Source organism: Hemiscyllium ocellatum, chromosome 47 (assembly GCF_020745735.1).
Source record: "Hemiscyllium ocellatum isolate sHemOce1 chromosome 47, sHemOce1.pat.X.cur, whole genome shotgun sequence".
Lineage (NCBI taxonomy): Eukaryota > Metazoa > Chordata > Chondrichthyes > Orectolobiformes > Hemiscylliidae > Hemiscyllium > Hemiscyllium ocellatum.
The window spans coordinates 4,464,136-4,707,754 of NC_083447.1; the positions used below are offsets into that span (position 1 = coordinate 4,464,136).

General features: G+C 41.4%; 1 protein-coding gene across 2 annotated transcripts; it reads right to left on the reverse strand.

Annotated features, from left to right (window-relative positions):
- Positions 1-106,493: 106,493 nt before the first annotated feature.
- LOC132836590 (SPARC-related modular calcium-binding protein 1-like) lies at positions 106,494-214,107 on the reverse strand. Of its 2 annotated transcripts, none has more exons than XM_060855970.1 (12): positions 213,297-214,107; positions 159,241-159,412; positions 153,899-154,011; positions 137,744-137,843; positions 134,845-134,895; positions 129,323-129,373; positions 120,711-120,788; positions 116,603-116,671; positions 114,946-115,138; positions 113,166-113,248; positions 109,359-109,455; positions 106,494-107,431 (listed from the first exon to the last, which is right to left on the reverse strand). In XM_060855970.1, the coding sequence occupies exons 1-12, from the start codon at positions 213,381-213,383 to the stop codon at positions 107,167-107,169; spliced, it is 1,359 nt and encodes a 452-aa protein (XP_060711953.1). In that variant the 5' UTR covers positions 213,384-214,107; the 3' UTR covers positions 106,494-107,166. The 2 variants fall into 2 exon arrangements, with proteins under 2 accessions (XP_060711953.1, XP_060711952.1); XM_060855969.1 differs by having other exon boundaries at positions 129,317-129,373; positions 213,297-214,106.
- Positions 214,108-243,619: the final 29,512 nt, after the last annotated feature.

A 243,619-nucleotide genomic window follows, 5' to 3' on the forward strand; every position in this document is an offset into this window, starting at 1 on the left:
TCACCAAGAAGATAATAGACCCAGTGCAATTGATGTTGTTTATGTGGACTTTAGCAAGGCTTTTGACAAGATATTGCATGGCAGACTGCTTACTAAGTTTACATCACATGAGATCCAGGGAGAGCCAGTTAATAGCATACAAATTTGGCTTGATGGTTGGAGACGGAGAGTGGTAGTAGAGGGTTGTTTTTCAGTCTGGAGGCCTCTGGCCAGTGGTGTGCTACAAGGGTTGATGCTGAGTTCACTGTTATTCATCACTTATAAACTATTTGAATGAGAATATAAAAGGCAAGGCTAGTAAGTTATGGATGACACCAAAATTGCTGGTAGAATAGACAGTAAAGAAGATTACCTAAGAGTACAATGGGATCTTGATCAGCTGGTCTAATGGGCCAAGGAATGGCAGATGGAGTTTAATGCAGATAAATTTGAGCCGTTGCATTAATAAGATGAACAAGGGCAGGACTTACACAGTTAATAGTAAGTCCCTGGGGAGTGTTGTCAGAGAGACCTAGGGGTATAGGTACATAGTTCCTTGAAAGTGGCATCACAGGTAGACAGGCTGGTGAAGAAAGTGTTTCGCACACTTGCCTTCATTGGTCAGAGCATTGAGTACAGGAATTGGGATGTCATGTTACAGCTGTACAAATATTGGTAAGGTCACATTGGAGTATTGTATACAGTTCTGGCCATTCGACTACAGCAAGGATGTTATTAAACTGGAAAGGGTGCAAAAATCATTGACCAGGATGCTACTCAAGCTGTTTGGTTTGAGTTATAAAGAGAGGCTGAATAGGCTGGGACTTCTTTCCCTGGAGCTTAGGAGGCTGAGGGGTGACCTTATAAAGGTTTATAAAATCATGTGAGGCAACTATATGGTGAATAGCCAAGGTCTTTTCCCCAGGATAGGAGAGTCCAATGCTATGGAGCATAGGTATGAGTTGAGAAGGGAAAAATTTTAAAAGCACCTGAAGGACAACTTTTTCACACAGTGTATATGGAATGAGCTGCCAGAGGAAGTGGTAGAGGTGTGTACAATTATAACATTTGAAATACATAGTTTCTAGGAGTGATGATAACCAACAATCTATCCTGGACCTCCCACATAGGAAGCTCAAGAAGGCATGACAATGCCTTTTCTCCCTCAGGAGGCTTAGGATATGCAAAATGCCCTTAAGGACCCTCATCAATATTTAGAGATGCACTAAAGAAAGCATTTTATCTGGGTGCATAACAGCTTGGTAAGGCAGTTGCTTTGCGCAGGTCTGGATGAAACTACAGGAAGTTGTGTAAACAGCCTAGACCATAATGGAAGCCAAGTTCCCATCCATGGACTTCACCTACACTTCGTGTTGCCACAGAAAGGCTGACAGCATCATCAAAGACCTCTTACCACCTCGGTAATCCTCTCTTCTAGCCTCTTCTGTCAGGCAGAAGACACAAAAACTTGAAATTGTGTGCCCAACAGATTCAAGAACAGCTTCTTCCTTGTGTTTGGACCAGGCCAGACCCTCTCAAAACGTTTCAAGAACATAGCCCAGATCCTAACTTTTGTTTTTTTTTAGGCAGATATAAAATGGATATTCCAGGACTGATGCAACTAGTCAAGCTACTCAGCACTAAACAAAACAGAATTTATTTTAAACACCAGGGATGAAACATGAACAAAAGAAACAGAATTTAGAATAACTTAACTTATTTGATAACCCAACCGACTCTCTCGTAACTTAACAAGGGAGCTGTTCCAATCCCAGCAACATCCCATAAACACACCCCTTGGCAAAAAGTAAATTCAAACACTGGTTATTCCACGCAGGAGAGGTTCAAAGAGAAAGTCCAGGCAAGACCTCTGTTGAAGCGTAGAACCTCTTTTTACTATAGCTGCTTCTTTAGTTCCTCAGCAATTTTTTTTCACTACTTGCTAAAACAGACCAATCTAGAAAAAAAAATCTGAGCTGGGAGAACAGGCCACTCTCCTTTCATTGTACAACTGCGTTTAATAAAAAAACCTAAAGGCCTCGTCTTATTGTTGACTTAAGCAGATGTCTGTTAGCCATTTCTGTACCACTGCGGTCCTTACTTTCTCATCGATAGAGTTTTGATTGCAAAGGAGATGAAGGATTGTGCAGGTGTGTGGGAATTTAGAGTTAAGGTTAAAACCCAATCTCATATGATCTTATTAAATGATAGAGCTCAGAGGGCCAATTGGCTTACTCTTGTTCCTTGTCCATATATTTCCTTGAGCTTTCCATCATCACAGATACTCCTATTCAGTTAATTCAGATCATTTCAGGGGCTATCAAGGAACAGCCTAAGGCATTGGATACTAAAGGTCTAAGGACCCTAACAATCTTCTGGCAGGAGTACTGCAAAGTCTCGCCAGTCGCCTGGGATATATTCCCCAAGAATGTTGCAATTAGTGACTTTACTAAATGGTAAGCTTATGCACTGCACATATGTAATACATGCCACAAGCATAATGGCATTTATACTCCAGGAAGCAAGTATTTTTTTCCCTTCAATCCCCGACATAAGTGAAGATTAGATTTGCAGTGGGTGAAAAGTAAATATTGCACACATAAGCAAATTCATGAAGGACAGACACATTACTTAACTGTAATACAGTTCTATGCTCCAGAAACAGCCACATCATAGCCAAGCAGTTTCAGTTCAGCTACAATACTGGCATTTAGTGACTTTTTTTATTTATTCACTTGTGGAACATGGGTGTCGCTGACTGGCCCATTACCCTTGAGAAGTCCCATCAATGTGCTCAAACAGTTAATATTTCAGTCTGATTTGTGGTCTTTACTCCATTTTGCTGATTGTTCTCATGTAACCCTTGATTCTCTTGTCAATCAAACACTGTCTACCCTCAACAAATCTACTTTGAAGTGTATGTTTGATGAAGTTAGAATCAGATCTGGTTGGATGCCCAATTCCCCCACATTCCCTTCTCATCACCTCATCCCTGGAGGGACATACAAGCCTCTGCTCCAGGTCAATGACAGTCCTTTAATTCCTTTAAAGAAATACAAAAAAAAGCCTGAAACTGTGCCATTATGGCTTCACATTTCAAACCTATAATTATTTCTTTGCTTGCTGCAAAATTAAAAGTATTTGGGCCACATTAATAAAGAGTTGTGTCTGCTTGAATATTTTCCACTCAGAGATAAGTCTGTTTAAATAATTAGGCTTTAGTAATCTGTTAAATGATCTTTTTGGCAAACTCTGCTCTTTTAGAAAGGTTACCACCTGCACTATTATTTCAAATATTTGGAGCATTTTAGCTTTATTAGACAAGGTTCTTAAACAAAAGTGCTCAAACAGTGCTCATGATAAAAATCAACATTAAATCCAAATGTTGCTGTCTAAGCCCATTCTCTATGAAGAAAACCGCAGAAGAGTTTTGTAAATAATGACTTCCACAGAAAATGTGAATTCAGTAATAACCCTCCCAGGCAGTGTGTTCCAAACCTACACTAGTTTCTGAGTGAAAAAGCTTTTCCTAAAATCCCTTGTAAACCTTCTGCCTTTTGCTTTAAAATTATGCTTGTTTGTTATTGACTATCCAGAAGGCACGAGTCAGGAGTGTGATGGAACATTGTCCACGCGCCTGACTGCAGCTTCAACAACACGAGACATTCAACATCATCCAGGACAAAGCAACTTTGATGCTCCACTTACCATATTAAATATTCACTTACTAGACCACTATGTGCTCAAGATGGACTGTGTAAGCATCTCAATGAATTATGTAGCTTGCTTTGACAATACTTTCCAAACCAGTGCACTCTTGTTGCTTAAAATGACAAGGGCAGCAGACAAATGGGAATTACAGCACCTGAAGAACCCCTTAAAGCCACAGATCATTGCAACTTGGGACCTGCAATGCTACTCAAAAACTTGGAATCCCTTCCAAAAAGCACTATGCATATATCTACACCAGATATCCAAATTAGGACAAATAAGGATGAGCATTAGATTTGACCTTGCTGGCAATGATCCCATGTCATTAATAAAATAAAAGTTGAAGGCCCACTCAGAGATAGATTGCATCTCTAATGATATTGGACTTCCTTAGTATTGCACTGAAACATCTAGTTAACAATGCAATGGAAGATATAATGGTGTGTTTAACATCTGTATGCATGACAGCTGAATTAACTACAGAACATTTCAAGATCTTTACTTGTAGCTTTCTTGTACTTTCAAGGGCAGAACCTCCTGCTGGCAGGTGCTAGTTGTTCTCAGTTTTTCATCTAAATATCTCTTGTTGATATTTTAATATTTGCAGACAATTTAAGTATGTTAGGTGGCATGCATTACAGACAGGCCTCCATCTATCCTTACTTCCTAACCCTGCAGTTTTCAGTGTAATGATCAACAGTTGGATTCCTGACCCAAAAGGGTCACAATATACTCCCTCAACTGTTGCTCCAGTTGGAATCAGCAAATACTAGAAATAAAACCTGGCGTTGTATGTTTATTCTTTTGTGGACTGTAGATGTTATTGGCAAGGCCCACACTTCCTTGTCCATTTGCAATTGACTTTGAACTGAAAGCCTTGCTAGACTATTTTCGAGAGCTGTTAAGGGCCCACCACATTGCTGTGGTTTTGGAATAACATACAACAAAACCAGAAATGGCTGGAAAGTCTCAATACATCTGGCAGTATCTCGACAGAGAAATCAGAGTTAATGTTTCAAATCCAGTGACTCTTCTTCAGAATTACCACAATGAATTACCGCCACTTTGCACTGGCGGCTTGTAGTTTGCTACAACCAAGTTAGTTTAAATGAGAAGAGGCTCTTGACAAGATGTGGTTTATTCCATGATAGCAATCATGTACAGGTTAATTACTAAGTGACACATTGTTACTAAGTGAAGAGTTAGGATATAGGTCTTCACTCTATAAAATGCTATGATGTTCTCCCTTTCCCCACCGAAGTCCTGATGGCATCATCAGATTGGGTGGAGCTTAATGTAATCTTCAGAATTAATCCTTTTAGAATTATCACCTTATACAACACCTGGGATTTTCTAACTCCTTTCATTTAATATTACACAAAGCAACCTGCAAGCCTGCCTAAGCAAAAACAAAGATAATTTGACAGAAGGTTTTTGAATACTTTCGTTCACTGAAGACTAGACAACAGACTGCAGGATTGGAGAATTAGAATCATGGAAACTGTGCTACAGAAATGTGAGGCAACTGCCAATAACAAAATCTTTTGTTGACCTCAAAGATGGAATAGCTTCTACTAACTACATGGGCCACAGCACTCTGCCTGTGCTTTCCCTTGTCACATCTTTGGCATGAGTGCAGGCAACAGCTCAGATCACACAGTTGTTGAATCTCTGATAATCCCTGAAAATCCAAATTCTTGGATCAGGATCTCTCAAAATTTCAAAAATAAGAGAATTAGGCAATTATGGTCAATCTAGGAATCTATGTAACTCCGCCATTAATCATCTAATACAAAATGGGGAGAGTAAAAATAATTGCGTTTCAGCAACAATTAATACATTGTTGAGCTGTTTCTGGATGCCATTTGGCAGAAGACCATTTATTTTACGTCCAGTGATTATTTATAATCATTCAACTTATAATTCTGTATAACTGTAAAAAGATAAAGTAACTTGATATGTTGCAACTTTTCATGTCCCCTGAAATTCACCCCCCCCCCCTTTTCATAATTGAGTTTGGCTACATAAGTTTCAGAGCCTTTATAATGATTCCTGTTACTTGCTATATGGCAGCTAAATTTCCCCAACCTTGTAATATCATTTTCTTGCATTGATTTTGGTAGAAAACAAGGAAAATAATGACAACAGGAGAAAGTGAGGACTGCAGATGCTGGAGACCAGAGTTGAAAAGTGTGTTGCTGGAAAAGCGCAGCAGGCCAGGCAGCATCCGAGGAACAGGAGAATCGACGTTTCAGGCACAAGCCCTTCTTCAGGAATCCTGAAGAAGGGCTTATGCCCGAAACGTCGATATTCCTGCTCCTCGGATGCTGCCTGGCCTGCTGCACTTTTTCAACACCACACTTTTCAAAACAATGACAATACCCTTGAATCGCAAAATTGCACAGTGAGGAAGGTTATCAAAAGAAACCCAGAGACAGGAAGCTGGGGACTTGAAGTTTTAACCTGGAGGTGACATTTAGGTGTGGTTGGAGGTTAAATCAGGCAAAAATGTGAATGTGAAGAAGCAGGTGTCTACTTACCAATTTTAAACTGGTTATGCAAGTCCTCTTGGGTGCTCATAATTAAAGCAAGAATCAGCCATTCATTTCTTGAGCCTACTTAATATATATTGTGATTTTAATCTACATTTCTGACTGTTCCCCACAACTCTGAACTCTGCAGGGCAATAACACCACAGAGGCCGGTACCCTGTCAGCAATGGCACAGGCTGATGGTACTCCAAATGGCGGTCTTGTGTATTGGTACAAACCCTTAAGAGTATTATCGGTAGCATACTTCTGGGAATCTACATCTAACCTAATGCAGTTGCAGGTATGCATAGCTCAGGTCTAGCTTTGTGAAGCACAGACCCCCAAACTCTCTTCCCCCCTCCCTCCCCCCACCCCAACCTCCTGCCAACTTTGCCTATAATTTCTCATTGCGAGGGAGTGGGTATTTATCCACTACAGAAGCAGTTTACCATTTGTTTAAAATCCCCACAAAGGCAAACCGACCCACCATGCTTCATAATCGGTACGACCAGTGCTGCCCATTCTGCAAACTGTACTTGTTTGATGATTCCTTTGCTTTCTAGTCTTCTGACTTCTGCCTCTACTTTTGCACGTAAGGTAAATAGCACCGGGCAGGCCTTGCAGAATCATGAAATTGCTTCCTGATCAACATGTAAAGTGGGCTTGGCTTCTTTGATATTCCCGAGACCTTAAAAATATTCCAGGTGTTCAATTAGGACTTCACTCAGGCAGCCATTTTTTGATGTAAAAATATTGAGCCAATCAAGGTGAATCTTTCTCAACTAAGTTTGCCCCATGGGCCAGAACATTTTATTACAATCAATGGTAACTAAACCAACTGCTTCTTATACAGGATTTGAACCAAAGTTGTATCCTTAATCTGTAATCTGCTCCCCAGTATAGGTTCACAGCCTGGCTGAGGTCTTACACGAACTTAAGGGTTGGAATCCATAGCAAATTTTGTTATAGTCTGATTGTGTAATCACTGATACAGCCATGCTAGTATCAACCACCATTAGAACTGGAGGACCATTTAACCAGATGTTTATTTTGATTGCTTCTGGAGGTCGTAAAGCTATTTAACTGTTCCAGATATAGGTATGCCTTCTCCTGGATCCTGGCCTATGGGTTCTCTTAATCAATTCAGGCCTGGTACGACTCTTTTGATGTTCACATAGCAGCAGCAACTACAATGGCTTGCTGGTCCCAGATCCTGAAGAAAATGTTAACCATTTGGCCAAGGCTTGATTTTGTTTTTGCTGTGGGCTGAACTAGAGCCCCTCGGTTCAGGATATGACCTGAGTGAGGCTATGTAATTGCCTTCACTCAAGTGGTGTCCCCCAAGCTCAGTTAGCTTGGCAAGGATGTCCACTTCCATCAGCCTGCAACTCACGCTCCATTTTCCATTTTCTAATGACAAAGCCAGTTGTAATGAAGTTCATTTGGGCTTCAGTTAGTAGGTGCTTTTGCATGGTTACATCATAAATCCCACACACCAAATGGTCTCTCAGCATCTCATTAAGAGTTAAACTAAGTCATGCCCCCTTGCCAGTCATCTTATCCTTGTCAAAAATCCTGATGCAGGTTCCTCTTGTTTTCGAAGTGCCAAGTAAAACCAATAGCATCTCAGAATTAGAGGAGGCTTGGGGCTTGTAATATTCCTTTACTACATCTCTCAACTCTTGAAAGGTTTTAGTATCTAGTGCCTCAGGAAACATTAGGCTCCTAATTATCAAAACTCTGTGGGTCCACAAACTGTCAGGAGAATTGCTCATTGTTTTTCATTTGCCCAGAAAAGGTAACTCATTCTTTCCAAATATGGACCCAGTCTTCAACGGCAGGATTGAAAATGTCAAGCTTCTCAACTAACGGCATGATTAACAGCCCCAGTCAGGGAGCTCACATTCTCTGAGGTCCACCTGTTGACCTTGTTATAATCACTACATACAGCTGAACAAAATCTGTTTAACTAAGCCTTGAAGATGACTTTTCAAATTCAAGTCTTCATTGCTGTCTATGAAGGAGAATTCCAAACAAAGCAATTCTTTCTTTCCTCTATCTTAAATAAAATAGTCCATGTTCTAGATATCCCCACAAAAGAAAACATCCTCTGAGCAGCGAACCTGTCAAACCCCTTTAGAATCTTAACATTGAACATTGTCACCTTTCATTCCTTTAAACTCCAATTAGCAAAGCTTCAACCAGCTAAACTTTCCTCTTAAAAAAACAACCATTCACTCTCCATTCTATTTGCATCTTGTGACTTGGCAGAACTGAGTTAATTACATTATCTAGGGTGCTGGCTTGTTTATGTGTAATTCACTATCCTCCCATTGTTGAATCAAAACTTCCAACAACCATTTCAAAAGAAAGAGAATAAATAATTGTGTTTGTATAACATTAACACACAATTGAAGTATCTCAAAGTAGTTCACACATTGAATTAACTTTATGAAATGCACTAACTATTGTTGCGTAGGTAGATATAACATCCCTTCTGTAAGATCATAACAGAGGTAGGCTATTCAGCCCAACAAGTCTGCTTCTCTATTCAATGTGATCTGATAATTCTCAACTCCACTTTCCTGCCTTTTTCTCATACCCTTTGATTCCCCTGTGAACTAAAATTTGTTGATCTCAGTTCTGACCATACTGAATGACCATTGCAAGAAAGTATTTCACAGATTCACCACTGCCCGTGAAAAGGCATTCTTCTCTGTCTTTAAATGTGCATTCACTTATTCTGAGATTATGCCCTCTGATCCTAGCTTCCTCTGCAAGGGGAAAGAACCATTCTGCAACAACCAGGTAAGCCCTAAGAATTTTATATGCTTCATGTGGAGGTGATCCCTAATGAGGACCATGAAATGATTGTTAGAAAAGCCAGTGTGGTTCACTTTAAGGAAGGAAACATGCCTTTCATGGTCTGGCCTACATGTGACGTCAGACCCACAATAATGTGGTTGACTCTTTACTGCCCTCTGGTAATAAATGCTGCAATGCCCATATCCTGTGAATGAATCTTTTAGAAATTAGGTCACCTGTCATTTCTCTAAATTCCGATGAGTACAACACTGAGCTGGATGACTGCTTAATCTATTTCTTTAGTGATGATGGGACTGATGAGAGGAATCTTGGAGAGGATAAAAGTTGTTGTAGGATTTTTAATATTAATCAAACAGGGATACCAACGAACCTTTTAGCCATTTCTAGTACCAGTGATTTCATCAATGTGATACATAGCATAAAGTATCAGAATTGATCACAGTGCATTTTTTTTAAAAGGGAACTATTTCCCAAGATTCTTAGTGCTGATGGTTGATACTTAATTGGGATTCAGTGGCAAGATCTCTTTATATCTTTAACTGTACATCACAATCACCATGATTTTGTTAACATAGCATCAACAGTGATATCTTTCCATTTTTGTGCATGTTTGGAGTTTTCTATTGTTAATGGAACTTCAAAATCTCAGTATAATGGAGCCATTTGAGACAAAGGTGTTGAATTCTATAGTGATTGGATTAAGGGCCAGGTGGATCACATTGACTATCTGATCCTTGTTTGAGATTGGCCCAGGTTAACAATTAAGGACCCGTGGCTAACAGATAATTAGTAGATTCAGAGAGTCTTCTCATTCTAGGGACTGGCTGGTCAGAGTCCATGTACTAGCTGACGTGGGGATGGGATACTAGTCTCTGTGCAGTTATCTCAATGGCGATGAGAGTGGACCCAGTCCATGGAAAGAATTTGGGACTAAAATAGAAATTGATGGAAATGCTTAACAGGTCTGGCAGTATCAGAGTCTTCTGAATGCTTGTGGACTCGCAACATTTTCAGTTATTAGGAGCCTAACTTTCCCTGAGGCTCCAAACACTAGAACTTTGCATTCGGTTGACGGATTTAACTAAGAAATATAAAAATCCCAAGCCTCTCCTCATTCTGAGATGCTAATGGTTTTATTTGGCAAGTCAAGAACCAGGGAAATCTTTATTGGGATTTTTGATGAGATTAAGACAATTGGCAGAGACATGTGATTTTGTGTTAACCGTGAATGAGATCCACCTGGCCCTCATTCTAATCACTACAAATTCACATTCCAATTTTCTGTATAGTTAGCTGAATATAGCCAGTAATTGGTTTCAGTTCCCCTGAACTGGGAAGAGAAAAATATAAGACTTCTCTATCCAACTCTATTTTGATTTAATCCCTGCCCTCCCCTTTGCTGTTTGATCACACAGCATTGCCCTTTGATGAGAAGGGCACTGCTCGTCACAGGCCACTCGGGTGTTTCCTTTCTTCCTGGTGGTGGAAACTGAATAAAGATTTGTGCACCTTGTGTCTTTCGCTGTGTCTCACATGTGCACCCACACAACATGGGTGCTGGGGAAAAAAAATAAGCACTACCGCAGTTCGGCGGTAGTGTGGGGGTTAAAAAAATAAATAAATAAAATAAGAGTTCTTTAAATAGAGTCATAGAGTCTTAGAAATGTACAGCATGGAAGCAGACCCTTCGGTCCAACCCGTCCATTCCGACCAGCTATCCCAACCCAATCTAGTTCCACCTGCCAGCACCCGGCCCATATCCCTCCAATATCCCTTCCTATTCATATACCCATCCAAATGCCACTTATATGTTGCAATTGTACCAGCCTCCACCACTTCCTCTGGCAGCTCATTTCATACCAGTACCATGTGGAACATCCTCTGGAATCTCAAATTATTGTACTAACTTTCATTCAATTTTTGAAAAAGAAGATCCCACAATAGCAGTGAAATAACTGACCAGTTATTCTGATTTGGGTGGGGCTGATTCAGAAATGAACGCTGGCCAAGGTGTTGGGAAAGTTTTAATTTTTTCCAAATAATTCCATGGGATTATCTGAGCAAGCAGGTGGGGATTTTAGTTTGACTTTTTTTTAAAAGGTCATTCCTCCAACAGTCTAGTATTTTTCATTCAATATAATGCCATGTTTGGATTATGTGCTCCAATCTGAGAAGGGGTCACATAGAACATACAACCTTCATGACTCGAACATAAGTGAGAAGGACTGACACTTGAATTGACCAGTGATCCTATTAGTGTGCCCTCTGATTATTTGGCACAATTTATTCATTTCTATGTGCAGCACCATTAAGTTCCATTGTACACACACATCTCAAATGTGAATGACCCAGATGGTATCTTTTTGGTTGTTGCACAGTTGAGCCCATGCAGCTTAGAAGGTGACCCCACTTGTTGATGAGCATTTTAAAATAGTATTTAGGATTTTTTACATTTACCTTATAAATTAAAGCCTCAGTTTAATCATTGAAATAGATTGCACCTAAGTCAGTGAAGCATTCCATCAATACTGGTGTGTCAACCTTGATTTTAATGCTCAGGTCTCTGAAGTGGGACTGAATCTTCCCCTTGAACAATGGCTCACACCATTGTAGAATTCCCTATTCCTGAGATGCTGCCTGGCCTGCTGTGCTTTGACCAGCAACACATTTTCAGCTGTGATCTCCAGCATCTGCAGACCTCATTTTTTACTCACACCATTGTTACCTATTAATATTAACTTGATCTAGATATTTTCTAAGCAGTCTGCTCAGGGATTTTACTACACATCTCTGTGGCATGGGGACTTGAATTCATGTCCTGGCTCAGAGGTAGGGACACTATACCAGAGTCCGACTATTAGCTCGATCTATTCCATATGTCTTCAATGAAGCTTATAGAGAGCAGTTGCAGAATTCACCGCTGATTTGTTTAGCTCTCTTATTGCTTTGAAATATTCTCAGAGTTAAACTGTAAGTTGACAACCAGGATTAATTTGCATAAGAATTTTACGACAAATTTGGGCCTTCTTCCATTCCCACCCAAATCAATCACCTTCACTCTTTTTATTTCAACTTTTGAATCATTTCTGACTGACAAAAGATAAGTTGGATTGAATCACTTCAGGATGCCATTGATTTAATTGAAGAGAGATTGTTCATGTTTCTTTTGGGTAAGTTCAGTATTTAAAATTGCATGGGTATCCCCAAATTTTGTAACTCATTGGAAAATAAATGTATTATTCTAAGGAACAAGTCCAGATGAAATATTAGTACATAAATACATTTTTAAAATTTTTTTTGATAGCATATCTTAGTAGTACAGTATTTTAGAAATTGTTTCTTCCAACTTTTTCTGCAATTTTCTCCTCTCAATTCCTAAACCTTAAACTTATGAACAGGACCTAATACCTGGATCATTTCTGGATCCCAGCTCTACATCTTGACACTATCAATGATGTGACACAGTTTTGAAATGCAGTGACTCTGTTTGGCCATTGAACATAGAACATTACAGCGCAGTACAGCCCCTTCGGCCTTAATGTTGCGCCGACCTGTCATACCAATCTGAAGCCCATCTAACCTACACTATTCCATGTACGTCCATTGGCTTGTCCAATGACGACTTAAAGTTGACGAATCTACTACCGTTGCAGGTGATGCATTCCATACCCTACTCTCTGAGTAAAGAAACTACATCTGACATCTGTCCTATATCTATCACCCCTCAATTCGAAACTATGCACCCTCGTGTTTGCCATTACCATACTTGGAAAAAGGCTCTCCCACTCTGCTCTATCTAACCCTCTGATTATCTTATATGTCTCTATTAAGTCAGCTCTCAACCTTCTTCTCTCTAACGAAAACAGCCTGAAGTCCCTCAGCCTTTCCTCGTAAGATCTTCCCTCCATACCAGGCAACATCCTGGTAAATCTCCTCTGCACCCTTTCCAAAGCTTCCACATCCTTCTTATAATGCGGTAACCAGAATTGTACACAATACTCCAAGTGTGGCCGCACCAGAGCCACAGCAGTATAACCTCATTTTTCCGGAACTTGATCCCTCTATTAATAAAAGCTAAAACACTGTATGCTTCTTAACAACCCTGTCAACCTGGGTGGCAACTTTCAAGGATCTGTGTACTTGGATACTGAGATCTCTCTGCTCATCTACGCTACCAAGAATCTTACCATTAGCCCAGCACTTTGCATTCAAGTTACTCCGACCAAAGTGAATCACCTCACACTTGTCCGCATTAAATTCCATTTGCCACCTTTCAGCCCAGCTCTATGTCTCTCTGTAATCTACAACATCCTTTGTCACTATCCACAACTCCACCGACCTTAGTGTCGTCTGCAAATTTACTAACCCACCCTTCTACACCCTCATCCAGGTTGTTCATAAAAATGACGAACAGCAGAGGACCCTTGTGGTACACCACTAGTAACTGGACTCCAGGATGAACATTTCACATCAACCACCACCCTCTGTCTTCTTTTAGCAAGTCAATTACTGATCCAAACTGCTATATCTCCCACCATCCTGTTCCTCCACATTTTGTACAATAGCCTACTGTGGGGAACCTTATCGAACGCCTTGCTGAAATCCATATACACTACATCAACCGGTTTACTCTCGTCTACCTGTTTGGTCACCTTCTCAAAGAACTCAATGAGGTTTGTGAGGTACGACCTACCCTTCATAAAACCGTGCTGACTATCCCTAATCAAATTATTATTTTCTAGATGATTATAAATCCAATCTCTTATAACCTTTTCCAGCACTTTACCAGTGACTGAAGTAAGGCTCACTGGTCTATAATTACAGGGTTGTCTCTACTCCCCTTCTTAAACAGGGAAACCACATTTGCTATGCTCCAGTCTCCTGGCACTATGTTGTGGTTCTGTTTGCTGAGCTGGGAATTTGTGTTGCAGACGTTTCGTCCCCTGTCTAGGTGACATCCTTAGTGCTTGGGAGCCTCCTGTGAAGCGCTTCTGTGATGTTTCCTCCGGCATTTTTAGTGATTTGTACCTGCCGCTCCGGTTGTCAGTTCCAGCTGTCCGCTGCAGTGGCCGGTATATTGGGCCCAGGTCGATGTGCTTATTGATTAAATCTGTGGATGAGTGCCATGCCTCTAGGAGTCCCCGGGCTGTTCTCTGTTTGGCTTGTCCTATAATAGTAGTGTGAGCTCTCTCTTTAAGTCTTTCCTGGCTACCTTGTAACCCTCAAGCGCCCTAACTGAGCCATCACATCTCATCCTAACATAAGCCTTCTTCTTCCTCTTGACCAGAGATCCCACTTCCTTCGTAAACCACAGCTCCCGTGCTCTACAGCTTCCTCCCTGCCTGACAGTACATACTTATCTAGGACACACTGTAGCTTTTCCTTGAATAAGCTCCGCATTTCTAATGTGCCTATCCCCTGCAGTTTCCTTTTCCATCCTATGCTTCCTAAATCTTGCCTAATCGCATCGTAATTGCCTTTCCCCCAGCTGTAATTCTTGCCCAGTGGTATACACCTATCCCTTTCTATCACTAAAGTAAACATAAGAGAATTGTGATCACTATCACCAAAGTGCTCACCTACCTCCAAGTCTAACACCTGGCTGGGCTCATTACCCAGTGCCAAATCTAATGTGGCTTCACCTCTTGTTGGCTTGTCTACATACTGTGTCAGGAAGCCCTCCTGCACACACTGGACAAAAACTGACCAATCTATACTACTTGTACTATAGTGTTGCCAGTCAATTTTTGGAAAGTTGAAGTCCGCCATGACAACTATCCTGTCTCTCTCACTCCTATCGAGAATCATCTTTGCTATCCTTTCCTCTACATCTCTGGAACTATTCAGAGGCCTATAGAAAACTCCCAACAAGGTGACCTCTCCTTTCCTGTTTCTAACCTCAGCCCATACTACCTCAGTTGAGGAGTCCCCAAACCTCCTTTCTGCAACTGTAATACTGTCCTTGACCAACAATGCCACACCTCCCCCTCTTTTACCATCTTCTCAGTTCTTACCATGGGGTGAGCTTTACCCTCAATTTGTAGTGGCTATCTCTGAACTGGGCTAATGACCCATACTATATTTCATACCGTATGGTTAACATTTAATCTGATTTGCAGTGGACTATTAAGCTACTAAGTTGTTCGTGATATCTCGGAATGTGCAGTCAATGTAACTTTGCCATGTTAACTCCACCTTGAAAGACAACTTGTAGAATTTAGATACAATTGGGAAAGGGGTGTACAAGATGAAGATAGGGACAAGAAAAATAGAGGTGGAGACAAAAGGCAGGATAGGGGAACATGGGGGAGTTGCAGGGTTGGAAATGATAGGAAGAGGAAAAATTAGATATTGAGGCAGGGACTTAGAATGATAGGGAGAACAAGAGGCAAGGTAAGAGTTTGATTTATTTTAAATAAATAAAACTTTCTCACTCACTTGCACCTTGCTAACACTACAGTATGAGTAAATGCTGAAAAAAGTAGCTGGAGAATGCCACTGCACAATGAACTTAATTTGCAATAGTTAAACGTTTGGGTTAATTAATATTGACACATGCAACTGACATGTGGCAAGTAAAAATTGTAATCATAAAATCAATAATCCCTGCGGCAAGATAAAATTAAATAAAAGTTAAATTTAATATTTTAAATTGTTTTCTACAAATAAAAGGGAAAAAAGCACTACATTTAATTTGTACCTCAGACAACCTCAGGTATCCTAAAACACTTTACAGCTAATTAAATACTTTTGAAGTATGGCTATTGTTAGAGGTAGGAAACTGGGCAGCTAATCTGCGAAGACCATGATCTCATGAACAGCAATATCACAATATAATCTGTTATAGTGATGTTAGTTGAGGGATAATTATTGGCAAAGTTACCAAAAAGACTCCTCACTCTTTGCAAAACTGTCGTGGGATCTTTCTCATTCACCTTTTAGGGCAAATAGAACCTTGGTTTAACATCTCATCTGAAAAGTAGCGCCTTTGACAACAGAGTGTGCCTTCACTCCTGCACAAGGAATGTCAGCGTTGATCTTGTACTCAAGCCTTTGGAATGCAAAACTTGACTGGAGGTGAGAGTACTTTTACTGAGTCATGTCTAACACCTTTTCATTCGTTTAATCATAGTTTGAAACTAACAATTAGAAATATAGATGAAATAATGTCAACAAAGAAAAATTCTTTCCTTTGACATTATTTTCAAAACAGGCGTGTACTTGTTAAAGTCAGTGGAATTTCCAGATTTCAAATCCATTCTCTGAGGAAAACAAGGTAGAAACTTCCTTGATTTTGTTTTCAGTTTTTCTTGTCAGTTATCAAAAGATTTACAGAGAGCAGAGCTAAGTGATGTTGACCTGATTGAACGTGTCTCTCTTTGAGCTTTAATGGTACAAACCAACCCTGAATAGTCTTGTTAGACCCAAAGAGCATTCCTTTTCTTTTCAGCGTTCTCTTATATGCTCCTAAAAATGTTTGGTCTTGCTGAGTCCCACAGGTGCTTATGACTTTCTGGTACCGTGCCCAAGTACCCATTTACCTAGCAGTAGCTTATACCAGTTAGTTCAAGCAGGTTATTATATTGTGCAGGATAAGGCAAGCAAGTGCAATCCTGCCCTCACTGAATATCCAAAACATAGCCACTTCCCAGTGTAGCGATCAAAATTCCAGAAGAACATTTAGTTGTTGTTGCCTCTGTTATTTATGCCATTCTAGGGTCTCCAGTACCTTTCTCAATTGAGGTTTACCAGTAATTGGTTATCTTTGAGCTGTAGACCAATTTTCATGCTTCAAAGCATTAACTGTGCTAACAAGCTTTAAATGAGAAGGTATAAGAATATAAAGTTGTCATCTTTTGTTCATTCTTACTGAACTCGAGATTAATTGCAGTTCATTGCCACCATCATTGTACTTCTAATAGCTGCATTATGCCATATAAAACCGTCAAAAAATATATCTTGCAACTACTCCCACCACTGAAACACACACACACTTGCACACATATGCAAAAATGCATGTTAAGTACACATAATACATGTACTGCCTATATGCACAAACATACCTGAATGCACATGAATAGTTGCGCACAAACACAGACAGTTGCATAAAAACATACAACCCCATGAAATCCTAAATATTGATGAATGAATGAATGCATGTATATTATGGCCCCCACACATAATTGCAGCTTAGTTAATGAATGAGAATTTTCACAAGATGCCAAATTGCTGCTCAGGATGTCCCCACAGTAATTAATAACAATAGTAATGATAATGTTTTTAATTTTATAATGAGAAGACATTAGGCTTAGGGGTGTCCAATGTCAAGAAATCTCTGAATTGTGGTTAGCTAAATCATTGGAATTAATTTACATTTTCCTGTTCTTTCCCTATAATCTTTGATTCCCATACTGATTAAGAATCTTTCATTTTTTTATGTATATATTTATATTGAAAATTTTTAAAAACTTTTTTACAAAACCACAAATCAAAAAAAGTTATAGATGTACAAAAGTACAGAAAAATAGAAATAATATTGTACGACCACAGTAACATTGACATTAAACTGCCTACTATTCTTTAAGATACAACCGACTCATAGTTACTTAAACCAAATTAGCACAAACTCAAATAAAATAAAATAACATTAAACTAAATTACAATCCACTAAACTTAAATTACACTACGTTGTACTATACTACATTACTCCACTTGCCACACCTCTATCAAGGCTCCCGTCCAGGGGAGCAACAGTTATTATGCTGGTATTTACCAGCGCCCCCACCCCCCACCCCACCCCCGACCACTACATATGGCCCTCGTGACTATATAAAGGCCCTAATCAGTACTGCTATCAGATCCATGTCTATATAATTTAGAAAGGACCACCATGTCTTATTAAATTGCTCCATTCCATGGTGCACCATACTTGTCAGGTAATCCTGAGGGACATGCTCCATCACAAGTCTGCACCACCCTGCAAGACCTGGAGGCTTTTCTGATGTCCAGTTCATTAGGATGCTGTCCCTTGCACAGTGCATAAGAATAACCTCTTCCCTTGCTCACCCAAATAGGGAAGATTCCGTAGCCCCAAAAGGAGAGACACAGGATCCTCTCTAACTTCCATTCCCAGGATCCTCTCCAACTCATTCACAATGGGCCCCCAAAATCAATGAAACTTGTAACAGGACTAAAATCAATGTGTAAGGGTGCCAATACTGTTTTTCCACTTGGGACATTTCGGGGAAGATCTTCTTTAAACATTTGCTAACCTCTCTAGCATTGTATGGGCTCTGTGGAGGATCTTCAATTGCACTGCTTGTGCCTGATTGCATATTGAAATCTTCTTTACGTTCCCCCATATATCCTCCCATGTTTCCGATGAGATTTCTTCCCCTAACTCCTGATTCCAAATCTCATGGAGTCTCTCCATATCCTCCAGGGTATTCCCTCTCTGCAGATGATATAAGGTACTAACTGAGAGAGCGCTCCCACATTGGGCACTCTTTGTTCTATATCCAACCTGTAGGGCTGGGTCAAGAGCATGGTCTTCTTCTATATGCAATCCCTAACCTGGAAATATCGGAAAAGGTTTCTATTAAGGATTCCATATTTCTGATCTAATTGACTAAAGGACATCAAGATCTCTCTCTCTCTCAGATAGATCTCCCAGACAGGAGATTCCTATACTCTCCCATGTTCTTAAGCCCGCATCCATTGACACCGGTCTAAATCCTGGGGTTCCCACTAACGGGGTGAACAACAAAGTCTTATACAAATTGCCCTCACCCTGCCGCATTATCCTCCATGCTTTTACCGTATTTATGATCATCGGACTTTCACAGTGCTCAACTACTGATCTCATCTTATCAATGAACAGTAAGCTTATGAGGGAAGATTTCACCTGCGAGACCTCTACATCAAGCCATATCGACTTCGAGTCATTATGCACCCATTCGCCTACAAATGACAACTGGGTTCCTATTTGATGTGTCCTCAAATCTAGGAGGACCATCCATCCCGCCTACCCATTATATGGGTAGTCCCTCCCATCGTTGCAAGTCCTGCTTTATCCTCTCAAAGTTCACTCTGTACAGCTGCCGGAAGCAAGAGGTAATAAAAATTCCCAGGACAAGAAAACCTTTCTGTGACCATCTAAAAGGAAACTCCATTCTGTCCTCCAGTTTCGGTACCTCCACCAACCCCATCATGGGCATGACTTTCAATTTTGTGAAATGTACCTTGATCCTGAAAAGTTACTGAATAATTTAATTATTTGTATTAGCCAGGATATGGACTTTTCGGGTTTAGCTAAAAACAAAAGGACATCGTCTGCATAGAGAATGATTTTGTGTTGCCCACCTTTGGTGTCATTAGTTCAGGGTCTTTTCGAATAGCCTCCACCAATGGTTCAAATACCAAGGTAAATAGTAACGGCAACAGGTATATCCCTGTCAGCTGCCCTGCCCTACACCAAAATTGCTCTATTTAACCCCATTCTTAATAACAGCTGCCTTGGGATCTTTATGTAACATTGCCACCCACTTGGCGAAGGCCCCTCCCAAACCAAAATGATCTAGAACAGCAAACCATTTCACCAGATCAAAAATCTTTTCTGCATCCAGGAAGATCACCAAATCCGGAATCGATCTCCGCTGACATATTTGCGCTATATTCAACGTCCACGTGATGTTATTATATTATATCATACCCAGCATGAGCAAAACCAATGTAGTGTACAAAATCCCATGCAAGGACTGCACAAAACACTACATAGGACAAACAGGAAGACAGCTAACCATCTGCATCCATGAACACCAACTAGCCATGAAACGACACGACCAGCTATCCTTAGTAGCCACACACGCAGATGACAAGCAACATGAATTCGACTGGGACAACACTACTATTATAGGACAAGCCAAACAGAGAGCAGCCAGGAAATTCCTAGAGGCATGGCACTCATCCACAGATTCAATCAATAAGCACATCGACCTGGACCCAATATACCGGCCACTGCAGCGGACAGCTGGAACTGACAACCGGAAGTGGCAGATTCAAACCACTACAAATGCCGGAGGAAAGATCACAGAAGCGCTTCACAGGAGGCTCCCAAGCACTGAGGATGTCACCTAGTTAGGGGACAAAACGTTTGCAATGCAAATTCCCAGCTCGGCGATCAGAACCACAACAATGAGCACCCGAGCTACAAATCTTCTCCCAAACTTAGAAACACATATTGGATGCACTTGACGGTTCTTAGATTGCTTTGATAGCAGTCACTCCCATCATGTTGGTTGAATACTCATAACATTGCAGGTTTGTCTTGCCTTTTAGTGCATCACCACTTCAACAAGAACTTACAAAGTCACAGCATCTTTGGCTTGACTTGTTTTTTGACACAGACTGAAAGGTCAGAAGCTTGTCTTAATAACCAGTACTAATTAGTCAAGGGAGTGGACATAATATGTCAATGTCACATTCAGAGCATGTGCCAGCAACCTATGTGGCAAACACATCTGCATGTGCTCCACCAAACAGTCAATGTCTGAAATTCAAAAGAGAACAGTCCTTATTGGAGTAAAGTGGAGCTTTGTTGAGACCATCACTGCTTTTCTTTATTTTTCTCATTTTTGATTTTGGAAAGGGGGAAAGAGCAAACAGACAGATGTCTGTTAATGGGAACTGGCCTGGAAAGATAATTGCAGGTTAATCATTGTTTTAAGAACATTGTGGACAATTTGGCACCAGGACCTGTTATCCTCAAGGACTGGCAGTTATTTAGATGTTGCATTTGTCAATCAAGGGGAGGCCAATGATTAGTTTACTAGATTACTTACAATGTGGAAACAGGCCCTTCGGCCCAACAAGTCCACACCGACCCGCCAAAGCGCAACCCACCCATACCCCTACATTTACCCCTTACCTAACACCACAGGCAATTTAGCATGGTCAATTCGCCTGACCCGCACATCTTTGGACTGTGGGAGGAAACCGGAGCAAACTCACGCAGACACAGGGAGAATGTGCAAACTCCACACAGTCAGTCACCTGAGGTGGGAATTGAACCCAGGTCTCTGGCGCTGTGTAGCAGCAGTGCTAACCACTGTGCCACCGTGCCACCCTAAATACTGGCCAGTAAACCACAGAGAATGTTGAAAAAGAAAGAGAAACAATCGATTGAACTTTTTTTTAATTTACTGTGTTTTTGGGCAGAGGACTGTATGCTCAGAAGCTGTTGGACTGGGAAGCTGTGTTTGAGTTTTATACTCTAGCTTTATATCCAGTTCAAGAATTATTACATATTTTGGGAAAAACGAATCCTGGTTTATAAAAAAAAATGTGAATATGCCTTAGAATCTCTGGAAGCTGTTACATTGACTGATGACTTGGAGGTCAACCGAGATACAATCCTATGTGGCTGTAATACAACTTATCATTCAAAGAATTTAATTTATCTCTTAACTGCATTTGTCCCTTTGCATGAGTGGAATTACAATCAAAGAATATTGATTTTATATTAGATAAACTTGGTGTTTAGCTTTTCTTTGCTAAAAACACATATATTAATAAGTAGTTAATTTTTGTTTGTTATAAATTTAGCATTTGATATCTGTTATTCTTAAACTCTGGCCAAGAACAATTGGGCAATTTTAAGCGTCATTGTGTGTTCCAATTTCACTGCGCTGCAAATCCAGTGTTAGCAAGTCTGATTTGGTCTGTCTTGCTATCCCTGTGTCGTAACAGGCTACAGTCAGTCAGAGGTTGTTGCAACACTCAGTCAAAGGCATTGTCCTATCTCAGTACAGAGAGTTGGCCACAGTCAGTCAGGTTTTGGAGTGACCACAGTTTAGTGATCTGTATCCTTGCAGTCTGCAATTGAACCACAGTCAGTCATACAGGTCACAAATAACTAGTTTGGGGATTGTGTAGGTGAGTCATTTGGGGAGCTGTGGAGAAATTGGGTTTGGGGCTATCCTCCCAAGTCAATCCTGGGGTTGTGCCACAGTCAATCCTTAGGGTTTAGACTGAAAATGTCAAGAGGACTTCTCAGTGGCAGTCCATGCATTATAATAAAAAATGGGAAATGCATGTCTGGGAATGGGATGCATGATGCTGCGATGCTGAGGGAGACAACTCCAATTTTTAGGGTAGGATATGATAAAGCATAGGAGGGTATGGAATTCTATGGGATGGTGTTTTTAGAAGACACCATCACTCTGACTTCATTGGGCAGACAGTGGTTAGGTAAATTGGGCAAGGCTTGTCTGGTAAGACAAGGGCTGAGAGGGGATATTGAGGAGATTAACTGTTAAATAAAAAGAGTTGGATGAGAACGTGATGAGCCTGAAAGTTAATGGAGTTGACAAGGGCACAACATAAAACAATACATGAACAAGGTTGTGGGGGGGGGGGGGGTGGGATTCTTGACTATTGGGTGTATCTGGAGCTCTCACTTATAGGATCTTGACTTGAATAGTGTGCCATCTTGAACCTAACCTAAACAATCAGCTACACAATAAGGAAGAAGAATAACTGATGTTCAAAATCTATTTATTGGATCTATGCTTAATTGGCAGTGCCAGCATTTATTACTCTTACTTAATTGCCCATGAGAAGGTGTTGAGTAGTAATATAAGTGTGCTCACATTACAGTTAGGAAGAAAATCCCAGGATTTTAACCCAGCAACCGTGAAAGAATGGCGATAACTCTCCAAGTCAGAATTCTCAGTGGTTTGAAGGAGAACTTATAGGTGATGGAAAACCCAATGTATCTGGATGTATCCACAGGATTTATTTATATTGAACTAATGTATGGACATGAGATGAAAGTACAATTTAAACTGATTAAAGAAGAATTGATTAACCAAAGCTCAGCTGATGTTTTGAGTTTCAGAGAAAAACTAACCAAAATATGTGAATAGCCAAAAAGTATTTGAAGAGGGCACAACTACCAGTAAAAACCAGGGCAGATGGAAGAGTCAAAGATTGAAATTTTGTTATTGGAAATCTCATGTCCACAGACTTTGGCAATCTCTCCATACCAGCATTGCGTATTTCTGATCCACTGACAGTAGATTTCTGCATTTTAGAGTGGCATCTCATGATGCACTAGAACTATCATTGCAATACTGCATTCTGAACACAGCGCCGAGAGAAGCTGAGTGTGAAAAAAATCCAAGAGTAAAATCACAGGAAATCTGTAGGCTTCTTGGTTGGTGTTGGGCTGTGAGCTGAAGTACTTCAAAACTGAAATAAGTTCATTGATTTCAGGAAGGAACTCTAGCAAAAGACTGGTAAAGTTATGCCAATTCAAAGTGAAATAAAAAAGTAAAATCAAAGTTAATGTAAGTGAAGTTACTAGGAATTTGTTTTAATAAGTTTATATTTATTCTAAGGGTAACAAATAGTTTTCAGAATTACAGGATGGCAAAAAAGCAGATATGATTGAGGTGTACGTTCTGCAGTGTGTGTGAAGTCATGAATGTACCTTGTGTCCCAGACTAACATACCTGCAGGAAGTGTCATCGGCTACACAAGCTTGAGTTCTCGATTTCAAAACTTGAGCAATGGAGTCACCTGTGCATCTGCAAGGGAGAGGATTTCATAGGTAGCATGTGTAGGAGATTGTCATATTGCAGTTTAGAAGTTTCTAAACGGACAGAGAATGTGTAGCTACGAGGCAGTCTAAGAAGACCAGACTGGTAGTATTGAAGTTCCTTATGTCTATTGTGCTTGCCGCTCCTAATTTCATTCCATTAGTGAAAGAGATGGTTCCTTAGAGGGGGTGCAGCTAGAGACACATCTATGGCATTAAAGACATCTCAGCTGTACAGATGAAGAAAGAAGAATGGAAGTGCAATAAAGATACAGGAATTTCATATCAAAGGATCAGGCAGACATCTCAGTGTCAGAATGGTGTGTTGCCTATGTAGTACCAGGGTCAAGGACGTCATGGAGTAGCTGTATGAAATCTGTCTAGGCAGGACGTCAGCCAGCAGCTGTAGTCCACATTGGAACCAATAATGTAAGTCGGAAGAGGGGTGATATCCTGAAAGCAAAATTCAGGGAATTATAAAGATAGTTAAAAATTTCAAGATGGAGTGGCTGGAGAATGGATGTAGGAAAGTATCAGATTTGATGATGCAAAATAGTGAGGGCAATTGAAAGACAGATGAAACAAAATCGAACACTAAAAATGCCTTAAATGCAGAATTACTTCAAAAAACAAAGTTAAAAGTACTCCACCTGAATACATGCAGTTTTCACAACAAGGTAGATGATCTAAAGGCACAAATGCAGATAGATATTTATGATTTAATTGCCGTTACAAAAATGTGACTTGTTTGGTGACCGGAACTGAAGACTGAATGTTGAAGCTGCAATAGGATCAGTACATTAATAGGATCTGAAGAAAAATGAATGGAATCTGTTTGGGTGGAAGTGAAAAACAGCAAAGGACTGCAGACATTGGTTGATGTTATTTATAGGCAACCAAATAGTGACATGATAAAAATCAAGACAGAAGAGAAGTTTGTAGCATGTGCAGCACAGTGATCATGGGTGACTTCAATCTGCACATAGAATGAGTACAGTAATGTGATGATGTAATAGTGACTTACAGGCAATGTTCCAAATTTCTTGTTGGGACATAGGGACCTTGGGGTATACTTGCATAGTCCTTTGAAAGTGACAGGACATACTGAGAGAGTGGTTAGCAAAGTAAATAGGATGTTGAGCACAAAAGCAGTTTTACTGAACCTTTATAGACCTCTAGTTCGGCCTTAACAGAGTCTTGTGTCTGGTTGTCACATTTTATAAATAATGTGAGGACCTTTGAAAGGTGCAGACGAGATTTAGCCAAATAATTTCAGGAATTGATAATTTTGCTTACAAGGCTAAGTTGTAGAAGTGAGGGTTGATTTCCTTGGAGTAAAGAAAACTGAGGGATTATTTGATCAAGATGTACAAGATTATAACAGGTTTGGCCAAGATTGACAAGGGAAACATGTTTCCATTAGTTTATGGTACAGAGACAAGCAAACACATGTAAAGTTTGGAGTAAGGAATACATGGGGGATGTCAGGAAGGAATGTTTGCACATTGATTAGTAATGAGTTGAAACTCATGAGGGTGGTGAATGCAGAGCAAATTAATAGTTCAAAAGGAATTTGGATGAACACTTGAAGGAAATAATCTTGCTGGCCTATGGACATTAAAAAAGAGGGAATGAGATTGACTGACTGGTTTACTCTGCAAATTCAAAATGAACTTAATGTTTGAATAATTTGCGATCGTGCTTTTATGACTTTATGATGGACTATGTAATAGGATTCTTATTCTGCTGGTCATTTGTAAAACCATACATCTTACCCAATAGGCACATGTTTCCAAGTCAAGAGTGTGGTGCTGGAAAAGCACAGCAGGTCAGGCAGCATTCGAGGAGCAGGAAAATCGACATTTTGGGCAAAAGCCTTTCATCAGGAATGTTTTGCCCGAAACGTCAATTTTCTTGCTCCTTGGATGCTTCCTGACCTTCTGTGCTTTTCCAGGACTAAACTCTTGACGCCAACATCTGCAGTATTCACTTTTGCCTATATGTTTCCAAGTACTTAGTATTGAGTAAAGTGGTGCGTCTCTAATCATTTGGTGATTCTTGTAACTCTGCCTCAAGGATGGGGATATATTCCTTTTGCCAAGTTGTTTGGCAGTAAATATATATTTTTGGAAGCTAACAAAATAGTTCCTCTAATAATCTCATCATTATCAGTGAATGAGTAATGCAATGCACAGGTATCTGTAATGGACAAGGTTCATGTCTTGGTAGTTCTTGGTACTTTAAGGTTGATACAGACATAGCATTATTTGTTTCAAAGCATTCCCTTTTCTCTTTTTAGAGCATTTTATATCTTATTAAGGTATATAGACACTAGTCTTTGTTGTAGAATTATGATCCAACAAAAAAAAGTCAAGAAAATATACCGACTAGACCAAATAGCTTGGCCTCAGTAATAATGATGCTTAGCACAAAACATTACATATATTGGGTAGCATAGTGGCTCAGTGGTTTAGCACTGCTGCCTCACAACACTAGGAATGTGGGTTCGATTCCAGCCTCAGTTGTGGGTGGCACAGTGGTTAGCACTGCTGCCTCACAGCACCAGAGACCCGGGTTCAATTCCCGCCTCAGGCGACTGACTGTGTGGAGTTTGCACATTCTCCCCGTGTCTGCGTGGGTTTCCTCTGGGTGCTCCCACAATCCAAAAAAAAATGTGCAGGTTAGGTGAATTGGCCATGTTAAATTGCCTGCAGTGTTAGGTGTAGGGGAATGGGTCTGGGTGGGTTGTGCTTCGGCGGGTCGGTGTGGACTTGTTGGGCTGAAGGGCCTGTTTCCACACTGTAAGTAATCTAATATTGTCTACTTCTTTCACCCAGAATTCCTTGGAGTAATGAAAACAAGCAAATAACAGTTAGAGCGATCAAATGAATCCTTAGTATGAATGTCAGCAAGTTTCTTTTTAATCCATGGTTGGCATTATGTGCAGTTCAATCTGTTTTTCTTTTACTTGTTCCTGGACTATTTTCAAAGACATGCAATCTTCTACTCTTCGTAGCTCTACCAAATTTTAGAATTTCTTGTCTTCCTCAATTTGTGCTTCCTCATATCAGCTGTTACCTTTCAACGCTAACTTGGGGTCACCTGGCTACTATTGCCCAATTTGTCTCATCTTCCTTCTCATTGTGGTGTTCTACACCCCACATCAAGGCCCTTCGCTTTGAATTCTAACGAACAGATTTAGGGTTCCTCTGCATACATAACACTCTCAAACTTTCACCAGTATTTTATACTCTGTTTCTTAAGCTGAAATTATCTTGAAATCCTCCATAACAGGGCTTGCTGTTAGTGAAGTATGCAGCTTTGTCTGGAGCCCTCACACATGTATACTTGACAAACTGTCTTTATACCTGAGGCTCTCTGCTTTCAGTTTCCTCAGCTACATCCAAAGCCTCAGCTTGACATGTAATACTAGAAGATAAAGAAATTATTCAGATAAAAACAGAGGGGGGGGGCAATGAAAATGCCCAGCAGCACATCCGGTGAAACAGCTTTGAATTCTGTCAAACTGAAAAAAAATCATAGGCCAACCCCTGTACAATAAATCATAACTGAACACATCTGAAACCTGAAAGCTATAAAGAAACAAGGCAGTTTCATGCACTGCTTGATTTGGATCATATTACAACTTAATTTGTGACCATTTTTAATCCTCTGTTTGACTCACATATGCTATGATGAAGCATGTAAGTGGCTAAAAACAAAACTCAAGTGAAAGCAGAAAGCTTTCAGTATTGATTCATGTTTAGCATTTCATGTTTAATGCTGCAATCATTAAATATAAACACTCATTTGATAATCCATTTTATTTTATGTTGCACAGTAGTGATTTGGAAATCTGACCAAGTTAAATCAATGATAGCATATTGGCGGAAGACCTTGACATATTGAGTTATAGAATTATAGAGATGTACAAGCATGGAAACAGAATCTTCGGTCCAACCTGTCCATGCCGACCAGATATCCCAACCCAATCTAGTCCCACCTGCCAGCAACTGGCCCATATTTGTACAACCCTTCTTATTCATATACCCATTCAGATGTCTTTTAAATATTGCAATTGTACCAGCTTCCATCACTTCCTCTGGTAGCTCATTCCATACACGTACCACCCTCTGCGTGAAAACATTGCCCCTTAGGTCTCTTTTATATCTTTTCCCACTCACCCTAAACCTATGCCCTCTAGTTCTGGACTCCCCCACCCCAAGGAAAAGGCTTTGTCTATTTATCCTATCCACACCTCTTATGATTTTATAAACCTCTATAAGGTCACCCCCTCAGCCTCCGACGCTCCAGGGAAGACAGCCGCAGATTATTCAACCTCTCCCCATAGCTCAAATCCTCCAACCCTGGAAACATCCTTGTCAATATTTTCTGAATCCTTTCCATTTTCACAATATCCTTCCAGTAGGAAGGAGACCAGAATTGCACACAACATTCCAACAGTGGCCTAACCAATGTCCTGTATAGCAACATGACCTCCCAACTCCTGTACTCAATACTCTGACCAATAAAGGAAAGCATACCAAATGCCTTCTTCACTATCTTATCTACCTGCGACTCCACTTTCAAGGAGCTATGAACCTGCACATTAAGGTCTCTTTGTTCAGCAACATTCCCTAGGACCTTACCAGTAAGTGTATAAGTCCTGCTAAGATTTGCTTTCCCAAAATGCAGCACCTCACATTTATCTAAATTAAACTCCATCTGCCACTCCTCAGCCCATTGACTCATCTGATCAAGATCCCTTGCAATTTGAGGTAGCCTTCTTAGCTGTCCACTACACTTCCAATTTTGGTGTCTTACTAATTATACCTCCAATGTTCACATCCAAATCAGTTATATAAATGACAAAAAGTAGTGAATCCAGCACTGATCCTTGTGACACTCCACTGGTCACAGGCCTCCAGTCTGAAAAACAACACTCCACCACCACCCTCTGTCTTCTACCTTTGAGCCAGTTCTTTATTCAAATGGCTAGTTATCCCTGTATTCCATGAGATATAACCTTGCTAACCAGTCTTACTGAAGTCCATATAGATCACATCTACCACTCTGCCCTCATCAATCCTTAAAAACTCAATCAAGTTTGTGAGTCATGATTTCCCACAACTTGATTAGCTTGTTGCCTGGAGACAAAAACAAATTCGAATTCGACCAATCAGTTTAAATTATTCCATGAAAAAATATAAAACTCCAAACCAATTTGAATTGAGTATATTGACACTCTTAAAAGCCAATGACACAATCTGATGCTTTGGGGGTGTAAGACCAGGGAAAATTGAACAGTTGAGAGGAGAACTGCCAAGCCAAGCAAGTAGAGTTATGTACAGCATGGAAACAGACCTTTCGGTCCAACCCATCTATGCCAACCAGATATCCCAACCCAATCTAGTCCCACCTGCCAGCGCCCGGTCCATATTCCTCCAAACCCTTCCTATTCATATACCCATATAAACAGACTGCTTGAAAAATAACTCTCTTAAAAGTACCTTTTTGATCAGTAACCTGTGGCACAGCGATTCCTAAGAAAAGAAGACACAGGAAGATCCAAATAGAAGAACAAAAGCTGCCTGGTTTTGAGATAAGAAGGGTGGTTCTGTAAATCTTGATTGGGGGTTGTATTGGACTGGTATTATAGAAGGGAAGGTAACAGATAGGTTAGAGTAAGGAATGGTAAATAGTTGTTAGTTAATTATTCTGTTATATTTTAAGAAATAAAGTTGTTAATTTTTACTTTAAATAGTTCTTGGCTGCTCAAATATTTGCAGAATACTGGATAAATCTTTGCTGTGTTGCTGGTTTTAAATAAAGCAGGAGGGTTTACCCCGTACCGTAACAGTTTGAGGGCTCGGGTCTGTGATTGGAACTGGTTTAGACAAATTTGAATAGATTTGGGTGTCTGAAAAGCCCAACAGATTTAAACACTTGCAGGTTTGTGTCTTAGATCTTTAAATAAAATGGAGGTGAGACAATTTATTTAATTTCGGTGATTTGGGGTTGATTAAATTAAAGGTGAGAGAAATGGCTCTTTAAAATTGCTAAAGATGTTCTGGGATTTGAAGATGATTACCAAATTTGCCAAGAAAGTTTAGAAGGAAAGAAAAAGGCCAGACTTTTAGAATTAGCAAAGAAGTTAAATATGAATTTAACCAAGGACAAAAGTAAAGCTGAAATTGGAAGGGAATTACTCAAACGCTTAGGTGCGTCAGAGAAACAGATGAGTGCAGTAGAGGTATAAATAACAGTTGAGGAAAATGGAGTTAGAAAATAAACAAAGAGAGAGAGGAAAAAGAGAGCGAGAAGGTTCTTGGCTGAGCAAAAGGAGAGAGAAAGAGAGAGAGAATTTGAACTTGAGTAGTTGTGACTTCGTCAGCAAAGTCAAGTTAACTGGATGGAGATGAAAAGAGAAGGTAGTGATTTATATAAATATGTTACACCTCGACCATATTTTGATTAGAAAGATGTTGAAGCCTTTAATTCATTTGAAAAATTAGCTAAGCAGATGGAGTGGTCTGAGGATTTATGGATGATGCTAGTTCAGACTAAATGGTAGGCAGAGCCAGTGAGGTATTTTGCCATGTTATCAGATGAGGTGTCAAGAGATTATGAAGAGGTTAAACAGGCTATTTTAAGTGCTTATGAATTGGTACCAGAAGCGCATAGACAGCAGTTCAGAAACACAAAGAAGGAATCAGGCCAGGCTTACATTGAATCAAAAGAATTAAAACATAGTCACTTTGATTGATGGGAGGATGCTTTGAAAATAGCTAGGACATTTGAAATTCTATGAGACATTATTCTGCTGGAGAAGTTTAAAAGCTCATTACTAGAGATGGTAAGAATTCACTTGAAGGAAAAGAAAGTTCAGGAAGTGAGAAGGGCAGCAGAATTAGCAGATTAATACGTGTTGTTGCATAAGACAAGCTTCCAGCCAGAACTTTGTCCTGTGAGGGATAGAGGTTGGGAGAAGGGGAGATCCTACATGACTAAACCAAGAGTAGAGAGCGCTGGTAAGAATTTACCACAGGATTAAAAAAAAAGCCCAAGCAGGTGGAACGGAGATGAAAGGCCTTAGGTGCTTTCACTATAATGGGATACAGAAAATTACAGTGCTGGTGGTTTCAGGAGGGCACTGGGAAAAGGTGTTTTTACTGCCAGAAGATGGGACATGTAAAGACACAGTGTCGCTCGTTAAAGAATGGCGCTGTGGTAAAAGAAGCTAAGCCAGTGGCATGAGTGAAGATAATAAAGGAGACCCCAAGAAGAGCTGAGGAGCTGCAGCAGAGTGCACAGCCGCGGCAGGGGCTGGGTATGGAGTTAGGATCTGATTCTACAAATAATTCGTCTCTGCGGGTAAAGTTTTCTCAGAAAGAATAGGGGGAGATGGATAAGAAGTTATAATTTTGAGAGATACAGGATCTAACCAGTCGCTGATAGTAAGGGATGATCCGTTACCCGAGAGTGTGGTAATTTGTGGGAGAGATGGACAGAAATTTAGTGTTCCCTTAAGTAAGATCAGGTTGGAGTGCCAACGTAAACTGGGAAAGTTACAGTGGGAGTGATTGACAGAGTCAAGAGTGTGGTGCTGGAAAAGCTCAGCAGGTCAGGCAGCATCCAAGGACCAGGAAAATCAACTTTTCGGGCAAAAGCCCTTATCAGGAAGGAGTGATTGACTGAGTTCCAGGAATTCAGTTTGTTCTTGAGAATGATTTGGCAGAATCTAAGGTGGGAGTGACACCCTTTGTTGTGGAGAAGCCCAAGGAAGACCAAGAAACTGAGGAATTAAAACAGAAATATCCTGGTATTTTCCCAGACCGTGTGGTAACCAGATCCCACTATCATAAGTCACAGCACAAAGCGAAAGCTAAAGAGAAAGATGAAGGAGTTGATGTTCAGTTAGCAGGTATCCTGTTGGATGTAATGGTGCAGGAAAAACCTGAACAGGCAGAGGATCAGACAGAAATGTTTAGCCCTAAAAGGCTAAGAGACTTGCAACAGCAAGACAAGACAATAAAATATATATACATGGAATGCTACTCCGAAAAGGAGACAGAGAATATTCCAGAGCGTTATTATCTCAAAAATAGAATCCTAAGGCAGAAATAGAGACCACAGCAGGTTAGTGCAGAGGAGAAATGGGCTGAAGTGCATCAGATTGTGTTGCCGATAGCATACCGACAGGAACTGTTACAGGTAGCACATGAACTACCTGCAGGAGGTCACCTTGGGATACAAAGACTCAGGTTAAGGTACAAAAACATTTTTATTGGTATGGAATGCTCAAGGATGTGGTTAACTTTTTGCTATATGTGTCATGCATGCCAAATGGTGGGTAAGCCACAGGTGGGAATAAAACCAGCCCCTTTGTTGCCAGTTCCCTCATTTGAAGAACCTTTCACACGGGTTATAATTGATTGTGTAGGTCCCCTCCCGAGAACTAAACGTGGGAATCTTCACTTGTTAACCATAATGGATGTGTCTACCAGATTTCTGCAGGCAATTCCATTATGGAGTATCAAGACAAAAAGGGTAGGAGAGGAGTTAGTAGCTTTCTTCACATGGTATGGGCTACCCAGAGAGATTCAGTCAGACCAAGTGTCAAATTTTACTGATGGGCTGTTTAAGGAGGTTATGGATAGCTTAGGTATACAGCACTTTATGTCCAGTATGTATCATCCTGAATCCCAGGGAGCTTAAGAAAGGTAGCATCAGACCTTGAAGACCATGTTGAGAGCATACTGTCAGGATTACCCAAATGATTGGGATAAAGGAATCCCATTTGTATTGTTTGCCATTAGAGATGCCCCAAATAAATCTACTCAGTTTACTCCCTTTGAGTTAATATTTGGTCATGAAGTGAGGGGCCTTTTGAAATTAGATTAGATTCCCTACAGTATGGAAACAGGCCCTTGGGCCCAACAAGTCCACACAGACCCTCTGAATAGTAACCCACCCAGACCCATTCCTCTACCCTATACTTATCCCTAACTAATGTACCTAACACTATGAGCAATTTATCATGGCCAATTAACCTAACCTGCACATCTTCGGATTGTGGGAGGAAACTGGAGCACTCGGAGGAAACCCACGCAGACACGGAGAGAATGTGCAAACTCCACACAGACAGAAACCAGAGGCGGGGACTGAACCTGGGTCCCTGGCGCTGTGAGGCAGCAGTGTTAACCACTGAGCCACCGTGCTGCTGTGCAACCCCATAATTTCATTTCTTTAAATTAATTAAAGAAAAATTGACAGGACCAAAGTCGGAGATCTCATACTTAGATTATGTATTGGAGGTGAGGGAGAGACTAGATCGAGTTGGTGGGTTAGCTAAACAGCACTGAAAGAGAGCACGGTGTAGAATGAAGCAGGTGGCAGATAACAGCGGTGAGACTCAGGCATTTTCTCAAGGGATAATGTGTTAGTACTGCTACCAATGATATGAGATCCCTTCAAAGCCAGGTTTAGTGATTCCTATCAAATTGAGAAAAAGTTGAGTCAGGTGAACCAACTAGTAAAGATGCCAGATAGTAAAAAAAGGTATTGGGTATGTGAATGAACATATTGAAACCATATTACACTAGAGAGAAAGAGCTGGAGAAACAGGTGTTAGTTACTGCCCCGCAGAGTGAGGGATCAAATCCAGATGATATGGATTTTGAGGTGCCTCCAAATAGATTAAAAAATGAAGAAGTCCTCAAGGAGTGGGATATATTAGTAAGCTGTCTGTCTCAGGAGCATAGAACGGAGTTGAAAGATTTATTGTTGTACAAGGACGTATGTAAGAATCAGATGAGGAGGACTAATGCTATTGTACATGAAGTAGACGTAAGGAATACTGCTCCGATAAAACAATACCCCTATCGGCTTAATCCTTTCAAAGCCAGACAGGTCCAGAAGGAGGTGGACGCCATGCTCGACGAGAACATCATCGAACCAAGCCAGTGAGTGGAGTCCGCCGATCGTCTTAGTTTCCAAACCAGATGAGACTCAAAGGTTCTGTGTGGATTATCGGAAGGTCAATGCTGTTACAAAATCGGACTCATATCCAATTCCTAGATTGGAAGACTGTATCGAGAAAGTCGGACAAGCAAGTTATATCACCAAGTTGGACATAATGCGTGGTTACTGGCAGGTACCTTTATCAGAGTTGGCGAAAGACATTTCTATTTGTAACCCCAAATGGGCTATATCAGTAAAAGTGATGTCCTTTGGAATGAAGAATGCATCCGCCACATCTCAAAGACTCATGAACAGAGTTGTGGCTTGATTAACAAACTGTGCAGTCTATTTGGATGATGTAGTGATCTTTAGTAAGTTCAGGAAAGATCACATGGTACAGTTGGCAGAGCTCTTTGAATGACTATGAGAAGCAAAACTGATGATAAACTTTCCAAAACCTTTTAAAGTTGCCGTTGATGTTAGTGACATTGAAGTTGGAGCTATACTCCTACAGGAAGGTGAGGATGGGATCGAACTGTCTATTGGTTACTTTTCGAAGAAGATGAACATCTACCAGAGGAAATGCTCCACAATCGAAAAGGAACTATTGAGTTTGGTATTGGCCTCACAACATTTTAATGTGTATGTCATGAACAATGTGTTGGAGACGGTTGTGTACACTGACCACAATCTGCTTGCATTCTTAGAACGTTTTAAAGATAAGAATATGAGACTGTTTCATTGGAGTCTTATGTTACAGATTTTTAATGTAAAAATCAGACATGTTGAGGGTCAGAAGAATGTAATCGCAGATGTGTTATCAAGGATTTAACTGATAGAGTTTAGACAATAGACAATAGATAATAGACATTAGACAATAGGTGCAGGAGTAGGCCATTCTGCCCTTCGAGCCTGCACCATCATTCAATATGATCATGGCTGATCATCCTTAATCAGTATCCTGTTCCTGCCTTATCTCCATAACCCTTGATTCCACTATCCTTGAGAGCTCTATCCAACTCTTTCTTAAATGAATCCAGAGACTGGGCCTCCACTGCCCTCTGGGGCAGAGCATTCCACACAGCCACCACTCTCTGGGTGAAGAGGTTTCTCCTCATCTCTGTCCTAAATGGTCTACCCCGTACTTTTAAGCTATGTCCTCTGGTTTGGCACTCACCCATCAATGGAAACATGTCCACTCCTTTAATAATCTTGTATGTCTCAATCAGATCCCCTCTCAGTCTTCTAAACTCAAGGGTATACAAGCTCAGTCACTCCAGTCTATCAGCATAAGGTAGTCCCGCCATTCCAGGAATTGACCTCATGAACCTATGCTGCACTCCCTCAAAAGCCAGAATGTCTTTCCGCAAATTTGGAGACCAGAACTGCACACAATACTCCAGGTGTGGTCTCACCAGGGCCCTGTATAGCTGCAGAAGAACCTCTTTACTTCTATACTCAATCCCTCTTGTTATGAAGGCCAGCATGCTATTAGCCTTCTTCACTACCTGCTGTACCTGCATGCTTACCTTCATTGATTGGTGTACAAGAACACCCAGATCTCTTTGTACTGGTAAAGGGCTCTGGCCCGAAACGTCGAATTTCCTGTTCCTTGGATGCTGCCTAACCTGCTGTGCTTTAACCAGCAACACATTTTCAGCTCTCTTTGTACTGCCCCTTTACCTAAATTGATTCCATTTAGGTAGTAATCTGCCTTCCTGTTCTTGCTACCAAAGTGAGTTTAGATGAGATTTATCTTTATTTATCTTTATTAAATGTTTTATATATAGGGAAGAAGTTAAGATGAACTTATATTAAAGTTATCTGTATGTTAGGATAATGTGTTATAAAAGTAGAGAAAAAAAATGAAGCTATCTTTTCATTATGATGGTTCATTTTTTTCTTCGGGGGAGGAGGTGTTATGAAGATGTGGGTGTACTTTAAGAGAGTCAAAAGCAACAGAACTACTGGACACAGCACCAAGTGTTCTCAAAAAGGCAACAATGTAACACTTGGTAGAACAACTTGATTAGCTCATTGTTGGAGACAAAAACAAATTCAAATTCAGTCAATCAGTTTAAATTATACCCCAAACAAATGCCAAACTCCAATCCAATTTGAATTTAGTATATTGACAATCTTAAGAGCAAATGACACAATCTGATGCTTTGGTAAGACTGGGGAAAATTCTACAGTTGAGAGGAGAACTGCCAAGCCCAGCATGTAAACAGACTGCTTGAAAAATAGCTCTCTTAAAAGTACCTTTTCGATCAGTTAGCTGTTTCGCAGAAATCCCTAAGAAAAAGAAAAGACACAGAGATCCGGATAGAAAAATGAAAGCTGCCTGGTTTTGAGATAAGAAGGGTGGTTTTGTAAATTTTGATAGGGAGTTGTACCAGACTAGTATTACAGAAGGGAAGGTAACAGATAGGTTAGAGTAAGGAATGGTAAATAGTTGTTAGTTAATTATTCTCTGTTGTACTTTAAGAAATAAAGTTGTTAATTTTTACTTTAAATAGTTCTTGGCCTCTTGAATGTTTACACATTACTGCACGGGATAAATCTTTACTGTGTTGCTGGTTTTAAATTAAGCAGGAGGGTTTACCCTGTGTTGTAATACAAGGCATACAAGGCAATAGACAGTCATGGAAATGAGCTTAGAATAGTTAGGTGGCTGATTTTGACTGTTGCAGATTCATGAAGACATTGAATGATTGTTTGGATAGAAGTAGTGTTCAAGGGTATGGGGAGAATACAGGAGATTGGTACTGAATAATGATGCTCTTTTGAAGAGCCAATGCAGGCATGATAGGTTGAATGGCCTCCTATACTGTAGCAATTATAATTCTGTGAAGCAGACTGGTGAACCTCTTGAAAATTGTAAATGTCATCATAACCTTCTAAATCTTGGAGAGGAGATGCTGCTTGATGATGTTGTAGATTTACTCCATTTGTCAATTTGCTAATGATTTGAAAGACCTTGATAGTTTTGGAATTTGTCCTTTCTCTTGTGTATAGGATATATCTGGCCAATTGTACATGCTTGTAATGCTAGTGTTATCAATGCGCAAGAATAATATGACTGCCATTTCATACAAGGTTCAATCTCTAGTTGATCCTTGTTGATCTCAGATAAGACTGCAAGTACATCTGGTGGAGGTAGCAATTAGGGAGAGAAAACTAGCCAGATTACTGATAACTGTGACTCTTGCAGGAAATTGTGGTTTTTAATCAATTCAAATTTCACCATCTACCACAGTTGGATTTGAACTCATGTTCCCAGTTCTTGGGATTCCAAATTACAGTCCGCTGACACTAACACAACATGACTGCCTCTCTTGTTATTGGAAATTGTGAATGTTGAGTGAGAATTGGGCTCAGCTGTGAACTTTCCCTTGATATCTGAATAAATTTACACCAAATTACTGGATGCTTAGATGTGATATCAGAGGGCATCCAGTTCCAAGGATGACATGACAACAAGAAGCAATTATCTTCCAGAGAGGACAGAAGAGAACTAGACAATGGAAACAAAACTACAAACATTAACAAAAATAACAATTGTTCTAGCTTATTTTAATGGACAGGGATCCTTTGTATGTTCTTTGTTTTTAGTTATGAACAAATGCATTTCATCTCATAGTTATCCATTCTCTCTACCTCTTTATTAGTCAGTTTGCAAGATAGTTGATCTCATAGCTATTTCTTCAGGTCAACAATGCAACTTTTCATGTGACTTACTGGAAGACATATAGAGTTTGACAGATATTTTGAATGAATCATCTTCAAGTTCCTTCTATTCATCCTGGCTGAGAATAGATGACCTAAATGTGAATGCCAGCTGAGTGCAAGACTTCCTAGTTGTATGAAGAAACAAATTAAATTGTAGCAAAGGAGAGTTCTGTTTTCCAGACTTTTTCAAAATTTAACAGTTTTTCAGACTGACAAATCACCATTGTAAATAGTTACCTGCTAAATTTAGTCTTCAAATTTGATATCTTTTCTTGTTTTTGTACTTTCAATCTATAACTTGATAAAAACTTTTGATCATTAACTAGAAGCTGTAATAAAAATATAAAACACACATGTTATTTATTAACTACATGCAAGTTTCTCTAAACTATGTAAGCAACAATGCCTCACATGTGCCAATATCTTACAATTCAGTAGCCAACAGAAGACTGGATTACATACCTATGACTGTTTTACCAACTATAAAGTTTTTTTTACAATCATTCTACAATTCATTGTACAAATTTCTGCCAGGGAAAGGTGTAACTGAAGTCTTCAATCCAGTTACTTGTTCTTGGACCTTTGTTGGATTCTGATATGCTCAAGCTTGCTTTTCATGGCTTGTCTTCTACAAAAAGGGTGAAATATGAACATGTTAGAAAAATGACTTAATTCTACTGTTTTTATTCTTCCAGTGCTATAAAGTCATATTTACAGACTGGAAGAGTAGAATAACTAATCTACAATCAGCCTTCCTTTAGGATGCATTAGGATAGACCAGCCTCCACTTGATGTTATTCTGCATAAAACAACTTGTTTACAAGGAAAACAATATATAGATAGATAAACAGTTAAACCACAACAAAGTAGATTAAATACCTGACCACCTAACATTCATATCTAATGTATATAATTATAATGGACAAATCCCTTTCCCATACATCCTCAATCCCAATGGAACAACCTATTTCCTATTTATTCCATCATTCAAAATATAAATTTATTTCCATTAACTCTCATCATGTAGAATTCCAATATTTGAAATACCAACATTCATTCCCTTCTAGAATTTCAGTGAATCTAAATCTTCCCCATTAACTCCAATTGAGTAGAATTCCAAAACGTTAAAGCCCTTTCCAATCACATTCTACATAGATGTAATGTTGTTGTGGTTCTGTTCGCTGAGCTGGGAGTTTTTGTTGCAAACGTTTCGTCCCCTTTCGAGGTGACATCCTCAGTGCTTGGGAGCCTCCTGTGAAGCGCTTCTGTGCTGATTCCTTCGGCATTTATAGTGGTTTGTCTCTACTATAAATGCCGGAGGAATCAGCACAGAAGCGCTTCACAGGAGGCTCCCAAGCACTGAGGATGTCACCTAGAAAGGGGACGAAACGTTTGCAACAAAAACTCCCCGCTCGGCAAACAGAACCACAACAACGAGCACCCGAGCTACAAATCTTCTCCCAAACTTTGAATAGATGTAATGTATTCCATTAATAATGCTTTTATTTGATTCCTTTCTCCTTCTTACAGGTACAACTCTTTAAATATATCTTCAGTGTTCTAGAATCTCTTCTGGGTGGTCAGCTCTGCCCTATCTGAAGCTCTCTAAGGTGCTTATCTAAATGAGGAGTGGTATATAAAAATTGTCAAATGTGACTTTAACAATTTCTAAACTTATAGCACACTAAATGCAATAGTACTTAATACTGACAGACTCCACTGAAGCCAGCAATGCATTTGAGAAAAGTAATAATTACGTGCAATAAATATATTTTAGTTTAGTATTTCCTGTTTTTCTTTCAACCAACTAGCTGAATGAATGATTGAATACCCCGCAGTACACATTGGCAGTTTAAAATGCTGGTTTATGGGATTCTCCATTGAAGCTTGACATTTCTTGGCATTCTTCTAAACTTTATTGGGTTTCCAGTGTTATTAACATTTATTGCAAAGTTATTTTGAACTATTTAGAAACACTTAGTATACTAGGAGCTCATTTGACACAAGATGGTGCCAAGTACTAAACTTATTATTACATGTCATCACCCACTAGGAGGTGAGAGAGTTTATGAGTGAGTGAGTAAGAGAGAAAAATAATACATTACCAGATGACTTTAGGTGAAACTTACCTCATAATGAAAAATGAACAAGCAGGATACATTTGTTAGATTCTGATTGAATGCTTTTTGGTGGTGAGATTCCAAGCATGGGAGCAGTGGGTTTACCCTAATCCAGACCAGAATTTCAGCAAAGGGTAGATATTGAACTATGAGCAATTGTAAACTCTGCTGTTCAAGGCCTGGAGAAAATATTTTGAGCAATATAATACAGCTACAGCTGAAGTACTGATGTGTTCACAGGTCTGTCAGTGATGGTGGGAATGGTTTAAGAGAAATTTTCTATTAATTCAGAGTTGTTTTAATTCTAATTTTATCCACATCAAAAATTAAGCCTCCAGAGTTATTGTATTCCAACTGTTTGGAATTCCTGGAGAATCTTGCAAAATGCAACTTTGAATGAACTAAATTAACACCGTGTAAAATCAATGCATGAATGTGAAACCTCTATAGTATGTTATCAAAGATGGGGCTTTTGAAGTTAGGTTTAGCTCTGATGTAGCATCTTTGGAAGTATTACAATATTAAAGCCATTATATAAATCCAAATAGTTGTCTGTATGCAAGATCAAGGTTTGATGTAATAGGCATCATAATTGAATACATTCACTCTTCAGCTTTTCACTAAAGAATAGCCATTTAGAAGTGCTGCTGGTTTCTAACTGGCACCTGGAACCAATTATGATGCAATCTACTGTAATTTGTTAAAGTGCCCAGTTCAGTTGTCATCTAGAGTGTTGTAGCTGAGCATTGTGTACAGTTCTGGGCACCTTAGTATAGGATGGATATAAGCACATTGGAGCGAGTGCAGAGAATATTTATATGAATGGTTCCAGGGATGAGAAATTTCTGCAATGAGGATAAATTGGAGAGACCGAATTGTACTCCTTGGAAAGATGAAGGGTCAGGAAGATTAGATTACGTTACTTACAGTGTGGAAACAGGCCCTTTGGCCCAACAAGTCCACACTGACCCTCCGAAGAGTTATCCACCCAGACCCATTCCTCTACATTTACCCCTTCACCTAACACTGCGGGTACTTTAGCATGGTCAATTCACCTAACCTGCACATTTTTGGACTGTGGGAGGAAACTGGAGCACCCAGAGGAAACCCACACAGACACGGGGAGAATGTGCAAACTCCACACAGACGGTTGCCTGAGGCGTGAATTGAACCTGGGTCTCTGGAGCTGTGAGGCAGCAGTGCTAACCCACGGATAGAAATTTTCAACTTAGTAGGGGATTGGTAGAACAAATAAAGAGAAACTGTTCCCACTCGTAAAAGGATCAAGAACAAGAAGGTACAGATTTAAAGTTACTTGCAAACAATGCAATGTGACATGAAAAAAAGCATTTTCTGATAATGTACGGTTCATGTTAAGACTTATGTATAGGCAGGTTCAATTGAGGCATTCACAGTTACATTAAAACAATGTGCAATGGCATATGAAAAATATAGGAGAATAGCACTAAGTCTTGGTGCTCTTTGGAGAACCAGTGCAGATATAATAGAATAAAATTATCCTTTATTGTCACATGTACTCAAGTACCAAAGTACAGGGGTGCAGTGAAAAGTTTTACAATGTCACCTCTCATGGTGCTATCTTAGATATAAAGTACCTAGGTACAAATCTTATATACAAAAAGAGGAATACAAAAGATGTTGCATTACCTTACAGTGACCTCATAGAATGTTAGAAATAAGACATAATTAAAAGGATAAACATTATAGTCAGATAAACAAATTACAGAAAAACATTACATTACAGTAGCTCACCATGCGTAGTCTGACTGGCCTCGCAAGCTGCTGACCGCCTGTGCCAGATCCCAGACTAACAACTGTCCCCGCTCTGCTCCATGCCTCCAGCCCGTGCTGCTCCAATTCTCAACCACTCCAGATGTCTCAGCTCTAGCTCTCAGCCGCTCCATGCAGTTCGGCCTCCAGCCCACTCCACACCACTCCAGGCCTCCAGCCCGTTCCACTCCAGCTCTCAGCCACTCTGCACTGTTCCAGGCCTCCAGTCCACTCCGCTTTGGCTCTGTCGTTCCATGCTACTCCATGTCTCCAGCCTGCTTTGCTCTGGCTCTCAGCTAGACTAAGGTAAGTTTTCTTATCAGAAAAAAGAACACTTCAAAATCTTAGTGAAAAAAAAGGGAGCGGAGAAAAGCAGACGGATTGACAGAGAATCCCCTACAGTGTGGAAAACAGGTCATTGGCCCAACAAGTCCACACCAACCCTCCAAAGAATACCCCATCTAGACACATTCCCCTACCCTATTACTTCCACTGACTAATGCACTTAGCCTACACATCCCTGAACACTGGAGGCAATCTAGCATGGACAATTCAACTGACCCTCATATCTTTTGGACTGTGGGAGGAAACCAGAGCACCTGATGGAAATCCATGCATAAAATGTGCAAACTCCGCATAGACAGTCATCCAAGGCTGGAATTGAACCTGAGTCCCTGGTGCCATGAGGCAACAGTGCTAACCACTAAGCTACCATGCTGCTCTGGGTTGAGGAGCCCAAATGCTGCCTACTTGACTACTGCCATCTTTCCCTTTTGTGATGGGCCAAATGTCCTCCTGTGTGCCATAACACTTTTGTGATTTTAATTGTGATCAGCAATGTGCAACCCATTCACCTCACAGAGTATTTAAAAATCTCTAATAACCTGAGGAAGTGTATTTTGTCCAAACTCCAAGCTTTCAGGAAAGAAGTTGTACAATGTGCGACAAGCAAAGAACGAGAAGCAACTAAAAGTATGTTGCAAAAAAAACTTTAAGATATAAATTGTGGAGAATAATAGAATTGTTGCAAGATACAGGGGAAATAGTTTATACTTATGTAGGTTACAAAAGATTATCATTTTAGTACACATTCTGTATAATTACCTGAAGAATTTGACAATTTACAAGTTCTTAAAATCTAAATTTGACATCCCGAAACACCACTTCTATATATCCTGCATTCACTTGTATCTTTTTCCTGCTTAAAGTGTTTTACATTGTACCTTGGACATTTCAGGTTCCTTATTTTACAATTTTAAAAATCCTCCAATTATTAGATAGAGATACCAGACTTTTGAAAATGAATTAGGGGTCTTTCATGCTTGAAGGAGAAGGAATTGCAATTTTTAATAACTGAGACATCTCATTGTTCCCATTTGTTTAGGATTATCTCGACTGAAGCGGATCTTAAGTTATTTTATCAAAATCAATGATGTGCCATTGCCTATGGCCTTTCCTGGAGCAATGTAACAGTGAACCTTGTCTTACTTTCAGATTTGGGAATTAGCTTCAACTGGGAAACTTGATATTTCGAGATAGCAGTTTTAGGTTTTTATTTTAAACTTTTTGGTACTGGATTCTTAAGCATTTCCAACTTCAATTGCTCCACCACTGGCAACTGTGCTTTCAGCTATCAAACCATTAAGCTCTGGAATTCCTCCCTAAACTTCTTCATATCTCTTTCTACCTTTGAGTTAACCTTTTTAAACTGCTTCTTTGACTCACCCTTTGATCAGCTTGCCAGTATTTTTTTATGTCGCTCACTGTCAAACTTCGATAATATTCCAGTAAATAAAGTGACATTTTATTACAGAGTAGTAGAGTTATAGATTCAGACAGCATGTAAACGGACGCTATGGTCCAACCAGTCCACACTGACCATGTTCCCAAGGTAAACTAGTCCCACCTGCCTGCACTTGGCCTGTATCCCTCCAAGAATTTCTTATTTGTGAATTTATCCAAATGTCTCTTAAATGTTGCAATTGTACCTGCATCCACCACTTTCTCTGGCAGTTCATTCCACACAGAAACAACTCTCCGTGTAAAAATGTTTAAATTTTTTCCTTTTTAAATTTCTTCCGACCACCTTAAAAATGCACCATCTAGATTTGAATTTCCTCACCCTAGGGAAAATATCCTTGTAATTCACATTATCTATGCTTCTATGATTTTATAAACCTCAACAAGGCCAGCCCTCAACCTCCTACTCTCCAGATGAAAAAGGTCCGATCTTTTCAGTCTGTTTTATGTCCTGGCAACATCTGGGTAAATCTTTTTTGAACCCTCTCTAGTTTAATAATATTCTTCCTATAACAAGGAGGCCAAAAATGTACTTCAGAAGAGGCCTCTCCAATGTCTTGTACATCCTCAACAGAACATCCCAACTCTAATATGCAATGGTCTAAGCAATAGTTGCAAGCATACTAAATGCTTTAACCACCCTATCTATGTATGATGCAAATTTCAAAGAATTATTTACTTGAACCCCTAGATCTCTTTGTTCTACAGCACTATCCAGGGCCTTAGCATTAATTGTATAAATCCTGTGTTTGTTTGTTTTATCAAAATGCAATACCTTGCATTTATCCAAATGAAACTCCATCTGCCATTCCTCAGCCCATTAATCCAATTGATCAAGACGTATTTGTAAATTAGATAACCTTGTTTACTTTCACTATACCACTGATTTTAGTGTCATCTGCAAACATACAAACCATGCCTCTTATATTTTCATCCAGATCATTCATATAAATAACAAGCAAAAGTAGACCTAGTTCCAATCTCTGAGGCGCATTGCTGGTCTCACGCCTCCAGTTCGAAAAGCGTCACTCCACCATCAGCCTCTGTCTCCTAACATAAAGGCAATTTTATTTCCAATTGGCAAGCTCATCCTAAATTCCATGTGATCTAACTTTACTAATTAGTCGACATAAGTCCAAGTAAACAAAGTCTATCGCTATGCTCTCATCAGTTTTTCTGGTTACTTCATTAAAAAACTTAATCAAGTTTGTGAAACACAATCTTTCTTGTACAAAATGCTGACTATCCTTAATCATTCCTTGCCTCTCCAAATGCATGTAAGTCCTATTTTTCAGAATCACCTCAAACAACTTACCCACCACCAATGTCAGACTCACAGATCTATAGTTTCCAGGCTTCTCCTTACAGCCTTGCTTAAACAATGGCACAACATTAGGTACCCTCCAGTCCTCTTGTACTTCACTCATGTTTATATATGATACAAATATTTTTCTGGTTTTCTCCCTAACATCCCACAATGTCCTGGGGCATATTTGATCAGGTCCTGGAGATTTATCTACCTTTATGTTTTCTAAGACCTCCAGCATTACTTCTTCTGTAATGTAAACTGTTTTCAAAACTTCAGTATTTATTTCCCTGAGGTCTGTAGCCTCCATTTCTTTCTCAACAGTGAAAACTGACAGGAAATATTCATTTAATATCTCTTCCATCTCCTGAGGTTCAACACAAAGATAACCTTGTTTATCTTGAAGTTGTCCTACTCTCTCTCTCTCTATTTGCTCTGTTACTCTTATTGTATTTGTAGAATCTTTTTGGTTTATCTTTTTCTGCAAGGCTTTCTAATTTCTCCTCTGCCATTCCTGACTTCCTTTTTACGAATGCCTTCTACACTCTTCATATTCTTCAGTTGTCTATACCTAATGCATCATTCTTTTTTTCTTATTATGCTAAAGTTGCTACCTAAGTACAAGCTGTTTGTGAGATATCAGCCCATTAAATTCCTGCAGTATTTTAGGAAAGTTATCACTCCCATTTCAAATTACTGGGTTGGCACCTCCAAATAGCCAAGTGAGGAATTACCTCTGGCCTATGTACCCTTGCTGCACGATTGGTTCCTGTGGCTTCAGTTCCAGATCCCACACCATGAAATTATTTCTCACCTCTCCAGTTCAATATCCTTTTATATCATTATTCAAACTCATCTCTAAACAAGCTTAAATCATCATAATCATATTTATTTCTTTGCCTCAATATCCATTTCATTTATGTGAAGCACCTTGAGATGTTTTTCCACATTTAAACATACTGTATACTATCCATCAAAATCTAAGATCATCTCAAAGCACTTTACTATCAATGAGATGTTTCTGAAGTGTGGCAACCATTGTAGTAACATAAATGTGGAAGCCAATCTGTACGCACCAAGATTCCATAAACAGTGATGTGAGAATGACCACTTTGTTTGTGATGATAATTGGGATAACTATTGTCCAGAGCGCCAAGTGGATTCCCTTGATCCAGTTGATAAGGCCTCAGTTTAAAGTCGTGTTTGAAAGATAGCTGCTCTGAGAAGGGTTTCTCTTTGAATGTCATTTAATGACAGACTTTGTTGGTGTTGCCTTGAGAAATGTCTTGTTGAACCAGCTGATCTTAAAAAGTTGATTGACCTGAATGAATACAGTTAAACGGTCATAGAGATGTACAACATGGAAACAGACTGTTCGGTCCAACTTGTACATGCCGACCAGATATCCTAAATTAATCTAGTTCTATTTGTCAGCATTTAGTCGATATGCGTCCAAAACCTTCCTAGTCATATACCTATCTAGATGCCTTTTAAATGTTGTAATTGTAACAGCCTCCACCACACCTATGGCCATTATTCCATAAAGCTGGAAAACTGACTAACTGTATTGATGATAAGTCAGCTTCCTCTTATCAGAATTGGTATCTGTGCTAAGCTATAACAGCTGACCAACTGGATTGTGCTCATTAAGGATGCATAAGCGTTAGTGCTGAGATCCTATCTCCCTCAACCTTTCTCAGCACGCTTTTAAGCTTTCATAGGAACCTGTCTCAAACCTACTCTCATCAGCAATTTAATACATGTTTCCCAGTATAAGTAGAAGGAATCAAACAATCAGTTACTAGACTTAGGCAAATCGCTCCCCCCTCCTTGAGCAGAATGTCCAATGACAAGAACGCTGGGAAACTACGTCAAAGGTGGAAAAATCAGAGTTTTGACACTAAGAGATTATTTATGATTTTCCCCTTTGGATAAGTTCAGAATTTCACTAATGCATGGCAACTATTTCCTGTCCATGCACTTGTATCTCATTAGTGAAACTTGCCTCATTTCTATGCAGCTTTCAATTCTCCTCTCCTTTCTGGAGAAGCTAAATGATGCCAATTCCTGACATGAAAACCAAGAGTAGTAACCTGGTAACAATACCTAGTTGCATGCTTCTTCAGGCCTTAATCCAACTCTGCCTTCATCATAACGTCACTGCATGCTTCACGGGCATGATCCTCTTCCACCATTTGACCAAGAAAGTTAGCAATGGCAAGCCACCAGCTTCATGAGTCAATATGCCTGCTTTTAGACCAATTGAGTCCTTCTGGTCATCATTTTGAAGCACAGGTCATTTTGCGCACTGGTACTCAAATGCATCCTATACATCTACACAGGATATATTTTATGGCTCATGTCTTCATTTCTTGAAACTCATTCACTCACATACTGCCAGCTTCTGTGGCTTACATTGCTTTTTAGTGCATAGGGAGAGGCAACCATTGGTTATGGCTTGGAGGACTGAACTGTCAAAGGAATAGACATGTACAACTTACAACAGGTTCCTGCAGCTTACATAATAAACATACTGCATGCACCTCAACCAACAACCAAAAAAAAAAGTCAAAAGGGAGCTGTCTTTAGTGGGGTCAAGCGAGAGGGTACCACCGTCAAGAGGCTTGTCTGATACCAGTTCAGAAAGTTGGCCATGATCAGTTTTGCAGGTTAGGTGCATCTAGCTTGGTGATTATAAGTATGTTAATTTGATCGGTGTTGGATGGACCAATTGTTCCTTCAATGAAACAAAGAAAGTGACTGAGTATGATGACAATGGACGGAAGAATAGTTAATGAAGATGCACGGGCAGGAACAGATATAAAGTGTATGCTATAAGTGTATAGGAAGTGCAAGATGGGTTAATGTTTTGGGAGCATGAGGTGATGAAAACTGTTGAGTGAACATGTCCTCCTTTCCAATCATGCCATCCACCAGCACCTCCAGGTCTCCATCGACAAACTGAGCAGTTAGCTTGCCTTTCTGGACCTTTTCATCAGGAATATGCTGGAACATATTCCATGTTCAATCACAGTGTGAATGTCAGTTCGAGGCGTGCATTGTCTGAAGTGCTGCGGCTAGGATTTACATATGGTGCCAGTGACATAAACGTCACAAAGTCCTGGCCGCATCAAGCACTTCTGCATCTCCTGCCATACAATTACATGAAACGGGCACTAAAAAGACCAGTTGCATAATAAATGAGGTGAACAGCATTAGAGCAAAGTCAACATGGATCAAGGCAGACTGGTGACTGTAAATCTCACTTGAAAAAGCACTTGGGCGAAAAAAAGAGAGACAATTCAGCCCAGTACATCAACATTCTATTTGATAAACCTTTAGTGGGTAGGAATCAACCATCTGCATGAATTAATGTTCAATATGAAGCAGTGTTTTGATCAGAGATGCTACTTCAAGTTAAAATCATGACAAAGCATTAACAATCTTGGATTCACTGTGTAAACAATTGGTTTGCTATTTTCACATTTAACCATCTATAAATTGGTCCAAAATCATTTAACATTTAAACAAGAGTACAAGTCTAAGACAGGGTCAATAACACTGAACAGGAGAAGACTTTTCTTAATAAATACAAGGTCAATTTCTTTGACCCATGCATTTGACCATAAGCACCAATGGGAAAAAATGCCTGCAAAGGTAATTGAGATTTTAAAAATAAATTGAAAATAAAAAAATTAAATTCATTCATTGATTTTTCAAAACATAGTGCATTACAGTAAAAGGTTAACACAGAAACAAATGAATACTTCCAATAAAAAACATGAACTTAGCAGATTTATTCCACGATTGTAAGTCCTACCAGGAAATAAATAATTTATATTTATTTAGCTCATCCGTATCTCTCAGGATTTCCCAAAACACTTCTCATACTATTGATAATCTTTGAAATGCAGTTAGTCCCCTTTATATCAGTTAATGTTGCAGCAAAGGTGCCAAACAAGATTCTATGAAAATTAATTACATTAATTAATCTGTTAGAAAATCAAGCAACTTTCTGTTCAGACCCACATCGAAATCAGCTAATCTTCAATAGCCTTTTTAGTATGTTGAACAAACTGAACTCAAAATTCCAAGATGAAATAATTTTGACTCTGCTAAGTATTTGTAATGACATAACCATAACCCTTGGAGAAATGTCAACAAATAGCTCCATTTAATGTGCACAATCGTTACTGTTTTTGCCAGGCTATGCCCATCCATCAAAACAATCAGCCGTTGACTTTTTAAACTCTCGCTGACAGCTGCAGCCTGTTTGTTCCTCAGATTTCATTGTAGTGGTAACGCTACTATCAACAGATAGTAGTGTCAATAAGGGCCCACATTTAAATTCCTGGTCTATATTAGGGTAACAACTCCTGGCAGGATCAGCAGCTGGCTTTGTTGGAATCAGTCGGAGAGATGTTAGTGAGACCTTGACTAAGAGTAATTAGGCTTATAAAAATATGTTCCCCTGACTGAGGTAACAGGCTTAAAAAGGAATTGGATTAATACTTGAAGGGAATAAATTTGCAAGGTTAGGGAAAGAGTAGGAGAGGAAACTTATAGAATAGGTTTTGCAAAGTGCTGGCACATATAATACAGCTAAGTGCCTTTCTCTTGTATTTTAACATTCCACAAATAGCACTTACTAGAAAAGTACAAGATGCACTCAGTTCCTTTAAAAGAGATGGGAAGAGAATTGTTGTAGACTATAGATGAGAACAAAATGAACCAAAATCGTGACTAGGTGCTGACCCTCATCCACACAGAAGGACTTATTCACAGCCAGTACATCCACATAAGCTGAGGCACGTTGTCAGCAAGGATGAATTTACAAGTTGCCTGAAGCTTCATCTCCTCCTCCATTCCTCAAATGCTGCTTGAGTTGTAAAACTGTGTTTATTCTCAGGGGCACCATGGATAACCTACACAACACCTGACGTAATGAATCACAGGCATGAAATTAAAAACAATAATTCACTGCAACAAATTTGTATTTAGTACATGTCCTATGCTCAAAATTCCCTTCAAGAATTTCCCCACTTTGGGGAATTCGCCCTGCAAGTTGTGAGTATGCCTCTGGTCTTACCAGTGGCTGGTTTTCATTTAAGCTTTAATGACCTGTAGTACTTTATCTATCCTTGCATTTCTGAGAATAACCTCTAACTTTATTAATCTTTGGCCATCCCCATGCCTTCACCCACCTACAATGGCTTCTAGTCACCCAGCATCCCAAATTAGCAAATTAACCAGTTCTGACGAAGAGTCACTGGACTCAAAATGTTAACTCTGTTTTTCCCTCTGCAGATGCTGCCAGAACTGCTGAGCTTCTCCAGTATTTCCTGTTAAAGTTTCAGATCTTCAGCGCCCACAGTTCTTCATTTTATTTTACCTCAAATTATTATCCTTGCTTTTAAATCTCTCCATGTCCTTATTGTTTGCTGTAATTTTCTCCAGCTCTACCAATTCCTCATACCTCAGTCTCTTCAATGTCACTACCTTCATTTGACTCCACCGTCACATGTGCTGTGACCCTCCACCTCCCTCATCATTTGCATCTCTGCCTTAATTCAACTATCTAGGCCCTCTATGCTGGAATTTGTTTCATAACAGGCCTGGTCTTCTCGGTACAAATATTAGATTACTTACAGTGTGGAAACAGGCCCTTCGGCCCAACAAGTCCACACCGACCCGCCGAAGCGCAACCCACCCATACCCCTACATTTACCCCTTACCTAACACTACGGGCAATTTAGCTTGGCCAATTCACCTGACCCGCACATCTTTGGACTGTGGGAGGAAACCGGAGCACCCGGAGGAAACCCACGCAGACACGGGGAGAACGACTGACTGTGTGGAGTTTGCACGTTCTCCCCGTGTCTGCGTGGGTTTCCTCCGGGTGCTCCGGTTTCCTCCCACAGTCCAAAGATGTGCGGGTCAGGTGAATTGGCCAAGCTAAATTGCCCGTAGTGTTAGGTAAGGGGTAAATGTAGGGGTATGGGTGGGTTGCGCTTCGGCGGGTCGGTGTGGACTTGTTGGGCCGAAGGGCCTGTTTCCACACTGTAAGTCTAATCTAAAAAACGTGCAAACTCCACACAGTCAGTCGCCTGAGTCGGGAATTGAACCCGGGTCTCAGGCACTGTGGGCCAGCAGTGCTAACCACTGTGCCACCATGCCGCCCACCAAAAATGATCTTGCTGTTATTGAAAAATGCATAAGAGAGCAATTTTTTAAAAAAAAGTTTGTGAGTTAACTGCTGTTGCTGCTCCAGGTTTACATTAAATCTACAAAACAAATGACTGGAAATATTATTCAGGGTTAATCAAAAATTATAAATGTTTAAAACCTTGGCTGACGATAATTCAATTTGGCTCTTCTGAGGCATTTTTGATCCTCTGGAACATTTTCAGGTGGCAGCTCTATCGATGTGTAAACCTTTTACCTATAAATAAGACTATTTGGTTTATAAAGATTGAGAATGACCCACTATTATTTTGTTTCATTCCTCTTGATTTTATTTTTGAAAGAAGAACTTCCCAAACCACCTGCAAACCATTTTGTTGCAATCTGGGCTGAATAAAAAGCATTTTTCTTTTCTCTCCAATTTTCAGTACTTGCCAAGAGCCCTTGAGATTGTTGTGGTACTAATGAACTCACTGACTGTCTGGCGCCCGTGTTTTCATGAATGTTTACACATTGCATTTGTTAAAATTCCTCAGTGTGTGTGTGCACTTCACTGGGATTAGCATGTGACTGTGTCTGTCCCGATAATTTTGTGAATTTGTTATGTTTGTCGTGTGTGGAGTTCTCTGTAGGCTTTCCCTATGTAAGTACATGTCATTATGTCTATGCAGTCTTTGTAACATATGTCTTCAGTGAAAATCTGGAAGTCTTTCTTCCTCTTCAAAGCTGTTAAGTCTTTGGACAAGATTAGTAAATGGAGTTGGCATACAAATCACCCATGACCTAACAATGGCAGAACAGACTGATGTACTGAATGGATCAGTGTTGCTGGAAGAGCACAGCAGTTCAGGCAGCATCCAACGAGCAGCAAAAGCCCTTCATCAGGAATAAAGGCAGTGAGCTGGAAGCATGGAGAGATAAACTAGAGGAGGGTGGGGTGGGGAGAGAGTACAATGGGTGAGTGGGGGAGGAGATGAAGGTGAAGCAAATGTGGCTGTGGTACCGAGTTTGTTTCACGACATGGTTGAAGAGCTTCAGGGCAGAGGAAATGACCTGGGAGGTGCAGTGGGCGAGGGACTCCCTGAGATTCTTGTAGAAAGAGGAGGAAAACTTCTTCAAGGCAGGCATCCTCGCAAGAGGATTCGCAGTAGGGTTAAAATCAACTAGGTAAAAACAATGACTGCAGATGCTGGAAACCAGATTCTGGATCAGTGGTGCTGAAAGAGCACAGCAGTTCAGGCAGCATCCAACGAGCAGCGAAATCGACGTTTCGGGCAAAAGCCCTTCATCAGGAATAAAGGCAGTGAGCTGGATGGTCTATTCCTACTCCAATAAATGACACTGCCTTACCTTTCATTAAATAGTACCATCAAACTTATATGCAGAGGCTCTGTTTTTTTTTCTCAGCAGAGGAAATTTACAAGACAATTGGCAAAATGAAAATTGCAGCAATGAAGAAATATAAGCTAAGACTGCATTTCTAGATCAGAAGAAACTGAGTGGTAACTTAATTGAGGTGTACAAGATTATGAAGGACCGTGTTGAAATAGACAGGAAAGACCTATTTTCCCGAATGGACAGGTCAGTTACCAGGTGGCACAGATTCAGTGTGATTGATAGAAACTACAGACAACAGGAGGGTTTTTTTTTCATCCAGAGGCTGGAGTATTGTCTAGCTTCTTGGTGGAGGCAGAAACATTCAACTCATTGAAAAGGCACTTGAAGTAACATGCAGGTTAACAGTCCAAATGCTGGAAGATGGGATTTTTTTTTCTTTTTTGACCAGTCCCAGTGCAGTCATGATGGGATGAATGGCCTTTTTCTGTGCCATAACATTTCTGCAGTTTTAAATGTTAATTTCACCTCTAGCCTCGTAAACTTTCTCCTCTCTATTTAATGATCCTTGGGATGTTCCACTCTTCTTCTAAAGCTATAAAACCCTTCCAGCATTTGTACTGTTGTAGTGATTGGCATAAGGTCATCCAGGTAGACCTCATAGAATATAAGATTGGGGCTGTTAATCTGATCCAATTAGGGAACCTTGGCTGACAGATATAAACAGGAGAGTCCCCTCCAACTCTATTTTGATTTAGTCCCTGCCCTCCCCTTCACTGTTTGTTCACACAGCATTGCCCTTTGACGTGAAGGGCACTGCTTGTCACAGGCCACTCGGGTGTTTTCCTACTTTTCCTGGTGGTGGATATTGAATAAAGATTTGTGCACTTTGCGTCTCTCACTGTGTCTCACAACTACACACACACACCATGGGTGCTGGGGAAAATAAGCACTACCGCAGTTAGGCGGTAGTGTGGGGGTTAATTAAAAAGAAAAAAAAATTTTAAAAAATAAACAGGAGAGTCCCCTCCAACTCTATTTTGATTTAGTCCCTGCCCTCCCCTTCACTGTTTGTTCACACAGCATTGCCCTTTGACGTGAAGGGCACTGCTTGTCACAGGCCACTTGGGTGTTTTCCTACTTTTCCTGGTGGTGGATATTGAATAAAGATTTGTGCACTTTGCGTCTCTCACTGTGTCTTACAACTACACACACACACCATGGGTGCTGGGGAAAATAAGCACTACCGCAGTTAGGCGGTAGTGTGGGGTTAATTAGGAAATAGAAAAAAAAAACAAAAAAAATAGAAAAAAAGAAAAAAGAACAAAAAAAAATAAACAGGAGTAAAAAAATAAATAAACAGGAGAGTCCCCTCCAACTCTATTTTGATTTAGTCCCTGCCCTCCCCTTCACTGTTTTGATCACACAGCATTGCCCTTTGATGTGAAGGGCACTGCTTGTCACAGGCCACTCGGGTGTTTTCCTATTTTCCTGGTGGTGGAAATTAAATAAAGATTTGTGCACTTTGTGTCTCTCACTGCGAGTCACACCTGCACACACACACACCATGGGTTCTGGGGAAAAAATAAGCACTACTGCAGTTAGGCAGTAGTGTGGGGGTTAATATATATATAAAAAACAGGAGTGGGCACACAGCATTATAAAAAATAAAAAAAAGAGAAGAAAAAGAAAGAAAAAAAAATAAACAGGAGAGTCAGGGTTCTGTTCACTCTAGAGGCCGACTCTGAGCTAGCTGGGTCAGTGTCTTGTACTCTGACCACATGTAGTGTCACCTACATTCTGACTTGTCTGCTCATCTACCTTCCTCATGGATTGATGAAAACAGGCCACCTATCTAAAACCAATAGTTTTATACTAACTTCATTCGACAATTAAATAATTTCTGGATGTTTGCCTCTTTTACCTTCCTTGGAAGTTCATTTCACATATTGTGTGAAGAGAAGCATCCCAATACCAAATTGAGATCTGATTTTCTCCACATTGGGCTGTATTTCTTTTTGTTCAAAGGTCACCACATACATTGAAGATCCATCTTGGATATGGTAAGGGTTTTCCATGAAAATTTCTTGTCAATATACAAAACTATATATATACTAGGCTCCATGCATGTTCCAGAATGGGTAAAATTAGAAGAAAGCAGAAATGGAACTGTATCAAATGAACAATGATTGACCGTCCATAATGTAATAAGAACATCTGAAGTTTGGCAATGAGATTCAGGCAGTGTTTTAATCTAAATATCCTGTTGATTTTCATAAATAGTTATAATCAAAGCCACTTGAATTTCTGGCGGCTAACTCACTGCCTTGTATGAAATCACATTCCAGTTATGTTACCTAGAACCATGATGTCACACTGACACAAGTCTTAAATTACCATAGCCTGACTCAGCTTGTTATTGTACCACTTTGAGATGTATGGTGTGCGTTACTGTCCATGTTGATGATATGAATGTTAATATATTTCCTTTCTTTCTAATTGTTGACTAATGTAGTTACAGTGTCATGGAGGCCCCAGTCTTTCTCCAAGTGGACCATTCTTCCAGGGCCATTTCATCCAAGGGTGTTAAAAGAACTCATTAGTTGATACATTGTTTGAAATTTCCAAAAGTCATCAGATTCAGAGAAGATTTCTTTTGTTTGAAAAATATCTTACATACCCCCTGTATTCAAAAAAGCAAGAAGATAGAAAGCAGGACACTATAGTCATTTAGCTTAACATCTAGAATCCCAACAGTGTGGAAGCAGGCTATTCAGCCCATCGAGTCCACACCGACCCTCCAAAGAGTATCCAACCCAGACTCACCCTATCCCTGTAACCCTGAATTTCCACAGCTGATCCACCTAGCTTGCGTATCCCTGGATACTACGAGAAATTTAGCTTTGCCAATCCACCTGTGGGATGTAACTGCGGTACGTGAAGGAAACTCATGCAGGCTCAGGGAAAATGTGCAAACTCTACAGAGACATTGCTCTAGGCTGGACTCAAACCCAGGTTCCTGGCACTGTGAGGAAGCAATACTAACCACTGTGCCACCATGCCACCCCTATCTGTCATTGGGAAAATGTTAGAAGCTATTATTAAGTTTGTTCTAACTGGGCTTTTGAATAAGTTCAAGGTAATCAGGCAAAATCAACATAGTTTTGCCAAAGGGAAGTAATGTTTAACTAATTTATTGGAGTTCTTTGAAGAATTATGTTATGCTGTGGATAAAGGGAACAAGTGGAAGTCTTCTACTTGGATTTTGAGAAGGAATTTGAGAAGATACCACATAAGAAATTCTAGAGTCATAGAGTAATATAGTATGGAAACAAGCCTTCTGGCCCAAACTGGTCCATGCTGAGCATGGTGCCCACACATCTAGTTCCAATTACACTCATTTGATCCATATCCCTCTAAAGCTTTCTCATCCATGTACCTATCCATATGTTTTTTAAATGTTGCTATTGTACCTGTTTCAACCACTTTCTCTGGCTGCCCATTCCATACACGCACCACTTTCTGTGTGAACAAGTTGCCTCTCAGGTCCTTCTTAAATCTTTCCTTTCTCATCTTAAATCTATGCCCTCTAGTTTTCAGTTCCCATCCCTGGGAAAAGGACTATATGTATTCATCCTATTTATGCCCTTCATAATTTTATACACCTCAATAAGGCCACCCATTGGTTATTGCAGAATAGAAAATCTTGTGGTATTGGCAGTAACATAATGGCATGGATAGAAGATTGGCTGGCTAACAGGAAGCCAGAGAATAAATAGGTCTTTTTTCAGGCTGGCTGTACGTCATAAGTAATGTACCACAGGAGTTGGTGCTGGGGCCTCAACTCTTTATAATTTATATAAATGAATTTGATGAAGGGAACAAAGTTGGGAGCTAAATTTGCTGATGACACAGAGATAGGTAGTAAAGTGAGTCATGAAGAGAACATAAGGAGCCTATAAAGAAATATAGATAGGTTAAGTGAGTAGGCTAAGATCTGGCAAATGGAGTATAATGTAGGAAAGTGTGAAATTGTCTATTTGACAGAAAGAATAAAAAAAGTATATTATCCAAATGGTGAGAGGTTGCAGAGCTCTGAATTGCAGATAGATCTGAGTATCCTAGTGCATGATTTGCAACGTTAGTATGCAGGTACAGCAAGTAATCAGGAATTCTAATAACATGTTTTGTTTCATTGCATGGGGATTCGGATACAGCTGAGGTAGATTCCTCTAACGAGAAAGGTAGTATGAACAAATCCAAAATTCTCTGGATGACACCCAGGGTAGAACTTAACATCAGAAGCAGATGACACTAAATTGAAAAGAAATTGTAAAATGTGAGGACTGTACGGAACTCCAAAAGGACATTGAAAAGTTGGTGGAGTGGACAGATAAGCATCAGATAATATTCAATGAAAAGAAATTTGAATTAATGCACTTTAATTAGAAGGACATTGAAAAATGATATAAAGTAGGGGGTACAATTCTAAAGGGGATGCAGGAGCAGAGGAACTGTGTTGAATAAAACATCTTATTCCAAGGACTCTTGACTACTTCATGCAGCACTAATCAGTCCTACAGATGGCTATGTGACACAAGCAATGGCTTGTGGCTTTGAAAGATTCTCCCTCTGTCTCATCGTCTGCACAGCAGGAGCTGCTCCCCTCATAGCATAAGCTGACAGACATTGAGATAAATGGACCTGACACCACTCAGCAGGTAGGTAAAGCCACACCTCAGGTGAAAACTCAGTGTCCTGCAGGCAGCTAGTGTACTAACATAGGAGGGAGAGTGTCAGTGATGCAGGGAGGAGGGGGTTAAAGGCAGGAATGAGACAATGAGGGCTGTGCTGGGATCCAGGGGGTGAAAGTCAGGGGTGTGGATGAATGGAGTAGCCCAGAGTTAGGGAGAAAGACCTGGGAGGACCAACATGTGAGATGGAGAGACCCACAGCAGACCTTTGGATGTCGCACTGTCTTAGCACAGAGGGGCATAGGATAGGTGGTGCATATTCAGAATTGCAGATGCTGGAGATCAGAGTTAAGAGTGTGGTGCTGGAAAAGCACAGCTGGTCAGGCAGCATCCAAGGGGCATTGGAGTCAACATTTCAAGCATAAGCTCTTCATCAGGAATGAGCTTCACTGTTTGCTTCACAACATCTCAGAGCTTCCTGCAGTGAGCTCATCTCTCAGAGCGAGCAGCTCAAATTCTTCTGACTGATTGTCACTCAACATTTTTTCAGCACAGTCCCAGCCTCAACACAGGATCTTCTGTTGAGAACACAAACCTATTCACTCCCAGAAGTACATATCAACCTTAAACAGTTCATACCTAGGGTCAGTGCCCAATACAAATCTGTTTGCACCCAGTGTAAGTGCCCAAAATAAATTCATTCACACCCAGTGTCAGTACTCAACACAAACCCATTCATTTCTAGTTGCTGTAAGTAACTTATTCAGCGACATTTCATGATCAATGAGCTTAATGCTTCATATTTACAGTAAAGAGAAAAAGACCTGGGGCAGGTACAATACAGTGAATGAAACAAGAACCATCATACTGTCCCCATCAAACACTTCCAGGACAGGCCTGACATGAGGTTAGATACAGAGTAAAGCTCCTTCTATGCTGTCTGATTGAACTTCTGGTGATCATTGACATTTTTTTTTCCTTGCTCACTACATTAAATGTTATTCAAATATGTCTCTACTTGCTGCAAATGCAGAATGACCACATTACTGAGGAGCTGCGTTTGTTTCTGATATTGCCAACATAGGCTTAGTGGAACCGTTCTTAATAGATCAACACCTAGATGCTGCGGTCATTCCTGTGGACCCTGTACTAAGGGTTGCTATACAAATGAGTGAGGAATATGTGCTTCCACAAGCCCAGGACCACCATCAACCTTTAGCTGATATGGAACCAATGACTACTGCAGAGCTTGCAGCCACATGTGCACTCATGACGCAGCAAAGATGCAGGGGAGCCAAAGTTACCCATCTTCCATGGAATTCCATGCAATTGGAGAGGGGTATCAGTGCTTTGCTCTGTCCAGAGGCAGAGGTCAAAAGCCATGCCATACTGCTCAATATTCCTGCAATGAAACGCCTCCTTAAACTTGAGATGACAAAGAATTGCATACACACAACACATTTCCATGCAGGTCAAGTCTGGTACTTCATACTGGTTTTTGTACTGTATTATGTAGACAGAGGATGCCACTTCTTCAAACAACTGGAGGACTCACCGAAGCAACAGGATGGATGATGGGGATTGGTGAGAGCCACAACACTGCTGTGCTGAAGATGCAGTGGAGGCCCAGTCTCTAGATTCATCTAAGAAAGAGTTGGATAGAGCTCTCAAAGATAGTGGAATCAAGGGTTATGGAGATAAGGCAGGAAGCGGATACTGATTAGGAATAATCAGCCATGATCATATTGAATGGCGGTGCAGGCTCGAAGGGCTGAATGGCCTACTCCTGCACCTATTGTCTATTGTCTATTGTCTAGGACCCGGGTTCACTTCAAGCCTCGGGTGACTGTCTGTGTGGAATTTGCACATTCTCTCCGTGTCTGCATGGGTTTCCTCCGGGTGCTCCGGTTTCCTCCCACAATCCAAAGATGTGCAGGTTAGGTGAATTGGCTGTGCTAAATTGTTCACAGTGTTCAAGGATGTGTACTTTGGGTGCATTAGTCAGGGGTTAAATAAAGGGGAATGGATCTGGTTAGATGACTGTTGGAAGGGTTGGTGTGGACTTGGGCTGAAGGGCCTATTTCCACACAAGGGATTCTACGAAATGTGACAAGGTGTTTACAAGTGATTGTCTCCTGGGAGCTTGCCCTATAATGGACACTGTTGACTTTGGCGTTTTGGTCAGGTGACCTTCAGGGTTGTTTGTGGCTCGAGGACCCAGATATGCCGAATGTGACTTGTCCAGATACAGTTTTACACTCCTTGGCTTGACCTATCCCAGGAGTGGAGTGGAGTGCTGGAAAAGCAGGTCAGGCAGCATCTGAGGAGCAGGAGAATCAACATTTCGCACAGGAGCCCTTCATCAGGAATGAGGCTTGTGAGCTGAGGGGTTGGAGAGATAGATGAGAGGGGGCTGGGGCTGGAGGGAAGGTAGCTGAGAGTGTGAAAGATAGATGGAGGTGAGGGGAATGGTGATAGGTCGGAGAGGGTGGAGCTGGTAGGTGGGAAGGAAGATGGACAGGTCATGAGGGTGGTGCCAAGTTGGAATGTTGGAACTGGGATAAGGTGGGGAGAGGGGAAATGAGGAAACTGGTGAAATCTACATTGATGCTGCACATTGATTCCAACTTGCACCGCTCTCATGATCTGTTCTACCTGTCCAACATCCTTCCCACCTATCCGCTCCACCCTCCTCTCTGACTTATCACCATTACCCCCACCTCCATCTACCTACTGCACTCTCAGCTACCTTCCCCCAGCCCCATCCTCCTCTCATTTATCTCTCCACCTCCTCAGCTCACAAGCCTCATTCCTGATGAAGGGTTTTTGCCTGAAACATCGATTCTCCTGCTCCTGGGATGCTGCCTGCCCTGCTGTGCTTTTCCAGCACCACACTCCTGACTCTGAGCTCCAGCATCCAAAGTCCTTACTTTCTCCTCATTGACCTATCACAAGCTTGAGTGTGCCTTGCAATACAGAGGTAGAAGTTCTGACCACTGCTGTGTTCTGAGAGGAGCCTTCTGACGGACGTGTATGTTATTCCTCCTCTGCTGGATGTCTACTAATACCACCCTTCCTCGTGAGGACAGAACACCTAGAGTGACGTAAAGGTCCTTCATTCTCCTGTTGCCTTACTGTTAGTGCTGAGAAACAATGGCTCGAGCAGTGGTCTGCACATAGAGAGAGTGGACATTGAGTTTTCTGCAACGAACTGTCCAAGGAGGCAACCACATGTTTCCATGCCAGAGACAGTTCATTATAGATACTGCTGGAGTCCTCCCACCTTTTAATCAGTTTGACCAGTTCTCTACAAACCTGTCTGCTGGACCTGTGTCTTCATTTGTATGAGTCTATGAATGGCTGACGTCGTGAGGTCATCTCATGCCTGGGGCGTAGCAGGTGCCTGGTCTCCAGCACCTCCTCTGCCAGTGACTTTTCTCCTTCAGCCAGTTGTGGAAATGTGGCTGTACTGTGCTTACCAGAATGTGCTCCCAAATAGACTCAAGCTAAAATACCCATCAAGTATTTACAAGGATGTTGCCTGGACTCAGTGGTCTGAGTTATTGGGAGAGGTTGCACAAGCTAGGACTTTTTTTCTTTAGAGCATAGGAGACTCAGGGGGGACCTTGAAGAGATGTATAAGATCATGAGAGGCTTGGACAGGGTGAATGCACTCAGTCTTTTTCCCAGGGTTGGAGAACCATGGACTAGAGGACAGCAGTTTAAGGTTAGATGAGAAAGAATAAAAGGAACCTGAGGGGCAACTTCTTTTATACAGAGGGTGGTACGCATATGGAATGAGCTGCCAGCGAAAGTGGTTGAGGCAGGTACATTAACAATGTTTAAAAGGCATTCGGATAAAGACATGGATAGGAAAGGATTAGAAGGATGTGGTCCAAGTGCAGGAAATGGGGTTAGCGTGGATAGACATTTTGGTCAGCATGGACCAGTTTGGGCCAAAGGGCTTGTCTCCATGCTATAGGACTCTATGACTCTAAGTTGTTAAAATCTGAGCTACTGGGGGGCGCAGGAGGAAATCTTTAGGTGCATCCTCTGCAGGATTAAAAGATTTCATAGTAGAGCACTTGTAAAACAGTGACTGGATTGGACATAGTCAACATAGATTTATGAAAGGGAAATTAAGCTTTACAAAGCTACTGGAATTTTTCGAGGATGTAACTAGTAGAGTTGATTAGGGAGAGTCAGTGGATGTGATTTACTTGGACTTTCAAATGGCTTTTGATCAACTCTCATATAAGAGAAGAGCATGTAAAATTTAAGTGCATGAGATTGCAAGTAGTTCACTGATATGGAAAGAGATGGATGGCAGGAGTGTATATGAAAAGAGTCTGGATCGGTTAGGACTATGTTCACTGGAGTTTATAAAAATAAGCAGGCGATCTCATAGAAACCTATAAAGTTCAGTCAGGACTAGACAGGGCAAATGCAGGAACGATCTTCCCAATGGTAGGGAGTTCAGAACAACGGGTCACAGTCTAAAGATACGTGGTAGGACATTTAGAACTGGGATGAGGAGAAATTTCTTCATCCAAAGAGTGGTGACTCTGTGAAATTCTCTGACACAGAAAATGGTTGTTTCCAAAACATTGAGCGGTTTTAAGAAATAGTTGATGAGGTTCTTAGGAGTAAATGGATCAAATGATGTGGGGAGGTGAAAGAAGTAACGAGCTATTGAAGAGGATGATCAGCTCTGATTATATTGAATGATGGAGCAGGCTTGAAGGGTCAAATGGCCTACTCCTGCTCATATTTTCTATGTTTCTTTTCTCTATCGATCTGTAGCTTTCTCAGGGCTGGGGGAACCTAATGTCTTGAAGGGCCACCTTCCAAATGGTGGAGACTGTGCAGATGACACTGTTGCCTGAAAGAGACAAAAGAGAGAATTAGTTGTGCACTAGGACTAGATGTTCGGGCATATTAAGAGTCTACTCACAGTGGTGTTAGTGGGAAATCGGCATCGCAGTGAATAATGATTCTTAGTTGGTTGCTGGGACATGATGTTTTTGGCATTATCACATGGAATGGTTACAGTCCTCTTCAGCTAAGGCAAAGATCCTCCTCTCGAGGAGGTGAGATGAACGTCAGGCATCCGAGCACCCATCTTGATTCTTTCTGCCCTATTCAGGAGGTTTTCTCCTGGAATGAGACAAAGGGAGGGAATGGGCAAGATGAAAGTGCCAGTAAAATTTGGAGAAAGGCATTGAGGAGTCCCGAGTGAGTGAGTGATTAGGTACAGTGCAGAGGGCATGCAGCGTGATGAGGGAGGCGGGAAGGGGGGATGTTAGGATGGCATGGGTTGTGGTGGATGAGAACAAGTGAGGGAAAATTTGCTATGAATATTTTATATTTTAGTGGTAGACCGTGAGCCTTGGTAGGAAGAGTGTGCAGAAGCAAAGTTAGAGTGGATGTGAGGCAGCAGACAGTGGACAGTAGTACTTAACCTGGTGAAGTGAAGAAAGTCAAAGACCTTCTTGCAGCATTGCTAGGGCTTACAGAGAGAAATCCTCTGTGCAAGTCACCAACGTTGATTCTTAACTGATTTCTCATAAAATTCTGCTGATTTGTTTTTAAAGAATGAAACAAGCATTAGGCTAACAAATTCCAGGAATCCTTGTGCATCAAGAGCACATGAAAATAAGAAGACCCCAACTACACAGTGATGGGCCAAGTATTATCTGACTTCATCTGCGGCCAGAACTAATACAGGCCAGAGGAGAAAGTGAGGACTGCAGATGCTGGAGGTCAGAGCTAAAAATGTGTTGCTGGAAAAGCGCAGCAGGTCAGGCAGCATCCAAGGAGCAGGAGATTCAACGTTTCGGGCATAAGCCCTTCATCAGGAATCCTGATGAAGGGCTTATGCCCAAAACGTCGAATTTCCTGTTCCTTGGATGCTGCCTGACCAGCTGTGCTTTTCCAGCAACACATTTTCAGCTCTAATACAGGCCAGATCCAAAGTTGTATTTTTCAGTCCAAACTGTCAACCATTTCTGTGTTTATTCCCTTACATTTGATGTTTTAGCTATATAAAGAGTCTAATAATGTATTTTACTGGTTATCCGTTTGAGGTGGAGATAAGTGTAGGGAGCAGATTTCTATTGAAGTATTCCTCCTAGCAGCTTTCCTGAGAAAAGATGTAATGATGTGTACTTTTCCCTGCTGGAAATGATCTTGGAATTTCTTTGTATTACATTAATGCATCACTCCTCTTCAGTTATGTTAGTTATGCAAGAGAGACTGCAGTTGGTCTATGCCCGCTATCGAGGAGAAAGTGAGGTCTGCAGATGCTGGAGATCAGAGCTGAAAATGTGTTGCTGGAAAAGCGCAGCAGGTCAGGCAGCATCCAAAGAACAGGAAATTCCTGATGAAGGGCTTATGTTGAATTTCAGCTACACCCGCTATCCCCAGCCATAATTGCATCCCCATCCCCACTCAACCCAATTGAGAGCCCACCCCAACATTTCTTACTTCTCTAATGTACCGGTATACCCCTCCCTCTTGTAGACTTTGACTCTGTGAAGCCCTTCACACCCTCAGTTTGCCTGTGAGCAGGAGCTCCATGGGAAATATTTAAAATGACCCTATAGTCAAATTCTGTAGTACATTTGGGAAATCCATTCTTATGGGTTTCTCAACCTCAAAGTTGCATTTGACCTACCACCCACATGGAACTCTCAATCAGGATAATTTCAAAGCAGTGGTATTAAACTGTTAAATATCTGCAAAAAATTCCAGAAGCCAGTCTAGCCTAATGTGAGTGTGGTCAAATTACACTGAATCACTTATCTTCATTTTGGCAGTAGAGAGAAGATCACAACTTTTCCAGACTCATTTGATTACAGCTGCATTTCCAGATATTAGTGTGAGCCAAAGCCAGGAGATGAAGGGAAGCATGCTAACAGACTGTGCTGCTGAACTGTGTACACTCTCATTTCGGAAGACCTCCAAGAAGTTGAAGGATCAAATTATGATAGATTGGGCACTTATTCTTTTATCTTCAGGAGATGGATACAAGTAAAGCCCAAATGACAGGCTGAAACTTTCTTGCAAATACGGGCAGTTTGAGGTCTTATATATGAATTGATTTATTTTAGCACTAATCCATTCCTAATGTCAACATGGTTCATTGGTGGTACTCTTGCATCTGCATCTGAAGGGTATGAGATCAAGTTTTACTTCAGAGACATATCCAAACTGAGACATTAGTATTGTACAGAACAGAGGTATTTTCTTTCAGACAAGATTTTACACTGAGACTGTTTGCTTTCTCAATTAAGGTATCCCGCAACACTATTTTGAAGATGTTCTGCTGGCCAACATTCAAACAGAATTGAGGATGACTTGCTTGCAGTCTGATTTGATGGATTCTGAGATGACAGGACATATGATTAGCTGATTGGTATAAGGGAGAGAGTAGGAATAAAGACATTTTTTCAGGATGGCAACTAATGACTAATGGAGTTCCTCAGGGCTTAGTGTTAGGACCACAACTTTTCGTGTGAAAACATTATCAATCTGATGAAGGAACTGAGGGTATTGTGGCTAAGTTTGCAGATGACCCAAAGATAGGTGGAGGACAGGTAGTGTTGAGGAAGCAGGGAGGCTGCAGAAGGACTTAGACATGCTAGGCAAGCAGGCAAAGAAGTGGCAGATTTAATAAAATGTGGGGAAGTGTGGGGTTATGCATTTTGGTAGGAAGAATCGAGGCTTGGAATATTTTCTAAATGGGGAAAGGCTTCGGAAATGTGAAATACAAAGAGACTGGGGAGCCCTGGTTAGGGTTTCTTTCAAGGTTAACATGCAGATTCATTTGCAGTTAAGATGTCAAATGCAATGTTAGCATTCCTTTCAAGAAGGCTAGAATACAAGAGCAGTGATGTACTGCTGAAACTGTGTAATCTCTGGTCAGACTATATTTGGAATGTTGCGAGCAGTTTTGGGCCCCATGTCTAAAGAACAACGTGCTGGTGTTGGAGAAGGTCCAGAGGAGATTTACAAGAATGGTCCCAGGATAAAGGACTTCTCATATGAGGAGCAGTTGAGGTTTCTGGGTCTGTACTTGATGGAGTTTAGAAGGATGAGGAGCGATCTAATTGAAACTTACAGAATACTGAGAAGACTGGATAGTGTGGACATAGAGAATATATTTCCACTGGTAGGAGACAATAGGATCTGAGGGAACATTCTCAGAGGAAAGGATGACCCTTTAGAATTTCTTCAGCTAGAGGGTAGTTACTCTGTAGAACTCATTGCCACGAGGACTGAGAAGGCCAAATTGTTGAGTGTATTTAACACAGAGATAGATAGATAGATTCTCAATTGGTGAAGTGATCAGGTGTTACAGAGAGAAGGCAGGAGAATAGAGTTGAGAAATATAGCAGCCATGGTCAAACGGCAGACCAGACTCGATGGGCCGAATGATCTCATTGTGCTCCTGTATCTTACGGACCAATGGACTGATGACAATACACGATGTAGAGATTCTGCCACAGGTGGTGTTCAGTGCAGTGAATGAGTTGTTTAATGCACTTTCTCTCCTTTTGTGTTCCCAATGAAGCTTTTCAATGTGTTCTGTGCCTTTCGAGATGAACTTCCATTTTGGCTGGTCACAGGTCAGGCACTTTTGTCACTGCCTTGTGAGTCCCCGGACAACATCTATTCCCTCAAATACCATCAAAAACAAATTATTTGGCCATTTGATGATTTATTTCATTGCTGTTTGTGAGAGTTTCCTGTAAACAAATTGACTACTACATTTATTATGAGAACACTAACTGCTCTTCAGATGCACTACATTGTCTGTAAAGCACCTTGTGACATCTTAAGGTCAGTTAATGACACAAAATTTTCATTTGGAACTACAATAGAAAGAAAAACTAACAATCTCAGGTATAAAGCAAAAAACCCAGCATAATTAATCAAACTGGCACAGTAGATGAATGGTCTGCTGTGGCAATTAATAGAACAGCATAGGATGTATTTACAACTGATAGCCTTTCATTTTCTTTAAATTTAGGAAACTGTGTGAACATGCTGTCAATTTGCAGATTACATGCTGGAAAGAGTGAGGGAGAAGCTGGAATAAACCAAGGAATTGTGTTTACCTGGCACCAAAGGTTGAGAGGGTTTTATATGTCTGTAGAGAATTGGTAATGGGAAAGACTGTGAGAGGTAAGGAGCCTGGGAAAAAGTGAGTTAGAATTGGACAACATGGAAAATTCAAAATAGGGAAAAGAAAATCAGCCAGGCACATAATAAAAATTCAACTATAGATCCTATTTTACCATCTATATGAAAGTGGGACAGGAGATGATAAATATTTTCTTCAGATGGAATCAGTCAAAAGCTGATTTGTGACTCACAACTGTGACTCAAAAATGATCTTATTTGGTTTTGGGCAAGTTGCTTTGAATTTCCTCTGTGGTGGATTATGCTGACAGTTTTGAAGAAACATAACTCTGTGGCATCAAAGCTGGAGTTTTGGCCTTGACTTAAACAACTAGATATGTATTTCTGGCCAGGTCTACAATTTCACCACGAGTCAGGCAGGGTTTACCTCACAAGTTGATGGTCTCTCAAGAAGTTGTCTCATATCCAAATCCCTCTCACAATTAACTACACAAACAGAAAGCAGTTACCCTCCTGCTTTCTATGACTGCCTGTTGGAAACTGGGTGAAAGGATAGTTAATATAAGATTATTCATGCTGTTTGATTCCTCTGTGCCCTAATCTGAACTGTTCCGCCGAGCAGGACTCCCTCAAGAAGTAAGCAATATTCTCTCTAAGTATTCAGATAATGTTCTAAAGAAGTTGTTAAGTTTGATTGCAGTTAGTCCAAGGCCTGAGCAGGGAACTAGGCAAACATATCTCTACCATGTTCTACTAATGTCAGAAATCATGCAACACCAGATTATAGTCCAACAGGTTTATTTAAAATCACAAGCTTTCAGAGCACTGCTGCTTCATCAGGTGAGGGTGACTTCACCTGATGAAGGAGCAGAGCTGCAAAAGCTTGTGATTTTAAATAAATCCTGTTGGACTATAACCTGGTGTTGTGTGACTTCTGACTTTGTCCCCCACCCCAGTCCAACACCAGCATCTCCACATCACTGCTCTAATAATGGCAAGTCCTCTGCTGCACACAAAGATAAATTTTGAAATGTGGTGTTTTAGAACTGACTGATTAAGACTGACAGAAGCTGAAACTTGGGCCTTATTCTGCTTTTTGAACCATAACGCAATACTAAGTAGGATTTTGATATTCGTTCGGAGATCAGGGAGCTTAATTCAATAATATGTAATCTATTAAATATATATTCAGTATGAGCAGGTAACAGACTCTGTTATAAACACAAAATAAAAGAACAAAAATAAACTAGTTAAATCGCAAGGTTTGTGAAAGTTTGTAGCTCAGGTTGAGGTTTAGGGTGTAGGTTTGCTCACTGAGCTGTAGGTTTGATATCCAGACGTTTCATTACCTGGCTAGGTAACATCATCAGTGGCGACCTCCAAGTGAAGCGAAGCTGTTGTCTCCTGCTTTCTATTTATAGCTTTCTCCTGGATGGGATTCCTGGGGTTTGTGGTGATGTCATTTCCTGTACGTTTTCTGAGGGGTTGATAGATAGTATCTAGATCTATGTGCTCGTTTATGGCGTTGTGGTTGGAGTGCCAGGCCTTTAGGAATTCTCTGGCATGTCTTTGCTTAGCCTGTCCCAGGATAGATGTGTTGTCCCAGTCAAAATGGTGGTTTTTTCATCCGTGTGTAGGGCTATGAGGGAGAGGGGGTCGTGTCTTTTTGTGGCTAGCTGGTGTTCGTGTATCCTGGTGGCTAACTTTCTTCCTGTTTGTCCTACGTAGCGTTTATAGCAGTCCTTGCATGGAATTTTATAGATGACATTGGTTTTGTCCATGGGTTGTACTGGGTCTTTTAAGTTTGTTAGTTTTTGTTTGAAAGTGTTGGTGGGTTTGTGTGCTACTAGGATTCCGAGGGGTCTTAGTAGTCTGGAGGTCATTTCTGAAACTTCTTTGATGTATGGTAAGGTGGTTAGGGTTTCTGGCTGTGTTTGGTCTGCTTGTCGTGGTTTGTTCTTGAGGAATCTGCGCACTGTGTTTTTTGAGTATCCATTCGTCTTGAATACGTCGTATAGGTGGTTCTCCTGTTTATCGAAGTTCGTCTGTGCTGCAATGTGTGGTGGCTCATTGGAATAGTGTTCTGATACAGCTTTGTTTGTGTGTGTTGGGATGGTTGCTGATGTGGTTAAGTATTTGGTCAGTGTTTGTCGGTTTTCTGTATAAGCAGGTTAGTAGTTCTCCCTTGTCCTTTCTTTCTACTGTGGGGTCCAGAAATGCTAGTTTGTTCTCAGTTTCTTCCTCCTTGGTGAACTTTATGCCTGTGAGGGTATTGTTGATGATGTTAAATGTTGTTGTGGTTCTGTTCACCGAGCTGGGAGTTTTTGTTGCAAACGTTTCGTCCCCTTTCTAGGTGACATCTTCAGTGCTTGGGAGCCTCCTGTGAAGCGCTTCTGTGCTGATTCCTCCGGCATTTATACTGGTTTGAATCTGCCACTTCCGGTTGTCAGTTGCTGTCCGCTGCAGTGGTCGTTATATAGGGTCTAGTTCGATGTGTCTGTTGATAGAATTTGTGGATGAGTGCCATGCCTCTAGGAATTCCCTGGCTGTTCTCTGTTTGGCCTGCCCTATAATAGTGGTGTTGTCCCAATCAAATTCGTGTTGTTTGTCATCTGAGTGTACAGCTACTAAGGATAGCTGGTCGTGTCGTTTCGTGGCTAGTTGGTGTTCATGGATGCTGGTTGTTAGCTGTCTTCCTGTTTGTCCTATGTAGTGTTTTGTGAAGTCCTTGCATGGGATTTTGTACAAAGGGGACGAAATGTTTGCAACAAAAACTCCCAGCTCAGCGAACAGAACCACAACAACGAGCACCCGAGCTACAAATCTTCTCACAAATGTTAAATGTCTCTTCTAAGAGAAAACACCATTTCGACTGGGACAACACATCTAGCCTGGGACAGGCTAAGCAAAGACATGCCAGAGAATTCCTAGAGGCCTGGCACTCCAACCACAACGCCATAAACAAGCACATAGAGCTAGATGCCATCTATCAACCCCTCAGAAAATGTACAGGAAATGACATCACCACAAACCCCAGGAACCCCATCCAGGAGAAAGATATAAATAGAAAACAGGAGACAACAGCTTCGCTTCACTTGGAGATCGCCACTGATGTTACCTAGCCAGGGAATGAAACGTCTGGATATCAAACCTACAGCTCAGCGAGCAAACCTACACCCTAAACTAGTTAAATATTAAATATTGTTAAGCAATTTGCAGTTTGCCTTTTAATCTTTCTACTAATTACTTTAAACATATGCTGTCTGGTTAATGACTATTCTGTTGAGGAATATCGGGTGGATAGGAAGAAATATCAAGTCAACATGAAATTTCAACACTTGTCCACTCAGCCCCTTTGTTTCAATTTAAACAACCCTAACTTATCCAATATTATATCATTGCTAAATTTCTCCATTACTGACAGCATGACATAACTCGACAAAGGTCAGTATACAGTCACCAAGACTCCCTTTATTTACACAGGAATAATCATTGACTTTAGAACTGCTTCATTTAGAGTCAGGTACCAGATGTGTCAGTATCTCTGATACTCACCTTTTTATATGTCAGCTAGGGCTCCCTGATTGGACCAGATTAATAGCCCAGTCAGGGAACTCATATTCTATTAGGTCCAGGTGGCTGACCTCATTACAGTTACTACACAGAATCCTCAAAGATCTCCTCTATACCCTCAATAGAACTATAGAAAATAGGATGGAGTAAGCCATTCAGCTTTTAAAATTTGTTCTGATACGCAGTCATCTAATTTCCTTTTATAGCCAAAACATTACAGGAGATTTCTCATGCATGATTTCCTCTTGTAAATCCATGCTGACTCAGTCCAAATCTGACACTGTTTTCCAAGTGCTCTGCTATTAAAGATTTTATTAAAGACTCTAGCATTTTTCCTTCTGTTGGTCTCAGGCTAATAGGTCTATTATTCCCTGTTTTCTGTCAAACTTTTTTAAATAGTGGGTTTACGATAGCTACCCTCCAACTGTTTCAGTGTGTATAGAATCTTGAAAATGATCACCATTGCATCCATTATTTTCGGGAACAAAAAGAAAAATTATTGGAGAGTCTCAGCAGGTTTGGCAGCATCTATGAAGAGTAACGTTTCGGGTCCAGTGATCCTTCTCCAGAACTGATAGTAGCTCAGAAAAGGATGGGTTTTATACAGAAGATAGGGTTGGGAGAGGGGTGAGGAGTAAGCGATAGTTGGAGATAGAACCTAAAGAAAGAGAAAAACAGTTGGACAAACAAAGGAGTGGATAAAGACCAGCCGAGGAGAATGAATAGCTGATAATGGAGACTACTCATAGCTGACAGTAGAATCATTAGCTGCCATTTCTGCCATCTCCAGCGGAGTGCCACCACCAGGCACATATTCCCTTCCCCTTCTTTGTCAGCCTTCCCTAAGGACCGTTTCCTCCGGGACACCCTGGTCCACTCCTCCTTCACTCCAATACGTCCACACAGCAATCACAGAAGATGTAACACCTGCCCATTGACTTCTTCCCTGCTCACCATCGAAGACCCCAACACACATTCCAAGTAAAGCAGCTCTTTACCTGCACTTCACTCAATCTAGTCTAGCGCACTCACTGATCACAATGTGGTCTATACAGTGGGGAAACAAAGTATAGACTGGATGACAGCTTCACAGAACACCTAAATTCTATCCACAGAAAAAGATCCTCATCTTCCAATTGATTGCCGCTTCAACACACCATGGTCTTCTCTGGCCAACATCTGTCTCAGGCTCTCTGCAGTGTTCCAGCGAAGCTCAACACCAGCTGGAAGAACAGCACCTCGTTTTTCATTGGGAACTCTACAGCCTTCTGGACTTCATGTGGAGTTCAACAATGTTAGGGTTTGATCACCTTTCGCCATGCTTGCCCCCCACCCCCACATGACAGGCCTCGTCATCATGTGCGCTGCTATCACACACTACCCATTGTCAGTAATGAATAGTCTACGGTTAGCACCTATTCATTCTCCCATGCTGGTCTTCATGCACTCCATTGTCATCTCCAACTGTTTTTCTCTCTTGGGCTCTATCCCCATCCTATCTTCACATAAAAACCATCCTTTTCCTTGCCATCATCAGTTCTAAAGCAGGGTCACTGGACCTGAGAGGTTAATACTGATTTCTCTCCACAGATGCTGCCAGACCTGCTGTGATTTTCCAGCAGTTTCTATTTTGTTTCAGGTTTCCAGCTCACAGTTAGTTCGGCTTTTTCTTGCTTAAAAGTATTCATGGATGTAGATTATCAGGACAGGGGATTTATCGTCCTTTAATACCATAAATTTTCCCAATCCCATTTCCTTGTTAATACTGATTTGCTTCAGTTCTTCTCTCTAACTAGATCTTGTGTTCTCCAACATGTTTCGGACATAGTCACATCTTTCTTGTCATGTCACCATACTAGGTTTTCAAACAGTCATAGAGCTGAAAATGTGTTGCTGGAAAAGCGCAGCAGGTCAGGCAGCATCCAAGGAACAGGAAATTCGACGTTTCGGGCATTGCTGATGAAGGGCTTATGCCCGAAACGTCGAATTTCCTGTTCCTTGGATGCTGCCTGACCTGCTGCGCTTTTCCAGCAACACATTTTCAGCTCTGATACTCCAGCATCTGCAGACCTCACTTTCTTTTCAAACAGTCATAACTTCCCTGCTCGTATAATCTATTACCTTAGCTATACTGGCTCTTTGTGTAGTTTCTTAAGAAGAATTATAGACTGGTTACAACCCAAAAAGAGATATTTTGATGGAAGTGTCAGTGTCATCTCTCTGCTAGAGTAACTCACCTTTCCCCAAAGCTCTTTTAAAAGAATTGATTTAATTCAGATCATTATCCAACTTCCTTTCGAAAGTTTCAGTTGAATTTTCTCCCATCACACTCTCAGTCATAGAATCCTTACAATGTGGAAGCAGGCCATTCAGCCTCTCAAGTCCACAGGGAACCCCCGAAGAATATCCCACCTAGTCCCCATAACACTGCATTTCCCATGGCTAATCCACGAAGCCTGCAGATCCCTGGACACTATGGGCAATTTAGCATGGCAAATTCATCTAACCTAGATCTTTGGACCATGGGAGGAAACCAGAGCACCCAGAGGAAACCCATACAGACATAGGGAGAATATGCAACCTCCAACTGACAGTCGCCTGAGGCTGGAATCGAACCTAGGTCCCTGGACCTGTGAGGTAGCAGTGCCATCCCTAAGCAGTACATTCCAGATCCTAACTACACACTGTGCTAAAACAATTCATTTGTGTTTCTTTTTTACCTTAAATTGGACCTCTGCTTTTCAACCCTTCCACCATTGGGCATGGACTTCCCTATATATTCTGTCCAGACCCCTCATGATTTTCAACACCTCTGTCAAATTTAGCTCAACAATTTATTCTCTGAGCAGTCCCAGCTTCCTCAATCTATTCATGTAACTGAAGTCCTTCATTTCATTCTTGTTGATAGTTTTCTTGACCCTCTCTCATGTCTTCACATTGTTTTTAGAGAATGGTGCACAAAATTAGACACAGTACTCCAGTTGAAGATTAACATGTGATTTATAGTTAATGTTTTACACTCCATCCTTCCATTTATAAAGCCTTTATACTTTATTTTCCATTTTCTCAAATTGCTTTGTCATCTTCAATTATTTGAGCACAAATAACCCTAGGTCCCTCTGCTTGTTTTATAATTGGATTCCATATTTTATATTGCCTCCCTTTTTTTCTGCTGCCATACGTAAAACATCACTTTCCATTTCAGTGCATTAAATTTCTTCTGACATATATCCATTCATTCTACTAGTCCATATCCTCTTACAGTCAATCAAAATCCTCTCTATAATTCAAAATACTTCCAGATTCCACTCTATACCTCCCTCACATCTGAAAAACAACTGTTCACCACAACTGTCTATATCCTGACATTCAACCCATTTTGTAACCACATTGCCACTGTTACTTTTATCCCATGGGATTTAACTTTGCTGAGAAGCCTGTTTAATGGCACTTTGTTAAATGCTTTTGGGGAGTCCACATATTCTACATCAACCACATTAAATAATTCATCCATTTCTATTACTTCATCAAAAAACCAAGTTAATTAAATATAATATTCCAATTACAAGTTTAATTGGCTTTCCTTAATTAATCAACATTTGTCCAAGTGACTTAATTTTATTCTGGATCGTCAGTTTTTAAAGCTCTTTCAACATTGTAGTGAAATTGAATGATATTTGCTCGACCTATCGCTGTATTTTTTTTTGACCAAACGTGTAACATTTGCAATCTTCCAGTCCTCTGGCACAGCTCCTGGAGCTAAGGAGGGTTGGAAGATTCAAGCCAACAAAGGTGAATCCGAAGAACATGATCTTATATAAAAACAGCTTACTGAAGTAGCCTCCTTTTCACTAATGGAGGAGAAAGTTCACAAGCCCACCATGGTAACAGCCAAGAAAAGACAAGGAAAAGTCAGGTAATGATTGAAACCTGGCCTGACCTGTTGCTCTTACTTGCCTCGGGCATTTCACCTGGCTGGGAAAACTGCCACTGAGTTCCGTTGCTTCAGCTGTCATTCCCAGTGTTTTGGTTTAAAACAAAATTGAAAGATTTATTTTTACTGCTTCTGATTTCCACCCATCCATTGCCAAAATGCTTACTCACGTTAATATCTCAGTTTGTCTACAGTCTCTCAGTTAAGCATTAATTTGTTTCTTTGCAGTGTCCCAGGTAGTGATTGTTTGCAGCCTATATTACCAGGTGGGCATTGAAGTTAAACCAGATCCTGTTTTTACCTGAGGTAAACACACACACATATGCACTTTCTATCAGGCTTCACTGGATAGTGATCAATGCTATGCTTTGTGGTTTAAATTCTCCTCTTTTGCCCAGGAGCAGTGAAGTAAAATGTAGTCATCTGGGACTTTCTTAGCTCCAGAATCTACTGCCAAATTTCCTACCTACACCCACCATTGCTTTGACTCTGGATTGCACCATGTTCAATTTAAACATTGAATTTTTGGTTTTCACCTCTCCTATCTGAAATCATATATGGGAGGGGATGTTTTATTGGCCCTACGTGAGTGGAAGACATGGTGGGCAGAGTAAAGTACCTAGATTTAATTTCACTTTCTTATTAGTGGATTCAAAATTAAAAATTAAGTCACTGGCATGAATGTGATGGGTCAGCCCTCACACTGTCCCATGGCACATGCCTACCTGTCATACATTTGCAGACCTTGAATACTCATTATGTTCAAACAATGGTGTCCTATCTTCAAAATTAAGTTAGCAGTGCACATAAATCTCATGGTTCACCTTCATTTAAAGTGGCATGCAACATTTAGCTTTATACAATTACGTCTGAGATCAGACCTTGCCTTGTTGAACTCTGTACTGTCAGGAAGAGAACAGAATGGCACTTTCCATAATACCTCAGAACCAGCAAGGGTGAGACAGGAATAAAGGAGCAGGTCAGAGTGTGGGGAAGTGGAAGAGGAATCCAAGAGCAAGACAAAGAATTGGATCGGTGGCATGGAGGAGTGAATAGGAAATGCTTACAACCTCGTACGTTGGGGTCTGGTAGGGAGATTCAGTCAAGATAAGAAAATGAGGGGCCTAAAGGCAGATGGTAGAGTCCTTACCAGCCTGTGAGTTCACTTACAATATTTCAATTATCTTGTGGAAAGAGAATCATTTTTGAATGCACAGAAGGAAGGGTCAGCTGAGGGTGCAAGATCAGCTATAATCAACAGAATGGCAAGTACTACGGTGTTCAATTAAAAGAACTCAAATATAAAATATAATTTCTTCCACAAAAAATGTCCCTAACATTCTGTTACCATTAATGTATGCCAACCATGAGGTATACTAGTACATTTATCTCATTGACAACTTAATGATGCACACATGAATAAGGTTGAATCAATGAAATCTAAAATATTCACAGGTGAAATTTAAATTTGAAGAACACCTACACTACTTTTCTCCTCTCAATACATCTTATGCTTACAGTAGTGGGGTTAGACGGGAGAGTTTTAGCTGAAGGCAGAGCCTCCCTGCTTATTCAGGAAGCTCTCATACAGCCTGTGAATACCTGCTGCTTTGTTGTTGATGGCAGATTTCACCATTAAAAAGCTTCACCTGCCATGCAATTATAAGTTTCTCCTGTGCATACAGCCAACAGTTTAATTTTATTTGAAAATGGGCTGAATCTTACATTTTGTTGGCTCAGTCCAATTTGTCTCAGATTCTTTGGAGCTCTTGTTGCCTGGAGGTTTAACGAGTTTCGTCAATTATTCATATCAAGCCTGCCTCGTTAACTACCTACTGCACACCTGTGGTGTCTCTCATGTCTGATTTCCTGTTCATCTTGCCATGGGTTATTCCCACAGCAACTTCCCATCACTCGGCAGGTATCTCAGAATTCACTGGCATCCCTTGTGCCTGTATCATCTTCGTCGAAGAATGTGGCCCTGGAAAAGCACAGCAGGTCAAGCAGCATCCGAGGAGCAGGAGAATCGACATTTTGGACATTCCTGGTGAAGAGCTTTGGCCGGAAATGTTGATTCTCCTGCTCCTCGGATGCTGCCTGACCTGCTGTGCTTTTCCAGGGCCACATCTTTCAACTCAGATCGCCAGCATCTGCAGTCCTCACGTTTTACCTGTATCATGTTGCTGTGCAGGCATTTGTGGAGGTCCTGCTGGATGGGGCAGTGCGGAGGAGGGTCTTCCTCTTCCCTCAGGACCTGGACTGGAGGTCATGACAGCAGATCATTGCCATCTTTCTTAGCCATCTGGAGAAATTCCCATGACTGTTAGAAGAAGGTCTGTATCCTTCTCTCCATCAAGGTAAAGTTCACCTTCAGGTATATCACACCAACTATTTTTACTACTGTACTCATCTGCCCTGCTCTCACCCACCCAAGTCCCAACACCGCTAAGTTTACATTCCCCCCTGCAATGCCCACTCACTCACTCTGGATACTCTCTCACCTGCACCAAAAGTATCAACTATGACGTCCACTTTCATCTAAGTAATACCTAGCTCTCTCATTCCAGGAGAAAGCAGACCCCAGCAGAGCAGAAAGAGTCAGGACAGGTAATGTGCTGCCATTATTCAGCTCCTCACCCTTTATGAGGAGAGGATACTACTGCCCCAAGTGGGGCCTGGAATGGTATTTGTAGCTGCCTGTGACTTACTGTGTTGGGAACGTCTGAACTATGACCCTTAACTCAGCTGAATCCTGATGACAGGTGTTCTGGCCTTGTGTCTGTGCTAAATGTCTTGGCGTGATATCAGTGATATAGCTTGGTATCTTTGTTTGAAAGGGAAAAGCACAAAAAATGCAAGATAACACAGTGCAAGTTAAGGATGCTGTGAAAGACAAACTCAGAGTGAGTAAGCACTTTGACAGCAAGTGAACAGCCTAAGATACATCCTAGTCCAGTCTGTGAGCTTACTTCATGACCCTAAGTGCACAATGTCCTTGCTGCTCTTTATAACAATAGTTGCCAGTGCAGGTGGTCTCATTCAGGAGTGGCAGTCTCGGACTGGCATGGCGTTCGTCTTTGGCAGAGGCTTCCAGCCCAGTATTTCAGCAGCCCAACTAGCAGTCTTATCCCAGCTGCATCTTCAGGGTATTCCATCTTTCCTTAATCAGCTTTCCCTGAGCCCAGGAGCCATTAACTGAACTGTGATGCACTTTGTCTTAATTTTACTTTTGTTTTATTATTATATATGACTTCTGACATTGATGTAGTGGTATGGTGGGGCGACTTATAAAACGTTTCACTGTATTATTCACGTAAAAGTACATGTGACAGTAAATTTCTATCTATTCTATTCTAACAACCTCAACAAGTTTCTTCGCAACATCAAATCTTTGAAACAATAAGAGAACCCCTTCAAAATGAGGAGCACTGTTTGTATTTAAGATACTCCTGTCTTTTTGGCATTGTTCTACATTGGAAATACATTTGCCCATCAAGCTATTGGCAGAGTCAAAGTCCTTCTGTTTATAAGTTTTAAGCACACAATGTTTTTGTTTAGGTTTTGTCTTTTTTTTTGAAAATTGGTGAGAAAACAAGGATAAACAAGCAGCCAGGAATTTGGCCAACAACTAAAAGTTTATTCACATGCTAGTTAACTCTCCCAGAGTTTAAGTCAGAGTGGTGTTGGAAAAGCACAGCGGTCAGGCAGCATCCGAGGAGCAGGAAAATTGACGTTTCGGGCAAAAGCCCTTCATCAGGAATAGCCCTATAGACCTGCTGTGCTTTTCCAGCACCATTCTGATCTAAACTCAGGTTTCCAGCATCTGCAGTCCTCACTTTTGCCCAGTTAACTCTCACACCCTGTCCATTGCTCAGCATTTCTGCAATGCAAATGCCAATTCTGTGTCACTTCTCATTCTTTTAATCAGTGTAAAATACGAGTCATCACTTAGAGAACAAGAGTACTCTGAATAAGTCCATTTTAAAATTGATAACTCCAGTGTGTCCAAGGTTATGTTGCAATAAATTTGCCATTATTATGTTAATGTTATTTCTCCTTGAACCTCCAGTGATATTGTTTGAAGAGCAGCTCAGTACTCTATATCCAGAGCAGTATTCATTCCTCAAGCACATCACTAAAGAAGAAAAAAAATCCCAAAAAATCTGCCGATCTGGATGTCTGGAACAAAAACAGGAATTGCTGGAGAAACCTAAAGTGTCATTGAATTTGAAATATTAATGCTGCATTTCTCTTAATGGATGCTGCCAGACCTGCCGAGTTTCTCTAGCAATTTCTGTTTTTGTTTCACTAAAGAACAGCTTATTTAATTAATGTTTATTGGATCTTATTGTCTGCAAATTGGCTGCTTTGAATTTCTGCGTTATAAGTGACACTCCTTTGAGTATAAGAGTTGGGACATTATATTGAGGTTGTACAGGAAGTTGGTGAGACCTCTTCTGGACCACTGTGTGCAATTCTGGTCACCTGTTATAGGAAGGATGTTATTAAGCTGGAGAGAGTTCAGAAAAGGTTCACCTAAATGTTGCCGGGAATGGAGGGTTTGAGTTATAAGGAGAGGTTGGATAACTTGGGAGATTTTTCATCGGAACATAGGAGGTTTAGGGGTGACCTTTTCGAGGTTTATAAAAAAATCACGAGAGGTATGGATAAGGTGAATAGCAGATATCTTTTCCTGAGAGTTGGGGATTTCAAGAGTAGAGGGCATATTTTTCAGGTGAGAAGAGAAAGACTTAAAAAAGACATGAGGGACAATTTTTGAACACAGAGAGTGGTTACAATGTTTAAAAAATATTTCAATACATTAATGAATAAGATATATGTGGAGGGATATGTGCCAAGCAGTGGCACGTGGGACTAGTTTAGTTTAGGATTATGGTCAGCATGGTTTGGTTGGACCACAGGGTCTGTTTCTGTGCTGTATGACTCTGTAACTTTATAACTGCTACAATCATGACTAGACTCCCGGCTTTATGTCTGCACTTAACGCCAGGCAAGGCAGAAGTACTGTGAACCTGGTAGCTCTGGCTATAAGGGAAAAGTACAAAGTGCAAGGCAGGGATGCTTTGAGGAGTAGCCTGGTAGGGTTGAGCTAAATGAGAAGTAACAAAGCAACTGACCAATCCTGAGATGCTTGGTGCAAGTTCCTGTGCATAAAGTGTCTTGCAGTAGCTTTGTGATGGTAGTTGCCAAATACGCTCCAAGTTGCAATATGGTCATGCAGCTGCTTGGTTCAAATGGTTCAGAGGTGCACCATAATGCTGCATCGAGATTGACAAATTCCCAGTGCCGAAGTCAGTGGACATGAGATGCGTGCTTGCGTTGTCCATGGAGTGTGTATGGAGATATTGGTACCTGGTGTCCAAAATGGAGGTCTGCAAGTGGAAATGATAAGCTGCAGTCATCAGACGTCCAGGTTGGAAATTTTTGCATCTAGCCTCTTTGTGGTGTCTTGTAGGAGAGGAAGCTGCATATTAAAGAGGTGAGATTTGCTCTCAATGAGGCTGACAACAAGCAATAAGTCCATTAATAGGCACCTCACTGCTCTCTACCTGGAATCTCATCTTGACACCAAGATCTCTGCTGGAAAATGCAACTAGCTGCTTCCTATGTTAAGAAAGGCTTGACTGCACTTCTCACATATTTCTCCCAGATAGTTAACACCATTCAGACCCCTTAAGATTCTCTTCAATACGTCAACCATTATGAGGAGATGCTGGGGTATTGGTAATGTCACTGAATTTATAATGCAGAGGTCTAGGCTAATGCTCTCAGGACACGGGTTCAGTGTCACTTTGGTTGATGGTGACATTTAAATTCAACGTATTTTTAAAATCTGGAAATGGAAACTAGTGTCTCAAAAATTGTAATTAAATAATTAGTCATTGTAAAAGCTCATCTGGTCTTCTTCCTTTTGCTTCGTTGTGTGGAGTAAAGTTTATTTAAATTGCTTTTCTCACTTCAAACTATTTTTGGCGTTTCATCTAAATGAGACTAAATTGGTCAGCAGATATTTTTAAATTAAAAACAATGGTGATTGACACATGAGAAATTATATACTTATTATAGCATCAACATTCTAATAAAGGTGACTCTCCTCAGAACAGTGGGAGAAGTTACAGCTAGGAATTCTTCTTTCATTTAAGGAAACACTGCAGTTGACTGAAAGAATAATCCCAATCAAGAAAGATGAATGAAAGAAAAAGAGAGATAAAAGAGAAATGGAAAATGAATAAGAATAGGATCAAGGAAAAGAGAGAAGTAAAAGAAAAACAAAGAGAAATATTAGACTGAGAACTGGAGAAAAAAATAGAGGAAATGAAAGAAAGAAAAATCGTTAATGTGTCAAACTTAATCTCTCCTGCAAGGTTTTGGACTCATGTCTTAATCTCTCCCTTCATTGTCCAGATATCTATTTCTAACGGTTTCCATTTATGAAATATCTTTGGACACAGAAGGTCCTACGTAAATTCCAGATGTTCGTTTCCGCAAGTCAGGATCTCAAAAATGAGGAGCACCGAAAATTGACTGCATTGTTTTCAGAATACAGCACAACATTTAAAGTAAGTAAACTGTATGAGTTTTACTTATAAATACTATATATATATGGAATTTGGAGGGGTTTTAGAGACTTACTTCAACCAGTGGATAGAGTCTACAATTGTAATTGCGAATCCAAATCCAAAATGCAAAAGTATCACAGCACAAAATGAACAAGCAGTAACAATATATTTTATACATATACATTCCATTATTTATTTTGTATTCAGAATTGTTCCCTTGATCTCGTCCTCACTAATGTCCTAACTGCCCAATTTCCTTTACTGCCCCCCGTGCCAGCTGATTTTGTAAATGGCTCTGTAATCAAGTTCTCTGTACATTCTATGCATGGTCAGCATTCATCTTCTCCAAAGTCTATACTAAACTCTATTATTGTTGCAAACTACCAACCATTTCTAATTTCCCATTTCCTGTCCAAAATTCTTATTGTTTCAGGTTGTTTCTCCCCACATTCAATTCCGCCTCACTTGCAGTGTCGTGTTTGACCCTCTTCAATCAGCCTCTGTGCAGCTACACCATTGCAATTGCTCTAACGAAAGTCACAAATGGCATTCTTGTAATTGAAACATTTTCCCAAGTTGATGCAATAATCTCTCAGTAGCTTTTGCAGCTTTTGGTATTCTAAATCAATTGCCTTTTTCCAAGTGTGGATAGGGACACAGAAGCATTGGTAAGTAGTGGACACAAATTTAGATAATTGACAACTAATATTCTTCAGTGTAGTGATACATAGAACTCTACTATGTTAGAATTAGCTGCCACATAATAAAAATGGCAAAACTATAAAAGATTACAATTCATTGTGATATGTTACAGTGTGTTAGATGACTGTGGTAAATCAATATATAATAGAATTGCACATGTACTTCACTCCCTTTGTGTTTCAGATTTGTTGTAACTTCACAGTAAAATGTAACCTTTAAAATTGCAAACAAAAGCTTGGGTGTGTACCATCAAAGCTAAGTAAGATCATGATCAAACATGGCAAGCTGAATAATTTAATTATTCCACATCCCATTTACTTTCCTGCGCTGGAGTTAACCACACACACTTATTTATGGTGTTAAAGTTTATATATAAACAAGTATCATCTCAGAGATGATATAATGTTATATTTATTAATATAAAAAGGAGAATTATTCCTTAAAGCAGAAGTGATAGTTTGATCTCCTCCCAGCAGCAAGCTGGAACTAGCTGTTGATGGTTTGCACTTGGATCATAGCTGGCACTATTTGCTTCATTATCATCACTTTTCATTCTTTTAAACTTCAATGGTGTCCTATTGCTTGACACTTCACCTTCAGCCTTTCAACTGAAAAAAAAATTTGCACGGACAAATGACTATCTCCTTGCCCCATGCACCAGTGAAGCTCCTTCACTACCTGGTCCAGAATTCATTTTAATTCTATCAGCCCAGGCAACCTTGCATCTAAATGATGGTTGAACTACACATCTGGAATTAAACTTGTAGGCTGACATTTCAGGTGCCATTCTGTAAAAGTGCTTCAGTGCTGGAGGCATCAACTTTCAGAAACAATGGGTGGAATCTTCATAGGTCCTGAACAATGTGTGCAGTGACAAGTCAGTTGCTGTTATTCGGCTATTTCGTAAAAGGGACAGGCAAACACCTCTTGCGGCACAGTAGTGTGCATCTCAGGGTTCTTATCTTGCTTGCTTGCACTCACTGACTTTGTGTTTACTGAGATGGTTGCTGTAGTTCTGCCTTGCCTTGCCTTTTTGTGCATTGCTGCAACATGCAGAACATACAGCTTCACAATACTGCTGCATTGTCTTGCATTTAGTGCAGACATAAAGCCATTCAGCTTCTCATGGATGTCAGCATTGTCTCATGCATGTCATACATGAAGTGGGGGAGGGGGAACATGTTGTTGTACAATACCACATCACATCACTGTAACACCTACAGCATTTATGACAGCCTACACAGTGAACATGCTCAATATGCTTCACCCAAATGGCTATGGCTCAACGTTTAATAAGACCGGACCTCGTCAAAACAAGGGGAATTGCTGTAAATCAGAGGTTCCCGCTGTCAGTCAGTTGTCGTTCAATCTCTGTTCAGGGGCTTAGACATGGTCTGTTGACCGTTTGGGGAGGTCAGAGTCAGGAATTCCATGTCATTAAATTCCAGGGACTGAGCTATGATCAGCTTTGGGGGACTGTTCACTGAAAATCAAACGAGGTTTATCAGTGGCCACTGCTGTAATGGGCAAGTCTGGGGAGGTCAGTTATGGGGATTGGAGGAAGATTGCTGGGAAGCAGATAGGACAATAATTGTAATAGAGAAGGCAATTAACATATAAGGATGGGAGACAATAGTGCATTGAAGGACATGGATTACTGTGGGGGTGGTCATTGATAGTCACTACCACCCTGGTGGTTGAGTGACAATGAAATGTATCGTGATGTTGATGTAACTAAACTGTGTGTTTGGGCACAAGAGACAATGTGAAGAGTTAAACAAAATAATTGGATAAATTATTGGGGTCAACAAGATTAGATTAGATTACTTACAGTGTGGAAACAGGCCCTTCGGCCCAACAAGTCCACACCGACCCGCCGAAGCGCAACCCACCCATACCCCCACATTTACCCCTTACCTAACACTACGGGCAATTTAGCATGGCCGATTCACCTGACCTGAACATCTTTGGACTGTGGGAGGAAACCGGAGCACCCGGAGGAAACCCACGCAGACACGGGGAGAATGTGCAAACTCCACACAGTCAGTCGCCTGAGTCGGGAATTGAACCCGGGTCTCTGGCGCTGTGAGGCAGCAGTGCTAACCACTGTGCCACCGTGCTGCCCACTAGAAGTGCAAGAAATAAAAAAAGCATGAAGATTTATGAGGGTCATCCAGGTTAGCACACTCGGTGTGTGACTCATTCTGTGAAGTTCGACCAGTGCTACCTTTCATCCAAATCACAAATGCGAAATGAAAAATGTCAGCCATCACACCCAAAATGAGTGAAGTAAATGGCTTTTACTTGAACGTGTTATTCAATGCCATAGAGATGCCAGGGTTGGAGCATTGTGTGATAGGGCGAGGCTGAATAGGCTGGGGCTATTTTCCTTAGATCATTAGAGACTGAGGGATGACTGTATAGAAGTTTTTAAAATCACAGGGGCATGGATAGGGTATATAGACAAAGTTTTTTCCCTGGGGTGCGAGAGTCTAAAACTAGAGGACATAGGTTTATGGTGAGACAGGAAAGATTTAAAAGGGATCTAAGGGGCAACGTTTACACACAGAGGGTGGTGTGTATATGGAATGACCAGCCAGAGGAAGTGGTGGAGGCTAGTATAATTACAACATTTAAAAGGTAATATGATGAGTATACGAATAGAATGGGTTTAGAAGGATGTAGACCAAATGCTGGCAAAGGGGACTAGACTTATTTATCTACCTGGTTGGCCTGGATGAGTCCCACTGAAGGGTCTGTTTCCATGCTGTGTATCTCTATACCTCTTGACTCTAAATTGTGGGGCTCCTAGCAGAAATACTTGTATCATCTGTAACCACAGGTGAGGTGCTGGACGACTGAAGATTGGGTAATATTGTACCTTTGTTTGAGAAAGGCTGGAAAGGGAAGTCTGTGAAGTCTAGACCTGTGAACTTGACATCGGTAATGAGTAAGTTGTTGGAAGTGATTCTGAAAGATAGGATTTGCGTGCATCTGGAGAGACGAGGACTGATTAGGCATAGTCCGCATGGTTTTGTGTGTGGGAACTCATGTCTCACAAACTTGTTTAAGTTTTTGAGTAAGTAACCAAGAAGATTGATGTGGGCAGAGCAGTAGACGTTATTTTTATGGACGTTAGTAAAGCCTTTGAAAAGGTCTGACATAATGGACTAATTAGTAAAGTTAAACCCTGGGATTCAGGGTGATCTTGCCAATTAGATACATAATTAGCTTGATAGTAGGAGACAGAGGATAGTGGTGGAGGTTTGTTTTTTGGATTAGAGGCTTGTGACTAACAGAGCTCCACGGGGATCGGTACTGGGTCCACTTTGGTTTGTCATCTGTCATTTGGATGAGAATATAGGAGGCATGGTTAGTAAGTGTACAGATGACACCAAAATTGGTGATATAGTGGATAGTGAAGAGATTACAAAGAGATCTTAATCAAGTGGGTCAATGGACTGAGGAATGGCAGATGCAAGTTTAATTTGGATAAGTGTGAGGGTATTGCATTTTAATAAAAGAAACAAGGGCATGACATACATAATTATTGATAGGGCCCTAAGTGGTGTTGTAGAACAGAAAGACCTAGGGGTTCAGGTACATAATTCTTTGAAATGTGCATCACAGGTAGACAGGGTGGTTAAGAAGGTGTTTAACACACTTACCTTCATTGTTCAGACCTTTAAGTATAGGTGTTGGGACGTCACCTTGAGGTTATGCAGAATGCTGGTGAACCTTTTTGAGACTACTGTGACCAGTTCTGGTCACCCTGCTATAGAAGGCTATTATTAAATTGGAGAGGGTTCAGAAAAGATCTACCAGGCTGGATAGGCTGGGATGTTCTTCACTGGGAGTGTAGGAGGTTGAGGGGTGACCTCATGGAGGCATATAAAATCATGAAGGGCATGGATAAGGTGAATAGCAAGCGTCTTTTCCCCAGGGTGGGTGAGTTCAAAACTAGGAGACATATTTTTAAAGTGAGAGGAGAAAGTTTTAAAAAGGACATAAGGGACAACTTTTTTTTTACACAGAGGGTGGTTCATATGTGGAATGAACTGTCAGAGGAAATGGTGAATTCAGGTACAATTACAAGATTTAGAAGACATATGGATAAATACATGAATAGGAAAAGTTTGGAGGGATATGGCTACAAAAAAAGCTATAAAGAAAAGTAAGATAGATTATGAGAGTAAACTAGCTCAGAATATAAAGACAGCTAGCAAAAGTTTCTGTAAATATATAAAATGAAAAAAAAGTGGCTAAGGTAAACGTTGGTCCTTTACAGGTTGAGAAGGAGTTAATAATGGGATACAAGGAAATGGCCAAGGCATTGAACAGGTATTTTGTATCGGTCTTTACAATGGACAACACTAATACCATGCCAGAAATTGACAAGGAGGCAAAGGTAGGTGAGGATCTGGAGATAATCATTATCGTGAAAGTGGTAGTGTTGGGCAAGCTAATGGAGCTAAAGATAGACAAGTCTCCTGGTCCTGATGGAATGCATCCCAGGGTACTAAAAGATATGGTGGGAGAAATAGCAAATGCACTTGTAGTAATTTTCCAAAATTCGCTGGACTCTGGGGCAGTTCAGCAGCCTAAAAGACAGCAAATGGGACGACTCTGTTTAACAAGGGAGGTAGACAAAAGATGGGGAATTATGGACCAGTTAGCTTAACTTCTGTAGTGGGAAAAAAAATGCTTGAATCTATTATAAAGGAAGAACGAGCAAGACATCTAGATAGAAATTGTCCGATTGGGCAGATGCAGCATGGTTTTATGAAAGGCAGGTTATGTTTAACTAATCTACTGGAATTGTGTGACGACTTTACAAGCAAGGTGCACAACAGGGAACCAGTACATGTATCTAGATTTCCAAAAAGCATTTGACAAGGTGCTGTACAAAAGGCTGCTGCATAAGATAAAAATGCATGGTGTTACTTGTAATGTATTAGCATGGATAGAGGATTGGTTTACTAACAGGAAGCAAAGAGTGGGGATAAATAAGTGTTTTTCTGGTTGGTGATCAGTGATTAGAGGTGTGTCTCGGGGATCAGTGTTAGGACCGCAATTATTCACAAGTTAGGTAGATGATTTGGAGTTGGGGACCATATGTCATGTATCAATGTTTGCAGATGACACTAAGATGAGTGGTAGAGCAAAGTGTGTAGAAGATTGTGAAACTTTGCACAGAGGCACGTGAGTGGGCAAAGGTCTGGCAGATCGAGTACAATGTTAATAACTGTAAAGTCATCCATTTCTGTAGGAATAACGGTAAGAAGGACTATTATTTGAATGATAAAACATTACAGCATGCTGCTGTGCAGAGGGACCTGGGTGTCCTTGTGCAAGAATCACAGAGGGTTGGTCTGCAGGTGCAACAGGTCATTAAGAAGGAAAATAGAATTTTGTCCTTTATTGCTAAAGGGATTAAGTTAAAAAGCAGGGAGATTATGTCGCAGTTGTATAGGTGCTGCTGAGGCCACATCCAGAGTACTGCAAACAATTTTAGTCTCCTTACTTAAGAAAAGATATACTGGCACTAAGGAGGTGCAGAGGAGGTTCACTGGGTTGATTCTGGATTTGTGGAGGTTGGCTTATGAGGAGACATTGAGTAGACTGGGATTATATTCATTAGAATTTAGAAGAATAAGAGGGATCTCATAGAAACACATAAAATTATCATAAGTAATAGATAAGATAGAAGTACAGAGGATGTTTCCATTGCTGGGTGAAAGTAGGACAGGAGGGCACAGCCTCAAAATTAGGGGGAGCAGATTTAGGACTGGATTGAGAATTAACTTCTTCACCAGAGGGTTGTGAATCTGTGCACTTCCATGCCCGGTGAAGTAGTTGAAGCCTCCTCATTGTATGTTTTCAAAGCTAAGCTAGATTATTTTTTAGGTTATGGTGAGAGGGCGGGTAAGTGGAGCTGAGGCCATGAAAAGGTCAGCCATGATTTTATTGAATGGCGGAGCGGGCTTGAAGGGTCAAATAGCCTACTCCTACTCCTATTTCTTATGTTCTAATCACAGGCAATTGGCACTAGTTTTGTTTGGGAACGTGGTTGGTGTGGACTAGTTAGACCGAAGGGTGTTTTCCCATTACTCTATACGAGGAAGACTACATTACTGGTGCTACCAAAGTGATCACGCCCCTTTAAATCATATCGCTCCTTGAACTGAGACATTAAACCAAAGCTCCTCTGCCATTTGAAACAACTGAAAGGATCTAATGACACTCTGCAGAAAACTGGAATTCTCATTGGTGTGCTGGTTTGATACATACGTCTCAAACAACACGGGTTAAAAAAAAAGACTATTCTGGATATTAATGTATTGTTGTTTGTGGGAACTTGCTGTGAGCAAATTGTCTTCCACATTTCCTATGTTGCAAGAATAACTGCACTTCAAAAATACATAATTAGCTAAAAAAAACCCACTGTTGGATGTCCTGGAGCAATAAAATGTTGAACCACCTGCATGAAAACGACATGGAGTACCTTTAGTTGTTTATTCTTGTTTTGTGCAGACATGGTGGGCTGAAGGGCCTGTTCTGTGCTATACTATTCTATGTTCATGAATAAATTAAAGTAGCGTAGTTTACAGTAAAACGAAACATGTAGTTGCTTTTGAAATATCAACAAGTTTAAAATAACACAGATCTCACACAGAATTTTCCCAAGCAACATAAAAGCTTTTCTAATTTTTTTTTCCTCTAAAACTTCTTTAAACCCAACAGACTAATTAATGCTGCCAGGAGACTGTCATATTTCAGTTAACTAAATTATTTGTTTTTTTTTCAAGTATGCATACAACCAACCATGAATTCTTGATTTTGTGACAATTGGGAATGAGATGTTAAATTTTAAATCTTGGGACAGCCCTGACTGACAGCCAAAGGCAACAAATGGGCCTGACTTTCTGCATCCCATCATGGAGACCAAGATGAGAGAACAGCCTGGCTGAACCTATTTGTTTACTGTTTGGTTTGGAAGACTCCAAACATGACTGCACGAAAACCACAGAGCCTGGCAGACATAAATATGTCAGGGATTGAACAACAAACACCTTGTTTGGTTTGTCTGTTTACTTATCTTGATCTATCAAAACAGCAGCGAAGTATTTTCAAAATCTAGCCTCATCCACGAGGTTATAAATCACAGCCCTCCATTTAGTTATGAAGAAATGTGAACAGAATTCTCTCAGAGGTTAGAAACAGAACTGGAGATGCAAAATGACCCAGGCATAAAATGTAGTAAGCCCTTAAAATATGTTGTTGTATTTCACTCATTTGCTCCCTCATATCCATAGATAATAGTAAGCAGTTGCATCTCAAAAAAACCTACGAATATTGTATACTTTACCATATAAGGTGTATTCTTTGCCATATGAAGGTTAGTGGGACCATTTAATTCATAAATGCAGTTCCCACTACACTGGTTAATACATGGATCGCTGAATGATCTCTCCTGTTCTCCAGCATGTAGAAAATTATATCCCAGTAGACCACAGATACAGAATAAATTACATTGAGTTTATTTCTAATTTAAATAGAACATAGAAGTAAAAGTCATAACAGCTGTCCTGTAGAATGCATGGTATTGTGTGTTAAGGATGTGTTTTATAGTGAGAAGAAGGGATTTACCCTGTATCAATACATATCAAAAATGAAGATGGCACACCCATTATTCTCTGCGGTTTATGGTCAATATGCAATCACGAGTAAAAAGTGAGGTCTGCAATCACGGTTCCACAAGACTGGGACAGCTCCCATCAAAATCACAAATGATATGCTATGGATTTGTGACATAGGTAAATTTTCCCTCCTTGTTCCTCTCAACCTGTCTGCAGCCTTTGACATGGTTGATCACATCATTCCCCTGCAATATATTTGTTGTTATGTGGTTCCGTTCTTATCAATATAATGATAGCCAGAGAATCACTTGCAATCTCTTTCTTTTTCCATCTCCCATCTCTTTATTTCCAGTCTTTCCCAAGATTCTATCCTTGATGGACACCCTTCTGTTTCTTATCTCTGCTGCCCCATGGCAATATCAGTAGACATAACATTTGTTTTAATACATACACTGATGATTCCCATTTCTACCTCACTACCACTTATTTCAACTTGTCCACTGCAGTAAATGATAAGACTTCTCATCCACTATCCATTACTGAATGAGTAGAAAGTTTCTCCAATTAAATACTTGAAAGAATGAAGCTACGTTTTGGCCACCACTCCAAAACCCCACTCCCTATCTATAAATTCTATACCTCTCTCTGGTAACAATGAAAGTAAGCAAGTCGATTTACAAAACAGTGGCGTCACATTTTATCATGTCCCTGTCTTAGCTCGTTTGCTGTTGAAACCCTCATCCATTCCAGTGATACCCCTGGACTCACCTATTCCAACACACTCTTCGCCAGTTTCCACATTATACCTTCTGTAAAGTGTGGGTCATCCAAAACTTTGATGTCTTAACTCCAAACGTGCCATTCCCTGTCACCCTGTCTTGGCTGACCTACACTGGCTTCTGGCCAAGCAATGGCTTCACTTCAAAAGTTTCATCTTTGTTTTCAAATCCTTCTCTGGCCTGGCCTCACCTTATCATTGTAATACCTTTCAACTGCATCATTTACCAAGATATCATTTAACTCCAGCCTGTTTTGCATTCCCAGTTACAATTGCTGCGCGATGAGGGGATGTGTCTTCAATTGCCTTAGCCTCAAAATCTGGAATTACCTCCCTACAACTTTCCACCTCTCTACCTCACTTTCCTTCATTAAGACCACTTCTTAAAACCTACCTTTGTAAGCTGGATTTTGGTCATAAGTGATGTCATGTTTTGTTTTACAATGGAGCTGTGAAGCACCCTTTTTTCTATTATATCACAATAAATGTACAAAGTAAACATTGCATTAAATGCATTATATTCAATGCATTGCATAAATATAAGTTGTTGTTATTGTGATGTTGTAACGTGGGATTCCCAGTCTCGACATAAAATTAACCTCCATATATGAATTTGTCTATTTGTTTAAAAACAAAATAATCCAAAAATCAATAGTAGATTTTGTCCACAAATTGTGCCAACTCTGAAGTTCTGAAGGGCCTTTCCTGATCCCCTGCTGGTGTGTGACCAAGAAATTTCCCAACACAGATATTTCACTGTAAAGTTAATAGCAAGAAAACAATTCAGGGCTACTTTCTCTGGTGGTAAAGTATGGGGAAAAATGTTGCCAAGTGGCACATAGCAAAGACAAATAAGACCTAAAGATGCTAACAACTGTGTTCTGCTTTGAAGTTCAAATGATCTCTTAATCAATTGTCATAGTATAAAACAAAACTCAACACTCAAGGCATTAAATGAGTAGCTCAAACAGCTTAATAGTCTGTTTGCAATGTCTGACATATATGGATACAATTCTGCCACATGCATTAGCATTTTAAATAATAATTCTAATATCAAATTAGCTACCTATGACCTGAAATGAGACATTTGCTCCTTGGCTAACATTCCATCTTTCATCTTGAATCGTAAGTGATAACAGACAACTTCCAATTTAACTCTAGCAATTTTAAGGATACAAATATTAAGGTTTAACGTTGCACTCCTGTTGCAGGATCCACACATCGGCTTGGCACATAGTTTGAGAACAAATGCATAAGAAATATGCATTTCTATTTATCTCAAGGTTTGCTACAATGAATTTAAATATTGCCAGATGGAATTTAGACCTGTTCCAAATGGGTAAACAATTTATGCCACCTGCGCCCCGTAGCCTAACCCACCTTGCCCTCTGCTTAGTTTTATGGGTAAGTAGGTATTGTATGACTTAGCTCAAATAGGCTGATTTATTGTTAGTTTAGAGTTGAACCTTTTGCTGATCTAAGCCCACTATATTAATTGATCAATGATTCAATAATATCCCCACAAATTTTCAAAAGCTTTTTTTCTCACTCTGATGCTATGAACTGAAGTCGAAAACTACATCTATCTCAAAAATATAAAAAGACACAGGGAAATTCCAACCATGTAATTTTTTTAAGATAAGATGTGTTTCTATTTGGAGACGTTTTTAATAGAAGATATATTTGCATTGAAGCCAATACAGTGAAGATTAAGTTGATTCGTCCATGGGATGAGAGGAGTAGTCTATGATGAGAGGCTGAGTAAATTAGGTCTATATTCTCTGGAGTTGAGGAGAGGTAATTTGATTGAAACATACAAGTTTATGAAAGGGTTTGGCAGACACAGAGCTTGTTACCCCCTGGTGGAGAGCCCAGAATATCGGGCATAGACTCAGGATAAAGGTCCAACCATTTATGACTGATATGAGTAGAAATTTCTTCATTTAAATGGTTGTGAATCTTTGGAATTCTTGAACTGGATTTTCCATCATGTCTGTACGTGAAGCCAAGAGAAGCACATTTATAGTATTCCAGGGCACTAAGAGATAAAGGGAGTAGGATATGGACTGTACAACTGGGTCCTAGCATTGTGGATGAATTATAAAAGATAATTTTACGCATTAACTCTACTAGTGCAGCAAAGTGCACTAACATTTCATTGAATTGCAATGATAGATTCAGTTTCCAACTTCATAGCTCTTCTCCTTAAATCTACCTCTTCAATATGATTTTGCTCATAAAATCATAATATCTCCTTAGATGACTGCAGCAGATTTTCCTTGACAATGGTCCCTGAGAATCATCTTGTATCCTGTTATTAAGTCAAAAATACTATATAAATGCAAGTTCTTGTATCCTTTTACTAAGTCAAAGGTACTATATAAATTCAAGTTCTTTTTTTAATCTGTGCATATCTTGACACATGGGAATTTATAAAAATATTCAAGATATTAAGAAAAAAAAACATTAAGGACATGATAATGAAAGTAACTTAATCCCTAATGCTCACTCCATTATCCAAGCCCTGTCCCAAGACTTGATCTACAACTTTCTCATTACAGTATAAAACCTCTGTCCAGTTTGAATTCCATCTTCATCAGAAATCAATCCATTTTTCTTCCTCAAGTTTCAGTGGACACTAGGTGGCACTGTTTATTGGCATGATTTGGAGATGCCGGTGTTGGACTGGGGTGTACAAAGTTAAAAATCACACAACACCAGGTTATACTCCAACAGGTTTAATTGGAAGCACACTAGTTTTCGGAGCGTCGCTCCTTCATCAGGTGATACTGGAGGGCTAAATCCTAACGCAGAATTTATAGCAAAAATTTACAGTGTGATGTAACTGAAATTATACATTGAAAAATTGATCGTCTGTTAAGTCTTTCATCTGTTAGAATGCAGTGATAGTTTCACTTCTTTCATGTGTAAATCACAAAACCTTTATTTTAAAAAAGTTGTATTCTTGGGTTAGCTGTTAACAATGGTGATAGCTAGACAATATGTTGAAGGTGTTGGCCCCCTGTGTTCTCTGTCTATGCCATGATGTTTAGATTGACTCTAATTTAAAAAGTGAGATAATGGAGTTTTACTTAAATTCATGCAGTTTTTGAGCTCAGAGTTCTACATGAATGCATGCAATTTTTGAGCAAAGTACAATGTAACCCTGCAAGTACAAATTCACCCCACAAACTATATGTGTGTATGTGGGTCTTTGTCTGTCTGTGTGTGTGTTTGTCTGGGCTGGGGATTGTGAGTGTGAGAAAGTGTATGTGTGTGTGTGTAGTGAGTCTTAAGTCTGTGAGGGGGTGTGTATGGGAGTGTGTGTGGGTGTCTGTGTGCACGTCTGTGTGTGTGTGTCCATGTGTATAGGAGTGCCTGTGTGTGTGTGAGAGTGTGTGTGTGTGTGTGTGTGTGTGTGTATAGTGCAATGACGGTCACTTGTAATGTGACATGAACCCAAGGTCCCGATTGAGGCCCTCCCTATGGGTACCGAACTTAGCTATCAGCCTCTGCTCGGCCACTTTTCTCTGCTGCCTCTCTCGAAGTCCACCTTGGAGGATGGTCACCTGAAGGTCTGAGGCTGAATGCCCTGGACCACTGAAGTGTTCCCCAACTGGGAGGAAACCCTCCTGTCCGTTGACTGTTGTGCGGTGCCCATTCATCCGTTGTCGTAACCTTTGCTCGGTTTCCCCAATGTACCATGCCTCCGGGCATCCTTGCCTGCAACGTATAAGATAGACAATGTTGGCTGAGTCACATGAGTACCTGCCATGTACAAGGTGGGAGGTGTCCGTCTGACATGTCCTGCAGCGTCTACCGTGACAGGGTTGTATGGAGTTGTCCTGAGAGCTGGGCAGCTTGCTACGAACAACGATCTGTTTGAGGTTTGGCGGTTGTTTAAAGGCAAGTAATGGAGGTGTGGGGAAAGTCTTGGTGAGGTGCTCATCTTCATTGATAATGTGTTGCAGGTCATGAAGAAAATGGCGTAATTTTTCAGCTCCTGGGAAATACTGAACAATGAAGGGTACCCTGTCAGTTGCAGCACATGTCTGTCTCCTAAGGAGGTCATTACGGTTCCTTGTTGTGGCACGTCGGAACTGGCGGTCGATGAGTTGAGCATCGTACACCGTTCTTGTGAGGGCATCCTTGAGTACTTCCAGGTGTCCATCACGTTCTTCCTCATCTGAGCAGATCTGGTGTATGTGTAGGTCTTGTCCATAGGGGATGGCTGTTTTAATATGTTTTGGGTGGAAGCTGGAGAAGTGTAGCATTGTGAGGTTGTCTGTGGGTTTGCGGTAGAGTGTGGTGCTGAGATGTCCATCCTTGATGAAGATGCATGTGTCCAAAAATGAGACAGACAGTCGAGAGTAGTCCATGGTGAGTTTGATGGTGGGATGAAACTTGGTGATGTCACTGTGTAGTTTTATCAGTGACTCCTCGCCATGGGTCCAGAGGAAGAAAATGTTGTCAATGTACCTGGTGTACAATGTTGGTTAGAGATCCTGTATAGAGAAGAAGTCTTGTTCGAACCTGTGCATAAAAATGTTGGCATATTGGGGTGCAAATTTGGTCCCCATGGCTGTTCCGAGTGTCTGGATGAAGAACTGGTTGTCAAAGTGAAGACGTTGTGATCGAGGATAAAGTGGATGAGCTGTAGGATGGTGTTTGGAGATTGGCAGTTGTTGGTGTTGAGTACTGAGGCTGTTGCCGCGATGCCATCATTGTGGGGGATGCTGGTGTAGAGTGCTGAAGCATCCATTGTGACGAGGAATGTTCCCGGTTTGACTTGTCTATGGGTGCTGAGTTTCTGTAAGAAATATGTAGTGTCGTGACAGAAGCTGGAGATCTCCTGTACAATAGTTTCAAGATGCCTTCAACAAAGCCGGAGAGATGGGATGTCCCAGTGTGTTGGCTTTGTGTACCTTTGGAAGGCAGTAGAAGTCACCTACACGAGAAGTACGTGGGATGAGGGCGCGTAGGGAACTCTGAAGGACCGGATCCAAAGTTCTGATCAGTGTGTTTAATTTACGGGTGCGTTCTTTGGTCGGATCAGCTGGTAGTTGCCTGCAGTGTTCCTGGTTGTTCAGTTGTCGGTAAACTTCCTTGGAGTAATCTGCTGAATGACAATGGCTCCTGCTTTATCTGCTGGTTTGATGACAATGTTGTAATTGGTTTTGAGAGCCTGGATGGCATTGCCTTGTGAACGGGTGATGTTTTGCTCTACCTTGTGGGTATGGCTGGTAAATCTGGCATTTACATATTTCCTGACGGTTTGAGCATACATGTCAAGCCCAGGGCAGTGGCCCTCCGGTGGGGTCCAAGTTGACACCTTCTTTGGTCGCTTCTCTACAGATCCCTGTGATGACTGTACCAGTTCATCAGTGGGCTCATTGGGATCAATGATAGCTAAGTTCGGTACCCATAGGGAGGGCCTCAACCGGGACCTTGGGTTCAGGTCACATTACAGGTGACCACCGTTGCACTATATACACACACAGATACTCACACACACACATACACAGGCACTCCTAAACACACATACACATGGACACATACACACACAGACCTGCACACAGACCCGCACACAGACACGCACACACACCCGCACTCACACATGCACCCCCTCACAGACTTATGACAATCTGCACTCACTACACACACACACGCATACACTTTCTTACACTCACAACCCCCAACCCAGACAAACACACACACACAGACAGACAAAGACCCACATGCACACATAAGAGTTTGTGGGGTGAATTCGTACTTGCAGGGTTACATTGTACTTTGCTCAAAAATTGCATGCATTCATGTAGAAATCTGAACTCAAAAACTGCATAAATTTATGTAAAACTCTGCTTTCTAACGTTTTAGATTAGAGTCAATCTAAACATCAGGTCATAGACAGAGAACACAGGGGGCCAACACCTTCAACATATTGTCTGGCTATCACCATTGTTAACAGCTAACCTGAGAATGCAACTTTTTAAAAAAAGGTTTTGTGATTTACACATGAAAGGAGTGAAACTATCACTGCATTCTAACAGATGAAAGACTTAACAGACAATCAATTTTTCAATGTATAATTTCAGTTACATCACACTGTAAATTTTTGCTATAAATTCTGTGTTAGGATTGAGCCCTCCACTATCACCTGATGAAGGAGCGTTGCTCCGAAAGCTAGTGTGCTTCCAATTAAACCTGTTGGACTATGACCTGGTGTTGTATGATTTTTAACTCTGTATATTGGCATTACCCCTGAAGTTTCCCTCAGCTCAGGGATTTTTCATTTACTATCATGGTTAGTTGACATAACTGGCAGAAATTCAACAGAAACAAGATTCTGAGAGAATTCCTAACATTGGAGACTGTTGTGCAAGTTATACAAAATAACTTCTCAAAAGTTCAGTCCACACTTCAGGAAGTATATATTTTGGCCATTTTCTTTTCAATTGATTATGATTTTGATAAAACCAGAACTGACATGGAGAAAAGGCATTTATATAGTCAACAACCAGCAACAACTAAGCTATTATTAACTCGCTTTTAAGAGTCAACACATTACCTAGAAAATTTTCAAAAAAAAACTATTTAAAAATAACAATTTTTATCAATTTAACCCTTTCATTGTTATTCTCTTTTTTTTAAACAAGAATTTAGTAATGGCTGCTATTTGAAGCCATTTCAGTAAATAAATTAAAGATGGAAAGGTGTTTAGGGTGATTTTTCAGAGGCAGCATGAATCTGATGTATACAATCAAATAAATCTACTGTTCAATATCCCCGACCTTTTTGGAAGATTGTGTCATGCTTTGAATACAAGAAGTAAGAGAGTAATTGCCTGTAGAAACTGAGTTTTGTGTCAAGTATAACAAAAGGTCAGAATTCTTTTTTCTTTCATGAAACATGGGTGCCACTGGCTATGTCAATATTTATTGCCCATCTCTAATTGGCTTTGAACTGTGTGGCTTGCTATGGCCATTTCAGTTGGCCCACTTATAGATAGGTAATAAAATACTCATATTGTGTATGTCTTGAATAATACTTATGCTCTCCCTTCCAAAATTGTGAACATTTTCTCTGGGACCCTTCACTGCTTCTTACTGGAAAGTGACTGATGGCAAGCCATTTGACTGAAGCAGGCATTATAATTGATTCAGTCCTATTCTCACCAGAATTTTAATGTTTGCATTTTCAGGATTTGAGTTCAGACAAAGGAGACCACTCAGCCCATCCGAACTTAAACTTAATTAAATAGAACCATACATCTTTACACCTTGAAAGAATCTAAACTGCTTTTACCTTCATAACCACATCTGGAAGACAGTTCCAAAAAGGAAAATAAATAATTACATTCCAAAATGTGGGAACTAATGCTCCTTTTTAAAAAAATACTTTCTTTAATGATATTAGTTGAAAAATAAATATTATCTAGGATACTTCGGGGGAAATTGTCCAAGGGTTGTGCAAAGGTTTATATTCATCTGAGAGTAAAGACTGAACTTAATTTAGCATCTCTAAAATTTCTGCACATTTGTTGAATTAAGAAAACTAACATTTGTTAATTTTAAAACAAATTTCCTGATGCCTGTGAAGTGAAGCTAATGAAGTTGAGACCAACTTAATTTCCACAAATTAGGGATTGAAGTCAGTCTGCAAAAGGCCAAACAAGGTTTCACAATAGAACATCAACTTCTGGCCTCCAGAAAGTTTGCACCAAATTTCACTTTGGGTACAGTCAGGACAGACTAGTCCATTCATTCAATTTCCACAGGCAACTTACTAGACACTGAAAATATTTGGATGAATATTAAATAGAATATCTGCTACAGGGCATTGAGGCCAATTACATTTGGGTAACTAAATCACCGAGAGCTGTCCGGTAAAGTGTATCTCAGGTTCTTCTACCAAGATGGCAACATTATTGCGAGCACTGACCACCACCTAGGGATTAGAATTTGTTTATAAACTTCTCTAAGTTACAATTTTACTTCTCCATGATATTTACACAGTTGAAATGGATTTTTAAAAAGTAATTAAAACTTACCTGATAGGTCAGTGTCTTGGAACGGGATAATTGCAAGATACAGCTCTGAGCTCTTCCTGACACCTTGCACAGAGTCAATTATCTATCAGGCAAATCAGTGTCCTTTGTTAGGACATGTGGTCAAGACTGGATATACTGGCACCACCTTATTCACTTTGTGTTGGGAAAACACCATTAGTTGTGTCTTTGTCTCATAGAACATAGAACATAGAACAATACAGCACAGAACAGGCCCTTCAGCCCTCGATGTTGTGCCAACCTGTGGACATTTCTCAGCTCGTCCCCCTACACTATCCCAAAATCATCCATGAGCTTATCTAAGGATTGTTTAAATCTCCCTAATGTGGCTGAGTTGACTACCTTAGCAGGTAGGGCATTCCACCCCCTTACCACTCTCTGTATAAAGAACTTGCCTCTGATATCTGTCTTAAATCTATCACCCCTCAATTTGTAGTTGTGCCTCCTCGTACAAGCTGACGTCATCACCCCTGGAAAAAGTCTTTCTCTGTCTACCCTATCTAATCCTCTGACCATCTTGTATGTCTCTATCAAACCCCCCTTAGCCTTCTTCTTTCCAATGAGAAAAGACCCAAGTCTCTCAGCCTTTCCTCATAAGACCTTCCCTCCAGACCAGGCAACATTCTGGTAAATCTCCTCTGCACCTTTTCCAATCCTTCCACATCCTTTTTGTAATGGGGCAACCAGAACTGTACACAATATTCCAAGTGTGGCCGCACCAGCATTTTGTATAGTTGCAGCATGATATTGCGGTTCCGGAACTCAATCCCTCTACCAATGAAACCTAACACACCGTATGCCTTCTTAACAGCACTATCCACCTGGGTGACAACTTTCAGGGGTCTGTGCACATGGACTCCAAGATCCCTCTTCACATCTACACTACCAAGAATCTTTCCATTGACCAAGTACTCTACCATCCTGTTATTCTTCCCAAAGTGCATCACCTCACATTTAGCTGCATTGAACTCCATTTACCACCTCTAAGCCCAATTCTGCAGTTTATCCAAATCCTCCTGCAACCTGTAACATTCTTCCAAACCGTTCACTACTCCACCGACTTTAGTGTTGTCTGCAAATTTACTAATTCTTCCACCTATGCCTGCGTCTAAGTCATTTATAAAAATGACAAACAGCAGTGGTCCCAAAACAGATCCTTGTGGAACGCCACTAATAACTGGACTCCAGACTGAATATTTTCCATCAACCATCACTTGCTGCCTTCTTCCAGAAAGCCAGTTTTTAATCCAAACTACTAAATCACCCTCAGTTTCATGCCTCTGTATTTTCTCCATCAGCCTACCATGTGGAACCTTATCAAAGACTTTACTGAAGTCCAAGTATACCACGTCAACTGCCCTACCCTCATCTATATGCTTGTTCACCTTCTCAAAAAACTCAATGCGGTTTGTGAGACATGACCTGCCCTTGACGAAACCATGTTGACTATCTGAAATCAAATTGTTGTTTGCTAGGTGATTATAAATCTTATCTCTTATAATCCTTTCCAAAACCTTTCTTACAACAGAAGAAAGGCTCACTGGTCTATAATTACCTGGGTCATCACTGCTACCCTTCTTGAACAAGGGGCACAACATTTGCAATCCTCCAGTTCTCAGATACTAAACCCGTAGACAATGACGATTCAAATATCAAAGCCAAAGGCTCTTTTATCTCCTCCCTAGCTTCCCAGAGAATCCTCGGATGAATCCCATCCAGCCCAGGGATCTTGTCTACTTTCACTCCTTGTAGAATTGATAACACCTATGCGTAACTAACCTCAATCCTTTCTAGTCTAATATCTCGTGCTTCATTTTTCTGTCTACAATATTCTCCTTTTCCTGAGTAAACACCGATGAGAAATGTTCATTTAGCACCTGCCCGATCTCTACAGTGTCCACACTCAACTTCTCACTTCTGTCTTTGACTGGCCCTATTCCTACCCTAATCATCCTTTTATTCCTTACATACCGATAGAAAGCTTTAGACTTCTCCTTTATTCTATTTGCTAAAGACTGCTTGTGTCCTCTCTTTGCTCTTAACTCTCTCTTTAAATCCTTCCGAGCTGATCTATAACTCTCCATCGCCTCATCTGTACCATCTTGCCTCATCAATACATAAGCCTTTTTCTTCTTCTTAACAAGAGATGCAATTTCTGTCATAAACCACGGTTCCTTTACCTTATCACTTCCTCCCTGCCTGACAGGGACATACCTATCAAGGACATGTAACATCTGTTCCTTAAACCAATTCAACATTTTGATTGTCTGCATCCCCTGCATTTTGCTACCCCATTCTATGCATTCTAATTCTTGCCTAATCGCATTATAATTGCCCTTGCCCCATCGATAACTCTTGACCTGTGACATGCACCGATCCCCTTCCATCGCTAAACTAAACGTAACTGAATTATGGTCACTCTCTCCACAGTGCTCACCTGCAACTAAATCAAACACCTGGCCTGGTTCATTACCAAGCACCAGATCCAGTGTGGCCTCCCCTCTTGTCGGCCCTTCGACATACTGTGTCAGGAATCCCTCCTGTACACATTGGACAAAAACTGATCCATCCAACATACTAGAGCTGTAACATTTCTAATCAATGTTGGGGAAGTTAAAGTCCCCCATAATGACCACCCTGTTCCTTTCACTCCTACCTAGGATAATGTTGATAATCCTCTCTTCCACCTCCCTGGAACTCTGCAGAGGCCTATTAAAAAACTCCAAAAAGTGTGACCTCTCCTCTCCTGTTTCTAACCTCAGCCCACACTACCTCAGTAGACAAGTCCTCATCAAAAGTTCTGTCAGCCACCGTTACACTATCTTTGACTAACAAGGCCACACCTCCCCCTCTTTTACCGCCTTGCCTGTTTTTAATGAAAGATCTAAACCCTGGAACCTGCAACATCCATTCCTCACCCTGCTCTATCCATGTCTCCGAAATGGCCACAACGTCGAAGTCCCAGGTACCTATCCATGCTGCAAGCTCACCCACCTTATTTCGGATACTTCTGGCATTGAAGTAGACACACTTCAAACCACTTTGCTGTCTGCCAGCGTATTCCTGTGACCCTGAAATCCTGTCCCTCTCCTTCCTCCTCTCATCCTCCTGTGCAGTGCAGCTACACCTCTGGTTCCCATCCCCCTACTGAGCTAGTCTCCTTATGTAAAATTTTAAATCATAAATATAATTAGTCCCTCTATTAGAATCAGTTGATTTGTTGCCTCTTCCTCCATCTAGGGACGCATGCTGCAGACAAAGTAGATCTGTTTTCTCTAGCTTGATTTTCTGGGAACAAATTGTTGGCCTAATACCAGGGCACATAACTTGAGGAGCATCAGACATGATTGACCATGAGTCTTTTCACTTTTACAACCTGTTAAGTGTGTTGAAAAGATTTGCAGGTTGACAATCGACCTGTTTAACTATGTTATGACCACACCTTGCACTGATATCAAGTCCTAGAGCAAGAATCTTAAGTGTTGGACACCCTGCTCAGAGGCTCACTGTGCCACAATTTCTGCCTTTTTTTTAACCTACCTGACAAAGACATGATGAACTAAGTAACACCTTTTTTCTTAGTGACTGTTATTATCTAGACTCCTAGAAAAATGAAAACTAGGTGGAATTGGAAAAATACTTCATAAATCCAAAACAAGGAATCACTGTGCAAGGCTGCAAAATAAAAAGGGTTGCTTCAGTCATCATGCTACAGAACCCTGAAATCCATTCCTACTCTAAATCCTTCCAATTGCAGTGAAAGCCAACATTCAAGATGGTCACTTTACTGGACCTCATTGCCAAACCCTTGTTCGGTACCTGATTCTTTGTAAAGCAAGCCAGAATATTTGTGAAACTAAAAACCATCTATGATTCAAATGGCTATTTACTTTATAGAGCTGACCATGGTGTTCTTTTAAGAGAGAAAAATAACACAAAAGATGTTTTTAAAAAGTTTGAATCTTTAATGTGCAAGAATTTTTTTTTAACTACACTGTCAAATTTTACCTTCTGCTGCTAAAGAAACATAACTAATTTTATGTGTATTTAATCACTCGTCACATCTTTTCTCACTTCAAACACATTAGATTTAGGTAAATCATGTGGCACATTGATTTATGAGCTTGCTGACATCTGTTACTATATGTACAAAATGTTTAACCACAAAAATATGTGAACAAACAAGAACCTAGGTTAGCACAAAGCTTTGTAAGGCTATTGGCTTCAGACCTGTGTTAGACCCTACTCTGAAGCCAGTTTTTATTAAGTGAACACCTTGTGGGGAGAAAGTGATGAGAACTGTCAAAACAGACTAGTTCCTTGGCATACAGTTTCCATTTGTGCCCTTTTATCCAGAGGAAATTAACCTGTGCCAAAACTATCATCATCACATGTGCCCCAAAAGTCTGCAAACCAGTTGCCTCAACTGCTATCTGTCCTCTTCTCTTTTCTTTACAATCCTTCTTTACCAGCTTCTGAACAACGGTCACTGAAATTCAAGATAATTGATTGATTGTGGTATGTGATTGTATGCTTGAGAGGCATGGTTTGTTGCTACAAAAGTAAAGTTCCATTTTTTTTCTCTTTTCTTAGATAGTAAATGAAACCATGAGAGAGAAGTTGAGTCAAAGCTTTCCTAGCTTTGTGATAGTGAACCCCTCTTTTGAAAGTGTGGGCTCAAAGAGAGGACTTCCCAATTCATCGGGTTGATAGGTTGGCTCTACTTCCATATCTAGCTTTACTTCTCCTTCCCTTGTACTGTCACACTCCAGTGGAAAGAAAATGCCAGGAATTATCAGCATGATCAAAACAAGATACATAGATAGGAGGGATTCAAGATCATTACCGAAAAGAATGCACGTCTCTTCTATTTTCTGTCAATAGGTCCTAATTGAAATGAGTTTGTGTAAGTCTAATAGGCATTTGGTAGTACAGGACATGCATATTGCATAAAAATTACACTTTTGTTGAAGCTTCTCATTTTGCACTAATCAAGGCAATTCACAATTATATCAATATAAGGGGAAACTCCTGCAAGAGAAGAGAGTGCAGATTGGTTAGAAAATGTATTCTGATTGGTAGAGGTTTTACCATGAAGCATGCACCACTTAATTATGACTGACCACATTGTCCACATTGGAACCAATGACATTGGTAGGGAAAAGGGTGAGATTCTGAAGGGAGATTACAGAGAGTTAGGCAGAAATTTAAAAAGGAGGTCCTCAAGGGTAGTAATATCTGCATTACTCCCAGTGCTACGAGCTAGTGAGGGCAGGAATAGGAGGATAGAGCAGGTGAATGCATGGCTGAGGAGCTGGTGTATGGGAGAAGGATTCACATTTTTGGATCATTGGAATCTCTTTTGGGGTAGAAGTGACCTGTACAAGAAGGAAGGATTACACCTAAATTGTAAGGGAACTAATATACTGGCAGGGAAATTTGCTAGAACTGCTTGGGAGGATTTAAACTAGTAAGGTGGGGGGTGGTGGTGGGACCCAGGGAGATAGTGAGGAAAGAGATCGATCTGAGACGAGTACAGCTGAGAACAGAAGTGAGTCAAACAGTCAGGGCAGGCAGAGACAAGGTAGGACTAATAAATTTAACTGCATTTATTTCAATGCAAGGGGCCTAACAGGGAAGGCAGATGAACTCAGGTCATGATTAGGAACATGGGACTGGGATTTCATAGCAATTACAGAAACATGGCTCAGGATGGGCAGGACTGGCAGCTTAATGTTCCAGGATACAAATGCTACAGGAAGGATTGAAAGGGAGGCAAGAGAGGAAGGGGAGTGGCATTTTTGATAAGGGATAGCATTACAGCTGTGCTGAGGGAGGATATTCCCGGAAATACATCCAGGGAAGTTATTTGGGTGGAACTGAGAAATAAGAAAGGGATGATCACCTTATTGGGATTGTATTATCGACCCCCCAAAAGTCAGAGGGAAATTGAGAAACAAATTTGTATGGAGATCTCAGTTATCTGTAAGAATAATAGGGTAGTTATGGTAGGGGATTTTAACATTCCAAACATAGACTGGGACTGCCATAGTGTTCAGGGTTTAGATGGAGAAGAATTTGTTAAGAATGTGTAAGACAATTTTCTGATTCAGTATGTGGATGTATCTACTAGAGAAGGTGCAAAACTTGACCTACTCTTGGGAAATAAGGCAGGGCAGGTGACTGAGGAGTCAGTGGGGGAGCACTATGGGGCCAGTGACCATAATTCTATTAGTTTTAAAATAGTGATGGAAAAGGATAGACCAGATCTAAAAGTTGAAATTCTAAATTGGAGAAAGGCCAATTTTGATGGTATTAGGCAAGAACTTTCGAAAGCTAATTGGAGGCAGATGTTCGCAGGTAAAGGGACAGCTGGAAAATGGGAAGCCTTCAGAAATAAGATAACGAGAATCCAGAGAAAGTATATTCCTGTCAGGGTGAAAGGGAAGGCTGGTAGGTATAGGGAATGCTGGATGACGAAAGAAATTGAGGGTTTGGTTAAGAAAAAGATGGAAGCATATGTCAGGTAGAGACAGGATAGATCGAGTGAATCCTTAGAAGAGTATAAAGGCAGTAGGAGTATACTTAAGAAGGAAATCAGGAGGGCAAAACGGAGGCATGAGATAGCTTTGGCAAATAGAATTAAGGAGAATCCAAAGGGTTTTTAAAAATATATTAAGGACAAAAGGGTAACTAGGGAGAGAATAGGGCCCCTCAAAGATCAGCAAGGCGGCCTTTGTGTGGAGCCACAGAAAATGGGGGAGATACTAAATGAATATTTTGTATCAGTATTTACTGTGGAAAAGGATGTGGAAGATAAAGACTGTAGGGAAATAGATGGTGACATCTTGCAAAATGTCCAGATTACAGAGGAGGACGTGTTAGATGTCTTGAAACGGTTAAAGGTGGATAAATCCCCAGGACCTGATCAGGTGTACCCGAGAACTCTGTGGGAAGCTAGAGAAGTGATTGCTGGGCCCCTTGCTGAGATATTTGTATCATCGATAGTCACAGGTGAGGTGCCGTAAGACTGGGGGTTGGCTAACGTGGTGCCACTGTTTAAGAAAGGCGGTAAAGACAAGCCAGGGAACTATAGACCGGTGAGCCTGACCCCAGTGATGGGCAAGTTGTTGGAGGGAATCCTGAGGGACAGGATGTACATGTATTTGGAAAGGCAAGGACTGATTAGGGATAGTCAACATGGCTTTGTGCATGGGAAACCATGTCTCACAAACTTGATTGAGTTTTTTGAAGAAGGAGCGAAGAAGATTGATGAGGGCAGAGCAGTAGATGTGATCTATATGGACTTTCGGCAAGATTCCACATGGGAGACTGATTAGCAAGGTTAGATTTCATGGAATACAGGGAGAACTAGCCATTTGGATACAGAACTGGCTCAAAGACAGAGGATTGAGGTGGAGGGTTGTTTTTCAGACTGGAGGCCTGTGACCAGTGGAGTACCATAGGATCGGTGCTGGGTCCTCTACTTTTTGTCATTTACATAAATGATTTGGATGCGAGAATAAGAGGTACAGTTAGTTTGCAGATGACACCAAAATTGGAGGTGTAGTGGACAGCAAAGAGGGTTACCTCCGATTACAACAGGAATTGGACCAGATGGGCCAATGGGCTGAGAAGTGGCAGGTGGAGTTTAATTCAGATAAATGCGAGGTGTTGCATTTTGGGAAAGCAAATCTTAGCAGGACTTATACACTTAATGGTAAGGTCCTAGGGAGTGTTGCTGAACAAAGAGACCTTGGAGTGCACGTTCATAGCTCCTTGAAAGTGGAGTCGCAGGTAGATAGGATAGTGAAGAAGGCATTTGGTATGTTTCCTTTATTGGTCAGACTATTGAGTACAGGAGTTGGGAGGTCATGTTGCGGCTGTACAGGACATTGGTTAGGCCACTGTTGGAATATTGCATGTAATTCTGGTCTCCTTCCAATCAGAAAGATGTTGTGAAACTTGAAAGGGTTCAGAAAAGATTTACAAGGATGTTGCCAGGGTTGGAGGATTGGAGCTGCAGGGAGAGGCTGAACAGGCTGGGGCTGTTTTCCCTGGAGCGTCGGAGGCTGAGGGGGGACCTTATAGAGGTTTACAAAATTATGACGGGCATGGATAAGATAAATAGACAAAGTCTTTTCCCTGGGGTGGGGGAGTCCAGAATTAGAGGGCATAGGTTTAGGGTGAGAGGGGAAAGATATTAATGAGACCTAAGGGGCAACTTTTTCACGCAGAGGGTGGTACGTGTATGGAATGAGCTACCAGATGATGTGGTGGAGGCTGGTACAATTGCAACATTTAAAAGGCATCTGGATGGGTATATGAATAGCAAGGGTTTGGAGGGATATGGGCCGGGTGCTGGCAGGTGGGACTAGATTGGATTGGGGTATCTGGTCGGCATGGCCAGGTTGGACTGAAGGGTCTGTTTCCACGCTGTACATCTCTAGACTCTATGACAGTTAACTGCCAAGCTTTGTTTAAAATATAAAATGAACAGGTTGACACTGATTGTGAAATGAACAAGCAAATAGCTATCACCTATTTTGTTGAGTTGAAACAGGTGCAACGTATTGTACATGTTTTTTTGTTGTGTAAAGTACAGAGACCTCTGGTAAGCATAAATGCCCCACACTGTAAACCAACTGAAAATCCTAAATTGGTTGTCAGTGTAATTGTTGTACAATAAGAATTATCTAGTAAATGTTGTCCAATTACAGAAACACACTATTGGGAACTTGCAAGCACAGTCTGGTTGAATCCTAATCAGGTTCTTCTTGGATGTCATCAGTAATCTTTATGGATGCAAGATGTGTGTGTGTGTGTGTGTACTTTGTGTTTTCTGTTAGCATGTAAATAAGAGTGTGGGGGAGTACGTATATCTCTGTTCCAGAAATACTTTTAGGCATCTGTGTTGTACAGGTAAGGGTAAAACTGCAATAGTTCCAGAGTACTGTACGGTTGCACTTTCGTTAGAGAGAGACAGCTGGTGGTGACTTTAACCTGAGTGTTACCGTGCTTCAGACGAAACTGAGAAGGTGGACCTTCATGGCGATCTCAGCCATTACAAGAATTTAACTCACACTTGTTGGTGTCACTCCGCATTGCAAACTAGGCATTCAACCAACTGAGCTAACCAACTTCCTTTGTCTCGGTATGTTGTTTACGAATTTGAAGTTCCCAAATCACAACCGCTCACAGTAGATTGTATATGTAGCTGTAAACAGAATAAAAGGTCACAGAAGTGGACCCTGATCCCTCTGAAGGTCTTTCCAAACCATGCTTCAGCATAATTCTTGGTTTACACTGAGAAGTCACAGGACAAAATGCAAATATTTGCAAACTGCCCTCTGCAGATGTTAAGCAGTGCTGTCCAGTGAAAATTTGTAAGCAAATAAACTCAGAACTCTGAAACAATATAAAACATGGCCAATGTAAAATGTTGCTGAAGTGAAGAGCCCTTTGCTTCAATCATGCAATATGGAGTTAACAGCAGATAGCTGAGAAGATTTATTAATAAAATAGATCCATAACTATCAACAAAATGAAGCAATTGGTCAAAACCAGACCTTCATTGTAGTGACCTTGATATTCATTACACAGTTTCTGTGGTACTTCCAGAATATTGTGTCAGCCAATACACTCATTGTAAAAGCATTTCGAGATGACGATAGACACTCAGTTTATGACAGTGATATTGGTTCAGTCAGGCATTGTACCAGTCTATATACAATATATATTCTTAATGCAGTTGATAAACTTGGTAACCGATGAACAAAAAAAACCAAAGAACTGCATATGCTGGAAATCCAGAACAAAAACAGAAATTGCTGGAGATACTCAGCAGGTCTGGCAGCATCTGCAGAGAGAAAGCAGAGTTAACACTAGAACTGAGTTCAGAACAAAGGTCACTGGGGTCGAAATTTTAACTCTGCTTTCTCGCTACAAATACTCCCAGGCCTGCTGAGTTTCTCCAGACATTTCCTTTGTTAACAGGTGAGTTTGGGAAGGTGGTTACAATAGTCAAAGAAGCAAAGTAGACTCCAATCCACCAAATTAACATATCGACTTCTGGGTTATTAATTCAGTCACATAACTTCTATACTGTACTTACTCCCCATACTTCTGCACGAACATCTTCACTTTGATAAACGTGAAGACAAAAAGTCATTAAAACAAAGGCCTACTTCTGCTTTTGATGAACCCCAAGCATCCCTTCAGCTCGTGAAGTGAAATGGACTTGCTGCTGTTAAGGTCACAGTATTCTATAAACTTTCTTGTGCACTTCTTTGGCTTGGCATTCTTCCTCAGGTAAACTTTAAAGGGCCTCAACTCTTTCTCAGAGATCTCATTGTTGAAGTCCTTGTCTAGTCTCCCAAAATACCAGCGAATAGCACGATCCTCCAACAGGAAACTAGTAGATCCTTCAGAAACTCTGCAGAGAAGTAGAAGACATTTGATGTATTGGCTGTCACTTATACAATGGTATGCAAAGCAGCATATCCCAAATCTGATTCTTGCCAAAAGAAAAAAGGACCTAATCTTAATCAGGCATCCAGATTGCTCTCAGTACTCAATTGTTGCTGGGTCACAATCCCAGAACTCCCTACCTTATGTTATTATGGGAATACCCTCACTACACAGACTGCAGTGGTTCATAAAAAAAGACCCACTATCACCTTTTGAAGGTGTAATTAGGAATGGACAATAAATGCTGGCTTGTCACTGACGTTCATCTCCTTACAATAAATTAATTAAAAACATATTCCTGTTCATGCTTGAATATTGGTCCCATATCTAGACATCCGCTATGATATCCCTGTACTTCCTCTTCTTTTCAGCTTTGTCGTTCTTTCTCATTTCTCAACTTTAAAATAATAATGTAGAAAGTGCGAGGAAGAAATAACACTGAATTGGACTTCACTGTAGAATAATGCTTTTTGCAATAAAATAGCAAAAGCATGCACCACATTTGTAACAACTAACGTTAACAATTAAATTATAATTTTTGAATGACTACATACTATACTTTTGGACATGTTGCCCTTTTTTGTCCTTCATAATGAAACTTGTAAAAATACAACACACTAAAGTTTAGGATTTTTAATCTAGTCTTGCTGAAGGCAGTGTAAATGATTCAGACAACATGCTTGCTATTCATTGAAGGAGTCCTCAAATATAATTGGTACCTACAGAGTACTGCATTGAAGCGAATCTGTTTTATTATCTCATTGACAATCCAATAGTGTATTTCCCAGATATGTTCAAGTGTGTCCAACGCCTTGAACATTTGTTAAAGGTAAAGCAGGAATTACAATATCTTGTAATACCTCCAGATAAGGATAATATTGTATATGATAGTATCCTATGCAAATCCAACTTGCAGCATGCTTCCAGTGAAGTTACATTGGCAGAACAAGAGCAGTTGAGAGGAACTTTGCAAATACATAAAGAAAGAACAACCAGAGAAAGTGCAGACCTATTTCAATGGCACTGTCAACTGTCTGGAACATCTCATCAGAGCTTACCAAAGTTTGAAATGTCAGAACTGAGGAGTGAAGCATTTTCCCGTCCTTTGGTTGAAAATTAATTTTCAGAGGAATTGCCAAGAAATGATATCAGCTGTCAGTTTCAAGAACTCCAAGATAAAATATGTGTTGGAAGAAAGTCCTGCAGTTTTCCAATGAAACACTTCAAATATAATCCATTTGCAAAGTGCAACCAATTATATGAGTGCAACATTTCACGTTCTCCCCGTGTCTGCGTGGGTTTCCTCCGGGTGCTCCGGTTTCCTCCCACAGTCCAAAGATGTGCGGGTCAGGTGAATTGGCCATGCTAAATTGCCCGTAGTGTTAGGTAAGGGGTAAATGTAGGGGTATGGGTGGGTTGTGCTTCGGCGGGTCGGTGTGGACTTGTTGGGCCGAAGGGCCTGTTTCCACACTGTAAATAATCTAATCTAATGTAATCTAATCTAATCTAATCTAATTTCCACTTCCTACACCATTTATTCTTATGCCATGTACTGTATGATTGAAGTTATCAGTTCAACAAGAATTCATCCTGAATTAGGGAGATGTTTTCTACTATAAAATCACACATATAGGCTGTAGATTAGACTGTCTGAATTATTTTCACATAGAACCTAATAATTAGGAGAGCTTATTCCAATTGCCAAAGTAGCATTCAGTTGCACAGTTTGAATTTGCTATATCATAAAATATACTAGTTTAGCAGCCATTCCACTAACATTTATTCAATAGCAGTAAACAATAAAGTGAGAACTTTTGGTAGTTGTACAAGGTACCAGGGCATAATGGAAGCTACATGCTTTCCCCTTTAAGCCTAAAATAGTTGAAGTATACCTTCTCCATGTTGGATGGTAACCAATCTGGTCCATGTCCATGATGAGGGACTTTAATAATCCTGCCACAAATTCAGTCTTCTTTCCACCAGGACAACCTGAAACGGAATAAAGATTAGTGATTCATACCAACATGTCAGCGAGTTTTGAGAAGATTTGTAGCTTAGGCTGAGGTTCTGGATGTAGGTTTGCTCACTGAGCTGGAAGGTTCATTTCCAGATGTTTCGTCACCATACTAGGTAACATTTTCAGTGGGCCTCTATGCGAAGCACTGTTGATCATTCCTGCTTTTTATTTATATGATTGGGTTTCATTGGGTCGGTGATGTCATTTCCTGTGGTGACTTCACTTCCTGTAGTGATGTTATTTCCGGTTCTTTTTCTCAGGGGGTGGTAGATAGGGTCTAACTTGATGTGTTTGTTGATAGAGTTTCTGGTTGGAATGCCATACTTCTAGGAATTCTCATGCGTATCTCTGTTTGGCTTGTTGTAGGATGGATGAATTGTCCCATTCAAAGTGGTGTCTTTCCTTATCTGTATGTAAGAATATGAGTGAGAGAGAGTCATGTTGTTTTGTAGCTAGTTGATGTTCATGTTTCCTGGTGGCTAGTTTTCTGCCTGTTTGTCCAATGTAGTGGTTGTAACAGTCCTTGCAAGGTATTTTGTAAATAACATCAGTTTTGCTTGTTGTCTGTATGGTCTCTTTCAAATTCATTAGCTGCTGTTTAGTGTGTTGGTGGGTTTGTGGGCTATCATGATGCTAAGAAGTCTGAGTAGTCTGACAGTCATTTCCAAGATATCTTTCATTTAAGGGAGAGTGGCTAGAATTTCTGGACGTGTTGTGTCTGCTTGTTTGAGTTTGTTGCTGAGAAATCTGCAGACTGTGTTCATTGGGTACCCGTTCTTTTTTAATACACTGTATAGGTGATTTTCTCTGCTCTATGTAGTTCCTCTGTGCTGCAGTGTATGGTGGCTCATTGGAATAATGTTCTATGCAGCTTTGATTGTGGATGTTGGGATGATTGCTTCTGTAGTTCAATGTTTGGTCCCATATGTGTTGTTTTCCTGTAGAAGCTGGTTTGTAGCTCCCCACGGCTGTTCTCTCTACTGTGACATCTAGGAATGACAGTTTGCTGTTGTTTTCCTCCTCTTTAGTGGATTTTATGCCAGTAAGGGTATTACTGATGGTCTTGAAGGTTTTCTCTAATTTGTTTTGTTTAGTGATGACAAAGATATCATCCAAGTAGTGGACCCAAAGTTTGGGTTGGATTGTTGGCAGAACTGTTTGTTTGAGTCTCTGCATTACTGCCTCTGCTAAGAAACCTATATTGGAGATCCTGTGGGTGTTCAGTTGGTTTGTCTGTAAGTTTTGTTGTTAAAGGTGAAGTTTATGGTAAGGCATAGGTCCACTAGCTTCACGATACTGCCCTTGCTGATGGAGTTACTAGTGTTTAGTGTATGTGTATTTGGGTTTTCTAATAGTGTAGTCAGTATTTTCTTGGCCAGGTAAATGTTGATTGATGTAAACAAGGCTGTTGTATCAAAGGAGACCATTATTTCATCCTCTTCTATCTTAGTGTCTTTGATGGTCTTCAGGAATTCTTGCGTGGAGTGGATGGAGTGGCGTGAGTCTTCTACTAAGTGTTTTAGTCTTTGGTGTAGCTCCTTGGCCAACCTGTAGGTTGGTGTTCCAGGTAGGAAGACTATGAGTCTGAGGGGGGCTCCTGATTTGTAAATTTTGGGTAATCCGTAGAAGCGCAGTGTGTTGGATCTATCTGGTTTAATTTTTTTGGAAGTCTGTCTTATTTATTTCTCCAGATTTCTGAAGTTTTTTGAGTAGGGCTGTGATTCAGTTTTTGAAATTGTGAAGTTGTGTCTACCATCATTTGTTGGTAAGTGTTGGTACCTGTAATTAGCGTGTTCGATTTTTTTAATGTAGTCTCTTCGATTTAGAATGACTATCAAGCATCCTTTGTCTAAAGGTAGGATAACAATTGGCATCATTGTAGCCCACAAACCCACCAACACACTAAAACAGCAGCTAATGAACTTGAAAGAGCCTGTACAGATAATAAGCAAAGCTAATGTCATTTACAAAATACCGTGCAAGGACTGTAACAAACACTACATTGGACAAACAGGCAGAAAACTAGCCACCAGAAAACATGAACATCAACTAGCCACAAAATGATACTCTCTCACAAGTATCCTTACATACAGATAAGGAAGGACACCACTTCAACTGGGACAACACATCCATCCTAGGGCAAGCCAAACAGAGACATGCATGAGAATTCCTAGAAGCATGGCATTCCAACCAGAACTCTATCAACAAACACATCGAATTAGACCCCATCTACCAACCCCTGAGAAAAAGAACAGGAAATAACGTCACCACAGGAAATGATGTCACCACAGGAAATGACATCACCAACCCAAAGAAATCCAATCGTATAAATAAAAAGCAGGAATTATCAACAGTGCTTTGCTCGGAGGCCCACTGCAGATGTTACCTAGTATGGTGACAAAACATCTGGAAATGAACCTTCCAGCTCAGTTAGCAAACCTACATCCAATACCAACATGTTTTAGACTGTCTTCCCATCATTCCAACTAAACAAACACAACAGGTAATAAGAATAAAATGAGATCCCACAAACAGCAAATGATATGACCAGTTAGGCAATCTAATTTTAATGGCATTGATGGAGGGACAAGTCTTTGCCGAGATACCAGGAAAACTTGGTATTCTTTAGTGTTATGGACCAGACCAAACCCCCTCAATCTATTCAGAAGATAGTCTAAACCCTAATTTTTTTCATGTTTTAAAGGTAAATGTAAGGTGTTGCGTTCAGTTGCAATTTGATTGGTTAAACTACTAGATTTAAAGCAAAACACATCTCATTCATCCACAACAGTTAAAATCCAACAAAAGAAAAAGGAATTGGAATAACAAGTCTATTGGAAAACTTAACAGAACAATTACTATGACTAGTAACAGTAACTATTACTAATTAACTCTTCCAATATAGTAACACACAACTTTGGGAAAAGGCAAATTCAGAAATCAATTTGCCTTACATGCGTTTCCCCAAACCTGGAATTAATGAAAGAATTAGTTTCATTGTCATGTGCAAGGAAGTACATCATAAGACAATTCTGAGAGAGAGAACTTTAATTTTTAGGTGTAGCAAAGACAGATGTGGCAAGTTTTTCACAACCCCAGCAACTTCTGTTAAAACCTAAACTAAAGATCCCTGGTATTGTGGGAGCTCGACCACACCCACTCAGGCTGCTTCTAATGTTCCAACTTTTAAAAAACGGAACTCAAGGCATTCCAAGCTATTTATTCTCTAACACACTGATCTGCACTTCTCCTTCAATCTGTCCTTTTTTTTAAAAAAAAGGCCGAAACAACCTCTTAAAGCCATGGCATATTCACATTAGGAATATTACAGGAGTTCTTTTACATCAACTAAATTGGGAATCCAATTTAATATCTTAATTGAAATTCAGCACCATCCTTCCTGGAATATCAAACTAGATTAAGAACTCAAATCCTTGAGGAAGAGCTTGAACACACAATCTGATAACTGAGGCAGAAGTACAACCATTGAGCTATACTGACACAGGTAAAGGAATGTCAAAGTTAATGTGGTCATATTATCGATATCTCCAGAGGTTGGCTTACCAATGGCTCATTCATCCCTGTTAGCATCATGACACATTTTGTAAAAATATCATGTAGGCAATCATCTATTAATGCTTTCTCCTTTTGTCATGGTCATACTAATTTCTAAATTACTCACCTTGGAGTTTCCTATCTCTGAAAAGGGGAGCCATCTCAGAGATTTTTGACCTTCCAGCACTGCCACAATCAGGTGTCTGGTTACTGCAAAGAATGGGAGAGTAAGTGGAAATCCTCTGGTTTGAATATTAATTTCAAAACCTTCAGATTTTAAGGTGCCTGCTAGATTCTGCTGCTCATATTTCAATGTAATTCTTTTCTATTTTGAGCTGTTCAACTCATTTCTTTCTGATTCCTGAGACTCAAATAAAGTTGTGAATCTGCACTTTTAACCAACGGATAAATCATCCAGTAAAGGTATGGTGTCCTGCTATCGCAAAAAATAATATGAAGGTAAAAAAGCATCATCAGCACCTTCTGAAAAGCAATTATAGATGTACAATAAATACTGGCCTTGCAATTGACACCCACATCCCATAAGTGAGTAAAACAAATTGCACTCCCCTTATGGCACATTGTACTGCATGCTATTCTTGTTACTAGTGGCTGCTCCTCCCAAAACAAATCTTCTTTGTAAATAATATTGACCCAGCTGTTTCTTCCATGATGATTTTGAAATTGGAGAGAATAACTGCAGATCAGTGGTTGGTCTCGAAACTAAGTATGTGACTTTAATAGGAACAACTTACACAACTTACAACTCCCTCGGCACGGTGGCACAGTGGTTAGCACTGCTGCCTCACAGCGCCAGAGACCCGGGTTCAATTCCCGCCTCAGGCGACTGACTGTGTGGAGTTTGCACATTCTCCCTGTGTCTGCGTGGGTTTCCTCCGGCTGCTCCGGTTTCCTCCCACAGTCCAAAGATGTGCAGGTTAGGTGAATTGGCCATGCTAAATTGCCCGTAGTGTTAGGTAAGGGGCAAATGTAAGAGTAGGGGTATGAGTGGGTTTCGCTTCGGCGGGTCGGTGTGGACTTGTTGGGCCGAAGGGCCTGTTTCCACACTGTAAGTAATCTAAAAAAAATTAGTGGGCGGCACGGTGGCACAGTGGTTAGCACTGCTGCCTCACAGCGCCTGTAGACCCGGGTTCAATTCCCGACTCAGGCGACTGACTGTGTGGAGTTTGCACGTTCTCCCCGTGTCTGCGTGGGTTTCCTCCAGGTGCTCCAGTTTCCTCCCACAGTCCAAAGATGTGCGGGTCAGGTGGATTGGCCATGCTAAATTGCCCGTAGTGTTAGGTAAGGGGTAAATGTAGGGGTATGGGTGGGTTGCGCTTCGGCGGGTCGGTGTGGACTTGTTGGGCCGAAGGGCCTGTTTCCACACTGTAAGTCTAATCTAAACATTGCTTAAGCTTTAGTTAAACATCAAGTTGCTTCACGGGAATGCAATGATAAAATCTGACACTGAACCACATAATGAGACAATTAGGATATGACATCAATAAAGTATGTCTTGGGGAGATTTTTAAAGGAGCAAACTGTAAACTCACTGGGTATTTCACCTGAGGCCTGCAATGGAGGAGGTGCACCTTTTCACTTGGATGAGAGATTGAATTTCAAACAACATAATTCATTCTCCTGGAATTAGAATTATAGAATGGAGATAATTTACGGATTTCAATACTTAGAAACATTTATTCTCAGACTTTTATATTTGCAACTATTTTCCCTCAACTCAGATAAAGTGCTGATTAAAAGGAGAATAAACTTCCACAAAAGTTTGATCTTTGATCTTCCTTTTATGATGTATTCATACTACCTCATCCTTGACCCACTGCCAATCTCGATAAGACTACTGCCATTTGAAGTTTGTCCTAGTCCTGTTGATCTAGTGTAGCGCTCACCGTGCAGTTGTGCCTTGGATCGGATGTCCTGAATCAACTCGAACACACCAACAGTATCCAGTAGCTTGGTGGCACTGCACCTGTTTGTATAATCCATTTGAGCTGCACTGTGGAACAAAGGCCCCCTCGTACTGATGCTGTTTTGCTTCTTCGATGGCAGAGCGACGTTCCTGGTCACATGACACTGGCTGGTCTAATGATGGAAGAAAATTTAGAGTTTAAAATGACACTTTAAGCCACCATTAAAAACCTTTATGATGACCTTTTTATTTCTCTTCACTCTTCTGACCCCATCCCATGCTGAGATTTACTTGTTCTCCAGGAACTCATCCAAGCATCAGTGGCCCATTAATGTTTAGATATCAGCAGGGTAATTTATTATGTAGTACATCACAGACTGTATTTTCAGAATGCTTCCAAATGAAATAAAATAAAGAATATTTGAGTGATGTGTCGATTAATTTCTATAAGTATCAGTCTTATGACACAATTAGATGATAATGGCCAGGGGAAGGGGCATCATGTGCAATTAGATCTTGGGACACAGTAGTTAGAAGTAAACAATTAAGCTTTCAACAATGACAGCTTATATTTATAGAACATATTTAATGAAACATCCATGTTGTTTCACAACAAAGTATGATGCTAAGCCATATAAGGAGGTCATCAGTTAGGGGTGCAAAAGCTCAGTCAAAAACATAGGTTTTAAGGAGCATCTTCAAGGAGGAAAGTGAATTCGGGAGTTGGCGATGTTTAGGAAGTTAATTTCAGAGCTTGGAGCCCAGGCAACTGAAGGCATGGCACCAATGGTGAAACAATTAAAATGGGTGACCACAAGAAACAGAATTAAAGGAGCATAGATAAAAACATAGAAAATGGGAGAAAGAGTAGGCATTTGGCCATTCAAACCTACTCTGCCATTAAACATGGTCATAATTGATCATCCACCTCAGCACCCTTTCCTGCTTTCTGCAATATCCTTTGATCCCTTTAGCCCTTAGAACTATCTCAAACTCCTTCCTGAAAACATTGAATGTCTTTGGTCTCAACTATTTTCTGTGGCAGAGATTTCCACAGGTTCACCACTGTCTGGGTGAAGAAATTTCTCTTCATCTCAGTCCTAAATGGCCTTACCCTAACCCTGTTTTCTTAAAATATGACGCCTGGTTCTGAACTCTCTGGTTATTGAGAGTTCCTGCATTTACATTGTCTGATCATGTAGAATTTTATAGGTTTCTATGAGATCTCCTTCATTTTCTACACTTCAGAGAATATGGTCCCAACTGGTCCAGTCTGTTTTCATACATGAGCCCTGAGTAAAAACTAAGCAAATTAACATTATTTCTGATACATTATTATGCCCCCAAATGCTAGTTATTTTGGCATGGATAACCAATAATTTGTATGTGAATGGCTTTGAGAAATTCGAGTCTTAATGGTTGCAAAATACATAAAAGCAAATCATTCTTTTAAAATGCTATTTATTATGATATACTTTGGTTGTCTCCTCTGATTCCTGCTAAATTCAAATGTCCCCCATCTCTCTCCAACCTCCTTACTTGAGAGGTACCTTGGGATGTATTACTTGTTTTAAATGGTAGCATATACAACACCCTGTGATCGTAAGGAAGAGTTGGCAATCATTGGACTCACTTACCTAGCTTGGCACTGCGGTTTGATTTGGCATCTCTAGTGAATAGAAACCATAGGGCTGGATATGTCAGTTCTAAACAAAGGAAAATATTGAAACAGGATAAGGCTTCTACGTTGCTTATTATTATTATTATCCAATATTTTATTAAGCTTTACACATGTAGAACAATCCCAGGTTCAATCCAGTCTTTGCTTCACAAATTGTTCCATTTTAGGTGAAACAACCTTGACTCAAGGAGAGGGAATAAAGCACAGCAGGTTAGGCAGCATCCAAGGAACAGGAAATTCGACGTTTCGGGCCAGAGCCCTTCATCAGGGCTCTGGCCTGAAACGTCGAATTTCCTGTTCCTTGGATGCTGCCTAACCTGCTGTGCTTTAACCAGCAACACATTTATCAGCTCTGATCTCCAGCATCTGCAGACCTCACTTTTTACTCAAGGAGAGGGAAAGAAGCAAGAAGACAGGATACCATTCCTCATTGGTCTCTAATGATCAACGACTGACAAAAACTTCAATGGGTTAAAATTGGATGAATAGTAAATTCCTTATTTCAATGCTTATAGAATTGCTAATAGAGATGGTGTAGGTATATCCATACAGTTGCACTCCATCATCAGGCCACATCTTTGAGAGGAGAAAATTGGAGGGAGAAAATATAATATTTATATGTTTCAATCTTCTTTTCACCTTTGTACTCATTTCCTTTTCCAATATTCATCTCTCATGTACATGCATGATGTGTCTTTTATCTCATGAACTCAGTATGGTAACTTCCTGATTTACATCAACAACGTGCCTCACTAATTGGGAGCCTTTACTGAAAATTCGGGTGCTTATGATTTCCAGACGATATCCAAGTATAGATTCATTAGAGCACAGGCATCATGGAAATAGGTGGCATGTTTACAGGTGGAGGTAACCATTCATGGAAGTCTTCCATAGTTGACTTTCGAGCCAATATGACATGGTTCTAATTTAGTTTCAGTGTGAGTATCTTGCAGATTCCACTTGTGATCCATGAATTTCCCCTTTTCCTTCATGTTCCCATTTCTCTTTCCATTGCTGTCCCTGTGGCTCCAACGACCATTTCATGAAACAGTGAATGAATAAGTGCTAGGAAGGTAAACAATAAGTCATAAGGTACGTGTGTCTGTGTAAGCTCAAAAGCATCTGGAGTTGGTGTATGTGTGTCCCTGTTTGCAAAGTAACCTAGCGGAAACATTCTTTTTATGTTTCCCCGAGCAACAAAGTAAAGCACTGAAAACTAAAGTGCTGGTGGTCAATTAATGCCAACTTGTATGAATGAATGGTCGAGAAGGATGGTAGCTATGAAGCATACAGGGACATCAAGAAGCAGTTGTACAATGGCCAGGACAAGTGTTTCACAAGCTTCAGCAGCCAAGTTCCTGCTGTAATTTTCAAGTCAAGAATTTGTGCTGTGTAGTTTCTCAGGAGAGGAGAATTGGAAGTGGCATAAGGTGAATTGGGGCTTTAATGAAATGCAAATGTGTGAAAATAGAGGTACTAATGGCTGTATTATGAAATTCTGAAGTCATGATTTGTGGCTTAAGAAAAATCAGGAGTTTTTCTCAACATGAGGATGGCGCGGTGGCTCAGTGGTTAGCACTTCTGCCTAACAGTGCCAGGGACTTGGGTTCAGTTCCTGCCTCAGATGATTGTCTGTGTGGAATTTGCACATTCTCCCCATGTTTGCATGTGTTTCCTCTGGGTGCTCTGGTTTCCTCCCACATTCCAAAGATGTGCAGGTTAGGTAAATTGACACTGACATTTTTTACAAACCCACCGACTCCCACAGATATCTGGATTACACCTCTTCCCACCCTACCTCTTGCAAAAATGCCATCCCGTATTCCCAATTCCTCTGCCTCCGCCGTATCTGCTCCCAGGAGGACCAGTTCCACCATAGAACACATCAGATGGCCTCCTTCTTTAGAGACCGCAATTTCCCTTCCCACGTGGTTAAAGATGCCCTCCAACGTATCTCGTCCACATCCCGCACCTCCGCCCTCAGACCCCACCCCTCCAACCGTAACAAGGACAGAACGCCCCTGGTGCTCACCTTCCACCCTACCAACCTTCGCATAAACCAAATCATCCACCGACATTTCCGCCACCTCCAAAAAGACCCCACCACCAGGGATATATTTCCCTCCCCACCCCTTTCTGCCTTCCGCAAAGACCGTTCCCTCCGTGACTACCTGGTCAGGTCCACACCCCCCTACAACCCACCCTCCCATCCTGGCACCTTCCCCTGCCACCGCAGGAACTGTAAAACCTGTGCCCACACTTCCTCCCTCACCTCTATCCAAAGCCCTAAAGGAGCCTTCCACATCCATCCAAGTTTTACCTGCACATCCATAATATCATTTATTGTATCCGTTGCTCCCGATGCGGTCTCCTCCACATTGGGGAGACTGGGGTCTCTTAGCAGAGCGCTTTAGGGAACATCTCTGAGACACCCGCACCAATCAACTACACCACCCCGTGGCCCAATATTTCAACTCCCCCTCCCACTCTGCCGAGGACATGGAAGTCCTGGGCCTCCTTCACTGCCGCTCCCTCATCACCAGATGCCTGGAGGAAGAACGCCTCATCTTCCGCCTCAGAACACTTCAACCCTAGGGCATCAATGTGGACTTCAACAGTTTCCTCATTTCCCCTTCCCCCACCTCACCCTAGTTCCAAACTTCCAGCTCAGCACTGTCCCCATGACTTGTCCAGACTTGTCCTACCTGCCTATCTCCTTTTCCACCTATCCACTCCACCCTCTCCTCCCTGACCTATCACCTTCATCCCCTCCCCCACTCACCCATTGTACTCTATGCTACTTTCTCCCCACCCCCACCCTCCTCTAGCTTATCTCTCCACGCTTCAGGCTCACTGCCTTTATTCCTGATGAAGGGCTTTTGCCCAAAACGTCGATTTCGCTGCTCCTTGGATGCTGCCTGAACTGCTGTGCTCTTCCAGCACCACTGATCCAGAATCTGGTTTCCAGCATCTGCAGTCATTATTTTTACCAAATTGCCCATAGTGTTAAGTTCATTCGTCAGAGAAATGAGTCTAGGTGGGTTAATGTTCAGAGGATCAGTGTGGTCTTGTGGGGCTGCATGGCCTGTTTCCACACTGTAGATAATCTACTCAAAAATCACATTTTTTTCTCATTCTCACCCTCACAGCCCCAACTTTCACACCATTATTCATGTGACACAAGGGAGGAGTAAATTCCTCCCAAAATTTCCAATATACAGTACCATCTTTGCAACAGCATCTCTTGTGCCTGCCAGGTAGACATTGAATCCCTATAGTGTGGAAACAGACCATTTGGCCCAACATGTCCACTCTGACCCTCAGCGTAACCCATCCAGACCATTTCCCTACCCTATTACTATACATTTACCCCTGACTAATGCACATAACCCCCACATTCCTGAACACTATGGGCAATTTAGCATGGTCAATTCAATGTGGGAGGAAACCAGAGCAACTGGTGGAAATCCACATAGACAAGGGGAGGATGTGCAAACTCCACACAGACAGTTGTTCCGAGGCCAGAATCGAACCTGGGTCCCTGGTGCTGTGAGGCAGCAGTGCTAACCACTGAGCCACCATGCCACACTGCTTATCTTCAAATCTATTTTGTCACACCCATTTGATCTAAAGCTAAAAGTCACTAACCCAAACTTGGCTTTGGTTGTTATGCAAATGGATTAAGTAATTCAGATTTCTGCATTATTAATTCAGGTAAAATGCAAATTCAGATTCCAGCATAAAATAATTGAATTCAATTCAAAATAGAAATACATAACTAGAATTAGTAAAACTGTACATGGTATTTTTGTTGCCAAAACTAAACTGGTTCCTGAATCAACTTTAGGAAGGGAAATCAATTGTTCTTACCTGTTCCCAATTTATATGATCCATACCAGTGGTGATTAACTGCACTTATAAGTTGCTTAACAAGACACTCAGGAGCATTAAAGTGTTTATGGGCAACAAAAATCACCTTGCCAGTGACACACATTGAAAATGATGACCTTCTGTTTGAATGTTACTTTCATTCTGGGTGAGTAGAGAAATCACAAAAACCTCACCTGGATTTTTGGAGATGAGCAGTGCATCTTTGTGTCTGTCCTCAACAGGTCTCTGCTTGTGATGATCCAGTGCTTCACCTGCAAGGGGAATAATTAATCAAAATAAGGTTTCTTTTTGGAAATTAACTCATTGATGCCTCTGGATTGATTGTGGTTGGGTGCATATGTCAACTCAGTTACACGAGTTACAAAAATCCTTCTGTCTCATGACCCAACTAACCTTTCAGTTAATTTGCAGGCCAAAACTCAAAGATGCAACCCATTTTATGCATATAAGACAGGATTCGTCTGCCGTTACATTAGGAGTGTGGGAGAAGACCAGAGATCCTGAAGTTGAGTTATTCTGGAGAGTGACTTGGCTGACCAACCCAGCACCTTGGAGTTTGCTTTTTCCTTCCTTCAGTCTCCATTTTGTGGAATGTATTAGATGAACCATACAGCTGAGGAAAGCTAGCAACCAGAGATTGGCCACACTCCACTGAAGAGGCAGAGTCACCATTACCCCAGGAACACCTGCTAACTAATGGAGACCTTGAACCAAGCAACTGATCTTGTGCAGGTGGTGCTGGGTGCCATGGGAGGATCTCAAAAGGGCCAAGAAAAAAAAGAGGAGAAAATAAAAATTTGTTTGAAACAGCCTTACTCTTAAAACCAAAAGGTGTGGTTTTAGATTGCCAGCAAATAATACAGACGATGTTTAAAAGAATGTCATGTCTGGAACAGTAACTTAAATTATCTTCTTTAGAAATGGATGGGGAAAAGATTTCCAGGCTTGGTAGATCAATGCTGGACTGTTACTTGGAATACTACAGAAGAGGTGGCACGGTGGCACAGTGGTTAGCACTGCTGCCTCACAGCGCCAGAGACCCAGATTCAATTCCCGCCTCAGGCGACTAACTGTGTGGAGTTTGCACGTTCTCCCCTTGTCTGCATGGGTTTCCTCCCACAGTCCAAAGATGTGCGGGTCAGGTGAATTGACCATGCTAAATTGCCCGTAGTGTTAGCTAAGAGGTAAATGTAGGGGTATGGGTGGGTTGTGCTTCGGTGGTCGGTGTGGACTTGTTGGCCCGAAGGGCCTGTTTCCACACTGTAAGTAATCTAATCTAATCGAAGAAGAGACATTCAGATTGGCCAAGAAAAATAATAGGTTTGAGGACCAGTTTAGAATTCAGCAAAGAAGGACTAAAGGTTTGATTAAGAAGGGGAAAACACAGTACAAAAGTAAGCTTACATGGAACATAAAGGCTGACACAAAGAGTTTCTGTCGGTATGTAAAGAGAAAGAGATTGGTGAAGACAAGTGTCCCCTACACACAGAAATGGGAAAATTAATAGTAGAGGACAAAGAAATGGCTGAGCAACTGAATACATACTTTGGTTCTATCTTCACAAAAGAGGACACAAATTAGATACCAGAAATGTTGGAGGATGCATGATTTAATGAGAGGGAAGAGCTGAAGGAAGTCAATATTAGTAGGGAATTGTTGGGAAAATTGAGGGGTCTGAAGATGAATAAATCTGCAGAACTTGATAGTCTACATCCCAGAGTATACATTCTTAGAAATAGCGGATACATTAGTGGTCGTCTTCCAGGATTCTATAAACTCTGGTACAGTCCCTGCAGATTGGAGGGTAGCTAATGTTACTCTAATATTCAAAAAGTGAAGAAGAGAGAAACCAGGGATTTAGAGACTAGTAAACCTAACATTGGTCATGAGGAAAATTCTTGAATCTATTCCCAAGGACTATGTAGCGGAGCATTTAGAAAACAGTAGCAGTGACACTGTCATATAAAGCTCCGAAAGGATTTAAGCGAGCCATTCTAGCGTGCATTCATAACGCACGTTGTAAATTAAAGCTGCACTTTAATATCTTTTTTTAAATGTATTTATTCATTCTGTGGGGTGTGGGTGTTGTTGGCTGGCCAGCATTTATTACCCGTCCCTAGTTGCCCTTAAGAAGATGGTGGTGAGCTGCCTTCTTGAACTGCTGCAGTTCACCTGCTGTGGGTTGACCCACAATAACATTAAGGAGGGAATTCTAGGATTTTGACCCAGCAACCATGAAGGTACTGCAATATATTTCCAAGTCAGGATGGTGAATGGCTTGGAGAATGTGATTATGCTGCTTCTTTAACAAGGTTATACTGTCCTTCGCTTTTTCTTCAGTGAGGTCATAAAAGCAACGATTCCAAAAAGTCTAGGTTTGAAGGGTTTTAAGGCCAATTTGATTATAGCTAACAGAAACTGCCTCCGACAAAAGGCTTTCAAGTTTACAAAAAGGACATACAATGAAAGGGAAGTGGTCAGTTTTTCCAACTCAGGCAGGAGGCTGGAAGAACTCAGCAAGCCAGGCAGCATCAGAAGATGGAGAAGTCGCGATTTGGACGTAACCTTTCTTAAATACTGAAGAAGGGTTACACCTGAAACATCGACCTCTCCACCCCCTGATGCTGCCTGGCTTGCTATGTTGTTCTAGCCTCCTGCCTGTCAACGTTGGATTCCAGCATCTGCAGTTTTCTTGTCTATAATCAAGTTTTTCCAGCTCAGCTTTTCTTTGGTTTGGTTTCGTTTCATTTTATTTTAGCAGTCTGGCTGTTCACTGAAAGCAGGCCACCAGTCAGTTTGAGGTTGCTGGTCCAAGAAACAGCTATATGGAAGAAGGTATTCCATGCTGAATTCCTCTGCCATCTCTCTCCTTTAAGACCCTGTGTTGATTTTATCTTTTTTGCCAGGTATTTAAGGGAATTGTTGCAAGTAATTAGAACAGCATAATTAAGTTGGGATATCTGTTGGGCTTTCGGATAGGTTAAGTTATTCTGTTTTGTTTGTGTTTCATTCAGTAATCATGTAAATATATTCTGTTTTGTTTAAAACTAAGTGGTTAGGCCAGCTGTGTCTCTCCTGGAATATCCACTGTACACCTGCTTAAACAACTAGCAAAGTTAGGGTCTGGTTTACTTCCTTGAAATGTTTTGAGGGGGTCTGACCTGGTTCATAAAGAGGGGATCTTGAAGATGGTGGTGTTCCCATGTATCTGCTGCCCTTGTCCTTCTAGATGGAAGTGGTCATGAGTTTGCAAGATGCTGTCTGAGGATCTTTGGTGAATTTTTGCAGTGCATTTTGTAGTTGGTACACACTGCTGCTACTGAGCGTCGGTGGTGGAGGGAGTAGATGCTTGTTGCTGCAGTGCCACCACGTGGGCTGCTTTGTCGTGGATGGTGTCAAGCTTCTTGAGTAATATTGGAGCTGCACTCTTCCAGACGAGTGGGAAGTATTCCATCACAATCCTGATTTTGCCTTGTAGATGGTGGACAGTCTTTGGGAGATGAGTTATGTGCCACAGTATTCCTAGCTTCTGACCAGCTTTTGGAACCATTGCATTTATGCAGTGAGTCCAGTTGAGTTTCTGATCGATGAAAACTCCCAGAATGTTGATATTGGTGGATTCAGTGATGGTAACACTATTGAAATGTTAAAGGACAGTGGTTAGATTGTCTCTTGTTGGTGATGGTCATAGCCTGGTGTTTGTGTAACACAAATGTTATTTGCTACTTGTCAGCCCAAGCCTGGATATTGTACAAATCTTGTTGCATTTGGACATGGACTGCTTCAGTATCTGAGAAGTTGCAAATGGTGCTGAACATTGTGCAATCATCTGCAAACATCACCATCTCTGACCTTCTGATGGAGAGACGGTCATTGATGAAGCAGCTGAAGATGGTTGGGCCTAGGACACTACCCTGAGAACTCCTGCAGAGATGCTCTGGAGCTGAGTTGACTGACCTCCAACAGCCACGACCATCTTTCTCTGTATCAGGTATGGCTCCAACCACTGGAGAGTTTTCCCCCTGACACCCATTGATTTCAATTTTGCAAGGGCTCCGTGATGCCTCACTCAGTTGAATACAGCCTTGATGTCAAGGGCTGTCACTCTTACCTCACCTCTGAAATTCACCTCTTTTGTCTATATTTGAACCAAAACAATGAAATCAGGAGCTGAGTGGCTCAGGTGAAACTGAAACTGGGTGTCACTGAACAGATTATTGCTGAGTAGGTGCTGTCTGATAGCACTGTTGATAATGTCTTCGATTACTTTACTGATGATAGACAGTAGACTGATGGGCGGCATTTGGCTGTGTTGGATTTGCCCTGCCTTTTATGTACAGAGTATACAGATTTTCCACATGGTCAGGTAGATGCCAGTGTTGTAATTGTATTGGAACAACTTGGCTAGAGGATCGGCAAGTTCTGGAGCACATGTCTTCAGTACAATTGCTGGAATGTTGTCAGGGCTTGTAGCCTTTGCAATATCCAGTGCCTCCAACCATTTCTTAGTATCATGTGGCGTGAATCGAATTGGCTGAACACTGGTGTCTGTAATTCTGGAGACCACTGGAGGAGGCCAAGATGGATGATCCATTCAACACTTCTGGCTGAAGATTACTGTGAAAACTTCAGCCTCATCTTTGGAACTGATGTGCTGGGTTCTTCCACCATTAAGGTTGGGGATAGCTGTGGAGCCTCCTCGTCCACTGCCATTCACAACTGGATGTGGCAGAACTGCAGAGCTTAGATTTGATCTGTTTATTGTAGGACCGCTTAGCTCTATCTATCACTTGCTGCTTACGCTGCATGCAAGTAGTCCTGTTTGGTGGCTTCACCAGGTTGACATCTCATCTTCAGGTATACCTGGTGCTGCTCCTGGCGTGTCTTCCTGCACTCTCCATTGAACCAAGGTTGACTCTCTGGCTCGATGGTAATGGTTGAATGGGGGATATGCTGGGCCATGAGGTTACAAAGTATGCTGTTGCTGGCCCACAGAAAGTCACGGATGCCCATTCTTGAATTGCTATATCTGTACAAGGTCTGTCCCATTTAGCACAGTGATTGTGCAACACAATGTGGTGGAGGTCTTTCTCAATGTGAAGGTGGAGCATCATCTCCACAAGGACTATGCGGGGCCACTCTTACTGATACTGTCATGGACAGATGCATCTGCAGCTGACAGGATGAGGTCAAGTATGTTTTTCCCTCTTGTTGGTTCCCTTACCACCTGCCACAGAGCCAGTACTGCAGCTATGTCCTTTAGGACCTGACCAGCTCAATCAGTACTACTGTTGGGGAGCCATACTTGGTGCTGGACATTGAGTCACATGTAGGCCAGACCCTCCCTGAAGGTCATTAGTGAGCCAGATGGGTTTTTCTGACAATCGACAATGGTTTCATGGTCATCAGTAGATTTTAACTGCAGATTTTATTTTATTTTATTCAAATTCCACCAACTGCCATGGCAGGATTTGAACCTGTGTCCCCCAAACCTTATCTGGGTCTCTGGATTAATAGTCTAGCAAGAAAACACTCGGCCAATCTAGATCTATATCTAGAAAATCTAGTCATTTTCTTTTTGAAATTTCCAACCAGAACTCTATCAACAAACACATCGAGTTAGATCCCATCTAACACCCCTGAGAGAAAAAAAACAGGAAATGACATCACCACACAAAATGACATCACCAACCCAAAGAAACCCAAACATATAAATAGAAAGCAGGAATTATCAGCAATGCTTCACCCTGAGGCCCACTGAAGATGTTTACCTAGTACGGTGATAAAACATCTGGAAATGAACCTTCCAGCTCAGCAAGCAAACCTATGTCCAGAACCTCAACCTGAGCTACAAATCTTCTCAAAACTCACTATTTCCTGTCACTTAATTTAGTAAATATTGCTTTTCTCAAAGAGCTAAATGTTGTCTATGGGATTTTGCACTTTGCAATTTGGCCAGTTACCTACAGCACAACAATTAGAACATAGAACATAGAACAATACAGCACAGAACAGGCCCTTCGGCCCACGATGTTGTGCCGAACATCTATCCTAGATTAAGCACCCATCCATGTACCTATCCAATTGCCGCTTAAAGGTCGTCAATGATTCTGACTCTACCACTGCCATGGGCAGCGCATTCCATGCCCCCACCACTCTCTGGGTAAAGAACCCACCCCTGACATCTCCCCTATACCTTCCACCCTTCACCTTAAATTTATGTCCCCTTGTAATACTCTGTTGTACGCGGGGAAAAAGTCTCTGACTGTCTACTCTATCTATTCCTCTGATCATCTTATAAACCTCTATCAAGTCACCTCTCTTCCTTCGCCGTTCCAACGAGAAAAGGCCGAGAACTCTCAACCTGTCCTCGTACGACCTATTCTCCATTCCAGGCAACATCCTGGTAAATCTTCTCTGCACCCTCTCCAAAGCTTCCACATCTTTCCTAAAGTGAGGCGACCAGAACTGCACACAGTACTCCAAATGTGGCCTAACCAAAGTCCTGTACAGCTGCAACATCACTTCACGACTCTTGAATTCAATCCCTCTGCTAATGAACGCTAATACACCATAGGCCTTCTTACAAGCTCTATCCACCTGAGTGACAACTTTCAAAGATCTATGTACATAGACCCCAAGATCCCTCCGTTCCTCCACCTGACTAAGAACTCTACCGTTAACCCTGTATTCCGCATTCTTATTTGTTCTTCCAAAATGGACAACCTCACACTTGGCAGGGTTGAACTCCATCTGCCACTCCTCAGCCCAGCTCTGCATCATATCTAAGTCCATTTGCAGACGACAACAGCCCTCCTCACTATCCACAACTCCACCAATCTTCGTATCATCTGCAAATTTACTGACCCACCCTTCGACTCCCTCATCCAAGTCATTAATAAAAATTACAAACAGCAGAGGACCCAGAACTGATCCCTGCGGAACTCCACTTGTAACTGCGCTCCAGGCTGAATATTTGCCATCTACCACCACTCGCTGACTTCAACCGGTTAGCCAGTTTTCAATCCAATTGGCCAAGTTTCCCTCTATCCCATGCCTCCTGACTATCCACATAAGCCTACCATGGGGAACCTTATCAAATGCCTTACTAAAATCCATGTACACTACATCCACTGCTCTACCCTCATCCACATGCTTGGTCACCTCCTCAAAGAATTCAATAAGACTTGTAAGGCAAGACCTACCCTTCACAAATCCGTGCTGGCTGTCCCTAATCAAGCAGTGTCTATCCAGATACTCATAAATCCTATCCCTCAGTACCCTTTCCATTACTTTGCCTACCACAGAAGTAAGACTAACTGGCCTGTAATTTCCGGGGTTATCCCTATTCCCTTTTTTGAACGGGGCACAACATTCGCTACTCTCCAGTCCCCTGGTACCACCCCCGTTGACAGTGAAGATGAAAAGATCATTGCCAACGGTACTGCAATTTCCTCTCTTGCTTCCCACATAATCCTAGGATATATCCCGTCAGGCACGGGGGACTTGTCTATCCTCAAGTTGTTCAAAATGTCCAACGCATCTTCCTTCCTAACAAGTATCTCTTCTAGCTTACCAGTCCGTTTCACACTCTCCTCTTCAACAATACGGTCCCTCTAGTTCGTAAATACTGAAGAAAAGTACTCATTCAAGACCTCTCCTATCTCTTCCGACTCAATACACAATCTCCCACTACTGTCCTTGATCGGACCTACCCTCGTTCTCGTCATTCTCATGTTTCTCACATACGCATAAAATGCCTTGGGGTTATCCTTGATCCTATCCGCCAAGGATTTTTCATGCCCTCTCTTAGCTCTCCTAATCCCTTTCTTCAGGTCCCTTCTGGCTATCCTGTATCCCTCCACTGCTCTGTCTGAACCCTGTTTCCTCAACCTTATGTAAGCCTCCTTCTTCCTCTTTACTAGACATTCAACCTCCCTCGTCAACCAAGGCTCCCTCACACGACCATTTCTTTCCTGCCTGATAGGTACATACATATCAAGGACGCGTCGTATCTGCTCCTTGAAAAAGTTCCACATTTCCACCACATCCTTCCCTGACAGCCTATGCTCCCAACTTATGCTCCTCAAATCCTGTCTTACAGCATCATAATTTCCCTTCCCCCAATTGTAAAATCTACCCTGTTGTGCGCACCTATCTCTCTCCATGACCAAGGTGAAAGTCACAGAATTGTGGTCACCATCACCAAAATGTTCACCCACTAACAAGCCCATCACTTGTCCCAGCTCATTACCGAGTACCAAATCCAATATGGCCTCCCCTCTGGTTGGACAATCTACATACTGAGTTAGAAAAGCTTCCTGGACACACTGCACAAACACCGCCCCATCCAATCTACTTGATCTAAAGAGCTTCCAATCAATATTTGGGAAGTTGAAGTCGCCCATGACTACAACCCTGTGGCTTCTGCACCTTTCCAAAATCTGTTTCCCAATCTGTTCCTCCACAAATTCCTTCACTTCAAAAGAACTTCATTGGCTGTCAAGCACTTTTGAATATGCTGAGGACATAAAAATGAGATATAAATGCATGTTTTTCATTTATCTTTCATAAAGAGGAGCCATCTGCATGAAAATGTATGCAACTAAATTTTAATCATTTGCTCACAGACACACAGTTATATAGCACAAATTGCACTGTTATGAAGCATCTTTGAGCGATCTCTCAGCTAAAATCATTATTTTGTTCTTTAGGTATATGATATGCATAAACAAAAACATTCTCCTCTCCTAAGAGGCAAAGTTAAAAGTCTGCATACCTTTACCTGTGTTGCGAATCAGAGTCCTTGTGGTGGGTCGAAGCTTTATTCCTTGTTCTGGGATTAGAGAAGAAAATAATCGAAAAGACACTATTATTGACGTTAGTATTATCTATTCTACTCATGCTGTTGGATGAAAGGCCAAAAACATAGAGCAGCTTTTAAAGATAAAATGGAAGGGGCTTGTATAGTTCTGTTTTGATGCCAAAACTCAAATATTATCATCTTTTTCCTTCCTCCTGTCCAGAAGCACTATTTACTAGAGCTGAAAATGTGTTGCTGGAAAAGCGCAGCAGGTTAGGCAGCATCCAAGGAATAGGAAATTTGACGTTTCGGGCATAAGCCCTTCATCAGGAATGATTCCTGGTGAAGGGCTTATGCCCGAAATGTCGAATTTCCTGTTCCTTGGATGCTGCCTGACCTGCTGCGCTTTTCCAGCAACACATTTTCAGCTCTGATCTCCAGCATCTGCAGACCTCACTTTCCCACCATTTACTGGAAACCACTCTGCACCATTGTTTCACAAAATATCTCAAAAATGTAGTGCAACAATTCAATTATGTCACACTGTTAGGCCACCAAAGCACTTTTAAGCTTAATAATTTTACAGCTGCTTTCACAACAACTTGCATTTATATAGTGCCCTTAACGTAGTAAAAAGATGATCAGCACCATTTTCTGGCAAACCTTGACCCCAAGTCACACAAGCAGCTATTAGAATTAGTGATAAAATCATGGTCCAAAATGTAAGTTTTACAGAATATCTTATAAGGTCAAAAGCTGGAGAGACTTGGGTTTAGACAGCCAAAGCTTTGACTGCTAATGGTAGAACAATAAAAGTCAGGAAAACAGATTTTGAGGAAAGCAGCAATCTCGGAGGCATGATAAAATGTAAAAGTGCCGTGTACCTAAAGAAGTCAATGTTGTACTTTAAGTAAAATTTGTTGATTTTAATGACTGAGAGTAGTCACCTGAGTGGATATTGGGAGGTTGTTTTCAAGAGAGAGTCAGAGATGGAAGGGTTTAGGTAGAGAATTTCATAATTTATTATTGTGGTGGTGAAGGATTTGCCAGTGTTGGCTTAATGAAAATCTTCAAATCTGAAAACTGTACTCTAGTTGATTTGTAATGGAATTCAGTTTACATAAGTGTTTAAAGTGTAAGAATTATTTTACAGCATTAACAACCTCTTCATTCCCACCATAAATGTATTCAGCTTGTAACTAAACAAATAAATTATTTTAAAACATTCTTTAATTATTTTCCATTCAATTCATTGAGCCCATCAGGTTCAAGAACATTACTGTTGCAGTCAAATACTTTTCCATTTCAGATGAGGGGCAACCTTTTTTTTTAACAGAGTGTGGTTTGTATAAGGAACGAACTTCAGGAGGAGGTGATGGATGCAGGTACAGTTGCAATATTTAAAAGACATTTGGATAAATACATGAATAGAAAAAGTTTGGAGGGATATGGGCCAAATGCAGTCAAACGGGACAAGTTGGACTGAATGGTCTGTTTCTATGCTATATCACTCTATGACTCTATTTCTGTATGACATCTCAATCTCCGTATCAATTGCTCAGATATGTTAGAGCTATGGTTCCACTATTTGACTCTAATATTGTGCCTTAGCCAGTGCTCCCTCACTGCACTTGTGAACTTTTCCAATGCCAGCATTAAATTGACTTCTTTAATTAATGCCACAGAAACATAGAATTGCTACAACACAAAGAGGTCATTTGACTCATAATGTCCATGCTAGCTGTCAAACTGGCAATTTATTTAGTACCTACTTTCTCCCCATTACCCACACATTCTTCTTTTTCAGATAATAATTAAATTTTCTTTGAGTGCCTCAGTTGAACCCACAGCTGGTGAACACACTTAGGCAGCAATTTCCAGATCTTAACTACTTGCTGGATGTAAAGGTTTTTCCTCATGTCCTCTTGGCTTCTTTTGGCAATTACCTTAAATCTGAGCCCTTTCATTTTCAGTCATTCCATCAGTAGGAACAATTTTGTCATTTCTATTCTGTCCAAACCCCTCAACTTTGAACGTCTAAAATTTCCTCTAACCTTCTCATTTGCATAGAAAACAGTCTCAACTAATCCAATCTATCTGCATAATTGAACTTCAACGGCACGATGGCTCAGTGGTTAGCACGGCTGCCTCACAGCGCCAGGGATCCAGATTCGATTCCAGCCTTCGATGACTGACTGTGTGGAGTTTGCACATTCTCCCCGTGTCTGTGTGGGTTTCCTCCGGGTGCTCCGGTTTCCTCCCCAGTCCAAAGATGAGCAGGTCAGGTGAATTGCCCGTAGTGTTAGGTGCACTAGTCAGGGATGAATGGAGGGGAATGAGTTGCTCTTCAGAGGGTCAGTGTGAACTCATTGGGCCGAAGGGTCTGTTTCCACACTGTAGGGAATATGACTGATCTGAACATCCCTGGAACCTTTCTTGAAACTCTTTTTTGCACTTTCTTTACAGCTTTCACATCTTTTCTAAAGTGTGGCACTGAAAACTGAATGTAAAACTCCAACTGAGGTAAAACCAGTGTTTTGTGCAAGTAAAACATAACTTCCTTGCTGTTGTATTCTATTCCCCTTCTAATAAAGCCTAAGATATTGTAAGCATTTCTACTGCTCTCAACTCTCCTGCTCCCCTTAAAATCAAAGCTCCCAGATACTCATCTCCTTCTGCTCCTGTAACTCTTTTAGAATTATACTCTTAATGGGAGCTTCATTATTCCTTCTCCCAAAATGAATCACTTCACATTTCTTTGCTTGGAATTTCATCTATAACTTGTCCACTTAGGTAATTAACCTATCCGAGTCCTTCAGATATCCTCGACTATCCTCCTCAAAGTTCATAATTCTTCCAAATTTCACATCATCTGCAAATTTGAAATTGTACCAAGGTCTGTGTCATAAACATAAAACATGAAGAGCAAGGAACCCAACATTAACCCCTGGGGAACTCCAGTGCAAACCTTCAATCTGAAAAAAATCACTTTAAAAAGAGAAAATGCTTGAGAAATCAGCAGGTCTGGCAGCATCCATAGAGAGAAAGTCGAGTCAACATTTCAGGTCCTGAGACTCTTCTTTAGAATCTGCACTTTCTGCACCATTCTGGAAACATTGACTCTGCATTCTCTCCACAGATGCTGCCACACCCACTGAATCTCTCCAACAATTTCTGCTTTTGTTTCAGATTTCTAGATTTTGCAGTTCTTCTGTTTTTTTTTCCCATTAGCCATTCCTGTTTCTTGTCAGTCAACCAATTTCACATGCATGTTGCTACTGATTCTTTAATTTCATGAGCTATAACTTGGCTGACTTGCTTATTGCTGAAAATGTGTTGCTGGTTAAAGCGCAGCAGGTCAGGCAGCATCCAAGGAACAGGAAATTCGACGTTTCGGGCATAAGCCCTTCATCAGGAATACTGTCCAGGAATACTGGCTTGTTTATTGTGCAACAATGTACCGAATGGGGTTTGGAAGTCCATGTACACCACACCAACAGCATTATTCTCAGCAACCTTTTGTATTATCCTTTCAAACAAAATGCTTCAATAAGAAAGTTAAACAGAATTTATTCTTAAGAAATCCGTGCTAGCTTTCCTGAAGGAACCTGCATTCATCCAAATTACTATCAGTTTTGTCTTGAAATGTGGTTTCCAGAAGCTGCGGGTTTCATGGTATTTTGTGGTTTACAAAATACCATGCAAGGACTGCACAAAACACTATATAGGACAAACAGGAAGACAGCTAACAATCCGCATCCATGAACATCAGCTAGCCACAAAATGACACGACCAGCTATCTCTAGTAGCCATACACTCAGACAACCAGCAACATGAATTTGACTGGGAAAACACCACTATCATAGGACAAGCCAGACAGAGAACAGCCAGAGAATTCCTAGAAGCATGGCATTCATCCCCAAACTCCATCAACAGACACATTGACCTGGACACCATATACAAACCACTACAGCTGAAACTGACACCCGGAAGCGGCAAGAACATCCATCAACAGACACATCGACCTGGACCCCACATACAAATCACTGCAGCTGAAACTGACACCCGGAAGCGGCAAGAACAAACCAATATAAATACCGGAAGAAACATCAAAGCAGCGCTTCACACGAGGCTCCAACAGCACTGATGATGTTCCCTAGCCAGGGAACGAAACGTTTGCAGCAAAAACTTCCAGCTCGGCGAACAGAACCACAACAACGGATACCCGAGCTACAAATCTTCAATCAGATTTTAAACAGGATTTATATTGCCAGTTCAATTTCTAGTTAGAAATTTCAATTTCTTTCTTGGCTAGGTGTGGCTTCAACCAGCAGAGAGTTTGCTCCCAATTCTCTTTGACTGTAACTTTTCTAGGGCTTCAATTCTCTTTGACTGTAACTTTTCTAGGGCTTACTCAGTAAAATGTTGTGTTGATTTCACTCTCACCTTACCTCTCAGCTACTTTGTTTGGATCAAGGCTACACTGAGGTCTGGAGCTGAGTGGCACTGGAGTGGAGAATCAGTGAGCAGGTTATTGCTAGGATAGTGCTGTTTAGTAGCACTGTTGATGATCTATTCCATCGCTTTACTGATGATAGCGAGTGGGCTGATAAGATGGGAATTGTCTGGAGCATAAGTCTCCAATATTGTTGCCTTAACTTTGACAGGGCCTATTGCTTTTACAGTATCTTGTGCATTCATCCATCACATGGAGTGAATCAAATTGCCTGAAGACTGGCATTTCTAATGCTGGGGATCGCTAAAGGATGCCAAAGTAGATCATCCATTCAACACTTCTGGCTGAAAATGTTTGCAAATGCTTCAGCTTTATGTTCTGCACTGATGTACTGGGATGGGAACCTTCACCTCCAGTCAATTTAATTTTCCACCATCATTCATGACTAGATGTGACAGCCCTGCAGAGCTTAGATCTGATCCATTGGTTGTGAGATCGCTGAGCTCAATCACTTGTTGCTTATGATATCTGGCACACAAGTGGTCTGATTTTGTAGCTTCACCAGGTTGACACCTTGCTTTTAATTATGCCTAGTGTTGCTCCTAGCATGCCTCCTAGATTTTTTTATTGATCTAAGGATGGTCCCCTGGCTTGATGGTAATACGCAATGTATTTTTGATCCCTAATTGGTCCCACTCTTCCTTTTAGTACCTTCATCTATGTGCATATTGAAGACTTTGTGATACCCTTTAACGTTGTCTGGCAGTTTTTCTCCTAATCTCTGATTATCTTTTCACTTCCCCTTTGAAGTGCGTTTTGGACAGTCTCGTACTGTGCAACAGGCACCCTAGCAACTAGATTGGGACTGCACACTTCATTTCCTGTTGGGGCAAAACAGCCACAGAGGGAAGAGAGTTTTTTTCTCACCATTTTGGACTGATATTGAGTCCAGAGACCGTAGCTCACAAGCATGTCAGCTTGTTCAGTCAAGGATGCAGCACAGAACTGCAGCAATATCAAGCAAAATGGCTGAAAGCTTTTAACTTACGCATCCTGCTAGAGTCACGCCCCCGCTGGGATGTTTTGTCCTTAGTAGAATCTGGAAGGGAAAATTTGGGGATAAGTTATTTCTAAATTATCTACATTTCACTGTTCACTGCATTGACATTTCCTCAATGGGCTCTACAATTATTTATAACAATATTATAATGACTTTTCTTGTGTGGCATAGCTATGACACAAAAGAATTGCCTGGTAGAAATCTTTGATTTGAGAGTGAGATTGTCATTCAAATTAAAGGTTTTTTTTAATCCTTTAAAACAGAAATCATGGCATATTATATATTTGAATATAAGAGCCACCTGACAGTGGGAAGGGAGAGAGGTCAATGGTTTATAGGAAGTCACCACAAGCCAATTCATGTTTGCTTCAAGATTTGAGTTGGATTCATTAAATGATAGATTGATGCTTTATACCAAATGAGGACTTCATGCAGTTGCTTTGGAGAGCAGGAAAACAGTGATTCTTCGGGGTACGAATTCCTAACCTGTAGCACACTGTGTTTGCACTAACAGATCCTACAGCTAACAAATATTTAATGGCACTGCTTGTCTGAGACCTTGATGTTAGCTGCAGGGTCAATTTTGTTTTATACTGTAACGTTAGACAAGGTTGGGAGAGAGATGCATTTCCTACAGTGGACACAAACTTCTGGCTCTCTCTCTTTCCCTGAACTCAGAAGGCTATGTGCTCAAGCTCCAATCAAGAGACTTGAGCACAAACTCTGGCTTGACATACCAATATGCTACTAAGGAAGTAATTTACTGTCAGAAGTAGTATGAGACTTTCATGTAACTAGACTGGGACTGCACACTTCAATTTCTATTGAGCCAAAACAGCCGCAGTGGGAAGAGAGTTTCCTCTCAATATTTTGGACTCAATTAGAATCCAGAGACCAGAGATGCAAGGACAGTAGACCATATTCAGAAGTCTGAAGTGCAAAGAGACTTGGGAGTTCCAATGCAGGATTCTCTCAAAATAAACTTGCAGGTTGAGTCGGTGGTTAGGAAGGCAAATACAATGTTGGCATTTATTTTGAGAGGACTTGAATATAAACCAGGGGTGTACTTCTGAGGCTCTGTAAGGCTCTGGTCAGACCACAGTTGGAGTACTGTGTGCGGTTTTGGGCCCCATATCTCAGGGAGGATGTACTGGCCCTGGAGGGGGTTCAGAGGAGGTTCACAAGAATGGTCTCAGGTATGAAAAGCTTAACATATGGGGAACGTTTGAGGACTCTGAGTCTATACTTGATGAAGGATGAGAGGGAATTTAATTGAAACTTACAGAATACTGAATGGCCTGGACAGACTGGATGTTGGGAAGATGTTTCCATTGGTAAGAGAGACTGGGACCTGAGAGCACAGCCTTAGAGTAAAGGGAAGACCTTCCAGAATGGAGATAAGGAGAAACTTCTTCAGCCAGAGAGTGGGGAATCTATGGAAATTACTGCCACAGAAGGGTGTGGAGGCCAGGTCATTGAGTATATTTAAGATGGGGATAGATAGGTGCATGATTGTCAAGGGGATTCGGGTTTCAGGGAGAAAGCGGGAGAATGGGGTTGAGAAATATATCAGCCGTGATTGGCAGAGCAGACACGATGGGCTGGAACGGCCTAATTTCTGCTCCTATGTCTTATGGTCTTGTTACACTACAGCTCATAAGCATGTCAGCTTGTTCAGTCAAGGGTGCAGTACAGAGCTGCAGCAATATCAAGCAAAATGGCTGAAAGTTTTTAACTTACCCATCTGCCCTGTAGAGTAGATGTAAAATATACCATAGCATTACTTCAAAGAAGAGCATGGGAACTTTCCTCAGAATCCTGGCTATACTCATCACTATTAATTAACATTACTATAAGTTTGGAATATCGAGTTATTTTCAAATAGTTGTTTTTGATACTGCGCTGTATGCAAACTGGCAAACCCCAAGTTTCCCTTAATACAACAGCAACTACACTTGAAAATTACTTCTGCTTTGGGATGATCAGAGATCATGAGAAGTGCTAACTCAATGCGAGTTTTTATTTTTTCTTCCAACATGTTTCCAAAATTCCTTTGTCAGTTTTAATAAAAATGTAACGATCTTCTTCAATGTTGCTTAAGATGTTAGTTCGTAAGTTCATAAGATATAAGAGCAGAATTAGGCCATTCGGCCCATCGAGTCTGCGCCGCTATCCGATCATGGCTGATATCCCCCATTTTCCTGCCTACTCTCCATATCCCTTCAACCCATTACCAATTAAAAATCTGTCTGACTCCTCTTTAAATTTACTCACTGTCCCAGCATCCACCACACTTTGGGGTGGCGAATTCCACAGGTTCGCAATCCTTTGGGAGAACTAGTTTCTCCTCAACTCTGTCTTGTGGAATACGTTTTCAGTGTTGAGTACCTAAGTGATTTGGACTTTTAAGGCTGCTGCTCAGGAACTTTTTGCATTGAAGCAGAATTAATAAGTTTTAAATGGAACTAATTATTTAAGTTGGACATTTCTCTGGATACACAGCTGCTTGGTTCCTCTCAACTTTCTGCATAAGCAAACTCAAGGTGAGAAATAATGTACTGGAAATTACTGGCTTCCATCCTAATTTAAGAAATTATCATTGTTTTATACAAAGTGTGATGGCTGGAATATGATGACGAGTGTAGGGAAAACTGAATATTAAGCATGTTTACCTCAGCACTCAAATCCCTGATTGCATGGCAGTGTCAGTGGATCACAAAATATATCCCAACATTTTGCAAACCTCAGTGCGTGTCTCATGTACCAGTTTCTAAAGCTTAGTACATTTATTTGATTTTCTTCTTCTGGCTCAATGAACTCTGTGCCTGTGAAGCATCAACTGACAATTACATAGCCACAAAGTTTAAATACTTTCTGTGTCTCTTACCTGAACAGGTTGGAGTCCTGTTATGGACTGAAGATCCACTGATTGGTTTGCCGTCAGGTGTGACACACCAGCAATAGCCTGTCAATTTATGGCACTGAACCTGTTAAAGCAGAGAGAAAGAAAAATAAATTATTATGAAATCTAACTCTGTGTGTGTGTGTGTGTGTGTGTGTGTGTGTGTGTGTGTGTATTTTTTAATAGAGTATGCACACGGACCAAACTACACCACCAACCAACCTTTCAAGGCACTTATCCTAATTTTCAATCCAAAAGCTTGCCTCCTAGAAAGATCTTTCATCCAAGTAATTCAGATTACACCTTTCACTATGGTTTCCCATTCCTCTACCCCATTGTTGCTTTTAGTTACGATCTCCTTGCTAGCATTTCTGAAAACTTTCTTCCAAAATCCTTGACCGTGTAATTTTCTTCCCTTTATGTGAAGAGGCACTTGGCTTGGTTAATTCATAGCACTCAATAGATCTGGATCAAAGGTAAAACAAGGTTTCCCATGGGAGATTGGTTAGCAAAGTTAGATCTCATGTAATACTGGGAAAAGTAGCCATTTGGATACAGAACTGGCTCAAAGGTAGAAGACAAAGGGTGGTGGTGGAGGGTTGTTTTTCAGACTGGAGGCCTGTGGCCAGTGGAGTGCTACAAGGATCGGTGCTGGATCCACTACTTTTCATATTTATATAAATGATTTGGACTTGAGCATAAGACGTATAATTAGTACGTTTGTAGATGACACCAAAATTGGAGGTGTGGTGGACATCAAAGAAGATCACCTCAGATTAAAATGGGATCTTGATCAGATGGGCCAGTGGGCAGAGAAGTGGCAGATGGGGTTTAATTTAGATAAATACTAGGTGCTGCATTTTGGAAAAGCAAATCTTCACAGGACCTATACACTTAATGGTAACATCCTAGGGAGTGTTGCTGAACAAAGAGACCTTGGAATGCAGGTTCATAGCTGCTTGAAAGTGGAATCACAGGTAGATAGGATAGTGAAGAAAGCTTTTGGTATGCTTTCCTTTATTGGTCAGAGTATTGAGTACAGGAGTCAGGAAGTCATGTTGTGGCTGTACGGGTCATTGGTTAGGCCACTTTTGGAATATTACATGCAATTCTGATCTTCCTTTTGGAAGGATGTTGTGAAACTTGAAAGGGTTCGGAAAAGATTTACAAGGATGTTGCCAGGGTTGGAGGATTTGAGGTATAAGGAGAGGCTGAACAGGCTGGGGCTGTTTTCCCTGGAGCGTCGGAAGCTGAGAGGTGACCTTATAGAGGTTTATAAAATCATGAGGGGCATGGGTAGGGTAAATAGACAAAGTCTCTTCCCTGGGGTAGGGAAGTCCAGAACTAGAGGGCATAAGTTTAGGGTGAGAGGGGAAAGAGATAAAAGAGACCTAAAGGGCAACTTTTTCAGGCAGAAGGTGATACATGTGTGGAATGGGCTGCCAGAGGAAGTGGTGGAGTCTAGTACAATTGTAACATTTAAAAGGCATCTGGATGGGTATATGAACAGGAAGGGTTTGGAAGGATATGGGCCAGGTGCTGGCAGGTGGGACTAAATTGGATTGGGATATCTGATCGGCATGGACGATTGGACCGAAGGGTCTGTTTCCATGCTGTACATCTCTATGACTCTATGACTCTAAATAAAGATATATACTGAAAAGGGAACATTTGATTGAATGGAGAAACAGGGTCAAGCAGCTGAACTGTTGACCCTGTTCCTTTGATTGGAAATTTCTTTTTCTTTGAAAGTAAATATAAAGATGGGCTGCATAGTGGGACATATATTAAAAGGGAAGGCAGTGGCCTCGTGGTGTTATCACTGGACTGTTAATCCAGAGACCCAGGTAATGTTCTGAGGATCTGGGCTCAAATCCTGCCACTGCAGATGGTCGAATTTGAATTCAATAAATATTTGCATGTAATGATGGCTAGAAAACCATTTTGAATTGTTGGGGGGAAAACCCCAGCTGGTTCACGGATGTTCTTTAGGGAACGAGACTGACATTCTAACCTGTTCTGGCCTACATGTGACTGTAGACCCATAACAATGTGGTTGACTCTTAACTGCCCTCTGGGCAATTAGGGATGGCAATAAACGTTGGCCCAGCCAGCGATGTCATAATCCGCTGAATGAACAAATACAATTTCCACTCGGAGGTTTTTTGGGGCAGATTTTCTTGTGCGATTATATTCTTAAAAGCTCATAATATATTTATACACAAATAAAACACCAAAAAATTTGGTGACTGATAGGCAGGAAGTTCTGGCCCTTTTCAGGACCCCCGGGCTCCTAAAACTGGGTGTCATATTTAAAGTACGTGACAGCACTTCACTCTTTGCTTCCTCGGGCATCATTCAACCTCTGCTCATCATCACCACACACCCCTGGAAATGTCAGAGCCCACACAAAAAAAAAGGCACCATACTTTTATGATGCCTCCACAGAGGTTCTCTTGAAGGTTGTCCCAGGAGGCAAGGAAATCCTTTGCCCAGGGCAAAAAGGGGCCATTCTGACTGATGAAGATAGCCTGGACAGAGGTAGCTACAGAGTTGAGCACCTGGCAACAGCTCAAGACAACTTAACTCCAGTGCCACAAGGGGATAAATGATCTCTTGTGCGCTGCCAAGGTGTATACTCAAAGCTTCATGCCCCATTGAGAGTGAGTTAGCAATGTAAAGTTGCCACAGAAGAGGGCTGTCATAGAGGAGTTTGGGTGTCGGATATCTCCATCAGCTGCCTCATGTTTAAAATGTGTCTGTCACTTCATTACAGCTACTAATGTAACACTGCCTGCACCACAGTTGTATTGCCTATCATACACAAGCCAGGGTTCACACTTAAAACATAAAAAGAGGTACAACAATCAGCAGCCACACACCATTAGCTCACTGACCTTTCATCATAACTAGAAGAACATACACATCTGAAAGCCAACCTGTGTGAAAGTTTATGAGAATGTAATAGCAAAAGCTTAACATGCCATCAGGATTTTTAAAAATCCCACAACACCAGGTTATAGTCCAACAGGTTTATTTGGAAGCACTAGCTTTCAGAACGCTGCCACAACCACCTGATGAAGGAGCAGCGTTCCGAAAGCCAGTGCTTCCTATTAAACCTGTTGGGCTACAACCTGGTGTTGTGGGATTTTTAACTTTGTACGCCCCAGTCCAACACCGGCATCTCCAAATCATCAGGGCTTTGCCCAATTAAATAGCCCCCACCCACCCATCTAAAAGCTCCAGGCATATCCTGAAAATTTAATTCCATGGTTTCATGTTCCTTTGCCAGTTCGGAAGGTTTGATCATAAATCAATCAGGATTGTAATGACATGAACAACCACAGCCTCCTGGACTGTACCTGATGCTACTACAAGAATTGGGGCATTTGGGAATCCAGTTTTTTGCTTCTTTGTTACATGAGAGCAGTGTGTGGTTTGTGACATTCACTGACACAGCAGGTTTCAGAGGCATGATGACATTTTCTTGCCAGTCTTTTCACATTTACAGTATGCTTTCACTGTATGAAGATTCTTGACTGTCCTTTTAGCTCATTGGTTAAAAATCACTACCAAAAGTGATAATAAGCAAGTAAGGTTAAGAAGATCATTTGTATTGGTTTCACTTAAAAGGCAGACCTTCAATTGGTGCCTGAAGTTCTTAAATTTACATTGAATAATTTAAGATGTAACTTGTGGTAAATGTAGAGCAATTGAGATGATTTTGGACCCATTGTTCCCAATGCTCTCAAGCACTGAGGGTTATTAATTCATATAGTATTTGGATATGCAGAAAACATAAGCAGTAAAAAAATTGTGTTGATTATTCAGCAACTTCATTATTATTGACTGATTCAATCAAATTGAGCATAAAATTTTATTTGCCCGATGATTGGTATATTCCCATGAACACGGAGCATTGAAGTGTCGTGAAGTCTTAGAATCCTTCAGTCAAGTGGTTCAGATTAGCTGTTATTTTGTTATGGACCTAACATTCTTCAGTGAGAAAGAACCTTGAAATGGTTTCATATGTGTTGGCTCCCTGCTGATTCTTCTGATATCTCTTGCTGCTTAAGAATGTCTGCTTTTTTTATTCACATGGGTATCACTGACTGGTCTGCATTAAATGCCCATCCCTAGTGGTCCGTGAGAAGGTGATGATGCATTACCTTCTTGAACCACTGCAGTCTGTTTTGTGTAGGGACACGCACAGTACCATTAGCAAGGGTGTTCCAGAATTTTGATTGAGCGACATTGAAGGCACGGTGATACATTTCCGGGTCAGGATGGTGTGTGTTTACAGGGCTGCATCAGGTTGTAAAGTCTACAACTGTAGAAAAACCTAAACCACAAAATAATCTAAACAACCCAAAATGACCTGTCCCAGGCTGCTTATTTCCATCGAAGTAACATCACTCAACTTGTCCTCTGCCTCAGCTCATTTGCTTCTGTAATTCTGATCCATTCCTTCATTACCTCCACACCTGACTGGTGTCCCACACTCAACCCCTCACAAACTTACGATTATCAAAATCTCTGCTGCTGCTGATGACCTCCGTACCAAGTTTTATTCACATTCCCATCACCATACATATGCTCTGAATTTCATTCATTCCCTTATCAGCATTATCCTCACTGACTCACACAGACTCCTGGTCTCACTCAATTCACGACACAAAGTTGGGTTGGAGGGTGAACTGTGAGGAGGACACAGAGGTTCTTTAGTGTCTTTGGACAAGTTGAGCGAGTAGGCAAATGCATTGCAGGTGAAGTATAATGTGAATACATGTGTGGATACAGCAAAAACAGGGAAGCAGGTTTTATTGGAAATATGAGAGATTGTGAAAGGTGGAGGTGCAACGCAACTTGTATGTTCTTGTACACCAGTTGCTGAAAGTAAACACATAGGTGCAGCAGTGGTGAGGGAGACATATGATATTAAAGTTTTGAGCCCAGGAACCCTCCTGAACTAGATTTGAAACGTTAATTCATCTTCTGTCCGCTGATTCTGCCAGAGCTTCTCCAGCAATTTCTGTTTTTGTTTGATCTTTTGTTTGTCCACAGTTCTTTATTTTATTTTAGGTCAAATTGCATGTTGTTCTTCATTATGAGAGTCCATACCTGGAATATTCTGCAGTTTTGGATTCATTCTCTGAGGAAGGATGTTCTGTCAATGGAGTGAGTGTAACATTGACTTACCAGACTGATTCTTGGGATAACAAGACTGACATATGAGGAGAGACTGGATCAGTTAGGAGGTGTAGTGGACAGCGAAGAGGGTTACTTCAGATTACAACAGGATCTTGACCAGATGGGCCAATGGGCTGAGAAGTGGCAGATGGAGTTTAATTCAGATAAATGCAAGGTGTTGCATTTTGGGAAAGCAAATCTTAGCAAGACTTTTACACTTAATGGTAGGGTCCTAGGGAGTGTTGCTGAACAAAGAGACCTTGGGGTGCAGGTTCATAACTCCTTGAAATGGAGTCGCAGGTAGATAGGATAGTGAAGAAGGCGTTTGGTATGCTTCCTTTATTGGTCAGAGTATTGAGTACAGGAGTTGGGAGGTCATGTTGCGGCTGTACAGGACATTGGTTAGGCCACTGTTGGAATATTACATGCAATTCTGGTCTCCTTCCTATCGGAAAGATGTTATGAAACTTGAAAGGGTTCAGAAACGATTTACAAGGATGTTGCCGGGTTTGGAGGACTTGAGTTATAGGGAGAGGCTGAACAGGCTGGGACTGTTTTCCCTGGAGCGTCGGAGGCTGAGGGGTGACCTTATAGAGGTTTACAAAATTATGAGGGGCAAAGATAAGGTAAATAGACAAAGTCTTTCCCCTGGGGTGGGGGAGTCCAGAACTAGAGGACATAGGTTTAGGGTGAGAGGGGAAAGATATAAAAGGGACCTAAGGGGCAATTTTTTCACACAGAGGGTGGTACATGTATGGAATGAGCTGCCAGAGGAAGTGGTGAAGGCTGGTATAATTGCAACATTTAAGAGGCATTTGGATGGGTATATGAATAGGAAGGATTTGGAGGGATATGGGCCGGGTGCTGGCAGGTGGGACTAGATTGGGTTGGGATATCTGGTCGGCATGGACGGGTTGGACCGAAGGGTCTGTTTCCGTACTGTACATCTCTATGACCCTTTCACTATAATCATTTGAGAATGAGGGGAGTTTCATAGAAATCCATAGAACTAGATATGGTAAATGCAGGAATAATGTTCCCATTGACCAGGGATCCAGAACTAGGGATTACAGTCTAAGAAGGTAGGATGATTTACCAGGATGTTGCCTGGAATCAAGGATTTGAGTTATAAAAATTGGGTAGGCTGAGACCTTTTTCACTGGAGTGTAGGTGGGTAAGGGGGTGACCTTATAAAGATTTATAAAACCATGAGGGGCATAGATAAGGTGAATAGCAAATGTCTTTTCCATTAGTTGGAGGATTTCAAAATTAGGGGGTATATTTTTAAGGTGAGAAGAGAAAAAATTAAAAAGGGCATGAGGGGCAACTTTTTTTACGCAGGGACTGGTTCATGAGTGGAATGAGCTGCCAGAGGAAGTGGTGGATGCAGGTAGAGTTACACTGTTTAAAAGACATTTGGATAAGTACATGAATAAGAAAAGTTTAGAGGGATATGGGCCAAATGTCAGTCGTTGGGACGAGCTTAGTTTGGGAACATGTTTGGCATGGACTAGTTAGACAACTCTATGACTATGACTTATTCAACATTTATACTAATATCCTAGCCCTATGAGGTTACAGTCACAATATAGCCCACAGTGGCACAGTTAGCACTGATGCCTGACAGTACCACAGTCCTGGGTTGGATTCCACCTTCGAGCAACTATCTATCTGGAGTTTTCACATTCTCCCCGTGTCTGTATGGGTTTCCTTCATATGCTCTGGTGTCCTCCTGCTGTCCAAAGATATGCAGGTTGGGTGGATTGGCCATGCTAAATTTCACACTGTCTAAGATTTTAAGATCTCATCTCATCTCCTCTTGGGTAAACGTAAAAATCCCCAGACATTATTAGAAGAGAAGCAGGAGAATGCCATGTCCAGAGCAACCTCAAACAACACCACAAAAATTATTTATTTTGTTAACTACCTCACTCATTGTTAATTTGAGGCATCTTGCTTCTTGAATATTGACTTTTGCCATTGAAACATTTAAAAATAGTTTGAGATGTACTGAGGAGATGATCAGCTGGGGTTCAGGATTTCAAATATTGTTCAAGCTGCTGACCCCAATATATGGGTTGAGTTTATAAAAGTTTATAAAATCATGAGGGGCATATATAAGGTATATAGCAAGTGACACACAGAAAGTGATAATTTCATAGTACAAGATTGCTGCATTGATATATGAAGTCCACTACCTGCAATTACATTCATAGAAATATCTCTGTAATGACTTTTTGAGATCAGCCGGTGTTCCTCTCAGAATATGAGTTCCCTAATTGAAACTGTTAACCTGCTTCAATTGGGGAGGCCTGGCTAACAGGTATAAGCAGGAGGGTCAGAGGTTCTGCTCACTCTGAGAGCTGCCCTGATGAAGCTGGATCAGTGTTAAGTACTATGCACATGCAAAGAAAGGATAACTTGGTGACGGGATACTGGCCTCTGTGGAATTATTTCATTATTAAGTCTTAGCTCTTTTGAAACTCTGATATGCATCTTGTCATCATATCAAAACACATACTAGAGCATAGCCTTTTCCTCAAACTATAAATATGTTTATCCTCCTCCTGGCTTTTTCAGTGCATCAAAGTGAAAGCTGATGGTATTATCACGTACTTTAACTCATTCTTTCCCAAGATTGCAAAATGCCACTGAATAAGTTCAGTCCTCTCCCAATCTACAACATGATATACATCAAGTTTGGGGGTCACTATTTCCTGGTTTCCCTGCCCATTTACTCATTGTTTTCAAATATGAAGTGGTCCTGCACTCTTAGTTTTAGTATTTCACCCTGACTTCTCAATTAAAGAAATGAAACTACACTGACAGTAAGTAAACCGTCAATCAAAACTATACATTTCCAAGTCTTATGTCACTGCAAATACTCTGTGAGCAACCAATCACCTCAAGTCTATGAATGAGCTAATGAACTAAGAATTCAATTAACTCTAGCCCTCAATGTTAAAAATCACACAACACTAGATTATAATCCAACAGGTTTAATTGGAAGCACTTGCTTTCGGAGCATCGCTTCTTCATCAGGTGGTGAAGGAGCGTCGCTCCAAAAGCTAGTGTGCTTCCAATTAAACCTGTTGGACTACAACCTGGTGTTGTGTGATTTTTAACTTTGTACACTCCAGTCCACCACCAGCATCTCCAAATCATAGCCCGCAATGTAATTGTTTGTTCACAGGCTAATAATTACCAATCCACAGTTGCCAAGCACAAGCCATTCGATGTCACATTCAGATCAGTACTCCCCCCACAAGTATTTTTCAACCAAAGTATGATTATCACTGTTCAATGCATTCAATAAACACCAGGATAGAAGTCACAGAAAAAGTGAATGTCTTTAACCAGGCTAGATCATTCTTGTTTTTCTCTGACAGAAAATTTGTAAATATTCATTTTAGAATTTCAGTTTTTATCAAATTTGTTTAAATTATCAACCACTATTGTGTGTGTTTTTTTATACGGCTTCTAATGGTGAAATCATCCCTCTTTACATTACTCACTTTCCACTCCAACTAATGGTTGTAAATACAACTCAGAAGATCACTTTCATCTGACCAGAACATTCAATTTTCAGTCAGTCATTTCCATCCGTTCAAACAAAACAGAATGTTAGATAATATCTGTTACATTTATCCCTTCATAAGAACTGAACTATAGACCAGAAATGTGACTGTTCCATTCACTGTGGTTTGGGATCTTGCAAATGTATATTTTTTCTCATTGATTCTACCAAAATTGGCTTACAAGTAAGGTTGAGTTTTTTTTGCTTATCTTTAATTGAGCTTGAGAAAGTGGTGTGTCATTTTGAATTGCTTCTGTTCAATATATAGCTGCTCTTTCAATAAACAGGAAGTTTCAACATTTTTATCCAGTGAGAATGAGCAAAAAGCAAGAAATCTCCAGGTGAGAATGGTGAGAACCTTGGCAACTTGGCAGGGCTAGGATAACAGTATTTGCTGCCCTAGAGAAGACTTCAGCCTGCTGTTTCAAAGTCTCCCACCATGCACATGTGCACAAACACGTGGTGGGAAGGTAGAATTCCAACTGCGTTTGCATTTCCTAGGCAAGCAGTCAGTGTAGTTTCATTTCTTTAATTGAGAAGTCAGGGTGAAATACTAAAACTAAGAGTGCAGGACCACTTCATATTTGAAAACAATGAGTAAATTGGCAGGGAAACCAGGAAATAGTGACCCCCAAACTTGATGTATATCATGTTGTAGATTGGGAGAGGACTGAACTTATTCAGTGGCATTTTGCAATCTTGGGAAAGAATGAGTTAAAGTACGTGATAATACCATCAGCTTTCACTTTGATGCACTGAAAAAGCCAGGAGGAGGATAAACATATTTATAGTTTGAGGAAAAGGCTCTGTGAACGGACCTGCAGGTAGGGTCACCGGTTCTAGCACAACAAATTCATGGAAATGTTGACAGAAGTGATATCACAGACGGGCGGCAATGAAGGACAAGACCTGCTAAGAGAAAGTAGGTATTCGGGAATAGGTTTATTGAGTATGTATTTGTGGGGATTTTTTTTTTATCATGTGAGATGAAGCAGTGGATAAAATTTATAAGCTATATAAGTTTTACCTTAAACATGCACAGTTTGCAATTGTTCGAGATGTTTAAATAGAATTTAAATGACTCGAAGGATGGAATCCTATAGCGATCTGAACAACAAGGACTATGGCAAGTTGTATGGTAAAATTGAGTGAGAGTGCAGTGAGGCCCATATCGATGTCGAGATCAATTTGTATCATCTTTTAGGCTTTTCACATGTGGCGTCACAAGATTCTCATTGGACAGAGGTGAGTTGCCAGTTGACAATGATTATTGCTTGTTAAATGCCTTGTTGACAGCCCAACTCCCCTCGTTAATATTCAGCCTCCCATCTTACCAAACTTGCCAAACAAACTCAATGTCGGGAAGACTTGACAACGAAACCAGATCAAGCATCTGACAGATCCAGCTTGTTGCTTGCTCCAACTGATGTCCGTTTTGAACACTTGGAGAATAACATCTCAGAGTATGTCATGGGCACCATACTTCCATGGGCATTGGCATCTGACATGTGCCAACCTCTAAGAACCCTCATGGATCATCTCTGATCCACTTACAGGATGCTTCTGAACTTCATTTCTGTACCTCAGGCTGCGCTGGCATCTATCATTGTAGTACTACAGAAGAACATGCATCGATTTCATAGACCATGCCGGGCTGTACCTCCAAGCTCTTCACTTGCTGTCATAATGCTCAGTGATGCTGAGTCTACCTGTATGCTCAGAGCATCCCCGCCTCACATTGCTTTGCCTTGTCATTTTGCACTTTGACCCTTAGTCAGAGATACCAGGCTCATATGACTGCTATCTTACCATGCTGTTTAGCACAGACACAAAGTTATAGTTATCACAGTTATAGTTATCACCAGGCCTCAGTCAATTCAAGGAGAAAAATTGTTGTTTGACTTCCAAATAACGCAATAATTGTAAGAACAAATCACTTGACTGATCAAGTCAAAGGTGAAATGACCTGAATTCCTGCTTGAATATACACTGTACCACATTTGGATAATTGCTTATAGTTTGTGCCCAATCACTCATGCAAATTCAAGTCCCATCAATTCCATTGGAACCCTCCTAAATCTAGGGCAAACAGATCTCCCTGGACTTTGTTTTCTTTATTTGAGTTTGCGTTTAATTGTGCAGCACCACCCTAATCTGATATACCCAAACGGCAGTGATACATGGTAATAGCTGTGGGTGTTTCTTTCTCCTTTATTGCTGATTTGTAATTAGCGGACTGGTATGTATACAATATTGCTCTGGAATCTCCTGGAATGGGTTTTTTGATCACTGGAAGATTAACATCAAGTTTCATGGGCTTTGGGTTGACTTCAGTTCTGATTTTTCTTTTAGAAAGGCAGCATTTTTTGCTGCTCCAAAATCATTTTCCCTCAAAGATCATCTAATTTGCCTCAAGCTCTCTGACTTGGAGGGAAGCTAGAAACCTTGTTGTTCCCGTGAACTTGTTGCCTTTATCTTAGGTGATACTGACGGCAGAGTTGAAGAACCGTGGTAAGTTGCTGCATTGTATCCTGTAGAAAGTATATACTGTAACTATCATGCTGTGGAATGAAAGATTGCTTTGTCTTCCAGCCTCCTGCTTATCTACTTTGGATTCCAGTATCTGCAGTTTTTTTGTCTTTAACTAAGATGGTGGATGAACTATCCTTCAAGCAGATGTCTAGCTTCTTGTTGCATTGATCCAAGCAAGTGAAGAATGTTCCATTCCATTGCTTGTGAGTTGTGCCTTTTAGTACCACAAAATCTCAGAAGTGTCCTAGTGTAGAAGGAGGCTATTTGGCCAATTTTAACTGAATTGGCTCTATAAATGAGCATTATGACTCAGTGTCATTCCTTTGCCTTTTCCCCATGTCCTTGTGCATTGTTTGATTAGAAACAATCATTTCATGCCCTCTTGAATGCTTTAACTGAACCTGCCTCCATCATACTGTTGGCCAGTGCATTCCGGACCTGAAAATGTCTGAAAATGGTTTTTTATTACCTTATATTTGCTGCTCTTGCAAAAAGCTTTACATCTATGGCCTGCCGTTCTTTATCCTTTTATAAGCAGAAACTGTTTCTCCCTATTTACACCATTTAGTCCCCTTATTATTTTGAAAACTTCAGTCAGGTCTCCTCTTTGCTTTCTTGTATCCAAGGAGAACAGTTGCAATCTCTCCAATTTATCCTCATAAGTAAAGTCTCTCATCCTTGGAACCAATCTTGTAAACCTCTTCTGCACTTTAAAATGCATTCACATCTTTCCTATGGTGTGATGCCCAGAACTCTAGCTGAGGTCTTATATAAGTTCATCATCACCTCTTTATTCTAGTATTCTATGCCTTCATTAATAAATTCTAGGATACTGTATACTTTATTAATTTCTCTCTCAATCTGTCGTGCCACCTTCAATGATTTCTGCACATATACACCCATGACTCTCTGCTTCTGTACCCCTTTTAGAATTTCACTCCCTATTGTATAGTGTCTGCTAATATTCTTCCTACCGTGGGTGGCACGGTGGCACAGTGGTTAGCACTGCTGCCTCACAGCGCCAGAGACCCGGGTTCAATTCCCGCCTCAGGTGATTGACTGTGTGGAGTTTGCATGTGTCTGCATGGGTTTCCTCCGGGTGCTCTGGTTTCCTCCCACAGTCCAAAGATGTGTGTGTCAGGTGAATTGGCCATGCTAAATTGCCCGTAGTGTTAGGTAAGGGGTAAATGTAGGGGTAAGGGTGGGTTGCGCTTCAGTGGGTCGGTGTGGACTTGTTGGGCCGAAGGGTCTGTTTCCACACTGTAAGTAATCTAATCTAATGCATTACCTCACATTTCTCTGAATTCAATCTCATCTGCCACCTATCTGCACACTCCATCAACGTCTCTATGTCCTTTTGAAGGTCTAAGCTGTTCTCCTCAAAGTTTACAATGTTCCCAAGTCTCAAAACATCTGTGAACTTTGAAATTGTTCCTGACACATCAAGATCCAGGTATTAATACATAACAGGAAAAACAAGGATCACAATAGCAGACCCTGGGGATCCTCACTACAAGCCTTTCTCCAGGCAAAAAAAAATCCATGAAACATTGCTCTTTATTTCCTATCACTCAGTCAATTTTGCAGAAACTTGCAATTTCCTGTTTTATTCCATGACCTATACCTTTTCTCACAAGCCTGTTGTGTGGTATTATATCTAATGCATTATAGAAGTCCATGTGTACGACATCAACAATACTGACTAGTTCTGCTACTTCTTCAAAAAACTCCAGTTGAATATACTATCATCTTTAGAAATCCATGCTGGTTCTTCCTAATCAACCCACCTTTTTCCACCTGACTCCAAATCCCAATGACTGTTTCCAGCAGCTTCACACCACTGACGTTAAACTGACTAGACAGTAGTTGCTGGACTTATCTCTACAAATCTTTTTGAAAAAGGAAGTAACATTTGCAATAATTCAGTTTTCTGGCACTTTTCCTGAGCCTAAGCAAGACTGAAAGATTGTGGTCAGTGATCCTGCAAATTTCAGTCGAACTTCCTTCAATATTCTTTGATGCATCTCATTTGGCACCTTGCCAATTTTAAATCTATCCAACATGACTTTATTTTCAATTTTGAATCCACTAGTGACAGAGTTTCTTCCAGGGTCATCGTGGCCTGGGTAGCATCTGCCTCTTTGGTAAATACAGATGCAGAGTTTTCATTTAGTAACTCAGCTAAGCCCCTGCCTCCATGTGTAAATCTCCTTCTTAGTCCCTAAAAATTAGACTTACTCCTCCTTCTACCTGTACACACTGCAGAAGACTTTAGGACCCCCTTTATGTTGGCTGTCAATTTTCTCTCATAATTCCTCTTTGCTTCTCTATTGTGGATTTCATCTCCTCCCTGAACCTTTCCAATTCCCCTTGGTTTTCAATTGTATTTTCTTCCTTGACAATTGTCATAACAAAGAGGAAAGAGTTAGACCATTGTATGATATAGACAGACTGGTTGGATGGGCTAAACAGTGGCAAATGGATGTTAGCGATTTTTGAGAAGATTTGTCGCTCAGGTAGAGGTTCAGATTGTATGTTTGCTCACTGAGCTGGAAGATTTGTTTTCAGACATTTTGTCACCATGCGCGGTAACATTATCAGTGAGTGTACGCTGAAACGCTGGTGTTCTGTCCCGTTTTCTATTTATGTGTCTTGGTCTGTTAAGGTGGATGATGTCATTTCCAGTTCTTTTTCTCAGAGGTTGGTAACTGGTGTCCAAATCGATGCGTGTATTGATGAAATTCCGGTTTGAATTACAGGAATTCCTGTACATGTCTCTGTTTAGCCTGTCCTAGGATGGATGTGTTATCCCAGTCAAAGTAGTGTCCTTCTTCATATGTGTGTGAGGATACTTATCATAGTGGGTCATGTCTTTTGGTGGCTTGTTTGTGTTTGTGTATACTGTTGGCTAGCTTTCTGCCTGTCTGTTCAATCTGTTAATTTGAACCCCATTTACCAAGCTCTGGGAAAAAGAACTGGAAATTATACCACCCACCTTAACAGACCAAGACACATAAATAGAAAGCGAGACAGAACACCCACGCTTCACCAGAGGCTCTCTGATGATGTTACCTAGCATTGTGACGAAACATCTGAAAACAAACCTTCCAGCTTAATGAGCAAACTTACAACCTGAGTGGCAAATGGAATTTGATCCTGAAAAGTATGAGGTGATGCATTTTTTGAGGACTAACAAGGCAAAGGAGTACATGTTGAATGGTGTACCCTAGGAATGGAATACCCTGGGAAGTACAAGAGATCAGAGGGACCTTGATGTGCATGACCATGAAGGCAACAGGACAAGCAGACAAGTGATTAAGAAGGCTTATCGGATACTTTCCTTTATTGGTCAAGACATGAATACAAGAGCAGCAGATTATGATGGAGTTATGTATAATGTAAGTTCAGCCACAGCGATAGTTTAATGTGCACTTCTAGCTGCCATGCTGCAGGTAAGATGTGACTGTACTAAGGAAGGTGCAGAAGCGATTCACCAGGATGTTGCCTGGACAGGAGCAGTTCAACTATGAAGAGAAGCTAGATAGACTGGAGTTTGTTTTCCTGAGAGCGGAGAAGACTGAGGGATGATCTGATTCAGATCTGCAAGGTTCTGAAGGGTATAGTCAGTGTAGATAGGAAGAAATATTTCCCACCCCCGGAAGAGAGGTCAATAGCCAAAGGGCACAGTTTTTAAGGTAAGGGCCAGGAGGTTTAGAGAGGATCTGAGGAAAATCTTTTCACCTCGAAAGTTGGGGTTATCTAGGACTCACTGCCTGAAAGGATGGAAAAGGCAAGAGCTCTCAAGACATTTCAGAACTACTTAGATAAGTACATGCAGTGCCAAAGCACTCACAAAGTACCAGAAGGAACTCAGTCCCAACTTTCAATTGCCACATGCTCGGGTGCCATTTTGCCAGTGCAATAATATGAAACTTTTATATGCCTATAAAAATATAATGTCATTCAGAAAAGCTTGCACTATTTCAAAATCTGGGTCTGAAAACAAGAAACTGTTGCCACAATGGAATGCAGGTTCTTCTTCTAGTTTACAAGTGTCTGCAACATGAAATGTTCATCTCTTTTAATTACTTTCCCAAATGCTAATAATTGGTACAATTCACCAACTGTGGAGCAAGTGAAAAATGCTTGGTTTGGTGGCAGCATGATTATCTTTGCCCAAGTTACAAAGTTGTGATTTTGGAACAATTTATTCTCGTAAGGAATTCTTATCTATGTATTAACTTGTTACACTTGCTATTTGAAATAAAAATTCACCTCATCTTCCCCCTACCCTGCCCTGCTTCTTTCATTAGTGATCTTAAATCTATGTCCCCTAATTATTAAATATCCTGTCTCTGACAATAGTTGTCTCTACCTACTCCATTAAAACTCTTGATACATTTGAATGCCATTACTAAATCTTCCTTTACCTTTTCTGCTGTAAACAAACAGTCTCTCCAGATGAAACACTTCATCAGATACCAACTTGCCATGAGCATCAGTGTGATAATTTTGCAACAGTCTATTGCTGTAATCAGAGGAGAATTTCTAATCCAAATTGATCCAGGAATGAGTGAAGAATAACTCAGTTGGATTCGACTCATGAGTATCAGTCCACTCAGGTTTGCAATGAATTCTCTTTTTAACAGCTTGTCAATAATTATGTTTAAATTTAAAATTATATTTATAATTGCTGAAACCTTCAGCAATTGCTGAAGTGATCTAATCTTCACAATTAGATGACTTCAATTGTTCAGTAAGATGTAAGCCAGTGCCATGCCTAATGTCTTATCTGTGCACAATTTCAATACCGAGTACTTAATATTGATTTCTCATAGTACCTGTGCAAAGGAGCCATCCTCATTGCATTCTGGGACAATGATGGAGTCTGTTGCTCTCCTTGTTTGTGCAAGTGCTTGGGCTCTGTCTTCTCGACATCTTGCTGTGGCCCTTTCTGTAACACAGATCAACTCATTTCAGAAACAGCTATGGTGAATGTATTCCTAAAATCACACTGTTCTCCATATTAAAGTACAAATTATGGTGATCTCTGGGTTCAAATGTAATCAGAAAGAATGAAACCCTTGACCACATTCAGCTGTACTTTACAAAGTTACCTCAGAGAGCATTCTAATATCCAGTTATGTTCCAAACAGGTTTAACCCCAATCACAAACCATTAAACAAAACATCATGTGATGTGAGCACTTATAGCAATCAGATCATCGAATAATTGCATACCAAAATTTGGCAATCCGGAAGGAAAGTAGACAAAAGCAGAGAAAAGGATAAGGATTACATAACGTGTACTCAACCAATAAGAATATAAGAACTAGGAGCAGCAGTAAGCCATCCTGCCCATCGAGCTACTCTCCCATTCAATAAGATCACGGCTGATCTTTTCATAGACTCAGCTCCACTTCACCTACACTCTCACCGTATCCTTTAATTCCTTTATTGTTCAAAATATATCTATCTTAGCCTTAAAAATGTTTACTGAAGCAGCATCAACTATTTCACTGGGCAAAGAATTCCACAGATTTACAAACCTCTGGATGAAGAATTTCCTTCTCAATTCAGTCCTAAATCTGCTCCCCCTAATTTTGAGGCTGTGCCCTTTTGTTCTAGTTTCACGTGGCAGTGGAAACATCCTCTCTACTTCTAACTTATCTATTCTCTTCATAATTTTGTATGCTTCTATAAGATCCCCCCCTCATCCTTCTAAATTCGAATGATTATAATCCCAATCTACTCAATCTCTCCACACCAAGGCTACCCTGACCAAGCTGATTCAACCAATCGGCATGCAGATTAAAATTCCCCATGATAAAAGCTGCACCATTTTTACACACCTTAGTTATTTCTTTGTTTATTGCCTGCCCCAAAGTGATATTATTATTTGGTGGCCTATAGACTACTCCTATCTAGAATTTCTCATTTCCACCCAAAGCCCTCTTCTCCATATATCATCTATGAACCTATGTCATCTCTCAGCGCTGCCCTGATGTCATCCTTGAATATCAGAGCAACACCATCTCCCTTACCTTCCTGTCTGTCCTTCCAAATAGATACCCCTGGATATTTAACTCCCAGTTGTGACCATCCTGTAACCGTGTCTCCATAATGGCTATTAAATCATATTCATGCGCAATGACTTGTGCCATTAATTCATCATCTTGTTACAAATGCTACAAGCTTTCAGGTAAAGTGCCCTTAAGCTAATTTTCTTAACCTCATGATTTCTAACATCTCTAATAATATCTCCTGAGTTATCCCTCCTTTTAACTTTTTTTCATAGTCTGTCTTGTACTGAAACCCTCCTGCACACATGCTAACCTGCTGCTCACCTTTATATTTACTATCATACTTCTTATGGTTTTCCCTTTCCCTTCCCTTGGACTCACTAGTTTAAAGTCCTAGTGACCACCCCACTTATCCTTTTCGCTAGAACACTGGGTTCAGATCAGTTCAAGTGGAGATCGTCCCATCGGTAGAGAACCATCGGTTGGACCAGAACATTAAAAATTGATGACAGCACATGAAAGAAGAATGTCTATAATTTTACAAACTTTTCACTAATCTAGTAACAACATTCAGTTTGAGGTGTACTATTAACCAGCAAAATACGGTTTTGAATGGATTCCATTAAAGATAAATTCTTCCAAGATTCTATACTTTGGGTGATTCTGTTTTGTGCAGTTGGTTATTAGTGATGAAAATGGAATTGAAAGTCATCATCAAATCTTGTGTTGTGAACCTGGTTGAAATTCATTTCACTGCAAACTGAACAGTAACATTCCTAAGAAAACTGGAAAAATACATGGAGAGAAAATTACATAGCAGTGGTAAGAGAACAATGGAGTAGAACTAATTGGATAGCTGTTTCAAAGAGCTAATGGGACACTAAAGATCAAAATGTACTGTAAGAATTTATGGGCACAATTTCTCAAACTCAACAGTTTCCTGCTCCACCAGTGGAAAGGTCAATGGGGAAACTCATCGTCCCTGATGACAGTAGCTCCTGCAGACTTTTAACATTCCATAAAACATTAACTGATTAAAGACTGGACTTTCTCCCGTCATCTCAGAGGAAATCCCACCTTGAGCTGTTGACAGCTCAGGATTCTTATCAGTGCCATCAGGAACAATGGTGACTGGGGATGGAAGGGGCCATGAAGCTGGTAGAAGATAGGCCAAAAGGTAATTAAACAATTAAACAGGAAGACAGCTAACAATCCGCATCCATGAACATCAGCTAGCCACAAAACAACACGACCAGCTATCTCTAGTAGCCATACACTCAGACAACCAGCAACATGAATTTGACTGGGAAAACACCACTATCATAGGACAAGCCAGACAGAGAACAGCCAGAGAATTCCTAGAAGCATGGCATTCATCCCCAAACTCCATCAACAGACACATTGACCTGGACACCATATACAAACCACTACAGCTGAAACTGACACCCGGAAACGGCAAGAACATCCATCAACAGACACATCGACCTGGACCCCACATACAAATCACTGCAGCTGAAACTGACACCCGGAAGCGGCAAGAACAAACCAATATAAATACCGGAAGAAACATCAAAGCAGCGCTTCACACGAGGCTCCAACAGCACTGATGATGTTCCCTAGCCAGGGAACGAAACGTTTGCAGCAAAAACTTCCAGCTCGGCGAGCAGAACCACAACAACGGATACCCGAGCTACAAATCTTCAATCAGATTTTAGGTAATTAAACAAAATAATCAAATTGTTACTGATGATGGAGAAGCCTCTCCAAGGAAAATGCTGAGGCTGCAGAGATTGCCTTCCCTGCCCATGACCTTCCTTTATTCTTCAGAAAGACACAACACCACATCCCTCAGGTTGCTGTTAGAAGGCTACTTCAATTTACCTGACAGATTCCCTAACCAGCAGGGGTGAAGGGGTTTGCCAGGTGTAGACCTAGTAAAATTACCCTTATTATACAAACTGGCTTCCTACTTCATGCAAGCCAGAAAAATTCTCCTAATTGATTCTAGTGCACTCAATGTTTGCTCCTTAGTCACAAAGCTACGTAACTCCTTACTTCATTTAATCTTCCCCTATTTCTACAAGCTTTTAAAACCCAAACTTTTTCATTTACATCCATCTTCTCTGAACAGCATTGCCTTGTTGGTTTTGATTGATCACTTGCATTTCTCAATAACAGAGGTAATTTGGTAAGTTTAGAACAATTATAGAAAGGAGACTGTTGTTTCATCAGTCGAGCCTGAAATGAAACATAGAACCTATTGATAGACCACTACACTAAATCATCCTTTTTCTAATCAAGGTAGCTCTGCAGAGAACTTTATTTAAAGGATTGCACTGATTTTGGTACGTTATCAGATTAGATTACTCACAGTGTGGAAACAGGCCCTTCGGCCCAACAAGTCCACACCGACCCGCCGAAGCGCAACCCACCCATACCCCTACATTTACCCATTATCTAACACTACGGGCAATTTAGCATGACCAATTCACCTGACCTGCACATCTTTGGACTGTGGGAGGAAACCGGAGCACCCGGAGGAAACCCACGCAGACACGGGGAGAATGTGCAAACTCCACACAGTTCGTCGCCTGAGTCGGGAATTGAACCCGGGTCTCTGGCGCAGTGAGGCAGCAGTGCTAACCACTGTGCCACCGTGCCGCCCACATTTACATTTAATTTAAAATTTAAATTTAAATTTAAATTTATATATTCAACAGTCATTAACTGGATTAAGATGAAACAAAAGAATTAACAACTTAGATAAAACAATACACTGTAGTTTTACTTTATTCTTATGTTGAATGGAGCACTCAGTAAAATTGCGACAGTTCTCAACAATCACTGTGCGAATGCTCAGACAGGAGAAGAGGGGAGAAATGTAGTTGCCCCATCTCAGCATTTCTGTTATGCTTTTGGAGAAGGCTGACTACTTTGTTTTCTTGTCGTAGAGATCCTATACAGGGAAAAGATACCCAAAACACAGTGTTGCTGTTTCAAAAAACAGATGAAAATTGTTGCTTCATCCTTCACCTTGCACTGTGACACACTGAGATTTATGGAAATTGTTAAACTTTGAGGTTGTGCAGGTTAGAGAAATCCCTCAAGGAGTTATGCAAGGAACACCCAGCTAATTGCTCCAATGATTTAACACTATCCTGTCATGTAATATTTAAACAGATGACTTATGTGTGACTAAAATAAAATGGAGTGAACAGATATGTCCCACAGTCAGCTGTCTGAGAGCAAAACTCATTCCAATTGCCATGATTTTATTGGATGGTGGAGCAGGCCAACTCCTGTTGTGAAGTCCTCTGTTCCCATGGTCTATTTTCCTTTCATGGTCTATTCCTTCTTTCTCATGTATTTTTCTTGTTATCCATTAAAGACATCTCTCCTATTCAGAGATACCAACGCTCTGTGGGGGAGGAAATTTCTCTTGAATTCCATATTGGATTTATTTGTGACTGTATCATATTTATGTCCCATAGCTGTGTTTTCCCTACAAATGGAAACACCTTCTCTATGCTCACCATAAATAGAGTGTCTTTATAATTTTAAAAGAGCTCTATTCAGTCCATAGCTTAAGTTGATAGCCCATTGAAAAACACGAAGCCCTTCTTAGAAAGGAGTGTGGAAACAAACTGCAGCATCAGTTGTGGAAGTATTAGAAAGTATGCTGAAAGAGGGGATAATGAAATACCTTCAAAAAGTGTGGAATGGTACAATTTGGTAAGTTTGACATGGCAAAAGGAATCAGCAAGGAGTGTTTTGGAATAAATGATAGAGTTTGTTGTTAATGGGAATTCTGGATCTGTGACACAGTTTGCATTTATGTATTACCTTTGATGTGGTCAAGTTCCCAAAATTTAGCATGCCAATTAAAATTTGACACATGTCCATGGTGACGAAAAACTTGGCCAGAGTTAGGGAGGAAAGAGAAGTACAGAGGTGGAGAGGTTTGGGAAATGACAGAAAAACTGCGAATGATAGGGTGTTAGAATTTGGAGACAAGAATTTTAGGAAAGCAGAGTTCTCAGGAGCTTGTAGAAGTAGGTGAGGTTACAAATGTGGGGAAAGATGAGGCCAGTGAAGGGGGGCTAGAACTAGTTGATTATTGACTAATGGACGAATCAGCTGTTTTGATGTTTCCATCCTTACCACTGCACCGGCTCCGAGGCTTGGTTTCAAGGGTTGGGTCCCTGCATTTTGCTCGTTGAAAAGCACAGTGGGATTTGTAGAACTTCCTGTCACTCCCACAGACTGGCTTCTGTTGAGCTCGGGAGCAATCAATGTTGCACAAACCCCCTCGATCGCTCTCAGCTATCAGAAACTGGAACAAAAAACATTCTGGTTAATTTATGTACACTTGAAAAAGTCTGCAGATCCTTTAATATTTGCTTTATCATTAGTCCTCAGCCAACCACAAAATCTCCTGAGAGGGCCCACCTCTCCACCAAGAGTAGCAATCTAATCATATTGGTTGCATATCAAACCCTGGATTCGGAAGGTAGGAACAGCGTGAAGCCATTCAGCCTCTCTAGTCTGTTGTACCATTCAGTTAGATCATCATTGATATGTATTTTAACTGCCTATTGCCCTTTCCTCAAAAAAATATGTACCCATCTCAGTTTGGAAATTTTCAATAAGCTCCAGCCTCAATCATGTTTTGCAGGTGTGTGTTTCAGATTTCCACTCCCCTTTGCATGAAGAGATGTTTCCTGACATCACACAAACAATTATCTCTGAATTTAACGTTAGGTTCTCTTATTTTGAATTTCCCAACCAGAGGATATCTTTTCTATCTATCCTATCTAATCCTAATAATCTTAAATAAGTTAGGTTGCCTTCAATCTTTTATACTCAAATGCAGATTAACTGAGTTGTTACATTGCAGAAAGAGTCATTCTGCGCAACCTCTTCTTATAATTTAACCCTTTTAAGCCCTGATACGAATCAAGTGAACCTACACTGCACCCATTCCAAGACTAATATTGAGTTCTTGGTCTGTTAATACAGATAGGATTTCTTGCAGACTACAAATCAGGTCACAATCTTCACACCCAACTCCCATGTGGATATCTGATGCAGGAACTACAATTTCCAAAAGTTCTAGATGTTTAAGGGCGCTAATTGACTCCAACCTTAGACTACTCAGATACAATGGAAGAAACCATAACTCTCCAATAACCAGGTAAATGAAGGGTAAAATTGTCATGATCTAGAATGCACTGTTGCAAAAGGTGGAAAAAACAGATTCAAATAATAATTTTTAAATGCAGTTGGATAAATAGTTGAAAGGTTCACAGAGCTATGGGGAAAGAGCTGAAAATGTGTTGCTGGAAAAGCGCAGCAGGTCAGGCAGCATCCAAGGAGCAGGAGATTCAACGTTCCGGGCATAAGCCCTTCTTCAGGAAGCCCTTCTTCCTGAAGAAGGGCTTATGCCCGAAATATTGAATCTCCGGTTCCTTGGATGCTGCCTGACCTGCTGCGTTTTTCCAGCAACACATTTTCAGCTCTGATCTCCAGCATCTGCAGACCTCACTTTCTCCCCGCTGTGAGGAAAGAGCGTGGGTCAATTAAAATAATTGGATAAAGAACCAGTGAAGGTACAAAGGAACAAGTGGCCTTGTCCCATGCTGAATGCTTCTGTGAAAGCTTATATTAATCACTTGTGAAGTTCTCATGCTGGCTTATTCTGTGTAGTGCTGGTTCTCAGAGGTTTATGAGAATATATCCCATTTTGGGAAACTCCTTTAAATCTGGGAAGGTGACAGCACTAGCAAGAAGGTTCTGCAACTCAGCCAAGATTCTTTCTGTAGGCATGGAAGCAGGTTGTGTACCTGTTAGATGGTATCATAACATGTAATATTCCAGTATAAAGGTCCCAACCTTACCTTTATTGTTGTGCTTAACTGTGTATTTGCACTGTGTGGTCAGCAATGTTATAATCCCAGCTGACTGTAATACTGGATTAGTATGTTTTCAAAGTGAACCCTGGCTTGATGGACCATAAGTTTTATTTTTGCAATTTTGTTACCATGGTGGTCACAACTGAGCATAGTCACATGAGGTTGCCAATGTACTTTTAAACAAAAATATCATGTCTATTACACAAAAAAATCCTTATCACAAACAGCAAACAGATAGATTTAACCCCTTTACCCAGCTTCATACTATACAGCTGTATTGAGACTGTTAAAACAGCACATCTCAGGATTACTAATGAGGTGAGAAACAGGGAGCAAGTGCAGCTAAATACGTGGCAGGAGTGAGGGCTTCAGATATGCAGATCATTAGGGTACCTTTTGGGGAAGGTGGGACCTCTACATGAAGGACTGGTTGCACTTAAACTGGAGGGGCACCAATGTCCTGGGTGGGAGATTAGCTAGACCATTTGGGAGGGTTTAATCTAGTTTGGCAGGGGGTTGGGAACCAGAGCTACAGATCAGAGGAGAGGGTAGTTGTTGAATGGGCAGAAATAGAATGCAGAGAGTCTGTCAGGTAGGTTGATAAGGCAAAGGCATGGATTAAAGTGTGTCTATTTCAATGCAAGGAGTGTCAAGAATAAGAGTGATGAACTTAAAGCATAGGTCAGTACTTGGAACTACGATGTTATGGCCATAACGGAGACATGGATTTCAAAGGAGCAGGAATGGTTGCTGGATGTTCCAGGGTTTAGATTAGATCTTTTAAAAAGGTGGGGGGGGGGGGGGTTGCTATTAAACAGGCAGGGAAGTAGCATTGTTAATTAGAGGGTGTCTCAAAGCTGCAGAAAAGGAGGTTGTTAAGAAGGCTTTGTTTACTTAGTCAATATGGGTGGAAGTCAGTAATAGGAAAGGAGCAGTCACTTCATTGGGTTTTTTCTATAGAACCTCCCAGTAGCAGCAAAGAGATGGAAGAACAGATTGGACAGCAGATCTTGGAGAGGTGCAGCTGTAACAGATCGGTGTTATGGGTGACTTCAACTTCCCCAATATTGATTGGAACCTCCTTAATGCAGATGGTCTGGATGGAGCCAATTTTGTCAGGTGTGTCCAGGAAGGATTCCCGAATCAATATGACTGGGGCAAGGCCATATTGAATTTGGCACTAGGCAACGAGCCAGGTCTGGTGTCAGATCTCTCAATGGGAGAGCATTTCAGTGACAGTGACCACAACTGCCTCACCTTTACCATAGCCATGGAAAGGGATAGAAATAGACAGTATGGGAAGGTATTTAATTGAGGGAGGGGACATTATACTGCTATTAGGCAGGAGCTGTGGAGTATAAATTGGGATCAATTGTTCTATGAGAAATGCAAAACAGAAATGTGAGGCTGTTTATGAAGCAAGAGAGGTGATTTGATAGAGGTGTTAAATCTGCTGATAAGGGTCTTTCTAATATATCAAACTGGCAGTCACTAGACTTCCAACAGCATAATAAATAGATTATTTTCAAAGGTAACCTTTAAAAAATGAAGAATATTTTCTGCACTTGTATTCCCCTATAGAAATCCCATCCATAATAATATTTATTAAGTGTTACACATGAATGGAACAATTAACAGTAATTGCATTAGCTAAACAGAAAGAGTTTTGATGCAAAGTTTAGGGTGAGGGGGAAAGATTCAAAAAGATATAAGGGGCAACATTTTCACACAGAGGGTGGTGCATGTATGAAATAAGCTACCAGAGGAAGTGGTGGAGGCCGGTCACAACATTTAAAAGGCATCTGATGGGTATATGAATAGGAAGGGTTTGGAGGGATATGGGCCAAATGCTGGTAAATGGGACTAGATTAATTTAGGATATTTGGTCGGCATGGACGAGTTGGACCGAAGGGCCTGTTTCCATGCTGTATAGCTCTATGACTTTCAGTGGAATTACTGCTGCATTCCTTTGAAAAATCAAAGCCAGGCAAAAAGATCAATCACCTCAAAGGTCTAGCCCTATATAAGGAGGGACACTTAAATGTAGTTGAGGTCCACCACCCTCAGATGATCACTGCAAATTATCATTTTGGTGAAGAAACTCCTGCGGCATGATGGAATGTTCAATTGAGGAGGGAAGAAGGAACAAGAAAAATCAGAGAGCTAGGAAGAGGAAGGTGAGGAAGGCCTTCACTTTATTTCATGCACTGGGGGCATGGTAGCCAAGACATTATGTTACAGGACTATCCAACTCAGAAACCTGGAATAATGATCTGAAGGCATGAATTAAAATTCCAGTCAGGCAACTCAGGGATTCAAATTCAGTTAACTAAATAAAAACCTAGAATTAAAAAATATGTTAGTAAAAGTATCCATGAAACTATCAGGTTATCATAAAAATCCATCTGGTTCTCTGATGCCCTCCTTATGTCTTTGTAAACACTTTACCTCCTCCTCACACCTCATATTCCTACCTTTATTGGTGTCGTTGGCAAGTTTAATTATCATACATGGAGTCCCTTTGGTTAATTCATTGATATAAATGATAAATAGCATAAATATATAAACAGCACTAATTCTTGTGGCATTTTTTTTCTTCTCTTGTGGAAGTCACTGGCTGTCCAGCATTTATTGCCCATCCCTAGTTACCCTCTAGAAGGCGGTGGTGAGCTGCCATCTTGAGTCACTGCAGTCCACCTGTAGACCCACAATGTCCTTAGGGAGGGAATTCTGTATTTTGATCCAGCAATGAAGGAATGATGATATACAGAGGATCCGATTATCCGAATATCAGATTATCCAAAGGGGATCTCAAGGTTCTAATAGAAACATCACATCAAAGAGCTGTTTCAACCCTGATTGCATCTTTTTTTACAGGTACAATGATTAAAATCAAACTCGGCTCACTAAAATGCTGCTGAGAACAGTCTTGGACAGTCCAGGCACCATCTCCAAATGATTGACCCCCCCACCCTCTCTCTCCTCCTACACTTCCCTGGAGTTCTACATAGGGGTGCACCCTAAACGCCTCTTCCCCAGATAATCTCTCCAACATTGTCCTGTACAGGGCAGAGGTGGAACCTGTCAAAAAGTTGCAGTAAGAATGTGTGTGTGTGTGTGTGTGTGTGTGTGTGTGTGTGTGTGTGTGTGTGTGTGTGTGTGTGTCACGCTATTTCGAGACTTACCCCACAAAGCCAGCAGCAGTTTTAGTGTTGGTGTACAGTCCGGCTGCCCTGGGTGTTTGGATGGGCATTGGATGGTGGGTGGGAATAGATGGGGTTGCGGTGTTCGGGGAGCAGGGTTGGTGCTACAGGGTTGGGGGCGGGCACTGGTGCGGGGTTGGTGCGGGCAGGGGACAGACGGGGTGTGCAGAGTTGGACAGGGTTGGGGGGGTGGGGTTGGAGTGCATGGGGTTGGGGGTGGGTGGGGGGGGCGAGTGGGAGTGGATGGGTTTGGGGGCAGGCGGGGGCCGACGGGCGGAGTGTGGGCCGGGGTGGCAGGATAGGAGCAGACGGGGTGGAGGGTGGGAGAGGACGGGTTTGCGGGCGGCCGGGGGGGGGGCAGATGGGCAGAGTGTGGGCCGGGGTGGTGGGGTGGGAGCGGATGAGGGATAGAGTGGGAGTGGATGGGTTTGGGGGCAGGTGGGGGGGTGGGATGGGAGTGGACAGGTTTGGGGGCGGGCAGGGGCAGATGGGCAGAGTGTGGGTGGGGAGGCAGGGTGGGAGCGGACGGGGGTGGGGTCTCGCATACAGTGTGCTTTTGCCTAGTTTCCTGAATGGGGAGCAGACTTCACAGAAAACTCCGAGCCCAGGAGGAAATCAATTAACCGCATAATCAATTATCCGAATGAAATAGTGCCCGCCCATCTCGTTCGGATAATCGAGGTTCCTCTGTATTTCCAAATCAAGATGGTGAGTGGCTTGGAGGGGAACTTGTAGGCAGTGGTGTGCCCATGTGTCTGTTGCCCTTGTCCTTCTAGGTGGAAGTAGTCATGGATTTAGAAGGTGCTATCAAAGGAGCCTTGGTGAACCTCTGCAGTGCATCTTGTAGATGGCACATATTCTACTGTGCATCAGTTGTGGAGGAAGTGGATGCTTGTGGATGTGGTGCCAATCAAGTGGGCTGCTTTGTCCTGGATGGCGTCAAACTTCTTGAGTGTTTGGAGCTGCACCCATCCAGGCAAGTGGGGATTATTCCATTACACATCTGACTTCTGCCTTGTAGATAGTGGACAGGCTATGGGTAGTTATTCACCTCAGTATTTATAGCCTCTATCTAGAGAGTGGTGCTGGAAGAGCACAGCAGGTCAGGCAGCATCCGAGGAGCAGGAGACTTGATGTTTCGAGCAAAAGCCCTTCATCAGGACTCCAGATGAAGGGCTTTTGCCTGAAAAGCCAACGCTTCTGCTCCTCAGATGCTGCCTGACCTGCTTTTCCAGTATCACACTCTCAACTCTGGTCTCCAGCATCTGCAGTCCTCACTTTCACCTAGTAGATTTATGGCCTCTGAGCTGTTTTTGAAGCCACTGTATTAATATGGCAAGTCCAGTTGAGTTTCTGGTCAGTGGTAACCCTGAAGATGTTCATTGTGGGGTTATTTAGTGATGATAACATAATTGAATGTTAATGGTTAGATTGTCTCTTATTAGAGAAGGTCATTGCCTAGTATTGTATGACATGAATGTTACTTGCCAATGGTCAGCCCAACCTGGATATTGTCCAGATCTTGTTGCATTTGATTGTGCACTGCTTCAGAACCAAGGAGTCATGAATGGTGCTGAATATTGTGCAATCATCAGTGAACATCTGTATTTTTGACCTTATGATGGAGGGAAGATTATTGATGATGCAGCTGAAGATCGTTGGGCCTAGGACCCTACCCTGAGGAACTCCTGCAGAAGTGTCTTGCAGCTAAGATGACTGACCTCCAGCTACCATAAACCATCTAGGACTCCAACCAGTGGAGAGTTTGCCCCTTAATATTCATTAATCCCAATTTTTCTAGGGTTCTTTGTTGCCACACTTAATTGAATGCAGCTTTGATGTCAAGGACTGTCACTCTCACCTCACCTCACCTCTGGAATTCAACTTTTTTGTCCCTGATTGAAGCAAGGCTGTAATGAGATCAGGAGCTGAGTGGGCCTAGCGGAACTCAAATTGGGTGTCACTGAACAGATTATTGCTGAGGAGGTGCTGCTTGATTGTATTGTTTCTGACACCTTCCATCACTTTACTGATGATGAGAGTAAACTGATAGGGCGGTAATTGGCCGGACTGTATTTATCCTGTTTTTTGTATGGGGATATATTTGCGCAATTCGCCACATCATTGTTTCGATGCCAGTGTTGTAACTGTACTGGAACAGCTTGGCCAGTGGACAAGCAAATTCTGGAGCTCAAGTCTTCAGTATCATTGCAGGAATATTGTCAGGGCCCATAGTCTTTGCAGTATCCAGCGTCTCCAACAATTTCTTGGTATCACTTAGAATGAGTCAAATTCGCTGAAGACTGGGATCTGTGATTCTGGGGACCACCGAAGGAGGCTGAGTTGGACCATCCACTCAGCATTTCTGGCTGAAGATTGTGGTGGATGCTTCAGCCTTATCTCTGCACTAATATGTTGGGCTCTTCCATCATCGAGGATGGGGATATCTTTGGAGCCTTCTCCTCCTCCAGTGAGTTGTTTAATCGTCCACTACCATTCACAACTGGATGTGGCAGGACTGGAGAGGTCCAATCTGTTCATTGTGGGGATTGCTTAGCTGTGTCTATCACTTGCTGTATATGCTGTTTCACATGCAAGTAAGTCTGTTTGGTAGCTTCACTGGGTTGAAACCTCATTTGCCTGGTGCTGCTCCTGACATATCCTCCTGCTCTCTCTATTGATCCCCTAGCTTGATGGTAATGTTTGAGTGGGGGATATGCCATGCCACAAGGTGCAGATTATGTTGGAGTACAGTTCTGCTGCTGTTGGTGGCCCATAGCACTTTATGGCTGCCCTGTCTTAAGTTGCCAGCCTGTCCCATTTAGCACAGTGATAGTGCCACACACACAATGGAGGGTATTCTCAATGTGAAGGCGGGACATCATCTCCAAAAGGACTATGTAATGGTTACTCTTACTGATAGTGTCATGGACAGATGCATCTGCAGCCAGCAAATTGATAAGGATGAGGACAAGTATATTTTTCCATCACGTTGATTCCCTCACTACCTGCCGCAGGCCCAGTTTAGCAGGTATGACCTTTAGGACTCAGTAGTACTACTCCTGAGCCACTCTTGGTAATGGACATTGAAATTCCCCACCAAGAGTACATTTTTCGTCCTTGCCACCCTCAGTGCTTCCTCCAGGTGTTGTTCAACAAGGAGGAGTACTGATTCATCAGCGGAGGGAGGACAGTACACAGCAATCAGCCAGAGGTTCTCTTCCCCATGTTTAACCTGAAGCTATGAACTTAATGGGGTCTGGAGTCAATGTTGAGGACCCTCAGAGCAACTTCCTCCTGACTGTATACACTATGCCGCCACCTCTGCTGGGTTTGTCCAGCCAGTAGAGCAGGACATATCCAAGGATGGTGATGGTGTTGTCTAGGACATTGTCTGTAAACTTTGATTCCGTGAGTATGACTGTGTCACACTGTTGCTTAACTAGTCTGTGTAACAGTTCTCCAATTTTGGCACTAGCCCCCAGATATTAGTACGGAGGATTCACAGAGTCCCCTGAGCTGTTCCTGTCCTTGTCTTTTCCAGTGCCTAGGTAGATGCCAGGTGTTCTGTCGAGTTTCATTCCTTTCTTGAGACTTCAGAGTGATTGATACAACTGAGTGGCTTGCTTAGCTATTGCTGTGCTGTTTTCCAATCCTCTGGGACTCTTCTAGAAATGAAGGAATTTTGTAAGATTATAACTAATGCATCTCTGCAGCTACCACTTTCAAGATTCTAGGACGCAGGCTATCTTGTCCTGGGAATTTACCAAACCTTTCCCTGGCAGCTTTTCCCTCATGATGTTGTTTGTTTTGAGTTCCTCCCTTGTGTTCACCTCTTGACTTTCAAGTACCTTTAGGATGTTTTCTAAGTCTTAACTCTTCTGCCATAGCCTTGTTTATTTTCCATTATCAATTATATACAAAGGAAGCTATTTAAGTTTGCTCCTCTATTCAATAAAATCATGGGGTGATCTGTATGTGCTTTGAAATCCACATTTCAATGCACCCCAATAACCTTGATCCTCTTGCTTAACAAGAATCCATCTCCATCCGTCTTAAAAATATTCAATTACCCTGCTCCTATCATCTTCAGTGACAGAATTCTAAAGTCACATAACCCTCTGAGAAAAAGAAATTCTCATCTCCAATAAAAAGGACAACCTTTAAAATATTGCTTTCAAGTTCTGGATTCACCCACAAGAGAAAAAAAATCATTTTCAAATCCACCTTGTCAAAACCATTCAGGATCTTAATACCCTTCCAGCAAGACGCCCTTACTCTTCTACATTGTCGTAGAAGCAAGCCTACTATGTCCAACCTATCCTCATACCCATCCATTCTAGGTATCAAACTAGCAAACCTCAAACAAAGTGCCTCTAATACATTGACATCCTTAAATAAGGAGATTAAACTGTACACAGTTTTGAGATGAGGTCTTACTAATGTTCTATAACCGAAGAATAACACTTTTCAGTTTAATTCCTCTCATAATGAAGCATAGTATCCCATTAGCCTTCTTGATTACATGCTGTACTTGCTTATTAATTTTTTTGAGACTTATACATTAAACCACCTAGATCACTCGCACATGATTTCCACAGTGATTCTCCCTTTAAGTAATATCAATTTTTTCATTCTTTCTTCCAAAGTAAACAACTTTATATTTTCCCATATTGTGCTCCATCTGTCAAGCTTCTGTCCACTCAATCGATCTTTCTTGGCCTTTATGCAACCACCCTCTGTCTTTGTCACAATATATTTTGCTATTTATTGTTGTGTCATCTGCAAAATTTAGCTTCTGTCCCTCACACTCAGCTAAGATATTGATGTAAATTATCAGCAGCACAGACAGCGCAGAACTCCATTCATCAAATCCATCCAGTCATACAAAACAGCTGTTAAGCAGACGTCGTTTTCTGCAAATCAGTCAATTTTCTGTCCAGGCTAATATGACACCATGAGCTTTAATTTACCACAGTAACCTTTGGTATGACACCTTATAAAAAGATATGTGTACAGTACATCTGTAAGTAAATCTCCACAATACCAGTTACTCCTTCAAAGAACTGCACTAAATTAGTTAAACATGATTTTCCTTTCACAAAATTATGCTGACTCTTCAATTACTCTATGACTTTGAGTTTTTTTCCTAAGCGTGCAGCAATTACCTGTTTAATGATTGATTCTAATACCTCCCCCATGACAGACACCAAGATAACTGACTTATAGTTTCCAGATTTCTACCTCCATTCCTATGCTTGCTACTTTCCAGTCTGATGGAGCCTTTCCTGAATCTAGGAAATTTTGGAAAATTGACTCCAACATATTTACCACCTCACAAACCACCCCTTTTAAGAACTTAGGATGAAGTCCATCTGGACCCAGAGACTTATCAAATCACAGATCCATCAGTTTGGTTAATAGTCCCCTAGTGATTTGAATTTCACGAAGTTCTTCTCTCCATTCCACCTCCTGATGTACAGCTACTGCTGGAATTTTTTTTTCTATTATTCATAGTGAAGACAGAATGTTTGTTCAGTTCACCCACCATTTCCTTATTATCTACATTAATTCCCCATTTTTACTCTGCAGAAGACCAATACTAATTTTTCTTACTCTTTTCATTTTTAAATATATGTAGGAACTCTCGCTTTTCATTTTTACAGTTCTAGCTAGCTTCTTCTTATACTAACGTTCTTCCTCCTGTTAACCTTTCAATCATACTTTACCATTCTGTATACTTGAATCAATTATCTGACCTGCCACTCATTTGAGTGCAGTTATATGTTTTTTCCTTAAGTTTGATGGTTTCCCTAACTTATTCCGTTCACCAAGAATGGTGGACCCTCCATTTAGATTGTTTTTAACATTAGGAATATACTTATTCTGACTATTCTCAAATACTCCTTCTGAATAGATTCTATTCTGTCTGTTAGTATGCTAATTCACCAGCTAATTCAGTTTTCTTACCTTCATTTATTTCTTCCATTATTCACTCTCTTACAGCATAATTACTGTTGGGGGGAGTTGTATAAACTCCTCCCACAAATAAACACTTACCTTTCCTATTTCATATCGCTGCCAAAACTAATTCCGTATTTTGCTCTTTCACATTAGGGTCATCTCTCACTACTGTACTGTACTGATCTCATCTTTAATGAACAGAGCTACTCTTCCATTTGAAATGACAAATATCCTTCAATATTCCAGTCCCAGACTTGGTCAGCTTGCACACATTCATTGTAACGGCTATCAAGTCATACATATTTATTTCAATCTGGGCTAACAATTCATTTTTGTTAAAAATGCTGCTTAATTCAGATACAGGACTCTCGCATTTTACAATTACTTCATTCTCTGACTCTGCTAGTAGAATCTTAAGTTTATATTCTCTCCACCTTGCTGTCACACATGGGTTTCAATACTCAAATCACTAAACTGTTTTATTGCCTTGTCAGTTCCCTCTAACTTACCACGTTGGCTGAGGAATAGCAGATGGAGTCTAATTTAGATAAATGCAAGGCGTTGCATTTTGGTAAGGCAAACCAGGGCAGGATCCGTACACTTAATGGAAGGGCACTGAGGAGTATCACTGAACAAAGATGCCTAGTGGTGCAGGTGCACATTTCTTTGAAACTGGAGTTGCAGGTAGACAAATGGGCATTTGGAAAGCTTGCCTTCATTGGTCAGAACATTGAGTATAGGAGCTGGGACATCATGTTGCAGCTGTACTGTACATTGGTGAGGAAACTTTTAGAATACTGCGTACAATTCTGGTCACCCTTCTACAGGAAGCAAGTTGTTAAACTTGAGGGGGCAGAAAAGATTTATTAGCGTGTTGCCAGGACTAGAGGGTATGAGTGAAAGGGAGAGGCTGAATAGGCTGGGGCATTTTCCCTGGAGTGGAAGCTGAGGGGTGGCCTTATAGATGTTTATAAAACCATGAGGGGTATGGATAGGATAAATAGACAAGGTCTATTTCCAAGGGTGGGGGAAGTCCAAATTAGAGAGCATTGATTTAAGGTGAGAGGGAAAAGATTTAAAAAGGACTTGAAGGGTAACTTTTTCCACGCAGAGAGTGGTGTGTGTATGGAATGATTTGCCAGAGAAAGTGGTGGAGGCTGGTACAATTACAACATCTCCAAGACATCTGGATGGGTATATGAATAGGAAAGGTTTGGAGGGCTATGGGCTAAATGTTGGAAAATGAATTAAAAAGTTGGGACATCATGTTGAGGTTGTACAAGGCATTGGTGAGGGCTCTTCTGGAATACTGTGTACCGTTCTGGTCACCCTGTTAGAGGAATGGTATCTTAAATAGGAAAAAGTTCAGAAAAGATTTACCAGGATGTTGCCAGAAATGGAAGGTTTGAGTTGCAAAGGTAGGTTGGATAGATTGGGATTTTGAGTCAGAGGGTCATATAGATGTACAGCACGGAAACAGACTTTTCGGCCCAACTTATCCATGCTGACCAGATATCCCAACCCAATCTAGTCCCACCTCCAAATCCTTCCTATTCGTATACCCATCTAGATGTCTTTTAAATGTTGTAATTGTACTAGTCTTCACCACTTCCTCTGGCAGCCCATTCCACACGCACATCACCCTCTACATGAAAAAGTTGCTCCTTAGGTCCCTTTTATATCTTTCCCCTCTCATCCTAAACCTATGCCCTCTAGTTCTGGACTCCACCATCCCAGGGAAAAGACTTTGTCTATTTACCCTTTCCATGCCCCTCATGATTTTATAAACCTCTATAAGGTCACCCCTCAGCCTCCAACGCTCCAGGGGAAACAGCGCTAGCCTGTTCAGCCTCTCCCTATAGCTCAAATCCTCCAACCCTGGCAACACCCTTGTAAATCTTTTCTGACCCTTTCAATTTTCACAACATCCTTCCAATAGGAAGAAGACCAGAATAGCACGTAAGATTCATTTGTTCATTGGAGGAAGGAGATTGAGGGATAACCTTATGGAGGTTTATAAAATGACGTAGATAATGTGAAGAGCAATGGTCCTTTCCCTAGGGTGTGGGTTTCAAAGCTGTGAGGCATATTTTTAAGATGAGAGGAGAAATATTTAAGAAGGAAATGAGGGGCAATGGATTTACACCTGGAGTAGTTCGCACATGGAATGAACTGCTAGAGGAAGTGGTGGCTGCAAGTACAGTTCCAAAGGTTTAAAAGACATTGGGTAAGTATATGAAAAGAAAGGTTTGGAGGGTTATAGGCCAAATCCAAGCAAGTGGGACTCGTTTACTGTATAATTCTGACCTTATAGTGGCATAGCCAACAACCACCACATCCCATGAAGAAATAAAAATAAAAGTCTATGTTATCAATCTAACACCAACACTAAACAGAAACTCTTTCCAAGTCCTACCTATGTCCTTGGTCCTACGCAGACTACAGCAACAGAAACCTCTCCCTCTCACTCCGAGTTTCTGTCCAGGTCATGGCAAATATCTCAAATCCTGGCACTGGGCAGGCAACACAAACTTCTCAACTCATGCTGTCAGCTACTGAGCACTGTTTGTAAATGTCTTACCACCACAACATTACTATTTATTCCCTCCAAATAAATGACTTCCTGTAACATGGAGCCATAGTCAGTTCACTCATCCACCTTGCAGCCATGGTTTTCATTGATACAACCTACCAGAACCTTGAACCAGTTGGGCAATTGCAAGAGCTGAGATATCCGAATTCAATGTTCTTGGTCCCTTTATCTGTCTTATTTGCAATAACAGGAGAAAGTGAGGACTGCAGATGCTGGAGACCAGAGTTGAAAAATGTGGTGCTGGAAAACACAGCAGGCCAGGCAGCATCCAAGGAGCAGGAGAACTGACGTTTCGGGCATAAGCCCTTCTTCAGGAATGAGCTCACTCCTGAAGAAGGGCTTATGCCCGAAACATCGATTCTCCTGCTCCTCGGAATGCTGCCAGGCCTGCTGTGTTTCACTTGCAAAAACACCCTTCTATCCCTGACCACTGACTAAATAAGATGACTCTATGTTAAAAGGTGTGACTGTCTTCAGGAGTAAACTTTCCAGGTACCCCTTCCTAATGCATTGCAGTGTTCAGCCTCCAGCTCAACTCTGAGCTGAAGCTCCTCAAGATGTAGGCAGTTACTGCAAATGTGATTGCCTTGAATTGCACTAGAATCCTTGGCACTTACACACTCCAGCCACAATAATTCACCTCCCTGCCAACTTTTAATACATGTTAATTCAGTTAGTTTTTGTCTTAATTTATTTTAATTATTTTATTTATTTATTTAACAGTACTTCTCCAAAAAAGTTTTACAAGTGCTAGTAACCATTACTACTAATAAGAAAATGTTACAATTACTAATAACTTGCAGGAGTTTTTAAAGATAAATTAGACAAATACTTGTAAAACAATCAATTACCTGTTTCCCTGTGATGTCACACTTTGATTTTTCTCAAAATATACAGCTAGTCCCTTTTGGAGCAACAGATTAGACTGCACTGGACTGGATCCTGTATTATAAATACTGCTCTCCTGCTCTCTCTCACACTGTTTAATGGCCTCCAGGTTCACCTTTCTCCACATCTTTGTACAATCTGCTGTCCAGTTATCTTAGGTGCAGATACAGAGTAAAGCTTCATATGTGTCCTCCTTTATGCTCTCCAAGTTTAACTTTCTCAGCACTGTTTTAGGGGGTGGAACATCAGGAGGGTTTTAATGAATGTTTCAATAGCGTTGGCGAAGCATAGTACCCTATAGGAGAAAGTAACCCACTTGTTGGCAACCTATTCCGTGCTGTATGACTCTATAATTGTGATTATTCAAAATGAGGTGCATGAAAGCAGGCTTATCTGTGTCTGGACCAATGCATTTCAAGCACCCAAAGTAGAATGTTTTGAGATCTCTGCACTTTATATCTCTGGCAGAGAACAGCCAGAGAATTCCTAGAGGCATGGCATTGATCCCCAAACTCCATCAACAGACACATTGACCTGGACACCATATACAAACCACTACAGCTGAAACTGACACCCGGAAGCGGCAAGAACAAACCAATATAAATACCGGAAGAAACATCAAAGCAGCGCTTCACACGAGGCTCCAACAGCATTGATGATGTTCCCTAGCCAGGGAACGAAACGTTTGCAGCAAAAACTTCCAGCTCGGCGAGCTGAACCACAACAACGGATACCCGAGCTACAAATCTTCAATCAGATTTTAAATATTTCTTCTGCTATCTGTTGAATTACTTGCACTCTATTTTTGGTTTAACCTTTGCAGAGGACATTTATTAACATGTTTCCCTTTGGGTAACTACCACTGGTAACTAGGGTAAAGTATACTCAAGATTCACTAATACTTCATAACAATTTATTTCCCTTCCCCACCTCCCCCCCCCCCCCCCCCCCCCTCCCACCACAGAGAGTTTGGAAGCTGACTGTTAAAGTAGCCTATCAAATTTACCAAAACTAATATTCAAATCACATTAACCCAGAGCTCTCCATCCAGCTACTAAGTTTTTTCTTCAGATATACGCAAAACTATTTTTTGTACATTCCAAACTCTAAAGTTATAAAGAGTCAACAGCTTACATTTAGATAGTGCTTTTAATGTAAGAAAACAACCCATGGTGCTTTGCAATAGAATCATCAGAGAAAGTTTGGCACTGGTCTAAATAAGGTGTTTAAAAGCTTGTTCAAAAAGATAAAATTTCATAGTTCACGGCCTAGCTGAAAACATGGCTACGAGAGGGGGGCAAAGAAATGGAGTGTGCTCAAGAAGCCAAAAGTAGAAGAATGCAGACCTTTCGGAGAGTTATGAAACTGGTGGAGAGTTCAGAGACGGAAAGGATGAAGCCATGTAGTCATTTGAACAAAAAGAGGAGAATTTTAAATTTGAGTGGCTACAGGATTAGACAGAAGTCAGACTATGCTGCTAAACTTTGGTTAAGCTGTTGCCTGTGTTTAGTGGAAGTCAAGAGTATGTGGTGGTGGAAAAGCACAGCATGTAAGGAACAGGAGAATCAATGTTTCGGGCTGGAGCCCTTCATCAGGAATGGATGAAACATCGATTCTCCTGCTCCTCGGATGCTGCAGGACCTGCTGTGCTTTTCCAGCACCACACACCCTCGACTCTGATCGCCAACATCTGCAGTCCTCACTTTCTCCCTGTGGTTAGTGGAAGTTGACTGGCCAACCATATGTAGAATTGGTGTCACCAACTGGCTTAACAAAGGACGGGGAGGGTGACAACACCCTTCCCACTGGAGCCCAGTTGGGGTTAGATGCCCATTCAACATTTTCTGGGGCAATCAGAAGTTATCATATTTATTGAATTATCACAACTAGCAGTGATGGGATTTGTGCTCAGTCTCTGAGTTGCCAGTCTAATACTATAAACTAGACTGCTATGCCCTACTTCTATACATTTTTCAGCTTTCATTTTTGTTGTCATTTAATACTCAGTTGAAGAATCAAAATACTAGCAGATAAACTATGGGGTTACAGCACAGAAAAAGGTAGTGTTGATTACCTTCCACTTGAGCAGTATTTGAGGTGTATGACAAGAGAAGGATCTAGATAGAGTGTCAGATTGGAGAAGAGGAGGCCCAACTCCACACCCACTCGACCCATGTCATTCAGATATGATGTGGTGGCATGGCCCAGCATTGTCCCAGCACTCGTACTAGTCACACGTGGGTCTGATGTTTGGTAAGAGTTTTTTATTTCACTGTGAAAATGTCATTTATTCTGAAATCAAAAAAATTCTGAAATCCGAAAAACAACTGGCCCCAGGGATTTCAGATGAAGGATTGTGTACCTGTACCAACAGAACCTGCATGTTAACCTTAAGAGAATCCTGAGGTCGGCCTCCTAAGCCTTTTGTGCTTCAGATTTCCGAAACCGTTCTCCATTTAGAAAATAGTCTATAACTCTTCTTCTCACCAAAGCGCGTAGCCTCAGACTTTCTCACGCTGTTTTCTGTCTGCCACATAATTGCCTACTCTCCTGGCCTAGCCAAGTCCTTCCGCAGCTCCCAGCTTCCTTAAAACAACTTATCTGTCCACCAATCTTGGTGTCATCTGCAAACTGAGCAACAATACCCTCAGTTATTTCATCCAGATCATTAATGTACAACATCAATAATTGTGGTCCCAACACTGACCCCTGTGAAACTCCACTCGTCACCAACTGCCAACTTGAAAAAGACCTCTTTATCGCCCTAAGTTCTGCCTTCTGCCAGTCTGCCAACCTTCTATCCATGCCAGTATCTTGCCACTAACATACTGGGCTCTTATCGTGCAACCTCCTGTGCGGCACCTCGTCAAAAGCTGACAGGAAATCCCAATAGATCACGTCCACTGTCTCTCCTTTGTCTAACTTGTTCATTACCTCCTCAAAGAATTCTAAGAGATTTGTCAAGCACGACATACTCCTTGACAAAGCCAAGCTGACTCAGTTCTATTTTACAGTGCACGTCCGAACACTCCATCATCTTATCTTTAGCAATGGACTCTATAAAATCTTATGAACAACTAAGATCAGACTAACTGGCCTATAAATTCTCGTCTTCTTTCTCCCTTTTGTCTGATACAGGGATATGACATTAGTCATTTTCCAGTCCACTGGGTCTCTCCCTGACTCCAGTGATCCTGAAAGATCAACATAGAGTCATAGAGATGTACAGCACAGAAAAAGTCTTCTGATCAACTCTGGCCTGCATCTCCCTCATATTTTTGTAGTTACCTTTCCCTAGTTTAATACCATTACATCTGATTCTAGTTTCTCCCTCTCAGTGAATTCTAACATATTGTGGTGAAGGGATTCCTTCACCTTAAACATCCTAATCAAGTCTGCCTCATTGCACATCACCAAATTCAGAATTGCCTGTTCCCTAGTGGGCTCCACCACAAACTGCTCCAAAAAAAATCCCATAGTCATTTCACAAATTCCTTTTCTTAGAATCTGCTATCAATCTGATTTCCCAGTACATTAAAGTCGCCCATGATTATTGTAATACGGGTTGTTCTCCTATAACGCCATAGTTGCGTTCCAAGTAAATCCCTCACTTAAAATAAAATCACTTAAGAGGGGGCCTATGGGAAAAGTGGGGTCAGGCAGACCAGCAAAGCATATCACTCACTATCGCTCAAAAATCACCCAAACATCTAACACAAAGTATGAAGGTTGAAATCATATTTATTAATGAAACAAACGTAAATTTAATACAGTACATTTAAAAAATGTATGGAAGCTGCTCTCTGCACAGTACCTCTCACAGAAAGCTGCTCTGTTGCAACAGGCATCGGCACATGTACAGTGTTAAAGCACTGGCACAAAGACCAGCGCTGACATCGCACATACGTGGAACGGTGCAGAGACTTCAGCACGTGCACAGAACGACATGAAGACTGGCACCAACATTGCACATGCACAGAGTGGCATGGACATTGGCGCTTGTGCAGAACAAAGCACATGAACTGATCCTCACTGGAATCATGCTTTTGTGAGCAGAGGTAAGCATTCCGGAAAATACCATTCCCTCATTCTTCAACAATGTTATACCCAAATTCCGAAATGCACGTTTTCCCAGAGCTACCAGTAGTGCCTTTTTTACGTGTCTTTTCTATCTTCTGATTTATTTTCTGACTCACATCCTGACCACTGGTAGGGGACCTGTACTTAATTCCCATCACGGTCTTTCTCCCTTTGTGGTTCCTCAACTCTACCCACACAAAGCCTGCACCTTCCGACTCACGTCTTGCTCTTGATGTAATGCCATTTCTTACTAACAAGGCAACCCCGTCCCCTTTGCCAACCAGCCTATCCTGAGACAGAACACTTATCATTGGATATTAATTCCCAGTCCTGATCCCCTTGCAGCCACACCACTATAGTGCCCATAACACCATACCCACCCAGTTCAATCTGTGTTACAAGCTCATTCACCTTGTTTCAAATACTGCGTGTACTTAAGTACAATATTCTCAGTCTGGAATTGACTGCACTTCTTCTCATAGATAGATGCAGTTCGATTCATGATGCTTTTCATTCTCTGTTCGATTTCTCGTTCTGGAAATTTTAGTAATCTCTCTTGAGCCCTACCGCTTTTTAACTAGTTTAAAGTCCTTGTGACCACCATAGTTAGCCTTTTCGCTAGGATCCTGTTCACAGATTGATTCGGCTGGTGTCTGTCCCAACAGTACAGCTCCTTCCTGTCCCAGTACTGGTACCAGTGCCCAACGAAATGGAACCCCTGTTTCCCACACCACTCCTTTTGTCACAAGTTTATTTCCCTAATTTTATTATTTCTATGTCAATTTGTATGTGGCTCAGGTAGTAATCCAAAGCCAATTACAAATAACCAAAAAGATAAATTTCAAAAGATTTATTGAATGGGGAGAGGGGTGGTACAGGAGTTTTCTTCAATCCATCTTAAAACCATGGGCCTCTGCTATCCAATGCTCTCATGCATATACAGCCCAAAGCCCAATATATAGAGTCTTATATTACAACAGTGGCTACACTTTAAAAGTTGTTTTTAAAGCCTTTTGAAACAATCAGCGGGCATCAAAAGTACAATATAAATGCAAATCCTTTGTGTTCTTCAGCTTATCCATTCTGATACAATTTAATCTTTAGGCCACTGAGTTTGCCAACAGCAACGTTGATAATAATACCCAGTCTAAGAGAAGCTAACTTAGCACAGAATGTTCAAGGAAATTCCTGTCGAAACAGAAATATAATTTTAAAACACAGTGTACTAATACATTATTTGGAGAGTTGTCAATGTCAATTGATGAATGTAACTTTGGATTGAATCTTACAATATTTTGGCTAACTGTCAATTTTACCGAGTTTCATGCATGGTTTCTTTCTGCAAGACCAAGCATGTTTTCTCATGCGATTGTCCAAAACTCACTTCATTAACTAACTACTTATAGGAAGGTCAATGACTTTCTCCATTCCCCCAGGATTAATGCCACCATCTTCTCTCTGCTACTCACATTCATTCCCTCAGTTACAGGATACATCTCCCACCAAGGTTCATGCTCTGCCACTCTCACTTTCACTTATTCTCTCCTTCTCTCTCATTACAGGAAAATACAGCCTGGAATGGGCAGGATGACTGGTGGGTGCCCAACATTCAGCTCCTTGCCCCCTACAGGAGAGGGGTTTGGCCCTTCTCAGCAAAATACTGCAACAGGTCTGGTACAGAAACATCCATGGCCTGGCAACCAAATGAGATTCAATATTTATAGTACTGTAGCTCACACATTAACCCTATTGTCAATGTCATTTTTGCCTACCATAACTTTAGCATTGTTTTCAATTTTTTCTCTCGTGTCTTCAAAATGGCGTATCCACATTGGCTGTAATCAAGAGGAACATTCCACATGGCATCCCTTTCACCACCTCTGTAGAAGATAGCAAGGATGCCTCAGAAGAAACACTAGCAACCCTGCCTCCTGCACCCTTCACCAGCTCAAAAATTGAAACATTGGTTGAAATGTTATTTAGATTACAGTTGGGAGCACTTGCTACTGAACACTTCACTACCAAATCTCCACAGCCAGCCACAGGCTATTGGCACTCAGAGGCTGTCAGCGACCAGTCATCTGCTCAGCCCAGACAGAAATCTGTATCACCAAAACAGGGACTTCATACAAATACAAAAACAGTTATAAGAGCAGCAAACAGGATGATGAGGATTACTGGCAGCACAGTGCAACGACTGAGGGAATGCAGAAACATAATGGGGATCTTGCTGCCTTAGGCATGTGATCATGTGATTGCCACCTTGGTAAGCTGGTAGCTGCCATGGAGAGTCAGACCCTATAGTCTCAGAATCTGATGGACTTGCACACTACTTCCCTAGCTATTGATCCCTAGAAAATAAAGGAACCAACAGGAAGGCAATAGAGTACAAGAAGCCCTGACCTCATTCAAAGTGCCCATTCCTCAAGGGATGCAGGGTGATGCCAGTAGGCATCCAGCTGGAGGGGCAACTACAAAGAGGCGCAGAATTCTTCTCTCAGGACTCTCTAGAGATGGCTGGGCTTTCCATCTCAACCCTGCTTGTCACCCTCAGCCTTGTGAAAGTCCAAGTCTAGGATAGTTCACTTGCCTCTGGGAAGGTCAATGAGCTCCATTGTCTGGCTGCCTCCTTCCACTCCAGCTATGGACCCCAGAGATTTCACTGAGACGTAGTGGAAAGGACAAAAGATGAAGACCTTCTAAGAGTACATGGTAGCATAGGTGACATTTCATTGCAAATAAGTTCTCACATATGTAAATATATATGTTCAGTTTAGACAGTCATCTGTGTGAGTCTGTGTAGCTGCAACTATAATTTTGAAGATCCTGAATCCACCCATCCTTATTTCTAGTCAATTTTCAACAGACCAAGGTGTGAAGTCAGCACTGCTGTACCATACACATGCAATGAGTAAAACATAGGGGCCTGTGACTTTGGCAACTAGACCTGATCTTTCCTGTCGGATAGACAGGTAGTTGCTAGTGTACTTCAAAATATATTATCGAAATGTAGTAGTATTATGCAAGTGCATTGAAGATTTGTCACAATGGCATGGCGAGGCTGGTATGTGCCAGTGTCTGTGGATTTGGATGTGTGCAGCCATTACCCGGGAACATGCCCTGAGATGTTGGTCCATTTTTCCAATATGCTGGTCTAGGGGAGCAAGAGTCACCAATTATCTGCTCAGACTTCGATATTGAGAATTCTTTACATCTCCTTTCCTTGCAGCCAATGGTAGGATAGGAGGCTGCATATTAATGAGATGAGATGTGCAATTAATTAGGCTGACAACAGGCAATAGTACCCCTTAGTAGGAATTCCATTGCTGCCTAGTAAGAATTTCACCTCTACCTCCAGAACCGTTAGAAATGCCTCACTGGATTTCTTACATGATTCTTCCAGATTTCATGCCATAGCCAACGTTGTTCAGATCCTGGTAAGATTTTGCCCTATATGTTTTTTTCAAATACTGTACAGGTAAACGTCGATGATAGGTAAGTAAGCAGAGAGGCATCTGATGAACAAAACCTGCAACTACAGAATATCAGTTGTGTGTTCCTTTTAGCAAATTATATGATTAAAACTGACAGAATTTATGTCTGTGGAAAGGAGATGTATGAGTGCTGTGTAACATTTCTACCACAGTGACACATCAGATTTATCTCCTCGGTCTTGTACATCAGGCGTCAAAATCAACAATAGTCTTCAAGTGAAGCACAGCTTGAGGATGTGGGTAATTATTCGATCAGAGTGTACAAGTCTAATTCAGTCAAAACCTTAAAACACATAATAAGGATGTTAGAAATTGTAAGTTTCTAGGTTCATATTTATAATGGAAATTTGCCTGTAAATTTGTAATATATTAATAACATTCTCCTGCCACACTGTCGAAGGATGTACTCAAAGTGTGGTGTGTTTAAAAAGACATTTTTTAATAAAATGAGAACAGAGGAATTTATAATGAAAAGGATTGACATGGAGTACATAGAGACATAAGATTTACACTATGAAGACGGCAATTTTTATAAAATAAGGGACACCAGTGACTTAAAAACAGTGAAATATTCCTAAAGTAACAATAAGTGGGTCTCTAATAAGATGGACTCTACTTCTAGCTTACAACTCTGAACTGCTGGAGTCTTTTAATGGAATGGTAGTGTCTCTACCTCTCACCCAAAAGGTTCTGATCAAAGTCCCATCTACTCTGAAGATGTGGCACATCGACTTGGACCCAACATACTGACCACTGCAGCGGACAGCTGGAACTGACAACCGGAAGCGGCAGATTCAAACCACCACAAATGCCGGAGGAAAGATCACAGGAGGCTCCCAAGCACTGAGGATGTCACCTAGACAGGGTACGAAACGTCTGCAACACAAATTCCCAGCTCGGCGAACAGAACCACAACAACGAGCACCCGAGCTACAAATCTTCTCACAAACTTTGAATATGAAAAGTAGATTTAGTTCAGAGCTCTTCCTGAGTGGATCACAAAAAGTTCTGATTATATTATTTATCTGAAACATTTTTAGTACAAATTTCTTGGATCTTTGTTACAATGTCACTGCGTCTAAATGCTTGGCATAGTGATGACTGCCAGAGCAGATCAACAATAAGTGGGTCGCTAATAAGATGGACTCTACTTCTAGCTTACAACTCTGAACTGCTGGGGTCTTTTAATGGAATGGTAGTGTCTCTACCTCTCACCCAAAAGGTTCTGATCAAAGTCCCACCTACTCTGGAGATGTGTCAAAGTATGTTTTAACACACCAATTAAACTCTGAACTGCTTTCATTCTCCTCAACTGTTGGGGGTATGAGCTAGCTCATTGGCAGTCTCAATCCTTGAGAAAAATCATAATTCTGGCATTATGTCAGGTGCAAATAAATAATGAGCCAAAAAACCAAATCATCAACAGTTAATCATCTTTACACCATATTGAGTTTTGCTGCCATCCAAGCAATGCCAACAGGTAAACTAATCTATGATCAGATACTTTATTTAATGCCAATAGTCCAATTAAAGACTGCTCCATTGAGTATTAATCATGACTAATGGTTAACACATTTCAAAGGACTTTAATGACAGGTTCTTTAACACTGTCTGGGCCATGAATATAAAAGCCTATTTGTCTGCCTTTTGTTTGTGTAAAAAAAGTAATACTTGGAAATGAGCATACTGGTCATCCATTTTAAAGTATACAAGATATATCAATCTGGTATATTTCATTTGCCAGTTTTCCTAGTTACTCCTTTTGAGTTGCAAGCATATACCCAATTCCATTTGCAAGTTATTATTTCCACCACCCTTTCAGATATTAAAAATAGCTTAATGACAAAAAAAGTAGTCTTCTCTGTGGCTCTTTTGTTCTTACCTTATACCTGTGTCTTCTGGCTACTGATTCTCTTGCCCCTGGAATCAGGAGCCCCTCATAATTTTAAACATACCCATTGTAACATTCCCATAACCCTCTTTGCTCCAGGAAGAATAATTTCAACTTCTCTAGTGTCTGCACTATGTACAGGTTACTCAACATAATAGTCAACATGTCAAAAGGGAAGGCGATGGCTATGTGGTCTTATTGCTTAGACAATTAATCCAGAGATCCAGATAATATTCTGAGGACTGAGGTTCAGATTCCATTCGGGCAGATGGTTCAACTTGCATTCAATAAAAATCTGAAATTAAGAGTCTAATTATTGCCATGAAATAATTCTCAATTTTTGAGAAAAACCCATCTGGACACTAATGTACTTTAAGGAAGTAAAATGCTGCCCTTACCTAGCCTGGCTAGGTATAACGCCAGACCCACAACAATGTGGTTAGCAGTTTCACTGCCGCTGGGTGATGAGGGATGGGCAATAAATGTTGGCTAGCTACCAATGCCCAAACGCTGTGAATTAATTTTAAAAACATATACTCAACTAGATTTTCAATTTCTCTTCCTTTCAGATGTGTACATCAAATTAGAGACTATTAAGAGAGTAGGTTACTTGGTGTGAATCAACTGTTTAAACAAAATTAGTTTATGCAAGTCCAGAACTAGCTTATATGTCATGTAAGAGCATAATGGAATTCTAGAACAGAGTGCAACTCTTGAGGTGAATACTAATGTATTGAATTCCTACAAATACGAGCTAAACCTGTTTCTGAAAATGTGTTACTGGAAAAGCGCAGCAGGTCAGGCAGCATCCAAGGAACAGGAGATTCAACGTTTCGGGCATAAGCCCTTCTTCAGGGCTTATGCCTGAAACGTCGAATCTCCTGTTTCTGGATGCTGTCTGACCTGCTGCGCTTTTCCAGCAACACATTTTCAGCTCTGATCTGCAGTCCTCACTTTCTCCTAAACCTGTTTCTGCCTAGCGTGGAAACAGAAATAGAAATATTGTAATGATAATGAGGGTCAATATAATCTCCTGGATTACTTCGGTTGATTAAGAAGCTCAGAGAAGACTTTTCTAGATTTTTTTTTACCCAAGTTGGTCAGGGCTTTATTGAACTTGGTTTCTTCATTACCCCAAGAAATTAAATGGTTCCTGTTCGGGTGCAAGGGCATAGTTCATGAGGCACGGGACATGCCTGAATGAACCAGTAGATCTTTTCCTGCCTCTCTTTTTTTTTGTTTGTCAAAACTCTTACTAACAGTTTAAAATCTGATTGAAGATTTGTAGCTCGGGTATCCGTTGTTGTGGTTCTGCTCGCCGAGCTGGAAGTTTTTGCTGCAAACGTTTCGTTCCCTGGCTAGGGAACATCATCAGTGCTGTTGGAGCCTCGTGTGAAGCGCTGCTTTGATGTTTCTTCCAGTATTTGTATTGGTTTGTTCCACTAACAGTGGTTAAAGATGCACATTTCCAAAGTACTTCCATCTCTGATGGTCAGGCTTTTTATTAAATAGTCAAGTGCTGTTGGTGATGAAGGAATCAAGCATCTGCTGTCAGCTGTATTATGCCCATCTAAAAGTGACTGGCATTTTACAAAAAGAATCTTTTACCAAAAAACAACCCAAAACACTATCGGTGGTGTGGGAATACACATGCATAAGTCATACAATACTCAAGGTAATTTCAGAAGTCACAGGGTTTCTAGTTCAGAGTAAAAGTGCTATAAATAAACATTAACTTGTTTTGGTCTATGAAATAAGAGGAAAGAGAGAGAACAGGAGTGAGACCAAGGCAGAGAAACAGAGAAAAGAGAGACAGGAAGGCATAAAGAGTGAAGGAAGGGGCAAAATAATTCGGGAAACAGAAGGGGTACACCAGGAGCAAAGCTTAGAGCTACAATTCACTTCTGTACGCTGGGTTTCAGAGGAGAAAATTCCAGTCCAGCTTTCCACATATCCAACAGTCTCAATTTAAAGATGATCAGAAATATGGCAGGTGTGAACAGGACTGAACTATGATCTTTGTCCCACTGACTAGCTGAAGTCATGATTCATTGCCATCAGCTTTAAGAACATAGAGTCATAGAGGTTTACAGCATGGAAACAAGCCCTTCGGCCTAACGTGTACATGTCGTTCAGTTTTCACAATTAATCTAGTCCCATTTGCCTGCATTTAGTCCATGTCCCTCCATACCCATCCCATCCATTTAGTCCATGTCCCTCCATACCCATCCCATCCATTTAGTCCATGTCCCTCCATACCCATCCCATCCATTTAGTCCATGTCCCTCCATACCCATCCCATCCATGTACTTATCCAAAAGTTTTTTAAATGACAAAATTTTACTCACCTCCATTATGACACAGAAGGAGTGAAAAGGCTCTTTAGCCATCATCAATTGATATATTTTAGGAAGTCAGGAGAAAATTGGAAGAGAGAAAAGTGAGAAAGATATTGACAGGCACTTGTGCAAAGAGAAAAAAAGACTTAAATAAACATGTAATGAGGAGTAGTAATCCCAGGATGATTAATGGTGCCATGTGCTAGTGAGGCGAGGAACAGGGAGCGAGTGTAGCTAAAAACGTGGCTGCAGGGCTGGTGCAGGAGGGAGGGCTTCAGATACGTAGATCATTGGGGTCCCTGCTGGGGAAGGTGGGACCTGAAAATGAAGGAAGGATTGCACTTACACGGGAAGGGCACCAATATCCTGGGCAGAAGATTTGCTAAGGCACTTCGTGAGGGGGATGGGAACTAGAGCTACAGATCAGAGGAGAGGGTAGTTGTTGAATGGGCTGAAGTAGAATGCAGAGAGTCTGACAGGATGGATACACAATTGATAGGGCAAAGGGATAGGTTAAAGGGTGTCTGTTTCAATGCACTGAGTATCAGGGATAAGAGTGATGGACTTAAAGCATAGATCAGTACTTGGAACTATGACGTTGTGGCTATAATGGAGACATGGATTTCATAGGGGCAGGAGTGGTTGCTGGAGGTTCCAGGGTTTAGATCTTCTACAATAAAAGAGGTAGGGGGGTAAAAAAGGAGGGGGGGTTACCATTGTTAATTAGAGAGTGCATCACAGCTGCAGAAAAGGAGATTGTGAAGGAGGGTTTGTCTACTGAGTCAGTATGGGTGGAAGTCAGTAACAAGAAAGGAGCAGTCACTTTATTGGGTGTTTTTTATAGATCCCCCCCCCCCCCCAATAGCAGCAGAGAGATGGAAGAACAGATTGGACAGCAGATCTTGCAAAGGTGCAGAAATAGCAAAGTTGTTGATATGGGTGACTTCAACTTCCCCAATATTGATTGGAACCTCCTTAGTGCAGATGGTCTGGATGGAGCCAATTTTGTCAAGTCTGTCCAGGAAGGATTCCTGAATCAATATGTAGATAAGCTGGCTAGGAGAGGGGACATATGGATTTGGTGTTAGGCAATGAGCCAGGCCAGGTGTCAGATCTCTCAGTGGGAGAGCATTTTGGTGACAGTGACTACAACTGCCTCACCTTTACCATAGCCACAGAGAGGGATGGGAGTAGACAGTATGGGAACGTATTTAATTGGGGGAGGGAAAATTATACTGCTATTAGACAGGAGCTGTGGAGTATGCACAACAGAAATATGGAGGCTATTTAAGCAGCACTTGTTGCGAGTGTTGAATAACTTTATCCCACTTAGACAGGCAAGGAATGGTAAGGTTAAGGAGCTTTGGATGACAAAAGATGAGGAGCTTCTCATCAAGAGGAAGAGGGAAGCTTACTTAAGGTTGAGGAAGAAAGGATGTAGCACAGCTTTAGAGGATTACAGGGTAATTAGGAAAGAACGCAAAAATGGAATTAGGAGAGCTAGGAAGGGGCATAAGAAGTGGGAAGGATTAGAGAAAAGCCAAAGGTGTTCTACACTTATGTGAGGAATAAGAGAATGATCAGAGAGAGGGTAGGGCTGATCAGAGATAGTGGAGGGAATGTGTGCCTGCACGCTGAAGAGGTGGGGAGGCCTGAAATGAGTTTTTTGCGTCAGTATTCATTAGGGAGAAGGACTTTGCTGATAGTGAGACCACAGTGGACTTGAACACATCGGCTTGAACACATTGATATTAAGAAAGTGGATATGCTGGAAATTCTGGGAAGCATCAAGATAGATAAGTCTCCAGAGCCGGATCTATCCAAGGTTACAATGGGAAGTGAGAAATGAGATTGCTGCGCCTCTGATGTTGATCTTTGCATCCTCACTCTCCACGGGAATAGTACCAGCTGATTGGAGGGAGGTGAATGTTCTCTGGGAATTACAGACCAGTCGCTCTGTGGTAAGCAAGGTACTAGAAAGGACTCTGAGAGATAGGATTTATGATTATTTGGAACAATATAGTTTGATTAAAGATAGTCAGCATGTCTTTGTGAGGAGCAGGTCATGCCTCATTTGCCTTATTAACTTCTTTGAGGATGTGACAAGACCAGTTGATGGAGTTTGAGCAGTGGATTTGGATTTCAGTCAGGCATTTGATAAGGTTTCCTCATAGTAGGCTCATCCAGAAAGTTAGGAGGTATGGGATACAGGGAAATTTGGCTGTCTGGATACATACATATAGGTTCCAATCAATATTGGGGAAGTTGAAGTCACCCATAACAACAACTCTGTTATGTCTGCACCTTTGCAAGATTTGCTGTCCAATCTGTTCTTCCATCTCTCTGTTGTTATTGGTGGGGGGTGGGGTCTATAAAAAACACCCAATAAAGTGACTGCTCCTTTCTTGTTACTGACTTCCACCCATACTGACTCAGTAGACAAACCCTCCTTCACAATCTCCTTTTCTGCAGCTGTGATGCACTCTCTAATTAACAATGGTAACCCCCCTCCTCTTTTACCCCCCCCCCCCCCCCACCTGAACATCCAGCAACCACTCCTGCCCCTCTGAATTTGGCTGGCTGAAAGAAGACAGCGAGTGGTAGTGGATGGAAAGTATTCTGCCTGGAGGTCGGTGACCAGTTGTGTCCCGCCACGATCTGTTCTGGGACCTCTGCTCTTTGTAGTTTTCAGAAATGATTGGATGAAGAAGTGGAAGGGTGGATTAGTCAGTTTTCCGATGAAACAAAAGTTGGTGGTGTTGTTGATAGTGTCGAGGGCTGTTGCAGGCTACAACAAGACATTGACAGGATGCAGAGCTGGGCTGAGAAATGGCAGATGGAGTTCAATCTGGATAAATGTGAAGTGATTCATTTTGGAAGGTCGAATTTGAATGCTGAATACTTGATTTTGGATTAGTGGTGCTGGAAGAGCACAGCAGTTCAGGCAGCATCCAAGGAGCAGCTCGGATACTGCCTGAACTGCTGTGCTCCTCCAGCACCACTAATCCAAAATCTGGTTTCCAGCATCTGCAGTCATTGTTTTTACCTTGCTGAATACTTGAATTGAATTGATTGTCACGTGTACTGAGGCACAGTGAAAGGCTTTATCTTGTGAGCAATACAGGCAGATCGCAGATTTAAGTAGCACAGATAAGTAAATAATATGTAAACTGCAGCAAAAACTAAAACACAGGTACAGGTGAATGTTAAGAGTTTGTGAGTCCATTCAGCATTCTAACAACAGTAGGGTAGAAACTATTACGAAACCGGCTGGAGTGTGTGTTCAGGCTTCTTTACCTTCTTCCCAATAGTAGACATTGTAGAAAAGCATTGCCAGGGTGGGATGGATCTTTGAGGATGTTAGCAGCCTTTTCTTGATAGCGGGCCTGGTAATTGGTTCTGTAGATGGGAAGTTGGCCTTTGTGATTGTCCGGGCTGAGTTCACCACTCTCTGTAACTGTCTCTGATCTTGAATGGTACAGTTGCCATACCAGATAGTGATACACCCAGACAGAATGCTCTCGATGGCGCACCTATAAAAGTTGGCAAGGGTATTCACCATCATGCCAAATTTCCTCAACTACCTCAGAAGAAGAGACGTTGTTGGGCCTTTGTAACCAGTGCGTCCACATAAAGAGTCCAAGAAAGCTTATTATATATGACTACTCCCAGGAACTTGACACTGTCCACTCGTTCCACCTCTGTGCTGTTAATGTGTAGGGGGGGGTGCATGAGTAACATCCCAATGAAAGTCAATAATTAGTTCCTTGGTTTTGCCGGCATTGCTCTCAGTGCACCATGTTTCCAAGTCTTCCACCTCCCATCTGTAGTCTGTTTTTTCACCATCTGAGATTCGACCGACTATGGTGGTGTCATCAGCAAACTTGTAAATGGCATTAGTCTGGTATTTGGCGACGCAGTCATGGGTATACAGTGAGTACAGTAGGGGGCTAAGTACACACCCCTGGGGGGGCTCTACTGTTGAGTGTTAGTGACAATGAAATATTGTCCCCAATCTTCACTGACTGTGGCCTGTGGGTCAGGAAACTGAGGATCCAGTTGCAGAGAGTGGGGCTTAGTCCGAGATCACTAAGTTTAGTAATCAGTCTCAAGGGGATAATAGTGTTGAAGGCTGAACTGTAGTCAATGACTAGGATTCTTACGTAGCTGTTCTTGGTGTTAAGATGCTCTAGGGAGGAGTGAAGGGTAAGTGATATGGCATCTGATGTGGATCTGTTGTTCCCATTGGCAAATTGGAGTGGGTCAAGAGTAGTGGGGAGGCCGGAGTTGATTAATGCCATGACCAGCCTTTCAAAGCACTTCATGCCACCGAAGTCAGGGTCACTGGGCGGTAGTCATTGAGACATGCTGCATGAGCCTTCTTAGGCACAGGGACGATGATGGCCCCTTGAAACAGACAGGGACAGTGGCCTGCTGCAGAGAGAGGTTGAAGATGTCCGAGAAGACCTCTGCCAGCTGATCTGCGCATGCTCTGAGTGCACGGCCTGGTACACCGTCTGGTCCCATCGCTTTCCTTGGATTCACATAAAGGAAAACTGATCTGACCTCTGAGGCAGTGACTGTTGGGAAAGGTTCGTCAGGACTTGTTGGAATAGGTGTTACCTCTCCGCTGGAAGTCTGCTCAAAGCGAGCAGAGAAGGCGTTGAGATGATCTGGGACGGATATGTTATCATCTGCTATCTTCCACTGTCTCCTTTTAGAACCTGTGATGTCATTCAGTCTTGCCATAGTTGCCAGGTGTCAGTCTGGGTCTCTAGTTTGGATCAGTATTGGTCCTTGCCTGTCTTTATGGGTTTGCGGAGGTCATACTTGGATTCCTTATACTGGAGTGGGTCTCCTGATCTTAAGCAGGTTTTTAGCAGGTTCTGTATGCCCCGATTTATCCAGGGTTCCCTGTTGGGGAACACCCGGATTGACTTCCTCAGTATGCAGTCCTCCACACACTTGCTGATAAAGTCTGTGATGGTGGTGACCTACTCGTCCAAGGTACCTGCAGCCTGTTTGAACATGACCCAATCAGCCGATTCCAGACAGCACCGGAGTTGATCCTGTGCCTCCTCTGACCAGCACTGGACCTGTATCCACGAGGGGAGTTCTCTTGCTTGAGCTTTTGCCTGTAAGCCGGGAGAAGAACCACTGCATTTCCAAATTGAGGGCAGGGGATGGAGCGGTAGGCATCCTTCACAGTGGTGTAGCAGTGGTCTAGAATGTTCAGGCCCCTGGTGGGGCAGGTAATGTTCTGGTGATACTTGGGCAGCACTTTCCTTAGATTGGCTTGATTGAAGTCACCAGTCACAATAAACAGGGCCTCGGGGTGTTCCATCTCCAGGGTGTTAGTGGTGGAGTACAGCACATCCAGAGCTTCCTTAACCTTTGCTTGTGGCAGTATGTACACAGCAGTTAGTAATAGCAGCGGGAAATTCCCATGGTAGATAGAAGGGGCGGCATTTGATGATGAGGAATTCAAGATTTGGGGAGCAATGGCTGCCCAGGGTTGCCACATCCATGCACCACAAGTTGTTGATTAAAAAGCAGGCCCCTCCACCTCTTGTCTTACCTGATGTTGCTGTACAGTCCATAAGATGGGTAGAAAAACCATCAGCCTGAAGTGCGCAGTTGGGAATGGATAGGTTGAGTCAGGTTTCTATGTTAAATGCAAGGTTAAAGACAGGATTCTTGGTGGTGTGGAGGAACAGTGGGATTTTGGAGTCCATGTACATAGATCCCTCAAATTTGCCACCACGTTGATAGGGTTGTTAAGAAGGCAAATGGTGCTTTGGCTTCCATTAACAGAGTAATTGAGTTTAAGGTTTTGCTGCAGTTCTATTAAATGCTCGTTAGATCACACTTGGAATATTGTGTCTGGTCATCTCATAGTAGGAAGGATGTAGATGCTTCTGAGAGGATGCAGAGGAGGTTTACCAGGATGCTCCTGGATTGGACGGCATGTCTTATGAGAGAGGTTGAGTGATAGGGCATTTCACACTGGAGAGAAGAAGCAAGAGAGGTGACTTGATAGAGGTGTACAAATAATGAGAGGCGTAGCTAGAGTAGACAGCCAAGAGACTTTTCCCTAGGGCAGAAATAGCTGAGAATGAGGAGTCATAATTTTAAGGTGGTTGGAGGAAGGTTTCGGGGAGATGTCAGAGGTAGGTTCTTTACACAGAGAGTGGTGGTGCGTGGAATGCGCTGCCAGCAGTGGGAGTAGAGTCAGAGACATTAGGGACATTCAAGTGACTGCTGGGCAAGCACATGGATGGTGGTAAAGTGAGGGGTGTATAGGTTAGATTAATTTTAGTTTAGGATAAATACGTGGCACAGCATCGTGGGCTGAAGGGTCTATGCTGTGCTGTACTGTTCTATGTTCTATGTAGGGGAAAGAGAATATCACAGAGCGTCACACACAAATAAATAAGAAAAAGAAGAAGGATAAGAGATATATATTGTCAGATACAGACTTTCCTCTGCTGACATTGGAAGAAAGGTAATCGTCTGCATAGTGGTAAGGACAGGACACCAGGGATTAACTCCGAGGAGAAAGAAGTGCATTATAAAAAGACACCATCTGAAAAGAAAAATGAAACCAAACTGTAATTTGTTAGAGCTCACTGAGAGACACTTTAGCAGAAAAACACATCTAATTGCCATTTGTATATTTGTGGAACAGTTTGGCAGCTGGAGTCAGGCGGTTTTGTGGTTTTGCGGCTTGTGGTAGTTTGGGAACTCATTGGCAATGCAGAGATTCCCGAGCAGACTCTTGGCCCCCAGCTGGCCCATCTCCCAGGGGAGCCCAGGAATCTGACCACGAGCAGACTCTTGGCCCCCAGCTGGCCCATCTCCCGGGGGAGCCCAGGAATCTGACCATGATCAGGAGACACAAGAGGCAGTTTAACTAATTGAATATTAAATAAATAAAACAAATTGGAAAGAAATTAACTTATCTCTCCCAAAAAACATATTTTATTTATTTATATATATTTTTGTAGTTCTAACTTTAAGGGTTTTTTTATTCCATGTGTGTAATTTACTAAGTGACTAAATCATTAACTCTGCCTTAAATTTGCATCTCTGAGCAATGTGTGAAGTTGATGAATACTTGAACATACTTGAAATATACTGAGTTTCTTTCTCTAGCCCTTCAGCCAACTGTGAACTACTGTGGGTGTGTGAGTTAGTGTATGAGCTGAGGCAGTTGAGCCCAAAGCAAAAGTTTGGTCAGGGCTAGGAGTTAAGAAATGTCTTGAAAGAAATGGAAGTGACGGAGAGACATGGCGAGATAATCTTAGAATGTAGCTGAGAGACTGCTGTAGGCATTTTCACCGATAATGAAGTAAAGGATACAGAAACACACAAGATGAGTCAAGCAATTGTGATCAGAAATGGACCTTGTGGTATCTTATTAAATCCATTTGATAAACTAGAAAAGATTTCTGAGCTTCAGGCCATGCTGCGATCAGAACTTTTACGAGAATATCTAAAGCTGCTCATCATATAAATCCCTCAAGACAGTAACAGCAGTTAGGGAACTTATTGTACTTAACCATGGTCATGGAATTACACCAATATTGATCCTGTTTATCTCCCTCCTATGTGGTGTGATCCAACTGAGATCAGCTAACTTGGAGCAGAACCCTGAACTAAACTGGTCTTTAGTTTTTTAAGATAGACTGCATTTACACACTGAGTCATTGAAGGGGCTGCTAACCCATAACTTTAAAATATTATACAATGACAGGAAAAGTTATGGTAAAATTCAGGATGGTGTGATAAAATACTCAAAATTAAAATTAAAAATGAGCCAGCTCTGTGTATGAGAAATGGTAAAGGAGATAGATACCAAGTCAAAAGAAAAAGATTGGATTTTTAGAAACCATCATTTACAGTAAACACAAGACTAAAGTCACTATTAACTAATCAATTTTCTTTGTAGACAACCTATATTTTAAACCACAGATTAGAAGTTTTACCTCCTTTATGTTTAGCATAACTGAGAAAGCAAACGTCACAGGTATATTTTACACTGTCCTTTAATTCAATTCTGGCAGAAATCATTCCAAAGTGATTCTTAGTTCCCAATGGTTTACATCTGTTCTCTTTCTCAGTTTGGGAACTTGTAATTTCAATACTTTCTTTCACAGTGACGTTTTGCCCTTCCCATCACCCACCAGCTTTCTGGAGAGGTTTCCTCGAGTGCATACGAGGCAAATCTTCCAGCCTTGCTCTAAATCTGCAGCAATTTGGTCTTCACAATGGGCAGCACGGTGGCACAGTGGTTAGCACTGCTGCCTCACAGCGCCTGAGACCCGGGTTCAATTCCCGACTCAGGCGACTGACTGTGTGGAGTTTGCACGTTCTCCCCGTGTCTGTGTGGGTTTCCTCCGGGTGCTCCGGTTTCCTCCCACAGTCCAAAGATGTGCAGGTCAGGTGAATTGGCCATGCTAAATTGCCTGTAGTGTTAGGTAAGGGGTAAATGTAGGGGTATGGGTGGGTTGCACTTCGGCGGGTCAGTGTGGACTTGTTGGGCTGAAGGGCCTGTTTCCACACTGTAAGTCTAATCTAATCACAACCCAAGCATGAGCTTCTCCCTACATTCTGGCCTATGAAAAAATGAGACTTTCAGCCCCTAGCTTTTCTCTCTGTGTCTCCTAGATACTGGGAGACTACGTACTTTACAGAAATATCTTAGAAACTTTCCTCTCTCAAAATGAATTTCAATGGTGGCATGAATCATGTGAACTTTGTATCTAATTTGCACTCCTTAACAGCCCAACTCACTTCCATTTTAGAACTTAACGGATAATTTTAAGTACAGCTAAATAAATCTGGAATAAGATACTGGAATCAGTAAAGTGACCATGAAGGTAAAATAATTCTTTTCTTTTGAAAGTCCTTTAAGGAAAGAAACAATACCCAGTTTGAGCAGCCAAACCAATACCATAGCAAACTGTGTGAAATTTGCTCGTCAGTTGAATCAAATGACAACTCCCAGGATTTCACTACAAATATTGACACTCCCAGGGACTCCCTACAAATATTGACATTTTCTCTAAAGCATCTGGCAAGTATTGCAGTTTCACCTGTGAAAATCTGTCTGTAGCACCATTAAATGGTAAGAGGAAAGGTAAAGATACAAAAAGAAACTATGAAGTAAAGTGATATAACTGTGATGACAAGCTCCTGCTGGAAGGCAAGTGTCGGAATTTGCATTACAAATATTATAGCTTCAGTTTTCTGATCATTGCTCCCACCATATGGCACCATCCAATTGGAAGAATGGAACACCTTCACTGCCATCCCACAGAAATAGGAATGGGGGTTGCTATTTTACATGGATCACATCGAAAGATTATGACAGCAACATAATGTTTCTATAAAAAAAGAGAGAGAAAACAATGGTAGATTGCTTTACCCCACCTTGCTCCCCTTCCCCGCCACCTGCAAATACAAGTTCTTCTGTTACTAAATGTAGGGGGAGATGAATGACGAATGTCAACAGTTGAAAATAGTAGGGTGATGGGAGAAACAAGGAATGGATAAACCTGAACATATAAATGTTCAAATGAATTAGTGTCCATCATGGTTAGTTGGTTAGTTTATGTCCATCAGCTGAATAAGAGGTGGTCTATTCTCAGTTACAGAATCACAGCAGTGTGTGGATCCCATGCTCCCCCAGTACAGCAAGCCCCAAGCTGATATATTATGAAGGAATGTGACCACAGATTACATAAATACGCGATGGTATAAAAGCTCTTTTTATTTTCTTAACATTATTGCTACATAAATATTATTTTGTTAATATGCCAGCAGTGATTTACTCAGCATGTGTTTGCACAATGCTCTTCACAGCTCACAGGGTTTACTGTGTCGTGTTAATAGCCTAATAAAATGTACAGCTTCAACATACAAGGCAATCAGGCAAAGAACTGTGTCTTTTGTAAGAGCTGGATTTGAAAATAAAACTCAAATTTGAGCTGACAGTAATCTATTTTCCATCCATCTTATTCTCTCTGCTACCGTTTCTTGAAGCTAGATAGAACATTTGCTTAGCAAAATTAACATAATGCAATAACCACAAAGGAGGCAACTGACTCCATTGTACTTGCATCACCCAATTCCATAAAACCTCTCCCTGCTTTTTCCCCACATTCCTGCAGAGTTTAAATGCATTATTTAAAGGGGACTCTATTCGAACCTTCTTGTGAAGGAGTTGAAGTGAAGATTTCATTTCTTTGCTCAAAAAAATCCCATGTGAGATTTCACACTGCACAATCTGCCCAAAATGTTGACTCTCTCTCCTGCTCCTCGGATGCTGCCTGACCTGCTGTGCTTTGCCAGCACCACATCTTTTGACTACAATCTGGGCACACACCTAGGCTGGCAGTGGTGTGCGGCACTTCCAATGCCTGCCTTCAGGCACAATACTCAACTGAAGTCCAGCCTTTTTGTTTCATGTATGTTAAAGCATCAAGTGAAAGCAGAGAATTGTCCTCATGCCCTGATAATATTTGGTCAATTGTTTTCATTTGTGGAATCATATTCTGTACAAATTAACTGTGATATTTATCTATATCTACCCTTGACAGCAGTGTATGTCGGGTAAAAACAATGACTGCAGATGCTGGAAACCAGATTCTGGATCAGTGGTGCTGGAAGAGCACAGCAGTTCAGGCAGCATCCAACGAGCAGCGAAATCGACGTTTCGGGCACAAGCCCTTCATCATAGCCCTTCCTGATGAAGGGCGTTTGCCCGAAACGTCGATTTCGCTGCTCGTTGGAAGCTGCCTGAACTGCTGTGCTCTTCCAGCACCACTGAGCCAGAAGCAGTGTATGTCAAATAAACTCTTTGGGAGCTATCTTTAATTTAGCTCACTGAGTGGAAATCCTATTTGATCAAGTTGGCTGCGGGCTTCACACTCCACGCACTCTCCACTTTCTGCAATACAGAGTAAACTCAGACAGGTGTAAAGCCAGCCCTTGATTCTAATTGTTTCTCGCCAGTTGGGTTAGAATTGGGTTAGAATTGTGCTTCTTTCTTCTGAAGTGAGATTGTGCTGCACACAGCAAGCTGGTCCAGTGTCTAAATCCTGTTTAGGGAGATGCCCAGACTCAACCATGCTAGTAGATGTTACTTTGATTTTTACAGGATAATACTTCTATGTCTGGGTGAGACATTTTCTTTTGTTTGTTTTTATTAATTATTCATTTGTGGGATGTGGGCATCACTGGCTGCGCCAGCATATATTGCCCCTCCCTCGTTTCCTGGAGCAGATGGTAGTGAGCTGCCTTCTTGAGCCACTGTAGTCCACCTGCTGAGGGTTGACCCACAATGCCAGTGTAGAGGGAATTCCAGGATTTTGACCCAGCGACAGTGAAGAAGCAGCGATATATTTCCTAGTCAAGATGGTGGGTGGCTTGGAGGGGTACTTGAAGGTAGTGGTGTTCCCATATATCTGCTGCCCTTGTTCTTCTGGATGAAAGTGGTTATCTGTTTGGAAGGTGCTGTCTGAGGATCTTTGGTGAATTTCTGCAATGCATCTTATAGATGTTACACCCTGCTGCTATCGAGGGTCGATGGTGGAGGGAGTGGATGCGGTGCCAATCAAGTTGGCTGCCTGGTCTTAGATGGTGTCAACCTTTCTGAATGTTATTGGAACTGCACTCATCCAAGAAAATGGGAGTATTCTATCACACTCCTGACCGGTGCCTTAAAGATAGTGGATAGGCTTTAGGAGCCAGGAGATGAGTTATTTGCTGCAGTAATCCTAGCCTGTGACCTGCTCTTGTAGCTTCTGTGTTTATGTGGTGAGTCCAGTTGAGTTACTGGTCAAGGATGACCCCCCAGGATATTGCTTGTGGGGGATTCAGTGATGGTAACACCATTGAATGTCAAGGGGTGGTGGTTAGATGGTCTCTTATTGGTGATGGTCGTAGCCTAGTATTTGTGTGGCACAAATGTTACTTGCCACTTGTCAGCCCAAGCTGGATATTGTTGCATTTGAACATGGACTGCTTCAGTATCTGAGGAGTCGTGAATGGTGCTAAACAATGTGCAATCACCAGGGACCATCCCCATTTCTCACCTTATTGTGGATGGAGGGTCATTGATGAAGCAGCTGAAGAGGAAGAACTCCTACAGAAATGTCCTGGAGCTGAGATGACTCATCTCCAACAAACACAACCATCCTCCTATGTGTTAGGTATGATTCCAACCACCAGAGAGTGGTTGGAGAATTGTGTCAAAGTCCCACTTCAGGGTCTTCAGCACATCTAGGCCACCATTGCCAGCACCATGCTGAGAAAATGTTTATCAGAAGAAACTCCACTTTTGTATCTACCTGCACCAACATCCTGACCAAGGTTTTTCCCACAATCGACATTGCTAAAACTGATATGGTCATTATTTCATTGCTGCTGTGCCCAAATTGGAGGGTTGAGAATCTTTTAAACCTCTCTTCCCCAGAGCGCATTGAAAGTAGAATCATTTGTCTAGTTTTCAGTCTGAGGTTGATTGATTCTTGACTAACAAAGGGGTCACTGGTTATCAGGATGGGTTAGAATGTGGAGTTGTGGTCACAAGCTGATCAACCATTTTCTTATTCAATGTCAGAGTAGGCTCAAGGTACTGTTAACCTGCTCCACCTCTTAACTCATATGTGAGTAAGTTGCTGTATTTCTCTACATTGCAACTCTGGAATGGTGAAAGGATTGTATTTTGGCAGGATCTGGCTCATGAGAAATGGAGAGAAAGCAGGATCAGTAAATAAATAAAAAGGCACCTTTTAAAGAGGAAGCTATTGTTAGGATGTTTTCTAGTAAAGGAATTGCCAGCAACATCTGATTACAGGAGTCCTCCTATTCCATCCCTCTCATCTTCAAAACACTGTTCAACAATAGTCACACATTCTGCATACAAGAACAGTATGTCTTTCACATAGACAGACAGTGTGCACTTACTTAAGTGCAAAGTTATTACATATTTATGCACATAATATGCAACACACATCTAAACAAACACATATGCATTCACACATATTCTCCTTTAGCGGCTTTCAACACGTGTATAAATGCTTCAGATTTGACAAGTGACAGCAAATTAGAAATTAATGAAATTAATGAAAAAAATGAAAAAAATTAACAGGCTGAGATTAATGTGTTACCATGATTGAGAGAAAGTGTTGGGAGGGGGCCGTTAGTTGCCTACTCAAATTTTTACTGCAAATTCCATGTCCCTGGGTGTCAGGGCTGATGAATGTGGCTGCAAAATCTATCATACCTCACTGTGAGCCACGTACATAAAAATATCAATAGAAGCTTTATGTATGAGTTAGTGCGGTGTTTATGTCACTGCTGAGGACAATGCTGAATTCATCTCAGCAACTGTTCAGACCCCAAAAAAATTCTGCTAACGTGTGAGTAAGTTTAACAAATTAACTGATTGATGCTTCGGCATTAGCCATGCAACAGCCTGAACAAGCCAAGGTCAAAATATCAGCCACCAAGGGATAGGGTGAACATAACCTTCTGTGTAGCCACTGACTGCCTGAGGTCTACATAAATGCCAGCAGCCTGTCACTCAACAACATCTGTAATTACTCTACCATGGAAAGAGCTTGTGGGATTAACAAAAAATTAAATCATTTTTTTCCAAAATAAATTGTGGAATAGGACACAAGGGATTCACACCCTTCAAGTATAACATGAGTAGTGTTTTTGTAACATAGCAGCCAAGCCAGGGTCTGGAGCAGAGCCTGATTCCTTTAAGATTGTGACTCATAGGACTTCAGCTTGGTGTCAAACCTGAGAAATTACTATCCTGCTTCTGCAGAACACAGAGACTCAATGTTTTAAGCATTTAGGCAATTAAAAAATAAATAAATAGCCTTTTTTTAAAAAACGTAAGTGCTTACAGTAGCTGTGTATGAAGCTTATTTGAGCTCTCGGTAAGGGTGACAAGTTTTATTGATGGCACATTCTGCCTTTTTAAAGGAGCCCTGAATTATTGAAACATATTGGGGTAGAAAGGATTGACAAGGATGTTGCCAGGGTTGGAGTATTTGAGCTATAGGGAGAGGCTGAACAGGCTGGGGCTGTTTTCCCTGGAACGTCGGAGGTTGAGGGGTGACCTTATAGAGGTTTACAAAATTATGAGGGGCATGGATAGGGTAAATAGACAAAATCTTTTCCCTGTGGTTGGGGAGTCCAGAACTAGAGGGCATACATTTAGGGCGAGAGGAGAAAGATATAAAATAGACCTAAAGGGCAACATTTTCACATATGTACGTGTATGGAATGAGCTGCCAGAGGAAGTGGTGGAGGCTGGTACAATTGCAACATTTAAGAGACATTTGGATGGGCATTTGAATAGGAAGGGTTTGGAGGGATATGGGCCGGGTGTTGGCAGGTGGGATTAGATTGAGTTGGGATATCTGGTCGGCATGGAAAGGTTGGACCCAAGGGTCTGTTTCCATGCTGTACATCTCTATGACTCTAGCGGACTGAGATGTTAACATAAATACTGATGATTAGAAATTTCTTGTGCCTGATGTGGCTCTGTAGGCAGCATGCTCAATTCTGAGTCAGAATTTTGTGAGTTCAATTCCCAGTGCAGCCTGAATTAAATCTGAATTACACTTCAAAAATAATCTATTGATAGTAACACACTTTGGGACATTGTATGATAAAGAAAGAGTGTGTGTAACTGCAAATCTCTTAATTCCTCTTGTTCTTGGGAAATGAAACCTCCTGCTTATTACCATGTAGACCCACCCCCTCATGTGATCAATCAGCATGCCTCTTCATTGAAGGAAGCTCTGAGGGTGGCAGAATGTACTCTGGGTGGAGGACTTCAATGTCCACCACCAAGAGTGGCTCAGGAGCACTACAACTGACAATGTACAAAAGGACATTGCTGCTAGACTGGGTCTGCAGCAAGTGGTGAGGAAACCAACAAGAAGGAAAGCGACCTGCTTGCTGCAAATGTATCTGTCCATGACAGGAGGAGACGAGACTGTCACACACCTCCTTCTGGAATGTGCCTATGCAGAGGAAGTCTGGAGAGGAATGCAGTGGTGTTTGTCGAGGTTCGTCCTGAGCAGCGCCGTGACGCGGGACTCAGTGCTCTACGGTCTGTTCCCCCGGACGCACACCGAGACGAATGTCAACTGCGCCTGGAGGATCATCAACTCGGTGAAAGACGCTCAATGGTCTGAACAAAACCTGTTGATCTTCCAGCTGACGGAGCTGACCCCGACTGAGTGTTGCAGACTGGCACATTCCAAGGTGCAGGACTATGTGTTGAGGGATGTGCTGAAGCTTGGGGCAACTGCCGCAAGGCACAGTGGGGAAAGACCACCGTGTAAGGCCTGCCTGCCTGAGAAGAACAGGGGGCCCACTCAGAAATTGACCATCCATATATTTTGCTGAGAAGTCGGTGGAGCCCAATGTACCGACTTGTATACACGAATGATTAATTCCGATCTCTGTGAAGAAATGCAATGTGTGCATAAAAATGGCATGACCAATTGTATAGATATCAAAATAATTTTATGAATAAAGTATATTTTTGAAATTCAAAAAAATCTGTCCATGACAGTATTGGTAAGAGCGACCGCACACAGTCTTTGTGGAGACAAAATCCCATCTTCACATTGAGAATGCCTCCATTATGTTGGCATTATCACCATGCCAAATAGGACAGACTTCAAACAGATCTAGCAACTCAAGACTGGGTATCCATGAAGCACTGGGGGCCATCATGAGCAGCAGAATTGTACTCCATCACAATATACAAAAGCATGGCCTAGCATATCCCCCATAGAACCATTAACAGCAAACCAGGGAATAAACCCTGCAGGAGCAGCAGCACCAGTCACGCTAAAAGGAGGTGTCAACCTGCTGGAGCTACAAAATAGCACTATTTGCATGCAAAACAGCAAGTAATAAACAAAGCTAAGTGATTCCACAACCAGATAAGATCTATGCTCTGCAGTCCTGCCACATTGAGTCATGAATGATGGTGGACACATGCACAATTGCTGGAGGAGGAAGCTCCACAAACCTTCCCATCCTCAATAAAGGAGGTGCCCAGCACATCACTGTAAAAGATAAAGGTTGAAGCATTTGTAATAATCTTCCGTCAGAAGTGTTGAGTGGATTATCCATCTCAGCCCCCTGCAGACGTCGCCAGCACCACAAATGTTAGTCTTCAAACAATTCGATTCACTCCCTGTGATATCAAGAAATATTTAGAGGCACTGGACACTACAAAGGCATTGAAAAGTGATAACATTCTGGCAATAGTCGACTTGAGCTCCAGAACTTGCTGTACCTGACTGTTCCAGTAAAGCTACAACACTGGTAATCTACCCAAACATATGGCTGATTGCCCAGTTATGTCCTGTACACAAAGAGGGCAGGACAAATCCAACCCAGCCAAATGCCATCCAATCAATCTCTGCTCGATCACCAGTATAGTTCTGGATGTTGTCATTTACAGTGCTATCAAGCAGCATTTGCGTAGCAATAATTTCAGGTTGGATTCTGCCGGGGGCATTCAATTCCTGATCTCATTGAAGCTTTGGTCCAGATATTGAAAAAAGAGCAGAATTCCAGAGGTGAGATGAGACTGGCTGCCCTTGATATCAAGGTTACATTTGACCAAGTGTGGTATGAAGGAGCCCTAGGTCAGTGGGATTCAGGAGGAAGACTGTCTGCTGGTTGGATTTCTTGGCACAAAAGAAGATGATGTGTCTGTTAGACCTCAGCCATCTCAGTTTCATGACATCTCTGCAGGAGATCCCCAGAGTAATGTCCTTGGCCCAACCATCTTCAGCTGATTCATCAATGACCTTCCCTCAATTATAAGGTCAGAAGTGAGAATGATCACTGATGATTGCACAATTTGGTACCATTCACAACTTCTCAGATACTGAAGCAAACTATTCCCAAACGCAACCAAACCTGGAAAATGCCCAGGCTTGGACTGACAAATGGTAAGTAACATTCACACCACTGAGGTGCCTGGCAATGACAATCTATAATAAGAGTGTTTAATCATCACCCTTTGACATTCAATGGCATCACCATCACAGAATTCTGAACTACCAACATCCAGAGGGTTACCATTGACCAGAAACTGAACTGGATTAGTCACACAAATACTGTGGCTACAAGGGCAAGTCAGAGGCTAGGAATCCTGCAGTGGACAACTCACCTTCTGACTCCCCAAAGTCTAACCACCATCTACAAGGCACAACTCAAGAAGTGTGATGGAATATTCCCCACTTGAGTGGATGAATGCAGTTCCAAAAACACTCAAGAAACTTGACACCATCCAGAACAAAGCAACACTTGATTGACACCAGCATCCACAAACATTCTGTCCACTGATGGTCAGTAGCGTTAGCGTGTATCATTTATAGGGTGTATTTCAGAAATTCACCACAGCACCTTACAAAACAACCAACCACTCTGGTTTGGAAGGACAAAGCAAGGAGATACAGGAGACCACCACTACCTACATGTTCCCCTCCAAGCCACTCACCATCCAGATTTGTAAATATATCACTGGTTTTTCAATGTCACTGGGTCAAATGTTTAACACTCCCTTCCTGATGGTATTGTGGGTGGCCCAACACCAAGTGAACTGCAACAGCTAGTGAAGGCAGCCCACTGCCACCTTCTCAAGGGCATTTAGGGCTAGGCAATAAATGCTGGCCCAGCGAGCAACACTCATACCTTATGAGTGGAATTCATTCGACCACAGGATTTTGGAGCAGAATTAGTCTATTCGGCCCATTGAGTCTGCTCTGCTATTCGATCATGGCTGACATGTTTCTGAACCCCATTCTCTTCTTCCTGTAATCTTTGATCCACTTACTAATCAAGAACCTATCTGTCTCTGTCTTAAAGATACTCAATGAGTTCCACAGATTCACCACCCTGTGGCTGAGGAAATTATTTCTGTCCTAATGGTGGAAACATCTTTTCCATCTTCAGTCTATCCAGACCTCTCCATATTCTGTAAGTTTCATCCTCTAAACTCCAGCAAATATAGACTCAGAGTCCTCAGCTGCCCCTCAAATGACAAAGCCTTCATCCCTGGGATCATTCTTGAAAACCTCCGTTGTAACCTGTCGAAGGCCAGCACATTCTTCTTTAGATATGGGGCCCAAGACTGCTCACAATATTCCAAATGGACTCTGACCAGAGCCATCAATGCTGCCACAATCTCTTCAGCTAATTCCTTCAGAATTCTGGACTGTCTGAGTTGTTTATCCACCTTCTTTCAGTTTCCCCAGCGCTTCCTTCTTAGTGATGGCCACTACATTCACCTCTATCCTGACTTTCGAAGTTCTGGTATGCGACAAGAGTCTTCCACTATGATGACAGATGCAGAGAACCTGTTAAGTTACTCCACCATTTATCATGTCAGACTGTGGTGGACATCGACACTGAATAAATGTAAGGAGTTGATAGACAGACTTTTAATTAGTAATGGGTGGAAGGGTTATGGAGAGCGGGCAGGAAAGTGGAGTCGAGGCTGAGATGCAATCAGTCATGATCATATTAAATAGTGGAGCAAACTCAAGGGGCTAAATTCCCTACTCTTGCTTCTAGTTCTGCCTTAGGAATGTATTGAATCACCCATAAAATTTCATTACAATACTCAGATGGGGCTACAATGTGGTGGACCACTGCACTTTCTTCATTAGCTGGTATTTGAGACAATCTTCATTTTTAAGACAATCTCTTTCAAATAATAATATTCAGGGACTGTTTCTGATTCAGTCATGAGAAGGCTGTCTGGTATAAATTTTTCACTCTGTTTGTTGCATTTCTATTAAAAAAATATAAGTTAGACATCTTAGTTTCATTCATTTCAACTTCATCCTTTTTAGTTACAATTTCAAAAATTAAGCCCAATAACCGAATTTTCAAATCCTTTCCATGTTTCATAGACTCCTTTTCTTCCTGTCTGATACTCTGGGCGTAGGATCTAGTCACAACACAGTCAGAAAACAATACAAAAGGTCCTTTAGTAACATTTCAGTTTCTTCTGCCTTCACCTGTTGTTTCACCACCCTCAATGGGCGGCACGGTGGCACTGCTGCCTCACAGCGCCAGAGACCCGGGTTCGATTCCTGCCTCGGGCAACTGTCTGTGTGGAGTTTGCACGTTCTACCCATGTCTGTGTGAGTTTCCTCAGACAATCCAGAGATGTGCAGGTCAGGTGAATTGGCTGTGCTAAATTGCCAAATCAGGGGTAAATATAGGGGAATGGGTCTGGGTGGGTTACTCTTCAGAGGGTTGGTGTGGACTTGTTGGGCTGAAGGGCCTGTTTGCATACTGTAGGGAATCCAACTGGAAGTATGTTACTTCATTTTAATCTCACTTTTTGATTCTGTGTTTTCTCCTTTATTAGTTTGACATTATTCTGTTTGTTCTCTTGCATAATCTTTTCTCTAAGCTGCATTAGGGCCTGCTCATGTTCCTTAAAATTCCCTATTTCTTTCAAGTTCGAATTGTTTTAATTTCATCTCCCTCTGTTTGTCTCTTTCCTGTATTTTCTACTATTTTTCTTTCTCCTCTCTTTGCTTTTCAAATTTCCTTAACTCAATGACCTTCGTCTCTATTTATCTATCTCCTCCAATTCAAGTTTTGTCATTTCTAACTATATCTTAACTACCTGTGACTTCCCAATTTCAGGTTTCCTTTCTTGCAGTTCTAAATATTAGATAATCACTTGCAACATCTCATCCTTAAAGATCCTGCTCGCATTTCTACTTCTATTTATCTGCTAATTCTCTCAATTCAGCTTGAGTCCAAGTAGTCCACAGTTAAACCCCTCACTTTCAGAAAACTCTTAGCAACATTTAAAGCCATTTTCAAACTCCAGTACAATAAACTTCAGCACAATACAACTGCTTTATGCCCAGAAGCACCACAAAGCCTTGTGTTTAAAAGGAAGACACAGGTTCCTTTTAAGCCCAGTGAATTCAAACATCCTACCAAAAGCCCCTAATTGTTGTGGCTAATGATATTATTGAACATGTCAGATACCGGAATGAAGTCTGGTTTGATAGATCATTACCATCATGTGGGCTTGATGGGCCAAACGGCCTGTTCCTGCTCCTACTCACTGTTTCTAAAACTCTCCGAGTAAAAAATGAGGTCTGCAGATGCTGGAGATCACAGCTGCAAATGTGTTGCTGGTCAAAGCACAGCAGGCCAGGCAGCATCTCAGGAATAGAGAATTCGACGTTTCGAGCATAAGCCCTTCATCAGGAATAAGAGAGAGAGAGTCCCTCAACTCAGCACCGCCCTCCTAACCTGCAATCCTCTTCCTGACCTCTCCGCCCCCACCCCACTCCGGCCTATCACCCTCACCTTGACCTCCTTCCACCTATCCCACCTCCATCGCCCCTCCCCCTAGTCCCTCCTCCCTACCTTTTATCTTAGCCTGCTTGGCTCTCTCTCTTATTCCTGATGAAGGGCTTATGCTCGAAACGTCGAATTCTCTATTCCTGAGATGCTGCCTGACCTGCTGTGCTTTGACCAGCAACACATTTGCAGCAGTTTCTAAAACTCTACCTGCTGCAGCACAAATAAACATCTTCCTCAGGAACTGCAATACAATGGTCAGTGTGGGAAAGTGAAGTACAGCATTGGTTCAGCAAAAATGCGATTCTGCCATTAAGTCTGTGTCACATTAGAGAAAGGTGTACATACAGAAAACTCCGTCATATCTGATCTTGGAGGTTATTGACACTGAGACATGGTGTTCGCAATGGAAAACAGTTCCCTTTTCCAACTTGATTGTTTTAGGGAGAAGTCTTGAGGAGAAAGATTACACAAATAACTCAACCTGAAGCAATATCATAAAACTTTAAAAAACTGAGGAAACTGTTCTGAAGGTCACTAAACCTGAAACGTTACCTTGGACTTTTCTCCACAGACGCTGCCTGATCTGCTGCATTTTTTTCCAGCAATTTCTGATTTTGTGTTTGATCATGAAACTCCACTTCAGCAGCTCTGTGATTGGAAGCAGGTAGACTATTAGGGGGGAGGTCTACACAAAGGAAGATAATTCCTCCACGCCTCTTCATCTGCGTCCAATCCAAACCTGGATTTGGGATTCATATTTACTGTTAGGTATGTTCCACCATGACTTCCATTATCAAAAGGGAACCTACCAAGGCAAGGCTACAAACTACCATCTTGCAAGGATGCACCAAAAGAGATAGCAAGGAAGCTGAAGGTGCCTGGTTACTTTAACATGGTTACTTTATCCATTTTAATCCTTTGCAGAAGCCCAGCCAAACAGCAGATATATCCTTGAGCTTAACTCGGTATGTGAGATTTCCACAAGATTCTGTTCCTCTTCTGGGAAACCTTGTGACCTTCATTACCATTTCACAGAGTCTCGGGCCACTTTGCACATAGCAGTGCTGGGAAACAGCAGTAAGTTCAGCAAATGGGAATGGAATTCTCTAGGCACGAGTGCTATTTGCATACGGGAAGCAAGGAAGTTTCCAACATTCCAGATACAGGGCAAGAGATATCCCAGTTATGGTGCCATTAGGCCTCACTGCCTGAATTTTGTCTCATTCTATGTTGTAGAATTATGTGAATTCAGCAAAGAATTAAATACTAAGCAGGCTTAGAAACCAACATTCCATCAAATCCCCCAGGCTTCCAGTAGGCACATCAGGTTAAAGTGATGAGTCTGGACTTGGAGATATCAGTAGTTATTTTAAAGTGCAAATATTGGTTCTCCTCAATTCTTAAATTATTACTGTTAATCAAGGCAGCAAGATCAGAGGACCTCTAAATGAAACACTGACAGATTGCAGTTCTATGATACAGTAGAGGCTCTGAGCAGTTAATGTGTGTACAGTGTAGAACTTTGTCACTCCAGCGAGCTGTCACTGGTGATGTTATATTGTGCCGTCCTGGTATTTACTGATATAACTCAAATTCTGCAGCAAAGCAAAGTTGCAAAATACCTGCTCAACATTAAGGAGGAACACATTGAAACCTCAGATATTTTCACAGTTAGTGATGCTAATGAAAATAAGAATCAAGGTGCTTCAAAGCTCCTGCCAACAGTGTTTTACATCAATTTCTCAAAGTTCTCAGTTTGAACTTAAATTGAAAGTTTAAAAACATAAATGCTGGTAACTCACATCAGCTGCTGGTCTGTTGATTGAGCAGCCACACAAACTCACATTCTTCCTTGAGCACACACAAACCCACACCCATGTACTGCCCCTTATAAGAGATGTATGGCCATCTCCAAATGGATAGAGGAAGTGTTTCAGTGATATCCTCAAGGCATAGTGTGACATTCCCACAGAACCCTGGGAATCACTGACCCAAGACTGTCCAAAGTGCTGGAAGAACATCCTGGAAGGCATTGAGCACCTGGAGACTTGCTGTTGGGAAAAAGCAGAAGCCAGGCAAAAACAGTGAAAAGAGCAAAAACCCACCCAGCTCTCCCCAGGACCATCTTTCTGGCCCAGGTCTTACAGAGCCTGCAGTAACTCCATAGGTCTGTACAGCCACTTACTGACACTCAGAGAGAGGAACAGAGTCATCCTCATCTGTGAGGGACTGCAAATGATGCCACTACAGACTCAGTCTACTCATCGCAAATGCACACATCAAGTTGCATTTAAACTCCTTAAGAAATAAATTTGTAATCTCAATTGAAGTGAAGCATATTCTTATGTAGGTCCTCATGATTAAAATGTTTGGCAAACTATGTTCCAATTTGTTTGCAAACATCTGATGCTATTACATAAATCCTGCTGGAATGTATTAGCTCTCCATGACATTACAGCAATCAAAATTACCACTGAAGGCAGGACCTGTGGGTAACCTACACAGATCAAAGCTGAATTGAAAAGCAGCTCACTTATAATTGTCACTGCCGTCAAAACGAGCCACCAAGTTGTGTGTATGTAATTTTAATGTCCATCTTGCCAACTGGAAATGAGATCATGCCTTCAGGCCTGCTCTTGCCCATCAAGGCGTTGGGCAATTAAAGAAAATGAATTAAAATCTATACATTATACTTGTATTCATTTTTTCACACTGAAGATATATTTTGGGAATGCCTATTATATATACTCACTTTTATTCACTTCCACTCTCCAACTCAGACTCTCGCCAAAATGATTTATGAAATAACCAGGGACAACCCTGGTAATTATAGGCCAGTGAGCCTTACTTTGGTTGTGGGTCAGGCATTGGAAAAGGTTATAAGAGATAGGATTTATAATCACCTGGAAAGGAACAAGTTGATTAGGGGTAGTCAACACGGTTTTATGAAGAGTAGGTCATGCCTCACTAACCTTATTGGATTCTTCAAGAAGGTGAGAAAACAGGTGGGTGAAGGTAAAGCAGTTGATGTGGTGTATATGGATGTCACTAAGGCATTTGGTAAGGTCCACATGGTAGGCTATTGCACAGAATACAGAGTTTCAGGATTGAAGGTGATTTAGTGATTTGGATCAGAAATTGGCTAGCTGAAAGAAGATGGAGGGTGATGGTTGATGGGAAATGTCCATCCTGGTGCTCAGTTACCAGTGGTGTGCCACAAGGATCTGTTTTCAAGCAACTGCTGTTGGTCATTTTTATAAATGATATGGATGTGGGCAAAGAAGGATGGGTTAGTAAATTTGCGGATGATGGGTGATGACACTAAGGTAGGCAGAGTTGTGGATAGTGCTGAAGGATGTTGTGGGTTACAGAGGGACATAGATAAGCTGCAGAGCTGGGCTGAGAGGTGGCAAATGGAGTTTAATGTGGAAAGGTGTGAAGTGCTTTACCTTGGAAGGAGCAACAGGAATAAAGAGTACTGGGCTAATGGTAAAATTCTTGGCAGTGTAGATAACAGAGAAATCTCTGTTTCTAGGTGCATAAATCCCTGAAAGTTGCCACCCAGGTTGATAGGGTTGTTAAAAAGGCATATGGTGTGTTGGTGTTTATTGGCAGAGGGATTGATTTTTGGAGCCATGAGGTCATGCTTCAGCTGTACAAGGCACTGGTGCAGCCACACCTGGTGTATTACATACAGTTCTGGTCACCGCATTATAGGAAGAATGTGGAAGCTTTGGAAAGGGTTCAGAGGAGATTTACTAGGATGTTGCCTGGTATGGAGGGAAGGTCTTACAAGGGAAGTCTGAGGGAACTGAGGCTGTTTTCATTGGAGAGAATGAGGTTGAGAGGTGACTTAATTGAGACGTATAAGATAATCAGAGAGTTAGATAGAGCTGACAGTGAGACCTTTTTCTTCAGATGGTGAAGGCTAACACGAGGGGACATAGTTTTAAATTGACGGTGATAGATTTAGGACAGATATCAGAGGTAGTTTCTTTACTCAGAGAGTAGTAGGGGCATGGAATGGCCTGCCTACAACAGTAGTAGATTCGCCAACATTATGGGCATTTAAATGGGCATTGGATATACACATGGATAATAACGGAATGATGTAGGTTAGATGGGCATCAGATTAATTTCACAGATGGGCGCAACAACGAGGGCCAAAGAGCCTGTACTCTACTGTAATGTTCTATGTTAACATTTAAAAGGCATTTGGATGAGTATATGAACAGGAAGAGTTTGTAGGGATATGGGTTAGGTGCTGGCAGGTGAGACTAGATTGGGTTGGGATATCTGGTTGGCATGGACAGGTTGGACCAAAGGGTTTGTTTCCATGCTGTACATCTCTATGACTCTATGTTAAATCTGATGTTGCACTTCTTCACAGCAACCAATCCCACATTGACCCATTCTCTTGCAGTGTATAATGCAATATTATGCAATATTGTCTACACTACTTACTGTGGCAAAAACATTCCATGTTCCACCAACCCTCTGTGCAGAGAAGTTTCTCCTAATCTCTCTCTGCCAACTGCAGGAGAAGAATTCAAGAAGGAGGGCATGAAGAAAGTGTGTCTTCCATTGTGAAACCTGAGGTTCACACCAGAGATGTGGTCATTCTTGTGCCAAGAGCAGGCTGGTTCTTTGCATCTTTCTGATGAGAACATTTCACTGAAGCAATGGTACAATGAATCCTCCATCATTGCAGGATTAGGCAGAGAGCAGGCAATCAGATGCTTACAAACAAACTGCCTGAGGGCACTGTGATAAAGTAACTGCACCCGACAACAAATCCATTCTCCGCACTTACCTGATCGATATATCACAGTGCAGATTCCATAAGATATAGGAGCAGAAATTAGGCCATTCAGCCCATCGAATCTGCACTGTCATTCAATCATGGCTGGTTCTTCCCTTTTCTATAAAAGAAAAAGGAAACTTTTGCATTTCCGTAGCACTTTTCACAACCCCGCAGCACCACAGAGTGCTTGACAGCCAATGATGCACTTCTGAAGTGTAGTCAGTGTTGTCATGTAAACAGAATGACTTAGCGTTCAGGAAATAAAGATACAATGGAAATATATTTAACTTGAAGAATTAATTTACAATAGAATTATTGAGAAAGCAGAAGGTAATGGGGTAGAGATCATAGATGTGAAAGGAAGCGTATTTTTAACATCCAGAGGTCACAGCAACTTTCAGAAAGGTTGTTATAGTGGGGACGTGAGAAATGAATTTAAGTAATATCTACTGTATTATTTTTTATTATATTAATTGCTATGTTTGAAATAAAATATGTTATAATCTTAAGGAACAGGTGAGAGGACATCCACTCCATTCGGTAACAGGAATACAGAATACTGGATTAATGGAATGATCCTTGGTAGTGTGGATGAGCAGAGAGATCTCAGTGTCCATGTACATAGATCCCTCAAAGTTGCCACCCAGGTCAATAAGGTTGTCAAGAAAGTGTATGGTGTGTTGGCTTTTATTGGTAGAGGGATTGAGTTTGGGAACCATGAGGTCATATTGCAGCTGTACAAAACTCTGGTGCGATAGCACTTGGGGTATTGCATACAGTTCTGGTCACTGCATGACAAGAAGAATGTGGAAGCATTAGAAAGGGTGCAGAGGAGATTTATCAGGATGTTGGCTCGTATGGAGGAAAGGTCTTATGAGGAAAGGCTGAGGGACTAAGCCTTTTTTCATTGGAGGGAAGAAGGTTGAGAGGTGACTTAATAGAGTCATATAAGATGATCAGAGGGTTAGATAGAGTGGATAGTGAGAGCCTTTTTCCTCAGATGGTGATGGTTAGCACGAGGGGACGTAGCTTTAAACTGAGGGATGACAGATATAGGACAGGTGTCAGAGGTAGGTTTTTTACTCAGAGAGTAGTAAGATCATGGAACGCCCTGCCTGCAACAGTAGTAGACTCGCCAACTTTAAGGACATTTAAATAGTGATTAGATAAACACGATAATGGAATAGTGTAGGTTAGATGAGCTTCAGATTGGTTTCACAAGTCAGCACAACATTGAGGGCCGAAGGGCCTGTACTGCGCTGTAATGTTCTACGTTCATATGGTCTGGAACTATTCAATTAGTTCCAATCCTCTGTTCTTGGCCCTTGGTTCTGCTTTTAGCTTTACTAATTCCTTATCAGATTTCCTTTTGAAAGTAACTGTTGAATGAGTTTCTCCCACATTTTCAGACGACGCAATCGAGATCATTATGACAGGCAGTAATCATTTCCCTCATCCCCGCTGCTTCAAAATTCATTTCGGGTTTTCTCTGACTCCTGCGGATGGTAACTAACCTGCTGTTCATTTCTAGCAAGTGCCCAATAACAGGTTGATTCAGTAATCTAATGAATAAAACTGCGACCTCTAGGGGGAATATTCACAAACTGAGACAACCGGTCACAAATCACACTATCTATATTTATGGACATTTATGAAATTGTCTAAGTCTTCTGCTGCGTGACGTACTTATTAAGAGGAACACAAATCGTTCACGAAATAGGCAAAGCTTCCTCCCTTATTCAGTGGGAGCAGTTTGACTGAAATTGGCCCTGTAACAGTGCACACTGGGAGGCAGGAGAGGGGTTTGCGTTGTTGGTCAGCCAGGAGGTTCCTCTGCTGTCATCCGGCCTGTTCGGACTCGTCCCGCACTGAATAGTCAGAGCCACTGGAGCAACTTTAACTCAGGTACATGCAACAGACCCCACTCTCCAGCCGAAACTCCGCAATGTGCGTGTGTGAAAACACCGCAACTGAGCAGAAAATATCTGAACTCTGGATTTCAAATATATCCCCAAACGCAGATCGATATAGAAATGGAATTCTATGAAATAATTCTTAGTTCATTTTACCCATCTCTTTAACTTTGTGAAACACAGGTTCAAATTGTCTTCAGTAGAATATTATTCCCAACACCTAAACGTTGTAGAATCCTCCCACTGTAATAATGTAGGTAAAAAGAATGACTGCAGACGCTGGAAACCAGATTCTGGATTAGTGGTGCTGGAAGAGCACAGCAGTTCAGGCAGCATCCGAGGAGCTGTGTCTAATATGAGGGACTTATAGATTATGTTTCCCTACACAGTAAGTGCGTCTGGGCCAGTGTTGTGGCGTTATAGCCGGTTGTATAAGTTCTGCCTGACTACATTGGGAGGAAGCTGATGAAGGGCATATGCCTGAAACGTCGAATCTCCTGTTCCTTGGATGCTGCCTGACCTGCTGCGTTTTAACCAGCAACACATTTTCAGCTCTGACACTCCAGCATCTGCAGACCTCACTTTTTCCCCTTACATTGGGAGGAAATGTATCTTTAAACTGGTTTTGAATAGCCCTAACTGTATCAAAAAGGAATGAGTTATTTGACCGTTTATATAAAGGAATCTGGGAGAGCTGGGATCGGGGTGCACTTTGAAGTTTGTCGCTTACCAGAGTCCTGTCGAACCGGTGGGGCTTGGAAGTTGCCGAAAAACCCAACAGCTCAATGGTCAAAAGGATGAGAGGGAAAGGCGACATCCCGTAACTCAGTGTTGATGGAAAGAGACAGAGAGAGAGAGAGGCTCCGGAAGTGGCTTTTCAGAAAGTGCCCGTTTCCACGTTAAAACAAAAGACTTCTCGCCTTGTCAGTTTCGGGGTGATATTTCGCCTTGTTGCCTGTGCACGTTAATAAATCGCTGCTGGTCCCTGGGGTGTCAGGACCTGAAGGATCTGCCGCTCCCGGAATGCAGGTTGCCCGAGTAAAGCGGTTCTTCCCGCCGGTGGTGCCTGTGACTTCTGACCGCCCACCCTCGGAGCTCTGCACCAGCGCCGACCGCTGCCACTTTTAACGGGACTGTTTGGAACCAGTCGACCCACGTGGAAAACGAACAACCCCACCCCCTTCGGCCCCAACCCTGCCTCCCATTGTCTGTAAAACCCTACCCAGCGACTTGTTTCCTGTCCAGATGGTTGCTACAAAAGCACTCAATCTTCCATGTGCATTTAAGTCCTAATCGTCTTCCAGTTCCGTCTTTTACTTGTTCCCAGTCACATCACAAATCATTTTTAAGTCCATCCACTTGCCACCATCAATCAAGAATACCTTGCATTTACTTGGCGCCGTTCACATCACCTGTAGGTCCCAAAGCACCGCACTTTTCATGGATTATTCTTTGACTGTCAACTCCCTGCTCTTCAAAAGCGGAGGCCTCGGTTAACGTCTTGCCGAAAAGATGCATCTGTGATCTTCCGCCTCAGAGGCAATTGTGCTGGAACTGAGCCAGTCTGATTCACAAGCTTGTCTCTTAGTCAAGTCTAGTGACGTGAGTGAAAGGGAGATTCGGTCTGACCTCGGTTTTCTGATGTCCAACCCCACTCATGAATGTGTCCGGTTGATGAGGCGATGTTTTGATTCAAGGATGGGTCTGCACTTATAAAATCCAATCAGAAGATTCCTGCTTTGAGGGTTTTTATTGTCTACTTACTGACGTGAAATGACATTGATCTAATTCCATAAGGCATGTTCAGAAACTCGCCAATGTAAATGTGATTCTATTTATTGTAAAAAAACCAAGCCTGTGAGTAAATTCACCTGCCTCAGTGATGCTAAGTCGAATGATCCAGGAAGGTCTCAGATCCAGATAATTAATCTCAATGCCCCAGATCTACAACCAGTTCCTGCTGGAAATTGAGCTTGTGTGGATGTCAGGTTGGGCTGTAATGCCCCGCCACCCCCATGCTGAAACAGTCTGCCATAAACAGACACTTAGGTCAGGATGTCTGTTGGTGGTTGTGACATCAAACCCCACAGCAATGAATTGCAACCCCAGGAAAAGAAGGAAAGTATGCCATACCAACCACCCATCAAAATTCGCCATTTCCCTCCGAGCGTCTGTCTGGCACTCTATTTATAAATATGAAAGTCTGCCCAGCTTGAGTCACTGTGGAGCTTTTTGTTTTAATTATTTTTTAAAATATTGTGGGTGCTAAAATCAAGGTGGAAACTATAGGAATTAACTTTAGTGAAAGGGATAAATGTCCCTTCTTAGCTCCTGGAAATTTATTATTCCAGCCTCTGCCCATAAAGAGCCAAATAAGACTGAGAAATCTGCAGGTTGAGAATTGCATGTACAAGCCCCAACACTCCATGCCCCAGCGTGTAGATGCATCAATCCTTCACAGCACCTGCATACATTTTTTAAAAAATCTTTATACTTTATCTTTTATAAATTGGGTTATAAAACACTTGCTTGAGGCATGAGAAACCTCCAGCAATGTTTTCGCATTTAGAGACGGAGTTTATTCAACCATCCTTCCTGTTAACTGAAAAGAGAAACCTCTGCTTCTATAGTGCCTTTCGCAATTTTTAAATATTCACTCATGGGATGTGGACATCACTTGTGGACATGAGCCAGCATTTATTCCTCATCCCTAGTTGCCCTCTTGAACTGCTGCAGTCCACATGCTGTAGCCTGACCCACAATGCCCTTAGGGAGCAAATTCCAGCAATCTGAACATATCCCTAAGCAATTTATAACCAATGAAATAATAACCAGATAGTCTGTTTTAATAAATATTATTTGCAGAATAAATATTAGCCAAAATTCAGAATAATGCCACTGGACAGATTTTAACCTCTAACCTGAAAGAAAGCATTTCTAATGAGATAATGTTCTTTCTGTCTTGACTGGAGTGTCAGCCTGGATTTTGTGTTAATTCTGTAAGTGATGGATCTAATGGTAACCATAGCATGAGGTGCTGCAACTACTGGACACCAAAAACAAATGGAGTTCAACCAAATTGGATTTAATGTTTGCAAAATGAGGCCACCTGTAATAAAAGCAAAATATTGTGGATGCTGGAAATCTAAAATAAAAACTGCAAGTGCTAGAGTAACTCCATAGGTCCAGCACTGCCTGTGGAGAGAGAAAAGGAGTCAATGTTTCAAGACCAATATGATTCTTTTTCAAAACTGAAGGAGGCTGGAGAAATGATTACTTTTCTGCTCTGGAAAAAGGGAGAGGAGAAGGAGCAAGGGAAACAGTTGGTAAAAGGGTCAGAACAAAATGTTTAAGGATGGCTAATAATAGTTGAGAAGAGATATAGATGAATAATGGGTGTTAATGTTAGGTGTTAATAGCAGGAAGTAAATCATCTCTACTGAGAACAAACCCATGCAAGGAAGACACAAGGGTGGGATGGGGGGTTTGGGGGAAGTGGATGGTGGGTTTTTCAAAATGGTGGACTGAATTCATTGTCTGAAGTTATTGAACCCAATGTTAATTCCTGAAGGTTACGAAGTGCCGAAGTGGAAAATGAGGTACTGGTTCTTCCGGCTCACACGGAGCTTTACTAGATCACTGGAGCAGGCCTGGGACAGACATGTTAGCAGAAGAGCAAGGTGATGTATTGAAATCCCCTCCTATATTTCTGGGCTGATGTGCATTCCCAACATAAAATTGTTACATAAAGAAATATGCTTCTTGTCACAATGAACACCTCAATGATATCAGGGCAATTGACACTCCAAAAAGTTTCAGAGATTTGCATGCTGTGCATAAAGGTGGAAAAAATTCTTTCAGTCCTTCAAACCTGTTCTGCTACTGAATTAGATCATAGCTGATCAATGTCTTAACTTGACCTTAAGTATTTCAGTTAACCCTCCCTTTAATCTATAAACTCAAGGGAATACCAGCGTTTGTCTTAGAGCTGTTGTGGTGCAGGAGTAGTGTCCTTACTGCTGAATTGGAAGGCCCAGGTTCAAGTCCTGCCTGCTCCTGATGTGTCTTAACATGCCTGAACAGGGTGATTACAAATATTTACAACCTTTGTCTATGCGACTTGTCCACATAATTTAACCCATTGATTGATCTGGCAAATCAGCACTCCTACTTTCCAAGGTCACTATATTTTTATTGAAGTGTGGTACTCAGATTTGAACGCATTACTGTAAATTGGAAGTAATCAAAGTTTTTATAAATATAATGAGCTTCCAATACTTCATATACTAAAGGCTACGGGGAGAACGCTGGTAAGTGGAGTTGAAATGTCCATCAGCCATAATTGAATGGCGGAGTGGACTCGATGGGCCGAATGGCCTTACTTCCACTCCTATGTCTTATGGTCTTATGGTCTTATATTCCAGCCCGATTGGATTAAAGGTAAGCATTTTATTAACATTTTAGACTAGATTTGTACCAGTACTCTAGCTCCTAGTGACTTCTCTACTAGGTCCCTTTAAATCTCTTGATGACTCCACAGTTCATTGATTCTAACCAGAGAGAAAATACTCTGATGTGTTTTTTTCTTTCTCCCTATACTTTGATGTTGATCCAAAACCATTAGAAGAGTTAAAATGAAATTCCCTATCACTCTTTTATCATTCTGTATTTTCAGTGAGCTGGATATTACTTCAAAACTGTGCTTGGAAATTTGTAGGAAAAAAAACATAAATGTCACAAATCATGTAAGAAAGAGAAACAGCTGTCAGAAATACCTTGATTGAAGTAAATAAATGGGCCCCTTTGGGGTTATGTTGACTGCTTCCACCTGGAGTGAAATTCAGTAGTGAGTGGTTATGCCGCTGGACTGTAGTCTAGAATTTTTGAGTTGACTTGAACACAAATATCAAGCTGGCACGTGTGTACTTTGAAGAGGTGGGGAGGGGGAGCTATCTCTGATGTACTTGCCCAATATTTATTTTTGAACCAATAATGCAAAAAAGATTATCAGGTCATTATTCCATTGCTGTTTGTAAGAGCTTACTATGTCCAAATTTGCTGCTGAGTTTCCTATATTTCTTTCAAATGTTTTGAAATGTCTGGTAATCATGAAAGGATGGTTCATTAATGTCCGCTCCGAAATTGGCCGATATATGTCTGCCCCATTTAACTGTTTTATCCAGCTGCTGGTGATTCAAGAACCCCAACACCGCCTTCTGAGGATAATTAAGATAAGTAACGAATGCCTACCTTGTCTTTTCCTGAAACTGAAATTAAAAATAAATTTGATGACTTTACCTTCTTCAATAAATAAAGACTTGCATGTATACAGCACCTGATCATACCACTTAGTATTACAACAAATTACAAAGACATAAAGTACCTCATTTATACAAGAGATCTGTCAATATATACACAGCAAGATCCCATAAACAGCAATGAAATGAAAAGAAAGAACTGCATTTGTATAATATCTTCATGGCATCCCAAAGCACTTTGCATTTAATCAGGTACTTTTTTTAAAGTTCAGTCATTGTTGTATTGTAAGAAAGACAGCAGCTAGTGTGGACGTAGCAAGCTCCCACAAACAACAATGTGACACTGGCCAGGTAATACATATTTTTTGTAATGTTGATTGAGAGATAAATATTGGCTAGGACACCAGGGATATCTCTGCTCTTTTCCAAAGTGATGTCATGGTATTTTATACATTCCCCAACAGGGCAGATGGATCTTTAGCATAATGTTGCCATTCCATGACCACATTTCATAGCTGTGCAATGCTCCTTAAGTACTGAATTGGGAGCGTAAATCTATATTTTATTGTTTGCCCTAGACTTGGAATTAAATTCTCAATCTCAATCTCAACAACAGGGGTATTCCCCACTGAGCCCAGCTCTTATATAAAATAAATGGGAATGAGAATAGAATAGTCCCTCTCAAACTCAGATTTTTTTTCTGGGTTAGAGTTAATCTGTTCTGGAAGCCCCTAGTGTCTTTTGAATTCAATCTGACTCAATAGTATAATGTAAAACAGAGATAGTCAGCTTGAGTTACAGCTTTCCTTTTTTTTATTTCCATGATTGAACTCTGTCCACATATAAGATGCAAACTTATTTGTTCACTGCAGCGATGTTGACTTATTCCAGCATTTTCTCCTGTTGCAGATTTCCCAGTATCTGTGATATTCTGATATTTGCCAACACTTGTCTACTCGATGAGCACAAGAAGAAATATTGGGGAAGTAGCAACAATGTCATATTATTTCATCCCAGACAGAAAAAGGAAACAGCCAAAGCAAACAGAGCACATTAGTTACCTTGGTGATGATAAAGTTTCAAACATGTAACCTGTGCAGTAAACACCCGCAAGTTGAGCCATGCCTGATCTAGTCCCACCCAGGGCCGTGTGGTTACCTTGGCAGAAATCTGACCCATTACAATTTCCATCTGCAAACCAGAAATACTCATCCTTTTGGTATTTAATTATTTTTGGAATTAATGTATTTCCCTTGATATTGTAAATTCTGCCAATCTAGTAACAACATATGTGGCCAATGAAACTTTCCATTGCTTATTTAAATGATACTTAGTTGGAGTCTCTTTGCTTTATGCATGGGCAATAAGACCAAGTGTCTTCTGATGATGTGTGGCGAGGAGACAGTAAGGCACAAGAATAATTGAACTGGGACATGTATGTAAAATTCAGTCTTCATTTTAAAGTCATTCATTCTAATCTTATTTAAAGATACAAGGTTTTAAACATTTCCAGTTAAATAATATGGCAGAGACAGTGCAAATTAGAGAATCGAGAGATGCAAAACTAATGTTTTACAGCCCCATCACTGGCAGAAGCACAACTAATCAGAGGACACAAATCTAAGATAATTGGCGAAAAAACAAAGATAGGGGGAGACGCAGCCAGTTAATGCAACCTGGAATTGCACTGTCTGAAAGGATAATTTGAGAAAGAATTGGATAGAACTTGGCAAGGAAAATAATTCCAGGGCTATGGGGAAAGAGTAAAGAGATTGAGTCTCATTGGCAAAATCGTCAAGACCAGGAAATATACAATGAGCTATAAAACCTCCGTCTTGAGTTATGACTTGTCAATTAGGGGGAGAAGTTTATGTAAAATATTATTAAATGAGAGTTCTCCAATGCCAGTGCCCTAGTGCTGAAATGTTGGTGAAGAATGATGTTAAGTATTGAGTTTTAGATTATTGATTTTCAATGGTCACTGGATCAATCTGTTATATTATTAAACCGTTTATGTTTATTCATTCTTTCCAGTATTATGTCTGATCTTGGGTTTAATTCTGCTCTTTGATTTTTGTCTTCTGTCTAGTATTTTAAATGGAAGTGGGATTAGAGTCAACAGTCAGCACTAGGACAGATGTAATGGGCTGAGTAGTTTCCTGCAGGGATCTGTGATTTCCGCATCGATGTGCCAGATCCAGCATTTATTCATCTATATTTGATCTATTTGTCCCAGACACGGTGTTTTTGGTAAACATTTGGCAAGATTAAATGAACCAAACTGAAATCATACAGCTCAGGATCTGGATCACAAAATACAAAGCAAAAAACACCAAAGCAAGGCTAATATAAAAGTGCCAAAAATCCTAATTTCAGCTTGCAAAGTTTTAATTTGTTCATGGGATAAGCGAGTTGCTACCTCACTTAGAAGTTATTACCTATCCCTAATTATCCTTGAAGAGTCATGGTGAGCTGTCTTAAGACCTTGACCCAGCAAAAGTGAAGGAACAAAGATATAGTTCCAAGTCTGGATGGTGGATGACTTTTAAGGGAACTTGCAAGTGGTGGTGTTCCCAAAATACCTGCTACCCTTCTAAGGTAGACATCTCTGAACACACTGCCAAAGGAGCATTATTGAGTGATTGCAATACATCTTGTAGATTGCACACACTGCTGCCATTGTGCATGGTGGGAAGGTGAGTGAATGTGGAAGATCATACAAAGTGTGCCAATCAAGCAAGTTGCTTGGATGGTGCCAAGCTACTTGAAGTTATTGAAACTGCATCCTATCTAGACAAGCAAAGCTATTCCATCATATTTTTGACCTGGTGGTGAACAGGCAATGATCAGGGGGTGAATTATTCTCCATTGAATTCACAGTCTCTGACCAACTCACTGTATTTATTTGGTTGGTCCAGTTCAGTTTCTGGTCAATAATAACTTCAGGAATGTTGATTGTGAGGGATTCAACGATGGTAACACCATTGAATATCAAGAGGTGATGGTTATTCTCTCTTGTTTGAAATGGTCATTGCCTGGCACTTGTGCGACATGAATGTTACTTGCCACTTATCAGCCCAAAGAGAGTGGATGCCCGAAATGCCGATTCTCCTGTTCCTTGGATGCTGCCTGACCTGCTGCGCTTTTCCAGCAACACATTTTCAGCACTTATCAGCCCAAGCCTATATGTTGTCCACGTCTTGTTGCATATGACTGCTTCAGAGCTTTAGGGATCCAAAAAATGTGCAATCATCAGTGAACCACTGACCTTATGATGAAAGGAAAGTCATTAATAAAGCATATGAAGATGGTTGGTCCAGGACATAAATCTGAGGAACTCCTGTAGAGATGTTCTGGGACTGAGATTATTAACCTCCAATAATCACAATCATTGTCCTTTGTGCTATGTGTGACTTCACCTAATGGAGAGTTTTCCCCGATATCCACTGATTCCAGCTTTACTAAAGCTCCTTAATGCTATACTCAGAGACAAATCAAGTGCTGAATAGACAACATTCTACCTTGATATTAAGGGCAGTCACTATTACCTTTCCTCTGGAGTTCATTCTATTGTCCATGTTTGGACCAAAACTGTGATGAGGGTAGGAGCTGAGTGGCCCTGGTGGAACCCTAACTTAGCATCAGTGGGCAGGTTATTGCTGACCAAGTGCTATTTGATGGCACTTTGCTGATTGAGAGTAAACTGGCTGGATTTCCTTTGTGGACCATCTGTAGTTGGGCAAATTCCCACATTGTCATACAGATGCCAATATTGTAGATGTACTGGAATAACTTGGCTAAGGATGTGGCTAGTCATGGATTGGAGGTTTCATTACTACTGCTGGAATGTTGTCAGGGCCTTACGATTGCTGTCAGTGGACTAAAAGATAAACATTTACCCCGAGTTTTTGATATGGTTGCTTCCCAATGATCCCACCTTGGATGATGGACAAACAGAAATCTGATTCTCTCACAGATATGCATGCACTGCATTCTCTGGATTCATTGGGAGGCTCATTGAACAAACACTCCTGTCTTTCTTACAACCACCTTTTCAAGTTTTCAGACAAAACACCAGCAGAACCAACTATGACAGACTGTACTGGATGGCTGAATATGTCTGCTCCGTTATGTCATGGTTTCTCAATTCTCAAATGGCTAGTATTCCAAGGACAAAGAAAATGCTTTAAAGATATTCTGAAGTTCTCCTTGAAGCACAGCAACATTGACATTAACGACTGGGAGGAACTTCTTACAAATCATTCAAAGTGGCAACTTCCATATCAAGATGCATCGTGCTTTAAGTCCAGAAGTCTTCATGATGGCACAGAGAAGGAAAGGGAGTATAACCAGCACTTCAGACTCCACCAGCTCATCAAACCATGTGTCCAAAGATCTGAAAATCAAGAATTGGTCTCTGCAATCTTGTGAAAACTCATACCAGAAAGTTACAACTGAGTAGACATTAACCCTGAACTGAGAGACAACAGACAATTCTTTAAACTACGAGAAAGTGAGGACTGCAGATGCTAGAAAAGCACATCAGCTCAGGCACCATCTGAAGAGCAGGAGAATCGACACTTCGGGCATACGCTCTTCATCATGAGTTTCCTGATAAAGGGCTTGTGCCCAAAATGTTGATTCTCCTGCTCCTCAAATGCTGCCTGACCTGCTGTGCTTTTCCAGCACTACACTCTTGAATTCTTGAAATTATCTCAAGAAAGGAACTTTCAAAAGTTGATTGGGGGAGGCTATTCATAGGGGAAAATGAGGACTGCAGATGCTGGAGATCAGAGCTGAAAAACGTGTTGCTGGAAAAGCGCAGCAGGTCTGGCAGCATCAAAGGAGCAGGAGAATCGACGTTTCGGGCATAAGCCCTTCTTCAGGAACGAGGAGGATGTGCCAAGCAGGTTAAGATAAAAGGTAGGGAGGAGGGACTTGGGGGACGGGCGTTGGGAATGCGATAGGTGGAAGGAGGTTAAGGTGAGGGTGATAGGCCAGAGAGGGGGTGGGGGCGGAGAGGTCGGGAAAAAGGTTGCAGGTCAAGAAGGCGGTGCTGAGTCCGAGGGTTGGGACTGAGAAAAGGTGGGGGAAGGGGAAATGAGGAAGCTGGAGAAATCTGCATTCATCCCTGTGGTTGGAGGGTTCCTAAGCAGAAGATGAGGCGCTCTTCCTCCTGGCGTCGTGTTGCCATGGTCTGGCGATGGAGGAGGCCAAGGACCTGCATGTTCTTGGCAGAGTGGGAGGGGGAGTTAAAGTGTTCAGCCACGGGACGGTTGGGTTGGTTGGTGTGGATGTCCCAGAGGTGTTCTCCGCAAGTAGGTGGCCTGTCTCCCCAATGTAGAGGAGCCACATCGGGCGCAGTGGATGCAGTAAATGATGTGTGTGGAGGTGCAGGTGAATTTGTGATGGATATGGAAGGATCCCTTGGGACTTTGGAGGGAAGTGAGGGGGGAGGTGTGGGCGCAAGTTTTGCATTTCTTGCGGTTGCAGGGGAAGGTGCCGGGAGTGGAGGTTGGGTTGGTGGGGGGTATGGACCTGACGAGGAAATCACGGAGGGAGTGGTCTTTCCAGAACGTTGATAGGGGAGGGGAGGGAAAGATATCCCTGGTGGTGGGGTCTGTTTGGAGGTGGCGGAAATGGCGAAGGATGATACAATGTATCTGGAGGTTGGTGGGGTGGTAGGTGAGGACCAGTGGGGTTCTGTGCTGATGGCGATTGGAGGGGCAGGGTTCAAGGGCGGAGGAGCGGGAAGTTGAGGAGATGCGGTGGAGAGCATCGCCACCCACGTCGGAGGGGAAATTGTGGTCTTTGAAAAAGGAGGCCATTGGGTTGTTCGGTGTTGGGATTGGTCCTCCTGGGAGCAGGTGCGGCGGAAGCGAAGGAATTGGAAATATGGGATGGCATTTTTACAGGGGGCAGGATGGGAGGAGGTGTAATCTATGTAGCTGTGGGAGTCAGTCGGTTTATAATAAACGTCTGTGTTGAGTCAGTCGTCCGAGATAGAAATGGAGAGGTCTAGGAAGGAGAGGGAGGAGTCTGAGACAGTCCAGGTAAATTTGAGGTCAGGGTGGAAGGTGTTGGTAAAGTGGATGAACTGTTCAACCTCCTCTTGGTCTATTCATAGGATGGTTGGAAGGAGGGAGACCTTTAAAAGTGAAATAACAAGAGACCGGAGACAATGTGTTCCTGTTAGTGTGAAGGGCAAGACTGGTAAGTATAGGGAATGCTGTATGACTAGGGAACTTTGAGAAATAAAAAATGTTATGAAAAGAGTTCATATTACATTAGAGGAGATGCTGGAGGGCTTAAAACGGATAAAGGTAGATAAATCATTAGGGCCTGATCTAGTGTTCCCCAGAATTTGTGGGAAGGGAGGGAAGAAATTGTTGAGCCCTTTGCTGAGATATTTGTATCATCAACAGCCAGTGGTGAGACGCCAGAAGACTGGAGGCTAGCTAATTGGTGCCATTATCTAAGAAATGCTGTAAGGAACAGCCAGGAAACTATACACTGGTGAGCTTTACGTCAGTGGTGAGTGAGTTGATGGAAGGGATTCTGAGGGACAGGATTTATAGCATTTGGAAAGGCAAGGACTGATTAGGAATACTCAACTTGGCTTTGAGCATGGAAAATCGTGTCTCACCAACTTGATTGAGTTTTTTGAAGAGGTGATAAAGAAGATTGATGAAGGCTGTGTGGTAGGCATTATCTATATGGACTTCAGCAAAGCATTTGCACAAAGCATTCAGTACCTGAGGAGTTGCAAATGGTGATGAACATTGTGCAATTTCCAAGGATGTTGCCAGGGCTGGAGGGTTTGAATTATAGGAATGGGATGAATAGGCTAGGGAAATTTTCTCTACAGCATCAGAGGCTGAAGGGTAACCTTACTAAGATTTATAAAATTGTGAGGGGCATGGATAGGGTGAATTGCCAAGGGTAGGTGAATCCAAAACTAGAGGCTATAGGTTTAAGGTGAGAGGGGAAAGATTTAAAAAGGACCTGAGAGGTAATGTTTTCACACAGAGGGTGGTGCATGTGTGGAACGAGCTGCCAGAGGAAGTAGTGGAAGCAGGTACAATTGCAACATTTAAAAGGCATCTGGATGGGTAGATGAATAGGAAGAGTTTAGAGGGATATGGGACAAATAGTAGCAAATGGGACTATGTCAGATTCAGATGGCTGGTTGGCATGGATGAGTTGGACCAAAGATTCTGTTTCCTTGTTGTATGACTATGACTGACCCAAATTTGATAGAAATTCCCATTCAGTTTGTCTCCCTCACCCTTCCACTGACTTGTTAACGTTATCCTGACCTAAGTCAACATTTTCAAACAATCAGAAACACTTTTATCACCTTTTGATTCATATTAGGAAAAATTAAGACAATCATGAACTGCTTTCCACTTATCCCACTACTTCTTGCCATGATTCTAGAAACCTCTCCCTCTGACTAAATGGAAACAATGCCAGATGGGGGCTGCATTTCTACAATAAAACCACAGCTGTTTATTGGGCAAGATGTGCTTGCCTGCTCTCCTGCTGTAGCTCATCCCTTTTTGCCAATGACACAAATAAATTCTAAAGAAAAAACATTAAAAAACACAAATTATTATTTTGGTTCCTAAGCATTCCAAGGATAGAACTGGGTGTGCTGCCCAAATTCCAGGCACAATCAGCGCACTGTTTATCGTCTTCTCTAGTTCCCGTTGTTTGCTACAGGAAATGTCAGGCAACATTGGTCAGGATGACCTACCATCCTCCGCTTCCAATCCCGGATTTTTGACTCTGTTGGCAAGAGTGGGCCAGGGAGGTGGTGAAGGTGTTGCTGTTGTCATGTGAGAAGGAAGCTCAATAAATACCAGTATTCTAATGACGTATGGTCAGAACAAATTGAGGGTTTGGGGTTTTCTTATTAAAAATAGAATGGTGCATGATATGTTCCGAGGTGGTTACAGCATGTCATAAAGTCATCAAAAACTAAATTCGACCAAGTTCACAAGATCATTTCAGATGATGAATCAATATCCTGATGCCTCTGAAATGTGGTCCATTTTCAAAACAGGGGCAGTCAGAAACCCATAAGTCTTCATTAAGCTTCTTAGAATCATCGAATCATACAGCATGGAAACAGACCCTTCGCCTCAACCAGTCATGCTGAACATAATCCCAAACTAAACTAGTCCCACTTTCTTGTACCTGACCAATAACCTTCCAAACATTTCTTAATCATGTACTTACCTAAATGTCTTTTAAATATTGTAACTACCTGCGTCCACCACTTCTTCTGGAAGTTCATTCCACACAGGAACCACCCTCTGTGTAAAAAAAAGGTTGTCTCTCATGTCTTTTTTAAATCTTTGTCCTTTCACCTTAAAAATATGCCCCCAGTCTTGAAATTCCCCAATCATGGGGAAAAAAACACCTGCCATTCACCTTGTCTATACCCCTCATGATTTTATAAACCTCTATAAGGTCACCCCTCAACCTTCTATGCTCCAGTGAAAAAAGTCCCAGCCTAATCATTCTCCCCTTATTACTCAAACCGTCCATCCCCAGCAACATCTCTTCTGAACCCTTGCCTGCTTAATAATATCCTTCCTATAACAAGTCAACCAGCACTCCAGAAGAGGCATCATCAACGTCTTGTATAACCTTAACATAATCTGTCAACTCCTATACTCAAAGGTCTGAACAATGATGCCTTCTTAACCACCCTATCTATATGTGATGCAAACCTCAAAGCATTATGTAATTGTACCCCTAAATCTCTCTGTTCTATAATACTACCCAAGGCCGCACTTCTAATTGTATGAGACTTGCATTTACCAAATGCAAATTAAACTCCATTTGCCACTCTTCATCCCATTGACTTAATAAATCAAGATCTCTTCGTAGCCTTAGATAATCTTCTTCACCGTCCACCACACTATCAATTTTGGTGTCATCCGCAAACTTACCAACCATGCCTTCTTTATTCTCATCAAAATCGTTCAGGTAAAACACCTGTGGTTGCAGGTCTCCCGTCCAAAAAAACACCTTCTGTTATCATTCTCTATCTCCTGTTGTTAAGCTGATTTTGTATCCAATTGGCAAGCTCATCCTGAATCTCATGTGATCTAACATTACTAATTAGTCTACCATGTGGAACCTTATATTTGACTTTGCTAAAGTCCAGTAAATAATGTCTACTGTTCTGCACTCATCAATTTTCTTGGTTAGTTCCTCAAAAAACTCAATAACATTTGTGGGACACGATTTTCCTCGCTCAAAATCATGCTGACTATCCCTAATCATTCCATGCCTCTCCAAATGCATACTATTCCGATCCTTCAGAATTACTTCCAACAACTTATCCACCACTGAAGTCAAACTCACTAGTCTATAGTTCCCTGGCTTCTCCTTACATCCTTCTTAAACAAAAGCACATCATTAATCACTTTCCAGTCATCCAGCACCTTACTGTAGTTATAGATCATACAAATATTTCTGCTACAGACCCCCAGTTTCCTCCCTAACTTCCCACAACATCATGTGATATAGTAGATCAGGTCCTGGAAATTTAGCCACCTTTATATTCTCTAAGACCTCCAGTATTTCCTCTTCTGTAATGTGAACTGTTTTCAAAACATCAATATTTATTTACGAGTTCTCTAGCCTCCATTGCTTTCTCTAGAGTATAAACTGACGTGAAACATTCATTTACTATCTCTCCCATCTCTTGAGGTTCAATACAAAGATAATCTCTTTGATCTTCCCTACTCTCTCTCTGGTTGCTCTCTTGCTCTTAATCTACCTGCAGAATCACTTTGGGTTATCCTTAACCTTATTTGCCAAGGCTATCTCATATTCTCTCTTTGTCTTCCTGACTTCCCTCTTAAGAATTCCCCTAAACTATTTATATTGTTCAAGAGATTCATTTGAACCAAGTTATTTATATCTAATATACAATTATTTTTATTCTTGACTAAAACCTCAATACCTGTATTCATCCATTGCTCTATAATCCTATCACCCTTACCTGTCACTCTAAAAGGAACATAATGACTCTGAACTCTCATTCCCACACTTTTGAATTTGGAGATGCCGGTGTTGGACTGGGGTGTACAAAGTTAAAAATCACACAACACCAGGTTATAGTCCAACAGGTTTAATTGGAAGCACACTAGCTTTCAGAGCAACACTCCTTCATCAGGTGATACTGGAGGGCTCAACCCCTAACGCAGAATTTATAGCAAAAATTTACAGTGTGATGTAACTGAAATTATACATTGAAAAATTGATTGTCTGTTAAGCCTTTCATCTGTTAGAATACAGTGATAGTTTCACTTCTTTCATGTGTAAATCACAAAACCTTTTTTAAAAAAAAAGTTGCATTCCCGGGTTAGTTGTTAACAATGGTGATAGCTAGACAATATGTTGAAGGTGTTGGCCCCCTTTGTTCTCTGTCTATGCCCTGATGTTTAGATTGACTCTAATCTAAAAAGTGAGATAACGGAGCTTTACATGAATTCATCCAGTTTTTGAGCTCAGAGTTCTACGTGAATGCATGCAGTTTTTGAGCAAAGTACAGTGTGCTTCCAATTAAACCTGTTGGACTATAACCTGGTGTTGTGTGATTTTTAACTTTGTACACACTTTCGGAAGCCTCTTACTTATCAGACATCCCTTTACCTGTGAACAGTCTACTTTAATCAAGTTTTGAAAGTTCTTGTCTCATACCATTAGAATTTCCCATACTCCAATTAAAAACTTTAATTTTTATGGAAGGCTTATCCTTTTACATGACTATTTTTAAAGCAAATAGAATTATGATCATTAGACTCAAAATGTTCCCCTAATATCACTTCAGTCACTTGTCCTGTCTTATTACTCAAGAGAAAGTCAAGTTTTGCTCCTTCTGCAGTAGAAATATTTCTATATTGTTAAAGAAAATTTTCTTGAACACATTTAAGAAGTTTGTTAACAATCTCAACATAATGTCTCAACTCCTATACTCAAAGGTCTGAGCAATGATGCAAGCAAGCTAAATGACTTCTTAACCACCCTATCTACATGTGATGCAAACTTCAAATAATTATATACTTGAACCCCTTGGTGTCTCTGTTTTACAACACTACCCAAGCCTCATTTCTGATTGACTTGCAGATAAATTGCAGATTCCTAAACCAAACAATCTGATGCATGTTGTCATAAGGGGTTAAGTCTGGCAGCATGATATGCTAATAAGACACATATGCATCATCAGAGGAAGTGATACAGTATCACATGGGTGGCAACACGAAGCCTTAGTAAGATGTTTTTGAATGAAGTTAATATTTTCCTCTCTGTAAAAAATGTATTGCTGCACAATGTGACCACGAATGTTATTATACGTTAGTGTGCAGCTGTCAAGTGTACTGGGAAAAGCCATATTCTTTTTCCGAGTGAAGATTTTTGACAAGGATTATTGTCTCTGATTCAGAATAGACCCTATTTGGTTGGCTAGTTAGCTTCCTTTCTGCACCAGGAGGCTGTTGACTAGGTAATGCCCTATCTCCTGCCTGCTGAAAGACAGCAGCAAGTTCCATCATGGTCGGCACCTGCCTTTAAGGGCTCTGCACGTCAGTCAGCTCCTACCTCCTACCTACCTCAGTGTCACTAGTTTGGAGTGGAGCTCAATGCTGAAAATTAGTACATCTACACATGAAGATAATGCATTTATCTCACTTCTTTTACAATCACAGTAGTTTGGTCAGTTAAATGTTCCTCACCTTCAGCCACTACTGTTAGGTAGGAAATGCAACATCCAATTTTCACACAGCAAGCTCCCAGATCAGCAATGTGATAAATGACCAGATAATTTATTGATATTGATTGTAGGTTAACGTTTAGCCAGAACGCCAGGAAGAACTCTCTTTCTCTTCTGAAAAGCAGTATCTTGGGATCTCCTACCATCACCCAAGAATCCAGCTGGATACCTTGGTTCAATGATTCAATGGTGATCCTGAAAGAAGGAATTTCCAATAATACAAGCATTGCCTTAACACTGTATTGAGATCATCAGCCTGGATAATGTGCTGTAGTCTAAAGTGGAACTTGGAACTTTCAACTTTCTGCCTCAGAAACAATTCCAATTCTCTTTGTGGTTAAACAAAGATTCTGTGCATTTTCCTCATAGCTATGTAAAGGATCACTGTCTAGAATTGATTTATTGATAAAGTATTTGATGCAAATAAAGAATTTATTCCAAATTTGCCTCCTCTCCCCCCATTAATTATACGGGGGATGAATAATTAATGTTATTAATTGACCTCTGACATAGCTAACAAAGCTCAGGATTTTCTGAGGCATTCATGGTGGCCTGGGAAGCAGATGAAATTGGAAAATAGTGGCGCAAGGCGTGCGCTGGCACTGCAGAGGGATTTTCCCAGGGACAGGAAAATCAGGACTTTGGCTACCTACTGAGTAGGGGTAGAGTGACAGCGTTGTGGGTTTCCTGGATGATATTGAGCCTCGTTTTTCAGAGGCTCCATGCCGTGAAAGGGGAATGCTCGCAATAATGATGCTGCTAGAGTGACTCCACCTTCCAAAGATGTGCAGGGTGTCTGGATTGGCCATGCTAAATTGCCCATTGTGTCTATGGATGTGCTGGCTAGGAAAATTAGCCAAGGGAAATGCAAAGATGTTGGGATAGGGTTAGTGGGTGGGTGTGGATGTGATGCTGTTCAGAGGGAAGGTATGGACTCAGTGGGCTGAAAGGCCTGCTTCCATACAGTAGGGATTCTATGATTCTATTCTAAGCACAGGTGGAAGACTCCTGACATAGTAAGCTGGTCATCTCAAAGACTGCATAGTCATTTTACACGTTGATTGGCAGACAATGTGACATCTGCATTGTCAAAGGTGAGGAGCAGGAGTACAGAACCTCATCACAACATCACAGACAGGTAAACATGAGTTGTATCACTACAACTGAGGTATTAGCAACTACTTATAATGAAAATTATAGAAGGAAGAAAGAGCAAATATTACAGGAAATCGGAACTATGCAAACCTGAAAATAATGGACATGTGGATTAAGATGTAGGATGTTTTCAGGATTATTTATCTCAAAGTTAGAGCAGTTTCTGGCAGGAATGGAATAGTCTGTGTCAAAAACAGCAATTGCTGGAGAAACTCAGTCGGTCTGACAGCATCTATGGAGAGAATGAACAAAAGGTCTTTTTCTGTCTGGTCATTATTCATACGTGCACAAGTATTTTAACAAATGATCCATAAAGTATTGCATATAGAACAAAATTATTGACCATTTATTTCCCATGACAGCTTTCCCATCAAATTAATACCCCACTGTTGTAAATCAGCACGTCCTCTCATCGCCTCATGCTGTGTCAAACATAATCTGTTGATAGAGACAATTTACTTGATTTGTGTTATGGGAAAAGGTGGGGAGTAGTGGTGTCGTACAAATCCCACTACGTGCTTGTCCACTGCCGTTCGGGGGGGAGGGGGGCTGCCAATATCTCGGTGTGTCAATACACTGCTCAGCCGGACAGACTAGGTCTCGGGCTGCTACCAGTTGGCCTAATAGTTGACAAAGTCTTCGAGGAGAAAGTGAGGTCTGCAGATGCTGGAGATCAGAGCTGAAAATGTGTTGCTGGAAAAGCGCAGCAGGTCAGGCAGCATCCAAGGAGCAGGAGATTCGACGTTTCGGGCATAAGCCCTTCTTCAGGAATACCAGTTGGTCCAGCAGTTGACAAACTCTAGTTACGGTGGGGAGAGGAGATGGCCTGATCATTTCCAGTCAGCTCTGCTGCAAAGTGGGACATGAGCTAAGAACGGGAGGTGACATGGTGTGATGGTTTCTGCAGTCGAATAGTCGACTAACTTATTTTGCATAGGGAATAGCATTTAGCAAAGATATTGGGGACGCGTCAACTATGTACCTTGGAAAACTGAAGAGAAGAAACAGTAAACTCAAAATCCTTAGTGACTAGGCAAGTACCAAGCTAACAATTTTAACAGAAGGATTACAGTCTGGCAAAAATAACTAAAAGAACCTTTTCTCTGTCGTAAGTCACAGTAAAACCGCAAGGAAAGTATCACTTCATTGAATTACGTTCCTTTCAAATTGCAAATTGTTTCTCACAATATTTTCATGAGGAAACAGTCAAGCCTTATTTGATGAAGAAAGTCAACAAGGATCCTGAGAGTCTGGAAAATGAAGCAAGCAGCACCTCGTGGCTAGAACATGACCAGAAATGGCATACTGATCTGGGTAACGGCATTTACAGAATTAACCAGAGAACATAATGATCTCCTCAGGGAGCGTCGCAAAACTTCTTAAAGCTGTCTGAAATGTGTAGAGTTTGAAAAGAATGTCGTCTGTAGGAATTTCTGGCTCAAAAGGTTAGAAATTCCTGGTGTCAATGGCTGCCCATTTGGCAATGAAACACGTGGCCTCGGACAACAGGGCTATTTTTGTACTTTCAACACTGTGGTCTTCACAGAGGCCTCTATTACGGTCAGCCCAGGCTGTTTACTGAACTGGCCTGCCCTCAGCACTCCTCCACCATAAAAAAATAAATCAGACTGAAGAAATGATGATAAATATTTTTACAGGATTTTCTTATTTTACTTTATTTCTGTTGATTCAAGAAACCAAAATGGGAACTTTAGTCAGCAGAGTGCCGATGACATCATGCACATGGTTTGATTGGTTGGGGAGCAGGAACAGTCTGAAAAGTGGGGAGATGTAGATTTGTAAACACAAGCAAGGCACGCACAAGAGACATAACATACAAGATACGTGTATGAATACTTAAACTGTAGCTCACAAATTTGGGTTGGCATTCTATTTCAGTACTGAGAAAATGCTGCACTGTTGGAATTGTTGATGAACTGTTAAATAGTACCTTGTTACACTCTCATGTGGTATGGTGACAGTGTCCTTACAACAGGGTTCAAGTCCTACCAGCACCAGAGGTGTGTCATGTCATGTCTGAATATATTGATTTAAAAATATCTGGAAGACAAATAGATACATAAAAACAGAAGTCCCTTACACATAGGTACCTATACATACTAAGCAGAGGCACATAAGCATAATGTCTATACACACAATCATTTTGATACAGAGCTAAAAATCAAACAACAGGTTATAGTCCAACAGGTTTATTTGAAAGTGCTTCCAAATTAACCTGTTGGACTATAACCTGGTGTTGTGTGATTTTTAACTTTGTACACCCCAGTCTAACACGGCACCTCCAAATCATTTTGATACAGATGTGGTGATTTTGACCCAACATACTTGTAATGATGTTTACCCCCCCTAGCCAGTTTATTTAACCTTAGATAAAATCAGAACTGCAGGAAATATTCAACAAGCCAATTATCTGTATAAAGATTTTGGGGTTAATCAATCATTCAATCCATTGTTATTTATTGGATCTTGTTATGTTAAAGTTGCTGTTGTATCTTCCCACAGAACAAGTGTTTACATTACATATAACTGCACACAAAACTTGTGAGCAAACACTTCATATCCTGACAACCTTCGCATTTAAAAAATTCTCCTCATCCAGCACCAATCCTTCTCTTATTCACTCCATTCATTTATCAATGGATGTAATTCATTTATGTTTACTCTCAACAATTAATCCCATCATTAACTTTTATTCAGAATTATAAGGGACAGTCTTCAGACTTGGTACAGAATACCATACAGGCTAACCGTAGTTTTAGACTTATTCATAACACAGAGTCATACAACACAGAAACAGGCCTTTCGGTCCAACTCATCCATGCTAACCAAGTTTCCCAAACAAAACTAGTCCCATATGCCTGCGTTTGGTCCATATACTTCTAAACCTTTTGTATTCATGTCCAAATGTCTTTTAAGTGTTGTAATTGTATACCACTTTCTTTGGCAGTTCATTCTGTACACAAACTGCCCTCTGTGTAAAAACGTTGCTCCTCAGATCCCTTTTAAATCTTTCTTGTATCACCTTAAAAATATGCCCTCTAGATTTGAATTCCCTAATCTTAGGGAAAAGGCCTTTGCTACTCACGTTGTCTACGTTGCTCATGTTTTATAAACCGCTATAAGGTCACTCCTCAACCTCCTACTCTGCAATGAAAGAAGCTCCAGCCTATCCACCTCTTCAAACCTTCCAGTCCCTGTAATAAATATTTTTTGCACCCTCGCCAATTTAATAATATCCATAACAGGGCAACCAGAACTGTACACAGTCATCTAAAAGTGGCCTCATCAATGTACAGTACAACCACAACATGATGTCCCAACTCCTAAACTCAGTAATCTGAGCAATGATGATAAGCATGCCAAATGCTTCACTAGAAAATCATGGATTACGCACCTCCAGATGGTGAGGAATGAGGGATAGTTGACATCTTGTATCCACAAGCCTGAGGAAGATATAGCTTAAGGATCTGGACAATCACCCACCCCCACTCCCTTCATATATCCACCATTAGCAGCAATTCCACTGTATGCCTGGGGCACATTTCACAGAGAAAAACAGAGCACAATTAAATAATACTTTGCAACCACACTGTTTTCTCTTTTAAAAATAGGAGAGATGAGCCAAGGAAGTAAAGATGGGAGAAAGAAAATAAGGAAAAGAAAACCAGATGTGTTTGTCAATTTTTTGTTGTTGTAGACTTGATGGAGATTGCTGAAGTCCTTCTATACTCAATGACCACTAGATGGAATATGTGTTCTGAGTTTTCTAAACATATTTAAAATCTTGAATGTTCTGTAATAATACAAGCAAATGTTTACTTTTAACTGAACACATCATCTTTTAAAAAACCTTTAAAATATTATTCTACTCAGCAAACAATAGCTGAAGCGTGCCACACTGTTAGGTTATTGGGGAAAAAGCATCAACTGGGATTGTGAACTATGCCCTTCTTTAGCACCATAGATAAATAAGCAGTAGACTAGGACTGAGATAAATTAACTGAGGAAAGAATCGGAGGGGAACAACATGTCTCAGCAGCCTACGGTCTGAGGAGAGAGGGAGAGAGTGAGTGTATGTGTTTTGGGTGGTAGGGCAGCGATTTGGGGTGCGGCATGAATCAATGTTAACCCAACCAGTTGAAGGTCCTGTGATTCCTGCTTAAAAACGGACATTGGCATCTTTCACTGGGAAGAAAGAATCAAGTTTATTCATATTGCGCTGAAGACCTGAATTGAATCATTGAAATTCACAATACAGAAGGGAATCATTTGGTCCATGTTGTCTGTGCTAACTCCTTAAAGGAGCTATTCAATTTGACCCACTCTACATCGCCTTTCATTTGTTCTCCTCTTATGTATATGTCCAATTCTAATTTGAAAATAACATTAACCAGGTTATGCACTTATAGTTCATAACATTTATTCCATTAAACTTGGGGGTGGCTGGTGGCTCAGTGGTTAGCACTACTGCCTCACAGTGCCAGATACTGGTTTCAATTCCAACTTTGGGCAACTGTCTGTATGGAGTTTGCACATTCTCCCCGTGCCTGCGTGGGTTTCCTCCCACAATCCAAAGATGTGCAGGTTGGGTGAATTGGCCACAATATTCAGGGATGTGTAGGTTAGGTGCATAAGTTAGGGGGTAAATGCAGGATAGGAGAAAGTGAGGTCTGCAGATGCTGGAGATCAGAGCTGAAAATGTGTTGCTGGAAAAGCGCAGCAGGTCAGGCAGCATCCAAGGAGCAGGAGATTCGACATTTCGGGCATAAGCCCTTCTTCAGGAAGAAGGGCTTATGCCCGAAACGTCGAATCTCCTCTTCCTTGGATGCTGCCTGACCTGCTGCGCTTTTCCAGCAACACATTTTCAGCAGTAAATGCAGGATAGTAGGGGAATGGGTCTGGTGGGTTACTCTTCGGAGGGTCGGTATGGACCTGTTGGGGTGAACAGCCTGTTTCCACACTGTAGGGATTCTGTGAAAACTTGCTTCTGTCCATTCTGGTTCTTTTGCCAATTATCTTAAATCTCTCACTTCTTGTAGCTAGCTCACTTGCCAACGTAAACAGTTTCTCCTTGTTTGCCACTTGCAAAAACCTTCAAAAACTTTCATAAGTTTGAACATCACCATTAAATTTTTCCCTTGACATTGAGCAGACTCTTACTCACCAGCTGTAATTAAACATAAAGAATTAACACATGGTTGAGGTCCAGGGTAGAGAGTAGGTAAGTATGGGCACGGCGGCTACTATCATCCAGGTGGAATTTCCAGCACATAGCAATTCCACACTTTGTGAGCTGGGAAGGAAAAAATCCCAAGGTGATTGGTGATGGTTGTGGGCCACTGTTTCAGCAAGCTTGGAAAAATTGCTCCATTTTCAGCTCTACTTCTGCTGTGCAATTAATCAGTAATGATTACTTTGCAGATGTTAATGAAAACCCCAAAGTCAAGGAGCACCATAATTAAAAACAATGAAAATAAAAGCAAGAATAACAAACCACAGATAATTAGCACCTAGCCAGGTCCTGTGTCTCTCTGAATTTCATTGCCTGATTAAAAGCATTCTCAAGGAGCTCAAGACAATGGCCTAATGGTATTAATCCAGAAACCCAGCTATTGTTCTAGGGAGCTGGGTTCAAATCCTGTCATGACAGATGGTGGCATTTGAATTCAACAAAAGATCTGGTATTAAGAATCTATTGATGATCATGAAATCATTGTCAATTAGAATCATAGAAATGGAAAGCAACCCTTCAGTCCAACTTGTCCATATCCTAAATTAATTTTGGCCCATATCCCTCTAAACCCTTCCTATTCATTTACACACTCAGATGCCTTTTAAATGCTGTAATTGTACCAGCCTCCACCACTTCCTCTGGCAGCTCATTCCATGCACGCACCACCCTCTGTGCGAAAAAATTGCCCCTTAGATCCCTTTTAAATCTTTCCCCTCTCACCTTAACCCTATGCCCTCTAGTTTTGGGGAAAAAGATCTTGACTGTTCACCCAGTCCATGCCCCTCATAAGTTCATAAACCTCTATAAGGTCACCTTTCAAATTCCATGGCCCCAGGGAAAATAGCCTTAGCCTATTCAGCCTCTCCCTATAGCTCAAACATTCCAACCCAAGCAGTATCCTTGTAAATCTTTTCTGAACCCTCAAGTTTCACAATATCCTTTCTATAGCAGGAACAACAGAATTAAACTCAATATTCAAAAAGTGTCCTGTAACTTGACCTCCCAACTCCTATACTCAGTGCACTGACGATAAAGGAAAGCATACCAAATGCCTTCTTCACTATCTTGTCCACCTGCAACTCCACATTCATGGAAGTATGAAACTGCACTCCAATTCCCTTTGTTCAGCAACACTCCCCAGGACCTTACGAGGAAGTGTATAAGTCCTGCCCTGATTTGTCTTTCCAAAATGCAGCACCTCACACTTAACTAAATTAAACTCCATCTGCCGTTCCTCATCCCATCTGATCCTGGTCCCATTGTATTCTGAGGCAACCTTCTTCACTGTCCACTACACCTCCAATTTTGGTATCATCTGCAAACTTACTAACCATACCTTCTATGTTCACATCAAAATCATTTATGTAAATGAAGAACAGCAGTGGACCCAGCACCGACCATTGCGGCACACCACTGGTCACAGGCCTCCAGTCCGGGAAGCAACCCTCCAACATCACCCTTCAGTGATACAAGGGTCAGATCTGGCTCGGAACACATTTCTGATTAATCACTAATTCAAACAGGGAGGAATTGCTATCCCTTGTAAACGAGATGTGAATGAGATTTCACTATTCACAGGTCTGGAAGTGTTGCTGAGAAATCTGTGGGATCTATATTCATTTCATTTAGTATTTGAAGAGTCCTATGGGGTGATCGATCAGAGTCTCATGGCTATCCATACATGCCTAGTGCTAATTTTAATTTAATTACTGTTACTGTTCTAACTTTGAATAGTTATATTTTTCACTTGTTAACACCATGGAATGTTGTGACTTTATTCTCTTTGTAAGTTCATGGCATCTCAAACTTTGTCTCCATTAATGAAAACTTTCTGGTTCCTCACCAGATCATAGCCTCATAATTCCAATAACATAACCCTCAATATTCTGTTGATCAAATCCGATTCATTGCTACCAAAAATAGATTAGATTCCCTACAGTGTGGAAACAGGCCCTTTGGCCCAACAAGTCAACACTGACCCTCTGAAGAGTTAACCCTCTGACTAATGCACCTATCACTATGGGCAATTTATCTGACCCGCACATCTTTGGACTGTGGGAGGAAACCCACGCAGACACAGGGAGAGTGTGCAAACTCCACACAGACAGTCGCCCGAGGCTGGAATGGAACCTGGAACCTGGGACCTCTGGTGCAGTGAGGCAGCAGTGCTAACCACCGAGCCACCATGCTTTGGGAATATTGTGAGGAGGGTGAAAGGCACAAGAGCCAACTGTTCTGCAAACGAAAAGAAAGGTAACGTGATGGGTGAGGAATGCAATAAAAATCAAAACTGCAAACAATGGTCACACTAACGCACAAGGATGAATGGAAGCTGCCAAAGCACAAGAATTAAGAATAAGGATTAGAAATTCAATGTACCCGGAGGCTGAGAACAATGCAGGACTGGAGTAAGAGGGACAGTTTATGGTATTAATACACCTTTAAAAATACACACTAATTACAAATCAACACTGAAAAGGAGTAATGGTATCCAACTGATTTGCAGGTAGTTTTTTTGTCAGAAAAACCCATCTGGTTCACTAATGCCCTTCAGGGAAGGAAATCTGCCATCCTTACCTGGTCTGGCCTACATGTGACTCCAGATCCACAGCAATGTAGTTGACACTTAACTGCCCTCTGAAATGGCCTAGCAAGTTGTACCAATCGCTGCAAAGTCTCAAAGAAATAAAACTAGACGGATCACCTGGCATTGACCTAGGGACTGGAAAAGACAACGGCAGAAATAGTCCTGTTGACCCTACAAAGTCCTCCTTATTAACATCCCGGGGCTAATGTCAAAATTGGGAGAGCTGTCTCTCACAGACTTGTCAAGCAACAGCCTAATATATGAGAAAGTGAAGACTGCAGATGTTGGAGATCAGAGTCAAAGAATATGGCGCTGGAAAAGCATACATGGTAAGGCAGCATCTGAGGTGCAGGACAGTTGAAGTTTCAAGCATAAGCTCTTGAACAGCATGATATTAGTCATATCAACGATCCTCAGACAATACCTTCCAAACCCATGACCACTTCCATCTAGAAGGACAAGGGCAGCAGATACATGGGAACACCACCATTTTCTAGTGCCCCTCCAAGCCACTCAGCATCCAGACTTGGAAAAATATCACTGTTGCTGTCTCAAAATCCTGGAATTCTATTCCTGATGGCATTCTGAGTCGATCCATAGCAGGTGGGACTGCAGAGATTCAAGAAGGCAGCTCATCACCACGCTCTCAAGGGCAAGTAGGGACAAGCAATAAATGCTGGCCCAGCCAGTGACACCCACATCCCACAAGTGAATAAATAAAAAAAATACTCATGTAGAAAAACAAATATAATTTGTGCTCACCAATTCCAAGAGTGGGCGCTCCATTGCTTGAATGACTGAAGCTGTCCTGACTCAGGCCTCCTACTGGTAGGAAAGGACCTTCTGCACTTACTGATGCTCACCTGCCTGCGCTGTGACAACAGTTTTTTTTTTGATTAGATTACTTACAGTGTGGAAACAGGCCCTTCGGCCCAGCAAGTCCACACCAACCCGCCGAAGCACAACCCACCCATACCCATACCCCTAATCTAGCACTGGCCAATTCACCTGACCCGCACATCTTTGGACTGTAGGAAGAACCCGGAGCACCCGGAGACAACCCACGCAGACACGGGGAGAACGTGCAAACTCCACACAGTCAGTTGCCTGAGGTGGGAATTGAACCCAGGTCTCTGGCGCTGTGAGGCAGCAGTGCTAACCACTGTGCCACCATGCCACCCTTAAATCAGCTCTCCCAGTCTACCCTGAATATTCATGGCTTATTCTCAGAATCCCAAAACACTTCCTTCTGTTCTGCAGTGTACCCATTCTTTTTTGAACTATAGCAGGACTGGCTGAAAAATGTGTTGCTGGAAAAGTACAGCAGGTCAGGCAGCATCCAAGGAGCAGGAGAATTGACGTTTCGGGCATGAGCCCTTCTTCAGGAATCCTAAAGGGCTTATGCCCGAAACGTTGATTCTCCTGTTCCTTGGATGCTGCCTGACCTTCTGTGCTTTTCCAGCAACACATTTTTCACCTCTGATCTCCAGCATCTGCAGTCCTCACCTTCTTATAGCAGGACTGGACATCTTACAGAGGAGGTTTGCTCTTCTGGGCTTCACCTCACCCCCTGTGAAACACTCTATTTGTGTTTACATTGTTGCTTCCTGCTGTCATTTCACTGCTTGGAGCTTTGGAAATTGCTGTTGTCTCACTGATCTGTGAGTCTCTGCAGACTGACCTCTCTAAATCAGCTTATACAGCTCAGGCATTGATTTTTGGTCCTTTAGACTCTGTGAGGCAACATCATGAGGCATCAACAAGCTCTTTCTCTCCCTTGCAATGAGGTTAGATGATGAAAATTCGACTGGTATTTCAGATATGTAGAATAAGCAGACATATCTACAGAAGTTACTTTGGAAATATCTTCAACTATGACCACATTCTGTATAAAGGTACATTAATTGGAGCGGGTGTAGGCATAAACAACAGAAATTATTCCAAGATCTGTGAGAGGAACTTAGAAAAACACCGGTTGCACAACCTATTGAGAAAATTTAAAGGGGTATCAAGCTGTATCAAATTCTAAATTGTGTAGTTTAGAAGATAAAACCAAATACAACTTCAAGGTAAGCCAGGCTAAATAGAAATTGTATACTGAGATTGAAGACAGCTTAACATCTTTCTGTTTAGCTGTTATAGTTATGTCCTAAGGCAGTTAATTAGATAATTTATTGATTAATCTTTTGAATGATACCGACCAGGGGGCAAAAACAGTTTGCTCTGATTTCAAATAAAAGTGACATGGAATTTTTACTTTCACCTGAACTTCCAATGACCCAGCACTCAGTTTAGATTATTCAAAGCAAGCCAGACAGCATCAGAAGGTGGAGAAGTCAACATTTTGGGTGTAACCCTTCTTCTGGACTGGAGGGTGGGTGTAAGGGGAGCTGCAGATGAAGGGGGTGGGGATCGATGAGGACAGGTAGAGGGTATGACCTGGTTGGTCGATGGGAGGAATGAATCCGGTTGGTGGTTAGAAGGAAGGGTCGATGAGAGTAATAGAAGGGAGGGAGAGGGGCTGGAAGAGGATTTGGATGGGAAGGAAGGTTATTTGAAATTGGAAAACTTAATGTTGAGTTCACTGGGCTGTAGGCTACCTAGGGCAGTGTGGTGGCTCAGTAGTTAGCACTGATGTTAACCTGCCAGGGACCAGGTTTGATTCCAGCCTTGGGCGACTGTGTGTGGGGTTTGCACATTCCCTTTGGGTCTGTGTGGGTTTCCTCCGGGTGCTCTGGTTTCCTCCCACAGTCCAAAGATGTGCAGGTTAGGGTGAATTGGCCATGGAAAAATTGTCCATAGTGTCCAGGCATGTGTAATAAGATTCATTAGTCAGGGGTAAATGTAGAGTAGGGAATGGGTTTGGGTGGGATACTCTTTGAAGGGTCAGTGTGGACCATTTCCATATTGTAGGGATTCTATTCTATTCATGAGGAGTTGTTCCTCCAAATTGTCATCTGATTGATTGTGGCAATGGAGGAAGCCAAGGATGGTCATGTCAGGAAGGGAAATTAAAATAGGTGGTGACAGAGAGGTCAGGTTGGCCCCAGCTGAGATGCTCCGCAAAATGTTCCCTTAATTTACATTTGGTCTCCCCAATGTAGAGAAGACTACATCGGGAGCACCAGATACAGCAAAGAAGTTCAGAGGGGAGGCAGGTGAACCTCTGTCTTACTTGGAAGGACTGTTTGGGGCCCTGGATGGAGGTGAGGGGAGGTGTGCCATCTGGTTTTGCATCTTTTCTGGTTGCAGGTGAAGGTACCTCAGGGTTCAGGGGTGTTGGTGGGGAGAGTGGCGCAAACCAAGGAATTTGCAAAGGGAAGGCAAAGAGGAGTGGGGGAGGGGAGGATGTTCTTGGTGGCGGAGTCTAGTTGGAGTTGGTGGAAGTATTTAAGGATGATGCGCTGGATGCAGAGACTGGTGGGGTAGTAGGTGAGGACAAAGGGGGAACTTGCCTTTATTTCCTTGTGGGGGGGTGCTTACTCAACATTGAGTTCTCCAACTTCAAATAACCTCCCTTCCCATCACCCGATTCCCTTCCCAGCCCCTCCCCCCTTTTCCATTCCTCTCAATTACCCTTCCTTCTAGCTTCCAACTGGATTCATTCCTCCCATCAACCAACCAGGTCAGACCCTCTACCTGCATTCACCTTACCACCCTGATCCCCACCCCTATATCTGTAGCTTTCCTTACACCCACCTCCCAATCCTGAAGAAGGGTTCAACCTGAAATATTGACCTCTCCTGCTGTGTTCTTCCAGCCTCTTGTTTGTCTACCTTAGATTCCAGCACCTGCAGTTTTATTTATCTCTGCGCTTCTTCAAAAGCTAGGCCACTGTGATATGGTTAATGTAATTTCTGCAGTTTCACACACACACACACATTTCTTTATTCACACATATACACACACACACACACCCAATTCACGCGCATACACACACACACAGATACACACTAGACCTACACACACATACAAAGACCCACACACATATACACACTAGACCCACACTACCTTCACACACACACATATACATTCACACACCACACACATATTACACACACACACACCCAATTCACTCACTTACACACACACACTCTCTTGGTATGAGTGGGGTAATTTCTGTACTAAAACTGAGGTTTAATGAATAGAAGCTAAATTATGAAACTAATGATTGACTAGGCCATAATGAAGCATGAACTGTAAGTCACCTCTGTAAAGCCAGGAACATGGTAACCTTGGGTAAGAAACCAAGGAATGCTTCAGTTAGACACAGAGGGCAAAATACAATGAAAGCTCTTTTCGTGACATACACAAAAATCAATAAATGTTATAACTAGTAGAACATGAAGATAAGGGAATATGCCAAATAGCAGAAATTGTAAAATAATATAACATTTTAATTAAAGAAATTGGCAGAGAAAAGCGTGAAATGCTTTAACCAATGGAATTGTCATTAATGATTTTAATGTAAGAAAATCCATAGCGTGAGATGTTTAAACCAATGAAATTATCACCAATGTATTTGAATGGAAAAATAATGTACAAGTATTAGTGCTGTAAAATCTCCCGTTGCGATTTCCGAAGTCCTTTTTGGAACTCGCCCAATCTTCGAAGATTGAATAAACATCTGTTGCTCCGTTTGTGTGTCTCGCAGTATTTCGATTTGCCACGGGAGAAGTGATAGCCGGTGGGGATAAAGGCTGATACCAGTCAACTTGGAGTTCGCCTTTTTGAACTTAACCTTGCGGACAGTCTCCCTTGATACAAGGGTTAAAGGACAGTCCGCGGTTGGCAGAGTTCGGAGGCAGGACCCGGTTGTTCTGAATCAGATCCCTAGAGTTAGAATAGTTAGCCAAGTGTCAGGAACTATTCTCCGGAGATTCAGAAAGCCTAGACAGAATTCACTTATAACAACTGCAATGCTGAGGGAATACTCAGGATGATATGTCAAAATTTTCACCACACTACTTCAAAAGAAAAGTGGCTGGCCCCTCCAGATTGCCTG

Bases quoted from the DNA above. Each gene is read 5' to 3' on its own strand.
- LOC132836590 (XM_060855969.1), bottom strand. From the start codon at position 213,383: ATGTCGCCTTTCCCTCTCATCCTTTTGACCATTGAGCTGTTGGGTTTT. The intron at 159,413-213,296 runs GTAAGCGACAAA...TTTTTGTTCCAG, and splicing joins ACCGGTTCGACAGGACTCTG to TTTCTGATAGCTGAGAGCGA. The intron at 115,139-116,602 runs GTAAGTGAGTCC...TTCCATCATTAG, and splicing joins AAACCGCAGTGCCAAGCTAG to ACCAGCCAGTGTCATGTGAC.